General features: G+C 44.9%; 1 protein-coding gene across 6 annotated transcripts; it reads right to left on the minus strand.

Moving 5' to 3' along the window:
- Window positions 1-41,597: 41,597 nt before the first annotated feature.
- On the minus strand, window positions 41,598-224,648 carry SFR6 (sensitive to freezing 6). 6 transcript variants are annotated; one of them, XR_015186465.1, is made up of 18 exons: window positions 224,409-224,647; window positions 169,147-169,215; window positions 168,896-168,984; window positions 168,597-168,709; window positions 168,388-168,489; window positions 143,900-143,984; window positions 101,881-102,519; window positions 101,046-101,622; window positions 65,446-65,525; window positions 64,135-64,217; window positions 63,809-64,045; window positions 63,532-63,712; window positions 62,315-62,620; window positions 62,148-62,233; window positions 61,898-62,074; window positions 61,428-61,808; window positions 42,294-42,569; window positions 41,598-42,179 (listed from the first exon to the last, which is right to left on the minus strand). XR_015186465.1 is itself a non-coding variant. In XM_086500484.1 (17 exons), exons 1-17 carry the CDS (start codon window positions 224,600-224,602, stop codon window positions 42,429-42,431), a joined length of 3,540 nt encoding a protein of 1,179 aa, XP_086356610.1. In that variant the 5' UTR covers window positions 224,603-224,647; the 3' UTR covers window positions 41,598-42,428. The 6 variants fall into 6 exon arrangements, 4 of the variants coding, with proteins under 4 accessions (XP_086356610.1, XP_086356611.1, XP_086356612.1 ...); XR_015186466.1 differs by lacking the exon at window positions 41,598-42,179 and adding an exon at window positions 42,680-43,447 and having other exon boundaries at window positions 42,432-42,569; window positions 224,409-224,648; XM_086500484.1 differs by having other exon boundaries at window positions 41,598-42,569.
- Between the last annotated feature and the right edge of the window lie 63,710 nt (window positions 224,649-288,358).

A 288,358-nucleotide genomic window follows, 5' to 3' on the forward strand; every position in this document is an offset into this window, starting at 1 on the left:
CCGACCACCAATCCTTCAATCAAACAAAGAGCAGCTTTATTGGAAAGACTGTTGTATCATCGCTCTACAATTGCATTGGGAACTTATGACCAAAACAACTACAATGCTTCGCCCACAGACACTTCATAGTCGTCCAGGAGGACTCAGACTAGGAGGGGGGGAGGTATACAGGTATACAGGAGCTACAAAGCAGCTACAAGCGACAAAAACAAAGAAAAGCAAAAATTATATTACAAGGGCAGTGTCTTACATGATTTCGCAATTTTTATGTTTGATTGCGGATATTGATAATATTTATGCCCTTATATACCTTGTTTTGCAACAAGAAGAGATCAAATGATGAATTTGGGTCTCTAGACGTGTAAATATCACTAAATAAGAGTGTTTTTGGAGCTAAAAAGTGGAAAAAAGTGGTAATCCAAGTGTATATTCATATACACAGGGTTACCAGCTATTTATTGTGTATGTTTGGAATTTTTTGGCTTCAATTTGCTATTTTCCTTTATTTTTTATGATTTTCTTGATAAAAGTAAAAGAAAAATAAAAAAGCAGGTGAAACGAGATCAGAAAAAAGAAAAGAATAGATGGTGATGATCCTAATGACAAGGGCAACCCATGGTAAAAATTGAGTACAATTCGGGAAAAGTTGCGGAAAGCCCGAAATGACAGAATTTTAGCAAAGTGGACAGATTTCTCAGAAACAGGTCAAACGGAGTCCAAATTGAGAAATTTCAAATCCTAAAGTGCATTTCACGACGGATAGGAGCACATGTCAAATTTGGTAACAAGTGATCCAGGAAGTCCAAAGTTAAGTATTTTTGACTTCACTTACAGGCTCATTTGCACTATTACCCACTTGGAGAGAGCAAAGAGCACACAGGAGCACAGATCTTCTACGACCTTCTATGACTTCCACGAGAGCTCAGAGGACACCAGACATGAGAGGTAGACTTGTTGCCATAAGCTTTTGATGCTTATCATTAACTTTTGTCGCGAAAACTGACCAAAACCAAGAAACAAGAGCAGACGGGGAATGGGGTAGAATGCTAGGTAGTGGCACAACCGCCTAACCAAACCTTGCAAGAACTTATAGGTGGGTTACCCTAGTATAGAAGATGGGTTTCTAACACTCAAAGCTCGAGAAAGAACGACTGAAAAAACCCTAGGTGAACAAAGCCTGCAAGAGGCAAACAGGAAAAAGTTATCGAAACGACATAAAACTTCTCAGGAAGCTTAACAACATCGAGGGCAATGCAACCATGGAGTATCTCCAGGTTTGGACCACCAAAAGTGGGTCAAAACAAACGATTCGACGACAGACACACAAAGCGTCATTTTGGCATAACGGCTGAAATTGACGACCGAATGAAATGAAACTTCACAAGCAGCTTCAAGTAACTATCGATGACTTATGTTTGCAAGCAAAACCCAAAAGAAAGCTGATTCACTTACCGATGGTGAAAAAGACGCTTTCGGGCAACCAAATGGAGAAAGATGGAGAACGGGGAGCCAAAGTCAAGTTCAACCAAATAGATGGCTTCACAACATATCCAATGAGCTGGAAATGCAACTCTCGAGAAGAAAAGTTGAAGAGATTCAACTCCAAGGCAAAAAGACGACTTCGGAGACTGAAATGCCTATAAGGGGGCTTTTTAGCTAAACTGATGACTTCTTAAGTTGAAAACTAGTTAGCAGGGCTTAGGGCACTAGCACAAAGCATTCTTTGCACAAAAGGACCAACATTTCAAGAAAAGACATCATACGCGTATGATGTCTCACAGCATGAATTTCACATCCATTTCAACATTTGAGTGCATAGCTTCATTCCACATGTTAATCACATCCTATGAACCAAGTATCATGAGAATTGGAGTTAGAAGACCCAAGGAAAACCAAAAAGACGCAAAGTAGGCCATAAAATTGATTTTTGGTCCTAATTTTGTCAAAATAACTCCAAACTCATTGAAACTTTGTAGGATTGTTGTTAAACACATCTACAAGCTATCTGGAACCAAAAAGCACCATTTTGACACAAAAGACATCATACGCGTATGATGTCTATTTGCACTTACAGAGCCAAAACTGCTCATTTGTCATCATACATCCATTATATATATCTAATACATGCTACATATGAAATTTGGAACCATTTGGTCAAGAGGATCACCCCATTAGCCCAATTGAGGGAAAATCCTTCACCTAAAGCCTATTTTTGGCCCAAATCCAACGTACTCAAGTCCAAACCAAGATTTGAGTAGAGACAGTCCTTCACTAGTACATGGGGAGTCCACAGAACCAATCCCATGCAAATTGATGAAAAAGACATCATACGCGTATGATGTCTCCAGAGCCATTTTTAACCCAAAATCTATCCAAACTTCATAAATCCACTGAATAAGCCTATCTAAAGCCAAATCCAAGCTTATAGAGAAATTTGGTCCAAAAATACACTAAAAGACATCATACATGTATGATGTCTCACTATGTGATTTTGGCACCTCAGGGCTTCAACCACCAAACAGAAGTGATCTACATGCCATTTGAAAGTGAACCACCAAGTTTTATCCAATTTGGATCATAAAATCCAATTCCCTTTCAAAATTTTGCCAAGAGCCGGAACTGGACTAAATTGGCCAAAACTTGACCAAATGGGATCCAAACTCAAATCCAAGCATATGATAATCATGTATACACTATCAGCTACAAGCACAACCAATATGAAGTCATTTTGACACAAAAGACATCATACGCGTATAATGTCTCCAGCATGATTTTGAGCCCATTTTGCATATTTTTTCACCTACCTTGCATCCTTAGGCCCTGAATAGCTCATGTTTCAATTTTCAAGTCATTTGGATAGTTAAAAGCTTCACTTCGGCTTTCAGTACTAAAAAGACGCTAACTTCTGAAATTGGAGTTACAGGATCCATGGATTCCACCAAGTCATCGGCAACGAAGAGAAAAAGACCGACAATCAAAGATGCTATTGCAGAAGCGGAACCATTTGACATTCCAGCAGAAACCCTCAAGCCAACCAAAACTTGGGTGGAGGAAGCAGTATTGGAGAAAGAGGGAATAAAGATCTACCAGGGGACTTTCAGAGATCCTCAAGGGCAAGCAGTGGATGTACCGATGATCCCACAGGAATTGGTAGATTATAGCAGGTCAGAAGACATCAACAGATACCTGGAAAGGGCAGACTTGCACAGTTTCTTCACCTCGAGACCATCAGGTGTGGATACAAGAAGAGTGTACGAGTTGGCAACATCCATTCAGAAGGATGGAAAAGCCACATTGACAGCCATGGATGGAGAGAAGGTAGAAGTACAGATCACTCCACAGCTAATTGCAGACGCATTGAAGCTGCACAACAAAGGGAGCTCGGTCAGGGAAAGAAGGGAGGCCATAGAGGTCTATGGGCCCAAGAAACAGAATGCGACCTATGGAGATATGAAGGACCCAAGAGCGGCAACCCTTTGCCGACTGTACAACCAATTTCTTCATGTTTGCAGTAAAAGACCGCAAAAGTATACGACACCACCCCATGCCATTGCGACCACCATCACATGGGCATTAAAGAGCAATATGCCAAAAGAGGTGAATTACGCTCAACACATCCACGAGCAAGTAATTGCTATGCACAACGAGAAGCCAAAATACATAGGAGGAGTGGAAATTCTGACAAGAATAGCTTATGAAGCTATTGGAGCTAGAGGTCAGTGGCCAAAGGCTCCCTCCCAGAATGAGTGGCTTAGAGAAGCCGACGAGGAGGAAGAACAGCCCGAAGTACCCAAGAGGGCATCCACAAGAGCACGCCGGAAACTAGAAGTAGTTTCAGAACCTGAAGAGGATATGGACGAGCCACTTAAGAAGAAAGTAAAGAAGAAGGTTGCTCCCAAGAAAACCAAAAGTCAGAAAGCGGCAAGAATGGAAAGATTAGTGGAGCAGTTTAGAGCGGAAAGAGCTCTAAAGGGTGACTTTGAAGAAAAGTGGGTGCCAGACCCCACTAAAGTCTGAACTAGCTCGGCCATGCCACATATTGATCAATACGATCAATATATTAAAGCTTATGAGGAGTCAGAGGCTATTTTGGAGCAGCAACCTGTCGAGCCATACACTGAAGAGGAGGTACAACAATTAAAAGCTGAGCTGAAAAAAGACGACAAGGGGAAAAGGAAAGTAGATGAGTCTACTAAGCCTCAAGAGAAAGATGGGCAAGCCGACAAAGGGAAAGCCAAGGAAGCTGAGGACAAACATCCCTCTATGACTGATGTACCAAGCCCGAAGAAGACGAAAGAAATTGTGGAAGAGACCACAGTAGAGGTGGACACAGATGTTTTGGGAAAGCCAGAAGCAGAGACCAAAGAAAAGAAGATAGATCCAGTTCAGCAAAAGAGAAATGATTATGAGGATCTGGTAGAGATAGGATACACCAAAGAAGAGGCCCTTGAGGCAGTTTATGGGATCACCCTACAAAAACAAGATGAACGGAGAGGGACGGAGAAAAAGACAAAGAGTAAAAAAGAAAGTGAAGAGAAACTGGACGAACCGAAAGTACTAGAAGAGCCAAAGCCAGTGGAGGTGGTGGCGGAAAGAGCTTTAGAGTTGACAGATGATGATGAAAAAGACATGCACATGGTGCATGAACTGCTCAGCAAGATAAAAGAAAGGTCCAAGGCAAAGGAAGTAGAGATTGAGACAGCCAAACAAAGGGAAGCGGAGTTGCAGAGAAATTTAGAGAATGCTATGACTGAATCTGAAAGTCATAAAGCATCACTCTATGACGCGGAAAACGAGAGAGACGGCTTGATACTCCAACTAGCCGAGGCTTCAAGAGAAGTAACAAGTGCACAAGAAGCAAGGGAACGGATAGAGGATGAGTTGGAGGCGGCTAAGGATGAGCTCATTGAGCTAAGGGAAAGAGTCGAGCTCCAAGAAAGAACAATCACTAGACTCAGGTCTACCCCTAGAGCTAGCAGAGCAGGAACCGAACAAGAGGGAGCTATCGTACCAATTTTGGAAGACCAGGTCCGAAGCTTACAAAGAGAGCTAAGATTAGAGCAAGTGCAAAGGTTGCACATTGCGGAGGGATCATTGGCCGCAGAGGAGAGGCTCACATTAGAAAATCAAACACTACGGACAGAGAATGAGGCCCTCCGCAAACAGCTCCAAGATCTACAAGAGCAACAAAGAAGAGAGACAGAGACACCACAAGAAGAATCAGGTGGAGCAGCCATAGAGCTACCAGAAACTGGAGAGGCAACCACAATTGAAGATCCAGCCCCAGCTCAAGAGGTTGCCTCGACTTCAAGAATCTCTGAAGAAGAAGAACAAAGGCTCCATGACCAAATAGAAAAGTCAGCAAAGGAGAGTGCCAAGGTGGAAATGGAATGAGAGAGGAGACTCCTAATCTCCATTAGACTTCAGGGACTAGACACAAAAGTGCTCCATGAACAGTGGATGCAACCCAGCCTGCCTTTCCCTTTGATGAAATTTGAAGTGCTAAAGACGAAAAAGAGAATAGAGGAGGAGCAGTATGTCGCTCTTTACAAAGGCGACATCACAAAGGAGGAACAATCAAAGAAGATAGTAGATTCACAACCTAGATGGAGGAAAGGTTGGCTGAACAAATACCCAGCCTACCTCATCTACATGGTGGAGGCACCAAAGGAGATTCGGGAGGATGCAACCTTCTGCCCGGTGCCAAGAGTCAGAAACTGGAAAGAGCATGGCAGGATTGCAGAAAAGAAGCCAAATTGGCTTAATTATCCCAGGATGCCAGGACCAAAGGTAGGAGAGAGAATAGGTAAAGCCTACATGGTGAAAACCCTAACGGGCACCATCAAGCTCTTTACTGGCTCTCCTGACCTTTCATGTCAAATGCTCAAGAAAATCTGCAGGACTCTCTTAGCTTGCATTGAAGTGTTTGCGCCAGATAAAGCCACGACCTCGAGTCTACTATCGACGGCCGACACGGTGACTGATATGATGTACGATCTTTCATTGCAGCCTTCTCCAAAAGTGTTACACCTCCTATACCAAAGGATTATGTTTTTGCTTAGCTTCCACATGCAAACATTCGAAGAAGCTTTCTACACCGGCTTTTTCACCCACGAAAGCAAAATATTCGGCCCAACCTTGACCATCGGCAACCTACGATACGAATCACATTTGCAGATGCTCAAGACGACAGGACTTTATTGACCAAGCATAAAAGTCATGTCAGGGACGACATGAACGCGGGGGGGGGGGAGTGTTGAGCCAGCAGAGGATCACACCCACATTTTTGCTCACACTCATCATTTTGTAACCATTGATTGTAATAAATGTCTTTCCGACATTAATTTTGATTTGAGCCATTCATTAAGTAACGGGACTCAATTGAGTTTCCAGCTTGTAATCCCGAAGTAATTTTACTTGCTGATGTAATTAGTTAGAGATGTTCTCACCTCCAAGGCTGAGGTATATAAGCCAAAGTTTTTGTAACCTAAGGGATTCAGATTATTAATCAAAGTGAGTTTTTGAGCGCCGTGACTGTGTCTGAGAGAGAGAGAGAGAGAGAGAGAGAGAGAGAGAGAGAGAGAGAGAGAGAGAGAGAGAGAGAGAGAGAGAGAGAGAGAGAGTCTTATCTACTTGCTACGCGAGCTACGGAGCCGCCATTGGAGAAGTGACACCGCCATTGTGTTAGCAACGGCGAGAGCTACGCACAGATACCAAGAGTGCGCGCTATCGGCTTCTATGTGTGGTAAGTTCCTACGAGCTTCGGTGTGAGTTTTCTTCCAACCCGTGTGTCGGAATTGAGCGTGCATCATATCTATAGAACCACAACAAGTAGAGCTACACATTAGTACCATCGGGGTCAAGTTTTGGTCACCTGTATATTTCGGCCTGTCTTCATACGCGTTTATCGCACGGAGTGATTATAGGTTGAGTTTGCAGTTCAAGTCTTTAGGGTGTTGTTCTTACCTAGTGTATAGACTTCCCCTTGAGTTTGAGATCGATTCAATGATTCTAGATCTTGTTTCGTATAGCATTCGTTCGTAGTACGGATTTCAGTCACTTGCGTATTTTAGAACTTAGATTTGATTTCCTTAGTAGTGATTGTCATTAGAAGGTCGAGTAGGTGATTTGACACCCACCTAGTTGTTTCCATGCGCCTGCGGGTCAAGCTCCGTCCTCGTCTGACAAATTCTGTTGTTGGTTGAGTTCTCGCTATTTAGCTTCCGCTAGCAACGTAACCGCCATAACATACCCCTATTGAGATGCAACCATTTCTCTTTTTGGTCCCCTATTGAGATACGTCTAGAAGCACATATCTATATCCTAAGTCTTGTTCCCATTTTATCTTCCCATATTAAATGATCAGTTTAAGATGAGAAAATTATTTGGTAAAGTTAGATATTATATTTTATGACAGAAACGGTCAACACACAGTCCTTCTCCTCGTCACTCCAAAAGGAAAGAGAGGAAACAAAGAAAGAAAAGGTCAAGAAAGAGGTCACCCTCTTCTCCTTCTTCTTCACCTTCCTCCTCTCCCAACGAAAGCTATGGCTATTCTCCTAGAGAATACAAGACGGGAGGACGTCGCAAATTATACCCTGCATGGTGAAGATCACAAAAGCTCAATAAGTTTAAAGAGGGAGGAAAGAGTATCTCTTTTCTCACCTATGATGGCACCTTTGGTGCCACCGATAAAGTATTGGCCTTTATCCAGCAATTTGATGCGGCCTTTTGAGACGAGGGCTTCACGGAGTCCTCCAAGCTCCACCATGTGGCTATGCACTTCCAGAAATTGGCTCATCAATGGTGGGCTAGCCTTTGTGGCAATGGTGAAGCCCCAAAAACATGGAAAACTCTACGAGTTTTTATCATGAAGCAATCCCTTGCAAGCAATGCAAAGGACAAAGTACTTACCGAATGGTGCATTTTGAAGCTTCTCTCACATGAGTCTATTCACAAATATGTGGACAAGTTTTGGGATTTACATCTCAAAGCTATTGTCTTCTAAAAGATAGACTTTGTCGAGAAAAAGCAACAATTTTGTGTGGGATTTCCTGAAAAATTGGTCGAGTATTTCAACTCCCAATGGCCCGGTTGTTCTATCACCGAAGTAATCCAGCACACCATGGTTTCTTCCTGCATCAATTTCCAACAAGGGGCTAGACGGAATGTCAAACCATGGAAAACAAAGACAAAAATGATGCAAAGGGGAAAACCAATGTCCAAAATTCTTCCCAAGGCACTTCCTACAACAACAACTACAACAACAATAGGTCCAAGGAGAAGGGAGTTTACAAAGGTAAAAACAAACTCTCTCATGAAGAGCTTGAAGCTTTTCTCAAGGACCATAAGTGTTTTAAGTGTGGGGAGCAAGGACATGGCTATCATGTTTGCCTCAAGAAAAATGCTTGCAATGAGATTCCTAGGGCTTCCACCATCGAAACTCCAAAAGAGGATGCTCATTGCAAAGGATCATCTCTCTCCTATGCTTGGGGAAAGGTAAGGGAGCATGATGCCTTCATCTTGTTTGACCGTGGCTCTACTCACAACTTCATATCAACGGAGTTGGCCACCAAGTTGGGCATTCAAGCTTTTGAGATGGGAGATATTGTAACAATTGACACAAATTTCAAGGGACAACAAGCCTCCGTTACTCCCTTGATTGGGAAGTCGAGGCTTCATGTCCAAAGCTATGTCGACAAAGAAGACTTTTTCATCTCTTCTCTCCAACATGAGGATGCTATCCTAGGGGCGCCATGGTTTGATCGCATGGCTGCCAACATGAAGTTCCCTATAAGGAGAATCTACTTCACCTACAGGGGAAGAACATGGCTGCCAACATGAAGTTCCCCGAAAGGAGAATCTACCTCACCTACAGGGGAAAGAACATGTTTATAGATGCTAATCAGTCTGGTCGTACTATACCACTTGTAAATTCACCAGGTTTTGATAAGTCAATGAAAAGCTCAATTTTTGCGTACATGATTTTTGTCAAAGAATCCACTAATGACGCTAATGATTTATCAAATGAAAATGGTAGGAATCAAGAAGAGTTCAACTTGTTTACTTTTCTAAATGGATTCCAAGATGTTTTCATCGATGATATCCCTATGGGCTTACCTCTTCTTGATGGGAGAAGATTTTGAATTCTAGTGTTGTTTCTACTTTCTTAGTGGTCTATGGTCCTAGACTTACGTGCTTTAATAATACATTGAACTCATGCTGGTATAGGAATACTAATTACATTAGTGAAGGGTCCAAAGCGTGTACCACTTATTGAACTTTTTATGTAGTAGCTGTTAGAATCTGGACACACCCTACGGAAAATGACTGCTTAGCAAATTATTATTTTTTTGTAACAATTCATTTATTGAGAAAACCCGACATTTCACCTTTGTAAATATTGGGGCTTATAGAAGTTTCCAGATTGTATCCCAGTTTTGACATTTAGATTGAGTAGATGGTTAAGTTGGAACATTAGGGTTTGAGAATTGTAAGGTAATTATACCACTTTTTGACCTTAATGCAAAACCTTTTTGTCATTTTAAAAAAATTTTGAAGTCTGTGAGTGAGCGTACTGTGTACGAGAGAGAGTGAGAGCTTCATCTTGATGCTACGCGCGTACCGATGGTCGAAATCGAGTGCGGAGAAGTGCAGCGTGTTGCCCCCGACGAGAGCTACGTGCCAATACCTACATTGCGCGTGTACGATCCGGTTTTGCGAGCTCCATCTGGTTATTCGGTGAGCATACGTTGTCTGATTTGCATTGAGTAGAGCTACACATTAGGCACTTTAGTTTTCGAAAATGACGACTTGTAAATTTCGGCCAGACTTCCTACGTGATTTTGCACCAGGTGTTTTGGGTTGGGATTTTGGTTCATAGACCTTAGGGAGAGCGACCTATTGGTGTTAGTAGGGTCTCCTTCAAGTTCTGTGGCTTCTCGAGATTGTTTGATGGGTATTCGGCTCTAGAAAGCGTTGTAGGAAGTTTCTTCTTATGCACTCCTGAAGGCTGTAGCTTAGACATTGGGTAGAGACCTCTGTAGGAATTAGTTACAAGTCGGTCGAGTGTAGGTTGACACCCTATGCTTGCTTCCACGCGCCTGCGGTTCGAGCTTCGTCCTTAGCTAACAAATCTTGTTAGGTGAGATCTCAGTGTGCTGACGTCCGTCGCGGCGTATCCATCCAACATTGGCGCCGCTGTGCCGAGGACGAAAACCTTAGGTAGGTGACCGAGACTAGTCCTTGAGGATAGGGATTCTTTGGATTGCCAAGAGTCTCGTTTTACATTTAGATAGGATAAGAGGGTGGAGGACTCTCTAGGTCTTAGAGGGAGTCTAGGGAGCGTGTGTTTGGCCTAGATCCTTCGACTTAGGTAGACTGAGATAATTTTAGGTATTAGTTGAGTTGATGAGTAGGAGTTGGAGTGGTAGAAGCGGTGAGAGGAGAGCTTGAGAGTCCGGAGAGGCCAGGAAGCAAACAAAACATCATTATCACCATTTCACATGAGGAGTAGGAGTAGGATAAGTAGGACATCATGATTCAAGATCTAGAGCACTTCATGCATGTATACTTGCTTGTTAGATTCATCACAAGGTTGTAAAAGATGCAAAAGTGTGTTTGGAAACTGAAGTGAAGTCCAAAAATTGCGGTGAGTGTTTGTGATAGAGCTCCAGAGCATCAGGAGCATTTCTATCAGGAAAAAAATTTAATTTTAAGCCAACAGACATCCTACGCGTAGGATGTCTACAGGCTAATCCGGTGGGAATTTTGGAATTTTGAGTTTACCAGTGTGTCCAGAAGGTAGGTTTTACCCTATATTCACCGGGAAAGTGAAAATTTGACCATATCTTGACAGGATAAGGCCAGATATACTGAAATTGCCAGACATCCTACCCAAATTGTGCCAAGGCATTATTTTAAGACCAAAACCATAGGACGGTTGCATGAGCATGATCTGTATGATATATTGAGTGACTGAGAGAGGTTTCATCTCATTTGGGTGAGAAAATTGGGTTCTAAGCAGACTTTAGCACTTTTGATTGAAAAAGGCTAGAATAGCTAAAATTGGGAACTTTTGAAATCCAAACCAAAATCTAAGCATACCACTGGGTTGCTGACATCAAGGGGAAGCTGTGGGTCAAGTCTGGGGTCAAACAGACCAAAAAGGCATCCTACGCGTAGGATGTCATCTATGTGATTTTGCATTCCAAACCTAATTTTGAGCATACCAAAGTGATCAGCACCTTAAGGAGAGTATGTGTTGTGCATTTGAAGCCATTCTGAGCAAAAAGACATGCTACGCGTAGAATGTCTAAAGCAAGAAATGAAGCTAGATACTGAATGTAGGCCTAGCAGGGTGTTGTATAGCCTGAGGCAAGCCTCCTAGTCAATTTTAGTCCAAATTGGAGTTGATTAGATTGATTAGACCAACAGCAGGCTGTCGGAACAGATTTCTGATCCATTGACCGGCTTATAGGTGTCCAAATCAAAAAGTAAAAACAGCTGTGGACTCAACACATCAAAGGGAATCCATAGTGCAAAAATCCAGGCAAAACAGAGCAGGAGACATCCTACGCGTAGGATGTCTACTAGGACTTAATGAAGAGAAAATTTGACTGAGCTTCAATGGTGAGGTTCCATTTAGCTTAAGGGTTCTAGAACTTCTTTCAGAAGTGAATTTGGACCTTGCTTGACCTTTTGACGGAGCAAAGACTGAATTCATACTTTTCGGTAAATTGACCAACATCCGAGGGAAGTACAGTTCCAGATTAGCAGACCTAATCCATAACATAAGCAGTGTATAAAATACAGTAGTGGTTGAGGTTAACTCTCCAGTTACACCAATCATTACTAAGATCACCTCTAGCGGTTAAATGCTTTGATTCGATTGCCGAAATTAAACGCTTGTATACATGTATATTCAGCGGCAAAGCAAGAAGTTGTACGAAAACTAATCCTTTGCCAGGTAAGTGGTTGGATTTGTGATAAATTGCATTGATAAGTTTGATGAATTTAAGATCAGGAAGATACTTTCTTAGAGACCAAAAGGTGGCAGGTGAACAAGGTAGCTTAGTGTCCACCGAGGATAGTGTAACTTAGGCAAGGCTAAATCCACTAGCACCGATTATTGAGGAAGGTAGTGATACTAACACTTCATCAGACAAATCCTTCTTCATGATGGGTAGTCAACAGCCAGGAGGTTTCACCTATGACGGACTAATGCCAGGAGGAAGCACCTCCCTAAATCCTTTGAATGATTCCAAGTTCACTGTGATCTTCTTAGAAGGAACAAACTCGAGGGGAGCCCTAGTTTATTCTGACTATCGAGGACGCAAGTGTATTTGTATTGAAGAAAGACCGGCTCAGAGACTAGAGATAATTCGAGTCTATGATGATGAAGATAGATTTCGAGACGAAAAGGGGAACCACTATCTGATAGTTAGTAACCCTGAAGATTACAACAGATATTGAGATAACGTGGCAAAGGGGAAAATGGTTTTAGAAACTCAAGAACCACCTCCAAACATTGATCGACCTGGAGCTATTTTTATGTATGATAAGAAAACAACCAGGGTCGCAACTTATAATGAGAATGTGGGAATTTACAAGCATGAGAGCGAGGGAATAGTCTCTTACTTTCGTTGCAAAGAACCATACCCAAACAAGTTAAGCAAAGATAAGGTTCTTTACTTATTCTCTTATGATTTTGCTATGGGAAAGGATATCGTTTTTGTTGATAGGCATGGGCGAGAATATCAACGTATTCTCCCAGAGGAGGTAGAAAAGGCAACAGTTCTAGGAGCATCAACATATGCCCCCGATGAAGTGCCAAGAGCCACCTACACCCCTAGCAAGTCGACAAATCCCTTTTCAGAGGAGAATGACGTGATCTCACATTCTACCCGACCGCAGACATTCAACAACCAAAACCAACCAGCAACCCAGCCATCATTGCAGGCATGGCTTCATAGAGTGCAACATTAGCGCAAGACCAAAATCGAGATGGTTATCAAGCCGCACGAGGGCTAAGGGATTTACAAGAACCACCACTCTATTCACGGTATCAAGGAGAGAGTAAGCCAAAAACTCAAGGGTCAACAGAGCCTGGAAGACCGCACATAGAACGAGTTCGAAGAGATAAACCATCTCTTACAAGAACTGTTAGAAATTATGGCTTAGGAGCACCATTGGGAGAGGAACCAACCTACTACAGAAGACCATAGGAGGTATATCGATTAGGACGTGGAGATCCAATGATGAGATTTGTAGACCATCGTAGAATTAGACCTTCTCAAGTGCAAAAATGGGTAAACAAGAAATACACGGGAAACAGAGATCCGAGAGATCATGTAGTAGCCTTTGTGCGTGTAATTAGAGCTGAAGAGGTGTTAGACTTCCCTACCCAATTTACAGGGTTTGGACTAACCCTAGAGGATGACGCTGCTACTTGGTTTGACTCTGTGGAGCGTAGAGACTTTGAGTCTATGGAGGAGGTGTTTGACGAATTTATGGAGGCATTCTTACAAAGGGGGATAGCTCATAATACAGTCTCACAAATCCATAAATTCAAATAGAAAGACGGGGAATTTGTGCGGAAGACAGCCCTACGACTAAAAAGATATGTTAAGTTCTACCCTGTGGAAGGACTACCAACTAAGTCCAAACTGATGCTTATATTTATCCAAGGACTAAGGAATGCAGATCTCCAGAAGGACTTACATATGAAGAGGAGCACTACGTTAAATGAGTTAACTAAGGAGGCTCTTTACCTTGTGGACAATTGTGCGGTCTACAAAGAGGGTGAATTCAAGGATCTCGATGATGATTAATCCTCACAACAAAGCAGAAGCAAGTCTTCTAAGACAACACCGAAAGGAGAAGTAGCTATAAACCAGGAGCAGCTTGTAGAGGAAGTACTAAAAAAGATTAGCTTGTACGCCAAACCCCAGGCTAAACAGCCCAAGTGGTGTGCTATTGAACAAAAATGAACAAACCATGGGACGGAGAAATGTTATTATAATAAAGGATATGTGAGAGAGAGACCTTACGCTCCCCAAGCTCAGGTAGCATCTCCTCAAGTTCCACCGATGCCTAGGTATCAAGCAGGCAACCTACCAGGACTTGTAGTAGGTGTAGAAAGACCACAACCAGTGTTGGGGCAATAACCACCCCTACCAGGATTACGACCAGTCGGCATAAGATACACATCAACCATAACCGAATCAGAAGAAAAGGCTTTGGTGCCTATGCATGCATATTACGAAGATCTCAATGGATATGCGGCAAATCCTGTCTATTATCCATCGGAAGAACCCTCAACACCAGAACCATGGAGCATGATGGAAGGTGCATGACCACCAACAGCTGCGTAGGTAGCAGGAGAAGGAAGATATAGCTTGGATGAACGAACATTGTTGTTCCTAGCCAACGGAGGCATGGTCGGGCAGAGACATGCATACCAACAAAGAGGAGCTCAAGGAGCACCTCAACAGCCTAAAGGACCCTGCTACTACAAGTGTGGTGGAGACCACTGGCTAAGAGACTGTCCTCATGATGAAATCATAGAGTCAACGCATATTGCACCGAGTGTGGAGTTACTCATTTGATTCCTGATTGCCCTAAGAACCCAAGCAAAGGAGCAAAAACTACCTTGAACATGCTGAAAGCAGTGCCTTCCAGTGGAGGGTCAGAAAACGAGACAATCATACTTATTCAGGCAGTGACACGAGCCCAAGCTCAAAGGATGACAAACGAACCCATAATTGAAGAGCCAAAAACCGATCCCCCAAGTTCAGAAACAAAAAACCAGAGAAGCACTTGGAAAGCTAAAAAGGCGCGTATGAAAGCCAGGAAAGAACGAGAGCAAACGGCTCTATCCAAGGAGTTAAAACACACAAAGGATAGATTAGAGCGGTTAGAGGATCTAGCTAGCCTAAGCTCACACACAGCGGCAGCCATAGCACCCAACAAAATAGCAGAACCCAAAAGTGCAGGATGAGGAGGATCAGTACTGGCAGACAAGGTAAATGAGCAGTTTGATACACTTCTAAAAGCTTACGAAGCCAGACTAAAAAAGAACCAAACCCAAGAGCAAAGATGGATGACTTATCCATATGCTGAAATAGAAAAACAGAGGTTGGAAATGTGTAGAAAGATGATTGAAACAACTCAATCTTTGATAGAAAACCCGCTTGGTAAACCTGAAAATTGGCATGAAGTACCAACTCCAACCCCTATTAAACCAGCTTTAGAGGAACAAGTAGAAACGAAGGAAAGACTCACGAATGCCTATGAGTCTAGGGGAGAGCCTATCATAGTGCCAAATACAACATATGAGGGAAGTGATGGGTTCCAACTTAAAACATTGGTAGAAATGGGGTAAGGATTGTAACGGTCTAGATGATCTGTGGAAGCAAATCCGTGAGGCCCACGAAGCTAATAGGGTTAGTTACCACAGGAACAACACGAGAAAAGAGAAAAATGAGATCTTACCTCCCATTGAAGAATTTGAGGCAAGATCACAAATGAACTTTGATATACATTCACAAGGGGGAGACCAGAGATCAATTAGTTTGTGGCACAGCCAACCAGACTCGCTGAAAACTCTACCCTCTTACCTAGGAGAGTATGAAGCCAAGTCTGAGGTGAGAGCAATCCCATCTCAAAGTCTTTCTTCTAACAGAGTGATGGATTCACAAGGGTTGATTGAGTTATTGTCCACCCCGGTGGCATGCACAATCACATTAGCCGAACTCCTAAGGTTACGACCAAACATGTGGACCACAGTAGGCAAATTCCTAGAAAAAATTGGAGTGAAAGACCCCACCTCGAAGCTTCAGGAAGGGATCAGAGAATTGGACAGGCCTCAACTAAACACTAGGCCACTACCTTTAAACAAGGTTGGAGAGTATTGCGAGGGAGAAGATGGAAACACCACGCTACCAACCCAGAGTGGACCAAACTGGAGTGTAAAAAGAAATACCAAGAACTAAAACGGTCTTTACGAGAGGTATGGACTACTGAGGGAGATAGTGATGGTAAGGGGGAGTCAGAAAAAGGAAACATGAATGTACCTCACACTATCGGAAATTCACCATCCACGACAGAAAAATCATAATGACACCACCAGTAAGGGAAAGAACAAACCAGGAATCTTACGATAGGCCGGAAGATGCAAAAAGGATAGACCTCGCTGAACCACGAGAGAAGCCTCAGCCGGTCTATATAGCAACTGATTTAGAGTCTGAAGAAGAAAAACGATTAACACAACTTCTCAAGAAGTATAAAGAAGTGTTTGCATGGTCCTACAAAGACCTCAAAGGAGTTGATCCATCGATATGTCAACATACAATTCCTTTGAAATCAGACGCCAAACCTAGCAAACAACGTCCTTATACATATAATGACACATTTGCTAAACGAATCAAAGAGGAGATTGACAAGCTGATGGATGCTGAATTCATCTATGAAATAGAGCATACAAATTGGGTGTCACCCATTGTGGTTGTCCCCAAAAAGAACAAAAAACTACGAGTGTGTGTGAACCTCAAAAAGGTAAATGCAGCCACCATAAGGGACAATTATCCCTTGCCGATCACAGAACATGTACTTGAGAGGGTGGCCGGGAAGCGGGCTTATTCCTTTCTAGATGGGTTTTCAGGGTATAACCAACTGGCAATTGCAATAGAGGATCAACACAAAACAGTGTTTGCCACAGAATGGAGAACATATGCGTATAGAGTTATGCCTTTGGCTTAACTAATGCCCCAGCTACCTTTTAGAGGTTAATGACGCATACATTCAAAGAATACCTGAGAATATTCTTAGAAATATACATGGATGATCTTTGTGTACACTCGCTTCTACGAGAGGAACATATTGACCATTTGCAAAAGGTATTTGAAAAATGCAGAACATATCGAATCTGTCTTAACCCGAAAAAGTGCATTTTTATGGTTAGGCAAGGCCGCATCTCAGGACACATCGTCTCAAGAAATGGCATAACCACAGACCTAGACAAAATCAAAGTCATAGTAGACCTGCCCAGGCCTACTAATGCAAAACAAGTGCAATCCTTCATGGGACACTGCAGATATTATCGAAGATTCATATATATGTATGCAGTCATTGCACAACCTCTGTATCATTTGTTAGTCAGTTTTGACTAGACTGAGGAGTATGAAACTTCATTCCAAAAGTTGAAGGAAAACCTTGTATCAACACTTGTACTTAAAGCACCGGATTGGGAAAAGATATTCCATGTTCACATTGATGCATCTGCATATGCAATCGGGAGTATTCTGGCTCAACTTGGAGACGAAACAATGGATTTTCCAGTTTGTAATGCATGCCGAGAGTTAAATAGTGCGAAAAAGAACTACACAACCACCGAAAGAGAGGGGTTAGGAATGATTTATGTTGTAAAGAAATTTTGGCATTATTTGCTCGCAAACAAATTTGTGTTCTTCACAGATCATCAAGCTCTTTTGTATCTGGTTGATAAACCATGCAATACTGGGAGGATTGTATGATGGTTTATTATATTGATAGAGTTTGATTTCACAGTGGTAGTCAAAAAGGGTAAAACTCATCTACGGGCGGATCATCTTTCAAGGCTACACAACGGGGAAGCTCCTGAAGGAGTAGATGATGACATACTAGATGCTTATCTTTTCAATATTGAAATGATACCCAAATGGTCTCAGGAAATTGTTAGTATTCTTCTTTTGGAGGTAGGTTTGATAACACGGAAGACAGATCCAAACACAAACAATTCGACAAACGAAAAACTTCCAGTTGATTGCAGGACAGCTGTATCATCTATGATCGGACCAAATTCTACGACTATGTATAAATCCGGAGGAATTCGAGTGTTATCTTGAAGAAGCACACGTCCAGAGTGTGCATTTCATTGTTCAACAATGAAAACACACCAGAGACTGAAACAGTTAGGGGTTTATTGGTCAACTATGTACGCGGACACACATGCTTATGTTAACAATTGTACTATATGTAGTGCCAAACGACCAGTGGATCACGCGACATTGTTTCAGGTAAACATTGCACCTGCATAGAGTCAATATATCATTGATTTCTTAACCACAAGGACATTCCTTGAAAACATAACAAGAGCACGGAAAAGGACTATAGAGTTGGAGGCTCGTGACTTTTAGTTAATTGGGAACCAACTCTATAAGCGAGGAAAGGACAGTCAACTTAGAATCTGTGCAAGTGAAAGTGAATACCTTCTGATTCTAGAACATGCACATGGCAGAATAAGTGGAGGCCATTTTTCAGGCGATAAGACGGCAAAAATTGTCTTAACCGCAGGAATATGGTGGCCTACATTACATATGGATACTGACGAGCTTGTAAAGCATTGTGACGCTTGTCAACGCACCAAGGTGCCGATAAAGAGAGATGAGATGCCACTACGGCCAATGATGGGAGCAAGGACATTTGCAAAATGGGGCATGGATTTTGTGGGACCTATTTCACTCCCTGCATATCGCACCCATACCCAATATATCATTGTTGCTACGGACTATCTCACGAAATGGGCGGAAGCCAAGGCAACACAAAAAGCAGATGCACAAACCATTGCACGATTTTTGTATGAGAATGTTTTTGTACGATACGGTTTACCAATAGAAATTGTTAGTGATCGAGGAACATATTTTCTTAATGAAGTCATTGAATATCTACTAGAGGAATTCTTGGTCATACATAGAAAATCTGCTCCATATCATCCACAGGCAAATGGACAAGCTGAGGCCACAAATAAAACACTATGCACGGTTCTCACTAAAATTGTATCGAAAACCAGGACAGACTGGGATCAGCAGCTACACTCAACACTATGGGCATACATGGTAGCTTACAAAACATCGATAGGAACGACACCGTACAACATGGTGTTTGGCCTAAATGCTATATTACCCATAGAGTTTTTAATTCCAACTCTACGAGTAGTGAAATGCTTAGAATGAACAGGGCATGAGCTCTCTTCAAGACTAGATGATCTTGAAAAGCTAGATAAACTTTGCTTGAGAGCTGTAGCTTAGATCTATGCTAAAAAGAGAAGACAAAAAGAGTTTTTTGACAAGCATGTGCGCACGAAAGAGTTCAAAACAGGTGATTATGTACTTGTTTATACCTTGAAGCAACATGCCAAGAAACTTAAAAAGTGAGGGATGGGACCCTTTGTGATTAGTGACCTATCACAAAGCGGAGCTGTCAAGCTTGCTACATTAGCAGGTGAAGAAATGCCAAATTGGATTAGTGGGTGTCGATTAAAGAAATATCATTTACCACTAACACAGGATATGCTTCAACAAATCCATCAAGAGAAACAACGAATGAAGGAAAAACAGAGGGTACGAGAAGAAGCCCAAGCAGAAGAAAAAGAACGCATTGCAAAAAGAAGGCTTCTACGACAACAACAACAATGTGGATCACCATTGCGAATAAATGCTATTCGACTAATGAATTTTGATGAAGACAAAGTGGATCCAATAATTGCAGTCAAAGTGGGTAGCGATCAAGTTGCATCGACGTCATTGCTTGATTCTGGAGCTCAAGCAAATTTGATCTCTTACAGATTATACAAACAGCTCAAGCCCACAGATCAAATTCATCCTACTCCACAAGTGCTGGAAAGTAGTACATCACATTCGCTAAAAACATTGGGCTGGACTATATTGCATGTACAATTACATCAATATATTTACCCACACAAGTTTTATGTGGTCGAGGATGAAAGCACACAACACCCCATGTTGTTGGGACAACCTTGGCAAAAAGAGTATAATGTACAGATAGATTGGAATGCGAATGCAGTCAAGATTCATCATACACAAGAACACCAGGTGATATCCTTTGATCAGCAACCCCGGGAGAATCAGTTGCCAGCAATGCAATCACTGGATAAAGCGCCAAAAGGAAGGGTGCCACTAAAGAACAACACGATACCCATGGTAAACAAACAGGTGCTTGCCAACATTGTTTACTACACGTATAAACAGTCATCGACTGCAGTGAAGAGATCAGAGTTAGCAACATGAGAAAAACAAGTATGGGTGTGGAAGGATAGAAGTGACATGGCAGACAAACCACAATACAACAGAAGAATTCAACAGAAACAGATAGTTCAACCAAAAACCAAGGGAATAAAACAGATATGGATACCAAAGAAAATGCTCAGCAACAACTCAAATGCGACTCGCATTTGGATACAGAAACCGAAGCAAAAGAAACTCCCTTCAGTACAAGCAAAAGGAACTCCCTTCAGTACAAGCAACATCGAAAGTCAGACAACTGCATATGAAACTGGCAAACCGATTTATGTGGGTGCCAATCAGCAACAAAACAATGGCAACCGAGGCAGTAGCAATAAACCTACAAAAACCTGCAGGGCAAAGCTACACATGGAAAGCAAAAGAGACAAGGTCTACGGCCAATTCCGCCACGAAAATTCTCTCCAAGGAGACGACTACGGCCATATCGACAGTTGCGGCACAACAAGTGACTTTTGGAAGAAAGACAATCAAACAAAGAGCGGTAGAGTTACAACTTTTACTTGCAAAGAAACTTAGCCCACCAAATCAACAACAAACAGGAAACCTCGACGGCGAATGCCAATAAGCATCTTGCTTATACCCTTCTCTTACACAGCATCAATTTTTCCATGCATTGACCGAGTAGGCATAAAATAGGGCCACATTACACGGCCAAGCAGTAGCACAATTTTTTCAACCCGTGCACGGCACATACACCGAGGTGATACCTTGTCGTCCGGGAGGACTCCGGCTAGGAGGGGGAGAGGCATTCTCAAATGCGGACCCAATGGCAGAAAGAGCAAAAAAGGGCATGTTTTGCGACTATTTTTAAGGGTTGTTGTTTGATTGCAAATTTTCTGGACTAACCCAAGTACATATGCCCTTATACAACATGAATCTACAAGTATATGGGACCAAACGCCAAATCAAGTCCCTAGGTGTGTGTATATAAGTAAAAATAGCCATTTTTCGGGCAAAATTTTGGTAAAACGGAAAAATCCAACCATAAAAATTGCATGTGAGTGTATATAGTGTTTTGCGGTGTTTTATTATGATTTTTGGGGATTTTTTGGGTTTGATTTGCTATTTTCCTTTTAATTTTGCTAATTTTCGGCAGAAAAACTTCAAAAATATAAAAAGCAGGTGAAAAACGATCGTAATGAAAAACAAAAAGTATGGGGATGATTAGTGACTATAGGAAAACCTATGGTATAGTGGGGGTGCAATTATGAGACTAGAGCGAAAAGCGTATTTTGGCCAGATTTTGACCGAAACGTCAAATTTCTTGCAAACTGGGCAAATGGAGTCCAAATCAGGAAATTTTTGAGCCTAAACCGCATCTCGCAAGAAGTTGGGAGCACATGTCAAATTTCATGAAAAGTGGTTCGTGGACCCCCATTATAAGAAATTTTCACTTCATTTTAAGCTCATTTCCACTATTGACCTTTGAGAGAGAGCTCCTGCCACCTAGAGCGAACGGAACTTTCAGCAGCTTCTACGACGCGCACGACTACCCGACGTGATTCAGACATGAGAGGTAGGCTCACCACCTTGAGCTTTTCGTGCATGTTTGTCGTTTTGTCGCGAAAACTAGCGTAGGGTTCACACATAAAGCGGGCGGTAGAGACCTACAAGTAGAAGTGGCCACCTAACGGATAATCCAAAAGCAATGAGACTTCATCGGCAGCTTACCCTAGCATAGGAGACCAGTCTTGGATGCCCAAAGGCAGTAGAAAACCATCGGGAAAAACCCTAATTCCTAGAGCCCCGCAAGAGGCCACCAAATGGGAAATCGGCGGAGAGGCGCCCAAATGCTACCAAAATTCGTGGGTAGGAGCATCTCGACATGCTCGATAAGTCTACGTAGCCCACATGACCAAAAGGTGACCCGAAGCGGCACTAAACTTCAGAAATGGCATCAGACACACAAAGCGTCAAATAGCTCTAGCGGCCAAACCGCATATCCGTTTGCCACCAAACTTCACGAGCGGCTTTCCTAAACCATCAACAACCAAGTCCTATGGTGGTAGACCACCACAAGTCATCAAAGACATGTAAAAACGCAACCACGGGTGCTTCTAGAGTGACAAATTGCCAAACGGAGCTCCGGTGAAGCCAAAGTCGACAAAAACCATACGGCAAGGATCCCCAAGGGATCGGGAAGCTATGGAGACCAACATCAAGAAATTTCATCGCCAAAAAGCACTCCAAAAGTTAGAAAATGATTCGGAGGTTCGGAAATCCACACAAGGAGTTACTTTCTATCTATTTGACTTTTTTGTTGAAATAAGGCTTAAAAGGGACTCATGGGGACTAAGGGCAGGCACCAGTAGCACCTTCAATAAAAATTTCATCAGGAGATATCTTACGCGTAGGATGTCTCAAGGCCATTTCTGGGCACAAAACCCAACATCTCTCATCACACACATTTTCTGAATAGCCTTTACATGCTAGCCACCAAGTTTCATCACATTTGGACCAAAATTGACCTCATATGCACCAAAAAACGCAAAGTTAGGGCACAGAGGCAATAATGGACCATAGACCTACCAAAACTTGTCCAACATGAAACCTGCACAATACATTCAGGAGCACATTGCCAACCAATCTGTGTGGTCACCTGCAAAAAATGAGGAAGTAGACATCCTACGCGTAGGATGTCAAAATAACATTTTTGGCCCAGGGAGATGTTTTTCCCTTCCAGATCTATTCATATCACCTTCAAGAGCTCATATATCAAGTTTGAAGCCATTCTAATCATTTTTGACCCCCAACACCTCCAAGATACATTTTTTGAGCCCAAAAACACTACACATGGTCTTACCAACACCAAATCTTGTCCAAATCAAAATCCAAGAGCATGGCCATGTTCCACAGGCTAAGAGCTACCCACTGAACAATTCTCAAGCTATTTTGATGTAATAGACATCCTACACTGTTGAGAAATTTGCGGTCTTGCCAGGAAGGCACCGAGATTTTGGCTGTGAGAGTTTGTGAGAGAACTCCAAAACTATATGAAGGAGTTAAACCATAGATGCCATGAAGAATAGGGTTTGGAAAGAAGTGCAATCAAAGAAGACCCACTCTTTCTCTCTTGCACTCACACACACTCAAAGAAAGAACACAAAAGAGAATGTCAAAACAACACAAACATGAAAAAATCAAGGCTATGGTCATATCGTATCATGGGTAGTATAAAAGGGTTAATAGATGAGTTAATGGCATTCAATCTTGGCTAACCAAATATATATGTTTTGTTTAGTGATGGGAATTAATTGTGTATACAAATCCTCTTGGTTCATAGCAAGATAACTACGCTTACGTCAAAAGAAAAGTTATAGTCTATGAGGGGTAGTATAATGGGATCCGGTGATAGAAGTATTTCATTGAGCCTTTCTGGGCCAAAGAGAAACACTATACGTTGTTGAAAGTGTATTTTACGGCTAATCCATACGTTAATTCTAATAGATCGTACAAAGTGAAAGCGATAGAAATTATCATCATGTGGGTTATTCATTTAGGATAGTATGTGAGAAATGTAGATATGAGAGAAGTGAAGAGATGAGAAGTTTCCCTCCTAAGCCCTATTCTTTCCCGTAGGCAATAAGGATACTGCGGGGAGAGATGTACCTGTAGCAAAGAGAACCTAAAATTTGTAGAGAGGATGAATTACTAAGAGTGAGAGAGATAGGTTTGGTTAAGGAGATGAGATTATATATATATATATATATATATATATATATATATATATATATATATATATATATATATATATATATATATATATATATGTAGGATTAGAGATGAAAAAGAAAACAACAATAAATCAAGAAAACATCAATGTAGAACACATCTTACTTGACAAACCCTTCGGCACCATTATTGATGGAGAGAGAAGAAGAGTGGATAATTCCACTTTGATTGATACACCAAGTGTAAGACCTTATTTGATTAGAGTTGATCTTCCAAGGTTAGCTTGTTTCAAGAATGGCTAGTCTTCTTCTAGGAGAAAGTGTAGGCTTAGGCTTATGTTAATGACTAAGTATAATTTGGCATTACTACTCCCTCCCTCATGAATTCCTCTCATCAATGGCTTGAATGCATGAGTTCCTTTTAAGGAAGAAGAGGTCCCCTTTTATAGGTGAAGGGAACCCCCAAGGGTTTACACAAGAAGAGAAGAGCTAGTGTGAACAGAAACTGGAAAAGTTGGAAATGAGCTGTCCCTGCATGATGTGGGCAGACTGGGGTCCAATATTTTGATCATATCTCATCAACCGTGGTGCCAAATAAAAAAGTAAAAATATGGGCAGAAAATTCAGCTCATTAGCTACGATTGTCATTTTAAAATCATTTTCCAATTCGGATTGGAACCTTGTGTAAAGAAATCATCAACACAGGGTCCATTTCTGGCAGCAAAAGTCTTCCTGTGGTCCCCTTAGCTTAGACTTTCATTTGATTCCAAAGGACACCTCATGCCATATGAAAGCATGACATTGCTCCTTGACAACGCTTTGTAATCATGCTTGCAATAATGCATTAAAATAAGTGTATCTTTGAAATCATGCCACCTAGTGTCCCACTAGGATTTGATTCCCCCCTAGTAGCTATTTAAAAAGAAATATAAGAAAAATACATAGAATATATATATATTGGAGTTTACCATAGATATAGGATCTAGCTAAGGTGTGAGATGATAATGAGATAGTAGAAATAAAGAATCAATGCTTTTTGCCCCAAGTTAAAGAGGCGGAGCTATTGACGCTTTTTCCATTGTATTTTCTGATGGTAAAGTAAGAATAGGTTACCCTTGAGATAAATAATAGGATGAGATAGAAAGCATATTATTATACTTAAATATGCATATGTACATTATAAAAAATATAACTATGTATCTAAAAACTTACAAGATAACTCTTGTAGCATGCGTTCCCACTATGTGAAGGAGTACGAGCGGAAGTGCGACGCGAGAGAGAGTGCGAGAAGAAGAGCACGACGATATGGTGAACTCGCTCTACTGTAATGTGTAGAGCATAGTGAGTTCTTATTAGGTTTTTACAAAAGAATATGTGTACATACCTGGCGGCCCGCCCACTTACCTGGGCGACCACATTGGGCTTTATACCCCAACAACCTCTCACTTAAAGTCCAATGTGGTACTTTAAGTGTGAGAGAAGCTACTATACAAGCTAATATACAAGAGATGTATAGAAGTGATGTACTACCCTACACCTAACTGCTTGTGAAAATACGCAAAGCTCTCTGAGGGAAGTCCTTTTGTAAGTAGATCAGCAGGATTTTCTGTGGTGTGAACTTTGACAAGCTGAAGTTGCTTATCCTCAAGCATTTCCCTGATGAAATGATACTTCACATCCACATGCTTTGTCTTTGAGTGATAAACTGGATTGCGAGCCAATTGTATAGCACTTTGACTATCACAATATAACACAGGCATCTCTTCTTTGATTCCCAAATCTGTTACTAGTCGATTAAGCCAAATTGATTCTTTGCATGCCTCTGATGCTGCAACATATTCAGCCTCTGTAGTAGACTGAGTAACACAATCTTGTAATCTAGAACGCCATGATACTGCTCCACCAGCCAATGTAAAGACATACCCTGACGTAGACCTTCGGTTGTCTAAGTCACCTGCATAATCTAAGTCTGTAAAACCCTTTACACTTAGCTCCTGACTCCCATAGCATATACGCATACTCTTTGTAGCTTTCAGGTATCTCAATATTCCTTTCACTGCCTCCCATAGTTTCTTGCCTGGGTTTGACATGTATCGACTTACTACTCCCACTGCAAATGCAATGTCTGGGCGAGTAGCAATCATTGCATACATCAAACTACCCACTGCAGACGCATATGGAATCTTATCCATTTCAGCTTGTTCTTCCTCAGACACAGGACAATCTTGTTTGCTAAGTTTCACATATGGTGGCAATGGAACACTCAGTGCCTTTCCCTTCTCCATATTGAAACGTTGCAAAACCTTGTTAATATAATATGTTTGAGATAACCAAATCAACTTCTTTGATCTGTCTCTCTCAATGCGCATACCAAGTATATGACTTGCCTCACCCATGTCTTTCATGTCAAACGATTTTGCCATCTTTGACTTCAAAGCTGAAATTTCTTCCAAGTGCTTGCCAGCAATCAACATGTCATCCACATACAAAATAAGGATCAGCCAACTACCATCCTTAGCCTTCTTTGTATATAGACAGTGATCGAACTCACTACGTTTGTAGCCTTGAGAAAGCATAAACTTGCGGAATTTATGGTACCATGCCCTCGGTGATTGTTTTAAGCCATAAAGACTCTTTAACAACTGGCATACCCAATCTTCCTTGCCTTTCTCAACAAACCCTTCTGGCTGCTGCATGTAAATTTCCACATCTAAATCACCATGCAAGAACGCTGTCTTGACATCCATTTGGTGCAACACCAAATCTAATATGGTCACCAATGCAAGAAAGCATCTCAATGTAGTCATCTTGACCACCGGAGAGAAGACTTCATCAAAGTCAATGCCTTGTTCTTGCTTGAAGCCCTTGGCAACAAGCCTTGCTTTGTACTTTGGCTGACTATCATGAGCGGTGATCTTATACCTGTAAACCCATTTACAAGGTAGAGCCTTTTTGCCCCGTGGTAATTTAACTAGCTTCCATGTCTGGTTTTTATGCAGAGCTGTCATCTCTGATTGCATGGCCAATTGCCAATTCCCGGAGTCCTTCATTTGCACTCCTTCCTTGTAACATGAAGGCTCATTGCAATCAGTCAACAGGACATAGTTCATAGATGGAACAAACCTATCAGGAGGTCACGTGACACGTCCAGATCTACGCACAATAGGTGGCTCAGGCTCAGCCACAACCTATGGTTCCACTCTATCCTGTCCTTGCTCCTCTTGAGCCCTGACATTTTGTCTTGCACGTGCAGGTTCATCTTCTTGGAAGACAACTCTTCTAATCTCCTCAACCCTCTCTGGTTTAGAATGACATTTGCATTCATTAAAGTGAACATCATTGCTGCGGACAACCTTTCTGGATTCAGGATCCCAAAGTCTGTACCCCATCTCACCAGAATTACCATAGCCTAGAAAGATGCACTTTCTACTCTTTAGCTCAAGTTTGTTCCTAAATTCCTTTGCAACGTGAGTATATGCCTCACAACCAAAGACTCTGAGATGCTTTTATGAGGGCACCTTGCCTGACCATACCATCTCTGGCACTGAATCCTTCTGCAAAACCTTGCTAGGAGATCTATTTACAAGATGAACAACTGTTGATACAGCTTCAGCCCAAAACCCATTTGGCAGCTGTGCATTAGACAACATACTTCTGACCTTCTCTTGTATGGTCCTATTCATCCTCTCAGCAACACCATTTTGAGGAGGATTGTAAGGAGTAGTAAGTTCACGTTTTATACCTTTTGACTCACAAAAGTCCTGAAAGGCCTTTGAAACATACTCTCCACCATTGTCAGTGCGTAAGCATTTAAGCTTCTTGCCACTCTGATTCTCCACAAGTGTCACAAACGTTTTGAAAACACTAAACGCTTCATCCTTGTGCTTGAGAAAGTAAACCCATACTTTTCTCGAGTAATCATCTATAAATGTCATAAAGTAAGAAGCTCCCCCTAGAGATAGGTTAGGCATAGATCCACACAAATCACTATGAACAAGTGCCAACTGTGTATCTCTTCTACTGCTTCTATGCTTATGTGGCTACTGTGTTTGCTTACCATACAGACAATGTTCACAGAATTCAAAATCATTAAATGAAAAGCCAGGAAAATAACCAGAATGAGACAAGATTTCCATTCCCTTCTTGGACATATGTCCTAACCGGCTATGCCACAAAGAAACGTTCGGCTGCTCGGTTACATTGATTACATTTTTAGAGACATTTGATACATAAATCATGTAAAGTCCTCCAGACTTTACTCCATGTGCTACTGTCATAGAACCCTTGGATATCTTCCACATGTTTTGTCCAAAAGTGGTGACGTAGACAGCATCATCAAGTAAACCTGTGCTGATCAAGCTCTTTGTAATTGCGGGAACATGCCTCACATTCTTCAGTGTGAAAGAAGAGCCATTCTGAAACTTCAATTGAACATCTCCAACACCTAAGATCTCACATGTCTGCCCATTGCCTAGCCGAACATGATCTTTAGTGGTCACATAAGAAGTAAACCACTCCTTGTTTGGAGACACATGAAGTGATGCCCCTGAGTCTATAATCCAGTCACTCAGTGCATTTCCATCAGATGCTGTAAGAAGAACTGAGTCCATTGTATTGTTCAAGAAGTAGATGTCTCCTGACACTAGACTGTCATCCTCTGCAACAGTGTTTGTCAAATTTATTTCTTGAATCTTCACTGAGGACTTGTTCTTCTCACCATGGTCTTTAGCTTTCTCTTTGCCTTTTTCTGCTTTCCATTCTCTGCAGTCTCTTTTCATGTGACCCTTCTTGCCACAATGGTAGCATTCTATGTCACTCTTGCCCTTAGCACTGCGGGACTTGCTACGAGACCGATTCCTCTTTCCACCTTTGTACTTTTCTTTGGTCCTTCCCCTGACAACTAAGGCTGTTCCTTTGCCTTTGTCCATTGTCTTTCTATTGGTTTCTTCAGTAAGCAGACTTCCTTCTACACCTGCTATGTTCAAACCATATGGAGGTGCAGAATTACTCAAAGCTCTACGAAAAGTGTCCCAAATTTCCGGCAATGTGATCAACAGGAACATAGCTCTAACAGGTTCATCAAACTTGACACCTTGAGCTGACAACTGACTATAGATTGTGTTGAATTCATTCAGATGATTGGACATAGGTGTCCCTTCTTTCATCTTCAAGTCAACAATCTTCTTAAGCCAGTATACCTGTGAAGCTGCACTCTGCTTCTCATAAAGATCACTCAGCTTTAACCATGCTTGATAAGCCGACATCTCATCTACTACATTGAAGTAAACGCTTTCTGCCAAAGTCAGCATAATGGTAGAAAGTGCCAATTCATCCATTTCGTTCCATTCATCTTCGTCCATATCTTCTGGTTTTATCCCCTTGAGCTTTATAGGTTTTATCTACTTCTTTTGTACCAACACGTGCCAAATCTGCTTCTTCCACAATGGGAAATTGGTTCCATCCAGCTTCTTGATATTGTAAAGAGGAGTGTCCTGTGATCCAGCCATAGCTACTCTTCACAGTAGTTTACTTTCTTGGGAAAAGTTCGGCAGAGTTTCCCCTGTAAACTGACCTTTGAACCAATATCAACCTGTCAAATGAACCAAGAAAGCTTCAGATTTTGCATAAATTTTGGCAGAGTCTCCTTTGTAAAATGGCTCTGGTGTACTAAAAAAAAAACAGACCAAAAAACAGCTCAAAAACACTGTCTCTCTGACACTGTAAGCTGCGGGTAAACCTGTCCTGCACCTGTACTGTCTTTGACTGTCCTGCCACTGTCCTGTAAGCATAGACTGCGACAATTCCTCAACGGCAGTAAAGCAAAGATGCAATCCCAACTGTCTAACTCACAGTCAATACATCCTAGCTGCCTATCTAAGGGTGCTCGAGGGATCGCTCCAAGACCTGTATCACCGAAAGGATCTCAACATTCGAGAATCCCCCAGTTCAATAAAACCTCACTCGACCCTCAACAAAGGCTGCAGTAAATCTGACAGTACATAGACTTCCCACAAAGTCATATATCCACAAATTTCCCACTGTATGCTGTAACCGCTGCGGCGGTTGTTTGCTGCGTGACTCACAGCCAGCAAACCCTCAACAGACATACATCATCTCTGACAATACATCCCATGTGGAAGTACCTGCAATGTCAGGATTAAATCTGGAATATCAACCAGCAAACACAAGCTACTTGATGAACTAGTGGATGTCGCCTACAGTCTGTGTGTAGATACGCCCGTGTCGTATGTGACACGCCTCCAAGAATTGTGAGCCGTCCTTCGATGTGTAGACAGCCACAAATCAACACTCTGGGAGTGTCGATATCCTCAGCACCTTCAGTCGTAGGCCGAAAACCCCAAATTTGCAGAGTCAGATCTGCACCCGTCGAGACCACGTAGTCGAAAATGGCCTGCGCAGACCTTTGTCGAAGCCGAACGGTGGCCGAGATTTGGGGCCGTGTCTTTGCCTGTCGAATTTCACTCCAATCTGAGCTAGTGACTCTAGCCTCCTGCAGTGCTGCCCCGAGCCTCGATCTGAGCTCTGATACCAGTCGAAGGAGTACGAGCGGAAGTGCGACGCGAGAGAGAGTGCGAGAAGAAGAGCACGGCGATATGGTGAACTCGCTCTACTGTAATGTGTAGAGCATAGTGAGTTCTTATTAGGTTTTTACAAAAGAATATGTGTACATACCTGGCGGCCCGCCCACTTACCTGGGCGACCACATTGGGCTTTATACCCCAACACTATGTACATGTCACAGCACGATAACGCGTAGGATTTCTCAAGCATATTTTTGACCTTTAGTGCAAAAATTGACCTTATGGGAGCCATTATCATGGTGCAAGGAGCCCATATATCAATTTTGAACCCATTTGGATATCATTTGCTACCTGTTGTGGACATCCTACCCAAATTGTGAGTAAAGCCTGACTCTGCCCAAAAATGCACTTTTTGATGCCCAAACCCAATTCCAATCACATAGCCATGTTGCACAGGCCAAGGACCAACAGCCTGCCAAGTATCACCAAAAACTGATGAAAAAGACATCCTATGCGTAGGATATCTAATTGATAAATTTTTGCCAGAATCATGCTGTGAGCACATGCACAGTTTCCAAAGTTCCTTTTAAGTTTTATTTTGAAATTTCAAGTCTTTTGGATAGTTAAAACTTAGTTTCTCAACCGATATGGAAAAAACGCTAACTTTGGAGTACTGAGTGCAACAAGATCTATGGCAGCCGCCGCAAAATCACCGGCAAAGAAGAAGAGGATGACCATAAAAGACTATTTGGAAGAAGTGGAGCCGTTTGTCATCCCAGAAGGAACTATGAAGCCAACCAGCACGTGAATTCAAGAGGACTTGCTAGAGTCAAATGATTTGAAGATCTACCAAGGTGTGTTCAAAGACACTGAAGGAAATGTAATAGAGCTACCCATGTTACCGACGGAGCTCAATGAGTTTGTTAGAAGCAAAATGGCAGAGTACCTGGAGAAGATAGATCTCCATAATTATTTTTAAGCTGTGCCAGCTGGAATTGACATAAAAAGAGTATGGGAGTTTGTGACTACAATCAAAGAAGATGGAGTGGCCAGAGTTACGGATCTGCAGGGCAAGCCAGACTCTGTGATTGAAATCACAGAGAAAGTAGTGGCAGCTACACTAGACCTCTCCAACAAAGGGGATAGTGTAACCAAAAGAAGAGATGAAGTCAAGGTGTACACAAAAAAGAAGAACAACTACACCTTTGAAGACATTGCAAACCCCAAAGTGGCCATCATGAGTCAGCTGTATAACCAATACTTCCATATGTGTACAAAGCGGCCACAAAAGTACAGAATGCCGCTTGGAGCAATTGCCACAACCTTCACCTGGGCAATGCAGAAGAGAAAGCCGAAGGTGATCAATTATGATGCTTATATACATGACAATCTAATGAAGATGGGCAACAAGAACCCCACCTACATTGTGCCGGGTGAGCTGATCACGAAAGTGGTATATGGGGCATTGCACGCCAAGGGAAGATGGCCTGACCCTCCATCACAAAATGACTGGCTAAGGCTCAAGGAAGATAAGAAAGAGGAACAGCCCAAAGCACCAAGAGTTGCCACAAGGTTGAAACTTCGGTTAGAGACCGTGCAAGAGGAGCAGCCAGAGTTGAAGAAAGGAAAGAAGGAACCTGTACAAGTGCCGGTCAAAGAGACAAAATCACAGAAGGCGGCACGGCTAGAGCGGCTAATGGAAAGTTTCAGAGCCGAAAGAGCCCTCAAGGGAGATTTGAGTGAGCTATGGAAGCCGTCACTAGAAGCAATGTCGAGATCATCCCGAAGGGTGCACAGAGACATATTTGAAGATTATATTAAGAATTTTGAGATTCTGGATGCCACGGCAGAAAATATCCCAAATGTACCATTTACAAAAGCAGAAGTGGAGGAAGTCCGACAGCAACTGCTAGAAGAGCAGGAAGGCCAAGAGAAAGACAAAGGCGGACATGGACTTCAAGAAAAAGCCGGCAACTCCACCTTCCAGCCCAGAGTCCAGCCCACCGCCATCACCACCTCCTCGTAGCGCTCCACAACTCAAACAAAAGGAGGAGCTAGACAAATCTGAAGATCAAGAAGATTCAAGGCAAGAACAGAGCCAAGAGCAAGAGCAAAAGGAAGAAGCTAAACCCAAAAGTGAGCAGCCACAACCAAATGAAGCAAGGTATAACACGTTTCTAGATCTACTAGCTGTTGGATTTTCAAAAGAAGAGGCAGCCACAATCGCATTTGACTTGGCAAGCACAAGGCCCAAAGAACAGATGCAGAGCCTGCGGTTAGTGGAGCTAAAAGAGATGGCTACTGATATAGTGGATCTACAGCCACCCACCAATGATTGGGATGTGGTTATGACCAAGCTAACCGGGCTCAGGGCACAATCACTGGACACGGAAAGTGAGATGGCTAATCTCAAAGCCACTGAAGTGCAGATCAAGTATGAAGTCGACACTCTACAAAAACAAAGCCAAAGGCATATAGAGAGAGAAGCAGAGCTGCAAGCCAGTTTGGCAAAGGCATTGCAAAGATGCCAGGAGGTGGAAAGAGAAAATCAGGCAGCAGCTCAAAGACTGCAAGGAGCCGAAGACGAATACAGAAAACTCAGCAAGTCATTGACAGATGCAGAGAGGAAAAGGGACAACCTAACCCTACAACTTGCTGAAGAATCTAAGGAAGTGGAAGCCATGCAGAATGCCAAAGAGAAGACAGAGATAGAGTAGGAGGCTAGCTAGGATGAGGTCAGTGAGCTCAAGGACCAGATTAAAGTTAAAGATCAAACCATCCAACGGCTACGGGCATCTCCAGCCAGAGTTAGAGCTACTAGCTCGACTCACACCACTTCAGAGAGTCAGCTTTATGAGGAGCAAATGAAAGAGCTCCAGAAGGAGTTAACCTTAGAGAAAAAGCAGAGGTTGATGATGGCCACGGGGTCGGTTGTCATGCAAACCCGCATGGAAGAAGAGCACAAGGCAATGCAGAATGAGCTGGAAACCATCAAGAGAAAGCTCGAGGAGGCGGAGAAGATAAATGCCGATTTGAACGATCTCGTTGTGAATATGGGAGAGCAAGCTGAGGCAGAAAAGCAGACATTCCAAAAGCAAATAGAAGAGCTGAGAGGCCAGCACACAGCAGAGCAGTTCAACACCGGGCTAGCAGCCATGGAAGGAATAGATTTAGAGAATGTGGCAAATCCTGTGGACACACCCATGCAAGAGGAAATCCTTGTAGGACCCTCTCAAGAGCCATAAGATATAACACAAGAAGAAGAAGAGAAGCTGTGAAAGGCCATAGAAGCGGAAATCAGAGACACGGCCAAAGAAGCCTTGGAATGGGAGCAGAGGGTCTTTAAATCAATGACGATTCAGAAGATAGACGCCAGCAACCTTCGGCGTGAATGGCTACAGCCCTCTCTCCCATATCCTTTGCTAAAGTATGAAGCCCTCTCTCCCATATCCTTTGCTAAAGTATGAAGCCGCAACAATCAACAAAAGAATCAGAGAAGAGCCGACAATGCCACTATACACAACAGACATCTCCAAGCCTGAAGGGGTAAAGTTGATAGTCGACTCTCAACCCAGGTGGAGAAAGGCATGGCTGACAAAGTATCCACAGTACCTAATCCATCTGGTAGAGGTACCAAAAGTCATCAGAGATAACCTAAGTTTCTGCTCTCTACCAAGGATGCGGACGTGGAAGGCCCAGGAGCTATTGCAAAGAAGCCAACCTACTTGGCTAAACTATCCGAAGCTGCCAGCCTTGAAGGCATGCGAGAGAATAAGTGTTCAATACATGGTGAAAACCCTAACGGGCGCCATCAAATTGTTCACTGGCTCACTTGACCTATCTTGCATTATGATGAGAAAGATTTGCAAAACCCTTTTGGCAGTCTTCGAGACGTTCAAACCAGGCCAGGCGACAGACAATATCTTCTTCTTTCAAGATACATACCGATGTGCATACGATCTGTCTGGTCAGCCTTCCAAGGAGGTGATACATGCATTGTATCAAAGGATCATGTTTTTGCCCTCCTATCACCTCCAGGCCTTTGAAGAAGCTTTCTACATCGGCTTCTTCACAATCAGCACTGACATATTCGGCCCGACACTATTGGCTCAACATGCAAGATATGAGTCATTGCTCAAGATGAGAGAAAGCCTAAGATGAAGAAGCAGCTCAACAGCCATGTCGGGGATGACATGAGCAAGGAGGGGGGGAGTGTTAGAAGCTGGACACACCCTACGAAAAATGACTGCTCAACAAATTATTATTTTTTGTAACTATTCATTTATTGAGAAAACCCGACATTTCACCTTTGTAAATATTGGGGCTTATAGAAGTTTTCATATTGTATCCCAGTTTTGACATTTAGATTGAGTAGATGGTTAAGTTGGAACATTAGGGTTTGAGAATTGTAAGGTATTTATACCACTTTTTGACCTTAATGAAAAACCTTTTTGTCATTTTAAAAAAAGTTTGAAGTCTGTGAGTGAGCGTACTGTGTACGAGAGAGAGTGAGAGCTTCATCTTGATGCTACGCACGTATCGGTGGTCGGAATCGAGTGCGGAGAAGTGCAGCGTGTTGCCCCCGACGAGAGCTATGCGCCAATACCTATATTGCGCGCGTACGGTCTGGTTTTGCGAGCTCCATCTACGAGCTTCATCTGGTGATTCGATGAGCATATGTTGTCCGATTTTGCATTGCAGCATATCCACGTGTTCGCATTGAGTAGAGCTACACATTAGGCACTTTAGTTTTCGAAAACGACGACCTACAAATTTTGGCCAAACATCCTACGTGATTTTGCACCAGGTGTTTTGGGTTGGGATTTTGGTTCATAGATCTTAGGGAGAGCGACCTATTGGTGTTAGTAGGGTCTCCTTCAAGTTCTGTGGCTTCTCGAGATTGTTTGATGGGTATTTGACTCTAGAAAGCATTGTAGGAAGTTTCCTCTTATGCACTCCTGAAGGCTGTAGCTTAGACATTGGGTAGAGACCTCTGTAGGAATTAGTTAGGAGTCGGTCGAGTGTAGGTTCACACCCTATGCTTGCTTCCACGCGCCTGCGGGTCGAGCTTCGTTCTTAACTGACAAATCTTGTTAGGTGAGTTCTCGCTGTGTTGATGTCCATCGCGGCGTATCCGTCCAATAGTAGCTATAAAATAGGTGGAGTACATACAAAATATTTATAAATGTGCTAAATTTTTTGGGGACCTTACAATTTTAGATTGTCCTTCTAAATGATTTCCACTAATATGCATCATATGGTCGATAATCTCAAATTTGAAGGATAATTGTTGGAGTCATAATGTATTAAAGATACCACTTTTTGGTACCACCAATAAATGCTTCACCAATAATTAAAGATTATGGCATTATAATCTCTTTGCATGAAGGAGGATTGCATCCTAGAGTGATAGGGGAACTTGCATTTACCACATAAGAAATTGTCATAAATTCAAGGTTTGTAATTGTTGGTCCCATATTTGTATCCAAGAATGTAACAATCCAAACAAAAAAAAGAATTGAATGCACACGTCGAATAGTTCATGGGACATCAAGGTTGAGCTTTTTGAATGCTTTTAAAAGAATTCTTAAGGGTGCAACACTAACAATAGAAGCAACAACAATGATTCCATTACTAAAAAGAGGATAGATCTGTAATTCTTGACAAGCTTAGCTATGAGTACCTTACTACTCTAATATCATATTTAGAGTTGTGAAAGTAAGATGAAAACATATCAAAAGAGAATAGAGAGACAATGTAGATTAGGGAAACAAGAACATCAAAAAATTGAATACCAACATTCTACATTATCATGGAAATGCCCACCCATACACTCTCAAAGTTGAGCTTAGATGGAAATATAGTTGACACTAGCTAATATGGCATATAAGGATCAGAGGTCAGACGTCCACAAATTTTTATGCATTGAACTATGAAAATGGCTTGTAAGTAGTGTTTTAGATGGGTGGTAAGCATGTGAGTATACAATTTGGGTGAATCAAAATCCAATTGTATTGATTGTTGATAGGTTGTCCCCACCACATTGAGATTATATCCCTCTAGCCATTAGACACATTAGTAGAGGACATGCTAATGTTGTGAAGATTTGGATCCTCAATTAGCTCATGTTCATTCGAGGCTATAGAAAAAAATTCTTGGAATTTGAGCGTTTGAGTTACCACCAAAAACATGTTGGGCTTCTTTGCATATGGATCCTTACAAATGAGCACCATATAACAAAGGTAGAGTACACCAACAAATAATACTTGAGTGTATCCAAACAAAATTTTAATAAAAAGATTGACCCTTTAGAGACTTTTTAGAAGTAAGACATGTTGTGTAAAGGTCTATTGAGCCTCGGCCAACCATCCCATGCTCAACCACCCACTTATTAATGTCATATACTAACCATTTACCTTTCATTTATGGATGTCACTAGAAGGGATATTCAAGCTACATATGACATAAATATCGAGCTAGATCTAGATTGTGGCTAATGTACACAACAATATGCACATTGGCATAACATGTTATGGAATTGATATTTTACTATTTTTGCAGCTGACATGTGGAAAAGGCTTGACCGAGCTAGGCTATTGCAAAAGGATATCATATTTATGTACATTTTTTTATTCAAGTGCTCCTTTATTAGCTTTGGCCATTTATGTCCGGCCGGTCATTTTGTACTCAATTTGACCATTCAAGAAATCTATAAATCAAATACGTGCAAGAGGGAAATGGTCATTCTTGCACGGGGGGAGATTGCACCCAGTGTCTGTGTACTTCTTCTCTCCTCTCCTCCCTTCTTTCTTGCCATGCTGGCGTAGCACTCCGATCTAGGAGGTGCGTTTGCACATACTCTCTCTCTCTCTCTCTCTCTCTCTCTCTCTCTCTTTGTGTGTTCGCGTACAACTGGGATTATGCGTTGTGCGATTCATCAGGTATGCAGATTTGTCAATTTTATGATTGCAGTATGTTGTTTTTAGTGTTTTGTAGGGCACTCAGCGCCTCCGTTTGTAGCAGTGGTATCCGAGCCGAGGCTACACTCCAAAGATTGAAGATTCGGATAACCAAAGGCTAAGCACAATTACACAATATTATTTTACTTCATCTAAATTTATTATTTTATTTCTTCTCAATCAAGGTAATTAAGTATCATTCTTCATCAAAATATGATAAAGAAAAGTAACTTGAATAATATAATAAGAATCATGATATCTTATGCAGAAGGATCTATTGTAATGGCATGATGAATCAATTTGAGGTTATAATAGGGGTAAATATGTGAGAGTGCGAAGAAAAGACGAGTGCATCAACTCCCAAAGTCCCAAGATTGTCAAGACCTAGTTAAATGCCCATAAGAAAGACAAGTAGAAGAAGAGTTAAAGGCAGACTATTGTAGGAATAAACCAGGAGACCTTGGAGAGTGTTCGAACTACATTACATCTTTGATTGTTCCCACCTTGACCTTCATGAGAGATGGCGTAAGCATTGGTTATATTCAACAGAGCGGAGCTCACTCTTGCCCATATAAGGTCATCAAGCGAGTGAAGCACACACTCTGTCTCGAATTGTTATTTATTTTTTTACAATTGCAATTAAATAATATACTCGTGTTCCGCTACCTCAGTTGTTGTTGGTGCGGCCATTGATAAATCAGTTGTAAGCTCGCCTGCAAGCAGCAGCAGCAGTAGCTAACAAGGGTATGACCCTATGGCTACTAACAAAAGCAACGGCGTGCGGCAGAGGGGAAAAAAAAAGGGAACGACTACGAGTCTCTGCATGCCAGTAGCACCAACAAACTGTTTTGCATGCCAGTAGCACTCACCAAGCCGTCCCAACCAGATTTTGTTTTGGGCCAACACTAGCAGCCTCAAGCTGGCTCACGTGCACCATCAGATAGGTTTGCTACACCTACACACTGAAGTTGAGAGCGGCTGCCAATCATTTTTGTTTCCATATACATGTGGTAGTGATGTGTGTGAACACACTAGGACCGCCGGGGCATTTTTTCCCTCTTTAGGAGGTTTTTCCCCCCGAGCATTGTATATAGGTCCATCACTCTAGGGCTATCTATCTTTCCATTGTATACTAAGTAACACACTCTCTATTGTGTGCCTTGAGCTTCCTTCGTCTTCTCCAAGCTGTGTGCGTTTCTCTGCAACCCTAATTCCAACAATTGGTATAAGAGCAGGTTGTGTTCTCTTGGGCTTAGTCACCAGCTGCTCCAGTACACGCCTGCTCACTTTCTCCGATTTCAGTGAGCTTTGGCGAGCGTTAGTAATGTTCTCCATCTTTTCTATGAAGGTCGCCACTCTTGTGAAGCTGTAGGACCTTGCTAAACTATCTATCGTCTTGAAGTGGGCGGAACTATATTCAAACATAAAGAGAGGAGAACAAAAGTGGTTACATTTGTCGATATGATAGAGCCACCTAAATCTAGCACCTTTCCCTTCTTGCTCGTAGACGTTTCTTTTTGGTAGATGGCGAGTAGAAGAAGAAAATACATCAGACGACTTGAACCCATGCCCCCCACACATGGGACAAGCGTCCCTATATCTTCCTGTCCACCATTCATTCACAACAATACTCAATATGCTTGTGTTTGGCTTTGCCAGTGCACCTGCCTATTGTCCACAAAGAATACACTACAAAACATACAACAAACCTTGTGTTTGGCTTTGCCAGTGCACTTGTTTGTTGTCCACAACGAATACACAAGAAGATTTAGGAATTTTCTCATGTAGGAAAAGGGAGACTTTTTTAGTATTTTTTATACAATGCATAACATCATGAGCTTCTGCTTGGGAGGCACCGCATACCTAGCTAGGTACGATTGGGGGCACGGACCGCCGGCCAGGTGGGTCCACAATGAATACACAAGAAGATTTATAAATTTTCTCATGTGGGAAAAGGGAGACTTTTTTAGTGTTTTTCATACAATGCATAATATCATGAGCTTCTGCTCGGGAGGCACCGCATACCTAGCTAGGTACAATTGGGGGCAGGGGACCGCCGGCCCCCCCACCGCGCCGGCAGTCCCCTGCCCCCAATCGTACCTAGCTAGGTATGTCGTGCCTCCCTCATAGAAGCTCATGATGTTGCGTTAAGTCATAATGTGGGAATTATTGTGAGAATCTGTCCAAAACTTCTCGTGATACACTACAAAACATACAACAAAACTTATGTTAGCACTGTCTGGTTGTCTAAGACCCCATGAGAATATTACTCAATCTTGCAACAACTGCTGGGGGAAGAGAGTCAACATGATCATCATGTGTGCGTAATACCACATCAAATCTTCGCAAGATGAGATCTTGTTGTATGCTGTCATAAACATTATAATTATTTAAACAAAAGAGTATTTGTCAACCCAAGCTCTACCTAGCCAATAACTTAGTTTTAAGTACTCTCCTCGGGGGATCACTCTAGCCTTTTTGGCTTGCCCAAAGGGCAAAGGCTTTATTGTTGTGTTCTCTTTTTCTGGCTGAAGTTAGAAAGAGAACAAAAAAATTGGCTTGTTTTTTTATCTACAATATTTTCCATTGGTAGATACATAAAGTAGTGCTTGCTATGATTATAAATTCCTTGGGAGAACCATGATGTCATAATTGCACCGGGGAAATACTTAATCGGATACTTGCGTGATCTTGGGGTAGAGAGAGAGAGAGAGAGAGAGAGAGAGAGAGAGAGAGAGAGAGAGAGAGTTTGGAAAGATTATATGTTTCATCACCCTTTTTCTCATAATCTTTCAAGCCTTGAAATAGGCATGTATAATAAAATGTGATGGAATTTCTTGGACATACAAGGGTTTGAATACATGGCCTAGAGGGGGTGACATGGGTTAAAAGCCATGTAAACCCAATGTTCTCTTGAAGTTGATTATCAAGAGGTTGCTTCAAGCCTCTTGCGATAGCTAAACAATACAATAGACCTCTATTTTCTCTCATGAAGAGACTGGCATGAATAACATCTAAAAGTTGCAATTACTTTGTATTTCTATGGCTCTAAATGAACAAGATTGAATTCTTTAAAGAATCAAGAAAAATACCCCTCGATATTATACCAAAAACATGGAGCATGTTGACAAACTAGATTAGATACTAGTTTTATCTCAGAGCATCCATAATTCTATTAAAATTGTTAATATGCTCTATAGAGGTGTTTAAGGTTAACCAAGATCAAGGTAGGTCAACAGGTGTGTAATAACTCCTTGCTTCGCGTAATTCGAAATCATTATCAATAGAATATTAGAACAATTGAATGGAAACTACAAAATCTTATGTAACTTAGCTACATCATATAGCAACTCATTTGTTGAAAAACCTTGAAACAATAAACAAAACGTAACATTGATAAGAATTGGAGTCTCGAGTCCATCCCCATTGCAAACTAATAGATAAATGCTCACTCCTAAAAGAGCATTCATAACATGCCGATTTGGTTTGAAAGAGTAAGACAGCCATAGGGGTCCAAATTCATGCAAAAAGTGAAGCGTCTTTCCTTAAGATTGGAAGAACCATCTCTCTTTAGGGGCTGCTTTGCACTTTCTTATTCCATAGAGCAAGGCATGAGTTTGTAGGGCTCGCATATGGTCATTTTAATGAGAACAAGCACATAATTGGAGCAGTTTTACCGATAATAACCAATAATCACTAAGAGATACAAGATTGATGTCTTACAAAAGTTTTACTCGAGATTATGCTAAATTTGGTAATCGCACATGGACATCCTATTAGACGATGTCACTCTTGACTACTTTGAGTGAGGATTATAATGCTTCGATTTTGTTGACACAAGTCCTATGATGGTTTTGTTGGCCCTACCTTTCAGTAGAAAGGGAGGATGTATGCGAAGGGAGTTTTAACCCACGTACATCGGAGCACCTTTCAAATTTTCGAAGGTATGTTTTATTTTTCTCCTTTAATATCTAGTCTCTCTTCTTTTTCCCTTCCCTCTCTCTCCAATCGAATGAAAGGCAGTGCCAGCGTGCATCTCAAGATAACCAACAATAACCAACAATCAGTAAGGGATACACGATTGATGTCTTACACAAGTTTTAATCGAGATTATGCTGAATTTGGTAATTGTACATGGACTTCCTGTTAGATGACGTCACCCTTTACTTTGAATGAAGATTATAATGCTTGGATTTTGTCAAGACAAGTCCTATGATGGTTTTGTTTGCCAGCACAAGGGGATTGATAAATGGCATTAAATTATGAGGAATGTCAAGCTGTTACATCACAAGGTTGACTATTCCCATGTCTGAAGCAATTGATTAAAATATGAAACTTATCAAAGCAAAAAGAGTCATTTGATTCATGAATGTGATGCAATGGGGAGACATTTTTCAAATATTCATGTGTCGAGTTTCTTGATAGCGGGGGCCTTATGACAAGTCCAACCATTTGGTAGAAGTTATCTTTTAAGCCTCTTATAGAGTCTGACTTTTAACCCTTTTGTTGGGTGTCACTGTTCTTCAATGGCTTATGCTTCTGATGTATGAGAATACCAGTAACCGGATCTACATGGGTGTGCTAAAAGCCATCAATGTCAATACCACTTTAAATGACCTTGAAGTATGTGGCAAGCTTTTCCATGTTTTGACAGAGTTCTAATCACACTCCTAAATTCTAGTTTCTCTCTCTAGGTGTGGCTACATGACTAGTCAGGTGGGCGGATATAAACCTGCCCTAAGCAATCCCAACAAGAATGTAATGGTAATGTTCTGCATCTTTTGTATGAAGGTCACCTTTCTTGGCTAATCTATCTATGGTCTTGAAGTGGGCGGAACTATATTTGAACATAAAGAGAGGAGAACAAAGGTGGTTACATTTGTCGATATGATACAGCCACCAAAATCCAGCACCTTTCACCTCCAACTACAAACCACATGTCACACTCCAAGTTATAAATAGGGATCCCGATATGCTGTGAGAGAACAATTTCTATACCATCTGAAGCAACAACAGTGTCTGCTGAAGGAATCTCCTCACCTTTTCTGAGGAGCAAGTGTAAGCAAGCTTTTTTCCCAGAAACACGACATCTATGACCTGGATAATCGGTGAGCTTTCCCTTCTTGCTCGTAGACGTTTCTTTCTGATAGATGCCAGTAGAAGAAGAAAAATACATCAGACGACTTGAACCCATGGCCCCCCACACATAGGACAAGCGCCCCTATATCTTCCTGTCCACCATGCATCCACATCAGTACTCGTTATGCTTGAGTTTGGCTTTGCCAGTGCACCTGTCTGCCGTCCACAACGAATACACTACAAAATATACAACAAAACTTATGTCAGTACTGCCTGGTTGTTTAAGATCCATAAAAACATAGTCAATTTTGCAACAACTGCTGGGGGAAGAGAGTCAACATCATCACCATGTGTGCGTAATGCCACATTGAATCTTTGCAAGAGGAGATCTTGTTGTATGTTGTCATAAACATCAGAATTATTCAAACAAAAGAGTATTCATCAACCCAAGCTCTACCTAGCCAATAACCTAGTTTACAGTACTCTCCTAGGGGCTAGGTTATTGGGGACGAGAGAGGATCCTTTGTTGTAGTTGGGGATGTCAAAGTTACAAGTACAACAGCTTGATGATGGGCAGCGCACGGTGGGCCGGGCAGCCTGTTCGGGCTGTAGATAGCTGCAATGGAGGCAGGGCTGATGGAGCTACTTTGAAGGAGGCCCAAGGAGGCAATGGCTGCCCCGACTCCACCCGTAGCACTCATCTGTGAGCCAGGCAGCTTCCTTGGCCATTGGCTTGCACCCGGCTCATCGACTGCCTCTTCTTGGGACATTTCACATCTTGCTTTTCAATCTGATTGCTCTCACGAGTCCCCTTTCCTCCAAAGGTGAAGTTCTCTAAGGGGGGGGGGGACAAGCTGCCAAAGAAGGCACACAATCTCTCGGCTCTGTATTCTCTCTTCACCGGCATGCGTAGAGGAGTGAGATGGCCATGTCATTGTAGTAGAGGCTGATCTTCTTGTTGGGGTTGCATGCCTAAATGGAGAAGATAAGGTCAGTGTTGATGTTGAACCTGCTAGGTGTGGGTGACGCGGTGCTGAGCTTGAACTCATTGACGGTTGCCTTTGTAACTGATAATTTTGACGCCTTAGGCCTCAGCACTAGGTGCAGTACACGAGCTGCACATGTGCACATATGTGTTAGCTTTGTGAGCATAATGTTTGTGTATTATAGGCCAATCAATGCATCATTTGCATGTATGCATGCAGAAATCGGAGTGCAGTAGAAGTAGTACAAATCTGCCCTCATCCAAATAGACTGCATAGCACAAGCCTACATCTGAGTAATATTGAACAGAGAAATATTAAGGCTCTCCGAGTTTTGAGACTCAAAAATATACAGAAAGTTGCAGAGATGACAGGTTGGGAAGGAGTTCCAACTTCCAAATCTAGTGGCTGAATTTAGTAGGTGGGTTAGGGGCAAGCCTTGTGAAAGCTGGCGATCATTTGCCAAAGCTACAGGAACTCACGTTTCGGGAGCAATGATGACTTGACAGATGTGGGACCCATCTCTGATGCTTTTCCTACCCTGACTAATTTAGAATTGATTGGATGTTGGAAGCAGCAGTGTTAGAATGCGGGACCTCACCCCACTAGGCGCAGGCTGATTTTGTGTAAATGTGCAGTGTACTAGGACGTGGTGCTGATGGGTCAAGATCGAGCCTTGTCAAGGCTGGCCAGTGAATGACGAAGCTGTAGGAACTCACAATCCTTAATAATGATCATTGGTAGAGGTGGGGCCATTTTTGACACCTTCCTGAGGGTGGTGATATTGGAGCGACACTCTGCATGATGGTGTGAGACCTATGGGACCACACTAAAGATGGGAGCAAGGAATTGTAATGGGTCACTTCGTCTTGTGGACAGCTTTATGAGGAGAGACATCGTCTTTCGCTCAGAGACACACCAAGCACCAAGACAGCTTATGGAACATGTGACAGCTTGTCAAGCAGAGACGAGATCAAAGCAGAGAGGCAGAGGGTCAGGAGGAGTAGAAGCTCTATTCAGAGAGGAGTTACTGCCGCGGCCCGCTTGTGCATATTGTTCGGAGAGATGCTCGGGCCAAATACATGTGGGTGAGATTGAGGGCTGAGACAGGCAAATTCTTGTACATTGCTATATGTTACTTTCCTCCCATCACATCGGTGTATTTTGCACCTGGAGGACAATCCCCTTTCTCTATATCAGATGAGGACATATGGGAGTTTTCTAGAGATGGTGACATCATTCTCTTGGGGGACTTTAATGCCTGTACGAGAAATCATTAGACAACTCCTTATGATACCTCTAATGAGATTATGAGAGAGCTAGATACCAGTGATGTGGGGCTTGACAGACACTCATAAGAAACGACCCAAACTATTTGGAGCAAGTTACAGAACGGAGAGAACGAATATCCTTATTCCAGCTGGGATGGTTACCTCTACCACCACCAAGCAATTTGTGTGGCCGTACCATTGAGGAAGAAAATCATAGAAGAAGCACATGCTTCGCCTTATGCAGGCCACTGGGGTATTCTCCCTACGAATTTAGCATTGGCAAGATATTTCTTTTGGCCAAGCCTTAAAGCACACATCGATCAGTTTGTCAAGGAATGTTTGGTTTGCCAAAAAGTCAAATACAATCGGCATAAGACGCCAAGGTTACTCCAACCTTTGCCTCTGCATGATCAACCTTGGGAGAGTATCGCCATGGATTTTATTCCGAATCTTTTAAAGACTTAGATTGGAAATGATGCGATCTAGACCATTGCGGATAGACTTAGTAAGCAAGCTCACTTCATTCCAGTTAGGAAGGCGATCAAAGCGGACCACATGGTTAGGATTTTTCTAGCATAGATCTTTAAGCATCATGGGATGCCCAAGTCTATTGTGATTGATCGAGATCCTCGCATGACAGGAAATTTTTGGTGTGGTTTGTTTGATAACCTTGGCACGAAGTTGAATTTTTCTTCTGCATATCATCCCCAAATGGATGGGCAAAATAAGATCACCAATTCCACAATGTTGGATATGTTAAATCTTATGTGTCAGACAGACAGACTGATTGGGAGAAGTATTTGCCCCTTGTCGAGTACGTGTATAACAATACCCTATATTCCGCTACGGGGAAAGCACCCTTTGAGATTCTTTATGGTAAGTCTTTGCTTCCACCAATCATTTTAACTTAGGATAAGATATTTGCAGCATTTGAGTTTGCCCGGGATATGGACACGGCCTACGAGCAAGTTAAGAGAGAAATTTTACGCTCTCAAAAAAAACACAAGAAAGCTGCGGATAAGCACAAAAAGAATTTGGACTTAAAAGTCGGTCAATTGGCTTTACTCAAGTTTGAGAAGGCATCAAGACTAAAGAAACAAGCGCTTCATAAGGGGGAAGTGGTAAAACTTTCCAATCGTTATTATGGGCCGTTTAAGATAATTGACCAAGTGAACGATGTGACATTTCGATTAGAGCTACCGCTTAATTGAAGGATGCATAATGCTTTCCATGTTAGTTTACTATGATCATATGTGGGACCGCCTCCAAGTCAGCCTATTGCTGAGGAACCTCTTGACGTTGAGGAAACCGAAGAAATACTCCAACCGGAGTAGATCATTCATCATCGGGAGTGGCCACTCAAGTTCGGAACCATTACACAGAAGTATTTGGTAAAGTTCAAGAATTATTCTACTTTAGACGCTCAGTGGATGACCGAGCAGGAATTAGCATCTATCCTGAGACTCTGGAAGGATATGTACAAGCACTATAGTTGAGGAAAATTCTTTACAAGCCAGAGGGATATTGCTAAATGGAGTATTTTTCTATTTTTTTGAGTAATTTCTATTTATTGAAATTAGGATATTTACATGTGTGCACTTGAACCGTAAAGGTTAGGAACTGTAGATCTACTAGAATTGATAAAAAGCCATCAGGAACGGATAACTCTGATGTGTCATATGATGGGTGACATTAAGCATTGCGAAGGGTTGTATTGTTAGTTCGGTGGGAGAGACCGGGAAGTGGATATTCCTGATGCGTCACATGATGGTGACGGGAGCTTCTGAAAGGGGATTTTCCATTGGTCTGGTAGGAAATCTGAATTGGAAAAAGGAATACCCGTAAAGACGCAAGCACAAGAATAAAGATGGGTTTTGAGAAGCTTTTTCTAAAAAGCGGAATACTTTTAAGCTTTCCGGGAAAAGCATATGCTTTTCCGCGAGGAACTGTGTTTGCATTGCATCTGTGCTTGAGAACTGCATCCAAGGACGCCTTGTGTGAGTTTTTAGCTCACAAAGTTTTATTGAGTTTTTAAATAGGTTCACACATTTTGACCGGCCGCCCACTTATTACTTGAACTAAAGCAAGGTACTCTATAAATACCAGCGCTATACGAGTAGTTGTTTCGTGTTTGTGCTTTCTGCAGGTACTCTTTTACGGAGTAGGAGTAAAAAGGCCTTGGTCTACGCTCAAGGACTCTGCAAACAGAATCAAGAACGACTGTAGAGTTCTGTACTCCGTGTGCAGACGGAATTGAGAGCTCGTCTCTTGGAATTTCCCGAACGGGAAGAAATCGACCATTGAGTATGAGATTTAGAACGAAGATTCTCTTTGGGGGGGGGGAGGGGGGACCAGCCCATCTTCTGGCACCCAATATTGTGTCGATCTTCTCCCTTATCTCTTTTGGTTGAAAGTCTACATATTTTCAGCTTGTTCAGGGACATGGATTCCATTGTTGTTATATGTTGATGATATTGTGTTGATTTCTGACTTACCGGAGGGTATGCAACGACATTTGGATGCATTTACATAGCTTTGCGGAGGATAGTGGATTGTCTATAAACCTTGGTAAAAGCAAGGTTATGGTGTTTAACAACACACCGCAGTGGATCAGGACTACATCCACTTATGGTCAAGAGATCATGGAGTACACAGATGCATACACCTATCTTGGGGTAGTCTTTACTGGGCCAAGGTTTTCTTTGAAGAGGGCAACAAAGACCAAACTGACTAGAGCGTATGTGGCCTTGGTAGGATTGGAGAGGATGTGTTCGCAAGTTCAGTTCTAGGAACCCCAACCAAAATTCTGGCTCTTTGATACCTTGGTAGCGTCAGCTATGCTCTAAAGATTGGGGACCCTCTGTGGGTCATGATGGGTGGAGAGGTATGGAGAGGCCCTTGGTATCTATGATCACCCAACTGATTAGAGCCAAGGCCTCTGTGCCACATGAGATCATTAGAGCGGAGTTAGCAAACCCTCCTATGGAGATAGAGGTGCTTAGCAGATCAGTCTCCTTTATGCAGAACTTATGGGATACTCTAGAGACAGATATGCCACATTGGCCATTGAGTCCTCCAAACAATGAGCTTCACAAGGGGACACAACATGCTGGTATGCACAAATGTCAGCATGGTTCCAGATACATGGCTTCAACATGGACAGATTACCACCCTTTTAGTACTCCCTTGATGCACCATCCCTGTCTCTTACTCGCACGGAGATTACTAGACTCATTCGCCAGGACTTGACCCAGTTCGACACCAAGAGGACATAGATAGAGCCAGCACAGGAGTTGGGCACGAAGATGGCTTTCTATAGAGAGCATCTTCTCCAACTCACAGGGGATGGATTTGTGAATCAACCTAGCTATATGGATACACATCTATCTCATGGGTTACGGTGTGCCATTGGTCAAATACGGACATCTTCACACACAGACTAAGATTGGTAGATTAAGAGGGATACCGGTAGCCAGCAGGATATGCCATCTATGCCACACAAGGCCAGAGACAGAGATGCAGTATATATGTCAGTGCACAATGTATCACGCGATACGGGGTCGCTTCCACTATCTATTTAGAGAAGGCTTCGAACCTTACTCCAGAATCATGAGCTATCAGGACCAGAGTTGTCTTGGATTGTATTTGCTTCAGTTGCACAGACACAAAGACAATTTATTGAGGAGATCTAGAGAGAGACAATCCCAAAGACAAATTGGACAAATAGAGGAGCAGCCACCACTGCAAAGCTCAGCCTAGACTCACACACCGCTGTACTCTCATTGACCGAGCATTGGAGTTAGGAGATTGAGATGCCCATGACTGAGGAGAGGAGACTACCGCAGAACAGCGATACTGTCTCGACATACAAAGTGCAGATGAGGATGGATTAATGATCACACATACCCCACATAGTTCCAGCTAGTAGCACTTCTAGTTTCATTTTATTTTTTTGTACCCAAACATGGTATTAGATTCACCAGTTTGTAACGGTTTGGTCTCATAGGTCATTTTAGCCTCTTGAAGAAGTTAATATATCATTTCATCTCTCCCCCTTTTTGTGTGTGTGTGTGTGTGTGTGTGCGCACGCACGCGCGTGTGTGGAACCCTTGAAAAGGTGCAAATGGACATCGCATGGCCACTGTGAAACGGCTGCGGCCAACGGGTTTCTCACATCGAGAACCTAGGTCGGTTGGACCGGTCGGGCCACTTAGCACTCAATTCTGATGAGTATAGAAGCCTGTGTGCGCCAAATGGAATTTGGGCCACTCGGCAAGTCACAACTTTATCAGTTGGTGGGAGCTAGGAACTTAAACTTAAGGGGGAAACTGGACACATGGCACTAGGAGAGCAACCTGCAGGTCAACACACACTCCCAAGACTCTCATCCCAAGAGGGGGTGCCCAAAACTGAGAGAGAAGGCTGATTTTCTCATGAGTGCATTTACAGAGTGTGTGTGAGTAGTGGGTGCAGGTTCACAGCTTTAATGGAAAGCTTGGCTTCTCCTTTGTCTCATGTAGCGCGACGATTTGCTCTTGCGCATCTCTCTCTCCCCTTCTCACATATGGTAATGCCCCACTAATTGGGCTACTTAGATGATCATGTACAATTCTGAAGGTTTTATGCACGTTTGCCAAGGCAAGAGCCTTCTGAACAGGTACCGGATTCGCTAATTGCTAATTCCCCACGGGTATGCACAGTTCCATCACGAAAGATTGTGAATTTACAGAGTTTTCTTGCGTGAGAACTCGTCCAAATTACACGGGAACTGTCCCATTGCGTGCCGGAGCCCTTGGGACACACGTAGCCGTGTTCGCTCCGCTAAAAACAATCAAAAACAAAGAATTATAGCTGCTGTGATGGTAGAGAAGAGAGACCAAGTACCTCAAGAGGGATCTTCCTCACATGGCACAGAGAAAGTTCAAGTCTTCAAGATGAGGACATGTTGTTCAGAGCTCAACTGCGTAGCTACATGGAAATGTTTCAGCAGTTGTCCAACAACCCAAGAATGCACGAGTTCTTACAAGCTCCTACAAAAGAATTTCAAGCTCCGACACACAGCATGACTGAGCCGTTGCACGAAAAGGAGATTTCCATTGCACAGACGACTCGTGATGCTCGAGGGAAAGCCCATGTGATTGAGCAACCAACGGTGCCCATTGATCCCAAGCAATTTGCTTACTTGGACAAGAACCATTTGTGAATGGTCAAGGGAGTAATGAGCAAGCTATGAGTCAGACCCTTCTGTTACGTACTTCGTATCCTCGTTATTTTGAAGGTGGTTCAGTGTTTCAAGCTATGACTAGACCTTCCACACGTTATATGCCAGGGAATGTGTTTAGGACAATGCAATTAGGCATGGTTAACCCTATGTATGGAACATGGGTGTCCGACCAGGTTTTCACGGTGCCTATGGCCAATTTTGGCTGGAACACATTTTGGTATAACTGGTTTTTTGCAGCCATATCCAAAATGCAAATATGACAGGTAAAACAGGTGATGCAAGTGCTGGAATGGACAATCGTGGAGCACCACTTTTGCGGGCACCTGTTTCTGACAATGTGACTCCTTTGAGTCAGCCTAAGGAAGGAAGGTGGGCAAGGAGTGAAGTTTGAAACTTTCAGGGGAACTGAGGATCAATTGAAGGCTTTGACCTTCATACAACAGTTTGATGCAGCTTATGCTGGAGGAAACTTCACAGAGTCTTTGAAGATATGCAACGTTGGCACTTTCTTGGAAGGGAATGCGCTTCATTGGTGACCGCATTGTAGAATCAGGATAAAGCCCCTACAACGTGGGTCCAATTCAAACAACTTTTTGCACCTGCATGGCTTACAAACAGTTTTTAAGTGGATGTGATGAAAGAATGATACAAGTTAAATGCTAAACAGTGTGCAAATCTCGAAGAGTACAATAAACAGTCCTGAGCCGCACTATTGCCAGTAACCTCCTATAGGTTTGTGTCATTGTCAGAATAGATTGAGAAGTACTAATGCGGATTGCCCACGAAAATCAAGTCACACGGGACGCCCATTTTTGGGCTTCCCATCCCCACTTGCTGTCCCACCCTCTTTTTTACACTGAAAATCCATTTGAGCCCCATCCCCCGTTCCCCGTCTCCAAACGCGTCCCTTGTGACTATGCCAACGACTACACCGCGGACAGATCGAGGAGATCCGGACCCGAGCACATCGAGCTGCTGAGGAGAGACGAGCCCAGATCATAACTCACCCCGTGGCGTTCATTAGGGAAGCTCTTGCTCCCGACCCTCCCATGTACCTCATTTTATACCCCCCTCATTAGCACAGGATGGAGCCAGCTAGATTGATGCATTTGCATGGTTATACTACCCTGAGCATATAGACATGGTTATAATACCTTGAGCATATAGACATGCACATATCCCTAGTACTACAGCTCCACCCATCCCCATAGATTTCATCATCCACCAGAAGACCTTTTCTTTTATTCTATACCAATTTGAACTATTTTGTCTTTTCCAATAGACAGAAGACATACATGTATACTTGATTTGTCTCATAGGCCGCCTTCCGCCTCACATATACTTTGAAAAGATCTCTCTCTCTCTCTCTCTCTCTCTCTCTCTCTCTCGTGCAAATGGGATTTCGTGCAGGTTCAGCAGCGTGCACAGTTAGGGTTTTGTGCAGATGCAGTAGGCCCAACAGCGCACGTAGTTAGGGTTCTGTGCAGGCTCAGCAACGCGTGCAGGTCTCGCTCTCAGCAGCGCGCGCGCAATTAGGATTCGCACGCAGCTCTGTGGCGCGCAGGCACACAGAAGCAAGGTCTCCGATTGAACCCCACCTGCCCTCTCTCTAGCACGCAAAGGGCAGCCAGTGCTGGTGCAGACCAGGGAGATGAACACGAGAAAAAGGGACCTTGAACTGGCAGGGAGTAGGGCAGGCTGGGCAGCTCACAGGTGGGCTGAGGCAATTTTAGCTACAGATACAGGCCGAAATGGAAGCAAAACCGGAAAAGCTCGAAAAAGCCATGGACAAGGCGATGAAGGATTACAAGAAAACGGTTGATAGTAACATCAACACGATCAATCGGGACCTTCTAGCCCGCACTGCAAAGTTGGAGGTCGACACGGAAGAGTGGAAGAAGGAGAAGCTTGCCATGCAAGCGGAGATGGACGGATGGAGGATCGAGAAGGTGGGGATGCAAGAGGAGATCAACCTCCTCAATGCCAAAGTAGAAAGTATGGAGGAGAAAGAAGATGGAGAGATCATAGAATCGGAGAAGGAAGCTTTAAGAGAAGAAATCACAAAAGCGCTCACCGAAACAATGGAAGAGAAGATAGAGGCCAAGAGAGAAGAATGGGTGGAGGTAATCAAGAAGAAGATGAAGGCGGAGGTCAAAGAAGAGTGCAAGCTTAAAGGAACACTATTGGTGAATGCCACCATAGAAGAAGAGAAGATGCGGCAAGCTCGGAAACTCAATGTGAGAGTAACCGGGCTCAAGGAGACAACCGCCGAAAACGATGGGAAAGAGTTATGCACAAAGCTTGGATATGTAGACACCCCCGTCCCTTTCGTGAGTGCATGGTGGGTAGGGAGAGACCCTACCAAGAGAGCGCTCATGTTACAATTCACTAACCTAGAAGCAAAAATGGCGTTTATGAAAAAAAGAGTGGCGCTCAAGGCATTGGAGGGAGACCCTATCTATCTAGATGATGACCTCACCATACTTCAAGTGAAACATAGACAAACATGCATGCCTAAGATAAAAGAATTGAGGAAAGAGGGGAAGAAGGTATTCTGCCGAGATGGATGGATCTTTGTGGACAGAAAACCCCTCGCACAGTGGTTCATGGCCTATGAGATGATGATAAAGGATGTGCCTACAGAGCTACACATCGCAGTTTGGAACTGTAACGGGGCCATATGGACATACCCAGGACGGCTAGAGGAGGTGATGGAGAGACATGACATATTGCTACTTACAGAGACACATCAGAGACCGGAGAGAGGGGGTACCAGTGGGAGTCAGCTTACAGGAAGACCATGCGGCATAGTACGGCACGAGGATCAGGAGGCATAGCTATGCTACTTAAGAGTGGATGCAAGGACAAGTCTAGGTGGTGGCCAGTGACCCCGAGGCGAGGTACATGTGGATTAGGTTACAATTATCTGAGTCTCGGATGCGCTCTACATTGCGCTATGCTACTTCCCTCCCAGAGGATCGAGATATGCCACACGTGGAGAGGACACTTCTACTATTGCGGAAGAGGAGGAGGAGACCACCTTAGTAGCGGCAGCAGTGGGTGACTCCTCATACTCAGTTCTCTAGGAGGACATCTTACACTACACACAGGGTGAGGTGCTCCTGACGGGGGACTTTAATGCCCAGACACAAAGCAGGCAGTGTGAGATATATCACATGGAGGACCCAGAAATGATGCTTGCTATGGAGACAGAGGAGACAGGAGCCATTCGGCTCTCTGATGACACAGGACCAGATAGCACCATATATGGGCACCACTTACTAGAGCTCGGCACCTGACACCATCTCGTTATTTATAACGGGATGCCACAGTGGCCCGGCTCCGGTGCACTGACTTGCTTCCCTTTGGGAGGAGGCGGCAGTACAGTAGATTATGTCCTGGGGTCCAGAGAGACAACACAAGTAGTGACCTCTTTTACCGTCCCACCTTGCTCGATCGGAGCAGACCATACATACCTCTCTTTATCTCTAGTGGGGCCACCCATCACATCTCCCCCATCTAGAGGCACACCCCATATCACTGTCTACTTCACACAGGACCTGGCAGACATTTATGTGCATCATTTCTATGATGGCTTACTTAAGAGGGATCCCACAACACCCCTGAGTACACTCACTACACAACTCTCTTACACACGGAAGCCACTAGCAGCTTCCCACATCACACACATACAGGCCACATAGTGAGATCCGGGACTATGCCCCAGGACCGATGGTATGATGGTGAGTGCAAGGCGCTCTACAGGCGCCTCCGCACACAGCAGGCATTAGGAGCGATCACCCAGAGGAAGGTCAGACGACAGATGCGGCATCTTACACGCCACAAGCGGCAGGCATACGAGGAGGCTCAATATTGGGATCTATATCATTTATTCATGAGCAGAGATGCAGCCACAGCTTGGCGCAAGATTAGGGAGCCTCGCCCCCCTACTCCCATAGAGGACCCACAGATATGGCATACTTATACAGAGAGCCTCTACCACGTCTCCCATCAGCCACCGATACTGCAGCCACTAGAGCCTCGCCCCACCACATCGACTTTCTTCACTGCACACATGATAGAGAGAGCTATTCGACACCCAGCATGGGAGATCGTCAGATCATATAGGTATACAGAGTGAGCACATTATATATGCAGTCCATACACTTGCTCCTTTTATTGCTTGCTTGTTTAACAAGGCACTCGCAAAGGGCTTCCCAGCTGAGTGGATCATGCATACTATAGCACCTATCCACAAAGCTGGGGACATGACGGACCCAAACAACTACAGGATGATTATGATTGGCCACACGTTGGCCAAACTCTATGGTGCAGTGATGGAAGCGAAGTTGAGTACTTATGCAGAGAGAGAGGGGCCATGCGCTTTTGGCCAGGCCGGCTTTAGACGAGCCTTCTCCACCATCGATCACATTTTCACGCTGCCTTGTCTGATTGACCAGGCAAAAGCACGGAAGAGGAAACTCTATTGCTGCTTTGTGGATTTCCGCAAAGCCTGCGACACAGTGCCATGTGAGCGACTCTTCCAGAGACTTCAGTCGTTGGGGATACCAGCTGAGATGACTTGGGGGATCTATGCATTGTATGAGCAGGTACTGGGGCGAGTACGATGCCCAGGAGGCCTATCAGATCCTATCAGATACCATTGCTAGCACCGTTGGTGTGAAGCAAGGGTGCCCACTCTCACCTACTCTATTTGGGCTCTACATCGACAAGGTAGCTGACTTTATTGCTGCTTTGTGGATTTCCGCAAAGCCTGCGACACAGTGCCATGTGAGCGACTCTTCCAGAGACTTCAGTCGTTGGGGATACCAGCTGAGATGACTTGGGGGATCTATGCATTGTATGAGCAGGTACTGGGGCGAGTACGATGCCCAGGAGGCCTATCAGATCCTATCAGATACCATTGCTAGCACCGTTGGTGTGAAGCAAGGGTGCCCACTCTCACCTACTCTATTTGGGCTCTACATCGACAAGGTAGCTGACGAGGAGGAGGTGGTGGGTTGACATCTCAGGCACAGCGGTTCACATTATGCTATATGCTGATGATATCATTTAAGTGTCCGAGTCACAGGAGGGACTTCAGCTACGTCTACAGGCCTTAGATGACTTATGTGCACAGAGGGGGCTAACAGTGAACCTTGGGAAAACTAAGGCTATGATATTTCATACATCTGGGCAGGTTCGACAATGGGCGACTCTCACTCTCATAGGAGGTCAGGTCGAGGTGGTGGACTCCTATGTATACCTGGGGATCACATTTGCTAGCACATCAGGGCGCTTTTCTATGGTCCGCGTAGCCAGAGATAGATTGACACGAGGATATGCTGCTTTGGCCATGCTTGAGCGACAGTGCCATCAGGCACACTTTCAAGAGCCCCGCACAAAGGGGTGGCTATTTGATACTCTGGTTACACTAGCATTGATGTATGCAGCAGCAGTATGGGCACCTGGACTCTCAGATTACTCTTGGACACAGATTGAGAGACCTCAGATTTTGATGCTCTCACGGGTGATCCGTAGCAAGCCTTCTGTACCACATGACATTGTTAGAGCAGAGTTTGCTGCACCACCCATGCTCGTAGAGGCTCTCTCTCAGGTTTGCTGCTTTATCCATCGGATGCGAGATATGGACCAAGACAGATTATCACGCAGAGCTTTTGAGGCATCCAGAAAGTTAGCTGAGACCGGTGACACAGGATCATGGTATGCGGAGATGATACAGCTACTGACGTGCTGCGGCTGGGATATAGATCATTTACCACCTCTCCAATATGATCCCCATGCTCCACATTTGCAGCTCTCACATAGTGAGAGGAACACAGTTATGCGACAGGACCTATTGCAGCGCTATATGAGGCGGTGTGGCAGGCTACAGTGTCACTTTCACAGGACACACAGTTAGTACAATTGGTCTGGTTTGGTCCACATAGGCGGACTCTCTGGGCTGGGCAGTGACACGTGGCAGGATACGGACGGTGGTTTAGTGGACATCGTGGCCAGGTCACCACCACCACTCAGTTTGGAGATTGGCTTAGGTGGCTGACATTTATGAGCCGTTGGTGGATTATCTTCTAGATATATGGTTCAACGTCGTCGTCTAGAGTAGCGAGTCTATACACACAGCACGTCTTCACCATCCCTGCACATCTGAGCCTCGACACCCCATTGTACCTGTGAGTCCTGGGCTAGAGCTGAGTGTGCTACCACGCCAGAGTCTGTATCAGTTCTTTGAGATAGTCGAGTCATATGTTGTGGTCTGCTGCTCTTGTGTCTCTGTGAGCTCAGTTGTTGTCTATTGTTCCTTTGTTTCAGTCTGTTTTGAGTGAGATTGTCACGCACATTGCACTGAGGAGCACCCACTGTGGAGAGCACGACACACTATCCGCGCTACAGGTGCTCTCATTTTGGCGATCACGGTGGGACCTCAACTGAAGTCTCACTCTCTCTATTGAGAATACAAACAGTGAAGCTAGTGGTTTTTACCTAGCTTTGCCTACCTTGCCTTGCACTGTGTGGTCTGCTGGTCTGGTCTCCTCTCGCCCTGGTCCAACTGGTCTAGTCCTCTCTCGCCCTAGTCCAACCAGCCCTCGTCCCTGGACTAGTCCTTCCTCGACCCTCGTTTAGTCCTCCTCGTCCCTGGTCCAGCCTGGTCTAGTCACTCGACCTGGTCTAGTAGAGTCTAGACTGATGTTCAGCAGTTAGGGGTCTTCTTGCCCAAAGTTTGGTTGGGCTGGTGGTCACTGCATGACACATACAAGGCGGTCATTTGAGCGTCAAAGCGCACTCCTAAGTCCTCCGATGTACTACAACAGAAGCCATCAACCCTTGGTACCTGGTAGAAGTCCACCAACCTCATCACCCATACCTCCATATACAACCTCATCTATTCCTCCATCAGGTTCTACATCTTCCAGGTCACCTTCCCCAGTGAAGCTCTCCCCCATTTAGTTACAGCAGGCTATTGAGCAAGAGGCTCATGAGCAAGGGGCCATGGAGGCGTTGGCTAATGTTTTGGCCAAGGTAAACATCAAGTTCCCTACCTTCAAGGACTCTCTTTAGAAGATGCTGACGACCATGCAAGGACGTTTGTATCTCTCTGTAGGGGTCGTGGTCTTAATAGAGAAGATGCTTATTTGGTACTCTTTTCATCTACCTTAGATGGCTTAGCAGATACATGGTACAGTCAGTTTGCAGAGAACCATTTTGCAACTTGGACAGCTTTACAACAACAGTTCTGTCCGGCATTCAAGCCAGGTGACTACCAGGAAAAGGTTTTGGATGAGTTGGCCAACATGGTGCTCCAGCTAGAGGAGACTTTTGCCGAACTCATGACTAAAACCAAGTCTTTGGTTGCCAAACTTCCTCAACAACCAAGGGAATTTATGGTTAAGAAGTGGGTGGAGAAGGCTCTTCCAAAAACTTCCCAGCAAAAACTCCGAGAGAGTCTCCGACCTGACACCACTCTGGAGGAGTTTGTCGCGGTTGCTACTAGGATAGAGGGAGCTAGGAAGCTGTTCACCAACTCTCCTCGGGTAGAGACCCCCTCAGTGTCTTTAGAAAGTCCTTCTGATCCTTTAACTTCTTTACGCAGGGAACTGGAAGCCCTAAAGTTACAACAAGCTCTTCAAGAGGAGAGGTCCTTCTCTCTTAGATAGGAGAAGCCTCCACATCACGAGGCATTGGAACAGATCAAGCGCGAGCTAGAAGAGCTCAAGAGACTAAGGCTACGGTTTGGTGTAGCTCATGCCGCTCTCCAGGGCACCCTCCATAGGAATGCCCCCTTCGGGTTTACTACCACTTCTGTGAAAAATCTGGACATGAGGACAAGGACTGTTACTACCTCAAGGGATTGCGACAAATACAGCAAAGTCTTGGTCCTACTCTTCAACAAGGGCCAGCACTTGCATCCAACATGGTTTCTCCCTGTGGCCATCCACACCATATGCCACCTTTGTTGACAGCCCCTCCTATGCAAGGTATGCAAAGTACTTTCCCGTCTCAGAGCTTTTATCATACCCATGCTCCCTCATCACCTCAAAACTTCGATGCCTCCACCTCCAACTCCATGCACCAGGAGCAAGGACCACCTCGTCCTTCGCCTCACCCATTGAATCGGCCCATTTTGTGCTACAAATGCGGGGAATATGGTCATTACCAAAGCAAATGCCCTCTACCCGAAGGGTCCCCTCCCTGTCGTCAACGGTCATTGGCCTCAAATGAAGGATCACTGCAGTAAGCATTGCTCTAGACTTCATGCATCCACCGCTTTGAACCCAAGTCAAAGCCAGAATGAGTTTACCTTTCCCAAGCTCAATCTGGTAGCAGTTAACACCGTTCCTCAGCCGCCCCATTCCACCCACGTAGTTACCCCACAGAATAAGCTACAGTTGGTAGAGGAGCCATCGGGTGTCCTCACTCGGGCCCAAAGAGAAGCTCTCGGTCAAAGCATTCCAAGAAGTTCAACTCCCCCACACATTCTCACAACAGTGGATAGTCTGCCAACAGCTGGCGCCAAGCCCTCAATCAATGACAAGCAAGAATCCAAATCTTTGCTCTCCGATCTTGATGAAGCTTTCTTGGAAGCAGTTTCAGATCTACAGAAGATCAAGGTACCAGAGAAACCACTGGTAGAACAAGAAAAGCTTACAGCAGAGACAGTCTTGAAGAACACTTTCCAACAAGTGTCCCTCTATGACATGCTACAACTAGATGCGAGTTTTAGAAGTGACACCCTTGCTGTTATTCAGTCACTTTACCCTGGAGCAAGTCCTGGTGCGGGCACCTCCCAGTGCGACCATCAGAGTCCTATATGATATCCAATCCCGCTGCTCCACTCACTGCTCCACTCACTAATTATAGAAGCCCTCGCCTGACGGTGTCCGTTTTGGGTCGGCAATTCTCGGGAGTGATAGTGGATGGTGGATCTGGCATTAACCTGATGCCCGAGTTCACCATGTTAGCTCTAGGTCTACAGCCTACTCGCCCTGCTCCCTTCACAGTTACATTGGCCGACCAACGGACAGTCTACCCAGTGGGCATAGTGGACAATGTGCCTTTGCAGGTACAAGACTTTACTTTTAACTTGGATTTTGTTGTGGTTCGTCTTCCCCAAGTTGAGGGTGGATTTCCTTTGCTCATTGGAAGACCATGGCTGCGACACACTAAAGCACTTCATGATTGGGGAAATGATGCAATGTGGATACATACTTCTGGCTCCCCGATGCAACCCATTCTCTTAGAAGGAGGTATTGATCCCGTGGTGCAGTTAGTTTCTTTGTCAATGGAAACCAACCCCGAACAAGAACAGCCTACTACACCTGAAGGGTCAGACGAAGATCTGCTAGAGTGGTTGGAAGCTACCAAATCTATGCCTTGTTATGGAGTCTCTATTCACTCCTTGCCTAGAGGTACACTCTCTTCCAATGTTTCCACAGTAACTAAATCTAATGAGCCACCTGAGACAGCTCAAAGATTGAAGGTCATAGAAGCTACTCCTGATACGCCCTTGGTGGAAGCTTTTGGATTTGGTGAGCCTATGAAGAATCATAGAAGTGGAAAGAAATCCCCTCTACAGGAGTTCACCAACCTTCATCATCAACCCCATCTGCTTCTCCAACCAGAACAAAGCTCTCCTCTGTGTCTAGCGAACTCCCTTCACGAAGCTTCCTTAAGACGGGATACAACAAAAAGAATATTGTTTTCAAGCTTGATGATGTCCCTGATCATCATATTTATCTGCTGGAGTGCCATCTTCCCTCATTACCCGTTGCCCACTCACCCTCTTCCTCTACCTACCCCTTGCCCCCCTTCTCTCTCCCTCACCCCCTACCTAACCCTCGTTCCCCCCTCTCTCCCTCGCCCCCCCTTCCCACCCCTCCCAACTCGCCCCTACCCACCCCCTCACACACTCTCGCCCCTACCCACCTCTACTAACTCGCCCCTACCCACCCCCTCTATTGCCCTCGCCCCTACCTACCCCCTACGCATCCCGTCACACACTCTCGTCCCTACCCACCCCCTCTCTGCCCTCGCCCCTATCTAGCCCCCCTAACCACCCCTTTCCCCCCTCGCCCCTACCTAGTCTCCCCTCCCCCCCTACCTCACCCCTACCTAGTGAGCATATCTCTTTGCTGTGGAGCCTCATTTTGTTGTGCCAATTGGGATTCTTGGACTATGCAATCATACTGGGTTCCCGCCTATTCAAAGGCTTAAGGCATTTGCAAGCAGTGCAGTGTTTTTAACCCCACTTTTGGCTTCCCGCCTATTCAAAGGCTTAAGGCATTTGCAAGCAGTGCAGTATTTTTAACACCACTTTTGAGGCATGTAAGGTCATGGTTGGGCCTCACACCCGCTTCACGAAAGATGTACGGATGCGGTGCCTAGTGGTTTTCTACCACAGTTTAAATCCCTCTCACCGAGACGTGGTTTTCTTTCACAGTTATTAACTATCCCTCTCACCGAGACGGTGAGCGGTCTTGTGGCGGGCAACCTGTAGCAGGCTACAGTGTCACTTTCACAGGACACATAGTTAGTACAGTTGGTCTGGTCTGGTCCACAGTGGGTAGACTCTTTGGGCTGGGCAGTGACACGTGGCAGGATACGGTGGTTTAGTGGACATCGTGGCCAGGTCACCACCACCACTCAGTTTGGAGATTGGCTTAGGTGGCTGACATTTATGAGCCGTTGGTGGATTATCTTCTAGATATATGGTTCAACGTCGTCGTCTAGAGTATCGAGTCTATACACACAGCACGTCTTCACCATCCCTGCACATCTGAGCCTCGACACCCCATTGTACCTGTGAGTCCTGGGCTGGAGCTGAGTGTGCTGCCACGCCAGAGTCTGTATCAGTTCTTTGAGATAGTTGAGTCATATGTTGTGGTCTGCTGCTGTTGTGTCTCTGTGAGCTCAGTTGTTGTCTATTGTTCCTTTGTTTTCAGTCTGTTTTGAGTGAGATTGTCACGCACATTGCACTAAGGAGCACCCACTGTAGAGAGCACGACACACTATCCGCGCTACAGGCGGACATAGATCACCCCTCCTGAGCCCTTGCCCATGAAGATGCTATACTATAGAGATTGCTTTATAAGCATCTCCGAGGATGGGTTTATTCAGAGACCTAAATATATGGATGTATACATGCCACACAGTGCCGAGTGGCGATTGGTCAGCTCATAAAGTTTCCCTTCTACTAAGAGTATGTGTCTTCCACACCTATTTGGCAGGCCTTTGTGGTTTTATCACTTGTTCTCACCATAAATCTACCATAGCTCTGTCGAAACACAGATTGTGTTTAAAGATTGTCCTTTCAGAAGCAATTGAGCCTTAAAGAGTCTCTAGAAGAATTTGTGCTAAGACACAAATGAATAGATGGTCTATAACGCTTAAAACTAGGTAATAATCCTAACTTAAAGACCAGTTTCACCTCGAGAAGAATTTGTGCTAAGACGCAAATGAATAGATGGTCGATAATGCTTAAAACTAGGTGATAATCCTAACTTAAAGACCTATTTCACCTATTTGAGAAAACAGCTGGGGTTTGTAATTGCAAAGATTGGTGCAACGGCCTGAAAAAAAAATAATCAGAAAGAAATACCTTGTGCCAGACACCGTGCAGAGAATTTTTCCACACTGCTGTAATGGTGTCACGTCTAGATCCCATAAATCCGGTGAAGCTTCCCATTGAAACTGCTGTACTCAAGCCAAAAGCAGTGTCCCTCTCAGATAAACGTCGCTTCCGAGGCCACAGCTCCCTAAATTTGGTCGCCTCTTCGCCGAGAAAGGCTGCTACTGGTGACTGGAAGTCGGCAGTCGTTATAGAACTTTCCTTTTCATCTGATGGCAGATAAAGATCAAGTGCACCAGCCCAAGGCCCTCCAAATAAGTTGCGTTTGCTCCAGTCTTCTGCAGGTGGGTGCAATTCAAGTTCTCGCATGAGTAAGCCTGCAGAATCAGCACCTCGAGGCCTAGGCAAAAGCTGGAAGTCCCAACAAGAAATCAATGCGTGCCTTCGTTAATATAATCATGTCACATTATTGAGCTTTATGCCCTCTCAGTTCAACCGACCTGCATATGTTGGCCAAGAGACGCTTCAACAACTTCAGGGGCGACAGAATACTGACCATCAGGGTAGTGCAATCGAACCAATGGGTTAGCTGAGCCACACTGACTTTTGGGCATGGGGTGCGGAAGTGAGGATGTTTTCTTACACAGAGTGACAGACACAAGAAATAAATATTTCACCTGCACCGAAATGATCCACATGAGTCTAGCTCCATGCTTGCAGAACCCCTTCATCATTAGCATGCAAACTCACCTCATCCGAAGTGTATCCTTGGCCAGCATTACCATTTCCAAGACGTCCGGATCGCCCGCCACCAGGCTCTTCTGAGCCCTCCATGGCTGAAAGGGTGTATAGCGAAAACCCCTTGAGACAGACAGTTACTCACTACTTTTTTTTTCTAACAAGAGATAACACTTTACCATCAAGGCTTCGGGGCCCTGTTGGAACTCCTCTTGTTTGTTGCCGTCTACGGAAGATAAAACAGAAAAGTAGCAGCTGACACAGCCTGTGAAGAAAATTGCAGTCACCAACAAGCCTCACTGCTGGCATTCCTGGAAATGCTGACTGACTAACGCTCAGTTGCAATGGAGACACAGTTCCCGTTGCACCAGTGGATGTCAACGAAACTGAACCTTCCGTACTGTTGTTAACTTTTGCTATTGCTCCCTGGACCCATGCCTGAACAGACGACGTCCCGTTGGCATTTGTTGTGCTCGTCTGAGTACCTAAAAGTTCAGTCACAAAATTTACAGAACTCAGCTTTTATGAAACCCATATTTGCTGATTTTTCATTGAATACAGCTAATTTCAGCTTTGCCAGAGAGAAGGAAAGAGCCTCTGCAGCAAATTGATTGTAAAGGAAAAGAGGCAATCTGTATTTCAGTTTCCTGCAGAGGTGGTGGTGGTGGGGGGGGGGGGGGGGGTTGCGCCATCGTGGAAGAGAGAGAAACAGTGCTGAAGGAAGGGAGTGCTGGCCCTATATCTACAAATTTGGCTTATGAGGTAAGAAAAACTTGGCAATTTTTTGATCTATTAGTTCAACTTTAACCTTGTCCTCGCAAATGATTTTTCAGCCCAAACTGTGTCACAAACTAAGGCTGTTTTTGGCCATTTTACATAGTATTGGCACTATACCACTCTACAAATCAGTTTAGTGAGGTTTAGATTGTTACATGAGTAGACTTAATAGTTCTCAGCTTTCTTTCATGCTTCTAAGGAGAGGAAAATGTTCATATTGAAAGTTAAGGTCTATTTATAGAAAATTTCCCAATGCTGTTTTTTAAACTAAAATTGAACTTTCATGTGTTTTTGGTAGCTTTAATGAAAGCTAATAGTATATTCATTTTCTATAGGTGGATTCCATATCATATATCTATTCTTCCTTGAGTTCTGATACCACATATAACTAACAGTACAAAGATGGAAAAGTTTTTTTTGTTCAACTTGATTTAAAGTCATTTTAGTTAGCAAGTATGGTTCCCTCAATCGGACTGGACTGGACCACTATAGCTATTCGGTTGGACTGGACCAATACATAAAGGACATTGATGATTGTGTGCTACTGAATCAATCATTCACACATGATTTTTGAAGTCAAATGCTACTTTGTCACTCTTCATAAAGGACTAAAATTAACCTTGCGAGGATGCAGGATTTGAGCTGGCTGCATTGGCAGCAGTATTCGGAAGCCTGGTATTGGAAGCATTCAAAGACTGATTTCCAGCAGCATGAGTTGCCAGTGTCCGACAAAAACTTGCATACCGCCGCAGACGAGTTAGGAAGTGGGAGGCAAGATCCAGAATGGCATCGATGTAAGGCTGCATTTGACATTATAATTTCAAAACAGTCAAGAACAGAATATTACCATGGTGCTTTAATTGGCTAGAGAGTAATTTAATAGCTTTTGAAAGCACCTGAATATAAGACACCAAAGCTGGTTCAACTGTCATCACATCATGTACAAGCCCTATAAGTGCCTCACTGGTTGCCATCCAAGGCTCTGCGATAGATGTTGCTGGATTGACGAGTGCTGCTTCAATACCCTTGCCAAGCATTTCGAGCAATAATCTTGCTTGCATGTCGAGGACAACTGCCCTTACATCTGAGCCATCAACACCTTCCAGCATTCTGCATTTAACTCGATCCAACGCCTACACAAGTTATTTTGTCAACAAATAAATTATCACAGCAAGTCATAGCAAGACTTTCAACCTGTAGATAGGATTTCTGAATGACTTACAGGACCATAGTGCTGTCGGTGGGATAGCAATGGCAGCGAATGGAAGTCAGTGTCAAGTACCGCAATTACTTTGTGAAATGTAACTGTTGCAAGGAAAGCCAAGCCAAAGGAAATTAGAACTAATTGCCCTCTCTTCAACAGCATTAGTGAAGAAAAAGCAGATAACTAGGTTGAGCTTCAAGGAAATATAGTTTGGAAAGGGCATGTACAAGCTGCATGGGCAGAATAAAGGAAGGACTCACCTAATAAACTATTAACAAGTGACCTCCCCATAAGATGATTTTACACTGGGCTTTCAGAAAACTCCTGAAAAATTTCTCAGAAAGCCCAGTGTAAAATCATCAAATATTAAGATTTTTAGTTATGCTGATGCAATGTGCTATGTTATGGTTGGAAGTACATAGGCTCAGCTGGAGTGGATCTGAATCTTGTTTATTGAAATGAGTAGCAGAAGTTAAAAGTGGCATGACATGATATTCACGAGGTTTGAGTGGCATGGGGCAGAGTGGCTGATATTATGAAAAAGGTTTTTTGTATGGCTGCTGGCATATGCTTTGTGTAAAAGGGCAAAATGTACTTAAACTAGGTTGTTAATCTGCTTCCAGCCAAGTCAAAGAGTTATTTTGAAGGTATGTCCACTGAGTGTCTAAACGGGTTAAACGTCCTCTTTATCATGGAGCCTTGACGTTTTCATTGGCATTGCGTTAAACAAATGGAGAAAATTACCCAATTGCAAAGACTAGTAACATGCGACAGAGGATGGAAGGAACATGTTAATTGTAATCATGTCGCACAGACTAACTAGAACATCGCTTGCGCAAATCAATGCACACTGAACTCTTGATTACAGAGTGCTGCTGGTCTGACGTGCACAACATAACTGCATTATTAGCATAGCCTGTGCATACTTTGCAAGGCAAGTTTCAACCTGACACTCTCAAAGATATTACTGGTGGCCTATTCTTTTGGGTTTCTCAGCACTTGGGAACTTTTCGGTCTTTGGCATCACAGATGTCATTAATACACACACAACTGCACTCATGTTCTCCAACTATATGTCCAACAGCTACATCTTTACTTCTTAGATTCATGCTTGCTGGAATAATCAAGGAAAGGGTGCAACTGTTGCTTTGAGATGGAATGGAAGCCTTCATAGCCATCTATCTATGTCTTGCATAGAATGAGAATTTTAAACTTTTCACAAATCTGCAACATTAAATAAAACCAAGGGAAATATGTGGAATAGATGGTTAAACGTATCTGCAGAATAAAGATTTATGGAGCAGAAAAAAACAAGCGTATAACACGTACCAAGATTTTCTTCAACTGCACTTTGTGTGCATCCTACTGCATCCCACCAATCCACCTCTGCAACAAGGCTCCACCAAAACCTGAAATGAAAAGCAGCAGCTAGCTACACTGTGTGATAAAGAGTATGCTGTATTTAGACTAGATCAAAGATAGCAGATTATTGCAGCAAGTCATTTCGCAGCTAGTTTGGTTACAGCACAATAGCGGCCTAGCCATTTCCAATATTCTTTGAATAAACACCAGATGAAATCTAGGCTTGCTTGCCGTCCTATAGGATTCTTCAAATGATAAGATCGCTCCATGTTGAGGACAACAAAGTGCAGAGACAACATCAGCTGCCACGAAGAGCGCACCTTGCACTTGGCAAAAGGCTCATGTTGACTCCAGAATACTTTGGGTGGATCTAAAAATACTCCACCCTAGAGGTTGCATCTGACAGTTTTCTCAACCAAAGTACCCTTGTTTGAGCCCTCACTTTGAATGTTGCAAGGCAAAGCTCATGCCATGCTTCAGATCTCAGTGTTCACCAAGTTGGAAAGGACAGTGCCTTATTGATGCAGTTTCTAATTTGAACTCATCTATATAGCAGTCGTGCTGCTTTTCAAAGGGACACGAACTAGCACCTCTTTAGTGAATTGCGAAGCAATGGCAAAGGGTTACAAGAGTATAGCTAGTTTTGGACTCAAAATGGAGGAGCTTACTTTTCAGAGATAGCCTTCAAGACCTTTGAGCCCTACATTGATGATTTTATGAGTGTTTGTTGATGACTTTAGTGTGTATGGAGCCAAGAGCCAACACATAGATCATTTGAAGCTGTGTTTTGAAAGGTGTAGGCAATTTAGGATGTCTCTCAATCCCTTAAAATGTGCCACAGCAATGCCAAGAGGTATGCTGTTGGGCAATGTCATCTCAAAAGAAGGATTAGTCATTGATCCTAAAAGAATTGATGCCATACATTAAGTACCAAAAACTCGAAGGAGTTGCAAAGATTTGTTCGGCCAGTCATGTGGCACAGCAAGTATAAGGTGCCTTGTTGACCAAGTAGGGTATTGGTTATATATGGGGAATAGACACTACCATTTCATGCTCATGTTGATGCATCAGACATTATTGTTGGAGCATTCTGATGCAGGAAAAGCAGCAAGGCTAGTACATGCCACTCTATTATGCAAGCAGGTTAATGACCAGTGTAGAGAAGAATTGTAGTGTGACAAAGAGGGAGGCATTAGGCATGATTTTTGCAAAAGATAAAAATTTAGGCATTATTTGCTAGGAAACAAGGTCATCTTCCATGTAGATCACCAAGCACTACTTTACTTGATTAAAAAGCCACACTTGCAAGGCAAGTTAGCTAGATGGATGCTTCTCCTGCACGAGTTTGACATTGTCATAGTGCACACCCAGGTAAAGAACATGTCAATGAGGATTTCTTAAGCATGATTGAAATTGGTGAGCCAATAGAAGGCATCAATTATCAACTACCAGATGCTGACCTTTTTACAAGAGTAGGAATACCAGCGTATGACCACATGTTAGTGTTCCTTACTGATGGTACCATGCCACCTCAGTTCAACACAAACCAAAGGAAGAAGTTTGCACTCAAAAGTATACCTTCATAAGTTCAGAATAGTCTGAAGTCACGAATTATAAGAGGGAATAAAGCAAAACTATAAAAGCAAGGAACCAAGAAAAGAAAAGAAAAAGAAAAACAAACAAACAGAACAAAACAAGCAAACCATTCTTGGTGATTGCAGGAGCACTCTACAAGAAAGGCATAGATCAGGAGGAGCAAAAAGCAGTGCTGCAGGAAGCTCATTTTGGCATTGTTGAAGACCACTTTTCAGGGGAAATAACAGGTAGAAAGATCCTACATTCAGGGTTATGGTGGCCAACCATTCTCAAAGACTCTCATGAGTATGCTAAGCAATGTGGAGTATGCCAGAAAGTAGGAGGACCAAGAAACAAAGATAGCATGCCTCTTCCTCGAGCAATTTCAAAAACCGGGTTAAGATTTTGTTGGGCCATTTAAACCTAGTGTCAAGGAGACCGATAACAAGTACATACTAGTGGCTCAAGATTACTGTAAAAAATGGGTTGAGGTAGTAACACTTAAGATAATTCAAGAGGGTCAGTAGCTAAGTTCATCTACACGAACATCATGACCAGGTTTGGTTGTCTTGTTGAATTAGTAAGTGACTAGAGAGGCCATTTCTTGAACCATGTCATTGAAAAGTTGACATCAAAGCATATGATTCATAAGAAGTGCACCACCTACCATCCATAGACAAATGGACAAGCAAAGTATCAACAAGGTGCTAGTCATGATTTTAAAGACGGTGAGGGAAAGTAAGAAGGATTCGAACCAAAAGTCAGACTCAACACTTCGGTCATTCAGGACAGCATACAAGGTGACAACAAGAATGACTCCTTTTGAGTTGGTTTATGGGTTAGAAGCTGTTGTATCAATGCAATACTTTGTATCAAGTTTTCGGATAGATGTCTAACACAGGTTATCTCCTGAGCACTCAATGCAACATAGGTAGAGATACTTACTTTATCTCGAAGAGGACATGATATTAAGACTTCATAGTCCCAAGGGACGCATTCCGGGACAGGGAACGGGGGATGGGGCTCAAATGGATTTTTAGTGTAAAAAAGAGGGTGGGACGGCGGTTGGGGACGGAAAAGTGGGGACGGGAAGCCCGAAAAAGGGCATCCCCTGTGACTATGTTAAGTAGTTACATTGTTGAAGTAATCCACAAGACAAGGCAAGCTAGGGTGAGCAAGAACATTAGGTTTAAGGTTTTTGCTGTTGGAGATTGGGTTATTGTTAATTACTCAAGATTAGGTTCTCACCCAAGGAAGCTGAAATCAAGATATATTGAACCTTATAGATTTGTCGAAGATGTTGGCCTAGATTGCACAACATATATGGTAACAATGTACCTAAGCCAGTAAATTGATTCAGGGCAAAGAAATTCCTAGGTCAACCACCACAAGTTCAGAGTAGAGCATGCTAACAAAAAACTTCTTGTTGAAGCAAATTGTGTGCACGGTGAGCAAGGGTTTTGGTACACCAAGCAACACACAAATGCTAATTGTCCATTAGTACTTTAAGGTGTTGGAACACCAAGCCACAACCTAGCATGCCAATTTAGAATTCTCTAAGCAATGAATGTGGATTAGGGTCTTGCACACCAAGCAGTAGTTGAAGTGACACCATGACATGCCGGATACATGCGAACAGTAGTGGTTAGTTCAAACCTCATTCAAGTTAATTCTTTTTCAAATCTTATATTTCTATCAAAGAGGGAATATGTGCCACTTCAGTGGCAATTGGAATGCTAATTCTAGGAGGTAGGCAACGACTTTAAAAATCGGACAGGCGGTCATCATTGTTTTAACATCCTTGCTCTTACACCTACCCATTCACAAGCATCAGTTCTTGCTTATAGTTACATGGAGAGGCAAGAATTACAGCGTTGTCTCCATCGCTGTGACTCTCTCATGGACCTTACCCAAACAAAAGGCCTTCACACTTCACACCCACACGAGGTTACTACTATCACAAATCACGATGACATGGCCTATTCCACTGAAGTGGACCCGTTTTCAAAAGTGGCCAGAATGAAGCGGCCAGTTTGAAACCTCAGCATGACACTTGTACAAACATCCTGGAATTAGTGGCAGATTTGTAGGGATTTGCCCTGTGGATGCCAGCTTTTCATACCTCATGCATTTTGGCCTTGGGCCTTTAAATATGAGCCTCAAGACCCTCTTTGGCATTCTACAACACGCAAGTTGTACCTTGTCAAAGATAAAAAAAGCAAGAAATACCGAAAAGGACGCCAAGGTTTTTGGGCTAGTGCATTTGGAAGTGGAACTTCGCAGCTTCGTGTCGACACCTCTCTCTCTCTCTCTCTCTCTCTCTCTCTCTCTCTCTCAGAGGACCCAGAGGCACTACACACTCTAGATGAGGAGGCTACTATGAGAGATACAGTAGACAGAGCTCCAGTCACAGCCTACGGACGACATCTACTTCGACTTGGCTCCCAGCACCGTCTCGTTATTTATAACGGGATGGTCCAGTGGCCCACCTCAGGGGGCCTGACTTGTATGCCACATGGAGTTGAAGAGGGAGGGGGGAGTACAGTCGACTATATTCTGGGACCCAGGGAGGCTACACACCTTATCACATCCTTCACCATTCCACCCATACCCATCGGAGCCGACCACACATACCTCTCTTTCTCCATCACCGGAGATACCATCCCACACAGCTCCACAACACACTCCACACACCACCATCCATTTCACACATGAGCTAGCCTCTCTTTACTCGGCCGAGGTCGAGCATGGCCTATGCCTCCTCCACCCATCCACACCACTCTCAGTTCTCACATCACATATCTCTTCCGTTCTCCACACTTCAACTATTAGCTCTTTTCCACACACCACTCACACAGGACACACTCCCCCCCCCGGGACTATGCCTCAGAACCGCTGGTATGATGATGAGTGCAGAGAGCTATACCGACGCCTCCGTGCACGGCGAGCCTTAGGAGAGATCACAGAGAGAGAGGCCAGACGGCATATGAAGACGCTGACACGCCAAAAGCGGCGAGCATTCGAAGAGGCACAGGAGCTTGAGCTATACCGCCTATTCATGAGCATGGATAGCGCGACGGCATGGCGCACCCTGCGCGAGCCACGTCCGACTACAGCTATTGAGGATCCACAGATATGGCATGATTATGCAGAGCGACTTTACGAGGTGCCAGGGCATCCTCCTATCCCACAGCCACACGAGCCACGCCCCACATGCTCCTCCTTCTTTACAGCAGAGATGGTAGAGAGGGCCATACGCCGCATGCAGCACAGACGATCAGCTGACCATACTGGATTACAGAGTGAGCACATCATTTATGCGGCCTCCACTATAGCCCCGTTGATTGCACATGTCTTCAACCGGGCTATAGGGGAGGGCTTCCCAGAGGAGTGGACACAGCACACCATAGTGCCTATCCACAAATCTGGCGACACCCTGGACCCAGGGAACTACAGGACTATCATGATTGGCCACACGATGGCCAAGCTATATGGAGCAGTACTTGAGGCACAGCTCAGCTGCTACGCAGAGATCGAGGGTTTACGAGCTCCAGGCCAGGCAGGTTTCAGACGAGCTTTCTCCACCACTGATCACATCTTCGTTCTGCGCTGCCTCATTGATGGGGCAACGGCGCGGAAGAAGAGGCTTTACTGCTGCTTTGTGGATTTCCGCAAGGCCTTTGACACAGTCCCACGCGAGAGACTCTTCCAGCGCCTTCACAGCATTGGGGTACCAACAGAGATGATTTGGGCCATATATGCTCTCTACGAGAAGGTGACGGGTCGAGTTCGTTGCCCAGGCGGTTTTTCAGAGACCATTGCTAGCACCATTGGTGTTAAGCAAGGATGCCCACTCTCCCTAACACTCTTTGGGCTCTACATCGACGAGATCTCTGACTACATACTGCGAGCAGGAGGAGAGGGGAGCCACTTGGCAGGTACTCAGGTCCACATCATGTTATATGCTGATGATATTGTGTTGATTTCAGAGTCACCTGAGGGCTTGCAACGCCATCTTGAGGCCTTGGACGAATTCAACACACACAGGGGGTTGACTGTGAACCTTGGCAAAACCAAGGTTATGATCTTTCACACATCCAGTGCAGTGAGGAGCGCTACCACCTTCACAGCAGCAGGAGGACAGGTTGATGTAGTCACCTCCTATGTCTACCTTGGCATCACATTCACCAGCCTACCAGGACCCTTCACTATGAGGCAGGCTGCTGCTGACAGGCTCACCCGAGGATATGCAACTCTCGCCATGCTAGAGCGGAGATGCCACCAGGCACACTTTCAGGAACCCCGCACGAAGGGGTGGCTTTTCAACACCTTAGTCACCCCGGCCTTGATGTACTCGGCGGCAATATGGGCACCAGGATTGACAGCTGACCAGTGGACACAGCTTGAGAGGCCACAGGTATGTATGATCTCACGCTTGCTCCGCAGCAAGAAGACAGTGCCACATGACATTATTAGAGCTGAGCTCGCCACACCACCTATGGTGGTAGAGGCACTATTCCAGACAGTCTGCTTCATCCAGAGGATGAGAGAGCTACCTCCTGACAGACTTACTCGTAGAGCATTTGAGGCAGCTATACAGCTATCAGAGAGTGGGCATGAGAGAGCATGGTACTCACAGGTCAGAGCATGGTTTGAGGGACACGGTCTTGACATGGAGAGCCTACCACCATTCCAGTACGACCCCCACTCACCATATGTTCACCTCTCTCGCAGTGAGAGGAACTTGGTATTGAGACAGGATCTGTGGCAGCTATACACTAGGAGAGTCTGGGAGTCACCTGGCTTGGGGACGAGGATGTCAGATTACAGAGACCAGTTTCTCACCATATTGTCTGGGGGGTTCATACAGAGACCACGCTACATGGACACATATATGCCACATAGCTCACGGGTGGCGATTGGTCAGCTGAGAGTGGCTTCACACAGGTTAGAGATTGAGATCGGGAGACATACTGGTGTTCCCAGGGAGGAGCGAGTCTGCAGAGCCTGCACAGAGGAGGTGGAGAGTGAGGAGCACTTTGTATGTAGATGCAGAGCATACACTGAGATCAGAGGCAGGTATGAGGCCTTATTCAAAGGACAGCCCACTCTCCGAGAGATCATGGACTCTCGAGATCAGAGACAGCTCGGACGGTTCTTACTAGAGATACAGAGCCATCGAGACACACTACTACAGCCACACACAGCTACACAGACAGAGGGGAGACAGTCGCAGCTCACAGACTTCTTTCAGAGGATTGCCGCCCCTTCCTCACCAGACACTCAGAGGGGAGTGACACTCCCACAGGCGGAGGTGAGCCGAGCTAGACGACGACCACGTGTCACAGGCTACAGGGGCGCGAGCTCCCACCACCGACAGATCGAGGAGATCCGAGCCCGGGAGCGCCGTGCCACTGAGGAGCGAGTGGCCCAGATGAGGGCCGACCCGACAGCTTTCATCCGGGTAGCCTTGGCACCAGACCCGCCCATGTACCACATCTTACATCCCCCCATTAGTACAGGATGGAGCTAGATAGCTTGATGCATTCTCATGATTGTACTACCTTGAGCATATAGACATGCATATACCCCTAGAGATAGAGCTCCATCCCTCCTCAGATACCCCACTACCTACATTCAATTCAATTTTGTATCAGTTTTGTTTCATTTGTCTTTCCGATAGACGGATGACATACACACCATGTACATTTGATTTGTCTCATAGGTCGATTTCGGCCTGACATAGACGTTAAAAATCTTTCTTTTCTTTTCTTTCTTTCTTTCTCTCTCTCTCTCCAACTGCTCCCGCCTGTCCTCCCTCTACTCCCGCTGTCCCCCCCCCCCTTGCTCGCGTTCCCGTTGCCTCTCCCTCTCCCTCTCTCCCGCTGCTCCTGCTGTCCCCCCCCCCCCCCCGTTGCTCCCGCTGCCTCCCCTCTCCCTCTCTCCTGCTGCTCCCGCTGTCCTCCCCCCCTTGCTCGCGGCTGCTCTGCACCTGCCCTTGCGCACCCTCTGCTCCTGTCCCCGTGCCTCATTTTCTTGCAACCCTAACCTTCTCCCCCCCCCCCCCGTAGAGAGAGAATGGACTTTTTTACACAAGCGTAGAGAGAGGAGGAAGTTGTAGCGTAGAGAGAGAGTGGATGGTTCTTTTACTAGTGTAGAGAGAGAAGGAAGGTTAGGCGTAGAGAGACAAAGTTCGAGAGCGTAGAGAGAGATTAGGTCTGCCCGCGTAGAGAGAGAGAGAAAAAAAAAAAAACCCTTTCCCTTTCCCTTCCCTCTCGCGGCCTCTCAATCATGAGAAAGCCGAATAGCAAGGATGGCCCAGTGGAGGATGCCATCCAAAAATGCAAAGAAGAACTGAGAGAGTCCATCAGCAAGATCAACCGCCACCTCTTAGGTACTATTAACGGACTCGATGCATGCGTGGCAACACAGGAAAGCACGATACGTACACTCGAAGATCGCGTGAAGGCCCAAGATGAGGAAATCGCACTACTCAAGAAAGAGCTTGCAGAGGTTCGATCGCAGAATGTCCTCGTAGAGGAAGAACTTCAACCCTCTGTCATTGAAGTGCTTAACACGATTAAGGAACAAGTTCGGGCCATCAAAGAAGGTGGGGAGCAACAAAAAAGAAATGACGATCCCTTGGGTAGATGTCATCACAAAGACCCAGCAAAAAGCAGAAAAGGCCGAAAAATGGATCGAGATTGTCAAGAAAGGGAAAGGCAAGGAAATAACTCCCACCCCCACACCAACCATCATCAACTTGACACTAGAAGAGGAGCAAAGGAGACGTGTGCGGGCCTTACACATAAGGATATGTGGCCTCAGAGACCAAGATAATGTAGATAAAGAGGTGAAAGAACTCATGACTCTGGTAGGGGTCAACGAGCAGACCCATACGAGGGCTTGGAGAGTGGGCACTAAGAAAAGTGGGAGCAACGGAGAAACCTCGAAGGAAAGGGCACTCATTCTCCGCTTCCCCTCCATGGAAGCGAAGAAAGACTTCTTGAAGAAGAGAGCGACTCTAAAGAAGACGGGCATCTTTCTTGGAGATGACCTCACCCTCTCGCAAATTGCTCATATGCAAGAAGTAATGCCAGAAATAAGAGCAGCAAGGGAAAAGGGGAAGATTGCTTTTTACAGGGATGGAAAGGTGGTGATATTGGAGCGCCGCCCCGCATGACGGTGCGAGACCTATGGGACCACACTAAAGATGGCAACCTGGAATTGTAATGGGTCACTCGTTCTTGATGTACGGGCCTTTGAGGATAGCTTCACGGGGAGAGACATCATTTTCTACTCTGAGACGCATCAAGCACCGGGACAATCCATGCCACACGTGAGCAGATATAGATGGGAGACAGCCTGCAGACAGGAGACCAGATCGGAGCATCGAGGACGGGGCTCAGGGGGAGTGGCAGTTCTATTCAGGGAGGAACTCCAGCGAATGATATATATAGCACGCAAGGATGAACAAGCTAGGTACATGTGGGTGAGGCTCAGGCCAGAGACGGGCAGATATCTCTACATTGCTATTTGTTACTTTCCTCCTAGTACGTCAGTACATGCATCACCTAGAGGACAATCCCCCTTTGCTATTTTGGATAATGACATATGGGAGTTTTCCAAGGATGGTGACATTATCATACTAGGGGATTTCAATGCGAGGACTGCCCACCACCAGACAATATTTTATGATACTCCCGAAGAGATGCTTAGGTGAGCTGGAAGTCACGGAGATGGGTCTATGCAGACTATCACAAGATGAGGAATACACTGAATATGGCAGATACTTGATAGATATGGGAACCGCACACAGATTGCCCATTGTGAATGGCCTACAAAGATTTTCGACAGCTCGAGGTTTTACTTGCTTTCCACACCGACATGGTGCCAGCACAGTGGATTAGATTATGGCCCAGCCTGGTCTCATTCCTTTCTTTCAGGATTTCATGGTAAGCTGTCACGAGGACGTGGCAGTTATTAACCATGTCATCAAGATGTGGCAACTGCTAACCTTGGTTGTTGGTTTCTTTCCAATGGGGTTTATTTTATTTTGTTTGAGACCCTCTTTTTGAAGTAGCAAACGGTCGGACATTGTATGGCCAATGTGAACGGTAGTTTCACCCGCAGACGGGAAGTGGTCGGCACTGGAATTCGTATGGTAAGAGGATGTCTAGGCTCAGAGCAAGATCATATAGGTCCCCCCGTCGCACTTAACAAGTTGGTGGATACTAGGAAGTGAACTCAATAAAGGCATAAAGTCAAGGTGGGATCACCAACAGAAAGTATCCGACAGTTGGGCCACATTGCATTTTTGGATGCGGTCCCAATGAGGATAGATGGTCAGAAGACCAGTGGGAGCCCAACGGAAGCATCTCCTAAAATTTAGGGAACTGCTATTTTGGGCCGAGAAATGTGTTCGCGTCATTACCTCCGGTATGACTAGGGGAACATTTTACAACTTTGCCGCGAAGTCAACTGGGCAACCGGTCAGGATATTTTTAAGCGGCGAACCCTAAATGGGAAAATGCTTGTAAATGCGCCAAGTGGCACATTTCTGTGCACTTTCAAATGCAAGGAAGAAAGGGCACTAAATTTTAAGCTGGGAGAGGCTCTTTTTGCAAAACTGTCACAGGTTAAGAGCTATGGAGTGCTTCCTTTCCCTCTTATGTACAGTGCGGTGCCAGGAGTGATGCCCTGCACACTACGCACTACTCTCTCTCTCTCCCCTACGAGCAGTATGTTATGCCCCACTAGTGGGCTTTTCATTTGACCAATGTACAGTTATGTGGGTTCATGCGCGATTGCCGAGGCAAGAGCCTCTTGCACAGGTACTGGATTAGCTAGCGGCTAATCCCCCGCAGGTACAGGTGAATTCGGAGAGGTTTCACGCCAGAAATCTCGTCCGATTCAAAGGGCAAGTAGCCCTACAGGTGCGGGAGCTCGAGGTCTTGCTACTGATGCAACCGTCACGCGAAACGGAGCCCAAAACAGGGAATTACAGCCTGCTGTGTATTTTTGCAGGTTTAGGGTTTCGGCCCTAAACGGACCCTAATACCCCCAGGAGGTTCGGGGACGCAAGGGGACCGTTGTACAGGTGAACTGGTGCAATTTCGGGGCAGAAAACAGAGAATTCAGCGTGCTGCAGATTCTCGCCAGGTTTTGCAAAGTGTCCGTATGCGTCGGGAAAGTCACCTATTGCGTGGGGATACTGATTGTGAAGCGTCCTAGTACAGTTATGCTGCCGAAATCGGGCCAGAACAGGTGTTTCTTAGCCTAGATTGTGCGGGGCAGCTTGTGGGAGATCACAGGTTTTATTCCCTTTGATAAAGAATAAAGAAATACCAAAAGGGGCGCCAATTTTGGGGCCTACAGGTTGTCGGCGTCTGCTCCGAGCATTTTAGCTTCCGAGCCGTGTGTGTGATTAAGTGTTAATTCCCATTACAGGTCTCCTTTGCAAAGTGCTCTGTGTGTGTGTCTAAAGTAAAGAATATCGGGTGAAAGCCAACGCCTACCGCCCCACGGGCCGGTTTCATGGTTCCGTCGCCGGGATATCAATCACTTTTTCCTTAAAGAGTGAGCCTGGATTGTTTTGGGATAAAGACACACAGTGCAGGAACGCGGGGATTACACTATGGCCGACAAGGGGAAGGGAATTATGGAAGAGGGTTCCTCTTCAAAGGACAGGCAGGAGATTCCTATGGTTTTTGAGATTGGCGAGAGCTCACGGCCACGTCAGTCTGTACCTCCTGTCATCGTGAATGTCCCTCCAATAGTACAGGGCTTTATGACTGGGCAACTTGAGGATGATGCGTTCAAGACTCAGTTAGTTGCCGTGGTGAATGTCTTTTCGCAGTTGGTGCAAAATCCGAGGTTTATGGAATTCTTGCTAGCGCCACCAGTGCAACAACAAAATAGGCAACCTACGCCGCGTACGGAGCTTGTTGATGCTCAAGCCCAGGTACTTCATGTGGCGCAGGAGGAAAGGGAACACTCGCATGTTGCGGAGTCGGGGGCTCCAAAGCAGGTTCCTCCCGTGCTTGAACAGATGGCTAGAACGCCTATTCCACAGGTTATGCCAGTTCAGCCCGCCACCTTTCAGAGCCAGCATGCTGTCTTGAATGGATAGGGAGCTGGATACCAGGTTATGCACTCAGTTTTTCCACCACCCACGGTACATCCTGGGTATTTCGGGGGTGGATCAGTGTTCCAAAGTATGGCTGGTTATGCGCCTGGAAGTCAGTCGTACATGCCAGGAACAATGTTCAGGGGTATGCAAGGCATCATGCCAAACCCCATGTATGGTAGTATCGGCATGCAGCAAGGTTTCCACTGCAACCAGGGCCAGTTTGGGGTGCCACAGGGTCATTTTGGCATGGCTGGTTTTTCTGGACAGCAGCCAAATATCGCACCTCTGACGCAAAATGTGAATGGCCAACATGTGCCGATCATGCCTACTACAGTGCCCATGTTGCAGACCATCCCTTATGACAACTTGGGGGCACTAGAGAAGCCGAAGGCTTACAAAGAAGACGGTGCAGCAGTAAAGTTCAGTACCTTCAGTGGTTTCGAGGATAAGACGAAGGCTCTTACCTTCCTCCAGCAGTTTGATACAGCTTATGCGGGAGGGAATTTTACAGAGGCCTCGAAGGTCAGGAAAGCTGCCACTTTCTTAAAGGACAATGCGCTTACATGGTGGACGACATTGTGAATGCAAGGACAGGCACCCGCCACTTGGGTTTACTTCAAGCAAATGTTTGCATCTGCTTGGCTGTCAAATGAATTTGAAGCCGACGTCCTGAGAGATTGGCACCAACTTACTTCAGCTTCATGCAAGAGCTTGCTGGAGTACAATAGGAGGTTTTGTAAAGCGTTACTCTCAGTGACCTCCTATAGATTTGTGCCACTGATAGAGCAGATAGACAAGTACTGTTGTGGGCTGCCTAAAGGGCTTCGCGATTACTGTACAAAGAACAGAGTGGCTACCCTTACTCAGCTTATGGAAGTTGCGAACACTGGTCTTGCCTTGTTGAAAGGAGAGGACAGTGGATTTCCGAGCAGTGATAAAGGAGGGCAGCAAAAGAAAAATTCAGCGAAGAAGCCCTTTGTGAAAACGGCTCCTGATGCGTCACAGGGGTTAGGAAAAGCCACCAAAGACAAGGATTCAGCCGGGACTTCTGGAGCGCAGGCAAAGAAACAGAAAAGGAAGCCTTTTGTGCGCAAGTCGCTCGAGGAAAAGAAGGTCCTAATGGCTGAGAACAAATGCTTTATATGCGAGCAGCCTGGTCACTTTTCTATCAACTGTCCACAAAGGAAAAGGCCAGCTGACTCAGAAGATAAAGAAGACCAGAAAGGCAAGAAGCCAAAACCCACGGCAGGTTTAGTGCCAGACATGGTGGGTGACAGGCCCAACACAGATGCCAGTGAGTTATGCAGGGCATGGGGTAAAGTTAGGGATCAGACGGCACTCATCTTCTTTGATCCAGGTGCCAAAGCCAACTTTATCTCACCAAAGTTAGCTATGAAGCTAGGCATCAGAGCTGAAGAGATGGGGTACACAACAGAGGCAGGGTTGGCATGTCCTAGCCACTTAGAGTGTGTTACTCCCATCATTGGAAAACTGCGTCTGCATATTCAGTCGTATGTGGACACTGAGAGTTTTACATCATGCCGCTGGAAGGTTGTGACGCCTTGTTGGGGATCCCGTGAATGTTCCGAGTGCATGGAGTCTTTGATGTCTACAACAAAAAGATCACTGTACAGCATAGGGGCAAAACTCACATCTTGGATGTAAAGCTTAAAGGAGAGTCAGTCCCTATTGTATCTGCTTCTGCTATCACTTCTGTAATAAAGAATCATCTTTCTGTGTACTTGACTTTTGCACGTGATGTCTCAGATAGTGATCAATCAAATTTATTTGTGTTAGATAAAGAAAGGTCAGCATTTTTGCAAAAGTTTAGTGACTGTTTTTCTGATTCATTACCGTCGCAATTGCCGCCAGAGAGACCCGAGGACCATCAGATAGATTTGGTGCCAGGGTGTAGCCCACCAAATAGACCTCCCTACAGGGTTAGTGCGGCGCAATAGAAAGAGATTATGGGCCAGGTTGAGGAGTTATTAGAGAAGGGGCTGATTCAGCCTAGTTCTTCACCCTTTTGCTCCCCAGTGCTCCTAGTGCAGAAGAAGGATGGCTCATGGAGCATGTGTATTGATTACCGTGCGTTGAATAAGAATACCATCAAGAATAGGTTCCCTATTCCTAGAATTGATGATATTCTCGATCGTTTAGAGGGTGCTGCAATTTTCAGCAGGATAGACCTTAAGAGTGGGTACCATCAGATTCGAATAAGGCCAGAGGATGTGCACAAGACTGCGTTTAGAACGACATTTGGTCTTTATGAGTTTCTAGTGATGCTGTTTGGGCTAACAAATGCTCCTGCCACGTTCAACAGAATGATGGACCGGATTTTCCGCTCGCATCAACAATTTGTTGGAACGTTCTTCGATGACATGATAGCGTATTCGAAGAATGAAGAGGAGCATAGGCGTCACTTGACCATTGTGTTCGAAGAGCTACGCAGTCACAAGTTACTTGTCAATCCTAAGAAAAGTGAATTCTTCCTCAAAGAGATCCACTTTCTGGGCCACATAGTCTCAAAGGATGGTGTTAGAATGGATCCCGCAAAGGTCGAAGCTATCAAGACATGGCCAGACTTGAAGACTGTGCACGATGTAAGAAGCTTCTTGGGATTGTGTTCCTACTATAGAAGGTTTATCAGAAATTTTGCAGAGATAGCATCGCCTCTTCACACATTGCAAAAGAAAGAGGTCACTTTCAGATGGACCCAAAAAGAGATTTCAGCTTTTAGTCTCTTAAAGGAAAAGTTGACTTCAGATCCAGTTATTGTTTTGCCAGATCTCAGGAAGTCATTTGTGGTCCAGTGTGACGCGTGTGGCAGTAGCATCGGAGCAGTGCTAATGCAAGACGGACGGGTAGTAGCTTATGAAAGCCGAATTTTGCAAGGGCCAGAGAGGAATATGCAAGTCTATGAGAAAGAGCTCTTGGCCGTGATTCATGCGCTTTCTAGCTGGAAGCACTACCTTTTAGGTGCTGATTTTGTTGTCCAAACAGATCATCAGAACTTGCGATACTTCTTGACACAGTCAAAGTTATCCGAAAAGCATATGCGATGGGCAAACATTCTTTCCATGTTCCACTTCCAAATTATGCATGTGGAAGGCAAGAAGAATGTTGTGGCTGATGCGTTATCAAGAAAGCCACAAATTTCAGCTGTGTCAATTCCTTATCATCATGAGTTAGATGACATGAAGGAACAGTATACTGCTGATGAAGATTTTGCAAGGATCTTTGAACAGTTACAAGAGGGGCAACATCACGAGCACTACCTCCTCAGAGATGGTTTTATGATGATGCATGGCAGACTTTGTGTCACTAGGCCACTGCGACATAAGGTCATGGAAGAGAGTCATGTCCCACCGTATCCAGGGCATCGTGGCATTGATGCGACAGTTAAAGCGGTAGAGACATTCTTCTATTGGCCTACCTTGAGGAGAGATGTGGATGTTTGATCTTCCAAGGACGCCAACAGGGAGTGATGGTATATGGACCATTATCTGCAGGTTCAGCAAGCAGGCCCATTTTATCCCTGTCAGGAAGAAGATAAAATCTGATCAGATGGCACGCTTGTTCATGTACAATGTGTTTAAGTACCATGGTATGCCACAATCGATTATTAGTGATTGTGATCCTCGCATGACCAATTTGTTCTGGAGAGGATTGTTTGAGAACATGGGTACTACGCTCAAGTTCTCGTCTTCGTTTTATCCACAAACTGATGGACAGTCAGAAGAGGCTAATTCTACTTTCTTAGATCTGCTGAAATGCTATGTGTCAGATAATAAGGGCAAGTGGGAACAGTATTTGCCTATGCTTGAGTATGCGTACAATAATACGGTACATTCGTCTACTGGCAAAGCACCTTTTGAGATTGTTGAAGGCGGCAAAAAGGTTCCTCCCATTTTGCATACAAAGGACAAGATCTTTGAGGCAGATCGATATGTTGAGAACATGGATGAGATGTATAAGAAGATTAAAGTTGCCTTGGAGAAGACTCCGGCAAAGCAGAAAAAGGCTGCTGATCGTCACCGTAGTGAATTGCTACTATCACCTGGTGATTGGGTTCTGTTAAGGTTCGAAAAGGCAAGCTTAAAGAAGATGAAGGGCAAGGAACGGCTGTTTCCTAAGCTCAGCATGCGTTACTATGGGCCTTTTCAAGTGCTTGACAAGATCAGCGATGTGGCTTATAGGCTGAAATTGCCTGATGCATGGAAGATTCATAATGCGTTTCACGTGAGTCTTCTAAGACCCTTTGTGGGTGATGTGCCAGAAGATATGCTAGTTGAGGATCAGCCAGAAGTTGAGGAACTTGATGAGATCCTGGTACCTGAGCAAGTTTTGGCACATAAGGACAGAAAAGTTAAAGGACAAGTTGCAAGACGCTATTTGGTGAAGTTCAAGAACTATCAGCCAAAACTTGGAAGTGAACTCAATAAAGGCATAAAGTCAAGGTGGGATCACCAACAGAAAGTATCCGACAGTTGGGTCACATTGCATTTTTGGATGCGGTCCCAATGAGGATAGATGGTCAGAAGACCAGTGGGAGCCCAACGGAAGCATCTCCTAAAATTTAGGGAACTGCTATTTTGGGCCGAGAAATGTGTTCGCGTCATTACCTCCGGTATGACTAGGGGAACATTTTACAACTTTGCCGCGAAGTCAACTGGGCAACCGTTCAGGATATTTTTAAGCGGCGAACCCGAAACGGGAAAATGCTTGTAAATGCGCCAAGTGGCACATTTCTGTGCACTTTCCAATGCAAGGAAGAAAGGGCGCTGAATTTTAAGCTGGGAGAGGCTCTTTTTGCAAAACTGTCACAGGTTAAGAGCTATGGAGTGCTTCCTTTCCCTCTTATGTACAATGCGATGCCAGGAGTGATGCCCTGCACACTACGCACTGCTCTCTCTCCCCCCTATGAGCAGTATGTTATGCCCCACTAGTGGGCTTTGCATTTGACCAATGTACAGTTATGTGGATTCATGCGCAATTGCCGAGGCAAGAGCCTCTTGCACAGGTACTGGATTAGCTAGCGGCTAATCCCCCGCAGATACAAGTGAATTCGGAGAGGTTTCACGCCAGAAATCTCGTCCGATTCAAAGGGCAAGTAGCCCTACAGGTGCGGGAGCTCGAGGTCTTGCTACTCTATGGAGTTCAGGTATCAGTAGACCACCATGGGAGATCTGGCAACACAGATGGATGGAGATGTATGGAGAGGCCTCTGGTCTCTATGATCGCTCGGATGATTTGGGCTAAGGCGTCAGTACCACATGAGATTATCCGAGCCGAACTAGCCGCCCTCCCCCCCCCCCCCCCCCCCCCCCTTGTAGTAGAGGCACTCACGAGATCAACCTCCTTTATGCACGGTCTATGGGATCTCCCCAGAGACAGATACGCTCGGCTTGCCCTGGAGTCATCTCGACAACTAGCTCTACAACTAGAGCAGGCGATACAGCATGTTGATATGGACAGATGACATCATGGTTTCAGTCGCATGGTCTCAACATGGATCGATTACCTCCGCTTCAATACTCCTTGGATGCACCCTCCTTGTCTCTCACACGAACCGAGGTCACCAGGCTCATACGTAAGGATTTGATTCAGCTAAACACCAGGAGCACATGGATACAACCGACACAGGAGTTGGGCACGAAGATGGTCTTCTACAGAGAGCACCTTCTCCAACTCATGGAGGACGGCTTTGTGACTAGGCCAGCATACATGGATACACACTTATGCCATGGGATAAGATGCGCTATTGGACAGATACGCACATCCTCACATCAGCTCCAGATCGAGATTGGCCGATTTCGAGGAGTGCCGATAGGAGCCAGGATATGTCACCTATGTAACTTAGAGCCAGAGACACAGCTGCACTACACATGTCATTGCCCGGTATACTATGAGATACGCGGCCGCTTTCATTACCTGTTCAGAGAAGGGTTCGGACCTTTTTCTAGAGTCATGAGATACAAGGATCAGAAGTGTCTAGGATTGTTCCTGCTAGAGCTGCGCAGACTTAGGGAGAACTTGCTGAGGACATCAGGGGAAAGACAGTCTCAGAGAGGAATCACAGAGTTCTTTACACCAGACAGAGGAGAGCCAACGGAGCAATCATTGGAGCAGATCTCAGAGCCTACTCATACTAGAGGTACACTGCTTGACAGAGCCACTGAACTTGGCAGATCCAGACATCCACGACCTCGAGGGGTCTCCCACTACCGACGAAGGTTGCAACAGAAGATACAGATCACTCTAGCTCGACATGCAAGACGCCCAACCAGAGTTCTGACCATGGAGGAGGTCGATGAGATCTGACAGCGACCGATGAGAGATTTCATCTGAACCCACAACCCCCCCCCCTTCCCCCCCTTATTTCCTTTCTCCTTAGTGTTTTAGTGTTAGTGGTAGCGTTAGCTCTTTGTAACTTGGTAACTTTGTAACTTTGTAATTTCCGTACTCAGACATGGTATCAGATTCACCAATCGTAACCTTTTTGTCTCATAGGTCATTTTGGCCTTTTGAAGACGTTAATATAACATTTCATTTCTAGGATAGGATCTGTTCAGAAGCAACAGACAGATTTCTACCATAACAATAGCTCTCGTAAATACCCCAAGATACATCGCCTTCCAACTCGTGGGACTCTCTTAGCTAGAGCTACAAAGATATCCATAGAAACTCTCTCTCTCTCTCTCTCTCTCTCTCTCTCTCTCTCTCTCTCTCTCTCTCTCTCTCTCTCTCTCTGCCTATCGCGTGTTATTGAGTTAGCCTATCGCCTAAGGCTGCCGGTTGCTGCTCCTTCACGCGCGAGAAATTCCCCAAAAGGCACGTCAGTTGCCGGAGTTTGGTTCACGCGCACGTCAGTTGCAGCTCCACGCGCGTGTCAGCTTGAAGAGTCTTAATACGATCTCCATTCTCCATCAGCTTTTAGCAGGGGTCGCCACATTTGCGGGTCGGGTTCGATGGATCTGCCTACCGAAGGGGAAGGGCCAGGTGTAGATAGCTACACCACCCCAAAAAAAGCAACAGCTACATTTAAGCGGAGAAACAGAGATACTGTACTATCACCAGGATCATTACGAGTGGGGAAAACGTCCAAGATACATGATGAACTAATGATGGAGAAGGTCCAAGTGATGCTCAAATCAGAGCTGAACTACATGAGAGATGACATCAGGAAGGAAATGCACGCGAGCGCTAAGAGCTACAGGAACTCCATGTATGGAGACATGATGAGAGAACTAAGGAGAGAGATCCGGGGGATACAGAATGAGGAGATTCAGAGCTTGAGAACGGAATTACGAAACCTAATCAAGGCCGAAGTAAATGTAACAGAATGCGTTATGCAAAAGAAACTCGATGAGGCAGTAGCAAGTTTTGAAGCATGGAGAACAAATATGGAAAAACACATGGGGGAAAAGGATGCAATAATCGAGGAGCTAAAAGGAGAACTTGCGGCTTGCAAATTTGCAACTAAGGAGAAGGGAGACGACCAACCTTCGGTGCTGAAGGAGCTCGAGGACATGAAGGATCAGATGAAAACTCTACGGGAAGGAGATGAACAAAAATCGAAAACGGCATCTTCATGGGCGGAACGTCTTGTGAAGACACAAGAAAAGGTTGATGAAGCAGAGTGGATTGAGGATGCGAAATAAGGGAAGGCCCAGATGCTCGAGACCACACCTACTTCTACCATTATTAATATGACCATTGAGGAAGAGCAGAAAAGGAAGACTCGGGCTCTGCATGTGCGGGTCACAGGAGTCAAAGACAAAGAGAATGTAGATGAAGAAGTGAAGGAACTGCTACAACGCATGGGCATCACAGAGCCTACTCACACAAGTGCATGGAGAGTGGGCAAGAAAGGAATCGATGAGAAGGGAAACATAAAGGATAGGGCACCGATTCCCGAATATAGAAATAAGGAAAGAATTTCTAAAAAAGAGACCAACTCTTAAGAAAACTGGTATATTCCTGGGAGATGACCTTACATTGGCACAAGTGACACACATGCAAGAGTTGATGCCAAAGATTAGGGCAGCAAGACAAAAGGGGAAAATCGCCTTTTATAGAGGAGGGAAAGTAGTGGTTCTGGAAAAGCGCTCAGCATGACAGTGAGAGACCTATGGGGCGACGCTCCGGATAGCGGCGTGGAATTGTAATGGATCATATAGGCTAGATGTAGGTGCCTTTGAAGACAGCTTTAGGGACAGAGACATAGTTTTCTACTCAGAGATACACCAGATACCAGGACAGGTTTTTCAAACACCTCATTAGACAGGATTGTCTTCCGCAGCTTGGGCTTAAGAACCCTTTTTCCCATCTTTTGACAAGCCAAGCAAGATTTACACCAATGATTGACATCCCGCTGAATAGTAGTCTAAACATAGCCTTCTTGCAAGATCTTGTGAAGCATAATCTTCATAGCAAAATGACCCGCAAGACCCTTCATGGTTTTCTTCTAAAATTTTGTAAATCTCCTCCTTCCAAGGCACATGACGCAACACGAGATCACTTCCTTTCATGTAAAGCATATCACCAATCATTTTGTACTTTCTTGCTCTTCTCATAAAATCATATTTTTTAGATGAAGGCAAATCTTCGGGCAAGAGACCGGTCAATAAGAAATCCACCTCTTTTGACAGCACCTCTCTTCCATGATACAAAGGGGCATCCGCTTTCAATACAAACACACAAGTAATCATTGCTTGCGCGGCCTCATGTGCTTCTTCATTTTGAGTCCTTTCGACATGCTGCAAGCTCCATGCCTCAAACTTTTTGAGTAGCGATTTCACTTTAACGCATAGATTCTTCAATCTAGGATTCTTATTCTTCCATACTCCCAACACCTGCTTTACCACTAATAGCGCATCACCTCTGATTTGCAAACATTTGATTTCCAATTGTAGACAAATGTGTAAACCACCTTCAAGAGCCATATACTCCGCTTCATTATTACTCTTTGCATTGAGTTTTAACCCTTGCTTCCTCACAAGATTTCCCTACGCATCATAAATAACAACCCACCACAAGCAGCATCATGACTTCTTCAATAAGAGCCATCAAAATGTAGCAGTGAAGCATTTGATATAGCAGGGGTTTCCACTTTTTTCCTTTGGACCACCTCCTATTTAACCAAAACAGGAGTCTCTTTATAAGTGAGTAAGTCTGACAAAGTAGCCTGAGTACTCTCTTCCACTAGAAAAGTGAATTGGAACTCTTGCAGCTCAATAACCCATTTCATCACTGCCTTTGATATATTTGAGTTATTGAACAATTGAGGAAGCAATGAAAAACTGGTGAGAAAGGTGAACAGTTTCTGCAACAAGTAATGTCTAAATCGTCTACATGCATAGACCATGCTAATCATCACCAATTCAACCTCTGAGTACTCTCTTTCATGAGGAGTTTTCACCCTGCTAGCATAATAAATAGGCATCATATACTGAGACTCTTTCCCTCTTTGCAACAACATAGCCCCAATAGCATCTTCTCCAACTGACGGGTTAACATAAAACTCCTTAACCCAATCAGGGGCTTGCACATGTGAAGGGTTATTTATGGGAAACAGCTGGTTAACCAGACAAGAGATCTCTACAGGGTAGCCGGGGTTCAGGAGGAGTAGCAGTCTTATTTAAGGAGGAGCTGAAACCACTACTACAGATTATCAGGAAAGATGAACAAGCAAGGTATATGTGGGTGAGAATGAGAGCCGAGACAGGTAGATTTCTATATATCGATATATGCTACTTCCCTCCGAGTACCTCAGTCTACTCCTCACCTAAAGGACAATCCCCTTTCTCCATATTGAATAATCATATATGGGAGTTCTCTAGAGATGGAGACATCGTTCTCTTAGGAGACTTTAATGCCAGAACGGCCAACTCTCAAGCAGTATTCTATGATACTTCTGAGGAAATGCTCAGGGAAGTGGATTTATCATAGAGGGGGCTTACTAGAAACTCACAGGATGAACACACTGAATATGGGAGACATCTCATGGAGATGGCAACTATACATGGTTTGGCCATACTTAATGGTCTAGAGAATTTCCTGTTATCTGGGTGATTCACATGCTTCCCGCACAGGCATGGGGCCAGTACAGTGGATTATGTCATGACTTTACCAAGCTTTATTTCTAGTATCAAGGAATTTAAGGTGGGACCCAGACCGGTTGGGATTGCAATGGATCATGCTCTATTGACCTTATCAATCTCCTTCCAATACAATGCCTATCAAGTACAAAGGAAGAAGACACACACAAGATATACTTTCACGCCAGAAACTGATTCAGTCTATGTGGAAAAGATCTATAATAGGATGTGGACAGCCGAGCCAGTATATACTGTAGAGGAGATTACTTCTCAATTAACAGAGATACTACATGGAGCAGCACAAGAGGCATACCCACATACTCAACCTAATCAGAAGAGAGGATCTGGGAACATGCCTCAAAACAGTTGGTATGATGAGGAATGCAGAGAGACGAGAACCCCGGTCCAGAAAGAGCTTACACTTGGGATCATCACATATAAGCAGTCTCGGATTGCTCTTCGGCGTATAGTACGTCGCAAGAAAAGGGCATTTTTAGCCAAACTGGAGAAGGATTTATATCAGCTCTTCTTGAGTCAGGACTCACATGAGGCCTGGAGCTTATTTCACGAGCACTCACCGCCTCCGACGATTACTTCTCTTGAGATCTGGGGTCAATATGTAACATCATTATATATGGTATCTGGACAGCCTCCATTACCAGATCCGCTAGAGCCATGCACTGCTACTAGTACTTTCTTTACTACGGAAATGGTAGACGGGCAGAGAATGAGGGCATAAGGGCAACAGGACAAGCTGGATTCAGAAGGGGTTATTCCACTTTAGATCATATTCTTACGCTCAGAGCCATTATTGAGGAAGGAAGAGCAAACGAGAGAAGGATGTATTGTTGCTTTGTGGATTTTCGGAAAGCTTTTGATACAATACCAAGGGCCAGATTGATGCGCAGGATGCAAGAGTTAGGGGTCCCCAAAGAGATTATTTGGGGGATCATGGCCTTATACGGGTCAGTAACTGGTTATGTACGTACTCCACAAGGGGATTTCGACATTGTTCACTCCACCGTTGGGAGTAAACCAGGGATGCCCACTGTCAGATTACATTGATAGAGAAGGTGACAGAGGTGCTCAACTTGCAGGGTCATGGATCCCTTTGTTGTTGTATGCAGATGATATTGTATTGATAGCAGAATCACCAGATGGAATGCAGAGGCAGCTAGATGCATTACATAAATTCGCGGAGGACAGTGGACTGTCGGTAAACTTGGGTAAAACCAAAGTTATGGTGTTTAACACCACACCACAGTGGGTTAGGAGATCGGCACCTACATTTGCATATGGCCAGGATACAGTAGAGTACACAGATGCATACACATACCTTGGGGTGGTATTTGTAGGACCGAAGTTTAATCTTAAGAAAGTAGCGGATGCTAGATTATCCAGAGCCTCTGCAGCCCTGGGAGGGTTGGAGAGGATGTGTTCACAAGTGCAGTTTCAGGAACCACGAACAAAACTTTGGCTCTTTGATACTATGGTGGCTTCGGCTATGCTTTATGGGGTCCAGATTTGGGGACCATCTATGGATCAGGATAATTGGAAGTCAATGGAGAGACCTTTGGTATTTATGATTTCCCGAATGATTAGAGCCAAGGCCTCCGTACCACACGCGATTACCCGAGCGGAACTAGCGGCCCCTCTGATAGAAATTGAAGCTCTTACCAGATCAGTGTCCTTGATACATGGTTTGTGGGATACAAATAATGGCCGATATACTAGACTGGCCCTCGAATCCTCTCGACAATTGGCAATGAAAGGGGATACATCATGCTGGTATACGCAACTGTCCTCGTGGTTTCAGAGACATGGGTTCAGTATGGAAAGATTACCCCCCTTCCAATACTCTCTTGAGGCTCCATCACTGGCAATTACACGAACGGAGATTAATAAAATCATCCGACAGGATCTTATACAGTTGGATATTAAGAGGACATGGGTAGACCCTACACAAGAATTGGGCACGAAGATGGCCGACTACAAAGAAAACTTCCTACAACTATCTGAAGATGGATTTGTGATTCGCCCGAGTTACATGGATACCCACCTGTCTCATGGTTTGAGATGTGCTATTGGTCAGATTCGTACGTCCTCACACTAGTTGGAAATTGAATTTGGCAGATTTAGGGGAATCCCACCTGAGAGCAAAATTTGCAAGTTATGCGGAATGGAGCCGGAGACAGAATTACACTATATATGCCACTGCACAGTATACTATGAGATACGTGGGCGTTTTCATTGCCTCTTTAAAGAAGGCTTTGGACCTCTAGATAGAATCATGCAATACCAAGATCAAAGATGCTTAGGCTTGTACCTACTTGAACTACATCGGCACAGGGATAATCTAATGAGAAGACAAAGAGCACTACGGCCTCAGAGGCAGATCACAGACTTCTTCGGATCGAGAGAAGCAGGAGTGGAAGGGGAAGCAAGAGGCCAGCAGCCAACACAAAGGAGTACCCACATTCATACCAAAGGCACCCTAATTGACAGAGCGATTGAGCTTAGGAAATCGAGACGACCACGACCAAGATGCAGAAGCACACTTCACCGGAGGAGACTACAACAAAGGATTAGAAGCATTCTAGCCAGAGTCCAGACACCCAGAATGCTCCTAAGAAGTTTATTTAATACTTTGTATTTAGTTTTTTTTTTTTTTCATGTTTACTTTCACACTTTCCACACTTAGTACTTTAGTACTAAGGTACCCAGACATTGTAACAGATTCACCACTTTTGTATCAGTTTGGTCTCATAGGTCATTCTGGCCTTTTGAAGACGTTAATATAACATTTCATTTCATTTCATTTCATTTCTCTCTCTCCACGACGCTCGGTCAGACTACTGACCATGGAGGAGATTGATGAGATCCGCCAGCGACCGATGCTGGATCTCCTGTGATCTAGCTATCCCAGCTAGCTGTTTAGCTGCTTAGTTCACACCTAGCAGTTTAGGATTCCATAGTATTTTATTTTGTCATTTTGTCATCTTGTCACTCTAACTTTGTATCAGATCCACCACATTGTAACTTTCTGGTCTCATAGGTCACTTTGGCCTTTTGAAGACGTTAATATAACATTTCATTTCATTTTCATTTCTCTCTCTCTCTCTCTCTCTCTCTCTCTCTCTCTCTCTCTCAAGTTCAACCAGCTTGCGCACAGGTCTGGTACCTTCTGCAAGTTGTTTTCACGTTGCTATGCACGTTGTGTTTGCGTTATTCTAGCTAGTAATCGCCTGATGCTGGCTATTTAGCAGCCCTCCTAAACCAGTTTCCTTCGTGCAATCATTAGCCTCAACCGTAAAGGGCTATTCCAGCGATTTCCACATTTGCCTGCTATTCTATGCTGAGGCTACCTTTTCTATCAGAATCTTCCGCACTTATCCTATCCATGATCACACCAGTTGGCTGCGGCCCTGTTCTTCGGAGGTCACCTGGATTCTGTTGTTTTAACCAAGATTCTTACTGGTCCTCATAAACTAAGAAGATTGTGCACCAGTTCAATTCAAGGAGAGGGGTATAGGTACTTTATGCGAAGCGTCACACGAGGTGCTTGAGTATGGACCAATCAGCTGACCTTAGGGATGACGATATCTATGAAACCCCGCCTAAATCCAAAGCGACATTAGGCAGAGGATTTGAGAGAGCACACTATTGCAAGGTTTTGTGAGTGCAGAGAAACTTTCTAGAGTCAAAGATGACTTAATGTATGAGTATATAGAGGTGATGCTTAAGACGGAGCTAAGCCTTTTGAGGGGTGACATTGAAAAAGAGATGTATGCAAATGCGGAGACTTACAAAAAGGCTATGTATGCGGATATGAGGAAAGAGTTGTGCAAAGAGATGCTTGGTGAGCTTGACGAGATGTACACATCATTGAAGTTTGAAATACAGACTATAGTGAGAGCAGAAGTGAATGTAATGGAATGCATGATGTAAAAAAGATAAAGAGGATACACTTGCTACTTTGAATCCTGGAAATCAAAAAATGGAAGAACGCATGAACGAAAAGGATGCATTGATCGAAGCACTTAAGGGAGAACTCGCAGCTTGTAAAAATACCCCCGTAAAGGAGGGAGAAAATCAATCCTCAATGATAAAGGAACTCGAAAGCATTAAGGAGCTAGTGGAAACTATACGTGAAGAGGAAGAACAAAAGGCACTCTTCACGGACGGAGCACCTAATCAAAACACAAGAGAAGGTTGATAAAGCTGAAAAGTGGATCGAGGACGCAAAGAAAGAAAAAGATAAGATGCATGACATCCACTATCATCAATATGACAATTGAGGAGGAAAGATCGAGTCCTTCATGTGCGTGTTACAGATCTCAAAGACACTAAAAAAGTAGAAGAAGAAGCGAAAGAACTCTTGAAGCGCATGTGCATTTCTGAACCCACACACGAAGGTGCTTGGAGAGTGGGAAAGAAGGGATGTGATGAGAAAGGAAGTTCTAAGGAAAGAGCACTCATTATATGTTTCCCTACCTTGAAAGCTAGGAAGGAATTCCTCAAGAACAGACCAACACTCAAGCAAACTGAGTCTTTTTGGGTGATGACCTCACTCTAACACAAGTAGCATACATGCAAGAGTTGATGCCAGAGATCCATGTAGGAAGGGAGAAAGGGAAAATTGCTTTCTATAGGGGAAGGAGATAGTAGTTTTGGAAAGACGCACCACATGATGGTGCGAGACCTATGGGACCAACTTGGCAGCATGGAATTGTAATGGATCAATGAAGCTAGATGTAGGCGCACTTGAGGATAGCTTCAAGGGAAGAGACATTATTTTTTACTTGTTGGGAGACTACTTGTAGACAGGATGTGAGATCAAAGCATAGAGGACGTGGGTCAGGAAGTGTGGCGGTCCTATTTAGGAAAGGAGCTTCAGTCCCTCATTCGTATTGTTTGGAGAGATGAGCAAGCCATATATATGTGGGTCAAAGTGAGAGCGGAGACAAGGAGGCCACTCTACATTGCAATATGCATCACATCTCATTATGCATCGCCCAAGGGGCAGACACCCTACATGATATTGGATGAGGACATATGGGAGTTCTCTAGGGATAGAGATGTCATTCTTCTGGGAGACTTTAATGCCAAGACCGACCAATCTCAGAAAGATTTCTACGATACCTCAAAGGAAACGTTGAGAGAATTGGATGTCAATGATATGGGATTGGCTAGGTATACATAGGATGAGCACATTGGATATGGGGGATATCTGATAGACATGGGGACTGCACATGGACTGGCCATCTTGAATGGCCTCTAGAGATTTCCAGCATTGAGTGGGTTCACTTGTTTTCCTCATAGACATGGGCTAGCACAATGGATTATGTTTTGGCTTACCCTCTATTCAGGCTTTACAGTCGGGCCCAAGCCTATCGGGGTAGCAGTATATCATGCCCTCCTCACGTTTATTGTCTCATTCTAGTTCATCATAGCTCGATTGGCACAAACATCTACGCATACCCCATACACTTTTACTTCAGAGACTGATTCTGTCTACATAGATGGTATATACAAACGCTTGTGCACAGAGCATCCAGGGAGACCTCTAGAGGAGCTCACTTATATATTGACAGAGACACTGCAGGATGCATCATAGAGGCATCCCACACTGAGCCTAGGCAGCAACGACGTTATGGGTGCATACCCTAGAATAGCTGGTATGATGAGGAGTGCAGAGAGACGAGAGCCCGACTTCAGAGGGAGGTACTTCTAGGAGTCATCACTCACAGGCAGTCACGGATTGTGTCTCGGCGCTTGGTGCGACGGAAGAAGAGGGCATTCCTAGCTCGATTAGACCAAGATTTATACCAGCTGCTTTTGAGCTAGGACTTAGGCGAGGCATGGCGACTTTTCCATGGGCATTCTTCCCCACCAATCATCACTTGTATGGAGGCATGGGGTCAGTATGCATCATCTCTCTACACAGTCTCGGGGTGGCCATCTCTTTCGGATCTGCCAAAGCCATGCCCACACACATGTGCTTTCTTTACCGCCGAGATGGTAAAGAAGGCCATTGACATGATGAGGACCAAGAGAGCATATGAACACGATGGCCTAGTGGCAGCTTGCAGAGCTTCTAGCAGAAATGTTCAATCGTGCCATGTGCGAGGGCCTACTTGATACTTGGAATTTGTCTACTATCGTACCTATCTTCAAGTCAGGGGACCCTATGGAGACTGGGAACTACAGCACTATCATGATTGGATACACATTGGCACGGTTGTACGCATCCATCCTTGAGCAGCAGTTGAGTAGATGGGCAGAGAGAGAGGGTGTACAGGCAGCAAGACAGACGGGTTTCAAGAGAGGTTTCACTACTCTTGATCATATTCTGACACACAGGGCCACTATTGAGAAGGAGAGATCACATGGGAGACGGCTCTATTGTTACTTTGTGGATTTCCGCAAAGCCTTCGATACAGTGTCCATAGCTAGATTGATGCGTAGACTGCAAGAGATGGGAGTACCCATAGAGTTGATTTGGGGGATCATGGCCCTATACAGGTCAATAGTTGGGCATGCACATACTCCAGCGGGGATTTCTGATTTGGTTCACTCCACTACCGGGTGAAATAGGGCTGCCCGCTATCTCCTACACATTTGGCGTGTATGTGGATGAGAGAGGAGCAAAGTTGGCAGGGACATGGATCCCACTTTTGATGATATTGTGTTGATTCCTGACTCCCCGGAGGGGATGCAACGTCACTTGGATGCTTTGTACACATTTGCCCATGATGGTGGATTGTCTGTTAACATAAGGAAAACCAAGGTTATGGTGTTTAACACCACAGCACAGTGGGTCATGAGGTCAGCACCTACATTTACATATGGCCGGGAGATAGTGGAGTATACAGTTTCATATACTAAGGATCAGTAGTGAAGTACAAAGTGAGGTAGAAACACTAACAAAAAGGAGGTGAAGGTGAATGAACTGCTCAGAAAGTTTTGTTAGCCTTGCAAAATTTTGGAAGTTTGTGCATCAACGGGACCATCAAATGGAAGAGTTGAGGACATTGTTAGATAAGAGAAGTTGCACTCCTGCGCTTCAAGGAATGATTAGAGGCACGCTGGATGAAATAGCAATTTGTAAACAGCCATGTTGGAGCAGCAACAACGCCAAATGGAGAAGGAAGAGCTATAGTACAGATGTGAAATAGCAGAGAAACTACAAGTCAGAAGCACAAAGTTTCTTGATGTCTTCAAACTATGGATAGATGAGTTGGTACCCATAGTGAATTCCAATTTGACAACATTGGCTAGTTGGAAGCTAATAACAAAATAATCAAGAAGCGTATTGAAGCATTGGAGACTTTGAAGCAGAAAACATTGAAGATGCTGATGCAATACTATGACTGAAGCAGACTTAGGCTCATTGAAGACTGAATTAGTCAACACAAGAAAGATAGTGTGGAAGACCATCAACAACCATCAACTTCAAGAAATGGTTAGAGGCAAGCTAGATGAAATAGAAAGTCTGTAAAAAGCCATGCAGGAGCAACAACAACAAAGCCAAAAGGAGAAGGAAGAGCTACAGTACAGATGTGAAGTAGCAGAGAAACTACAAGTCAAAAGCAGGAAGTCCCTAGATGTCTTCAAACTGTGGACAGATGACTTGGTAGCCGTACAACATTGGCTGAGCAGAATGTGCAGTTGGAAGCTAATAATAAAATAATGAAGAAGCATATTGAAGCATTGGAGACTTTGAAGCAGCAAAACATTGAAGATGTTGATGCAGTATTGATGATTGAAGTGGACTTAAGCTTGTTGAACAATCAATTAGTCAACACAAGAAGATGGATTGGAAGACCATCAACAAGGCAGATTGAGCAAACGATCAAGACGCCCTAGTCAACACTAGGATTTTTAACAGAGGAGCAAGTTCAAATGAAATAATTGAAAGAGTTAAGAGAAGTTGGTGTAACAAATCACAAATAGAAATGAGGAGCTTGAAAGCATGCTGAAGAAGCAAAAACACCTGCAACAAAGCAGCAAAACATTGACGATGTTGATGCAGTATTGAAGACCTAAGCTTGTTGAAGAATGAATTAGTCAACACAAGAAAGATGGTGTGGAAGACCATCAACGAGCACATTGAGCAAATGATCAAGAAGTCCTAGTTAACGTTAAAAATAGGATTTTTACCAAAGGTGCAGTATGTTCAAATGAAACAATTAAAAGAGTGAAGAGGAGTTGGTGCAACAACTCACAAATAGAAATGCGAAGCTGGAAAATATGCTGAAGAAGTAGAGATCGTGGTTTGATGCGAAAGGGTTCTAAACACCTGCAGCAAAGTTGTCAGCATTACCAACTATAGAGGATGATATCATGGAGATAAATCATATGCAAAATTTGATATGGTAGGAAGATAGTGAAACAGCAGCTCTAGCGAGTGTGATAGAAGAACTTTTATTCAAAACGAGGAGGATCAACATTGTGGAACAAGTAACTAATGCTGAAGCACCAAAGTTGGATCAACTTGTAGAGGAAGCAATAGTTGAGGCTACAAAGACTTCGAACACCAACATTGTTTTTAAACACTAGAACAATCTCTATTTTGTTTTCTTTTTGAGAAAAACCTTTTTTAAATAAGAGCAACACTTTAATTTTGTAGGACAAGCACATTGTGGGAATGTCTAATGGTTTTATGTGATGTAGCTTGCGTACCTTGGATTGAGTTTCGGGCACTACAAGCAATACCAACGAACAAAAAGGTGAGGTACTATGTTGAATCAAACCTTTTCTAAAAGGTCTTATACTTGGCTCATGGTTTCTTCCTATTGAGCGCAAATCACTTTGTAAAGTCATCGGTTTGGAGGAGTGTTGCTAGGGACCAATTCTATGGTGCAATCCTCTAGTCTTTTTGGCAGTAACTCACCCAACAAACCTCTGAGAAACAATCCGCGTGAGCTTGTAGGAAACTTCGCCTCTCTGGCTTTAACTTTGACAAATTGGAATCCTTATCTTCATCCACATTATCGAGAAAGATTGAGTAAACAAAAAGACTTGATTTCCTTAACTTCGAAGTAACTGAAGCCGATACAAGGGGAACTGACTCGCCGTCGAGTTTCACATCAATAATCAATTCTCTATCATTACTTTTCTTTAGCTGAACCTTCTTTGCCTCATAGTCTACCAAACGGTGTTTTGATTGTGCCAAGGTGTCACAAATGGGTGACGTGGGCACTACCCCAGATACACACACACAGACATGGACGAGGCTGACACGTGGCAAACAGTACGGAAACCCCTGGATTTTACGATGACTACTATTGACGTGGCATCCATACGGAAATCCCGGAGGGCATTACTTAGAGCACTCCAAGATTCGGAGGGCTACCTCTTCTTCAAGGGAAATGCTTGAACATGGAAGTTTACCCTTCTACTGAGAAAGGAAGCTCCGATTAAATGGTTGAAATCCAAAAGGCTTTTTATTTACGAACGAGATATACGAAATACTTGGAATCATCTTCGGATGACCAAGAGAGATTCTCTGGACGCGTATTGCGAGAGATTTTGGAGCTCTTTTTTACCAGCCTCTTCATTTAAGAAGGTCTTGTTTAAAGAACAGATTGAGCGGTTTTGCGGCGGACTTCCTACATAGATCCACGATTACTGCTTAGAACAAAAGTCAAATTCTATTCAAGAATTGATGGGTCATGCGAAACGGGGTTTTGCCATACACTCGGGCAATTTGACTTACCCCAATGATGAGATCTTGACTCAGAGGACCGAACAGACTTCTAATAACGAAAGTAGAAAGAAAAAGCGCTCTCAAGACAAGAAAGACAAGGATTCACGCCCCGGCTCACTCTTCGAGAGAGGGCCAACTACATCAAAGAGGGGAAGTGTTTTGGATGCGGGGAACATGGCACGTCTACGCGAAGTGCCCTAAAAAGGCACAGCAAGAACAGAATGAAGACAGTCCAGAGAGTTTGAGAGCAGCTGAAGAACGTGGACGAAAAGGCAAGATGAAAGCAAGACTGGTTCCAGATTGCATGGGTACTGACCCAAGCATGATTGATGGAAGTATAGAACTTTGCCGAGCTTGGACGGGATGTGGCCATTACACCTGTCATTGCCAAACTTCAGTTGCATTGTCAGGGGTATTTGGGGCACGAGGACTTCTACATAATACCATTGGAAGGTTGTGATGTCCTCCTAGGAGTCCATTGGTACCATAAGAACAACGCCGTGGTCGATTATTGGGCGAAGAAAGCGACATTGACTAATCAAAAGGGCCGAAAAATTGTACTTGATGTGAAACTGAAGGGCAAGTCTGTCCCTATTGTATCGGCTTCGGTTGTTTCGAAATTAATGAAATCCAGCTTGTTTGTTTACTCGATCTTTTTGAAAGAGTTGAATGATGAACATACAACAAATATGTCTGAACTTCATAAAGAACGCCAAGATTTTCTCCAAACTCATGCCGATTGCTTTTCTGAGGGCCTGCCAGACGAGTTGTCACCAGCTCGTCCTGAGGATCATACTATTGATCTGATACCTGGAAGCACACCACCGAACCGGACACCTTACCGTGTGAGCCGAGGCCAGAATGAAGAGATTATGAACCAAGTGAAAGACCTCTTGAAAAAGGGTCTTATCCAGCCGAGTACTTCACCTTATTGCTCTCCGATGTTGTTGGTTTTGAAGAGAAACGGATCTTGGAGAATGTGCATTGATTATAGAGCTCTCAATAAAATCACCATCAAGAACAGATTCCCGGTTCCGAGGATTGATAATATTCTTGATAGATTACAAGGATCCTCTTGTTTTAGTATGATCGATTTGAAAAGCGGATATCATCAGATCCGAATCGCGCCGGGAGACGTCTACAATACAGCCTTTCAGACGAGCTTCGGTTTATATGAATTTTTGGTGATGCCTTTTGGCCTTACCAATGCTCCAACGACTTTTAACCAAATGATGGATAGGATTTTGAGAGAGTACAGATCTTTTGTTGGCACTTTCTTTGATGCCATTATAGTCTTCTCCAAGGATGAGACAAAACATAGACAACATCAGCAACGACAGGTCTTTCATGCATTGCGAGATCACAAGTTGGTGATCAATGCAAAGAAGCGTGAATTTTTCTTATCAGAGATACACTTTTTGGGACACATCGTCTCAGCAGCAAGAGTGCAAATGGACCTGGCCAAGATTGAGACTATACGTGATTGGCCCGATTTGAAGAATGTCCATGAAATTAGAAGCTTCTTGGTCTTATGTTTCTTACTCCCCTTTGCATATCTTGACACAGAAAGGAGTCCCTTTCTCGTGGGGACCCACAAAGGTGATTGCCTTTCAGACTTTGAAAGAGAAGTTGACTACAGGACCAGTTTTGAATCTGCTAGATTTGCAAAAGTCATTCGAAGTATATTGTGATGCTTGTGGTCGTAGTCTGGGTGCGGCCTTAATGCAAGAAGGCCATGTCATTGCCTATGAGAGCCGATTGTTTTCAAGGCCGGAATTGACAGCACAGATTTATGAGAAAGAGCTTTTGGCGGTTATCCATGCTCTTACTCAGTGGTGACATTACCTACTCGGAGCCGATTTTACGGTCTTCACTAATCATCAGAGTTTACGCTACTTCTTGTCACAGAAGCAGCTATTGGAAAAGCACATGCGGTGGGCTAACATCTTGTCACAATTTCACTTCCAGATTGTCCATGTGCAAGGACATAAGAACTTGGTGGCAGATGCTTTGTCCCGGAAGCCGTTGGTTTTAGCTATTTCCGCGATTCATCATAGAAGCTTCGAGGACATGGTCGATCCGTACGCCACAGATCCAGATTTTTCAGATGTATTCGGTCGAATACAGAATGGGGAGGTGATAGCGGGATATTCCATTCGGGATGGCTACTTGATAAAGAAAACGATGTCGTGCATTACACAATCGTTGAGGGAAAAGGTTCTAACCGAATGCCACTGTCCACCACTTACATGTCAACGCGGCATTGATACCACCTTGAAAGATGTGGAGCGATACTTCTTTTGGCCGAGACTCAAGAAGGACGTGGACGATTTTGTACGTAGTTGCTTGGTATGCCAGAAGGTCAAGTTTGACACGCATAAAGCACAGGGATTGTTACAGCCTTTACCCATTCCCACCCGCCCCTAGGAAAGTATCGCGATGGATTTCATTTTTGATCTCCCGAAGACACAAAGTGCGCACGATGGTATCTGGACTGTTATTGACAGATTTAGCAAGCAGGCTCATTTCATTCCAGTGAAGAAAAGTCAAGCCGGATCATTTAGCGAGACTGTTCATTGCCCAAATTTTCAGATTACATGGCATGCCTGAGACAATTGTCTCTGATAGAGATTCCCGATTCACGAGTTTGTTTTGGAAGGCTATTTGGGAGAACATTGGCACACGTTGCAGTTCTCGTTATCTTTCCACCCGCAGCCGGACGAGCAAAATCTTAGATTGCAAATTCAGTCGTACTGGATTTATTGAAGTCTTACATTTCGGATGGACCAGAAGATTCAATGGGAAAAGTTTTTGTCTTTGGTGGAATTTGCCTACAATGACACGATCCACTCTTCGACAGGGATGGCACCATTTGAAATTATTGAAGGTGCTTCGAAGGTTCCACCCTTCCTAAGCACGAAAGATGAGATTTTTGAAGCTGACCAGTACAGGAGGGACGTGGACACTGCTTTTGCCAAGGTCCAGGAGGCTTTAGAGAAATCTCAGGAAAGACACAAGAAGGCAGCAGATCGACACCGTCGTGATTTGAAATTAAAGGAAGACAATTGGGTGCTCTTACGTTTTGAGAAGGCACGCCTGAGAAAGAAAAAGGGGAAGGAGCGGCTTTTTCCAAAACTTAGCATCATGAGATACTATGGACCTTTTCAGAGAAAAGAAAAGATAAATGATCGTTCCTTTAGACTAAAGCTGCTCGATACTTGGAGAATCCACAATGCTTTTCATGTGAGTCTCTTGAAGCCTTTTAAAGGCGATGTGCCCGATACTGGGGAGCCAGATGAGCAACCCGAAGTGGAGGAAAGCAAGGAGATACTCGATCCAAAACAGATACTCGCACATAAAGATAGAAAGATTAAAGGTAAAGTGATTAGGCGGTTCTTGGTTAAATTCAAGAGCTATCCTGCATTGGATGCGAAGTGGATGGAGGAGGATGACCTAGCAGATACTCCTCAGATTGTGGAACTTTACCTTGAAGCATTCGATTTAGCATAGTCTACTCCAATAGAACCCCGATTTCACCATGGGCGAATCTAGTGCAGCGGGTTTGCACAAGAGGAGAGTCAATCAGAGTAAGCTTTTGGTTTGGGAGGGCCTGTCTTGCAAAGGCCGCTGTCATCCTCTCTACCCTTAGCCTGCTGGGGAAATTTTTACTCTCTTTAGGACAGGTCTTTTCCCCTGGACTTTAGTTTTGCCATACGGCTAGTTATATACAGTTACCGGATATCGCCTTCAGGCATGCTATGTAAACAGTCTTATACTTGCCCTCAGAATCGGCACCAATTGGGCGTTCGGAGGGGCTTTTCAAGTGATAGAAATCAGCTACTTTTCTTGCCAAAAAAATGAAAAGGAAATTCGTCAGCTACAGTGAGCTGCATGTGAGAACCAGAAAAAAAACTTGTTGAGGCTTCAATAAATTGCTGATGTCAAAACATGCAAGCTCAGCGATGACCCATTTTTCTGAAATTCAGAACCCCATTACATTCTTAGCAAAAGCACTTATTCCATCCAGGTAGAAACCAAAAAGTACCTGTCTGCCAGTCCTCGCTCCCATGTTGAGCTATTAGTGGCTCCTTGCATTGCAAGAAGTGCAGGGGGAAATATGCGTGATACTTTCAAGACACTACAATCTTTCTTGGTGTCATGCCAAACTGTGCTCAGACAACACCCAGTAGAAGAGAAACAGGGGGCAGCACATAAGATTCCCACCTTCAGGGAGTAATTGTCAATAGGAGTAAGATTTGAACCAGAATATACGTGCACATCCCCACCAGCAGTAACCACAGCCAACTCGCCACCATGAGAAGAAAATACTATCTTTGAGCATGTTTTGATGGTTGTTGGTTGATCAATGCTCAGGTTTTCCAAAGGTTCATTGCAACTTCTTATGGACTCAAGGAAAGAAGGCTCTCCTTTTTTGTTGATTGAGATGCTTTTATCAGTGGTAGACCTCCAAACTGTGGTGCTTGTTGAAGGTGATGTACTTGAATATGCCACTGGTTCAAAAAGAGGGTGTACACCTATTTGCTGCCGTGAACTTTCCCAGCGCTGGACTCTGTACCCATTCAAGGTAGGTTCTTCATCAGGAAAGGGCAAGGAATGACGCCCTAGAACCAACACTCAAATTAGACGTGGATTGCCCATACTCCACTCACAAAATTGCTTTCTCATATGCAGGCAACAAATGAATCACATGTGCATTCTGCACATCAATACACAACGCACTACACTAAAAACAAACTCCATTTTCGCATAAAAATATGAAAAATAATGCACATGTTGGTGCAAGTGATCAGCCATGCTTGAACAATGCACGACTAAAGAGTTACAAAACACCTGATTTGCAATGGCTGATTAAAGCGTACCTTCATTTAGCAGAAGTACCAAGATCGAACCTCCTTTGGATGGATCAAAAGCAACAGCACTGACACCTGAACCCCATCCAACTGTTGTTAATATGTCATTCTCTGACGTAGTACATGCCGACAGAGAGGATACAACAGAGCATTGCAGCAATGGAGCATTCGCATCATCAATACTTGCAGGAGGCTCTTGTGATCTCATATTTGTGGACGAAGTTTGGCCCTTCAGTTCTATACCAGGAAGGTGGGTTGCACCATCTGTCGCAGCTTTCATGTCGCTTTCTAACCCCTCATGCCAACTAAGGAGAACCGCAGGCAATGAAGCGATTCCCGGCCATGATGCCAGCCGACTTGTGACTTGCTGGGCAGTTCCTTGGATAGTTGTAGATAGTGGGGCAACTTCCCAAATCACAACAGTGGACGAATTACCTATTGGAACACCTGCTATCAGCAAAGTTCCTGCCTCGCTCACTATTGCATCTGCTGAGATCAAGTCAATTCGTCCAGCTCCTAGAATCCCTCTTTTTGTGGCAAACCAATTTGTTTTTGATGTGCTTGCTAGCGGCGGCCATTGACACCAATGCAGCCTGACATATCCTGAAAGCGAAACTGAACACACACACAGAAAGTTCGGCCATCTCACTGCAGGCAGGGTGACACGAAAGAAGAATGTAATGAGTTTCAACTAGATTCTTCAAATAGCAATCAAAAATCATTCAATAATCAATAGACTTTCATTCAGGCTAATCTTTCCTTAATTCACACTTCAAACGCAGGTTTACCTTGCAGACATGCCCCCCCCCCCCGCCCCCTCCTCTCTCTCTCTATGTCATGGCACAGCCGAATATCATCTCCAGTATCCAGGATCTCACAGTTGGGCCCAGACCGGTCGGGGTGGCAGTGGATCATGCTCTGGTGTCAATGACCATCTCCTTCCAGTTCAGTGTAGCACACAGGCCACGAGTAGTAGCCCCTACTCGCTACACATTCACACGGGAGACGGATTCTGTATACATGGACGGAATCTACAGACGCCTATGCACTGAGGACCCGGGGCGACCTCTGGAGGAGCTAACTACTATACTGACACAGACATTACATGACACCCAACCTGAGCAGAGCCGCCGATCGGGGAGCATACCTCAGAACAGCTGGTACGATGAGGAGTGCCGTCAGACTAGAGCCAGACTTTAGAGGGAGGTGCTGTTGGGGGACGTCACTCACAGACAGTCACAAATTGACTTCCGACGCTTGGTGCGGCGAAAGAAGAGGGCTTTTTTGGCTCGACTCGAGCAGGATCTATATCAGCTATTCTTGAGTCGGGACTCGCGTGAGGCGTGGCGGCTCTTTCATGAGCAGTCCCCCCCCCCCCCCCCCCCCCCCCCCCCTTGCTATTTCCTCCACAGAGACATGGGGTCAGTACGCATCATCTTTGTACACAGTACCTGGACAGCCGCCCCTCCCCAACCCCCCCCGATCCATGCCCACATGCATGTGGCTTTTTCACCGCTGAGATGGTGAAGAAAGCTATTGACAGGATGAAGACTGGGAGAGCATATGATCATGATGGCCTAGTCGCTGAGCATTTCATGCATGCCAAAGACCTACTAGCACAGCTCCTAGCAGTTATGTTTAACCGGGCCATGTGTGAGGGCCTACCGGACACTTGGAGCCTATCTACGATCGTACCTATCTTCAAATCAAGAGACCCCATGGAGCCTCGGAATTATTGCACTATTATGATTGGGCACACACTGGCACGGTTGTATGCATCCATTCTTGAGCAACAGCTGAGTAGATGGGCAGAGAGGGAAGGAATACGTGCAACTGGGCAGGCAGGATTCAAGAGAGGCTTCTCTACTCTTGACCATATCCTAACACTCAGGGCCATCATCGAGGAAGGCAGATCTCATAGGAGACGGATCTATTGTAGCTTTGTGGACTTCCGCAAAGCTTTCGACATGGTACCCAGAGCTAGACCGATGCGCAGATTACAGGAAATGGGAGTACCCACAAAACTCATTTGGGGGATCAGGGCATTGTATAGATCAGTAGTAGGGCATGTACGCACCCCGGAGGGACTCTCTACACCGGTTCACTCCACTATTGGGGTGAAGCAGGGCTGCCCGCTCTCTCCTACTCTTTTCGGTATGTATGTGGATGAGGCTTCTGACTACATTGACAGCGATGGGGATATAGGTGCTGAGTTGGCAGGGACATGCTGATGACATAGTGTTGATCTCCGAATCAGAGTTACCGGGGAACGTCCCCTAGCCCCCGTTCCGGCGTTCCGGGGGGCAGTTCCCTTCCCGAACGTTCCGAAACGTCCCGGAACGTCTGACGTTCCGGGTGGCCAGTAGAAACCGGAACGGCCGTTCCGGTACGCCCCAGAAACGTTCCGGAATGCCCCTGGAACGGCCAACGGCTACAAACAAATTTGGCAAAAATTGAAAAAATTGAAGTAAATGTTTGGGCTTCTTTTTGAAGTGTGCAAGGCCTCAAGGACTCATAAAATGCACCCCCCTCCCCCTTTCTCTCCACAAGCTAATCCTCAAGGCTCAAGCTCTCTCCCTCTCACACTCTCAAGATCTCTTCCTCTCAAGACTCACTCTCTCAAGGCTCAAGGCTTCAAGCCTTCAAGCTCTCTTCCTCTCCCTCCCACTCTCTCAAATCTCTACCTCTCCCTCTCACTCTCTCGAGTCTCTACCTCTCTCTCTCTCTCTCTCTCTCTCTCTCTCTCTCTCTCATCATCTAGTCATAGCAAGGTTGAATGGTCTTCAAAACGAGTTTTTTGTGAGTATTAGAGTCAAAGCACTCTAATACTCCTTGTATTTGAACACAAGGAGCTAAAAAATGCACTATTTGGGTGTTTTTTATACCTCCCGTTCCGCGCCGTTCCCATTCCGGACCCCTAGCCGTTCCCCCGTTCCACGGGGATCTCGTCGCCGTTCCCGTTCCGCGTTCCGGGTAACTATGCTGATGACATAGTGTTGATCTCCGAATCCCCAGAGGGAATGCAACATCAATTGGATGCTTTGCACACGTTTGCACACGAAAGTGGTTTGTCTGTCAACCTGGGTAAAACCAAGGTTATGGTGTTTAACACCACCCCACAGTGGATCAGGAGGTCAGCACCTACATTCACATACGGCCAGGAGACTGTTGAGTACACAGACGCTTACACTTACGTTGGAGTGGTTTTTAGCGGACCTACATTCTCACTCAAAAGAGCAGCAGAGACCAGACTTACTAGAGCCCACGCAGCATTGGGTAGATTGGAGAGGATGTGTTCGCAGGTTCAGTTTCAGGAGCCCCGGACGAAGCTCTGGCTCTTTGACACCTTGGTGGCTTCAGCACTGCTCTATGGAACCGAGATATGGGGAGCTTCACTAGATCACCACGGGAGGCCGGGTCGCTCTGACGGATGGGGGAACAATGAGAAACCTCTCGTCTCTATGATCTCGCGGCTCATTAGAGCCAAGGCATCAGTACCATGTGCCATTATCCGAGCAGAGCTAGCGCCCCCCCACTTGTGGTGGAGGCGCTCACCAAATCAGTCTCCTTCATAAACCGCACAGATATGCTCGCATAGCACTTGAATCCTCTCGACAGTTAGCCATACAAGGAGATACAACATGCTGGTATGGGGAGATGACATCATGGTTTCAGGCACATGGGTTTAGCATAGACAGGCTACCACCATTCCATTACTCATTGGATGCACCATCTCTCTCTCTTACACAGTCAGAGATCACCAAGCTCATCCGCCAGGACCTAACCCAGCTAGACACCAGGAGGACATGGATACAACCAGCACAGGAATTGGACACGAAGATGGCTTTCTACAAAGACCACCTTCTCCAGCTTACGGAAGATGGTTTTGTGGCGAGACCCAGATACATGGATACCCACTTGTCTCATGGGATACGATGTGCTATTGGCCAGTTACGCACATCTTCTCACCAGTTGCGGATTGAGACTGGGAGGTACAACGGAGTACCAGCAAAGGACAGGACGTGCCCCTTGTGTAACACGGAACCTGAGACAGAGCTACACTATACATGCCGCTGCCCTGTCTACTACGAGATACGAGGTCGCTTCCACTGCCTGTTCAGAGAGGGTTTTGGACCACTCTCAAGAGTCATGGGATACGAAGATCAGAGATGTCTGAGTTTGTTCTTACTCGAGCTGCGCAGACACAGAGATAGCCTGATGAATGGCGAGGCTAGCCAGTCTCAAAGAGGGATCACAGACTTCTTCAAAGTAGACACGGGACAGCCGCAAGAGCCACTCCCACAACAGAGCTCCCCCTTGTCTCACACCAGAGGCACACTGATTGACCGAGTGATTGAACTAGGGAAATCCAAACGCCCACGACTGCGAAGAACTACACAGCATCGACGGGTTCTACGACAGAAAATTCGGAGCACACTGGCCAGGCATGCACGACGCCCGGTCAAACTTCTAACCATGGAGGAAATTGATGAGATTCGCCAACGACCGATGCTAGATCTCTTGTGATTCAGCCATCCCAACAAGCCGCCCAAATTTTTCTGCTTAGTTTTATGCTTGGCTCACATCGACCAACTTAGGACCCCATAGTGGATATCTTTGTTTTGTACTGTTGTTAGGTTATTTTGTTACTCTGACTTTGTATCAGATCCACCACATTGTAACTTTCTGGTCTCATAGGTCACTATGGCCTTTTGAAGACGTTAATATAACATTTCATCTCTCTCTCTCTCTCTCTCTCTCTCTCTCTCTCTCTCTCTCTCTCTCTCTCTCTCTCTCTCTCTCTCTCTCTCTCTCTCTCTCTCTCTCTCTCTCTCTCTCTCGGGGTGGCTATTTGATACATTAGTCACCCCAGTCCTGATGTACGCAGTAGCAGTGTGGGCACCCGGGTTGATAGATGGCCAGTGGACACGGATTGAGGGTTTATCCTACACTCCTGCCATACCCCACCTTGAGGAGTTGCATTTGGTGGATTCTTCCATATCCAACTTTGGTATTTCTCAGCTCTATACAAAGTGCGAGATAGGCTATTTCTAGCATCTCCAGGTTCTTTGTACTTAGTTGTATAGAGATGATCTTTGAGAGAGAGAGAGAGAGAGAGAGAGAGAGAGAGAGAGAGGGATTTTTAACATCTATGTGAGGCCGAAGTCGGCCTATGAGACATATCAAGTATGCGTGTTGTATATCCTCCATCTATTGGAAAAGACAAAAACAATCTGAACCGGTACCTAATTTATTTAAAAAACCTGGTGTATGATGGGATCTATTGGGGGGGGGGATGGAGCTCTAGTACTAGGGATATGTGCATGTCTACATGCTTAGGGTAGTACAAGCATGCAGATGCATCTAGCTAGCTAGCTTGCTCCATCGTGTGCTAATAGGGGGGTGTAGAATGTGGTACAGGGGGGGACGATCGGGAGCAAGTGCTGCTCGAATGAATGTCGCTGGGTCAGCCATCATATTATGGGCTCATCTCTCCTCGGTAGCTCGATGCTCTCGGGTCTAGATCTCCTTGATCTGTCTGCGGTGGAGTCGTGAGGCCTAGCATATGGTACCGTGCAAGCTTAGTCTGGTCCGGGAGTAGAGGGGGGGTGGTCGTCTGGAAAAAACCTGTAAGTTGTGACCATCTCCCTCCCACATGTGTTTCTGTAGGTGGCTGCAGCAATATATCTTTGTGCCTATGTATCTCTAGCAAGTAGCTCCCTAACTGTCTCTGATTTCTACAGTGCATGATCTTGCGGAGGGTAGGCTGCCCCCCGAATAGTGACTCGTATCTGCCTCTAATATCATCATAAGCTCTGCATCTGCAAAAAACAAAATGCTTCTCACTCTCCACCTCCTCTTTGCAAACTCCATCGACACTTTGCTCTCTGGGAATGTCATGAGCTCACCCGCCATCGATCTCTAGTCTGTGTGATGCTACTCTGCGCTGATCGATCGCCACCCATGAGCTGTTTGGCATGTTGATGTCCATATAGCGTGGTCGCTATATGAATCCGCCCTAAGTATGGTAAGGAAATGATCTCTGTCGTGTGACATCTTTCGCTGAAGGGGAGATGTGATCCAAGTCTACCTGATATATAGCTGCCAGAGATCTTGTCAGAGCACTATGTTTCTCTCACTACATGAGAGATGAACTAGGGGTGAGTCGGGGTCATACTGAAAAGGTGGGCCATGTGCTCCGAACCATGCTCTAACCTGTCTGTACCATGCCTTGTCATACCGAGACACTGCTATCTGTATAGCTGACTCAAATGCTCGTCGGGTGAGTCTGTCAGAGCAGGGAGCTCTCTCACCCTTTGGATAAAGCAAACCGTTTGGAAGAGTGCCTCCACTACCACGGTTTGCCCTAATGATGTCCTGTGGCACCGTGTGCATGCCTCGAAACAAGCATAAGATCATATAGAGGTGTCTGTGGTGGGGAGTAATGCCACTGCATGTCGCCTCTGACAATGTCAATAGACAAAGATCTTGTATTATACAATATTGACAATCTTTTGTGATCATCTTAACTATTGATTGTAATTGTTTTTTCTTGGCGAATCTAGCCCCCGCTCCAAGCAAGGCATTAATCCTTTCTATGTGCAAGTATGCTTGTGATACGCAAGAGTTACAGCCACAAGCACCTCTATTGGGCTAGCTAGGTGCGAGTGTGCATTATCTTTGTTCTGACCCACTACATGGGTCCACCATAACCTCTAACTACTCATTAGTGGCCAGCTTAGAACACTATTCTAGCTATCCTTCAAAGAGGAAAACAATTTTCAAATGCAAAAATAAGCATTATTAGAAAAAGGCATGTGGTCTAATTGCATTTGTCACAAAGTGATGACGTGGCGGACAGCAGAAACCCTAATTTCCGGAAGTCGCGAATCTTGCTTTTTCTCCATGCCATGAGAAAGAGAGAGAACTTGCTTTTTTTTAAAAAAAAGAGACTCTCTAAGAGAGAGAGAACTGATGCTTTTTATTTTTAAAAGCTTTTGGGGCTCTGCTTTTGGGCATCCCTTGTAACCTTTAAATTAGTGGTGAGGGCCTCACTTCTCAGAGCATATGGACGCAGAGTCTGAGAGTGAAACCCTAACCGCTCTCTTGTACTTTGATGATTGATTAATACAAAAAGAAATACCGAAAGGGGCGCTAGTCTTTGGGGCCAATATCTCTAGGCACGGAACTCCACCGGGCCAGTGCAAATCTATTGTGATCTGTGAATTGTTTTGAAGTGGTTATTTGGTGCTGTCGCGGTTGATTCTTGAGTTGGAGTGTCCAAGTCTGTTACAGCATTGAATACGTTTATCTCTCCGTAAGCATCTTGAATTGATGTTCTAAAGCTAGAATCATGTTGTACTCGAAAAGCAGATAAGAATGAAGGTTCTAGAAGCTTCTAGAAGATTCTGGGGGGAGGATTCTAGAAGGACAAGTGGAAGGACACTTGCTGCAAAGCTTCCAGGACTTGGGACACTCGTCCACTCGTTTTGACCATTGAAAGAACACTAGTTGCAAAGTTTTTCAATAGCTTGGACATGTGTCCACCTTTTTTGACATGTGATTGGACACTTGTCACAAGGCTTCTCTTTTCTCTTTTTTTCTTAACGTTACTTCACCTATAAATACAATCCTTTTTCCCTCACTTGAGCATGATCCCCCTTGCTGAATTGTCTGCCAACATCATCCCAAGAATCCAATACACCACCCCCTACCATTTCCCACTACATCTCCTTTCCCTCTTTCTTGAAGGAACCCATTCCCTCTCTCTCTCTCTCTCTCTCTCTCTCTCTCTCTCTCTCTCTCTCTCTCTCTCTCTCTCACATAACAGGTCATGAGTTCAACTTTCCTCGTCGGATAGATCTTTAAGGTCTCTTGGGATAGTTTCCTACGACGTAAAAACAATCTTCTTCTCCGGTGTGTATGTGCCAGCATGCATTCCAAATCCTGGCTTAGTCATGTCCCATAAGTCTTTGAATGGAGTCAGACTTCTGGTTTAAAGCATAGTCTTGAATCTCTTTAGCAAACCACAGCAAAACCGCTCAATCTGGTCTTTCAAACTAGTCTTCCGAAACGAAGACACTGGCAAACAAGTATCCCAAAATCTCTGGCAGTAGTCATCCAATGTATCTTTCTCAATCATTTTCAAGCAATGCCAAGTCGTGATGACATATTCATCTGCACCGTTCCTTTCAAGTAAGATGCCGCCTGTCGCTCCTTGGAATATTCTGAGAACCGCTCTCCAAAGAAGGCGACGTCAAACTGCTGTACAAACTCAAGGGCTCAATGGGTGTCCTGGTAGCCTGAAAATAAAAAAATGTATGAAACCTAACGGCTTGATTCCCTTCCTTGAACTCCTTGGTTTTCGTGTTGATCTAGTCATTGTCAAAAAAAAGGACGAGCTCTCCTCCTCTGAACTGCTAGGTGGCCTTCCATGCCTTCTAGACTTTTCTCAAAAATCTGCTTCAAACAAAATCTTGTCTTAGGTGCTTAGAAATTGGAAAAAAAGCTTCTTAGCACCCTTGAACACTTCAAATAACGTCTTCCCCATGTGTTGTTGTAGGCAAACTCCACCAAGGGCAAATACTTTTCCCATTTAGTCTTTTGATCCGAAGAAGAAGACAAAACCTTTGAATTGGCTATTTCAAATTGCCCATCTGTCTGTGGGTGGAACGAGGACGAAAACTGCAACCACGTGCCAATGTTCTCCCAGATTGCCGCCCAAAACAACTAGTAGACCAAGGATCTTTGTCCGAAACAATGGACTCAGACATGCCATATATTCGAACAGTTCTGCCAGAGGATCGGGCTTAATTGTCTTCTTTACTGCAGAGCAGTGAGCCTTCTTATTGAATCTGTTGATGACCGTCCAAAGGCCATCATGCCCACTCTCTGTCTTTTGGAGATCAAAGATGAAATACATTGCAATACTTTCCCAAGGGGCGGGTGGGAATGGGTAAAGGTTGTAGTAATCCCCGTGCCTTATGCCTGTCAAACTTGACCTTCTGGCATACTAAACAACTGCAAACAAAGTCGTCCGCATCCTTCTTGAGTGTCGGCCAAAAGAATAACGCTCCACACCTTTCAAAGTGGTGTTGATGCCGTGGTCGTAAAAGGTGGACAATGGCACTCAATCAAAACCTTTTCCCTCAACGGTTGTGTGACGCACAACATCGTTTTCTTCATCAAGTAGCCATCCCGTATGGAATATCCTGCTACTACCTCCCCATTCTGTATTCGAGTGTATACATCAGAAAAATCCGGATTGGTGGTGTACTGATCAACCAATCCTCGAAGCTTCTATGATGAATCACGGAAAATAGACTAGGGGCTTCCGAGACAATGCATCTGCCACCAAGTTTTCCTGTCCCTGCACATGGACAATCTAGAAGTAAAATTGTGACAAGATGTTAGTCCACTGCATTTGCTTTTCCGAAAGCTGCTTCTGTGACAAGAATTAGCGTAAACTCTGATGATCAGTGAAGACCGTGAAATCCGCTCCGAGTAGGTAATGTCGACACTGAGTAAGAGCATGGATCATTTCCAATAGCTCTTTCTCATAAATCTGTGCTGTCAATTCCGGCCTTGAAAACAATAGGCTCTCCCGGACTACGACCACAAGCATCACAATATACTTCGAATGGCTTTTGCAAGTCTGGCAAAGCCAACAATGGTCCAATAGTCAGTTTTTCCTTAAGTGTCTGAAAGGCAGTCACTTGTGTTGGTCCCCAGGAGAAAGACACTCCTTTCTGAGTCAAAATGTGCAAAGGGGAAGCTACCTCTGCAAACTTCCGAACGAATATCCGGTGGTAAGAACGCAAGTCCGAAAAGCTTCTAACTTCACGAACATTCTTCAAGTCAAGCCAATCGCGGATAGTGTCTTTTTTGGCCGGATCCATCTGTACCCTTTCTGTTGAGATAACGTGTCCAAAGAAATGTATTGCAAGCAAGAAAAACTCGCATTTTTCACATTTATAAGCAATTCATGCTTCCTCAGTGTCTGGAAAACCCACAAATGATCAGTATTTTGTGAAAATCCAAAAAGTCGAACTGAGAGCTGTCTAATAGACGTCTCTAAGTGCAATACAGATCTGATAATCATCACTCTTCATATCAATTCGGCAAGTAAAATTCTAAAGTCTGTCGAGTATATCATGGATCCTCATAATGTGGAAATCTGTTCTGGTTCATTGTTTCTTTATCTTGGCCTCGGCTAACTTTGTAAGGTGGCCCGTTCAGAGGTGTACTACCACAAATCAATCATGTGATCTTCACGACGTAAAGGAGGTAACTCGTTTTGTACGCCTTCATAGAAACAGCCGGCCTTTATTTCATAAAATCTTGTCATTCGTTTTCGAGGTCAAATATATTCGACCTTCAATCATCATTCAGTTCTCTCAAGACAAAAAATTGAGTAAACAAACTTAATTTCGTCAAGTACAATCTCTTTGCCCTTCATTTATCAAAGTCGCTTTCTTAGCCCGATAGTCAACCACCACGTTGTCCTTGCAGTACCAAGGGATTCCTCGAAGGACATACACCCTTCCCAAGGCATGGTATAATAGTCCTCGTGCCCTAAACACCCCTGACATTGCAAACGAAGTTTGCCAATGATCGACGTAATGGCAACATCCCGTCCGGGTGCCGGTAGAACTGTCTCCGTGTGTGGCCTCAGCTTGTCAGGCGTAATTCCAAGTCGAGCCGCCAATTCAAGTGAAAAGAAGTTCGCACTTCCGGACGGAAACACGGAGATAACTACAATCTGCAAAACTATGAAACAGTTTATCACTTAAAAAACTCAAAGAAAGAGAAATAGAATGTACTATCGAGAAGGAGAATGCTCGTTGCTGTTGCCCGTACCTCCTCGCGCCATAGCTTCCTGCCCCCCCTTCCCTCGCATCACCCCCTCCTCGCGCAGCCCACCTTGCCCACCCCCCTGCACGCTTTGCCTCACGATGCCCAGCTGCCCCTCTGGCTTTCCCTCACGCTGCCAGCTCGCCGCTACCCTGCTCGCTGCCTAGCCCTGCCCGCTGCCATTCCTCACCCGCTGTTGTCCCCCCCCCCTCCCCCCCAAACCACTTTGCTCTCTACCTTTTTCTCCCTGAAGGTTTCTTTCGACTGGCTCTGGTAGTGCTGATTTTCTGGATAGTGCTCGTCGGGGTTTGTTGCAGAGAAATTACTTTATCCGCTTCTTCTCCGCCACAACAGCAGACACAAATGGAGGCTCAAGCTCCGCCACAGAGGGACTCTGATGAAGTCCCCTCACCCGACCCTGCTGAGCCGACCATTCGACTTGCTCTCTCCCCGACAGTGCAAGCGAGCCTAGCTGCAGAGGTGGATCGTTTACAGGCGACTTCCGTCATCTGCAGGATTCTCGGCACCAGACCCAGCAGAGGAGAGCTCTGTGACCTTTTCCAGGCCCACCTTCTTGCAAAGGTGGGCAAGATCTTGGACGTTCAGTTCCTCGGACAAGGCTACTATCAAATCGAGTTTGAGACCTCTGAGAAGGCGTCCAAGGCATCGCCATGAGCCCCTTGACCATCAGAGCAGTTCGAGCCCACTTTTGACAGTGGAGACATGGCTTTGACCGTGCTTCAGATGTTCTAGTAGAGGAGGCAGACCTTCCCATCTCTATCTGCTTTCCTGGTTTAAGGAGGGAGTACCTACCACTTTTGTGCCGGATAGGCTCAGCAATTGGGATTGTCCTGGAGACACCTCGCACGGCAGCCTCAATAGCTGCCAGGACGGCCGGCATTCCCTCGGTACGTGTTCTGGTTAAGGACACCCACACTCTCCCGAAGGTTATCTTATTGCCTTGGGTGAGTGGGGGTTGGTTGCGCAAGAACGTGCAGTATTCGGGCCTCCCGAATCAGTGTTTCATTTGTCGACAGATGGGCCATCTCACGAAGGCCTATCCACAGAGGAGATCCCAACCTGCACCACAGGCCCAGCCCCAGCCCTCAAAGGCTGGCCAGCAGCAGCAGCAGCACGCAGAGCCACAGAGTACACAGGCATAGCCACCCTCGGAGCCTGGGGCTCAAGCAGAGGAGGGCTGGTAGCAGGTTCGTGGCCGACGTCGACAGGGACCACTGCGCCAGCCTGGCACTCAGAGTGGTCCTCAGGCTCCTGCCCAGCAACAGTGGGTTCCCAGTGCCCACGGGGAACCGATTAGACCCTCTTCAGCTTCACCCTCGACAGCCCCCCCCCCCACCCCCCAGTTCCCTCATGTTCCCACTCCCCCTTCTCTCTCTGCCTTTTCACCTCGCCCTTCCTCCTCTGCCGATCCCCCTCGTCCCCCTTCGCCCTCTTCTCCCCCTGCTCCCTCACCTCCTCCCGCTTCAGTCCCTCAGCCGTCCCAGGGGCACGGCCTTCTCCAACTATAGGAGATCTCTTGGCAACGCCTTTGCCATGAGTCGTTTGACGAGAGAGGGACAGCCTTTCTTGCGACCTCTTTTGGTGCAGACGTCTCCCTTTGCAGCAGTTCCTCGTGGTCTGACGAGTTTCGACATTCGTCATCCTTGGGATTTCTTTGCCTACGACTTTACACGTTTTCTCGGCGACCCCTCACCAGACCTTGAGGCAGCCTGCTTCAGAGTCCATGTATTGTTCCTTGCAGCTAGGGGGATAGAGGCCTTGGACTCAACGGTTGGCTTCTCTTTTCCCCTCTGCGGCAGGGACCAAGCTGAGTGGACTTTAGACTCAGTGATGGAGTGGCTGCAGACACAGGCCCTAGAGTTCTCTCATCGCATGGGAGACCTAGGAGTTACAGACATGCTTTAGACTCTTTGGCCATTGGCCAAGTTTGCATAGTTACAGGGGACGGGGGGGACGGGCCCTAGGACCGGGGGATGGCCGTAACCGGGCCGGGAACGGAAGGGAACGCCGAGGGACGGACGGAAATCGGGCCAGACGGACAGGTCGCAGGGGGGACGGACCAGGGACGGTCGGGGACGGACCGGAACGGCAGGGGTCGGCCGGGAATGGCTGCAGTCCATTCAAAAATTTGATCGTTTATGACCGTTTTTAACGGATCTGTGCAGCCCCAACTGCCACATTTTGGGAGCCTTGGCCCTTGGGAGGCTATAAAAGGCTCCCTTGGGCCTCTTAATACTCATAGTCTCAATGCTCATTCCATTTCCCTCAAGCTCAAGGCCCAAGCTACTCAATGATCAATGCTTTCCTCTCTACTCAATGCTCATTGCTCAAGCTTGAAGCATGACCATTGACTACTCTACACTCTAGTCTCCACTCTCAAGTCTCTCCCTCTTCTACCCACTTTGAAGTTTGAACTTTGAAGCTCTCCTCTCCCTCTTCTACCCACTTTGAAGTTTGAACTTTGAAGCTCTCCTCTCCCTCTTCTACCCACTTTGAAGCTCTCCTCTACTCTCTCTCCACACAAGCTCTCCTCTAACTACTCTAACTTCTAAGCTCTACTCTCTCGAGTCTCTCCACCATCATGTCATCTCAAACCAACTCCACTTCTCAAGCCGCTTCTTCTCGAAGGAGGCCCGCCGTGCAAACGTGGCCGTGGTGGGATGAAGTTAACTTTAGCTCGCGTGGCAAAGGTGGCGGTGCAAGACCATGGACGTGGAAGCTATGTCCATACAAGAGAACGGGTGGTTCAAACAAAGTGCGAGCCCATCTTCTTCATGAACCCGGTCACGAGGTGAAGTTTTGCCCTCATGTAGCTCCCAAGAAGAGGTTGGATCCAGAGTTACCGAGGAACGGCATGTTAGGGCCTTGGAACGCCGGAACGGCGTTCCGGCTAGCTGGAGGTTTCTGGAACGCGTCGGAACGGAACGGCGTTCCGGCTGAAAGCTGTCACCGGAACGGGACCACCGGAACGGACTGGAACGGGCCGGAACGGCCCCAACGGCAGTTTTTGAAATTTAAAAAAATGACTGTTGGGCAGCCAACGGCCATTTTCAGCAGTGAAAAAAGTATATAATGCCCCTCTCCTCCCCCATTCTTCACACACTCATCAAGCCTCAAGGCCCATTCTCCCTTGCTTGAGCCTTGCTCTCAACTCTCAAGCCATAGTGTGGCGCCGCGGCATGCCTCAAGGCTCAAGCTCTCAACCTCTCTCTCTCTTGGGCTAACTTCTGAGTTCTAACCCTCAACTTTCAAGGCTCAAGGCTCAAGCTCTCACGGAATCAAGCGGCAAGCCTCTCTCTCTCAATCCCTCTCTCTCTCTCTCTCTCTCAAAGTTCAAGATCAAGCTCTCTCTTTCACGGATAATCCATCATCCATGGCCTCTTCTTCTCGTTCAACCCCCTCCGTTCATGCGGGCAACACTCAAAAGGCGAAGGAATGGTCGTGGTGGGATGAAGTGACCTCGGAGGGCACCTTGTCGGCGGCGGGAGGTTCTCGTGCATGGGGATGCAAGCTATGCTCTTACACGCGGAAAGGGGGGCATGACAAAGTGAGGGCACACTTTCTTGGAGTGCCGGGACATGAGGTGAAATTTTGTGCCAACGTAACCATCAAGAAGAGGAAGGAGCTCGAGGAAAAGGATCGGCAATTCAACCATAAAGCCAAGCCGACACGCAAAGGTATTGATCCAAAGACCCTCATTTTCCCTTCTTCCTCTCTACCCGGTGTAGGTGTTGGTGCATCTTCAAAAGGTCCAATTCGTCGCCAAAAGACCCTTGCCACCTCTTGGGACCCAAAGAAGAAGGAAGAGGTGGATGCGGCCGTGGCCCGATTCTTCTATCACGACCATATCCCATTTGTCGCAGCGAGGTATGTTCATTGTTTTATGATTCATCAATCTTCTCTGTCATTTCTTCCGTTATCGTCGTTTCCACTTTTTTGATACTAACCTCTTCTATGTTTGATCGAAATAGGTCGGAGTATTGGAAAGTCATGGTGCAACGGATAGGAGAGTATGGCACCGGCTATGTGCCGCCATCTTCAGAGGCTCTCCGAACCACCTTGCTCGATCGAGAGAAGGCTATTGTGGAGCAAGCAACCCTCAACATTCAGTGTCTTTGGGCAAAACATGGCGTTTCCCTCATTGCTGACGGGTGGAGCGATACAAGGAAGAGATCTATCCATGGTCTCGTCGCATACTCCAGTAGAGAGATGTACTTTGTGCACTCTCATGATGCCACTGAGAGTGGCAAGTCCGCCGATGTCCTCTCTGCAGAGTGGACAGTGGCCATAGAAACCATCGGTGAGCAACACGTGGTGGCCTTTGTCACAGATGGGGAGGCATCAAACAGGGCAACAACAGCTATCATAGAGGGCCACTATCCGCATGTGACAGTGTGCTTCTGCATGGCACACTGCTTGAACAACCTTCTAAAAGACATCGGCAAGCTAGACTGGATTGCTTCAGTCATTGCTGATGCAGTGAAGATGGTTACTTTCATCAACAATCACAACTTGGTTCGGAGTGAGTACCTCAAGAGGTCGAGCGGCAAAGTGCTTCTAAAGTATTCAGATACCCGCTTCGCATTCAACTTTCTTCTTGTACGCAGGCTGTCTGAATGTCAAAATGCGGTCCGACAGGTCTTCATCAGTGATGAGTTCACCACCTCCCCCTATGCAAAGACAGTTGCAGGGATTTTGTGCAAGGATAAGGCAGAGGATCTTGAGTTCTGGAAGGAGCTCAAGAGTCTAGATGCATGGGTAAAACCGGTGGTTCATTTGCTTCGAGTTCTGGATGGCATGGATCCTTGCATTGGCAAGATTTATGAGGCAATGGACCGCATGATTGAGCAACTTGCACAGCTTGAGCCGAACGCAGAGCAATATGAGGAGATCCATACGCTTTGCAGCTCAAGGTGGAATTCATATGCCTCTCCTTTACACGGGGCAACGTACATGGTGGATCCAGAGTTCCAAGGTGCAGGGCAAGAGACAGATAGGGAAGTCATGAACCAATTTACAGAGATCTTAAACAAGATGGTTCTAGACAGAGATGGGCGACGCATTGTCGGAGATCAGCTGAGACAGTACAGAGAGATGCGGGGGTCATTTGGCAGTCCAGATGCTCAGATTGATCGTAGGAAAATAGGTTCAGTGCTTTGGTGGGAGGACTATGGCTATGATGGCCCTGAGCTTCAGAGATTGGCGATCCGTATTCTCAGCCAGTCAGTTAGTACCTCATGCTTGGAGCAATTGTGGAGTACCTTTAGCCACATTGCTTCCAAGAAGAGAAATCGGCTTGGAGTGGAGAAGGCTAATGATCTTGTCTTCGTCAGCGCAAATTTGAAAATGCTTTGCAAGAGTACAGACAAACAGACAGATCCTTTTACACAGTGGGAGATGGAGCAAGAGGCTTCTCAGGCGGGTGGAGATGCACATCCACCAACACCAGGTACTTCATCTGTGGCTGAGATTGAACCGGACCTAGACCTCGATGATGAGGAATGGGAGGATGTGCATGATTTACAGCCGGCTACTACGGATTGGGAGGCCTCTCAGGCTAGTGGCTCTTGAGTCTTGAGTCTTTGCCATTTATCCACCTTTTTGTATGGCTGCTTGAGCCTTGCCCTCTTTGCCATTTGTAGCTACTAGCATCTTTATGGTATTTGTCACCTTCAGTCTTTTGGTATTGTGGTCACTGAAGTCTGGTTTGAACTTTGCCCCCCTTTGGTTTTTTTGTAGCACCTTGGCCGCTGGCAGCCCTTGAGGCTTGTTACTATGTTAGCCATAATTAATTCCAAAGTGTTATCTATGACTACTACTCTTGCAATTATTTGAGAGCATTGTGTATGTACTATGGGCATTGTGTTTGCTCATTGTTGTTCATCTGGCTATGTACTCTGGGCGCCTCACATCCCAATCAAGTCATAATAAGGTTAAATGGTCTTCGAATCGTGTTTTTTCAATTTTGTGGGTATTAGAGTCAAAGGACTCTAATACTACTTGTATTCAAACACATAACGGTAAAAAAAATAATATTTGGGTGTTTTTTTAGCCTGCCGGTCCGCGCCGTTCCCGTTCCGGGCACATTCCCGTTCCCCCGTTCCGCAGGGAGGCCCGTCGCCGTTCCCGTTCCGCGTTCCAGGTAACTCTGGTTGGATCTTCTTGAGAAGCTCACGGTGTATGAGGTTGCGGAAGCGGCCAAGAGGGGCCGTTTTGTTGCCGTTGATCCCTCAGCCATGGCGACACCGCGAGAGCAAAAGGAAGCCTAAAGGAGTACGAGCGGAAGTGCGACGCGAGAGAGAGTGCGAGAAGAAGAGCACGACGATATGGTGAACTCGCTCTACTGTAATGTGTAGAGCATAGTGAGTTCTTATTAGGTTTTAACAAAAGAATATGTGTACATACCTGGCGGCCCGCCCACTTACTTGGGCGACCACATTGGGCTTTATACCCCAACAACCTCCCACTTAGAGTCCAATGTGGTACTTTAAGTGTGAGAGAAGCTACTATACAAGCGAATATACAAGAGATGTAGAGCAGTGATGTACTGCCCTACACCTAACTGCTTGCGAAAATGCGCAAAGCTCTCTGAGGGAAGTCCTTTTGTAAGTAGATCAGCAAGATTTTCTGTGGTGTGAACTTTGACAAGCTGAAGTTGCTTATCCTCGAGCATTTCCCTGATGAAATGATACTTCACATCCACATGCTTTGTCTTTGAGTGATAAACTAGATTGCGAGCCAATTGTATAGCACTTTGACTATCACAATATAACACAGGCATCTCTTCTTTGATTCCCAAATCTGTTACTAGTCGATTAAGCCAAATTGATTCTTTGCATGCCTCTGATGCTGCAACATATTCAGCCTCTATAGTAGACTGGGTAACACAATCTTGTAATCTAGAACGCCATGATACTGCTCCACCAGCCAATGTAAAGACATACCCTGATGTAGACCTTCGGTTGTCTAAGTCACCTGCATAATCTGAGTCTGTAAAACCCTTTACACTTAGCTCCTGACTCCCATAGCATATACGCATACTCTTTGTAGCTTTCAGGTATCTCAATATTCCTTTCACTGCCTCCCAATGTTTCTTGCTTGGGTTTGACATGTATCGACTTACTACTCCCACTGCAAATGCAATGTCTGGGCGAGTAGCAATCATTGCATACATCAAACTACCCACTGCAGACGCATATGGAATCTTATCCATTTCAGCCTGTTCTTCCTCAGACACAGGAAAATCTTGTTTGCTAAGTTTCACATATGGTGGCAGTGGAACACTCAGTGCCTTTCCCTTCTCCATATTGAAACGTTGCAAAACCTTGTCAATATACTCTGTTTGAGATAACCAAATCAACTTCTTTGATCTGTCTCTCTCAATGCGCATACCAAGTATATGACTTGCCTCACCCATGTCTTTCATGTCAAATGATTTTGCCATCTTTGACTTCAAAGCTGAAATTTCTTCCAAGTGCTTGCCAGCAATCAACATGTCATCCACATGCAAAATAAGGATCAGCCAACTGCCATCCTTAGCCTTCTTTGTATATAGACAGTGATCGAACTCACTACGTTTGTAGCCTTGAGAAAGCATAAACTTGTGGAATTTATGGTACCATTCCCTCGATGATTGTTTTAAGCCATAAAGACTCTTTAACAACTGGCATACCCAATCTTCCTTGCCTTTCTCAACAAACCCTTCTGGCTGCTGCATGTAAATTTCCACATCTAAATCACCATGCAAGAACGCTGTCTTGACATCCATTTGGTGCAACACCAAATCTAATATGGCAACCAATGCAAGAAAGCATCTCAATGTAGTCATCTTGACCACCGGAGAGAAGACTTCATCAAAGTCAATGCCTTGTTCTTGCTTAAAGCCCTTGGCAACAAGCCTTGCTTTGTACTTTGGCTGACTATCATGAGCGGTGATCTTATACCTGTAAACCCATTTACAAGGTAGAGCCTTTTTGCCCTGTGGTAATTTAACTAGCTTCCATGTCTTGCTTTTATGCAGAGCTGTCATCTCTGACTGCATGGCTAATTGCCAATTCCCGGAGTCCTTCATTTGCACTGCTTCCTTGTAACATGAAGGCTCATTGCAATCAGTCAACATGACATAATTCATAGATGGAACAAACCTATCAGGAGGTCGCGACACGTCCAGATCTACGAACAATAGGTGGCTCAGGCTCAGGCTCAGCCACAACCTGTGGTTCCACTCTATCCTGTCCTTGCACCTCTTGAGCCCTGACATTTTGTCTTGCACGTGCAGGTCCATCTTCTTGGAAGACAACTCTTCCAATCTCCTCAACCCTCTCTGGTTTAGAATGATATTTGGATTCATTAAAGTGAACATCATTGCTGCGGACAACCTTTCTGGATTCGGGATCCCAAAGTCTGTACCCCATCTCACCAGAATTACCATAGCCTAGAAAGATGCACTTTCTACTCTTTGGCTCAAGTTTGTTCCTAAATTCCTTTGGGACGTGAGTATATGCCTCACAGCCAAATACTCTGAGATGCTTGTATGACGGCATTTTGCCTGACCATACCATCTCTGGCACTGAATCCTTCTGCAAAACCTTGCTAGGAGATCTATTTACAAGATGAACAGTTGTTGATACAGCTTCAGCCCAAAACCCATTTGGCAGCTGTGCATTAGACAACATACTTCTGACCTTCTCTTGTATGGTCCTATTCATCCTCTCAGCAACACCATTTTGAGGAGGATTGTAAGGAGCAGTAAGTTCACGTTTTATACCTTTTGACTCACAAAAGTCCTGAAAGGCCTTTGAAACATACTCTCCACCATTGTCAGTGCGTAAGCATTTAAGCTTCTTGCCACTCTGATTCTCCACACCAAGCCCTTCAGGCTCTCCCACAGCATTTGGGGCCGTGTCTTCGCCTGTCGAATTTCACTCCAATCTGAGCTGGTGACTCTAGCCTTCTGCAGTGCTACCCCGAGCCTCGATCTGAGCTCTGATATCAGTTGAAGGAGTACGAGCGGAAGTGCGACGCGAGAGAGTGCGAGAAGAAGAGCATGACGATATGGTGAACTCGCTCTACTGTGATGTGTAGAGCATAGTGAGTTCTTATTAGGTTTTAACAAAAGAATATGTGTACATACCTGGCGGCCCGCCCACTTACCTGGGCGACCACATTGGGCTTTATACCCCAACAAAGCCAACCTTGACGACATCTCTCGAACCTTCAAGAGCCATACATCTACACCGTCCTCTTCCGTTCCGCATCGCCAAACCACTCTCAACGAAAATTGGAATCCTAAATTGAAGGAAGAGGTGGATAGGTCGGTTGCCGGATTCTTCTTCCACGACCACATTGCCTTCCATGCTTCGCGGTGAGTTTCCCTTGGCATATGCACATTGCAATCTTCCATTTTGTATTCATAATGGGTTATAACTTCTCGACTCTCGACTCTCCATACTAACACAACATGCTCTATTTTGTGTGGATAGGTCTCCATACTTTCGAACCATGGTTACGAAAATAGGGGAATATGGCTCCTCTTATGTGCCACGTTCATCGGAGAGGCTTCGCACCACCCTCCTTGACAAAGAGAAGCTTGCCGTGGAGCAAGCAGCCCAAGCAACAAAGGATTTGTGGGAGACCAATGGCGTCTCTCTTCTTGTAGATGGATGGAGCGACACCCGCAAGCGGTCCACCCACGGGGTGGTGGCCTACTCTCGGGGGGAGATGTACTTTGTGGAGTCACATGATGCATCCGATAGTGGCAAGGCCGCCGAGATGCTTGCTGCGGAGTGGACAAGCACCATAGAGATCACCGGCCCGGAGAATGTCCTTTGTATGGTTGCAGATGGAGAGGCGTCAAATAGGGCAACCGAAGCTATCATTGAGGGCATGTATCCCAGCATCCATGTCACATTTTGCATGGCGCATTGCCTCAATAACCTCCTCAAGGACATAGGGAACTTGTCATGGATTTCACCCACCATTGGTGACGCCTCTCGAATTGTCTCCTTTGTGCTCAACCATCACAAAGTGCGCCATGAATTAACAAAGAGGAGCCACTTGTCCTTGCTCAAATATTCAGAGACAAGATTTGCATTTAATTGGCTTATGCTTGGCCGCTTGTCTACATGTGGCGGAGCCTTAAGGGGCCTCTTTCTCAGTGATGAGTTCCAGGCCATGCCGGAGTCTACATCAGCAGTAGGATTGAAATGCCGAGAATGGGCCGACGACGCCGCTTGGTGGGAGGAGGTGAAGACTCTTGACGCCATGGTCAAGCCTATTCTACACCTACTTCGAGTGGTGGATGGCTTGCAGCCATGCATTGGCAAAGTCTACGAAGCCATGGATCGGATGATAGAGGCACTTGAGAAGCTTGTGCCTGACCCTGTTCAGTCTGCGGAGATTCATGGCTTGTGTGAGTGGAGGTGGAATGGATACTACTCTCCACTTCATGCGGCAGCTTATGTGCTTGACCCTGAGTTTCAAGGAAGGCGTCAAGAGACCGACAAGGAGGTGAGCAAAGGATGGCGGCTTGCATTGGAGCGCCTTGAGCCTAGCAGTGACATTAGGCGCAAGATTAGAGACGAGCTACTCAACTACATGCAAAAGAAGGGCTCCTATGGATGTGTAGATGCACAGCTTGATCGCAACAAGATTGCCTCGGTTTTGTGGTGGGAGGACTATGGAGAAGATGGCCCACATTTGCAGCGCTTGGTTGTTTGTGTCCTTAGCCAAGCATGTACCACTAGTTGCTTGGAGCAACTATGGAGTGTGTACAGCCACATTGCCTCTAAGAAGAGGAATCGCCTTGGGGTTCAGAAGGCCAATGATTTGGTGTTTGTGAGCGCTAACTTGCGCATGCTTGCCAAGAGCGTCACACACAAGGCAGATCCTTTCACTGAGTGGGAGATGGCACAAGAGAATCCATCTATGGCCGATACTCTTTTGGAGGAGCTAGAGAAGGATTTTGAGCCTCAATGCGAGCCTCCCGATCCCTCATACGTCGCTGACGACCTCGACTACGACGACGATGTGGAGATTCAGGAGGCGAGCACTTCTTGAGTTTGATGATCATTGATCACTCGACTCTCGAGTCTAGACTCTTGAGTCTACGACTCTACCTACTACATAGCCCTTTGTACTTTTTGTTATCCTTGAGGCCTCAAGCTTGTCCTGAGTCCTTTAGGCTTTTTGACTCTTGAGCCCTTGTGGCATGCACTTCTCATTTTGTATCCATCGATCATCGATGTTTTATTAGCACATTTCAGCCTATATGACTCGTGTTCTTTGGTCTATTTAGTGTAAATTTATGGTCAAAGTGATGCTCTATGTGTGTGGCATGTGTGTAGGTCAAAAAATGCCAAAAAAACTCTTTCTTTTTTGCCGTTCCGACCCCCGTCCCCGTTTCCTGACTTTTGCCGTCCCGACCCCGACCCGCCGTCCCATGTAACTATGCAAGTTTGTTGTGACACCTCCAGACGCAGTAGGATGTAGACGCATTGTGGTTCACCTTTTTGCTGACAGACAGTGCCCACCATGCTATGTACACATACATGAGGACTCCTGGACAGAGGAGGTTGCTTCACGCACGGCTCCGTCTACTTGGGCTTGGGTTGGACACTTTGCGGTCACGCCTATCTCGAGGACGCTCGGATGCGGATTACTCCCCATCCAAGCCTGCCTCGAAGAAAGCACGATTAGCTGCTGCGCGGCAGCATCAATTCTCTCTCGCTCCCCATGAGGATTGTCTCATGGAATGTACAGGGACTAGGTGGGCCCCAGTTTCAGCGTCAGAGGAGCCGTCTGCATTAGGAGCTTCAGCGATGCCTCGTGGGAGGAGAGATTGACGTACTTATGTAACAGGAGCATCATTTGTGTGAGAGCGGCATTAGACATTGTGGTCAGCTTTTGTGTGGACAGTATGAGACTTTTTGGTCAGCTGCTTTTGGACCGGGAGGCATCCAGGGCGGGGTATGTATGACTATTGCGGATTCTTTGCAGCAGGCCATTGTGGGCAGAGGGATTATTGTACCACGCAGGGCTCAATGGATCACTATGCAGGTTCAGGGTTGTCTCGTGGGCTTCCTGAACATCTATGCGCCCAATGTGGCGAGTGCACGTGCAGAGTTTTAGTCTTAGATTATTGAGTCTCTGCCGCGGGCAGAGCAATGGTGCATAGGAGGTGACTTCAACATGTTGGAGGAACCCTCTGACAAGATTGGTGGTAGCCATACTACTGTGCATGGAGTTGAGCTGGCAGCTTGGGAGAGGTTTTGTATGACACTATGGGTTACAGATGTGTGGCAACATTCTAGTTTTGTGAGGCCCCAAAACAACCCGGCCTTCTCTCGTTCAGACCGCAGAGTGGGAGGCGTGAATCTATCTCAGATAGATCGTTTCTACACTAGTGACCACTTCTGTGACTTGGGTGGGACAGTAGGCATTCTGACAGGGACCTCCTTTTTGGACCATGCTCCAGTGATCCTTACAGTGACCGATAGACAGAGGAGGGGGAGCACAATGCTTCGCATCCCAGAGAGGGTCTTGCTGGACTCGGCGCTTAGAGAGCGAGTGGAGGCTCTTTGGACAGAGAGCTTAGACATGCAAGATTCTCCTGCTGACAGAGTGGCTTCAGGACTAGCTCAGCTTAGTCGACTCTTTCTCCAGGCGTCTTCGGCTCGCCTAGCTGCAACAAGAGAGGAGGAGCAGGGTCTTCGACGGGGCATTGCTTCCCTACAGAGGATGCAGAAGCATCATCCAAAAAGTCCTTGGTTGAAGGAGCAGTTACAGTAGGCTCGCCGGGAGCTCGTCAGCACAGAGGAGAGGCGCCATCAGTTTGCTTTCCATCGACAAGCATCTCAGTGGACCCAGGTGGGTGACAGAGTGATAGGAACCTTCTTTGAGGCAGTGGGACCTCGGCATTCTCATGCCAAGGTCAGCCAATTGAGGAGGCCCGACGGGTCAGTTGCTTTAGAGCCAGAGTACATACGTGCAGTAGCTACTGATTTCTACCGTGATCTACTGTCTGCAGAGCCTCAGTCAGAGCTTCAGGATGCATGCAGAGAGCAGGTGTGCCTTGTCTTGTGACTCAGGAGATGCGCCAGAGGCTTGAGCTGCCTCTTCAGCTAGAGGAGCTCCACACGGCTCTTAGTGCACTCCCACATGGTAGCTGTCCAAGTGAGGATGGCTTGACTCCCAGCTTTTTCTTGGAGTATTGGGCCTAGCTTGGCTCAGTTCTCTATAGTGCCTTTCAGTACATCCACACAGGAGAGATGCCTGATAGCATGAGTGAGGGCCTCATCTACCTCATTCCCAAGGAGGGTGGCTCCTTGGATGAGATTCGATAGTGGAACTCCATCACCATCCTCAACTCAGCCTACAAAATTCTTGCCAAGGCTCTGAGTTTGAGGATTCAGCCACTTCTAGAGAGCATCATACATGGAACTCAGACAGGTTTTGTCAAGGAGCGTAGTATCCTTGACAACATCTTTACTTTTTGGGAGGCTTCTGCCCTAGCGTGGCTCCGTGGTGAGGATCTGGTGATTCTTCTTCTCGACTTTGAGAAGGCCTACGACAGAGTTAACTGGGACTTTCTGGAGGGCACTTTACGCAGGATGGGCTTCTCCGATGCTTGGATCAGAGGGGTGTCAGCTTTGCATAGACGGGCACACAATCAGGTACTTTTGTCAGGAGGTAAAGGGGATCGTTTCATGCTCACACGTTCGGTCAGACAGGGCTGCCCTCTTGCCCCATTCCTCTTTCTGTTGTATGCTGAGGCGATGAGCAGGTTTTTGACTTCCGAGCAGGTTGGTTTGCGTGGCTTAGCACTTCCTATTCGGGGATTGCTCCCCAGCAGCAGATTGCTCCCTTCCTCCTGTCTATCAAGAGGAAGTTGTTACATTGGAGCTCCGCACGTCTTTCTCTGGCAGGCAGAGTCGTAGTGGCCAACCAAGTGTTGTTGGCTACTATGTGGTACATCACCTCTTGTTGGATCTTCTCGAGTTCTTGTATCAACCAAGTTGAGAGGCTGATCGGGAACTTCCTTTGGTCAAGGCGTGACACTTCGATAGCCCGGGCAAAGTGGCATGGCAGGTCATCACTCTTCCTTGTTCTCAGAGAGGGCTGGGATCATAGACCCAGCACAACAGAGCAGAGCCCTTCTTGGGAAGTTCATCATCAGAGGACTTCTTCTAGGTGAGGAGCCCTGGAAGGAGTTCTTGCTTCAGCGGCTTAGTGCTAGGGTGCCTCAAGCTAGAGGCCCTTGGCGACCCTCGACTAGATGGACTTTCACAGAGATGCGCAGAGTTGGCTTGAGCAGGAGACTCGAGGACCGTTTCGCTATGAGTTTGCTCCGATCTTGGGTGCAACTGCGGTGAGGCCTGGTGCAGCGTCAGCCTACTTGCACGGAGGAGCGCCTGAGACAGCGCCTTGTTTGGAACCCTATGCTTAGCACTCAGAGAGGCCACTTGGTTGGTAGTCGGCCTCATGTTTCCTAGGGTCCCATGGCAGAGGGTCCAGCACGATCTCTAGGTGACTGGTTACAGTTTTCAGGCTTGTCAGAGGGGCTTCAGAGTCTTCAGCTACAAGGCATGAGAGGGGTGCACAGTATGTGTCAGGACATCTCGGAGGCAGTACCAGTTGAGTGGCTCACACCCCTTGAGTCAGCAGCGCCAAGGTGTATGGGAGCCTTCACGCGACTAGAGGTTCTCATCTCAATTCGGGCTTGCTCAGAGACTGTACCCTCCCTATTTTTCGAGCTACAGGGTGAGGCGCACTTGCACCAAGTTGCAGTAGAGGCCCCGCAGGTGGCAAAGTGATGTTTTCAGAGGATCCGAGTGGTGGGCATTTGTGGGAGGACTTGTGTCATAGATCCCGACCCAGCAGCTCTTGAGACTGGCCACTAGAGACTGTGGGCTTGGGAGAGTTGTCCCCTGGCACGAGTACAGTGGGATCCTGTAGAGTGGCTTTGGAGGGACCCTTTCTCCTCTGCAGACCACCCAGGTGTGCCTTCCTTTCAGTACATTGTTCGACTGGGATGTCACATACTAGCAGCACAGAGAGAGGCTCGCCCTACTGCAGCACCTCATTGGCAGGAGGAGGGTCTCAGAGCTAAGTTCTTGGCAGTTTTTTGGGAGAGGTTGTGGGACTTCAGACAACCAAGACCAGTCACTTTGTTCCAGTGGCTGGTCGCACAGAGAGCTACAGCAGTTGGGAGCTGGCTTGTACATAGTGGTCTCTCGGCCGCATGTGCAGCTTGTGACCATCTTGTGGAGAGTCAGCGTCATTGTCTTTGGGACTGTCCTTTGGCACAACAAGTGTGGCTTCGTGTTCTTCGTGATGCCAGCCCTTTCCACAGCTCGGCAATACACTTGGGGGGCAGCTGCTTGGTCCACTCTTATGGGCCCGGCACTTCAATTTGAGCTATCTTCCAGCAGCAAAATGATAGTGATGCAGGGGGGTCGAACTACACTCCAGCCTGCCACAGAGCTTACTCCACAGGAGTGGTGGAGTGAGAGAGAGGAGTGTTGGGAGCTCATCAATGACCTGACACTCTGGTTCATCTAGCGGGCCTGCTGCTTTCGCATCTTCGAGGCTCGCCCTGTACCACCAGCAGAGACTGTTCGGGATCTCTGGCTAGAGCTGATCCATCATCCATACTCTCAGAGAACAGGTCGAGAGACTCCAGGGCAGCTCCGACCGCATGCGGGAGCGTAGAGAGGCTTTTCTTTGACTCTGGCATCCTAGGCCTTTCTTCACCATGGTCCAGGATGTACTCAGATGGCACTACCGTCCATCTGTGTGGCTTTTCCCTCCTCCCATCTCTTGATTTAGCCTCATTGTACATATGCTGTTTTTTCATTGGAAGAGTCTCCCCATCATGATTGTTGTAGCCCTCTCTTGTAGAGGTGGTTGTAGCCCTAAGGGCAGTTTCATTAACTAATAGAAGGATCTTTTTCTCGGAAAATAAAATAAAATGTACTATGAACGTCTGCAAAAGGCCGAAATGACCTATGAGACCAAAATATACAACCATCATCTGAGTGATACAACTGTCTGTGACAAAAACTAAGTACTGAAATGAAATGAAACTGGAATAAAACTAGATACAATATCTCTGACATGGGTGGGTGGGTAAGATTGAAAAGGCAGGTATTGACTAAGATGGGAGGTAAGACTAAGATGAGAGGAGATCATCTAATGGACTGTCTCATGGGCCTCTTTAGTATTGTGTCAATCTCCTCCATAGTGAAGAAGCGGGTGGGTCTCGCTCTCTCTCTGGCAATGATGGCCTGAATCCTCCCCTGTATCAGTTGTCTCTGTGATGGCCTCCATCTGAGCCTCAGTCGTCTAGATCAATGCAAGTGTGTAGCTCTATCAGTGAGAACACCTCGTATTGCTACTCTCTTTGTACTCTCTGTATATTGTTGGCTGATGCGAGCAATAGAAAGTCTTTGATCTGCCTCTATACTGGCCCTCTATGAATTGGTGGTTTGCTCCTCAAGAGCGTCTCCTTGAGGCTACATATCTCAAGTAGATACAAGCCTAAACATCTCTAATTTGAGAGAATCATAACTCCGGAGAGTGATCCAAAGACCTCCCAAAAAAACAATGAAACGGCCTCTGATCTCATAATATGCTGACATTGACATATATAATGCTGCTGTGTCTTTGATGCTAACTGGCATACAGACACATACGCTGCTCAAGTGGCACTCCACCATATCTGCCAACCTCTATCGCTACCTGATGTGAGGAGGTGCGGATCTGACCAGTTGCACATTGTAATGCATGTGAAAATTTTTGTCCATGTATCCTGATCTAATAATGAAGCCATCCTCTGTACTACAGAGAAGGTGCTCTCGGTAGAAAGCAATTGTTGTCCTTAACTCCTCTGTCGCTGCCAACCATGTCCTACCAATATCAATAAGTGTAATGTCGTGTCTGACGAGCTGGCTAATCTCTGTGCGACTCAGAGCGAGCCAAGGCGCATCTAGAGAGTCCTGAAATGGAGGTAATCTAATTGAGTCCATGTAGATCAAACCACGCTAACATACCAACAAGTAGTATCCCCAGTATTAGCTAGCTGTCTAGATGACTCCAAAGCTATTCGAGCATATCTGTGTCTAGAAAGCTCCCACAGGCTGTGCATAAATGAAACAGATCTAGTGAGCCCCTCGACTGTAATGGGAGTCGTACCAAGCTTTACTCTAACAATCTCATGAGAGATTGAGGCCTTGTTGCAAATCATCTTGGAAATAATGGTGACCAAAAGTCTCTCCATAGATTTCCAACCATTGTATGTGCGCCCTTGTCTACTACGTCAGTCCATGCTAGGACCCCAAATCTTAACTCCATATAGTATAGAAGTGACTAGAGTATCAAAGAGCCAGAGTTTCTTGGGGGGGCCCTTAAACTGTACATGCGAGTATATCCTCTCTAAAGAGCCCAAGGCAGCATAACCTCTAGTTAGCTTGACATTTGTTGTCTCTCTCAAGGAGAAAGATGGACCAGAAAAGAGCACTCCCACATAGGTATACGAATCCTGCATGTCACAAATAGTTGAAGTGCCGATCAAGCCACTGAAGACCCGGCGGGTTGGGGTTTCCTAGACCCAACCCTAGCTGACTTGCAAATCCCGGCCAAGGGGCCTAAACCCTAAGAGCCAGCCATACAAATGCCTACGATTTGTGCTGACAATGCCACGTGGCAGCCTCCGCGAATTGCTCTACGACATGTTGACCTGCCAGTTGTACAGATTTTCGCGTTGATGCTTTTAACTGGATGCTTTTCATGTACTATGTTTTAAGAGGCCAAGGCCTTAAAATACAAGGGCTGGGCTTTTTCTCTGGCATTCAACCGAGAGGTGAAGTAGAGCTGAGTCCCAGGGTTCCTGCCATTGTACTGAGTTGAAGCAATATAAAGAAATACCGAAAGGGGCACGAAGGTTCGGGGCCAGTGCTCTCTTGGGGTGGAGCCTGGAGCCCCGTCACTCTCCGTCTCATGTGTTGTGCACTCTCTCTCAGTTCACTTGTTTTGGAAGTGTTTATAGTTGTCTCGTCTATTCTTTTATGTTGGCTGGTGCCCTTCTCGTTACACAACCCATATGTGACCTGAGGTGCAGATCTTCCAACCCTCTGTGGTTTTTCCAAGGTTGACTGACATACCACTATCCTGCGAATATAAGTGCAGTGCATCCAATTGCCTCTGCATAGGAATCCATTTACCTCCTAGCTGTGCTCCTTTATCTCCTTCTTTGTCAATATACTCTGGAAGGTCATCAATATATAACCCAAAGAGTGTCGGAGACAACAGATACCCGTGTTTCACTCCAATGGTCGAGTTAACACGTCTAGATAACCCTCGGAAGTCCTGACTCTACTAGTCACTGTGTCATACAAAGCTGAAATCTCTCATACAATCTCATTGGGTACCCATATCCTCTCTAGGAGCCTAGATCTGGATACTGTATCAAAAACGCTTTACGGAAATCCACAAAGTAACAAATGATGCTCTCCTTGAAAATCTACCCTCTTCAATGAGTGCTCTAAGAGTGAGAATACCGTCAAGAGTAGAGTATCCTCTCTTGAATCCAGCATGTCCTTGTTATAGGAGCGGCATCCTCTCTGCCCTTCTCTCTAATTCATGCTCGAGTATAGATGCATATAGCTTGGCCAGTGTATGGCCCATCATGATAGTGCGATAATTAGTCAGAAAAGTGGGGTCTCCTGACTTGAGCATAGGCACAGTGGTCTTCGTACTCCAACTCTCCGAGAAGCCCTCACACATAGCTCTATTAAACATATGAGCCAAAAGAGATGCCAACATATCTCTAGCATGTACAAGATGCTCAACTACTAATCCATCATGATCCTGTGCCTTTCCTATACTAAGCCTGTCTATTGCGTCATGCACCATACTAAATGTGAAAAAGGAGAGGACTAAGAATAAATCTCTGGTGGATCTGGGATATGTGGCTGCCCCGGTATTGTATATAAATCAGCTGTATACTGTCCCCTGTATCAAGTGATGGGATCTATAATGGAGAACTATGTTCTTGAAAGGGTTTCCAAGCCTCTTTTGAATTTTGCCCAAAAAAATCTGATATAGATCCCTCTCAAACTGTGCTAAATAGGCTCAAAGTAGTGCTCCCCCTCTCAAAGTATGGCATGTGAAGCCTCCTAAGGCAATGGTCATGCGAGGCTTAGTTATCAGTTATTTGAACAGATAACTAAGCCTCATTCTTGGTCACACGCAAAAAGGAGCATTAAATGACTTACTAAGCCTACCCTTTGTAACTATGCCGAATTTGGCATAGTTGTGAAGTTGAAGGCATAGTTGGGAAGATGAATGAATAACTAAGCATCGCGTGACCATGCAAAAGGCTTAGTTTTTCATTAAATGCTTTGTCTGTGCATAGTTGGCATAGTTATCAATAACTGATAACTAAGCCTCACGTGACCATGCCCTAATCCCGCCCAACGATCCATGCCATTTAGTATGGCTAGGTTATGTACAACTCTTATCTCCAAAATGTATCTTCCATAAGCTGTGATCTCCCTAACATCCTGTGAAGTCCTCACTATCCCGAGGTTATGATGGTCTATTTCCTATAAAATCTCCTCTGATTTATCATAGAACGGCACTTGTAGACTCCCTGTTCGAGCATTGAATCCCCCAAAAGAAGCACATCTCCATCTCTAGAAACCTGCCATATATCCTCATCCATAACTATGTAAGGTGAATTTTTCTTTTGCGGGGCAAAAGTAGATGTAATAGGTGGAAAGTAGCATATAGCGATGTATAAAGCACTACGTCCACACACACACACACACACAGATGAAGTGTTATATTGACGTCTTCAAAACGCCAAATATGAGACAAAAAGGTTACATCCATGTGTGACTCTAGTACAATGTCAAGGGAGCAGATAAAAATAAATGAGGGTACCTAGAGAGGGTAGGTATGTAAGCCTAACCTACATCATCAACATCCTCATCACATAATAAATCAACTCAAAACATATGGGGAGGGGTACAATCACATGAGGGCTAATGATGTATATAACGGGGAAAGTAGAAAATGGTGATCATCCCATGAGCTCTCTCATGGGTCTCTACAGTATGACCTCGATGTCCTCCATGGTCAGCTTTCGGGGGGGAGGGAGTCCATGTCACGAGGATGTTGCAATTGCTAACTTGAGTTGTTGGTTTCTTTCCGATGATTTTTGTTTATTTTTTGGGACCCTCTTTTTGAAGTTGCAAATAGCCGGACATTGCATGGTCAGTGTGAAACGGCCGATGGCTAAGAGTTTCACCCGCAGTCGAGAAGGGCAGGTCACCACGGGTTGGTCGGGCCAATCGGCACTGGAATCCGAGCAGTAAAAGGGTGTCTATGCTCAATTCAAAGTCATTTAGACCCCTTGCGACACTTATAAGTTGGTGGGTACTAGGGAATTAACTCAAAAGAGACATAAGCGACACATGGCGGCTCCAGATCATTCTGCCAGATCTACAGGAAGAGGGGGCGCCCAAATTGAGAGAGGAGGCTGATTTTCTTCATTAAGTGCTATAGTGTGTGTGAGTAGTGGGTGCAGGTGCTCACAGCTTTAATGGAAAGATTGCCTTCTCCCTTGGTCTATGTAACGCGACGATTTGCTCTCGCGCATCTCTCTCTCCCCTTTGCACATATGGTAATGACCCTCTAGTTGGGCTTCTCAAATGACCATGTACAGTTATGGGGGGTTTATGTGTGTTTGCCAAGGCAAGAGCCTTCTGTACGGGAACCGGATAAGCTAATTGCTAATCCCCTTCAAGTACACACAGTTCCATCGCGAAGCAATGCGAAATCGGAGAGTTTTCTCGCGTGAAAACTCGTCCGATTTGAAAGGGGACTGTCCCATTGCGTGCGGGAGCACCTGAGACACGCATAGGCGTGCTCGCTCCGCTCGAAACGGTCCAAAACAGAGAATTACAGCCTGCTGTGTTTTCTGCAGGTTTAGGGCTTTGCACCTAAACTGCAGGGAATTGCCATGGGAGCCTCGGAAAGGCCTTGGGATGCGTGTACAAGGCAATAGGCACCTAACATTGGCAAAACAGAAAATTACAGCATGCTGAAATTGACCTACAGCTCGCTAGAAAGCTTCCATACCACAAGGGAAAGTGTCCTTGACGTGTACTTTTGACCTACAGGGATTTTTTCGCCGCTATGCTGGCGAAATTGGGTCAAAAACCTGAAATTACAGCCATGGACAGGTTTGGACAGCTTGGTGTCGGTTGTTATTTGAAGTGCTTAAAGTTGTTATGTCTGTTCTTTTCCGTTGCCACGTGGTGCTCGTCCTCGTTACATACTGTGGATCCCGAGTCTCAGAAGGAGCTATGCCCGGAGTGGCAGATACATGTGAAGATGCTGGTGAAGGCAATGGAGAGAAATCGTGCGGAGATGTATCCGCACTCGCGGAGGCATCATGCTGCCGAAAGGAGTAATGCCCCTGGCTCTATACAAGACACTGATGTGGCGGGTACGCACCATTGAGGGAATGTCTCACATGGTCCACTCCACTATTGGAGTAAAGCAGGGATGCCCCCTATCCCCGACTCTTTTTGGGATGTATATGGATGAGTTTTCGGACTATGTAGAGCGTCAGGGAGATAGGGGGGCTTCGCTAGCAAGGACATGGATTCCTCTGTTACTATATGCTGATGATATTGTGCTGATTTCTAACTCCCCAGAGGGGATGCAACGTCATTTGGATGCTCTGCATACATTTGCTCGTGACAGTGGATTGTCTGTCAATCTAGGGAAAACCAAGGTTATGGTGTTCAACACAACACCACAGTGGGTCAAGAGGTCGGCACCCACATTTATGTATGGCCAGGAGACTGTGGAGTACACAGATTTATATACCTATCTTGGGGTAGTCTTCGGTGGACTGTTGTTTTCACTAAGGAGAGCATCACAGACTAGACTGACGAGAGCATATGCAGCTTTGGGAGGACTGGAGAGGATGTGTTCGCAGGTTCAGTTTCAGGAACCACGAACAAAGCTTTGGCTTTTTTTTGACACTCTAGTGACTCCATCTATGCTCTATGGAGTTCAGGTATGGGGACCCTCAGTACACCACGATGGGAGATCTGGCAACACAAATGGATGGAGATGTATGGAGAGGCCTCTGGTCTCTATGATCGCGCGGATGATTCGGGCTAAGGTCTCAGTACCACATGAGATTATCCGAGCCGAGCTAGCCGCCTGCCCCCCCCCCCCCCCCCCCCCCCCCCCCCCTTTCGTGTGGAGGCATTGACAAGGTCAGTTTCCTTTATGCACGGTCTATGGGATCTCCCCAGGGACAAATACGCTCGGCTTGCCCTGGAGTCATCTTGACAACTAGCTCTACAAGGCGATACAGCATGTTGGTATGGACAGATGACATCATGGTTTCAGTTGCATGGTCTAACCATGGATAGATTACCTCCGCTTCAATACTCCATGGATGCACCCTCCCTGTCTCTCACACGGACAAAGATCACCAGACTCATACGTCGGGATCTGATTCAGCTAAATACCAGGAGCACATGGATACAACCGACACAGGAGTTGGGCACGAAGATGGCCTTCTATAGAGAGCATCTTCTCCAACTCACGGAGGACGGCTTTGTGACTAGGCTTGCATACATTGATACACACTTATCTCATGGGATAAGATGCACTATTGGACAGATACGCACATCCTCACGTCAGCTCCAGAACGAGACTAGCCGATTTTAAGGGGTGCCGGCAGGAGCAAGGATATGTCACCTATGTAACTTAGAGCCAGAGACAGAGCTGCACTACACTTGTCACTGCTTAGCATACTATGAGATACGCGGCCGCCTCCACTGCCTGTTCAGAGAAGGGTTCGAGCCTTTTTCTAGAGTCATGAGATACAAGGATCAGAAGTGTCTCGGATTGTTCCTGCTAGAGCTGCGCAGACTTAGGGAGAGCTTGCTGAGGACATCAGGGGAAAGACAGTCTCAGAGACGAATCACAGAGTTCTTTACACCAGACAGAGGAGAGTCAACGAAGCAGTCATTACAGCAGATCTCAGAGCCTACTCATACTAGAGGTACACTGCTTGACCGAGCCAGCGAACTTGGCAGATCCAGATGTCCACGACCTCGGGGGGTCCCCCACTACCGACAAAGGCTGCAACAGAAGATACAGATCACTCTAGCTCGACATACAAGACGCCCAACGAGAGTTCTGACCATGGAGGAGGTCGATGAGATCCGACAACGACCGATGAGAGATTTTATATGAACCCACAACCCCCCCCCCACACACACACCGCGCCCCCTATTTCCTTTCTCCTTAGTGTTTTAGTGTTTGTTCTTTGTAACTTGGTAACTTTGTAATTTCCGTACTCAAACATGGTATCAGATTCACCAATTGTAACTTTTTGGTCTCATAAGTCATTTTGGCCTTTTGAAGACGTTAATACAACATTTCATCTCTCTCTCTCTCTCTCTCTCTCTCTCTCTCTCTCTCTCTCTCTCTCTCTCTCTCTCTCTCTCTCTCTCTCTCTCTCATACTTATGCCACCTCTTTATATAACCTACTCTATTGATCACCTCTTCCCACACCACCCGAGCCAAGGTCCCTACATTTCGATTTCTTCACATCACCCATGGTAGAACAAGCTATATGGAAAGTCAAAAGGGGGAAGGCAACCGATCACACAGGTATACGAGGCGAGTATTTCATACATGCAAATCCACAAGTTCCTCCTTTCCTTGTGCACCTATTCAATAGGGCATTGGTTGAGGGGTTTCAACCTATACTCTCTCTCTCTCTCTCTCTCTCTCTCTCTCTCTCTCTCTCTCTCTCTCTCTCTCTCTCTCTCTCTCTCTCTCTCTCTCTCTCTCTCACACACACATCTAGTTGCCTACAATGTGTGTACAAACACCATATATGCTCCTATTTCTTAAGTCAGGATCTCTTTCAACTGAAGTTATAGGCATGGAAAGGGTTGTGCAGTACATGATAAAGATGCATCAAAACCCCTCACATCGACCTCCTCCAATTGCATGGGAAGCAAGCAAAAGAGTTCAAAAGACGCATAAAAGCAAGATCTTGAGCACGAGATGGATGCAAGACATAAAGAAGTGGTTTGGGAGATGGGATGCATTACACTTGCTACATGATGCCTCAACAGACTCCCAAGTGAAGGAAGCTTTTCTACAACATCAATGTATTACAGTTTGGGAGGAATCTGGTGGGTCATGCTTCACACATTACACCACCATATTGCCCCCAACTACAAAAGCATGTTCTTCGCTGAAAGAGGAAACCGTACTATCCCCTTGTCATTCATACGCACTATCGCAGCTATTTAGCTTAGCTCCCACTCCCTTCGATACGAGACAGGGCGTTGGAGCAATGGAAAAGAGTGAAATCAATTGTGCACATTATGCTCACTGCAAGTTCCAAAGTCTGAGAACCACACACTACTGAGTGCTCAGCTTTTGGTCACATCCGAACTTGCTTCCCCTAAATTTTTAGCCATGACTTAGACCTACACACTTTCCTCTCCCAACCAGAGTGTGGGCACTCCATTGCAAATCTCATTGCCACATTTTTGGAGCATCGAGAATCACTCATCAGCCGCACACATACTACATCACATGTAACTTTGGTCCCATAGTTCATATCTGATCTCCGAGGACGAAAATAAAATCTCTCTCTCTCTCTCTCTCTCTCTCTCTCTCTCTCTCTCTCTCTCTCTCTCTCTCTCTCTCTCTCTCTCTCTCTCTCAGGATAGAGCTACCTTGAGTGCATATCATGCTTCTAAACACTTTGCATGTAATTTGCAACCTGAGCCCCTAGCAATAGAGCTCCACCCTCCATCACGATCAACAATCATTGTACACATCATAATCACCAGTATATTTTAGCTACAGTCTTTACTTTCCTTTTTGGGGTGACATAGGATATGTACATTGATTTGCCATTCCCTACAGTACGACTGTATTGTACAGGCATCCGTACAAGTGTGTGTGTGTGTGTGTGTGTGTGTGTGTGTGTGTGTGTGTGTGTGTTTTCTTAACTGGGGTATATTGGAGTTTTGGGGTTGGTGGGGATGTTTTTTTTTGCGGCCATTTGTGTGAACGCACTTATAGGGCTTTAAGGCGCTTGTAAACCCCTATTAAATTGAATACAAAGAGAATATCATCTTGTTATTTCGATAAAACTATCATCTATGATTGACTACCATCCACTGCGTAATCAAAATTGCAGGTGTTCTAGATCAAAGTCGAGGTGCCCATAGGATCACGAGCCAGTTCTTGTCATCTTCATTACATCTCCACTGCCACCTTTGACATGGTATCAGAGCCCTCTGGTGATACGACCACCTTGAATGCTAGGATTTGGCTAATCCAATGCTGTTTTGGACATAATTGAGACACAAGAAGCTTGCTGTTTTTTCCTAGTTTCTCCAAGTTTGGGGCAGATTTGGGTACGTGGAGGCCTTGGATCCTCGTCTACGACTTACTTGTCTTTACTCCTAATTACCACGACCTCTCTTCAACGAGGGGAAACCGATGGAGGCTTCAAGATGTGTAGCAGTGCTGGATTGCTTTGGTTTTCCCAGATGGAGTCATGTTACCTTGCCTTTCCGGAAGGGGAGTGTAAGGTACAGCAGAAGTGAATGTTGAACTTTACTCAAGAGAAAGCCTTTCGTTCCTTTAGTGAGAGTGCAAATGATCACAAACAAAGTGAATGACACTGTGAATGAAGGTGATGAGACTGAAAGAGAGAGAGAGAGAGAGAGAGAGAGAGAGAGAGAGAGAGAGAGAGAGAGAGAGAGAGGAGAATACGACACCAGAATGTTGTAAAAACCTCCTCCAAGGGTCCCACTCTCTATGACGAGAGGTCTATGCTATTGATTGCACAAATCTGGTACAATGATCTGGAAGTAGCTTGTCCACGTACACATAGGGTTAGATGTGTACATGACATCCCCTCCTTTTCAAAGTGAGGTACTAGTACCGAACTGTATGGCGTCGAGGAAGATCGCCAACAAGGTCTGCAATCCTGGAAAGGACTCTTCACCGGCCCACTCTGATACGTGGGTCATGCGATACTTGAACTTCGTAAAGGTCTGCAAAGCTTGCTTCTTTGGGCCGCGCCGAACGCGATACAAAGTCATCTGTGGCTCCTTCGATGCTTCAACTTCGTCCATAGTCATGCGTCTAGCTTCTTCAAGAATCTCCGAGCTTGAAACCACTTCCAACACAAAAACATGAACATACCCATTCCTTGTAAAGTGACTGGAAAATACTATTCCTTCGAAAAAACTGTGCATGCAATGCAAATGAACATATAGACGGAGTGCCAAACCGTTCATCAAACACACGCAAACAATGGGGTCAAATCTTGACTTTCTGATCTAAATCAATCAACTGTGGCAAATCACAATGGAAATGTCGATGCTTGATGCTCGATCTTTCTTGTGCTCTTTCTGAAACTGTGTCATGCCAAGGAAGAAACAGGGAATGTGAATTCCTTGAATGCAAACTTTTCAGCTTTTCATGAGTAATCCACAGACATCCGTGCTCATTCATGAGTGAATCGTGCTCAGCGTACAATATGTCATGCCTGTGAAAAGGGATCACATAAGGACGGTGCCTAAAATACAAGAAAGCATCATGAATGAAACACTCGAACAATGCGTGCTGACTAATCATTCGTACACATAATACTTCCTGTGGAGGTTCTTTGGACCTCAACTCGAGAGCCACGATCGGTTCTTCGTGATCGATCGTATCTGCAACGAGGTTAGCTTCAGTAGACAAAGTATCAACTAAACCATCATCCTTGTGAACAATCACATCATTATCCTACAAATCATCATGCTCGTGAGTAATCACATCATCATCATGTGTGTCATGCTTTGGACAAGAAGAGACTGTGAGATTCTCCTTTTCCGAATTCTTTTCAATCTTCGCCTGCACACTAGAAATGAGAGATGAAGAATAAACAACTTGCTCTCCACGAATAACAAGGAGAGAGTCACTTTTTGCATTGAAAGTAAACGTATTTTCCGCCCAATCAATGAGAGGGTTATGCTCACGAAATCATCGAATGCGCAAAAGCATATCACATCCTGAAAGAGGACAGACTACAAATTTCCTGCGGAACGACACTTGTTGAATAGTGAACAGGCACTCTTGCGTTATGAGAGAGTCCATACCAGACACCTCGAAAGGAGATGTCTTGCGAACCTCCAAGCGGGCTCTTTCGACAAGAGAGTCACTAATCAAATCATGCATACTGCCTAGGTCAAACAATATGACAAAACGCTGACACTTTACATGACCATAACACTTAATAAGAGACTCATCAATGGGAGGATCATGAGAGACTTGGGTCACACTCGTGTTCTCATTTATTGCATTGACAGAGGAAGTGGGTTCTATGGGTTCTTTAAAGTCATTAGATTCAAGTTTAGGACATGTTCTTCTTATGTGACCCTTGATGTGACAATGAAAACAACGACCTTCCTTAGAATCAATGCTTTGTTCTTCCGACGTGATGTATCCTCCTAAAATGCCTTGTTCTGCCTTTTCATCTAGAGTGAGCTTAGGTTTAGCAATTGTGTTAGCTTTACCCTTAGGTTCATTTGGAGAGTTCTTTTCTGAGAGACTATTGGAAGATTGGTTAGAAGAGTTACCGCTCTTACCGTTCTTACCATTCTTAGGATTCTGAGAAGTCTGGGAGGTACTTTGAGACGACTTGTTTTCCTTAGGCTTACGCTTGTTGTGCTTCATCTCTTGGGAGAGAGCAATAGCTACCGCCTTGTTGAGATCCGCGGGATCGAAGACTTCTACATGAAACTTGATATATTCGACCAACCCAAAAAGAAAAGCCTCTTTGCGTTCATCATCCGATTTGCATAATTGGGTGCCGAGCTGCAAAACACAGTTAGAAAAAGACATGACTGGCATACCATTCTGCTTGAGATTACGCCAATCCTCTTTCAACCGGGGTAGGTATTGTGATGGCATAAACCGCGCCTTGAGCTTGTCTTGGAAGTCGGCCCAATTGAATGAAAGGGACGCGTCTTCATCGGCCTCCTCTAGGTGCGCGGCCAACTGTGCCTCTTGCCACGCGTGGTACCAATTCATTACATCACCGGCAAGGTACATGGCTATCATCAAAACCTTGCTATTGCTTGTCTTCTTAGTTATCGCAAAATAAGCATTAAATTGCTGCAACCAAGAATGAACAACAGTAGCATCCATCTTACCATCATACTTATTGAAAGTCTACTTCTCTGTGACTGGGTTGTTAGAGTACAAATCTCGGCTTGCACCACTTGATGAACCACCAACATCTTTGGCCGGCTCGGACATCGAGGTGAGAATCTGTCGGACCAACTCTTACATGCGTAGGTCTCTCTATATCTCACGCTCGGCCTCCAAGGCCGCTCGTCTTTCTTCGGCTGCTTCGCACGCTTCCTCACGCTCACGCTCAATAGCTGCCTATCTTGCTTCGACCGCCAAGCGCGCTTGCTCACGCTCAACAGCTGTCTGTCTTGCTTCGGCTGCCAAGCGTGCTTGATCGTGCTTACGCTCCAAAGCTTACTTTCTTTTTGCTTTTCATTCTTAACGTTCCTCGGCCGCCAATCGTGCTTCGCGATCCAAGGCTTCTTGTCTGTGTTGGCGTTCACGCTCCACGGCTTCCTGTCGTTCTGCTTTTCTTTCTTGGTGTGCCATCGCAACGCGATACGCTTCTTGTTGTTGTGTCATCATGTCCATCATCGACTTGACCAAAGCCTCCATAGGATTTGGTGCAAATCGTGGCGTAAATGGGGAAGGGGGAGGGTCAGAAAAACCTCCTCGTGGGGAAAATTCTTCTTCAACTTCTTCATGCTCACCACCTTCATGCAAAGTATCCATTCCACTACGGGTGATGACCATCCACTGAAGTCGTGGGTTCTTAAGTTCACGAGGAACTTGGGTTCTTGTGGTTCTTGGTTCTTGGGTTCTTGAGGGTCTTGAGGTGCTTGAGTTCTTGAGGTTCTTCTTTCGCTTACAATCTGTGTTAGAGAGGGATCTTCTCTTCACCCGAGCTCTTCTCTTTTCTGCGGGCGCACCCCATGGCGGCCTTGTGCTCACACCAAGGTTGATTTTTCCCACCTCATGTCGATTGGCCGGCCACTTAGTGCACGGTCCGCTCTCAATGAGTGAAAAGAGAAACAAGGGCAGGCCGGACAAGCCCTTCTTTCTTGGGTTTCCTGTCACTCTTCAAAAACACAATTAGAAATCGACACGCCCAAGAGGTCTTGGGTTACGTGCGACCGCAATAAGCAAAAAAACTAATGTAGTTCTTGTGGTTCTTTCCTTGAGTGATACAAAACACTGCCAAAGCTCTGATACCAATGTAAGGTGCAGTGGAAGTGAATGTTGAACTTTGCTCAAGATGAGTGTTCCAAACTGTGCTCCAGGTTCCTTTTACTTACGGAAGGGAGAGCCTTCCGTTCCATTAATGAGAGAGTGCAATGGACACAAACAAAGTGGTGAACACTGTGAATGAAGGTGCAAACACTGAGAGATAGAGAGAGAAGAATACGACGCCAAACAAGTTGTCAAACCCTCCTCCGAAGGCCCTTCTCCCGGTAGCGAGAGAAGTCTATGCTATTGATTGCACAAATTGGTACAAGATGCTGATGCAAACTCGTGAAGCTTATGATGCAATGTTTGTCTAGGTTGGGGATGACGGTGACGACGAGAGCGGCGACGACGACGACGGCTGAAAATTCTATCTTCTGGCTGATCCTCTATCTGTTGGAAACGCTGAATTTGCTGCTGTAAAAACCGCTATGGATCCTGGCTGAAAACGCTGTTATCATTGGCTGAAAAACGTTGTGGACAGCGGATGAAAACGCCAGTGGATAAATGCTGAAAACGCTGGGCTTTATTGCTGAAAAACGCTGGGTTTTGACTTGTTGGAGGTATACTCCAAGACTCCATCCACATACAAGCTTTTCATATAGTTGACTGCAAAGTAACTTGCTTGTGCACTTCCTCCTCTTCTGCCAGACTTCACTAGCACTAGGTTTCCTTTTATATGTGATTGGCTCAATTGCCCTATCCAGTTCCCAACAAAAGTCACTTAAAAATAATAAGTGAAAAATGGCTAAAATAAGGAAAATAGGTTCTGTGCACTGGAAAATGCTCTTGATGGATTCTGATGGTAATGTTGATGATCATGTTGTGTGCAACTAGAGGATATGCATCTACTCTAAGTGCCTGGGCATGCACGGTCTGCGAACAGACTCACAAAAGTGCCAGCTAAGCTAGGCTAACTGAACTGAATTGAACCCATGTCATGAAGTAGCTTGTTCACGTACACATAGGGTTAGATGTGCACATGACACTTATACACTCAATGCGTAACGTATTGCATTGAGCCCTCAAGAATGGGGATAGGGTTCCATACACACTGATAGGGTCCGAGGAGAATTGCACATTTCCACTGAGAGCCCGGGAGGTTTTTAAGGAGCCTTACAGATCCCTTTCCCGCCCCCCCTTCTCTTCACTACTGTACACCATCCTACACCTGCTAAATGGAGTTAGATAGATAGAGGTGCATTGCATCCTTATACACTCAATGCATAACGTATTGCATTGAGCCCTCAAGAATGAGGATAGCGTTCCATACACAATCAAGTTGTACCTTGTCTGTCCTTTTCCATTTCCTAGATATCCACAGGATACAACAGCTATAGTGTTGATTTAACTCATAGGTCAACTTCAGACTCTAGTAGACATTGATATGGATTTCTTTCTTTCTTCCTCACTAGTGCCTTACAATTTTAGAGATCCGTATAGTGCCCTTTTGTACCCCCACTACACTTATTTTCGTGGATACCCATGTACCCATCATACCCATACACATACACATGTTCCGTACCTTATGGAATCTAGAGGATGCCCTTTTGTACATGGCTTTGTCTCACAGGCCAAATTTCTCTAACCTCTACGAGGCATTGATACAATCCTTTCATTCTTTGTTTTTTTATACCTCAATTTGCAAGGAAAGAGGGGTTGGAACTCCCTCATTTTACTAGAAGGAAATATGCACAAAAAGCAATCAACCAAAATTTGGAACTAAAATACCTGGGGCCCGAAATTGGTGAGAAATAAATCTATCCTCAAAAGAAGGCTTGGACAAACCGCCTGCTGTTGTGGGAGTCCATCGATACTTGAATTCAAATAAAACAAAAGTTTAACAAAAATTTGATTGAAGCATACAAAGCTCATTAACATTAGACCAGAGAATCTCGTATGAAAATATCTAGTTTTAAGGGGATGAGTCCATCAATACTTGAATTCAGACAGAAACAGAGATTTGAGAGAATTTTGACTGAACCATGCAAAGCTCACAAACAATAGACCAAGAATCTTTTGTCATACAACTTCCTTTCAAAACGTTTGTCTCATAAAAGATGAGGACATCCTTATGAGCTTGTAACATTCAGCACCTACTATCCTTCACAAATCTATAAAGCAAGTTGCATATATCTCCAAATTTCCTACTCAAAACAGCATATATAGTTATAATTGTGTGCCCTTGTTTACTAGTTATAGGGATGAGATATCCAGAAATCACAATGATACTTGTAAGTGATTGAATAATTCACTTCATGAAAAAGCACTCCAGCTTTCAAATTGCCCGTGTTGAAATTTAAGATTCTTCTATTTTAGCCTCGGACAAATAGAAATCACATTTTCAAGCAAACTAGTCACATGTTACAAACATGGGTTTATCAAGATTAGTGTTAGTCAATAATGCATCCAAGTAAAAAATGACGAGCTCGCTGCTGCTGTGTTAGCCCCGCTGCGCCATCGCACCCACCCCCCCCCCCAAGCGCTGCCTTATCCTCAGCTGGCTGCCTCCCGCCTGCCCTCAGCCCCCCGCTGCCCCCCCCTCGCGCTGCGTTTGTTCCTGCCCGTCCGCCCGCCCTCAGCCCCAGCTGCCGCCGTCCGCCGCCTTATCCCTTGCGCCCGTTCGCTGCCTGCCCGCTTGCCCCAGCCCGCTCCCCCGCTCCACCCACCCCCCCCCCCCCCCCCCCCCCCGCCCCCGCCCCCGCCCCCGCCCCCGCCCCCGCCTCGGCCCGCTAGCCCGCCCATTGGGTTCCTCTTGATCGGCAACTCCCTGCAGTTTGGCACTTTCGGCACCTGTTTCAATTCTTTGGAGGAGTGTTTGGCGCGCCCAATTGCAGCACCCTCCCGTCGCCCCCTTCTTACGCCACAGCAGTAGACACAGATGGAGACTCCAGCTTCGCCACAGAGGGACTCGCCAGAAGCCCCCTTGCCCAACCCCGCTGAGTCCACCATTCGACTTGCTCTCTCGCCTACAGAGCAAGCGAGCCTTGCCGCAGAGGTAGAGCAATTGCAGGCGACCTCGGTCATCTGCAAGATTCTCGGCACCCAACCGAGCAGAGGAGAGCTGCGAGACCTTCTCCAGGCCCGCCTTCTCGTAGAGGTGGGCAAGATCTTGGATGTCCAGATTCTCGAACAGGGTTACTATCATATCGAGTTTGAGTCCTCCGAGATGGCATCCAAGGTCATTGCTATGAGTCCACTGGCCATCTGAGCATCACGTGCCCACTTTCGACAGTGGCGACATGGTTTTGACCCAGCTTTGGATGTTCTAGTAGAGGAGGCAGACATCCCCATCTCAGTCTGCTATCCAGGTTTACGGAGGGAGTACTTACCACTTCTTTCCAGGATCGGTTCCGCCATTGGGACTGTCCTCGAGACACCTCGCACGGCAGCATAAGTAGCTGCCAAGGCGGCTGGCATTCCCTCAGTTCGAGTTTTGGTCAGAGATACCCACACACTCCCGAAGGTTATCCTTTTACCTCGGGTGAGTGGGGGTTGGTTTCGACAGAGTGTGGAGTACTCGGGCCTCCCGAACCAGTGCTTCATTTGCCGACAGATGGGCCATCTAGCGAAGGCCTGTCCACGGAGGAGGCCAAGACCTGCATCACAGCCTCAACCCCAGCCTGCCAGGGCTGGCCCGCAGCCCACAGCCAGCGGCACAGCGCACAGATGCATAGCCACCCTCCGAGCCTGGGGCTCCAACGGAGGAGGGGTGGCAACAGGCCCGTGGCCGACGACACCAGGGGCCACAGCGTCAGCTTGGCACTCAGAGTGGCCCTCAGGTGCCTACTCAACAGCAGTGGGTTCCCACGGGGAACCATTTTGGTCCTCTCGAGCAGGAGGAGATCCCAACGCCAGCCCCCACCTCTGCTTCTCCCCCAACACCCGCTCCTCCCCCAGAGTTCCCCCCCTCTTCCTCATCCTCCCCGCCTTCTGCTCCCGTCGCCTCTCCACCTCGCCCCTCTACCTCTGTCGCCCCATCTCGTCCCTCTTCTCCTCCACTCTCCCCAGCTCCTCCCCCCCCCCCCCCCCCCTCTTGCTCCAGTTTCACAGTCGGCTCAGGAGACTGGTCCTTCTTCGGCGGCTAGCAAGTCTCTTGGCAGCGCCTTTGCCACGAGTCGCCTAGTGAGAGAGGGTCAGCCTTTCTTGCGGCCCCATTTGCAAATTCAGACATCCTCCCTTGCAGCTATCTCTCGTGGGCTGACGAGCATTGACATTCGACGCCGCTAGGACTTCTTCGACTACGGGTTCACTCGTTTTCTCGGCGACTCCGCAGCAGACCATGAGGCAGCCTGCTTCAGGGTCCATGTTTTGTTCCTCGCCGCTAGGGGGACAGAGGCCTTGGACTCAGCAGTTGGTTTCTCCTTCCCCCTCTGTGGTAGGGCCGACACAAGGTGGTCCCTCGACTCAGTGGTGGGATGGTTGCATACACAGGTCTTAGAGTTCTCTCACCATATGGGAGAACTTGGAGTTACAGATATACTGCAGACTTTGTGGCCATTGGCCAAGTTTGCGGTGACACCCCCAGACTCAGCAGGATGTAAGCACATTGTGGTGTACTTCTTTGCTGATACGCAGTGTTTGCCTTGCTATGTATACATTCATGAGGACTCCTGGGCAGGGGAGGTTGCTTTACGCACGGCTCGCTCTGCTTGGGCTTGGCCTAGGCACTCACTACAATCATGCCTATCTAGAGGACGCTCGGATGCGGATTACTCCCCATCCAAGCCCGCCTCGAAGATAGCCCGTCTTGCTGCTGCGGCAGCATCTGTTCTCTCTTGCTCCCCATGAGGATCGTCTCATGGAACGTGCAGGGACTAGGTGGGCCCCAGTTTCAACGACAGCGGGGCCGATTGCGTCAGGAGCTTCAGCGTTGCCTTGTGGGAGGAGAGATTAATCTCCTTATGCTTCAGGAGCACCATCAGAGTGAGAGCCGCATTCGGCGATGTGGTCAGATTTTGTGTGGACGATATGATACCTTTTGGTCAGCAGCTTTTGGACCTGGAGGCATCCAGGGGGGGGTATGTATGACTATTGCGGACTCACTGCAGCAGGCCATTGTGGGCAAAGGGATTATTGTGCCAGGCAGGGCTCAGTGGATTACTATGCAGGTTCAAGGTGGACTTGTGGGCTTCCTGAACATCTATGCGCCCAATGTGGCGAGTGCTCGTGCAGAGTTTTGGTCACAGATTGTTGAGTCTTTGCCGCAGGCCGATCATTGGTGTATAGGAGGGGACTTCAACATGTTGGAGGACTCTTCTGACAGGATTGGTGGCAGCCATGCTACTGTGCATGGAGTCGAGTTGGCAGCTTGGGAGAGGTTATGTATGACTTTGAGGGTCTCGGATACATGGCAGCACTCTGGTTTTGTGAGGCCCCCAGACAGTCTTGCCTTCTCTAGATCGAACCGCAGAGTGGGAGGAGTGAATCTATCGCGGATAGATCGCTTCTACACTAGTGACCACTTCAGTGACTTGGGGGGTTCAGTGGGCATCCTGGCAGGGACTTCCTTCTCGGACCATGCACCAGTGATCCTCACGGTGGCAGATAGGCAGAGGATTGGGAGCACGATGCTTCGCATCCCAGAGAGGGTCTTGTTGGACTCGGCACTCAGAGAGAGGGTAGAGGCTCTCTGGTCAGAGGGCATGGATAGCCAAGTTTCACCTGCAGACAGAGTGGCCTCAGGCCTAGCTCAGCTTAGCCACTTTTTGCTTCAGGAGTCTCTGGCTCGCCGGGCTACAGCGAGAGAGGCGGAGCAGCGTCTCAGACGAGGCATTGCTTCACTACAGAGGATGCAGGAGCAGCATCCAGACAGTCCATGGTTGGAGGAGCAGTTACAGTAGGCTCGACAGGAGCTTGCTAGCACAGAGGAGAGGCGTCATGAGTTTGCCTTTCATCGACAGGCATCTCAGTGGACTCAGGTGGGGGACAGAGTGACTGGTGCTTTTTTTGAGACAGTGGGACCTCGGCACTCACATGCCAAGGTCATTTAGTTGAGGAGGCCCGATGGGTCAGTTGCTTGTGAGCCCGAGGATATGCGTGCAGTTGCTAGTGACTTTTATCGTGAGTTACTGTCGGCTGAGCCTCCGTCAGAGCGGCAGGATGCATGCAGGGAGCAAGTTTGGGCACAGATGCCATGTCTTGTGACAAAGGAGATGCGCCAGAGGCTAGAGATGCCACTTCAGCTTGAGGAGCTGCACACGGCTCTTAGGGCCCTCCCTCGTGGTAGCTCTCCAGGTGAGGATGGGTTGACTCCCAGCTCTTTCTTGGAGTACTGGGACCTGCTGGGCCCAGATATTTGTAGTGCTTTTCAGTACATTTTGCACACAGGAGTGATGCCTGACAGCATGAGTGAGGGCTTGATCTACCTCATTCCCAAGGAGGGTGGCTCCTTGGATGAGATTCGACAATGGCGCCCTATCACCATCCTCAACTCAGCCTACAAAATTCTTGCCAAGGCTCTGAGTTTCAGGATTCAGCCACTTATAGAGAGCCTTATACATGGGACTCAGACAGGTTTTGTCAAGGAACATAGTATCCTTGACAACATCTTTACTTTCTAGGAGGCTTCTGCCCTGGCACGGCTCCGTGGTGAGGACCTTGTGATTCTTCTTCTCGATTTTGAGAAGGCATACGACCAAGTTGACTGGGAATTTCTAGAGGGCACTCTCCGCAGGATGGGCTTCTCAGATGCTTGGATCAGAGGGGTGTCAGCTTTGTAAAGACAGGCTCACAGTTAGGTGCTTTTGACAGGAGGGAGAGGTGAGCGCGTCATGCTGACACGCTCGGTCAGACAGGGTTGTCCTCTTGCCCCCTTTCTTTTTTTGTTCTATGGGGAGGCGATGAGCAGATTTTTGATGTCACAGTAGGTTGGTCTTCGAGGCTTAGCACTCCCTATTCGGGGAGATGAGCTACTGGACGCTGAGTTTGCCGATGACTCAGCCTTGTACTTATATGGCCAGGAGGCCAATCTTCTCAGCTGTGAGCAGGCTTTGGAGACCTTCTGTTGTGCATCGGGCGCACTGATCAACTGGAGAAAGACAGTGGCTTTCTCGGTTGGTAGTGCTCCTATGCCAGATTGGATGCCAGGAGAGGGTTTCAGGTGGATTCCCCCAGGGACTGCAGTTCGATACTTGGGTTGTCAGGTTGGTTTGGACTTGTCTCCCGAGCAGCAGATTGCTCCTCTTCTCCTGTCCACCATCAGGAGAAAGCTCTTACATTGGAGCTCAGCACGACTTTCACTGGCTGGTAGAGTAGTAGTTGCCAACCAGGTGTTGTTGGCGACTATGTGGTACATCACTTCCTGCTGGATCTTCTCGAGTTCTTGTATCAGCCAGGTAGAGAGGCTGATCAAGAACTTCCTTTGGTCATGACGTGACACTCAGATGGCCCGAGCCAAGGTGGCTTGGTCGGTCATCACGCTTCCTTGTTCTCAGGGAGGGCTTGGGATCATTGATCCAGCACAGCACAACAGAGCCCTTCTTGGGAAGTTCATAGTCAGAGGACTTCTTCCAGGTGAGGAGCCCCGGAAGGAGTTCTTGTTGCAGAGGCTTCGTGCCAGGGTGCCTCAGTCAGGAAGCCCTTGGCAACCTTCGACCAGATGGATCTTTACAGAGATGCGCCGAGTTGGTTTGAGTAGGAGACTAGAGGACCGCTTCGCTGTGAGTTTACTTCGTTCTTGGGAGCTCTTATGGCGTGGCCTGGAGCAGCGACAACCAATGTGCACGGAGGAGCGCCTACGACAGCCCCTCGTCTGGAACCCCATGGTTAGCACTCAGAGAGGCCACTTGGTTGGTAGTCGGCCTCATGTTTCCTGGGGTCCCATGGCAGCAGGTCCAGCGCGCTCTCTAGGTGATTGGCTAGAGTTCACAAGTTTGTCAGAGGAGGTGTCGGGTTTCCAGCTGCATGGCATGAGAGGGGTGCAGAGCATGTGTCAGAACATCTCAGAGTCACTTCCAGCTGAGTGGCTCACACCTCTCGAGCCAGTAGCACCCCGGTGGATGGGAGCCTTCACACGACTGGAGGTTCTCATTTCAATCAGGGCCTGCTCAGAGACTGTCCCAGCCCTGTTTTTCGAGCTTCAGGGTGGGGGACGATTACAGCGAGTTGCAGTAGAGGCCCTGCAAGTAGCAAAGTGCTGTTTTCAAAGGATCCGAGTTGTGGGCATCTGTGGGAGGACTTGCGTCATAGACCTTGACCCAGCCGCTCTGCAGACTGGACACTGGAGGCTATGGGCTTGGGAGTGTTGTCCACTGGCACGAGTACAGTGGGATCCTGGTGAGTGGCTATGGAGGGACCCCCTCTCTTCTGCAGACCACCCAGGAGTCCCCTTCTTTCAGTACACTGTTCGACTTGGACGTCATATACTTGCACACAGAGAGAGGCCCGCCCCGCTGCAGCACGTCATTGGCAGGAGGAGGGCCTCACAGTCGAGTTCTTGGCAGCCTTTTGGCAGAGGTTGTGGGACTCCAGACAGCCGAGGCGCGTCACTTTGTTTCAGTGGCTGGTTGCACACAGAGCTACAGCAGTAGGGAGCTGGCTTGTGCATAGTGGTCTCTCGGCCGCATGTTCAGCCTGTGACCAGTTGGTGGAGAGTCAGCGTCATTGTCTTTGGGACTGTCCCTCGGCCCATTGGGTGTGGCTACGAGTTCTTCGGCTGATGCCTACTCTCTCCACGGCTAGACAGTAGACTTAGGGGGCAACAGCTTGGTCCACTCTCACGGACACGGCACTTCCGTTTGAGCTATCTTCCACCAGCAGGATGATAGTGATACAGGGGGGGCGTCCTACACTCCAGCCTGCTACAGAGCTTACTCCACAGGAGTGGTGCAGTGAGAGAGAGGAGTGTTGGGAGCTCATCAGTGGCCTCACTTTGGTTCATCTGGCGGGCCCGCTGTTTCCGCATTTTTGAGGCCCGCTGTGTGCCGCCAGTAGAGACTGTTCGTGACTTTTGGCTAGAGTTGATCCATACTCTCAGAGGACAGCTTGAGGGACTACAGGGCAGCTCCGACCGCATGCGGGAGGGCCGCGAGGCTTTCCTTCGACTATGGCGCCGTGGGCCTTTCTACACCATTGTCCAAGGTGTGCTCAATGGCACTACCGACCACCTGTGTGGCTCTTCCCTCCTCCCATCCCTTGATTTAGCCTCATTGTATATATGTTGTTCTTTCATTGGGAGAATCTCCCCATCATGTTTGTTGTAGCCCTCTCTTGCAGAGGTGGTTGTAGCCCTACGGGCAGGTTTCATTAACTAATAGAAGGATCTTTTTCTCGGAAAAAAAAAAGATTAGTGTTAGTCCCTCGCAGGATCCATCATGCACACAACATGACACAAGCCATACTTACCCCTAACGAGCGTAGAGAAAGGACATCAAGCTCACCTCCTAGCCATAGAGCCCGTACGGGCTCAACCCCAAGCCTGGGAGCCCAAGTGTGGTAGATTGGTTATGCCATTTCCCTCTCGAATAGCACGTCTTGAGTTCAACTCTCTTTGTTGGATAGATCTTTAAGGTCTCTTGGGATAGTTTCCTACGACGTTTAAATTCTCTTCTTCTCGGGTGTGGGGGTGGGTGTGGGTGTGGGTGTGCGCGCTAATAAGAAGAGGAAAATGGTATAACCTTTCTATAACCCAAGTGTGGTAGATTGGTTATGCCATTTCCGTCTTGAAAACAGGTCTTGAGTTCAACTCTCCTCGTCGGATAGATATTTAAGGTCTCTTGGGATAGTTTCCTACAACGTGAAAATTCTCTTCTTCTTCTTCTTCTTCTTCTCTCTCTCCCTCCCTCTCTCTCTCTCTCTCTCTCTCTCTCTCTCTCTCTCTCTCTCTCTCTCTCTCTCTCTCTCTCTCTCTCTCTCTCTCTCTCTCTCTGCCCCCCTTCCATCACCTTTTTTTTTAACAACAAAGGAGGGTGATTTCCTCAAAATGCCCAAATGGTGCCGATTCTAAGGGCAAGTACATCACTGACTACACCGCAAGCCCGAAGGCAATAATTTGGACATTGTTAAATCTAGAAATAACTAGCCACATGGAAACTGTAAAAACTGAAAGCTAGGGTAAAAACCTCTCCTGAAGGAAGTAAGAAGTACCCTAGCAAGCTAAGTGGAGGAAGCCAAGGATAAGAGGATAGGTAGACATCTCTGTCACTTTCACATTTGGACAAGCCCCATAGAGATCTCATGATGCGTTATTGGTAGCTCTAATCATCCAACCATGGTCTATGTCTATTGACCACTTGCCCTTCATGTAAAGACTCTTGGACATAAGACTGATTTCGGAGCCATGATCTATTAGCGCAACGTATAGCTACTCAAGATCACCCACCTTGACTAAAGTTTCCGTCGTAGCTCTTGCCCAATGACTTTTAGAGTAGTGGTTTTTATGTGAGTCTTCATCTTCATCATCATCATCCACAAATCTAACATGCATATCTCGTCTGGAAGATTGGTAGCATCCTACTACACTATCATCACATTCCTTCTCTTGTGCATGTGTCCCTTGTGCCTTGGACTCTCCTTCACCTTGTGATTGTGGAGGAATAGACTCAACAAGACTTTGCCACTTTCTTATTATGATATCTAAAATTTCCGAATGGAACTCGCACTCGCACTTCACTATCCAAAATCCTTTCCTCCGATACCTGTTTTAAGCTTGTAGCAACTTCAATGTCAAATCAGAACCTGTAAGAAGAACCTTTTGCGAACATGAAGTGTAGTTTGGGAACTGTGAGGCCCGCTGCTGTTGCACGCTCCCCCCCCCCCCCCTTGCACCATCGCTCCCTCTCCCCCCCCCTTTTCTCCTCCTAACCCTCGCGCTGCCCTCAGCCACCCCCGCCCTGCCCCCCCCCCCCCCCCCCCCCCCCCCCCCTTCGCCCTCGCGCCACCCTGCCCAGCCCGTCACCTGCCCATCCCGCCACCTCCTGCCCCCTTCGCCCTCGCGCCGCCCTGCCCAGCCCGCCACCTCCTGCCCTCTGCTGCCCACCGCCCTCCCCCCCTAGCCCTCCCGCTGCCCCCCCCAAACCTTGCCCGCCGCCCTCCCCCCCTAGCCCTCCCGCTGTACCCGTGGTCGCCCGGCTCTGCAACACCTTTTCTTCAGAACAAGTGTTCGGCGTTCTCGGCTGCAGATTGTTCTTCTCCATCCGCTTCTTCGACTCAGCAGTAGACACAGACGGAGGCTCCAACTCCGCCACAGAGGAACTCACCTAAAGCCCCCTCGCTCGACCCCGCTAATCCCACCATTCGACTTCCTTCTACCCCTCCTCCTGCTTCAGTACCACAGTCGACTCAGGAGACTGGCCCCTCGCCGGCGGCTAGGAGATCTCTTGGCAGCGCTTTTGCCACGAGTCGCCTAGCGAGAGAGGGTCAGCCCTTCTTGCGGCCCCCTTTGCAGATTCAGACATCTTCCCTTGCAGCTATCCCTCGTGGTCTGACGAGCATTGACCTCCGACCCCGCTGGGACTTCTTCGATTACGGATTCACTCGCTTTCTCGGCGATTCCGCAGCAGACCACGAGGCAGCCTGCTTGAGGGTCCACGCTCTGTTCCTCGCCGCTAGGGGGACAGAGGCCTTGGACTCAGCAGTCGGTTTCTCCTTTCCTCTCTGCGGTAGGACCGAGACAGAGTGGTCCCTCGACTCAGTGGTGGGATGGTTGCATACACAAGTTCTCGAGTTCTCTCACCACATGGGAGAACTTGGAGTTACAGATTTGCTGCAGACTTTCTGGCCACTGGCCAAGTTTGCGGTGACACCCCCAGACTCAGCAGGATGTAGGCACATTGTGGTGTACTTTTTTGTTGATACACAATGTTTGCCTTGCTATGTATACATACATGAGGACTCCTAGACAGAGGAAGTTGCTTTACGCTCGGCTCGCTCTGCTTGGGCTTGGGCCAGGCACTCACTACAGGCTCGCCTATCTAGAGGACACTCGGATGCGGATTACTCCCCATCCAAGCCTACCTCGAAGATAGCCCGTCTTGCTGCTGCGGCAGCATCTATTCTCTCTCGCTCCCCATGAGGATCGTCTCATGGAACGTGCAGGGATTAGGTGGGCCCCAGTTTCAGCGACAGCGGGGCCGATTGCGGCAGGAGCTTCAGTGTTGCCTTGTGGAAGGAGAGATTGATCTCCTTATGCTTCAGGAGCACCATTTGTCTGAGAGCCGCATCCAGCGCTGTGGTCAGATTTTGCGTGGACGTTATGATTCCTTTTGGTCAGCTGCTTTTGGACCTGGAGGCATCCAAGGTGGGGTATGTATGACTATTGCGGACTCATTGCAGCAGACCATTGTGGGCAGAGGGATTATTGTGCCAGGCAAGGCTCAGTGGATTACTTTGCAGGTTCAGGGTGGCCTTGTGGGCTTCCTGAACATCTATGCGCCCAATGTGGCGAGTGCTCGTGCAGAGTTTTGGTCACAGATTGTTGAGTCTTTGCCACAGGTTGACCAATGGTGTGTAGGAGGGGACTTCAACATGTTGGAGGACCCTTCTGAGAGGATCGAAGGCAACCATGCTACTGTGCATGGAGTCGAGTTAGCAGCTTGGGAGAGGTTGTGTATGGCCTTGAGGGTCTCGGATACATGGCAGCATTCTGGCTTTGTGAGGCCTCCAGATAGTCTTGCCTTCCCTAGATCAGACCGCAGAGTGGGAGGAGTGAATCTATCGCGGATAGATCGCTTCTACACTAGTGACCACTTCAGTGACTTGGGGGATCAGTGGGCATCCTGGCAGGGACATCCTTCTCGGACCATGCACAGTGATCCTCACAGTGGCAGACAGGCAGAGGAGTGGGAGCACGATGCTTCGCATCCCAGAGCGGGTCTTGTTGGACACACCACTCAGAGAGAGGGTAGAGGCTCTTTGGACAGAGGGCATGGACAGCCAGGCTCTACCGGCAGACAGAGTGGCCTTAGGCCTAGCTCAGCTTAGCCACTTTTTTCTCCAGGAGTCTTTGGCTCGACGGGCCGCAGCGAGAGAGGAGGAGCAACGTCTCAGACGAGGCATTGCTTCACTACAGAGGATGCAGGAGCAGCATCCAGACAGTCCATGGCTGGAGCAGCAGTTACAACAGGCTCGACAGGAGCTTGCTTGCATAGAGGAGAGGCGCCATGAGTTTGCCTTTCACCGACAGGCATCTCAGTGGACTCAGGTAGGTGACAGAGTGACAGGTGCCTTCTTTGAGACAGTAGGACCTCGGCACTCGCATGCCAAGGTCACTCAGCTGAGGAGACCCGATGGGTCAGTTGCTTGTGAGCCTGAGGATATGCGTGCAGTTGCTACTGACTTTTACCGTCAGCTACTGACGGCTGAGCCCCAGTCAGAGAGATAGGATGCATACAGAGAGCAGGTTTGGGCGCAGATGCCTTGTCTTGTGACTGAGGAGATGCGCCAAAGGCTGGAGATACCTCTTCAGCTTGAGGAGCTGCACACGGCTCTTAGGGCCCTTCCTCATGGTAGTTGTCCAAGTGAGGATGGGCTGACTCTCAGCTTCTTCTTGGAGTACTGGGACTTGCTTGGCCCAGATCTTTGTAGTGCCTTTCAGTACATTCAGCACACAGGAGTGATGCCGGATAGCATGAGTGAGGGCCTGATTTACCTCATTCCAAAGGAGGGTGGCTCCTTGGATGAGATTCGACAATGGCGCCCCATCACCATCCTCAACTCAGCCTACAAAATTCTTGCCAAGGCTCTGAGTTTGAGGATTCAGCCACTGTTGGAGAGGCTTATACATGGGACTCAGATAGGTTTTGTCAAGGAACGCAGTACCCTTGACAACATCTTCACTTTCTGGGAGGCTTCTGCCCTGGCACATCTCCGTGGGGAGGACCTTGTGATTCTTCTTCTCAATTTTGAGAAGGCATACGACAGGGTTGACTGGGACTTTCTAAAGGGCACGCTTTTAAGATGCTTGGATGAGAGGGGTGTCCGCTTTGTACAGACAGGTTCACAGTCAGGTGCTTTTGGCAGGAGGTAGAGGTAAGCGCTTCATGCTCACACGATCGGTCAGACAGGGTTGTCCTCTTGCGCCCTTTCTCTTTCTGTTCTATGCGGAGGCGATGAGCAGATTTTTGGTGTCACAGCAGGTTGGTTTGAGGGGCTTAGCACTCCCGATACGGGGAGATGAGCTTCTGGATGCTGAGTTTGCCGACGACTCAGCCTTGTACTTAGAGGGCTAGGAGGCCAATTTACACAGGTGTGGGCAGGCTCTTGAGACCTTCTGCTGTGCATCGGGCGCATTGATCAACTGGAGAAAGACAGTGGCTTTCTCGGTTGGCAGTGCTCCTGTGCCAGAGTGGATGCCAGGAGAGGGTTTCAGGTGGATTCCCCCAGGGACTGCAGTTCGATACTTGGGTTGTCAAGTTGGTTTAGATTTGTCCCCCGAGCAGCAGATTGCTCCTCTTCTCCTGTCCATCAGGAGAAAGCTTATACACTGGAGTTCAGCACGACTTTCGTTGGCTAGTAGAGTAGTAGTTGCCAACCAAGTGTTGTTGGCAACTATGTGGTACATCACTTCTTGCTGGATCTTCTCGAGTTCTTGTATCAGCCAGGTAGAGAGGCTGATCAGGAACTTCCTTTGGTCACGTCGCGACACTCAGGTTGCCCGAGCCAAGGTGGCTTGGTCGGTCATCACACTTCCTTGTTCTCAAGGAGGGCTTGGGATCATTGATCCAGCACAGCAGGGCAGAGCCCTTCTTGGGAAGTTCGTCGTCAGAGGACTTCTTCCAGGCGAGGAGCCCTAGAAAGAGTTCTTGCTGCAGAGGCTTCGTGCCAGGGTGCCTCAGTCAGGAGGCCCTTGGCAACCTTCGACCAGATGGATCTTTACAGAGTTACGCCGAGTTGGTTTGAGCAGGAGAATGGAGGACCGATTCGCTGTGAGTTTGCTTCGCTCTTGGGAGCTCTTACGGCGTGGCCTAGAGCAGAGACAGCCGACATGCACGGAGGAGCGCCTACGACAGCCCCTCGTCTGGAACCCCATGGTTAGCACTCAGAGAGGCCACTTGGTTGGGAGTAGGCCTCATGTTTCATGGGGTCCCATGGCAGCAGGTCCAGCGCGCTCTCTAGGTGACTGGCTAGAGTTGACAAGTTTGTCAGAGGAGGTGTAGGGTGTCCAGCTACAGGGAATGAGAGGGGTTCAGAGCATGTGTCGGGACATCTCAGAGTCAGTTCCAGTTGAGTGGCTCACGCCTCTCGAGCCAGTAGCACCCCGATGGATGGGAGCCTTCACACGACTTGAGGTTCTCATCTCAGTCAGGGCTTGTTCAGAGACTGTCCCAGCCCTGTTCTTTGAGCTTCAGGGTGGGGGACGTTTACAGCGAGTTACAGTAGAGGCCCCGCAGGTAGCAGAGTGTTTTTTCCAGAGGATCCGAGTTGTGGGCATCTGTGGGAGGACTTGCGTCATAGACCCTGACCCAGCAGCTCTCGAGACAGGACACTGGAGGCTATGGGCTTGGGAGTGTTGTCCACTGGCACGAGTACAGTGGGATCCTGGTGAGTGGCTATGGAGGGACCCCTTCTCTTCTGCAGACCGCCCAAAATTCCCTTTCTTCCAGTACACTGTTCGGCTTGGACGTCATATACTTGCAACGCAGAGAGAGGCCCGCCCCGCTGCAGCACGTCATTGGCAGGAGAAGGGTCTCACAGTTGAGTTCTTGGCAGCTTTTTGGCAGAGGCTGTGGGACTCCAGACAGCCGAGGCGCGTCACTTTGTTCCAGTGGTTGGTTGCACACAGAGCCACAACAGTAGGGAGCTGGCTTGTGCATAGTGGTCTCTCGGCCGCATGTACAGCCTGTGACCAGTTGGTGGAGAGTCAGCGACACTGTCTTTGGGACTGTCCTTCGGCCCAGCAGGTGTGGCTACGAGTTCTTCGGCTGATGCTTGCCCTCTCCGCGGCTCGACAGTACACTTGGGGGGCAGCGGCTTGGTCCAGACTCCACCCTCACGGGCCCGGCACTACAGTTTGAGCTATCTTCCACCAGCAGGATGATAGTGATACAGGGGGGGCGACCTGCACTCCAGCCTGCTACAGACCTTACTCCACAGGAGTGGTGCAGTGAGAGAAAGGAGTGCTGGGAGCTCATCAGCGGCCTAGCTCTTTGGTTCATCTGGCGGGCCCGTTGTTTCCGCATCTTTGAGGCTCGCCCTGTGCCACCAGCAGAGACTGTTCGTGACTTTTGGCTAGAGCTGATCCATACTCTCAGAGGACAGCTTGAGGGACTGCAGGGCAGGTCCAACCGCAGGCGGGAGCGCCGCGAGGCTTTCCTTCGACTCTGGCGCCCTGGGCCTTTCTACACCATGGTCCAGGGGGTGCTCAGATGGCACTACTGTCCACCTGTGTGGCTCTTCCCTCCTCCCATTTCTTGATTTAGCCCCATTGTATATATGCTGTTTTTTCATTGGGAGAGTCTCCCCATCATGCGCGTTGTAGCCCTCTCTTGCAGAGGTGGATGTAGCCCTATGGGCAGTTTTCATTAACTAATAGAAGGATCTTTTTCTTGGAAAAAAAAAAAAAGAAGAACCTTTTGCTTTTGTTTTTCCCTCCTCTTTCTTCTATCCTGTAGATATTTCCTCCATAGGAACTTCAAGCGGAGGAGGAACCTACAATGAAGCCTCATGAGAAGGTCCTCGATCCTGCCTTCCTCCAACTCTCGTAACTCTCTTTAAAGAGAAGGGTCCTTCATCCCCATTCTCATGCCTTCACTTCTGCTCCACAATTGCTTCATTGTTATCACACTTGGCAAGGTAGGCATACTGTTATGGGATTGATATTTACCCATTTATTGCAGCTAACAGGTGGCAAAAGCATCAACAGATAATGGATTATGCAGAAGGATATTACATTTTATGTATATTTGATTATTCAAGTGCTCTTTATGAGCTTTGGCCATTTATGTCCGGCCCGCCAGTTTTTACTCACTTTGACCATTCAAGAAATCAAATACGTGCAATACGAAAATGGGCACTCTGCACGGGGGGAGATTGCACCCAAGGTCCGTCTCATTCTTCTCTCCTCTCTTCTCTTCTCTCTCGTCGTGCAAGGCGTAGCACTCCGCTCTAAGAGGTGCGCCTACACGTGCGCTGTTGCGCTGTTGCGCTCTCTCTGTTCGCTTACGGCTTCAATTCTGTGCTACGAGATCTGCTAGGTATGTCGATTAGTCTGTTTTATGGTTTGCAGTGTGCTATTTCGGGTATTATGGAGGGCAGCCAGGCTTTCGGCTTGCAATAGTGGTATCAAGGTTGTGGCTAAGCTCGTGGCTATGCAATGATTACGGATATGGCGAACTTTATCAAAGCTAAATGTTGTCACTTTTGTTTTTTTCATTCTAAATTTAAATGATTATGTCCTCTTTCTTTGTCATAGAATGTTTATGCTTTGGTTGATGTATACCTATTCGATTTGTGATCAATTCATATCTAATATAGCACTTTGCACTGCATAATAGAGGAATTTGCTGCTTTTAGTAGATGCATACTAAGAAAAACTCAAATCGGTCGAATACTACGATTAAGTAATTAGTGCATGTGCGGTTGCAGCTAGAGTATCTTGCCCATGAATAATCATGGTCGATCGATTACTAATAGGCGAGCTTATGACAATAAGGAGCAAAGGAGTTGTAAAAGGAGTAGAGGAAGAAGAGGAATTATAGAAATTTTGTCCATTGTAATAAGAACTACCTCGCACAATTGTGCAAAATGCGAACCGATTAGAGGTGACCCACCTCGTAGCAGGCTAAAATTTTAATTTAAATAACACTAACTTATTGTCGTCTACGTTCATCATCGTCATCATCGCTGCTACGATGATCGTCATCACCATCCCCACCGTTCCGAGACCCCATTTGACACCCTGGTCACCAACTATCGACATCTCACGACCTCATGACACATTCGGCTTTTGTGGCAGGGACGGAAACTCTTTCAAAGGAAAAAAGGAGCTTACAAGTGGGCGGCCATTGGCCCTGCAGCCTTTGGGGGCTAGGTTAAATCTTATGCGAGCTACAAGTCATGGCAAAAAGTGGTGGGAGAGCACAGGAAGCTACTGAGATATCTGTATGCGAACAATGGCACCAAAGAGGACCGGAAATGATAGAAGGGAATTCCTCATGCAACGATGATGATCGACCATGAGGAGTCGCAACAACGATTGCAATACACGACGCTCGGTAGTTTTTTTCTCCTCTGCTGTCATCAGATGATGTGCTCCTAACGTCGTTAGTGGGCGACACCTACCAACCATCCCATGCACCGACAACCTCAGCAGGCCTGGGCATTGTGCTCTCCCTCTAGAGCTCATGCCACTGCATCCCTTCACGAGGGCTTCACCAATATCAGTAGCGCACTTTGCAACATATCACGCATGGCAGCAATCACTGCTAGTTGCATGCACCCACCCTTAGCACCATGCCCGACATCACACATTTGCATGGCGACTGGGCAGTTTCACACCCCCCGCCTCTTACCTTGTGGCTCGAGTTTTCCCACCAACAACGTGAAATCTCTCTCTCTCTTTCTCGCATGCCGACCACAGTTTCACTGTCCCTCTCTCTCTTGTCCTTTCGTATTCAACCACCCCGCCCCACTTCTCATCACTAGGACTCCCCAGAAACCCAACGACTTCATGACGGCCTCACGCGAGTGCAAGTCGCCCCAGCTTTATAGACAACCCAACCATTGGCTATCTGCATGTTTCTCTCTCTCTCTATCTTCATCTCATGCAGCCATCACCACCCACCAATTCCCTCGTCCATGCAGATGATGCGACCCCTTTTTTTGGACTGCCATGCAAAGGTTCTGAAGTAAAAGAAACCTACAGTCACTCAATCCATTCACAGTCACCGCAATTGTTTCTTTCTACCTACACAGCCCTGGCTGCCTAGAAAGTGCAACTAGCACTGCTTTACACCTCAAGTTTTTTGCATGCTTTTCGACTAAAAGTTCTATCTCTGCCGCTCTCTCACACCTGTTGCCGGCATGCCGTTTCTGATTGCGTCAAACCACCCGAACTTCAGCATCAAATGTTTGACAACGCTGCTGTTGAAGAGCTGCCACCTACACTCGTACAGAGCTAGTTGACTATGGTGCTGGCCACTGATTCAGACCTGGGTGATCCTCCTCTTCCCAAAGCTGTTCGACGACCTAGTACAGAAACAAACATTATCGAAGCTATTCAACAATTGATAAGAACTCCTCCCCGCCTCCTTTCCCCTCTCTCTCCCCAAATACTACTACCTACAGAGGCGGAGACTGTAGAAGCTCTTCAATGGCTGATAACGACCCCCCTTCCCTCGGACGACTACTTGCAGTGGCGGGCATTGAAGAAGCTGTAACAGCCTTGGACACTCCAAGTCAAGAATCAATCACGACAACACCAAATAACCACTTCAAAACAATTCACAAATCACAATAGATATGCACTGGCCCGGCGGAGTTCCGTGCCTAGAGATATTGGCCCCAAGACTGGCGCCCCTTTCGGTATTTCTTTATGTATTAATCAATGTTCAAAGTACAAGAGAGCGGTTAGGGTTTCACTCTCAGACTCTGCGTCCAGATGCTTTGCAGAGTGTGAGCCCTCACCGCTTATTTAAAATTTACAAGGGATGCCAAAAGCAGAGCCCCAAAAGCTGCAGATCAAAAGCAAAGTGTTCTTTCTCTATCTCACACAAGCTCTCTTGAATAAAGCCAATTCTCTCTATCTCTCATGCTCAATTGCGTAGCCAAAATAAAGCAAAACTGCCGCCAAAAGCTTCAGAAGAAGCTGCCGCAATTTCAGCCTAAAATTCCGCTTTTTCTGTACGGTGCCACGTCAGCATGCAAGCGCATTATCCGGAAATCTCATCTGCTGCTTTTAGGGTCAAGGTTAAGGTTTTTAGCAGATTTTAGGGTTTTCAGCAACAGTCAAGGCTAGGGTTTTCCGCATGCTCTCGAACAGACACGTCATCACTTTGTGACAGAAGCTCCTTTGTGACTAATGCCATACTCAGCTGCAGAGCATCCTCAGGCATTGACAACGACGCTGATGATGACTTTTTTCCTCCATTTTATTTTGTACCCAGACATTGTGTTTGATTCATAAGATTGTATTAGTTTGTTCCCATAGGCCTGCCGAGGACGCATGAGAACATTTCATTTCATTTCTTGTTCTCTCTCTCTTCTCCCCCCCCCCCCCCCCCCCCCCCACCCGACTACTTACAGAGACGGACATTAACGAAGCTCTTTCAGACTGATGCAATACTTTCTGCGATAATACCTGCTCTGCAGAGCATCCCTGGGAATTGTCGACGATGTTGATGATGATTTTGGTCTAGTGACCTTAGACTTTTAGTTTTTCACTTTATTTGATTTACAATTTTGTACCCAGACATTGTATTAGATCCATAAAGATTGTATCAGCGTGGTCTCATAGGCCTTTTGAAGATGAGTAATATAACCTATCATTTCATTTCACAGTCCCTCTTTCCCCTACCAATACTGCTACCTACAGCGGCACACGTTGATGACGTTTTTCAGCGAGCAATGCACTACTTTCTCGCACAACGCCCGATGCCATGTATCCTCAGTCATCGACAATGATGATGATGATTTTAGTGTGATGTTTTTAGGGGTTTTTTTCCCATTTAGTCTTTAACTTTACTTCATTTTATTTTAGTACCCAAACATTGGTTTAGATCCACAAGGATTGTATCAGATTTGGTTTCATACGAAATTTTGTCATTTTGAAGACTGTTCATATAACATTTCATTAATCTCTCTCTCTCTCTCTCTCTCTCTCTCTCTCTCTCTCTCTCTCTCTCTCTCTCTCTCTCTCTCTCTCTCTCTCTTCGTCTGCAATTCGTGCACACACGTGCACACCTACAACCAATGCAATCTATCAACTCGCAACAGGTTAGTACTAGGACGACATCTCTTCTGATTAGCTTAGAGTCTCATTACCTCTCTTCTAAAATTGCGTTATATATATTGGAAATGAGTACACTCTAACTAAGAATGCTTCGCAGATTTTATTTTTTTATTTTTTTAAATTTTATTTTTGTGGTTTTCTACAGCTAGAAAACGATGGTAAGCTTTATCTACATACAGTGAAAGAGGGGAAAGTCTTGCATGATATTACTCCTGTACAATTGCTCCTGTTTATAATCGATTCGCAGTTGAAGAATGGATGGTAGTTGTATTTGGTATTGGGTCTCAGCGTAACCGCGAAACGTTTCAAGGCCGAAACGTTTCACCCTGAAACGCGGCGTTTCACCACGAAACATTTCAGTCCAAAATGAGAGCACAGTGAAACGTGAGACCGAAACGTGCGTTTAGCGACTTTGAAACTAAAACTATGGTAACTTGTTGTTAGTGAAACGGCTTGTGTTTCACTTGGTGAGCGAAACGTTTCAAGGCCCGAAACGTTTCACCTGTCTTGACGTGTCGAAACGCGTTTCATGGTGACGTTGTTGGGACTTCATACGATTCAAGTAATACGGGTTTCATGCAGAGTGTAAGGGCAAAACAATATAATGTTCCACTGGCTTGTAGACCTAAAGACTGTCGACGGCATTAGTTTATGACCGTATTATCTAGAGAACACTAAACACACCCACACACACACTTGTCAATTCCGATGATATACGCACACGCACACACAGATTGTTTGAATGTCTTGATAATATGCAAGCCGGCATTCCCTGCTTCATACATCCTTATTCTTCTATTCAAGCTAATTAGACCTTTACTTCTCCCTAATTTAGAATGACAAGGGTATACCTCGTGTCGTCCACATTATCTGAATTTCAAGGCATTATTTAGCCTGCTTTAAGTAATTTGTACAAGTTGTAAACTCCCATCATTCCCACTACAAGTTTAACCAACGAGATTAATTACGTGGTTTTGCAAGGCATTTTCTTGATGCAGAGGAACCTCCATTCTCTTACATCATTTTATGTCTAAGTGGAAATGCATGTCGTAAATGGAGGCTTCTAGGACAAAGCAACTAAGACCGAACTAATTTTGCGTTGTTTCTAATTCCGTCTCACTTTCTAATCGATCCAAAGCTAATCATAATAGATGTCTGTAAGTAATCAGTGTAATTTTGTCTCTCACATTGAGCTATACAATCAAATCGGATCTCGTTCCTACATTTTATGTTTGTTTGCGACTCTAGTTGACCTATGCTATTAATTTAAAACTACACAGTTTTTCTTCCCGCTAAGTTGTCTAATGTTTCAATTTCAACAAGGTTATGGATCACTTTTAGTTTGTGTTTCAGCTTAATTTATTGCGATTGTTCACTCAAGGAGTCAATTATTAACACAAAATTAACACATTTTGGATTTGTTAACTATATTTTGCTATAAGTTTGATAGTTGCAGCTTTCTCCTACTTGTGCCTCTCTCCACTCGCACACACTGGTATATCTATTTCCCAATGCAGTATAACACCCAGGTACGTACATCCAATACCTCCTTGCTTTCTTATCTTTCAAGCTATGCACCTAGCTATTTTTCATATGGTGGCTTGAACACCGCACTAAATGGAGTTTTTACTGAGAACATTTTCCATGAAGCTACTCCCACAAGCTACGATACTTTGCATTAATGAATAAACAGTTTGTAAGTGATTTGATATACTCCAACGTGGTATCCAACAAAATATTTTCCTCTTTTATGTCTTGTCTGGTCCATTGGTCACGTGCACACAAATTCGCTGATTTAGGCAGTGTGTAAGTGCTCATCCTAGTGCAGATTCGCCGATTTAGACAGCACAATCAACAAACTGTAGATTCACAATTTTTAACGATACCAAATGCAGATTTGCCAATTTAGGCAGCATTAGTGCAGATTCGCCGATTTACGCAGCACGTCTTATTGGTATAGATTCGCCGATTTAGGCAACACCGATCACAAAATCATGCTGCAGTGGTTGGCCACCACTGTAACTGGTATGATTTTGTTACCCGGATATACAAAATGTTATGGAATTGATATTTACCCATTTATTACAGCTAACAGGTGGCAAAAGCATCAGCAGATAATGGATTATGCAGAAGGATATTTGGATTTGGATTTGCAATGGGTACATGTTGACAGATGTTTGGATTTGGATTTGGAATTGGTATATGATGATTTTCTGTCGCGACAGTGTTTATGAAAGTGAACTTGAGACTGATGAGAATTGATGAGTGTAACCAATGATATCCTGATTCATCAGGGTATGACATATACTGCTTATTCTAGTGGTATGGGACACTAGAATAGGTAGTATGTGGATGACGGCAGGCATATGCAATGTTATTTAGTTTCGCTATATTTTACTATATGCTATTTTTTTGACACAGATTTCTAATCACTGTTTTTGACAAGTATCGTTTGCAGATTTCTTATCTTTACAACTGAGGACAATTGCTTTCCAACGAAGAGGTATGTTATGGAATTGATATTTACCCATTTATTGCAGCTAACAGGTGGCAAAAGCATCAGCAGATAATGGATTATGCAGAAGGATAATACATTCTATGTATATTTGATTATTCAAGTGCTCTTTATGAGCTTTGGCCATTTATGTCCGGCCGGCCAATTTGTACTCACTTTGACCATTCAAGAAATCTATAAATCAAATACGTGCAAGAGGGAAATGGGCACTCTTGCACGGGGGGAGATTGTACCTAGGGTCCGTCTCATTCTTCTCTCCTCTCTTCTCCTCTCTCGCCCTACCAAGCGTAGCACTCCGCTCTAGGAGGTGCGCATGCACGTGCGTTGTTGCACTCTCTCACTTTGTTCGCTTACGGCGTCGATTCTGTGCTACAAGATCTGCCAAGTATGTCGATTGGTCTGTTTTATGGTTTGCAGTGTGCTATTTCGGGTATTATGCAGGGCAGCCAGGCTTCCGGCTTGCAACACATACATTGATAAAGAGTCCACAGGATCATCTCAACCTGTTGTGTGGCGTATGCTATCACAAGCTTGATGCAACACCCTGTTTAGTTACCTTCTCTTTCTCGGTTGATGCCACTACATACGGCTACAAGCAATCGATTTCATCAAAGGCATCTTCAATAGGGTTCGCTTCTCTCTTTGGAATGGGCTCTATCTATGCCTCATAGGTAACAACCTCCACTCGAGAGATGGCATGACTGGTTGCCATATCCTTTAGTAACTTTCACATACCTCCTTTTCCAAAGTTAGTTCCTAACGGCATACCTATCTCCCGCAAATGGAGCTTCCCATTCTTAAGAAACACAAGATCTCTTTTCAGAGCATCACTGAAGCTATCACAATCCCTTCTGCCATGATTTGTGTTGTCACCATATACATATGTGCACAAACCTTCTTTACTTTGTGATTTTTGTGTGAAAGGTTGCCCTCTCTTCAAGACTAGCCAACTTCAATTTCATTTCTCGCATATGCCCTTAACAAGCTCATCAAGCATAGAATTATCACCTTTTGGAATCACAATAGCAAGCTTTGTAGAAATCTCACGTGTGCTAGAGGTAGGAGTAGCACCATTCACCACCATCTTGTCTTTGCGTCGTTGAAACTGCATCCTCAACCTCTTTCCACTCGGCCTTGAGACCATGTTCTCTATTCTCGTCTTCTAATAGTAGCTCCAAGAGTTCAAGACCTGCAACTTGAAGAAACCAAGCAGTCTTTTTGCTATCCATAGTACCTCGCTCTATTCCTGATAGTTGAGCATAGCGTCCCTCAAACTCCGTCAGCAGTTCAATGATAGAAAGCCCTTCTTTTGGCTTTGCACCCCAATCTTCCATGCTGCTCCTTGATTCCCCTCATATGCTCTCTAATCTCAGGAAGCTCGAAACTTCCCATCATCTCTTCCTCTAGTACTCGTTTTGTAATTCCATCTCCCTTCTTTCTCCCGCTTGTTGTTGCTGCGTAAACATAGCAAATGCTTGAAACATTTGCATTGTTCCTTGATCAAAATGCATCCCCTTTGTTCTTGTGGATCCATAGCTTATAAGCTTTATATTGGAAAAGCTTTTGAACCCTCACCCTAGCCTCCTTCATGCCGCCAAGTTCACCATAAGTGTGTCGAAAAGTACGCGGAGTGACTAGGAAAGCGTCGGGCCTTTGATTGTGAGGGTTCATACGAAGACAAAGCAAATCGCAGATGATTCTGAGTAAAAGACGCACTTAAAATGAGCAAAAGTCCAGATCATCTCATAAGGGGAGGACTAATTAAACGGTGAATTCTATTTAGAAAGTCTAATATAAAGACTGGCTCTAACCTCTTGAGTCATTGCAGCAGACAAGAATGGTATGGTAAGTTCTCACAGAGAAAGAGACTTGTAATTATGCTCCGTCTATTCAACTAAATACTTACACAATGAGAAGATCATAAACATGTTCCCTCTCTTCCGATATGATGATCATTACCCTACAATGAGAGCTTTCATGCAAAGAGGCACCGCCTTACACAAAAAGGCACGATAGAGCTGTCTACACTCTCCACCAGCTTTTTTGTGAAGAAATGGATCAACATCTGCAGCTCATAAAGAATGGGTTTGTGCAGAGATAGACCATTGGTACCAGTCAACTTCCAACTTTCTTTGCAACTGTTCAGAGTGGCAGGAGGATAGCAGGGACACTGACATTGTCACCCATCTATAGACTCTGCCACTTCAGCAGATAGTTGCAGTTTTCCGATGTGGTAGTGCAGCTTTATCAAAAACTTCATAGGCACCCTGAGCAAACAATACATACTTTTACGGACTCCTGAGTAGTTTAAGGTCCTAACTAAAGAGGCAAAGATATCTTCCTTGGATCTCATAGTATAATCATTTTTGGGATACAAAGTAGTGATTCTGATGCTGTACCACTTTAAGGTGATAACGGGGAAGGCAAGTGAAAATGTAGCCCCCCTTCCCCCCATTTTTGCCCCTTTTGTCAGTGCTGCCTATGATTTTTTTCGCTCTAACAAAAAATAAAATCAGTTTTTCCAGTCTTCAATTAAAGTTATTACAGTCATAGCACCCTTCCTCAAGCCTTTTGTAGCTTTAGTTTTTGCGCTTATATTTTGACGTGATTACAGATATCCTTTGACTCACCCCCGATAGTGTAAGGGGCCACAGGCAAACAGCATAATCAAACACCATGAACTGAGCATTCAATCTAGCACTCTTTAAAACGCGCTACATTTTTATTGTAACAATGAATCTGAGTAAACATGTTTTTCAGCTTCTTTTGTGAAAGTTCATCAACACACATTTTAAGTGCAACAACCTTAACACTTACCGGTGCCACTCCAGAAAGCCACTTTGTGATAACTGCTTGATCTTGCTGCCATCCATGTTCACATTTCCAGCTATTTAAAGCTTGTGCAGCATTTGCAGCACCCTGACCTAGCACAAATCAACTGTGCAATTGAGAGACGAAAACAATATCACCAAAATTTGATCTTGATAAATTAGGATAAGAAATATCTTAATTTGATAAAGACCCACTTGTAGAGGCTGCATCCAGATGGTCACCCTTCCAGAAGAAGTACCCACAAGTAGAGCCCTTGTGCAAGATGCCGGAGCCCATTCCAAAAATTGAACATAATCACATAACGAGTCTGGAAAGTATGCAACCACAAACAAAATCAACAAACAGACTTTTGTATTTCAGATTGTCAAGATCCACAGATGTATTTCACCTATGCACGTGTGTGCTCACGCTCATGTGTGTGTTTGGCATAGATACTAAAAACTATACACAACTGCACAGAGAGAGAGAGAGAGAGAGAGAGAAAGAGAGAGACCTGCGGTTACATTAAACACAGCATGCTCAGTAGGTCGTTCTGGATGGATAATGTGGATTGGAATCCAAAATAAAGGAGAAGCAGTTGACCTTCAGAAATTTTCCAGAGAAAAAAAATGTCAAAACACTATCAAATGTGCTTTAAAGAGGACCTTCTCGTTAGATAGGCATTGAGTCTGATTTCTGCACTTGATTATTCTCTACATTCCACTCTCACACTTGACCTTAAGAAAATAACGTGGCAAAAAATACCTTGCATCCTTTGCACATACTTCTGTGGCACAAGCAAGAAGACCAGATTTTGCACACCAGTGAACGGCACTTCAAAACAGCAAAGCAAGCAAGTAAATAAAATGTCAGTAAAACATAAACATATATAATTATTGTTACATATAAGTAAAACCAGATTAAAAACTATTGGTCAGCTTCAATTTTGTTTTTGGGAGGTAAACACTAATGCGTCAGCACTTCCGCGATCAACATGCTGTAAGTTCTGATACCATGTCAAACTACATGCTGCAGAAGCATAGAGAGAGAGAGAGAGAGAGAGAGAGTACTGGCACAAAGTGTTTTGGCTTTCTAGTAGAAGTAGATGAAGGTTGTCACTGGGGTGCACATGATAATTTCATGTCACGTGCACATCTAACCCTATGTGCATGTGGACAAGCTACTTCAGGTCTAGGGTTCAGGTCAGCTTAGGAAGTGTTATAGCACCTTTGTGAGCAGGTGCGCAGGCCGGGCTTGTCCAAGCACTTAAGAGTAGTTGCATATCCTCTGGTTTCACACAGCATGATCATCACCATTACAGTCAGTAGCCATCATGAGCATTTTACAGTGCACAGAACCCATTTTCCCTATTTTAGCTATTTTTCACTTATTATTAATAAGTGACTTTGTTGGGAAACTGGGTAGGTCATTTTTTATAAGTTAATATATAAGAAAAGCTAGCGCTAGCACTTTCTGGCAAAAGAGGCAGCAGAGATCCAGTATCTAGCAGTGCACCTTCTCAACAAGACCGGCGGAACTCCCCAACGTTTTCATCCATCAAGACTTCCAGAGTTTTCTGCAACAGCTCTGCCTTGGCGATTTTGCTACAACGCACCTGGCGTTTTCAGTCAGCAGTACCACATCAGGCCTAGCATTTTTGGTACAATACTCCTGGCGTTTTTGCAACTGCAGATTGCCCTAGCATTTTGCAGTTTCTGGGGTCAGATCAACCATTGCATCATCATTTCCAGATTTCAGCACTTACCGCAAGGACAGTCCCAAACCTCACAGATCTCACCTTCCCGCAGCAGATCCTCGCCGCACAGTCAGATCAGCCAGCATTTTCAGTTTAAACCCGCTGTTTGCAGATTTCAGCATCTGCGCTTTCAGCGCATCGTCATCACGTCGTCGCCATCGCCGTCCTCGCCGACACAATGTCAGAATTCAACAGTTAGTAGATTTTCAGGTTTCGGCCCCTAGCGTTTTCAGATTTCAGCCCATCTCGTCGTCGTCGTCATCATTGTCGTCGACATCATCGGCAAGTCCATTGCATCTAGACCATTGTACCACATTTGTGCAATCAATAGCATAGACCTCTCTCAAGATAGAGAGGGGGGCCCTTGGGGGAGGGTTAGACAACAGTCTAATGTCGTATTCTCTCTCTCTCTCTCTCTCTCTCTCTCTCTCTCTCTCTCTCTCTCTCTCTCTCTCTCTCTCTCTCTCAGTCGAGCGGAAGGCTCTCCGTTCCAGTAAAAGGAACCCTTGAGCACAATTCGGAGCACTAACCTTGAGCAAAGTTCAACATTCACTTCCGTTGCACCTTACATAGGTCTCACAGTTTTGGCAGTGTTCTATATCACTCAAGGAAAAAACCACAGTGTCACGTGCACATCGAACCCTATGTGCATGTGCACAAGCTACTTCAAGTCCGGGTTTAGGTCAGCTTAGGAAGTGTTCTGGCACCTTTGTGAGCCTGTGCGAAGGCCGTGCATGTCCACGCACTTAGAGTAGTTGCATATCCTCTCGTTGCACACAGCATGATCATCAGCATTACAATCAATAACCATCATGAGCATTTTACAGGGCACAGAACCCATTTTCCCTATTTTAGTCATTTTTCACTTATTATTAATAAGTGACTTTGTTGGGAAACAGGGTAGGGCAAATTTGCTAAATAATATATAAGGAAACTGGCAGTCACTTAGTGAAAGCAGAAGAAGAAAGGAGAGCACAGGCAAACACTTGCAGCAGGCTGTCACCGGGAGCTGTATTTTTCCTATTGCCTTCCGTAAATAAGTATTAGATATATTTATTTTATTTTTACTTGTTTTCCCCGGAACCCCTGAAAAGGTGCAAGTGGACATTGCATGGCCAGTGTGAAACGGCTGCAGCCAAATGGGTTTCTCACATCGGGGATCTAGGTCAGTCAAACAGGGACTGCCCGGGCCAGTTAGCACTGAATTCTGATGAGTATGGAAGCTCGTGTGCGCCAAACTGGAATTTGGGCCACTCGTCAAGTCACTGCAACTTTATAAGTTGAAAGGGGCCAGTAAATTAACCCACATTGTAGATGTTGGTCAAATGGTAGTCTTCAATGATGGTCAGGAGACCAATAGGGACGCCATGGAAGCATCTCCTAAAATTTAGGGAACTGCTATTTTTGACCGGAAAATTTGTTCGAGTCATTAGCTTTGGAATGACAAGGGGAACATTTTATTGCTCTGCTGCCTAGTCAACTGACGCACCAGTTGAGATATTTTTAGCAAAGAAAGCCCAAACTCGGAAACTGGGCGACGTGTCAGCCTGTGAGCGATTCTGCCACTCTGGGAGGCAAAAACGAGCTGCATATCAACAAAGGGGGCGCCATTTTCAGCCTCAGGTGGATTGTAGCAGGTACAGAAGCTATGGAATGCTTACCTTGCCCTCTATGCACAGTATGATGACGGGAGTGATGCCCCGCACGCTACATACTGCTCTCTTTCTCCCCTACGTACAGTACGTTATGCCCCACTAGTGGGCTTCTCATTTGACCTATGTACAGCTGTGGGGAAATATGCTTTCATGCCGAGGCAAGAGCCTCTTTGCAAAGGAACCGGTGTAGCTAGCTGCTGTACCAAAGCAGGTCCACGAGAGTGTGATAACCTCTCGATTGCGCAGTAAATTCAGCACTGTTTGCTTGCTGTTTTTTACTCTGTTTTGAGACTGTTTTGTGCCCGGGATGCTTCCAGAATCAAGGGGCACTAAGCCCAAGGTGCAGGGAACAGTGTAGGGACAATCGTGTGTCCAAATCAGGTCAAAAACAGGGCTGAACCAGAAATTACAGCGACCTGCAATTTACTGTTTTGCGCTCCCGATTGAGGGAATATGTCCGTGACAGAGGGCCTACCTTAGAAACTGATTCGGATTGATTTCGGTATCGTTATGCTGCCGAAATTTTGCTGAATCTGGAGTGTACTAGCTGGATGCAGGTGTTGTCTTCCAGGGGCTCTTTTTTGTAATTCTCTCTCTCTAAATTAAAGAAATACCGAAAGGGGCGCCAGTCTCTGGGGCCTACAGGGTGTCGGTCTCATGTGCGCAGTGACATTCTAGTCGTTGGACGCAATTGTGTTCTCTTCCCTTCTCATTGCTCTGTGTAAAGTTTACAGGTAATTGAAATAGTACCGCCCTCTACGTTGTACGGGCCGGTTATATGGTTCCATCGACGGGATAGTCACTTTTTCTTCAAAAAGTGCAGCGTGGATTGTTGTGGGTGAAAGCAACACAGAGCTTGTCGATATGGCAGAGAAGAGAGACCAAGTACCTGAAGAGGGATCTTCCTCACATGGCACAGAGAAAATTCCTTCAACTCTTCAAGAAGAGGACAGGTTGTTTAGAACTCAACTGCGTTGTTGCATGGACATGTTTCAACAGTTGGCTAACAACCCAAGGATGCAGGAATTCTTACAGGCTCCGACACAGGGTTTTCAGCCTCCTACACAGGGCATAACTAAGCCGTTGCAGGAAAAGGAGATTTCCAATGCGCAGAGGACTCATGATGCTCGAGGGAAAGCCCATGTGGTTGAGCAACTAGCGGTGTCCAATGATCCAAAGCAACTTGCTTTAGCTGGACAGGAACCGTTTGTGAATGGTCAAGGGAGCAATGAACAGGCTATGCGTCAAACCCTTCCATTACCTAATACTTATCCTGGTTATTTTGGAGGTGGTTCAGTGTTTCAAGCTATGGCTAGACCTTCCACATATGCCAGGGAATGTGTTCGGGACAATGCAAACAGGCATGGGTAACCCTATCTACGCGAACATGGGTGTCTAACCAGGTTTTCAGGGTGCCTATGGCCAGTTTCGAGTGCCTGGAACACAATTTGGTATGGCTGGTTTTTCGCAGCCATACGTACAAAATGCAGATATGACAAGGAAAACAGTTGATGCGAGTGCTAGAATGAACACTCATGGAGCACCACTGTTACAGGCACCTGTTTATGATAATGTGGCTCCTTTGAGTCAGCCTAAGGATTACAAGGAAGGTGGGCAGGAAGTGAAGTTTGAAACTTTCAGAGGAACTGAGGACCAATTAAAGGCTTTGACCTTCATACAGTAGTTCGATGCAGCTTATGCTGGAGGCAACTTCACGGAATCTTCAAAGATACGCAAGGCTGCCACTTTCTTGAAAGGGAATGCGCTTCAATGGTGGACCGCATTGTTGAACCAAGGTCAAGCCCCAACAACGTGGATCCAATTCAAACAACTTTTTGCGCCTGCATGGTTGACAAACACTTTTGAAGTGGATGTGATGACGGAATGGCACGAGTTGAATGCTAAACAATGTGCGAATCTGGAAGAGTACAATAAACGGTTTTGGGCCGCACTGTTGCCAGTCCCCTCTTACAGGTTTGTGCCTTTGTCAGAACAAATTGAGAAGTATTGTTGCGGATTGCCCAAGAAAATCAAGGACTACTGCACAAAGACTACTGTCATGAATATGTGTCAATTGATAGAGAATGCAAGAGTGGCCAACAATCTGTCGAAGGGAGATTCCGATGGATTTAATAGCTACAAGAAAGGGGCCCAGGGCAAACAGTTTTCAGCCAAGGACAATGTTGCAGCAAAGCCTTCTGAGTCTCCTACAAAGAAGCCCTCCACTGAAGAAGCTGATACGTCCAAGAAGCAGTCTAAATCTTCTTCAGAACGAGGACAAGGACAAAAAAGGCATTTTTCTGGCAAAACTTTTCAAGAAAGGAAAGCTCTTAGGGAGGCCAAGAAATGCTACATTTGTGAACAGGAAGGACACTTTGCAAATGAGTGCCCACAGAAGAAGTCACAGGATAAGGATGACAAGTCAAACCATAAAGGGAAGAAGCCAAAGCCGAGTGCAGGACTTGTTCCAGATTTGGTTGGAGATCAGCCAAACACAGATGCCACGGAGCTGTGCAGAGCTTGGGGCAAAGTTAGAGACCAAACAGTGCTGGTTTTCTTTGATCCAGGAGCCCGTGCAAATTTCATATCACCAGAATTGGCATCAAAGTTGGGCATTCGTGCAGAGGAGATGGGTATGACAGGCGAAGCAGGTTTGGCATGCCCAGGACATTCAGAGCCTGTTACTCCCATTCTAGGAAAGCTTCGTCTGCACATTCAGAGCTATGTGGATGCGGAAGAATTTCATATTATGCCGCTTGAGGGCTGTGATGTGTTGTTGGGCATCCCATGGTGTTACAGGTTGCATGCTATGATGGATACTTACAACAAAAAGATAACCCTTATACATAGAGGAAAGACTCATGTCCTTGATGTAAAGCTTAAAGGCGAGTCTGTTCCAGTTGTTTCTGCTTCTGCTATTTCATCTGTAATAAAGAATCATCTTTCTGCGTACTTGATCTTTGCAAAAGAAGTACCTCAAGTTGTATCTAATTTGTCTACCTTAGGTAAAGACAGGTCAACTTTTTTGAGTGGTTTCAATGATTGTTTTTCGGACTCTTTGCCAGGGGAGTTACCTCCTGAGAGACCTGAGGATCATACTATAGATCTTGTGCCAGGTTCTAGTCCACCGAATAGACCACCATACAGGGTTAGTGCAGCCCAGCAGAAAGAGATTATGGGTCAGGTCAACGAGCTTTTAGAGAAGGGGCTGATTCAGCCCAGTTCATCCCCTTTTTGTTCGCCTGTACTCTTAGTGCAGAAGAAGGATGGTTCATGGCGCATGTGCATTGACTATCGCGCCTTGAATAAGAATACCATCAAGAACAGGTTCCCCATACCGAGGATAGATGACATTCTTGATCGGCTTGAGGGAGCGTCATTGTTTACAAGGATAGACCTAAAGAGCGGGTATCATCAGATACGCATTAGACCAGAAGATGTCCATAAGACTGCGTTCAGGACAACATTTGGTCTCTATGAGTTTCTTGTCATGTCATTTGGTCTCTATGAGTTTCTTGTCATGTCATTTGGTCTCACAAATGCTCCTGCCACATTTAATAGAATGATGGACAAAATTTTTAGACCACATAGAAACTTCGTGGGTACCTTCTTTGATGACATGATTGTCTACTCAAAGTCTGAAGAGGAGCATAGGGATCACTTGACCGCAGTCTTCAATGAGCTACGCAAGAATAGGCTACTCATTAATGCGAACAAAAGTGAGTTCTTTTTGCAAGAGATTCACTTCCTTGGGCACATTGTTTCAAAGGATGGGGTACGCATGGATCCCGCTAAAGTGGAAGCAATTAGGTCATGGCCAGACTTGAAGTCCGTACATGACATTCGAAGCTTTCTAGGCTTATGTTCCTACTACAGGAGGTTCATCCGAAATTTTGCTGAGATTGCTTCTCCACTCCATGCACTGCAAGGAAAAGGAGTTACTTTCAAGTGGACAGCCAAGGAAATTTTAGCGTTCAAACACTTGAAAGAGAAGCTGACTTCAGATCCGGTAATTATTTTGCCAGATCTTTCTAAACCTTTTGTGGTTCAATGTGATGCGTGTGGCCATAGTCTTGGTGCAGTTCTAATGCAGAATGGCCGAGTAGTCGCATATGAGAGCAGAATTCTTTTGAAGACTGAAAGGAACTTGCAAGTCTATGAGAAAGAATTGTTGGCAGTAATTCATGCTCTCACTAGTTGGAAACACTATTTGCTAGGGGCTGATTTTGTTGTCCAAACAGATCATCAAACCTTGCGATATTTTCTCACACAGACGAAGTTGTCTGAGAAGCACATGCGATGGGCAAACATCTTGTCAATGTTCCATTTTTAGATTGTGCATGTGCAAGGGAAAAAGAACGTGGTGGCTGATGCGTTGTCACGAAAGCCCCAAATTTCAGCAGTGTCAATTCCGTATCATTGTATACTAGACGAAATGAAGACTCAGATTTTGCAAGGATCTATGACCAGCTTGTTGATGGGCAACATTATGAGCACTATATGCTTAAGAATGACTTTCTCATGATGCATGGAAAGTTATGCGTTACTAAACAGTTACGGCCAAAGATTTTGATGGAAAGTCATGCTCCACCTTATGCTCGGCATCGTGGAATTGAGGCGACAGTGAAAGGGGTTGAGGCATTCTTCTATTGGCCAGCTTTGCGTCAAGATGTTGACACATTTGTAAGATCATGCTTAGTATGCCAAAAAGTCAAATTTGACAGACAAAAGCAACCGGGATTGTTGCAGCCATTGCCGATCCCTGATAGACCATGGGAAAGTATAGCAATGGACTTTATCTTTGATCTTCCAAGGACGCAAATAGGAAATGATGGGATTTGGACTATCATTTGTAGGTTCAGTAAGCAGGCCCATTTCATTCCTGTTAGGAAGAAGATAAAGCCAGAACACATGGTCAAGATATTCATGAGCAATATCTTTAAATATCATGGGATGCCTCAGTCAATTGTCAGTGACAGGGATCCACGTATGACAAGTCTTTTCTGGAAGGCATTGTTTGAGAACATGGGCACTACACTCAAGTTCTCTTATTCGTTTCATCCGCAAACTGATGGACAGTCAGAAGAGGCAAATTCTATTGTCTTGGACTTGCTCAAATGTTATGTGTCAGAGCACAAGGCAACTTGGGAACACCATCTTCCATTGGTTGAATATGCTTACAATAACACTATGCATACATCAATAGGTAAGGCACCATTTGAGATAGTGGAAGGAGGGAAGAAAGTCCCACCCATTTTGCAGACTAAGGACAAGATATTTGAGGCAGACAAGTATGTGCAAGATATGGATGAAACATACAGGAAGATAAAGATTGCTCTTGAGAAGACTCAGGCTAAGCAAAAGAAAGCTGCTGATCGTCACCGTCGTGAATTTGTATTTTCACTTGGTGATTGGGTACTTTTGCATTTTGAAAAGGCCAAGTTAAGGAAAAGGAAAGGCAAGGAACGCTTGTTTCCTAAGCTCAGTATGCGATATTATTGTCCTTTTCAGATTTCAGAAAAGATCAGCGATGTAGCTTACAGGTTAAAGCTACCAGAAGGCTGGAAAATACATAATGCTTTTCATGTCAGCCTTCTAAGGCCCTTTGTTGGTGATGTGCCAGAGAATATGCTTGATGAGGAACAACCCGAAGTGGAAGAATTGGATGAAATCCTTGTTCCTGAACAGATATTGGCACATAAAGAAAGAAAGGTTAGAGGAAAAGTTGCAAGACGCTATTTGGTGAAGTTCAAGAACTATCCATCGTTAGATGCGAAATGGATGGAAGAGTCTGAATTGGTTGATTCCCCTCAGCTATTGCAATTGCATCTTGAAGCCTTTCAAATGGAACCCATAGTGACTTGATGCAGCCTTTTTGAAGCAAGGCAAGAGCATGGTTCATGATGCTCAAGAGAGTAGTTAAGCAATTGTCTCTACTCTTTCCATACAGAATTTAGCTAGAGAAGTTTGTGCTCAAGAGTACACTAGAAGACTTCTATGCTTGCTATATGTGTCGTAGCCAGGTTGGTGGGATTGTTTAATCGTCCAACGCTACATTTCCGGAAGCATGTATATCTTGGATTCCCATCATAGAATATATGTGATATCAGGAGATACTGCATGTATTATTGGCATGCAAGCGAGTTCGCTTGCAGTATTTCAAGGGTGGGGTGTGTCACCAGGAGGTGTATTTTCCTGTTGCCTTCCGTAAATAAGTATTATATATATTTATTTTATTTTTACTTGTTTTTCTCGGAACCCTTGAAAAGGTGCAAGTGGACATTGCATGGCCAGTGTGAAACGGCTGCAGCCAAATGGGTTTCTCACATCGGGGATCTAGGTCGGTCAAACACGGACTGCCCGGGCCAGTTAGCACTAAATTCTGATGAGTATGGAAGCTCGTGTGTGCCAAACTGGAATTTGGGCCACTCGTCAAGTCACTGCAACTTTATAAGTTGAAAGGGGCCAGTAAATTAACCCACATTGTAGATGTTGGTCAAATGGTAGTCTTCAATGATGGTCAGGAGACCAATAAGGACGCCATGGAAGCATCTCCTAAAATTTAGGGAACTGCTATTTTTGACCGGAAAATGTGTTCGCGTCATTAGCTCTGGAATGACAAGGGGAACATTTTATTGCTCTACTGCCAAGTCAACTGACGCACCAGTTGAGATATTTTTAGCAGAGAAAGCCCAAACTCGGAAACTGGGCGACGTGTCAGCCTGTGAGCGATTCTGCCACTCTGGGAGGCAAAAACAAGCTGCATATCAACAAAGGGGACGACATTTTCAGCCTCAGGTGGATTGTAGCAGGTACAGAAGCTATGGAATGCTTACCTTGCCCTCTATGCACAGTATGGTGACGGGAGTGATGCCCCGCACGCTACATACTGCTCTCTTTCTCCCCTACGTACAGTATGTTATGCCCCACTAGTGGGCTTCTCATTTGACCAGCTGTGGGGAAATATGCTTTCATGCCGAGGCAAGAGCCTCTTTGCACAGGAACCGGTGTAGCTAGCTGCTGCACCAAAGCAGGTCCACGAGAGGGTGATAACCTCTCGATTTCGCAGTAAATTCAGCACTGTTTGCTTACTGTTTTTTACTCTGTTTTGAGACTGTTTGTGCCCGGGATGCTTCCAGAATCAAGGGGCACTAAGCCCAAGGTGCAGGGAACAGTGTAGGGATAGTCGTGTGCCCAAATCAGGTCAAAAACAGGGCTGAACCAGAAATTACAGCGACCTGCAATTTACTGTTTTGTGCTCCCGATTGAGGGAATATGTCCGTGGAACAGAGGGCCTACCTTCGAAACTGATTCGGATTGATTTCAGTATCGTTATGCTGCCGAAATTTTGCCGAATCTGGAGCGTACTAGCTGGATGCAGGTGTTGTCTTCCAGGGGCTCTTTTTTGTAATTCTCTCTCTCTAAATTAAAGAAATACCGAAAGGGCGCCAATCTTTGGGGCCTACAGGGTGTCGGTCTCGTGTGCGCAGTGACATTCTAGTCGTTGGACGCAACTGTGTTCTCTTCCCTTCTCAGTGCTCTGTGTAAAGTTTACAAGTAATTGAAATAGTACCGCCCTCTACGTTGTACGGGCCGGTTATACAGGCTCTCTAACCTCCCTTCTCAAGCAAGAACCTCCACGAACACTGGCGTCTTTTAACAGCTTTACACCAACGTTTTCAGCAGATCCAACACAGCGTTTTCAGCCTGCAGTAGACAACGTTTTCAGCAAGCAAGCATCAGCATTTTCTGTCCAGCCACATCAGCGTTTTGTAGCAAACAATCCAGCGCGTTTTCAGCAGGTCAAAAACAGCGTTTTCAGTAGACAAAGCAGCGCTTCCAACCCAGAGGAAGTTAGCATTCTCAGCCAGTCGTCTCCGACCTAAATCCTCATTGCATAATTGCATCAAGAACTTGCATCGTCACCTTGTATCAGATTTGTGCAAGCAATAGCATAGACTTCTCTCGCCATCGAGAGAAGGGCCCTTGGAGGAGGGTTTGACAACTTTTCTGGGGTCGTATTCCTCTGTCTCTCTATCTCTCAATCTCAGTACCTTCATTCACAGTGTTGTCCACTTTGTTTGTGATCATTTGCACTCTCTCACTAAGCAAGGGAAGGCTCTCCCTTCCGTAATTAAAAGGAACCCTTGAGCACAATTCGGAGCACTCATCTTGAGCAAAGTTCAACATTCACATCCGCTGCACCTTACATTGGTATCAGAGCTTTGGCAGTGTTCCGTATCACTCAAGGAAAGAACGACAAGATTTTTTTTGCTTGTTGCGGTCGCAACGTAACCCAAGTCCTCTTGGGCGGGTCGATTCCTAATCATGTTTTTGAAGAGTGACAGGAATCCCAAGAAAGAAGGGCTTGGCCTGCCTCCCCTTGTTCCTCTTTTCACTCATTGAGAGCGGACCGTGCACTAAGCGGCCGGCCAATCGACATGAGGTGGGAAAAAGCAACCTTGGTGTGAGCGCAAGGCCGCCAAGGGGTGCGCCCCGAGGAAAGAGAAGAGCTCAGGTAAGAGAAGATCCTTCTCTAACACAGATTGCAAGCGATAGAAGAACCTCAAGAATCCCAAGAACCACAAGACCCCAAGTTCCTCGTGAACTTAAGAACCCAAGATCTCAGTGTATGGTCATCACCCAAAGCGGAATGGACACTTTGCATGAAGGTGATGGGCATGAAGGAGGTGAAGAAGAATTTTCCCCACCAGGAGGTTTTCCGACCCTCCCCCTTCCCAATCTACGCCACTGTTTGCACCAAATCTGATGGAGGCTTTGGTCAAGTCGATGATGGACATGATGCTACAACAAGAGGCGCAACGTGCTACCTTGGAGCGCAAGCGCAAAGAACGACGGTTAGCCTTGGAGCATGACCGTGAGCAAGCGCGCTTGGCGGCCGAAGAAAGACGGTTAGCCTTGGAGCGTGAGTGCGAGCAAGCGAAACCCGAGCCGGTCAAAGATGTTGGTGGTTCATCCAGTGGTGCAAGCCGAGATTCGGACTCCAACAACCTCGTCATCGAGAAGTTGACATTCAGTAAGTATGGCGGTAAGATCGATGCTAATGTTATTCATTCTTGGTTGCATCAATTTAATGCTTATTTTGCGACAACTAAGAAGACAGGAAATAGCAAATCAATGTCACGTCAAGGGTCACATTAAGAAGGCTTGTCCTAACAAAGCCCCACCTAAAGAACCCACAGCTACCACAAGCACTTTAATGAATCAATCTGCTTTTTCACATGTTTCTGACACACGCATTGATGAGTAGTGTTATTGTCACGTGACACATCCAACCCTATGTGTCCGTGGACAAGCTACAGCATGATCAAGGTTCAGTTCAGTCAAGTCAGTCTAGAATAAGAAGTGTTCTGGCACTTTTGTGAGTAGGTTCGCAGACCGTGCATGCCCAGTCACTTAGTGTAGATGCATATCCTTTGGTTGCACACAGCACGATCATAAGCATTCCCATCAGAATCCTTTAGGGGAATTTTCCAGTGCATTTAGTCTATTTTACCTATTTTTGACATTTTTCACTTATTATTTTTAAATGACTTTTGTTGGAAAGTAGGTAGGGCAAATTGAGTAAGTTTGTATATATGCAAACCTAGACTAGCACTAATTGGCAGAAGAGGCAAGAGGAGCCAAGCTCAGCAGGCAACTTCTCAAGCAAGACCTTGGCGGTTCTCCCCTCCAAGCAAGACTCACCACCTAGCGTTTGCATCATCGCCTAGATCAATCATCGCCACACACTCAACACCTAGCGTTTTGGATTTGCAGCCCTAGCGATTCCTGCATACTCTCAAGCCTAGCGTTTTCTGCAGATTTCAAGCCTAGCGTCTTCAACAAATAAGATTGCCATTTTCAGCAGTAGAAAGACCATCAGATTCAGCCCAAGAACCTCAGTTTTCAGCCTACAGTAAATGCAGATTTTCAGCCCTAAAGACCAACAAAATCAGCGTTTTCCATAGCATTTTCGGCAACATCAGATTTCAGCCCATAGCGTTTTTGGACAGCAGATAAAAGATTGCAGATTTCAGCCCTTAGGTCGGTGTCGCCATCCCCGTCGTCCTCGTCGACATAGCCTAGACTTGCATCAATCACATGCATTCAGTTTGTACCAGTTTGTGCAATCATAAGTAGACCACTCTCGCCGACGAGAGTGGGGCCTTCGGAGGAGGGTTTTACAACGTCTCTGGTGTCGTATTATTCTCTTCTCTCTCTATCTCTCAGTCTCATACACTTGCACGCACAGTGTCCACTCACTTTGTTTGTGATCATAGCATTCTCTCATTAAGAACGGAAGGCTCTACCTTCCATAAGAACAAAAGGAACCTTGAGCACAGTTCAGAGCACTCATCTTGAGCAAAGCGCAAACATTCATTCCGCTGCACCTTACAGTTATGGTCATGTGAAGGGTCAGCGTTTTGTCATATTGTTTGATCCAGGTAGTATGCATGATGTGATTAGTGCCTCTCTTGTAGAGAGAGCCCGCCTAGAGGTTAGTCCGACATCTCCTCTCGAGGTGTCTAGCTCCACTCTCGGTATCTCTCATCACGCAAGAGTGCCGTGATGTGTTGTTTTCGGTTCAACAAGCTGCCTTCCGTAGGAAATTTGTCGTCTCCTCTTTCAGGATGTGATATGCTTTTAAGCATTTGACGATTTCGTGAGCATAACCCTCTCATTGATTGGGAGGCCAATACTATTAAATCCCAATAGTGACTCTCCCATGATCATTCGTGCTGAGGAGGGTCTGCATTCTTTGCCTCTCATTTCACATGTGCAGGCAAAGCATGAGTTACGAAGAGGAGCACAAGCGGCATTCATCTATGCCGCTCCAGTTACCCAGAGCATTCAAGCTCCGGACAGATATTCAGCTTTGTTTAGCAAGTTTAAGCATCTCTTTTTGCAGGATGATGTTCCATCCCATCTCCCATCCGAGCAGCAGCAGGACCATCGCATCAAGCTCACGAAGGGGGCACAACCTGTCAGTAAGGCTCCCTACCGTTTGAACAAGACTCGGTAAGAAGAGTAGAGTTTGCAACTCACGGAGTGGTGGACAGAGGTGTCACATGACACATCCAACCTTATGTGTCCGTGGACAAGCTACAGCATGACCAAGGTTCAGTTCAGTCAAGTCAGTCTAGAATAGGAAGTGATCTGGCACTTTTGTGAGTCTGTTCGCAGATCGTGCATGTCCAGACACTTAGATTAGATGCATATCCTCCGGTTGTACACAGCATGATCATCAGCATTCCCATTAGAATCCATCAGGGGAATACTTACAGTGCATAGACTTATTTTTCCTATTTTTGACATTTTTCACTTATTATTTTTAAGTGACTTTTGTTGGAAAGTAGGTGGGGCAATTTTGCTAAGTTTGTATATAAGCAAACCTAGCGCTTTTTGGCAGAAGAGGTAGCAGGAGCACTCGCTCAACAGGCAACTTCTCAGTAGAACCCCCAAGAGGCCTAGCGTTTTTGCATCACACCAGAAGGCTGGCGTTTTTGGACCAGATCAGCCAACGTTTTTGCATTGGCAACAGCTTGGCGATAGCAAGAAGCAGAAGACTCCCAGCGTTAGCAGATTACCCACAGCCAGACCATTTTCAGTCCTAGCGTTTTTGCATCTGCCAAGCATTTCGGCGCTTTGCAGATCTACCGCGACAGAACCAACACAAGCACCAACGTTTTCAGTTTTCAGCACTTAGATCGCAGAACAAGCGCACATCTCACCTTCCCGCAGTAGATCCTCGCCGCACGGTCAAATCCAGCGTAGTTTGCAGTTTCAGCCCGGAAAACGCAGATTTCAGCATCTGCGTTTTCAGTGCGTCGTCGTTGCATCGTCGTCATCGACATCGTCACTGACATAGAGTAAGAATTCAGCAGATAAAGATTTGCAGATTTCAGCCTCTTAGCATTTTCAAATTTCAGCCCGTCTCGTCGTCGTCCTCATCGTCGTCGACATCATCGGCAAGTCCAAGCATTGTAGAGATTTTGCAATCATAACTAGACCGCTCTCGCCATAGAGAGTGGGGCCTTCGGAGGAGGGTTTGACCATTGCACTCTCTCACTAAAGGAACGGAAGGCTCTCCCTTCCATAAGAAAAAGGAACCCTTGAGCACAGTTCGAAGCACTCATCTTGAGCAACAACATTCATTCCGCTGCACCTTACATTGGTATCAGAGCTTTGTCAGTTTTCTATATCACTCAAGGAAAGAACCACAGATTTTTTTTTCGCTTGTTGCGGTCACACGTAACCCAAGACCACTTGGGCGTGTCGATTCCTAATCGTGTTTTTGAAGAGTGACAGGAAACCCAAAAAAGAAGGGCTTGTCCAGCCTCCCCTTGTGCCTCTTTTCACTCATTGAGAGCAGACCTTGCACTTAGTGGCCGGCCAATCGACGTGAGGTGGGAAAAAGCAACCTTCGTGTGAGCGCAAGGCCGCCAAGGGGTGCGCCCGCGGAAAAGAGCAGAACTCGGGTGAAGAGAAGATCCTTCTCTAAAACAAATTGCAAGCGAAAGAAGAACCTCAAGAACTCAAGAACCCTAAGAACCAAGACCCCCAAGAACCCAAGTTCCTCGTGAACTTAAGAACCCAAGACCACAAGAACTCACAAGAACCCAAGAGTTCAGTGGATGGTCATCACTCGAAGCGGAATGGATACTTCCTTGGAAATGATGAGCATGAGAGAGGCGAAGAAGAATTTTCCCCACTAAGAGGTTTTTTCGACCCTCTCCCTTCCCCATCTACACAAAGGATTGCACTAGCTCCTATGGAGACGTTCGACATGATGATGATGGACAGGAAGTTAGAACGCGAAGCAAGAAGAGCAGAAAGAATGGCAGAATTTGATCGTGAATGCGCAGAAAGAAAAGAAGAAATGGATCGCGAGAACAAAGCAAGAAAAGCCATGAACGACCGACACATGAAAGAGATGTTGCGACTCTTTTCTCAAGTGCAGGCACAGATGCAAGAGATTCGGGAAAAGGAGACTCTCTAGTCTCTTCGTCTCCAAAGCATGACACACAGGATTTGCATGATGATAAGAATGATAATGATGAGCATGATGATTTGGATGCCAATGACAAGCATGATGATTTGCATGATGACCACGATGTGATTTCTCACAAGCATGATGATTTGTATGATCAAGACGTGATTGTTCACCAGGATGATGGTTTACTTGATGATTTTTCTAACGAAGCTAACCTCGTTGCAGATTCAATCAATTACGAAGAATCGATCTTGGCTCTCGAGTCGAGGTCCAAAGAACCCCCTCAAGAAGAACTCCCTCAAAAATAACCCCCTCAAGAAGAACCGATCTTGGCTCTCGAGCCTAGGTCCAAAGAACCCTTATAGGAAGTACTATGTGTTCGAATGATTCGTCAGCACACATTGTTCAAGTGTTTCATTCGTAATCGTTTCCTGTATTTTAGTCAGCGTCTTATGTGATCCCTTTTCCTAGGCATGACATATTGTACGTTGAGCATGATTCACTCATGGATAAGCACGGATGTATGCGGATTTCTCATGACAAGATGAAATGTTTGCATTCTAGGAAGTCACATTCAATGTCTCTTCCTTGGCATGACATATTTGTAGAGAGAGCACAAGAAAGTATGAGCACCAAGCATAGGCATTTCTATTATGATTTGCCACAGTTGATTGATTTAGATCAGAAAGAAAAGATTCGATCTCATTGTTTGCGTGTGTATGGTGAACGGTTTGGCACTCCGTCTATTTGTTCATCTACATTGCATGCACAATCTTTTAGGAAGACAAGACTTTTTCCAGTCTCTTTACATGGAATCCGTATGTTCATGTTTTTGTGTTGGAAGTGGTTTCAGGAATTTTCAGCCTCAGAAATTCTTGAAGAAGGAAGAAACATGACTCTAGACGAAGTTGAAGCATTGCAGGAGCCATAGAAGACATTGTGTCGCTTTCGGCACGGCCCAAAGAAGCAAGCGTTGCAGACCTTTATGAAGTTCAAGTACCGCACGACCCACACATCATAGTGGACCGAAGAAGAGTCCCTTCCAGGATTCCATTGGCGATCTCCCTCGACGCCATACACTTCGGTACCAGTACCTCACTTTGAAAAGGAGGGGATGTCACGTGACACATCCAACCCTATGTGTCCGTGGACAAGCTACAGCATAACCAAGGTTCAGTTCAGTCAAGTCAGTCTAGAATAGGAAGTGATCTGGCACTTTTGTGAGTCTGTTCGCAGACCGTGCATGTCCAGACACTTAGATTAGATGCATATCCTCCGGTTGCACACAGCATGATCATCAGCATTCCCATCAAAATCCATCAGGGGAATTTTTACAGTGCATAGACCTATTTTTCCTATTTTTGACATTTTTCACTTATTATTTTTAAGTGACTTTTGTTGGAAAGTAGGTAGGGCAATTTTGCTAAGTTTGTATATAAGCAAACCTAGCGCTAGCACTTTCTGGCAGAAGAGGCAACAGGAGCACTCGCTCAACAGGCAACTTCTTAGTAGAACCCCCAAGAGGCCTAGCGTTTTTGCATCACAATAGAAGGCTGGCGTTTTTGGACCAGATCAGCCAATGTTTTTGTATTGGCAACAGCTTGGCGACATCAAGAAGCAGAAGACTCCCAGCATTAGCAGATTACCCACAGCCAGACAATTTTCAGCCCTAGCGTTTTTACATCTGCCAAGAATTTCAACGTTTTGCAGATCTACCGCGATAGAACCAACACAAGCACCATCGTTTTCGGTTTTCAGCACTTAGACATCGCAGAACAAGTCCCGAACCTCGTAAATCTCACCTCCCGCAGTAGATCCTCGCCGTACGGTCAGATTCAGCGTAGTTTGCAGTTTTAGCCCGGAAAACGAAGATTTCAGCATCTGCGTTTTCAGCGCGTCGTCGTTGCATCGTCGTCATCGACATCGTCACCGACATAGTGTCAGAATTCAGCAGATAAATATTTGCAGATTTCAGCCCCTTAGCATTTTCAAATTTCAGCCCGTCTCGTCGTCGTCGACATCGTCGGCAAGTCCAAGCATTGTAGAGATTTGTGCAATCATAAGTAGACCGCTCTCGCCATAGAGCGTGGGGCCTTCGGAGGAGGGTTTGACAACATTCTGGTGTTGTATTCTTCTCTCTCTCAGTCTCAGCACCTTTATTCACAGTGTTTATCCACTTTGTTTGTGCCCATTGCACTCTCTCACTAAAGGAACGGAAGGCTCTCCCTTCCCTAAGAAAAAGGAACCCTTGAGCACAGTTCGGAGCACCCATCTTGAACAAAGTTCAACATTCATTCCGCTGCATCTTACAAGAGGATTCATATGTCCTAATGTAAGTCCTGTTGTTGCTCGTATTTTGTTTGTCCACAAAAAGGATGGTTCGTCTCGTTTGTGTGTTGATTACAGGGCATTGAACAAGATGACTATCAAGAACAAGTTTTCGATGCCTCGCATTGAGTATATCCTCGATAGGCTCATTGGGGCAAAGGTTTTTAGTAAGGTCGATCTCAAGAGTGGATACCATCTGGTAAGGGTATTCAAAGACGACATCTTCAACACCGCTTTTCGCACAGAGCGAGGGCAATGGGAGTATGTAGTCTTTCTTTTGGATTGACAAGTGACGTGGGTACATTTAACCGTCTCATGGTAGGCCGTTTTGGCGATATGGTTGGTGTCATCTTTCTTGATGATATTCGCATTTTTCCTGCATCGTGGAAACAACATGAAAAGGATGTAGAAAGGGTATTAACCCATTTGGATGAGTGTCAACTGTACATTGCAACTAAGAAATCTCAGTTTTTTCTAAATGAAGTTACTTATCTGGGTTATATCATTTTAGCAAAAGGCTTCAAGCTAGACCCCGCGAAGTTGGAACAGGTACGCAATTGGGATTTGCCCAAAACTGCATACGATGTGCGTTCTTTTCTTGGTTTATGTCAAGCATATAGTTCGTACATAGAGAATTTTGCACTCATTGCCGTACCCATGACTAATGTTTTGAAAGGGGTAAAGACTCGCCGACAACGCGTGGATTTGCCCAAGGCAGCCATTGAGGCTTTCGCAGATCTCAAGGTTGCGGTGACAGAAACGCAGTGTCTCATCCTTGCCTCTTGGGATGATCCCTTTGAGGTATGGACGGATGCGAGCAATGTCACCATAGGCACTGTGCAGCAGCATGGTCGTCCAGTTGCTTTCCTTAGTCGAGCTCAATAGTGCAGAAAAGAACTATTCAGTATATGACAAAGAACTTTTGTCTGTCATTCACTCTCTTAAGCATTGGAAGCATTTTCTATATGGTGGAGATTTCACAGTTCGCACAGATCACCAAGCCCTCAAGTGGCTCCAGTCTGTGCCTACTGCACATTGGAGTGATCGCCAAGCACAGTAGTCACAATTTTTTGAGCAATTTGGAGGTTTGATTGAGTATGTGCCTGGAAAAGCTAACCCTGTTGCAGATGCATTAAGTCGCAAAGGACAGATCTTGGCTCTTGAGTCACGATCCACAGTTTCTCTTCAGGGTGTGTCTTTCGACAACATGAAGAACCAATACGCAGATTCCGAGTTTGGTAAGCAATGGTTGCAGGCTCTTGCTTCCCAAGGGCCAAGCAACTATCTCATTCGTGATGGTTTGTTATATTTTCGTCACCATCTATGTGTGTTGCCCTTTGTCAAGACAACCGTATTGCACAATGCACATCACTCTCTCATGGGTGGGCACAAGGAAATGAACGCCACTTTGAAAAAAATAGAAAGATTCTTTTATTGGCCTAAAATGCGAAAGGATGTGTTTCGTTATGTCACACAGTGCACTATTTGTCAAAAGGTAAAAGCTCCTCGAGGTAAGTAGCAAAGCCTCTTGCTTTCGCTGCCTATTCCCGATGGACCTTTTCAAAATATTTCCATGGATTTTGTGACCAACCTTCCACCTAGTTTGCATTCACGGAACACCCAATGTTTGACAATTGTCGATCGTTTCAGCAAGTTTTGCATGTCCATTCCGTGTAAGGCCACAATCACCGCACAAGATGTGGCACGATTGTTCATTAAGCATTGGTACCCCCTCTGTGATTTGCCAAAATCAATTGTTTCAGATAGGGATGTTAAGTTCACGTCCAATTTTTGGCACGCACTCTTTGAAAATTTTAGCACTAAGTTGAATTTTTCATTGGCTTTTCATCCACAATCAGATGGTCAGACAGAGATTTACAATCACTTGGCTTTTGATGTTTTAAAGTCATATGTGCATGATCAGCAGTCTCATTGGGAGCTCTATCTCCCATTGGTTCAGGCTATTTTGAATGACTCTTTTTCCTTTGCCATTGGTAGAACTCCGTATGAGGAAACCTTTGGATGTCCATTCCAGTCACTTTTCACTCGCTCAGTCAATCCAATGTCTGATGCCAATGCTGAAAGTCGATCGTTGGATGAAATTTCTGAGAGTGTGAAGCTTCGACTGAGCAAAGCTCAAGAGTCTTACTCACGGCAGGCCAACAAGCATCGTCAGGATGTTTCTATCAAGAAAGGGTATTGGGTGTATTTAAGAATCATGAAGCAACGTCTTAAGCAAGTTGGAAAGAAGTGTCCAAAGTTGTCTTTCAGAATGTATGGTCCATTTCCTGTCATTAAAAAGATAAATGAGGTTTCAATGAAACTGCAATTGCCTAACTCATGGTCAATGCACAACGTTTTCTATGTTTCTTGGTTGAAAGTGTTTCAGGGAACACCTCCGAAGGACATTTCCAAAGAAGAAGAGCCACAAATCATCAATGAAGTAGAAGTCATAGAGCCGGAGCAAGTGTTGTTGCATCGGTTTCTCCATGGTTCAAAGAAACAAGTGATACAGTACTTTTTAAATTTCAAGGATCAAAGAACTCACGAAGCAATTGGGTCAACGAAGAGTTTTTCAAAGATTAACCAGAGTTGTTGGCCGACTACAAGGAAGCCATGCAGCTCGGTACAAGTACCTCACTTTCAAAAGGAGGGAATGGCACGTGCACATCTAACCCTATGTGCATGTGAACAAGCTACTTCAAGTCCAGGGATCAGGTCAGCTTAGGAAGTGTTCTGGCACCTTTGTGAGCCTGTGCACAAGCCGTGCATGTCCAAGCACTTAGAGTAGTTGCATATCCTCTGGTTGCACACAGCATGATTATCAGCATTGCAGTCAATAGCCATCATGAGCATTTTACAGGGCACAGAACCCATTTTACTTATTTTAGCCATTTTTTACTTATTATTAATAAGTGACTTTGTTGGGAAACTAGAAGGGTAAATTTGCTAAGTTATATATAAGGAAACTGACAGTCACTTAGTGGAAGCAGAAGAAGAAAGGAGAGCACACGCAAACACTTGCAGTAGGCTCTTTAACCTCCCTTCTCAAGCAAGAACCTCCACCAACCCTTGCGTTTTTCAACAGCTTTACACCAGCGTTTTCAGTAGACAAAGCAGCGCTTCCAACCCAGAGGAAGTTAGCATTTTCAGCCAGCCGTCATCCTCATCGTCGTCGCCGCCCTCGTCGTCTCCGACCTAGATCCTGATTGCATCATTGCGTCAAGAACTTGCATCGGCACCTTGTATCAGATTTGTGCAATCAATAGCATAGACTTTTCTCGCCATCGAGAGAGGGGCCCTTGGAGGAGGGTTTGACAACTTTTCCGATGTTGTATTCTTCTCTCTCTCTATCTCTCAATCTCAGTACCTTCATTCAAAGTGTTGCCCACTTTGTTTGTGATCATTTGCACTCTCTCACTAAGCAACGGAAGGCTCTCCCTTCCGTAAGTAAAAAGAACCCTTGAGCACACTTCGGAGCACTCATCTTGAGCAAAGTTCAGCATTCACATCCGCTGCACCTTACACACAGCAATTTTTTTGCTTGTTGCGGTCGCACGTAACCGAAGTCCACTTGGGCGTGTCGATTCCTAATCGTTTTTTTGAAGAGTGACAGATAACCCAAGAAAGAAGGGCTTGTCCGACCTCCCCTTGTTCCTCTTTTCACTCATTGAGAGCGGTCTGTGCACTTAGAGGCCGGCCAATCGACGTGAGGTGGGAAAAAGCAACCTTCGTGTGAGCGCAAGGCCGCCAAGGGGTGCGCCCGCAGGGAAGAGTAGAGCTCGGGTAAGAGAAGATCCTTTTCTAACGCAGATTGCAAGCTAAAGAAAGATCTCAAGAACTCAAGGACTCAAGAACCCAAGAACCCAAGAGCCTAAGTTCCTTGTGGACTTGAGTACCAAGAACTCAATGTATGGTCATCACCCGAAGCGGAATGGATACTTTGCGTAAAGGTGATGAGCATGGAAGTGGCGGAGAAGAATTTTCCCCACCTAGAGGTTTTTCCGACCCTCCCCCTTCCCTATCTACGCCAAGGGCTGCACCAAATCCTATGGAGGCTTTGGTAAAGAAGATGATGGACATGATGTTACAACAAGAAGCGCAACACGCCACCTTGGAGCGCAAGCACGAAGAAAGAAAGGCAACCTTGGATCGCAAGCATGAGCAAGGCGCTTGGCGGCCGAGGAAAGAAAGGCAGCCTTGGATCGCGAGCGTGATCAACAGCGCTTGGAGGCCGAGGAAAGAAAGGTAGAATTCGATCGCGAGCGCAAAGAAAGACGGTTAGCCTTGGAGTGTGAGCGCGAGCAAGTCGCTTGGCGGACGAAGACAAAAGGGTAGCCTTGGAGCGTGAGCGTGAGCAAGCGCGCTTGGCGGCCGAAGACGTAAAGAGGCCGGGGAGTTGGAGCGTGAGGCGCAAAGAGACCGACGCATGCAAGAGTTGGTCCTACATGTACTTACCTCGAAGCCAGGGCCGGTCAAAGATGTTGGTAGTTCATCAAGTAGCACAAGCAAAGATTCAGACTGCAACAACCCCGTCACAGAGAAGATTACGTTCAATAAGTATGACGATAAGATGGATACTACTATTATTTATTTTTGGTTGCATCAATTTAATGCTTACTTTGCGACAACTAAGAAGACAAGAAATAGCAACGTTTTGACAGCAGCCATGTACCTTGCCAGTGGTGCCATTAATTAATACCACGCATGGAGAGAGGCACAGTTGACCTCGCACCTAGAGGAGGCCGAAGAAGGCACACCCCTTTCCTTCAATTGGGCTGACTTCCAAGACAAGCTCAAGGCGCGGTTTATGCCACCCCAGTGCCTAGCACAGTTGAAAGACGATTGGCGCAGTCTAAAGCAAAATGGTATGCCAATTATGTCTTTCTCTAGTCATGTTTTGCAGCTCGGCACCAAATTACGCAAATCGGATGATGAGCGCAAGGAGGCATTCCTTTATGGATTGGACGAGTATATCAAGTATGATGTCGAAGTACTCGATCCAATAGATCTCAACAAGGCGGTAGCGAATGCTCTCGCACAAGAGATGAAGCACAATAAGGGAAAGCCTAAGGAGAACTGTAAAGTGCAACGGAAGCGAATGTTGAATTTTGCTCAAGATGAGTGCTCCGAACTATGCTCAAGGGTTCCTTTTACTTACGGAAGGGAGAGCCTTCCGTTCCTTTAAAGAGAGAGTGCAAATGATCACAAACAAAGTGAATAACACTGTGAATGAAGGTATTGAGACTGAGAGAGAGATACAGAGAAGAATAAGACACCAGACTATTGTCAAACCCTCCTCCAAGGGCCCCTCTCTCGATGGCGAGAGCAGTCTATGCTATTGACTGCACAAATCTGGTACAAAGGTGTTGATGCAAGTTCTTGATGCTATGATGCAATGATGATCTAAGTCGGAGACGACGGCGACGGCGAAGGTGACGACGACGTTGACGATGGCTGGCTGAAAAACGCGGCTGAATCAGGCTGAAAACACTAATGCATCTGGGCTGAAAAAACGTTTTGGACTGCTTGCTGAAAAACGTTGAGGTTGGCTGGTCTTGTCTGCTGAAAAATGCTGGTACAAGCTGCTAAAAAACGCTAGTACAAGTTGCTACAAAACGCCGATGCAGGCTGGTACAAACGCTGATGCAGATTGTTGGAAACATTGGTCTAAGTACTGATCTGCAAACTCGGCGTAGGCTGATTTGCAAACGTTGAATATTGAAACAGTTCCTTGTTCCCTCTTCTCTATATAGATAAAATTCAACATGTAAACCATGTTTAATCTTTGTTGATTGGGGATTCTCATCAACCATCATTGGTATTTTCATCGTGGTGTTCTTCCTTCGCTGCAACAGCGTAAGAAGAGAAGAAGAAGAAGAGGAGCGGTAATCATTTTTGAGAACCTACACAAGTGAGTCAAAACTTCTTCAAGCTTCACCATCACAAGGAATCCCTCACTTCATTCACCCATCTTCCTTCAACCATTCAAGTCATTCTACCCATTGTAATTGTATCATTAATTATTTAGTGATTGCTAACACTAACTACTAGCCTACTAACACAAACGCCCATTTGATCTAACTTTAAAAGGCATCTCCCATCAGGAAAATTTTGAACTCTCAAATGAGCCCTATAAGAACTTTGACTTTCTCCCTCTTGTCCAAAACAGGCGTACACTAAATTTTTTACAAATGAAATCAAAATTTGTCAAACCTTTTAAATTTAAAATATACTCATCGAGATCTATCCATCGATACATAGAATGCCATCAAATTCCTTATATTCTAGAAGATTCTATTTTTTTTATGTGACAACTCCGTCTTATAAATGGTATCTCTCCCCACATTTCAGCTTTAGTAGGAAGGCCATAACTTCTACAAATCAACTCCAAACTTGTCGGAGTTTGGGGATTTAGAACCTACTTTCTAAGACCTTTCCAATGATATGTTAGTTGACAGGGTTTTAACAAAGCATTTATGTACTTCATCGGGTTGCCCACTTTGGACAAGAGATCTGGCGGTGACGGCGACGGTACTTGATGAAAAAACGTTGGTCTTAACCGACTGATGCTCGCTGCTGCTCCTGCGCGTTCCCCTCCCCCCCCTGCCTGCTCCTGCTCCCCCGCGCCATAGCCCCCCCTTCGCCCTCGCCCTCGCGCTGCCCCTGTTGCGCGCTGTCTATCCACGCGCGCTGCTAAGCTTACACCCAGCCTGCGCGCAGCCCAGCCAGAGTGCAGCCCCGCCCGCTGCCCCCCCCCTGTTGTTCACTGCCCGCTGCCTCGCCGCTCCAGCCCCTTATCCCCCCTTATCCCCACGCCCACCGCCCCCCCCTCCCCTCCTCCGAAGGCCTCGTTTGAATTGCTTGGCAGTGGATTCTCAGTTTTCTCCTTGCCGAGCTCTCAAGCGTTGGCCTTCTCATCCGCCCTTATCCTTCAGACCAGCAGACACTAATGGAGGCTCATGCTCCACCTCAGAGGGACTCCTCCGAAGCCCCCTCGCCCGACACCGCTGAGCCCACCATTCGACTTGCTCTCTCACCGACAGAGCAAGCGAGACTAGCCGATGAGGTAGAGCGTCTGCAAGCGACCTCGGTCATTTGCAAGATTCTCGGCACCCGACCCAGCAGAGGAGAGCTGCGTGACCTTCTCCAGGCCCGCCTTCTCGCAGAGGTGGGCAAGATTTTGGATGTCCAGATCCTCGGACGGGGGTACTACCAGATCGAGTTCGAGACTTCCGAGATGGCCTCCAAGGTCATAGCTGTGAGTCCACTGGGTATCCGATCATCATGCGCCCACTTTCGACAGTGGCGACACGGTTTTGACCCGACATCGGATGTGCTCGTAGAGGAGGCAAACATCCCCATCTCAGTCTGCTTTCCGGGTTTACGGAGGGAGTACCTTCCACTGCTCTCCAGGATTGGCTCCGCCATCGGGACTGTTTTGGAGACACCTCATACGACAGCATCAGTAGCTGCCAAGGCGGCCGGCATCCCTTCAGTTCGAGTTTTGGTCAGAGATACCCACACGCTCCCGAAGGTCATCCTTTTGCCTCGGGTGAGTGGGGGTTGGTCTAGGCAGAGTGTGGAGTACTCGGGTCTCCCGAACCAGTGCTTCATTTGCAGACAGATGGGCCACCTAGCGAAGGCCTGTCCACGAAGGAGACCACGACCTGCACCTCAGCCTCAGCCCCAGCCTGCCAAGGCTGGGCCGCAGCCTCAGCCAGCGACACAGCACAGATTCTGAGCCACCCTCCGAGCCTGGGGCTCCAACGGAGAAGGGGTGGCAGCAAGCCCGTGGCCGTCGACGCCATGGGCCACAGCGACAGCCTGGCACTCAGAGTGGCCCTCAGGTGCCTACTCAGCAGCAGTGGGTTCCCACGGGGAACCGCTTTGGTCCTCTTGAGCAAGAGGAGCCTCCTACGCCAGCCTTCTCTTCCGTTTCACCCTCGCCAGCCCCTCCACCTTCAGATTTCCCCTCTTCCTCCTCATCCCCTCCCCCGCCCTTTGCTCCCGCCCACTCCCCACCTCGCCCCCCTGTCTCTGTCATCCCGCCCCGCTTCTCTTCTCCTCCGCCCCCCCCCCCCCCCCCCCCCCCCAGCTCCTTCTCCCCCTCCTCCTGCTTCAGTACCACAGTCGACTCAGGAGACTAGTCCCTCGCCGGCGGCTAGGAGATCTCTTGGCAGCGCTTTTGCCACGAGTCGCCTAGCGAGAGAGGGTCAGCCCTTCTTGCGGCCCCCTTTGCAGATTCAGACATCTTCCCTTGCAGCTATCCCTCGTGGTCTGACGAGCATTGACCTCCGACGCCGCTGGGACTTCTTCAATTACGGATTCACTCGCTTTCTCGACGATTCCGCAGCAGACCACGAGGCAGCCTGCATCAAGGTCCACGCTCTGTTCCTCGCCGCTAGGGGGACAGAGGCCTTGGACTCAGCAGTTGGTTTCTCCTTTCCTCTCTGCGGTAGGACCGAGACAGAGTGGTCCCTCGACTCAGTGGTGGGATGGTTGCATACACAAGTTCTCGAGTTCTCTCACCACATGGGAGAACTTGGAGTTACAGATTTGCTGCAGACTTTGTGGCCACTGGCCAAGTTTGCGGTGACACCCACAGACTCAGCAGGATGTAGGCACATTGTGGTGTACTTTTTTGCTGATACACAGTGTTTGCCTTGCTATGTATACATACATGAGGACTCCTGGACAGAGGAGGTTGCTTTACGCTCGGCTCGCTCTGCTTGGGCTTGGGCCAGGCGCTCACTACAGGCTCACCTATCTAGAGGACGCTCGGATGCGGATTACTCCCCATCCAAGCCTGCCTCAAAGATAGCCCGTCTTGCTGCTGCTGCAGCATCTATTCTCTCTCGCTCCCCATGAGGATCGTCTCATGGAACGTGCAGGGATTAGGTAGGCCCCAGTTTCAACGAAAGCGGGGCCGATTGCGGCAGGAGCTTCAGCGTTGCCTTGTGGGAGGAGAGATTAATCTCCTTATGCTCCAGGAGCACCATTTGTCTGAGAGCCGCATCCGACGCTGTGGTCAGATTTTGCGTGGACGTTATGATTCCTTTTGGTCAGCTGCTTTTGGACCTGGAGGCATCCAGGGTGGGGTATGTATGACTATTGCGGGACTCATTGCAACAGGCCATTGTGGGCAGAGGGATTATTGTGCCAGGCAGGGCTCAGTGGATTACTTTGCAGGTTCAGGGTGGCCTTGTGGGCTTCCAAAACATCTATGCACCTAATGTGGCGAGTGCTCGTGCAGAGTTTTGGTCACAGATTGTTGAGTCTTTCCCACAGGTTGACCATTGGTGTGTAGGAGGGGACTTCAACATGTTGGAGGACCCTTCTGACAGGATCGGAGGCAGCCATGCTACTGTGCATGGAGTCGAGTTAGCAGCTTGGGAGAGGTTGTGTATGACCTTGAGGGTCTCGGATACATGGCAGCATTCTGGCTTTGTGAGGCCTCCAGAGAGTCTTGCCTTCTCTAGATCAGACCGCAGAGTGGGAGGAGTGAATCTATCGCGGATAGATCGCTTCTACACTAGTGACCACTTCAGTGACTTGGGGGGATCAGTGGAAATCCTGGCAGGGACATCCTTCTCGGACCATGCACCAGTGATCCTCACAGTGGCAGACAGGCAGAGGAGTGGGAGCACGATGCTTCGCATCCCAGAGCGGGTCTTGTTGGACACACCACTCAGAGAGAGGGTAGAGGCTCTTTGGACAGAGGGCATGGACAGCCAGGCTCTATCGGCAGACAGAGTGGCCTTAGGCCTAGCTCAGCTTATCCACTTTTTTCTCCAGGAGTCTTTGGCTCGACGGGCCGCAGCGAGAGAGGAGGAGCAACGTCTCAGACGAGACATTGTTTCACTACAGAGGATGCAGGAGCAACATCCAGACAGTCCATGGTTGGATGAGCAGTTACAGCAGGCTCGACAGGAGCTTGTTCGCACAGAGGAGAGGCGCCATGAGTTTGCCTTTCACCGACAGGCATCTCAGTGGACTCGGGTAGGTGACAGAGTGACAGGTGCCTTCTTTGAGACAGTAGGACCTCGGCACTCGCATGCCAAGGTCACTCAGCTGAGGAGACCCGATGGGTCAGTTGCTTGTGAGCCTGAGGATATGCGTGCAGTTGCTACTGACTTTTACCGTGAGCTACTGACGGCTGAGCCCCAGTCAGAGAGACAATATGCATACAGGGAGCAGGTTTGGGCGCAGATGCCTTGTCTTGTGACTGAGGAGATGCGCCAAAGGCTGGAGATACCTCTTCAGCTTGAGGAGCTGCACACGGCTCTGAGGGCACTTCCTCGTGGTAGTTGTCCAGGTGAGGATGGGCTGACTCCCAGTTTCTTCTTGGAGTACTGGGACTTGCTTGGCCCAGATCTTTGTAGTGCCTTTCAGTACATTCTGCACACAGGAGTGATGCCGAATAGCATGAGTGAGGGCCTGATTTACCTCATTCCAAAGGAGGGTGGCTCCTTAAATGAGATTCGACAGTGGCGCCCCATCACCATCCTCAACTCAGCCTACAAAATTCTTGCCAAGGCTCTGAGTTTGAGGATTCAGCCACTTTTGGAGAGCCTTATACATGGGACTCATATAGGTTTTGTCAAGGAACGCAGTATCCTTGACAACATCTTCACTTTCTGGGAGGCTTCTGCCCTGGCACGTCTCCATGGGGAGGACCTTGTGATTCTTCTTCTTGATTTTGAGAAGGCATACGACAGAGTTGACTGGGACTTTCTAGAGGGCACACTTCGCAGGATGGGCTTTACAGATGCTTGGATCAGAGGGGTGTCGGCTTTGTACAGACAGGCTTACACTCAGGTGCTTTTGGCAAGAGGTAGAGGAGAGCGCTTCATGCTCACACGATCGGTCAGACATGGTTGTCCTCTTGCCCCCTTTCTCTTTCTGTTCTATGTGGAGGCGATGAGCAAATTTTTGGTGTCACAGCAGGTTGGTTTGAGGGGCTTAGCACTCCCGATACAGGGAGATGAGCTTCTGGACGCTGAGTTTGCCGACGACTCAGCCTTGTACTTAGAGGGCCAGGAGGCCAATTTACACAGGTGTGGGCAGGCTCTTGAGACCTTCTGCTGTGCATCGGGCGCATTGATCAACTGGAGAAAGACAATGGCTTTCTCGGTTGGCAGTGCTCCTGTGCCAGAGTGGATGCCAGGAGAGGGTTTCAGGTGGATTCCCCCAGGGACTGCAGTTCGATACTTGGGTTGTAGGGTTGGTTTGGATTTGTCCCCCGAGCAGCAGATTGCTCCTCTTCTCCTGTCCATCAGGAGAAAGCTGTTCCACTGGAGCTCAGCACGACTTTCGCTGGCTGGTAGAGTAGTAGTTGCCAACCAGGTGTTGTTGGCTACTATGTGGTACATCACTTCTTGCTGGATCTTCTCGAGTTCTTGTATCAGCCAGGTAGAGAGGCTGATCAGGAACTTCCTTTGGTCACGTCGCGACACTCAGGTTGCCCGAGCCAAGGTGGCTTGGTTGGTCATCACACTTCCTTGTTCTCAGGGAGGGCTTGGGATCATTGATCCAGCACAGCAGAGCAGAGCCCTTCTTGGGAAGTTCGTCGTCAGAGGACTTCTTCCAGGCGAGGAGCCCTGGAAAGAGTTCTTGCTGCAGAGGCTTCGTGCCAGGGTGCCTCAGTCAGGAGGCCCTTGGCAACCTTCGACCAGATGGATCTTTACAGAGTTGCGCCGAGTTGGTTTGAGCAGGAGACTAGAGGACCGATTTGCTGTGAATTTGCTTCGCTCTTGGGAGCTCTTACGGCGTGGCCTAGAGCAGAGACAACCGACATGCACGGAGGAGCGCCTACGACAGCCCCACGTCTGGAACCCCATGGTTAGCACTCAGAGAGGCCACGTGGTTGGGAGTAGGCCTCATGTGTCATGGGATCCCATGGCAGCAGGTCCAGCGCGCTCTCTAGGTGACTGGCTAGAGTTCACAGGTTTGTTAGAGGAGGTGCAGGGTGTCCAGCTACAGGGCATGAGAGGGGTTCAGAGCATGTATCAGGACATCTCAGAGTCAGTTCCAGCTGAGTGGCTCACGCCTCTCGAGCCAGTAGCACCCCGATGGATGGGAGCCTTCACAGGACTCGAGGTTCTCATCTCAGTCAGGGCTTGTTCAGAGACTGTCCCAGCCCTGTTCTTTGAGCTTCAGGGTGGGGGACGATTACGAGTTACAGTAGAGGCCCCGCAGGTAGCAGAGTGCTGTTTCCAGAGGATCCGAGTTGTGGGCATCTGTGGGAGGACTTGCGTCATAGACCCTGACCCAGCAGCTCTCGAGACAGGACACTGGAGGCTATGGGCTTGGGAGTGTTGTCCACTGGCACGAGTACAGTGGGACCCTGGTGAGTGGCTATGGAGGGACCCCTTCTCTTCTGCAGACTGCCCAGGAGTCCCTTTCTTTCACTACACTGTTCGGCTTGGACGTCATATACTTGCAACGCAGAGAGAGGCCCGCCCCGCTGCAGCACGTCATTGACAGGAGGAGGGTCTCACAGTTGAGTTCTTGGCAGCTTTTTGGCAGAGGCTGTGGGACTCCAGACAGTCGAGGCGCGTCACTTTGTTCCAGTGGTTGGTTGCACACAGAGCCACAGCAGTAGGGAGCTGGCTTGTGCATAGTGGTCTCTCGGCCGCATGTACAGCCTGTGACCAGTTGGTGGAGAGTCAGCGACACTGTCTTTGGGACTGTCCTTCGGCCCAGCAGGTGTGGCTACGAGTTCTTCGGCTGATGCCTGCCCTCTCCGCGGCTCGACAGTACACTTGGGGGGCAGCGGCTTGATCCACCCTCACGGGCCCGGCACTACAGTTTGAGCTATCTTCCACCAGCAGGATGATAGTGATACAGGGGGGGCGACCTGCACTCCAGTCTGCTACAGACCTTACTCCACAAGAGTGGTGCAGTGAGAGAGAGGAGTGCTGGGAGCTCATCAGTGGCCTAGCTCTTTGGTTCATCTGGCGGGCCCGTTGTTTCCGCATCTTTGAGGCTCGCCCTGTGCCACCAGCAGAGACTGTTCGTGACTTTTGGCTAGAGCTGATCCATACTCTCAGAGGACAGCTTGAGGGACTACAGGGCAGCTCCGACCGCATGCGGGAGCGCCGCGAGGCTTTCCTTCGACTCTGGCGCCCTGGGCCTTTCTACACCATGGTCCAGGGGGTGCTCAGATGGCACTACTGTCCACCTGTGTGGCTCTTCCCTCCTCCCATTTCTTGATTTAGCCCCATTGTATATATGTTGTTTTTTCATTGGGAGAGTCTCCCCATCATGCTTGTTGTAGCCCTCTCTTGCAGAGGTGGATGTAGCCCTATGGGCAGTTTTCATTGACTAATAGAAGGATCTTTTTCTTGGGAAAAAAAAAAAAAAAACGTTGGTCTTGCTGAGGTTCTTGCTGAGAAGAAACGCTAGAGGGCCTGCTGCAAATTCTATCTATACTCTCTTTGTTTCTTCTGCTTCTACTGAGTGACAGTCAAGTTTTTTATATATTAACTTAGCAAATTTTCCCTACCCAGTTTCCCAACAAAGTCGCTTATTAATAATAAGTGAAAATGGCTAAAATAGGAGAAATGGGTTCTATGCACTGTAAAATGCTCATGATGGCTATTGACTGTAATGTTGATGATCATGTTGTGTGCAACCAGAGGATATGCAACTACTCTAAGTGCCTGGACATGCACGGCCTGCGCACAGGCTCACAAAGGTGCCAAAACACTTCCTAAGCTGACCTGAACCCTGGACTTGAAGTACCTTGTCCACATACACATGGGATTAGATGTGCAAGTGACATCCCCTCCTTTTTAAAGTGAGATACTGGTACCGATCTACATGGCTTCCTTGTAGACTGTCAACAATTCGGGATAATCTTTGAAAAACTCTTCATCGACCCACACTACCTCGTGGGTTTCTCGATCCTTGACCTTCAAAAAGTATTGTCTGACTTGCTTCTTTGAACCATGGCGAAACCGATGCAACAACACTTGCTCTAGCTCCATGACTTCAACTTCATCGATGATCTCGGGCTCTTCTTCTCCGGAAATGTCCTTCGGAGGTGTTTCCTAAAACACTTTCAACCAAGAAACATGAAAAGTGTTGTGCATTGACCGTGAGTTAGGAAATTGCAATTTCATTGAAACCTCATTTATCTTTTTAATGACAGGAAATGGACCATACATTTTGAAAGACAACTTAGGACATTTATTTCCAACTTGCTTCAGGCGTTGCTTCATGATTCTTAAATAAACATCGAAACATCCTGACGACCCTTATTAGCCTATCGTGAGTAAGACTCTTGAGCCTTGCTTAAGCGAAGCTTCATACTCTCAAAAATCTCATCCAATGACTGACTTTCAGCATTGGCATCAGACATTTGATTGCCCGAGCGAATCAAAAGTGACTAGAATGGATGGCCAAAAGCTGCCTCATATGGAGTTCGACCATTGGCAGAGGAAAAAGAGTCATTCAAAATAGCCTGAACCAATGGGAGATAGAGGTCCAATGGGACTCCTGATCATGCACATAAGACTTCAAAACATCAAAATCCAACTGATTGTAAATCTCTGTCTGACCATCTAACTATGAATGAAAAGCCGATGAAATATTCAACTTAGTGCGAAAATTTTCAGAAGTGCACGCCAAAAATTGGACGTGAACTTAACATCCCTATCTAAAACAATCGACTTTGGTAGAGGGGGTACCAATGCTTTATGAACAACCGTGCTACATCTTGTGCGGTGACTGTGGCCTTACAAGGAATCAACATGCAAATCTTGCTGAAATGATCAACAATTGTCAAACATTGAGTGTTTCTTGAATGCAAACTAGGTGGAAGGTTAGTCACAAATTCCATGAAAATATCGTAAAAAGGTCCATCGGGAATAGGCAGCACAAGCAAGAGGTCTTGCTGCTTACCCCGAGGAGCTTTTACCTTTTGACAAATATTGCACTGTGTGACATAACGAAACACAACCTTTCATATTTTACGCCAATAAAAGAATCTTTCTATTTTTCCAAGCGGTTCATTTCCCTGTGCCCACTGTGAGAGAGTCATGTGCATCGTACAATACGGTTGTCCTGAGAGAGGGCAACATACATAGACGGTGACGAAAATATAACAAACCATCACGAATGAGATAGTTGTTAGGCCCTTGGATTCTTCATGTTGTCGAAAGACACTCTGAAGAGAAACTGCGGATCTTGACTCATCAGCCAGGATCTATCCTTTACGACAACGCATCTGCAACAGCGTTAGCTTTTCCAGGCACATACTCAATCAAACCTCCAAATTGCTCAAAAAATTGTGACCACCGTGCTTGGAGATCACTCCAATGTGCACCAGGCATAGACTAGACCCCTTGGGAAGCAAGAGCCTGCAACTATTGATTACCAAACTAGGAATCTGCGTACTGGTTCTTCATGCTGTCGAAAGACACACTCTAAAGAGAAATTGTGGATCTTGACTCAAGAGCCAAGATTTGTCCTCCGCAACTTAACTCATCTGCAACAGGGTTAACTTTTCCAAGCACATACTCAATCAAACCTCCAAATTGCTCATAAAATTGTGACCACCGTACTTGGCGATCACTCCAATGTGCACTAGGCATAGACTGGAGCCACTTGAGGGCTTGGTGATCTATGCGAACTGTGAACTCTCTACCATACAGAAAATGCTTCCAATGCTTGAGAGTGAATGACAGACAAAAGTTCTTTATCATAAACCTGTATAGTTCTTTTCTGCACTATTGAGCTTCCGCCTACTGCTGAAGCACAGCGCCTACGATGACATTGCTCGTATCCGTCCATACCTCAAAGGGCAGATACGAGCAATGTCATCGCAAGAGGCAAGGATAAAACACGGCGCTTCTGTCAGCGCAACCTTGAGAGCTGCGAAAGCCTCAATGATTGCTTCGGGCAAATGCACGCGCTATCGGCGAGTCTTTACCCCTTTCAAAACATCTGTCATGGGTGCGGCAATGCGTGTAAAATTCTCTATGTGCAAACTATATACTTGACACAAACCAAGAAAAGAACACACAGCATATGCAGTTTTGGGCAACCCAACCATCAGAATCATCTTCACAGATGCAAACATCCCATGCAAAAGGCCGTCAACTAAGTGAGAGGACTCAGATTCATTGGGCCAGATGGGATGACGGACCGGCAAGCTCTTTACGTTGTGCATCAGATGCTTCCTTGGTTGGGCCAGATGGGATGACGGACCGGCAAGCTCTTTACATTGTGCATCAGATGCTTCCTTGGTTGGGCCAGAAGTTATCAAAGCAACCTACGGGATTCGTTTTTCATCATGTATCATCATTCAAATTTCTAACGAGCTGTTGGTCAGATGCTTCCTTGGTTGGGGCACAGGTTATTAAAGCAACCTACGGGATTCGTTTTTCATCATGCATCATCATTCAAATTTCAATACAAAATTCATCATTTTTATCTTGAATCGACGGAGTCATTCATGAGCTGCCGTTGCTACCGATCGCTTTCAGATGCAAATTCCTTGCTATGTCATCTTCGATTTCACCTACAGAACAGGTAAAATTTCAAGCAAATGGTTCACCTCGTTGCAAAAGAGACGATGTCAGCTCCATGCTTCCAAATGCTCTCATATGCATATTCCTCGCTCCTAGTAGTTATCTGCACACAGATAACAAGAGCTTCCAAAAACATTAATTCCACACATACTAAAATTTTCTTCAAAAACCCTAATTTTCCAAAGTTGTTGGATATAAGATTTGTTCATGTCAATGCGTAGAGCTTGTTGAGAGGATCAACTTTGCCTTCTTTCGCATGTCCAAATTCTCAACCATCGAAGAGATTTTTAGAAGTCTCTACAACACAGAAAAAGCGTCAAAAAGCATTTTCAGGGCAAAAATGAACTCCTTTTTCTCTTGCAAGTGATCTTGAATTTCTTATGGCTTATGCCCTTTAAGACAGAGCGATGAAGAAGGGAGCGCGCCTGATGCGCGATGAAGTAAGGGTGGGAGTGGCTAATAAGTCCGAGGTCGGGACACGGAGATTGTTTGATCAAAATTCTCTATGAAACTTGGAAGCGCCATCTTGTTCTGTCTGCTCTTTGGTAGGACCGATATGCTTTGAGAAAAGCACACGCCTGAAGCTCTGATACCACTGTTACAGACTTAGGCACCCCAAGTCGAAAATCGGACACGACACAGGAGAGAATCGCTGAAAATACTTCGCAACTTTAAAATTTGAGTTGCCACGGCCCGACGTAGTTCCGTGCCCAGAGATATTGGCCCCAAAATCTGACGCCCCTTTCGGTATTTATTTTTATATTAATGCTTGAGCAAAGTACAACACCCACGGGATCTCTGCACTCAGACTCTGCATCCAGATGCTCTACAAAGTGAGGCCCCAAGGGTCTATTTATTCTTACAAGGGATGCCCCAAAAGCAGAGCTCCAAAAGCAGTTAAACTCAAAAGCAATTTGTCCCAAAAGCTAGTACACCACCGAACCAGCCACCTCGAGTTAGAGGAGCCCAAAATGAAGAAATAATGAACCAGGTAAAAGAACTTCTTGAGAAGGGTCTCATCCAGCCTAGTACTTCACCATTCTGTTCGCTTGTGTTGCTGGTTTTAAAGAAAGATGAATCTTGGAGAATGTGCATTGACTATAGAGCTCTCAATAAAATCACCATCAAAAACAGATTCCTTATTCCGAGGATCGATGATATACTAGACAGACTTCAAGGTTCTACTTGGTTTAGTAGAATTGATCTGAAGAGTGGTTATCATCAGACCCGAATTGCTCCCAAGGATGTCTACAGGACAGCTTTCAGACGACTTTTGGTTTGTACGAGTATTTGGTTATGCCTTTTGGTCTCACGAATGCTCCGCCTACATTCAATCGCATGATGGATAGAATTTTCAGAGAATACCAATCATTTGTGGGCACCTTTTTCGATGACATCATCGTCTTTCCCAAGAGTAAGGCAAAGCACAAACACCACCTGTTTACAGGTTTTCCAAGCATTGCGGCAACATAGATTGGTAGTAAACGCGAAAAAGAGCGAGTTTTTCTTGCCAGAGATACGCGTTTTGGGACACATCGTCTCAACGGAAGGTGTCAAGATGGACCCGGCCAAAGTTGAGATCATTCTTGATTGGCCCGATTTGAAGAATGTTCATAGAGTTCAAAGCTTCTTGGGTTTGTGTTCATATTATCGACGGTTCATTCGAAAATTTGCAGAGAGAGCTTCTCCATTGCATGTGGTGACTTAGAAAGAGGTTCCTTTTACATGGGAACGTCAGAGATTGCAGCCTTTCAAACTCTCAAGGAAAAGTTGACAAAGGGACCAGTGTTGGCTTTGCAACACTTGCAAAAGCCCTTTGAGTTTTACTGTCATGCGTGGTCACAGTTTGGGGCAGTCTTGATACGCGAAGACCACGTCATAGCTTACAAGAGCAGGATGTTTTCACGTCCTGAACGGGTTGCAGAGATATATGAGAAAGAGCTTTTAGCAATTATCCATGCTCTTACACAGTGGCGACATTTTCTACTAGGAGCTGATTTTATTGTGTTCACCGATCATCAGAGTTTACGCTACTTATTATCTCAGTGGCAGCTTTTGGAAAAGCAGATGAGTTGGGCTAACATTCTGTCACAATTTCCACGGACAGAAGAATTTAGTGGCGAATGTGTTGTCTCGCAAGCCCTTGGTTTTGGCTATTTTCGCAATTCATCATAGAACCTTCGAGGATATGGTAGATCAGTACGCCACCGATCCTGATTTTTTAGACATCTTTCATCGGCTGCAAAGTGGGGAGACAATTGCGGGCTATTCCATAGGGGACGGTTATCTAATGCGGAAAATGATGTGTTACACAGCCTTTGAGGGAAAATGTTTTGACAGAGTGCCATTGTCCACCCTTTTCGGGCCACCACGTCACAGATACCACCATGAAAGGTGTTGAGCATTACTTCTATTGGCCGAGGATCAAAAAAGGATGTGGACGAGTTTGTTCGCAGTTGCTTAGTATGCCAAAAGGTCAAGTTTGACAGCCATAAGCCACCAAGTCTCCTACAGCCTCTACCTATACCCTCATGTCACTGAAAAAGCATCGCTATGGATTTTATTTTGGATCTTCCGAAGACCCAGAGTGGGCATAATGGCCTTTAGACAGTCATCAACACATTTACTAAGCAGGCTCACTTCATTCCAATAAAGAAGACAATTAAGCCCGATCATTTGGCGAAACTGTTTGTCTCACAGATTTTTCGATTACATGATATGCATGAGTCCATTGTTTTAGACAGAGATCCCCAATTCACTAGTTTGTTTTGGAGGGTAATCTGGAGGAACATTGGCATGCGGTTGCAATTCTCATCCTCGTTCCACCCACAGACAACGAATTCAAAGGTTTTAGATTTGTTGAAGTCTTATATTTCAAATCAGAAGACTCAAACGGGAAAAGTATTTGCCCTTGGTGGAGTTTGCCTACAACAACACAGTTCATTCGTCCACGGGGAAAACACCATTTAAGGTAATCGAGGGTGCTAAGAAGACTCCACCATTTCTAAGCACCAAAGATAAGATTTTTGAGGCTGATCAGTACACTCCAGATCTGAACACTGCTTTTGCCAAGGTGCGTGAGGCTCTTGAGAAGTCCCAAGTGTAGACGGCTGGATAGTTCATTATGTGGGAACGTCTTCTTAGAAGATGGGCAGCGAATTACTTAGTAATTACTATGGTAATTACTACAGTAAACCCGAAGTGTATAAATAGGGCCCATTACATTGTAATCGGGTTGGCAGTTATTATCATTTGGGTTAGCGCCTTAGCTATACTTGTACTTGAGAATCATTGGCAGTATTGGCGGCTATACTTTCTCTCTGTAAATCATATTCGCTGTAATCTTGATCTGTAATCCCAATCATGGCATATATTTCAGTTATACTTACTTCTCGTCCAATCTTCTGAATCTGAATCTGAATCTGAACCTTATTTCCAATACATAAGTCTGATTCTTATTTCAGTATCCACATTCCAGTCTAGTCTCTGATTCCTGTTCAGTCTGCTGTCTGAAATCTTCCCATACTAGTAGCTAAAATCTTCCAACACTGGAATTAACTGTCTCAAGAGATCGGCTCCAATTCCATTTTGGCGATCAGGGTGGCTCGAGCTGAAGCTCGTTGACTGAAAGACTCTTCTCCCAGTTTGAAGTTTTCAGCAATGGCACCAAAATCCAATCGTGACCGGAAATCTACCATTCGTGTGGACCCCATTCCTGAGGAGTCAGGAAGAGAGTCTGACCCCAAGCAAGAGAAGATGACTGACATTGAGGCTCAGGAAGAGCATAGTCACGTTGATGAGGCGCAGGACTCACAGCACTCCAATCATTCTCGACACCGACGAGCAGAACGGGAAGCACGGAAGGCAAAGAGTTTCAAGAGTTCTCAGTCTCGGCAGAGAGATGAGGATACCAAGGGCAGTAAGGGAAGTCACCGTACTTCTAGTAGACAAACCAGAGAAGACACTGACACTGAGACAGAGACAGAGATTGATTGGGATGCTGACACTGACAATTGCGAGAAGGCTCCCAAGCGTCATTCTGAATCCAAGAAGAGAAGTGGCAGAATCAGTAGTAATCGAAATGATTACACAGCTTCCCTCAAGATTTCCTTTCCAATATTCAAAGGCAGGAAAAAGGACGATCCAGATGTTCACATACAAGCTTTCGAGCAGTATGCTGAACTAAAAAACATCGATGAAGATGATTGGGGGGAATATTTTCCACAAACCTTGAAGGAAGCAGCGAGGAAATGGTATTACCATTACCCTGCATGCCAGCTGAGATCATATGACAAATTGCTTAAGGCCTTCAGGTTGGAATATTCTGACAATAGAGGGGACGAAGATATTCTCTGTGAATTAGATAAGATCAAACAGAGGAATTTGTCAGTCCGCAGCTATGTGGAAAAGATAAAAGAGCTAACCAAGCAGTTGCAAGAACCGCCATCTGAGAAGAGATTAAGGGCATGGTTCTTGAATGGGTTCAGAAGCAAGAAGCTTAGGGAGTAGGAGGTACCATCTCCTACAAAAAAATTCAATGATCTGGTCCAAAGGGCATTAAAACTGGAACAGCATGCTAAGAAGGAAAAGAGCCACAAGAAGCTAAGGACCAATAGCAGTAGCTCTACTACTGAAACTTCTGATTCCAATGAAATGTCCAGTAGTTCCGAGAGCAGCTCCAATGAACGAGCAAAGGAGAAATCAAAGAAGAGATCATGGACCAAGAAAATTGAAGAGATGGCTAGGCAAATTGCAGAAATTAGCCACACAAGACAGCCAGTCCGAAAGATGGAGACTTGGTGTTCAAGATGCAAATCCAAGGACCATATCTCCACTGAATGTCCACAATGTACCTACTGCAAGGCCTTTGGTCACCTATGGAATAATTGTGGCATCAGAATTTACCACTTTAAGAAAGAAAAGAATCTGTCAATGGTTGCCTGCACTGAACCAGTGAAGGTAGACCCAGTCAAGGTAGCTCAAGAGGAAAGACCAGGTACCAGTGGTACTGATCAGGGACGTGGCAGATATCAACTAAGAATGGGCAAAGGCAGAGGAAGAGACAACTTCCAAAACAGGAGCATGAATTGCTATACTTGTGAGAAGTACGGTCATTAGCCCAATGTCCAAATGCACCTGTAACGACTACTATTGAGGCTAAGACACCAGAGCCAGTCCCAATCAGGGTAGTTACCAGGAGCAAGGGAGTAGTCATTGAAGAAATCCAAGACATTTCAGAAGTACCAATCAATCCTAACAGCAGCAAGTGGACTCAACAAAGAGAAGTTTGGAAGGCCAAAGGTAAAGAGAAGGTGGTAGATGAGTGGCAAGAGCAGAGGGAACTAGCAGCTAAAATCACGGAGGATTTAGCTAAGAAGCTGCCAGAGCAGCCAGAAAGTTCCGAAGCTAGAGTCATTCAGAGGATACCAGCCCAATCGACTGATAAAGATCAGTCAGTACCGGCCATGATCGAGACCATGCTGGCTGTGGTACATGGACTAGCTGATGAAATGGGAGTGGATGGAAAGAGTGGAAAGCACTGCAAAAGAAGAATGGCAGTGTGAAGATACTAGTTCTTCAAGCTCTGACAATCAGTCTGACCAAGAGAGAGAAGAAATTCAGGTGAAAATTTGTGATAGAATCCAGAAGCTGACTGTAGAGCTGGAGGATATAAGAAAAACCTTGCCTGAAGTGGCCAACTTTATCAGACAGCGCAGGAAAGTTGAGGCAGAGGCCAGAACAGTGGACCTGACGACTGTCCGCGATGATGAAGTTCCACTTATTCAGGTAGACTACAAGGTCAGGAAGCACTAGGAACCTCTCTCAAGCGTTATCCTGGATGGAGAGGCAGGAGTCAACATAATGGGAGCCCATCTTCAGCAAAGAATGGGTATCACTAATATGAAACCAGCATCATTCAAAGTAAGAATGACAGATCATAGAGTCATACAAGCGACGGGTATGATTGAAAACATGCAGATAAGAGTTGGGAGGGAGAAATTCAAAACCAGTTTCCTAGTCCTGGATGTGCAGGGAGCATATGGAATGCTACTAGGGCACCCATGGTTGAGAACAGCACATGTTATTCATGACTATGCAAACCAAACTTTGACCATAGAAGGGATCAGTGACAGAATCCAAATCCAAACCAACAATACCAGGAGCTGAAAAAAGGAACTGAGGCCGAAGGAGTTGTGTCAGAAGTACAGAGCCAAGAAGATCGAGCGAATGCTAGCGGCTATGAACATATTCCCTTTGGCAAAAATCGACTTGAATGCAGTCTTGCTGAACAAAGAGCATGCTAACAAGCAGAAGAGACAATTCCCTGATCAGTTTACCGAAGTCAATACAGAGGAAAGAACAGTTCAGCTAACTGAAAGGATGGTGGAACCAGCTGATACTAGTATAGTAGAGGAACCAGTATGTTCTGAAGAGTACCCACTAGATCAGAATAATGATTAAGAAATGAATGGACCATCCTGGGATTACAAATCTCACAAAGGAGTGTGTGCCTCAGGTCGGCGTCATTGATTGGGGAGTTGTGCTATGAGTGGGCATTGAGAAGTGAGCAACCACTCATTACAAACTTGACGGAGCACAAGCTATGCCCATCGAGGGCCCTTGAGTTTTTCAATCCAAAATTTGCTTGTCCATATACAAAAGCAAGTGATACATATGCAGTGGCTTTTTGCATTGAGAAATTATGTGATTGGTGCAAATATTTTTCAGATCATTACAATGTTCCTTGGCAAAAGTGGAGGCAAGTAGACATAGGCATGATTGTCGATCTAGTGCACAAAAACTATTTAAAGGCACCACCCAAGAAAATGAAGACTATGTAGAATATGAGTGAGCATTTTGATATGTTGGAGCTCAACTTAGATGTGTGTCTACGGCTGCTAAGTGAGATAATGTCTAGAGGGGGCGGTTACGGAGAGAGGCTTTTTTTTTCATCCCACCACCACTACTGTCCATTGCCGCCCCTTAGCACCCATCACCACCACCACTACCAGCCTATCCAACAATTGGTTGTTGGTGGTTCTAGCTTGCTACCACCATGTGCTGCCCCTACTCCTTCCCCCACAGTCCATTCTCGCCTCTCCCTCTAGTAGAGTAGCCCCCCCCCCCCCCCCCCCCCCCCTCCCTCCCTTAATCTCTCTCTCTCTCTCTCAAGCCCCTCCCCTCCCCAAACTCTCTCTCTGTCCCCCTTTGTTTCTCTCCCCATCTCCCTTCTCTCTCTCTCTCTCTCTCTCTCTCTCTCTCTCTCTCTCTCTCTCTCTCTCTCTAAACACTTGCTAAGATTGGATGCAATCAAAGACAAGGAAGTTTACTTGGAATGTTCACACACATACAAAGCACTTGTTCAAAAGAGGAGAAGGTGGGAAGTCAAAAAACAACTTCTTTTAGCTCAAGAGAAAGCACATGCATGTGGCAAGTTTTGGCAAAATCTAAAAGGCAAGCGCGTTGAGAGCTTTGGTGACTTGACTCTTGAGGATATGTATATGCATTGCAAGAATCTCTATGAGCAACCCAATGTTGATAAGATGGAGTGTTGTAGCTCCCTTACGTTTATGTCTCCCTTCTTTACCGTTGAAGATGTATGCCACGCGCTTGAGAAACTTGCTACTCGCATGGCAGGTGACCTTCAAGGTGTCAAGGCTGAAATGATTAAATGGACAAGCAAGAAAACATGATATTGGATATGTGATATGTTTAACCTTGCACTTCAGTATGGCATGCCTCATGATTGGAGTGCAAATTGGATCAAACCTTTGCACAAAGGAGGAGATGTAAACAATGTGAACAACTATCGCACTATAATGGTTGGTTCTTTGATGGCAAAGTTATTTGGATGTATCATGGAGATGAAGATAAGTGAATGGGCTGAAAAGAATGGCAAACGTGCGCTTGGCCAAGCAGGTTTTCGAAAGCATCATAGCACTATTGATCACCTTGTCACTCTTCGAGTTCTTATGGAAGCGTCTCGATTGAAAGGAAAAAGTTGTATTGCTGCTTTGTGGATTTCAAGAAAGCTTTTGACATGGTACCGTGAGGAAATCTTGGGAGACGTATGCAAAGCCTTCAAGTGCCGAGAGAATTTATGCATGCAGTCTTTCGCATCTACCAAAAAGTGACATGTCGATTACGTATGGGAGATGGAATTTTAGAACTTTTTGCAAGCACCATTGGTGTCAAACAAGGATGCCCACTTTCCCCAACCCTCTTTGGGCTACTCATTGATGAATTGGAATACATGGTTCTTGATTTTATGCAACAAGAAGGCATAGAAGAGGTTAAGATCGGAAATGTGGTGATCATGCTTTTGCTTTATGCCGATGATGTAGTGCTCTTGGCACATACCTTAGAAGATGCACAAAAGCTTATGAGTATCTTGGAACGCTTTTGCCTACATAGTGGGCTGATCGTGAATGGATCCAAAACCAAAGTTATGCTTGTAAAGACCCTCAATGACAAAAATCCATGCATTGTATACAACAATGAGCAACTTGAAGTGGTAGATCACTTCAAGTACCTTGGCCTTGAGGTTCCATCCAATCATAAATGGAAGGATTGTGCAATGCGTCGCTTGGAAGCCGGAAAGAGGGCTTATTATACATTTGAGAACATGTGCAATACTGGAGAGATCAAGTGTTGGGTTCTCAAAAAGTACCTCTTTGACACATTGGTGACACCGGTGCTTCTTTATGGAGTGGAGGTGTGGGATGGAAGCATCAGGAAGTCTACTTGGAAAGAGTTTGAGACTGTCCAAAAGCGTTTTCTCACCAACTTTCTCCAAGTCAAGACACAAGTACCCTACATGCTCTTACTTCTTGAGTCCGGATCGCTTCCCATTGAGGTCTTGGGCATGCAAAGGGTTGTGGAGTACATGCGTAAGACACAATGTAGCCCTTTGCATCGACTTCCTAGAATCGCATATGAAGCAAGTCAAAAGGTTCAAAAGACATGCAACAGAAAAATACGAAGTTCGGGGTGGATGCTTGACATCAAGAAATGGTTTGGAAGATGGGATGCATGTCACTTGGTCAAGGATGCATCGATTGACTCCCAATTTAATGAGGCCTTCTTACAACGCCAATGTATCACGGCTTGGGAGAAATCCAAAGGTTCTCGCTTCAGCCATTACACCACACACGTTGCCCCAAACTACAAATCTCTCTTCTTCTCCGAACGAGGTAACCAAACCCATCCCTACATCCTTGAGCCCATCCCATTGAGTGCGATCCGCACCATTGCCTCCATTCGTCTTAGCTCCCATTCTCTACGCTGTGAGACAGGACGTTGGGGCACTGGCGAGGAGTGTCATCGACTTTGCACCTTATGACCTCGTCAAGTGCGAGAGAGTGAGTACCACACACTACTTGAGTGCTTAGCTTTTGACCACATTAGGTCCTCTTTTCCCCATATATTCAGCCATGAGCTCTCCCTACATACCTTCCTCTCCCAACCACGATGTAGACTCTCTATTGCGACACTCATTTCAACCATTTTTGAGCATCGAGAGTCACTTATGACATCCACTCACACCACGTGACATATTCATTTGGTCCCATAGGTCATATTTGACCTCGAAGGACGATAATAGAAAACTCTCTCTCTCTCTCTCTCTCTCTCTCTCTCTCTCTCTCTCTCTCTCTCTCTCTCTCTCTCTCTCTCTCTCTCTCTCTCTTTATCTCCATCTTGCTAACAGAAACTTGAAACATGCGCCGCTCCTACTCCTACCACCACAGTCCATTGCTGCCTCTCCCTCCAGTAGAGTAGTCCCCCCCCCCCCCAATCTCTCTCTCTCTCTCTCTCTCTCTCTCTCTCCCCCCCCCCCAAGCCCCTCCCCTCCCCAAACTCTCTCTCTGCCCCCCTTTGTTTCTCTCCCCATCTCCCTTCTCTCTCTCTCTCTCTCTCTCTCTCTCTCTCTCTCTCTCTCTCTCTCTCTCTCTCTCAAGCCCCTCCCCTCCCCAAACTCTCTCTCCATCCCCCTTTGTTTATCTCTCCATCTCCCTTTTCTCTCTCTCTCTCTCTCTCTCTCTCTCTCTCTCTCTCTCTCTCTCTCTCTCTCTCTTGAATAACAAGTCTCGAGTTCAACTCCTTGTCGGCTAGATCTTTAAGGTCTCTTGGGATAGTTTCCTACGACGTTACAACCCTCTTATTCTTCTTCTCTCTCTCTCTCTCTCTCTCTCTCTCTCTCTCTCTCTCTCTCTCTCTCTCTCTCTCTCTCTTTTTTCCTAAGAGAAACTTGAATTACAGTTCACAAGACTTGAATTTTTAACATGTTTGGTGAATATTGATGTATATACATAGTACAATGTCTCTACACACCAAATATGAAGCTATTCGGACAACATAATCTCCTGTTTTGGGACCGAATAAAAAATCTGTCGTTTTCGTCGAAAAACATCAATCTTGTTGTAAGAGGGTCCAGTCAAAAGTTCCTTTTTGTTTGATGTGTGATGATGTATATACATATCATAAAATCTCAACACACCAAATGTGGAGCCATTTGGACTTAAGAATCTTCAAATTTATGTCTGAAATCAAAATGTGTAGTTTTTGCTGAAAAACGCTAATTCCCGAGTAAATTGATCGATTCATAAATTTTTTACATGTTTGGTGAATACTGATGTATATACATAGAACATTGTCTCTGTACACCAAATATGAAGCCATTCGGACAACAGAATCTCTTGTTTTGGGACCGAATAAAAAATTCGTCATTTTTGTTGAAAAACGCGAATCTTGTTGCAAGAGGATCCAATCAGAAGCTCTTTCTTGTTTGATGTGTGATGATGTATATATATATCATAAAATCTCAACACACCAAATATGAAGCCATTCGGACTTAAGAATCTTCAAATTTATATCCGAAACCAAAAAACGTAGTTTTCGTGAAAAAACACTAATTCCTGAGTAAATTGATTGATTCATAAGTTTTTAACATGCTTGGTGAATGTTGATGCATATACATAGTACAATGTCTTTGTACACCAAATATGAAACCATTCGGACAACAAAATCTCCTGTTTTGGGACCAAATCAGAAATCTGTTATTTTCGTCAAAAAATGTCAATCTTCTTGTAAGAGGGTCTAATCAAAAGCTCTTTCTTGTTTTATGTGTGCTGATGTAAATACATATTATAAAATTTGAACACACCAAATAAGAAGCCATTTGGACTTAAGAATCTTCAAATTTATGCTCGAAACTAAAAAACGTAGTTTTCTTTGAAAAACGCTAACTCCTGAGTTTATTGATCGAGTCATAAGTTTCTAACATGTTTGGTGGATACAGATGTATATACATAGTACAATGAAATCTTAACACACCAAATATGAAGCCATTCGGACAACATAATCTCCTGTTTTGGGGCCGAATCAAAAATCCATTATTTTCATCGAAAAAAGTTAATTTTGTTGTAAGAGGGTCGAGTCAAAAGCTCTTTCTTGTTTTATGTGTGCTGATGTAGATACATATTATAAAATCTCAACACACAAAATATGAAGCCATTCGGACTTAAGAATCTTCAAATTTATGTTCGAAATCAAAAAACATAGTTTTCGCTGAAAATCGCTAATTCCGGAGTAAATTGATTGATTCACAAATTTTTAACATGTTTAGTGAATACTGATGTATATACATAGTACAATGTCTTTGCACACCAAATATGAAGCCATTCGGACAACAGAATATCCTATTTTGGAACCGCATAGAAAATCCCTTGTTTTCATCCAAAAATGTCAATCTTGTTGTAAGAGGGTTCAGTCAAAAGCTCTTTCTTGTTTTATGTGTGTTGATGTATATACATATTATAAAATCTCAACACACCAAATATGAAGCCATTCGGACTTAAGAATCTTCAAATTTACGTCCGAAACCAAAAATCGTAGTTTTCGTTGAAAAACGCTAATCCCTGAGTAAATTGATCGATTCATAAGTTTTTAAACATGTTTGGTGAATATTGATGTATATACATAGTACAATGTCTCTACATACTATATATGAAGCCATTTGGACAACAGAATCTCTTGTTTTGGGACCGAATCAAAAATCCGTCGTTTTCACCGAAAAACATCAATCTTGTTGTAAGAGGGTTCAGTCAGAAGCTCTTTCTTGTTTGATGTGTGATGATGTATATACATATCATAAAATCTCAACACACCAAATATGGAGCCATTCGTACTTAAGAATCTTCAAATTTATGTCCGAAACCAAAAAGTGTAGTACTACGGATCCGACCATGTCAATCCTAATGCTGCAACGGACCCTGATCTGCTCTACGACGCCTCTCCCGAGGATTACTTCCTCTTTATCTGCGGTCTGCGTTACAATCGATCGTCGATAGTGAACCTGACGGGAAACACGACGAGTGAGCTTTTGCTGAAAAATGCTAATTCCTGAGTAAATTGATCGATTTATAAATTTTTAATATGTTTGGTGAATACTGATGTATATACATAGTACATTGTCTCTGTACACCAAATATAAAGCCATTCGGACAACAGAATCTCTTGTTTTGGGACCGAATAAAAAATCCATCATTTTTGTCGAAAAACGCCAATCTTGTTGCAAGAAGGTCCAATCAGAAGCTCCTTGTTGTTTGATGTGTGATGATGTTATATACATATCATAAAATCTCAACACACCAAATATGAAGCCATTCGGACTTAAGAATCTTCAAATTTAAGTCCGTAACCAAAAAACGTAGTTTTCGTGAAAAAACACTGATTCTTGAGTAAATTGATTGGTTCATAAGTTTTTAAACATGTTTGGTGAATACTGATGTATATACATAGTAGAATGTCTCTGTACACCAAATATGAAGCTATTCAAACAACAAAATCTCCTGTTTTGGGGCCGAATAAAAAATCTGTTATTTTCGTCAAAAAATGTCAATCTTCTTGTAAGAGGGTCTAATCAAAAGCTCTTTCTTGTTTCTAAGCCAGTAAGATTGCAAAGATACCGGATGAACCCCAACTATGCAAAGAAGGTCAAGGAGGAGATTGATAATCTTCTCAAGGCTGGATTCATTACGGAAGTGGCAAGCAGTGATTGGCTATTTCCCATAGTCGTCGTTCCCAAGAAGAATGGAAAATTGAGAGTTTGTGTCGACTATAGGAAACTAAATGCCCAGACTATTAAGGATCCATTTCCCTTACCTTTTACTAATATGTTGCTTGATGAGATCGCAGGATATGAGATGTATAGCTTAAAGGATGGTTATAGCGGCTATAACTAGTTACAGATCGCTCCTGAAGATAGAGCCAAGACCACTTTCATCACTGAGTGGGGAGCTTTCATGTATCTGGTGATGCCTTTTGGCCTGTGCAATGCACCAGCTACTTTTCAGCGGTGTATGATGGAGATGTTTAATGAATTTCTTCATCGGTTCCTCGCCATTTTCATGGATGACTTCACTGTCTATTCAGATGAGGAACAGCACCTTCTATTCCTAGAAATGGTTTTCAAACGCTGTCAGGAGAAGCGGATTTGTTTGAATCCATTCAAATCTGTGTTTCTAGTCTGGAAGGGACAACTACTGGGACATGTGGTTTCCCGCAATGGAATAGAGATGGCCAATGACAAAATACAGTGTGTTTAGCAAGCTAAAGCACCCAGAACTGCTTCAGAGTTGAGTTCTTTCTTGGGTTATGTGAATTTCTATAGAAGATTTGTACAAAAGTTTGCTTCTCAAGCAGTACCACTATATGAGCTTACAAAGAAGACCAATAAGTTCAACCGGACTACTGAGTGTGAGGAGAGTTTCCAGAATTTGAAAAAAGCCATTATCAGTAAATCAGTCCTTAGGCAGCCGAATTGGGATATTATTTTCCATGTACATGTAGATGCTTCGGGATTGGCAATGGAGGCAATATTATCTCAGCCGCATGGCAGAACAGACTATCCGGTTTATTTTGCTAGTCGCACATTCAATCAGGTTGAACAAGGCTATACGACTACTGAAAGAGAAGCCCTCAGAATGGTTTTTAGTGCCACGAAGTTCAGGCATTACCTGTTGGGAAAGTTATTCCATTTTTATGTGGACCATCAAGCTCTTCTGTTTCTGATTAACAAAGTCATTATTCAAAGCAAGCTGATAAGATGGATGATGTTCCTTATGGAATTTGAATTCAGAATTTTCCATAAGCTTGGCCGAAACCATTGTGGAGCTGATTTTCTTTCAATAAGTACGGAAGGATATTCAGAATCACCCTTGAGAGATGAAGCAGTGGATACTGATTTATTTCAGTTAGAGGCAGAAGAGTCGGTGGATCTTGAATGGTATGATATTTATCAATTCCTTTCCCAAGGAGCCTTTCCAGAGGATTGGAAGCAGAATCAGAAGAAAGCTCTGATCATAAAAAGCCTGAACTTTACTATCATAGGAGGATTACTTTATCGATTGGGTGTAGATGGTATACTTCGACGATGTGTCCCTATGGAAGGAAGAATGCAAGTGATTTCAGAAGCGTATAATGGTGAGTCGGGTGGACACTTTTCCAACGAAGTAACCTACAAGAAGATTCTCTAAGCTGGTCAGTGGTGGCAAACACTGTCAGAAGTTTTTGTAAAACTTGTGACATATGCCAAAGAATGGGCCGACCGACAGCTGCAGATATGACTCCCTTAATGCCAATACAACCACTGGGAGTATTCATGAAATGGGGACTGGATTTTATGGGACCTTTTAAGAAGGTGACTCCCAGGAAGAACAAGTACATAGTAATGGCTACTTGTTATGTTACCAAGTGGGTTGACGCTAAGGCTCTTCCTAACAACACAGCCAAGTCAACTGCAAGGTTTCTATTTGAGAATATTGTCTGCCGATATGGATGTCCAGTAGAGATTGTGACTGATCAAGGAACACATTTTATCAATGACACTATGGAAATCCTTTTGGCTATGCTTTCAATCAAGCATCGGAAATCTACTCCTTACTATCCTAGATGCAATCGATAGGCTGAAAGTAGCAATAAGACAATAAAGACTATTCTCACTAAGGTGGTGCAAAAGAAACCAGACCAGTGGGATTTGAAACTTCAGACTGCTCTATGGGCTAATAGGACAGCTTATAAGCTAACTACTGGAATGACACCATTCAGAATGGTGTATGGTACTGAAGCTATGGTTCCTATGGAGTTTGTGATCCCCAGTCTGAGAATGGCTGTGAAGTATGGGTTAGACTTCAACCATAATCTTAAAAAGAGGTTGGATGAACTGATGCAATTAGATGAACTCAGGCAAAGGGCTATATTGGAACAAGAAATTGTTCAACAACGAAGAAAGCACTGGCATGATCGCCGAATTAAAGTTCGAGAATTCCAGAAAGGAGACTTAGTGCTTCTGTATCAGTTTAGATTGGGTCCAAAGAAGCCGAACTTGAAGATTGCTTGGGCAAGACCTTTTGAGGTAGACTGGGTCTTCTCCAATGGCACAGTCAGACTGAAAGATTTATATGGACTGATGTTGCCAGGAGTATATAATGGAGCAAAGATCAAGCTTTATTATTCAGAGACCAGAGAAACTGGGCCAGAACAAGGTACTAAGGAACTGGAGGTTGCTGATCAAGAGATACCGAAATCACACATTTTTGGACTTTTACATGTGCAACCAGTTCCAACTTCAGAACCAGTACCAGAAGGACCAGATCAGGCTAACCTTAGAATCAATACCAGTATGGTCAAGCCAGACTGGAAGTCAGTCCGGTACCAACGGTACCAATGTGGACACACTTTCCAATTTTTAGTCGCCCAAAGGTCAAATGGCACGCCAGTGGTAATTATTTCAAGAATGGGTCGCAGTCTTGTCCAATGCATATCTGCCACGACAGCAACGACGTACACAAGTCTAGGAGCGGCGAGTGGTGGAGCTTTTATGGCACGAACACGTATAACAGTCAGGGGAGTTAGCATTTTTCCTCATAAATCCCCTACGCGACGCTTCCCTCCTGTTAACCATTCACCATCGCCAAGCTCCGAGGTTTCTTCGCTGCAACCGCAAACATCGACCTCTGGCGAGACAGTTGACTGTCAACTAGTCTTGCCAATGACACCAGGAAACGGCTTCGACGCGACAAGTACGTCATCTTCTCCTTCGCCTGTTTCATCGTCATCGACCTCACAATGTATGGGTAGAAGGAAACGCTCAGAAAAGATGCAGGAGTCTCTTGAGGAAACCCAGGCCATAGTTGCCGAGGCAAAGGCAAGTCTTCCCATTATCCCGTACAGTAAAATCCAGCGTTATGTATTTACTGATCAAGCAATGACTCTGCTACAACTCTGGGATCTTCGAGTTGTGTTGCAAGCTACAAGAATTGCTTTTGATGCAGATATCATCAAGCAAGTTCTTGATTCCTTCGACGTTGAAAATGGGAGTGCCATGGTAAATAGTAGGAAGGTGTCAGTGACACCAGAAGCCATAGCATTTGCATTCCGAATGCCCAATGAGCCCAAACCTTCTGTGGCAACTGCGTAGCAGATAAGTATAGCTCTGAAGGAGGATGAAACGGCTAGACGAAAGCGCAAGGCAAGTGCTCAAGGAGTTCCAGTAGAAGGACTGGAAGCCTCCACTGCTTACGCGTTTGTAGCCGAAGCAGTAAACCTTAAGAACAACCCAACGTATGTATCTAAAAAATTGTTTGCTATGCTGTTGGCCAAGATATTGGATCCACAGGTTCCTATCAGCCTTTGTCAAATTCTCTCGCATAATGTACTCCAGCAGACTGCCAAGCTAAAATCTCAAAATGTTTTCAAGGCCTGGTATGTTTGGTAATTCCTGTATTGGGCTACTGCTGCAGATGTTAATGAGCAGGTAAAGAAGGCTTGGAGTGAGAAGCCAATTTCTGAACCAAAGAACATTGAACTGTCCTCAGACGACGAAGAAACAGACAGTCAAACCATTTCAACCAACCTGAAAAGGAAAGCAACTGCAGAACAGGCTGGCAGTTCAAAGAAGCCAAAAATTACACTGACAAAAAGCAGTAAGTTTTTGAAGCAGAAAGAAAGCCAGGTCAAGACAGTAACCACTGAGAAAGCTGTAGTGAGTCAGACTGAGCAGCAATCTGCTCAGAAGACTATGCCTGACCAGTCAGTTGTAAAAAATACAATTGCTACTGGATCTGGGAAAGATCATGCCAAGCCATACACTGTTGAGAAGATCGCAGACCAGTCAGGGACAAAGGTAAGAGCCAACTGGACAAAGGGACAGCTCCAGTTTCCTCGACTTTGCCTGGTGGAGTTCCTACTCCAAATACTGGAAACCTTCTGCAACTGGTAAAACAGGACAAGTTGCAGCAAATGCAGAGTAAGCAATTGAAAGGGAATCTTATGCTAACCAAAGCTGATTATGCAACTTTACCCTATAGAGCTGATTATTTACCCTATAATCAGGATTACTAGCTGATTCAAGTCAGAGGACTGACCAGGATTACTAATCAGTTGCTACAACTTACGGTCGAATCTTCCAAATTGCCTGAAAAAGACATTGCAGCAAAGCCGGGTCTGGCACCACAGTACAGGGAGATAGCTGAGATTCTTTTCGAAGCTCGAGTCAAAACTAATCAACCTCTTCCAGAAGGATGGATCCATACTGCTTCGCATTGTCATAAGTTGACCAGAACCAGACTTAGCAAAGGCAGGCGTACACTCTATGATCCTGACACCAAAACCTATCATTCTCTCACGCCTTATGAGGTAGAGATGACCACCGACCAGCGGGATCAGCTTGAGCAGGAGGCCATTTACCGACTGATTCAAAAGGAGAATGCTGGTACTGGGACTTCTCAGGCGCCATCCAGGTCAAAGGACAAACGGAAGACGGTCCAATGGAAGGATACTGGGTAGTTCCATCTCAAAATTCAGTGGCGACTTTTCTCCTCAGCAGGCAGGTGGAGATAACAGCTCTACCTTGGCTTGATGACAGCTCCACCTTGGCCTGGTGAGAGCTCCACCTTGGCCTTTTCAGCTGCCTCTCGCAATCCTTGGCCTTTTGAGCTGCCTACTCGCAATCTTTGTATGGCCATTCTATCAATGGTCAAGCCGGAATCCCAACATCAGAACCAGACAATGGATTTTTCAGTCTCACATCAGAATCAGACATGGGAATTTTTCAAAAATTTTGGAATCTTGTCAAAATTCAAGAAAGAAGGGAAGGATGTAGACAGCTGGATAGTTCATTATGTGGGAACGTCTTCTTAGAAGATGGATAGCGAATTACTTAGTAATTACTATGGTAATTACTACAGTAAGCCCGAAGTGTATAAATAGGGCCCATTACATTGTAATCGGGTTAGCAGTGATTATCATTTGGGTTAGCGCCTTGGCTATACTTGTACTTGAGAATCATTGGCAGTATTGGCGGCTATACTTTCTCTCTGTAAATCATATTCGCTGTAATCTTGATCTATAATCCTAATCATGGCCTATATTTCAGTTATACTTACTTCTCGTCCAGTCTTCTGAATCTGAATCTGAATCTGAACCTTATTTCCAATACATAAGTCTGATTCTTATTTCAATATCCACATTCCAGTCTAGTCTCTGATTCCTGTTCAGTTTGCTGTCTGAAATCTTCCCACACTAGTAGTTGAAATCTTCCAACACTGGAATTAGCTGTCTCAAGAAATTAGCTCCAATTCCACCAAGCACAACATAAGAAGACAGCAAGCAGACAAGCATTGATGCGACTTGCAACTGAAGGAGAATGATTGGGTGCTTTTACGGTTTGAGAAGGCACGACTACGACACTAACCTTGCAAAAGGTAGCTGAGAAAGAGAAATCCCGCAAGAGAAACTTTACTTTGTTCCTTTACTTCCATTTGATAGAATAACACAAGCCAATTGCGCACAAATGTACTTCCATTAAGGAATGTTGTAGCATTGCACGGCCGGACAATCGAAATGACTCACATCATGAATGGAATAAGAAGCCTTGCCAGCTCTCTTTAATTATGCAATATTTGCAAAGAATGTTGTGCGCATGAAAAAGATTATTTGTTTAGAAGCAAACAAGATAGCTATAAGAGTAAGAAAACAGATTGGTATGTACGTTTGAATTGTAACATACGAGTATAATGACTCGAGGGCATTGTGCCAAACTCTGTGTGTTTTGTGTGTGTGTGTGGGGGGGGGGGGGGGACAAACATGTGCAGTTTTTGTGGATAAAGGTTGTGCTTCGAAACAACATTTTAAGCATACGCCCAAGACATCAAACACTTGAACATCATCCAAAGAGGAACTTGCTTATGCCATGGTCTCACGTTATCGACAAGTCTTCGTTGCTCCTCCTCAACCCTCTGCAAGAATTCAACAAGCACGTCAATTGTTGCTCTCATGTACATCCAATCCTTTCTTCACAAGATGCACAATGCCTTGAGGAATCATTCATTGATTTTGAATTGCGTTGTGCGCTGCTTGCGTTGAGCCGTTGGTGATCGTTGGTTGAGATGGGCTTACTGTGAAATTCTTCCTCTTTTTGAGACTCTTAAAAAGCCCTTGCTTTTCATGTTGAATGTGACATGGCAGAAACAAGATTTCTCAGTAGCTTGGAAGGAGGGTTTGCTTAAACTGTTGCCTAAGCAAGCAATTTTCTTATTTGCGGCCAATTACTTAGATTTCTATAGTTTACAAGCTATTGGCTAAGTCGTTCGTGAACCGGATTAAAGATCACCTTCTTACAGGACTTCATCAGGCTCAGTATGGTTTCATTCCACGTCACCAAATCACTGACAACTTGATTAATGTTTAGTTTGGCATGGAATATGCAAAATACACTCAACAAGATATACTTGTTATGCAAGTTGATATTGAAAAGGCTTTTGATATTGTCTAGTGGGATTAAATTACTACTACGATACTACTACGATACAGTGTCTTGGGTTCGGTCCTAATATCGTTTATTTCTTGTATGCTCACAATACGTCTTCGAAGATCCTTGCTTGGGAATCCTAGCCTCTTGGTTGTTTAGTTAGAAAGGGTTGTCCCGTTAGTGCATTGTTGTATGCTATTGCCACTCACCCGTTGTTGATGCATCTTGATCGTTTCACTTCTGTTGGTCGTCTTCATGGTTTTATTGGGCAGGCTTATGCAGATGACTCATTGCTTATGACTCGATCACCAGGCTAATGTCTAAGTGATTATGGACGCTTTAGGGAGCATTTGTTTTTGTGGCGATGCTTGCTTAGAGTTCGCCCAATGGGCACTTTTCTCAAAGCACGTCATATCTGCTCTTTGTGGTGTGTCCCCTGATCGACTTAAGAGGAGGCTGTTAGTCACCTATTTTGGGATTGCTGCATTATTAGAGCTTCGCCACCTATCAGCTTATATGCGGCTCCGTTTCCCCTCGATGGTCTTTCACAAACGATTTTGGGCTTTTGACATTCTCCCACCTTCCTTACAACAATTTGCAGTCTTCTTCATGTCGGTCATATATTAGACTTATTGAACCATGTGGCATCAATGTAATGGCTGTATGTTCCACCCCTCTGATGCAGATCCTTTTCAGTTTTTCAAGCTTTCCCTTAGGCAATCTTTACGTTTTGCCTTGGAAGTTGGTGTCATCACCTCAGAGATACATCAGCTCTCTATGAATGCTTTTAGCACTTGTAAAAAAAAAAAAAATGTACGTGTGTGTGTGTGTGTGTGTGTGAGAGAGAGAGAGAGAGAGAGAGAGAGAGAGAGAGAGAGAGTGTGTGTGTGTGTGTGTGTGTGTGTGTGAGAGAGAGAGAGAGAGAGAGAGAAACAAATACCTGAATGTTCTTTTAAGCTCTGCGAATTCACCTTTTGGAGGCGAGGTAGAAGGGGGAGCGTGCAGGGAGACATGAAGGACTGTGGCTGCCATACTCTCCTCCTCGTCCTCATCGCCTTCGCAAACATCGATTCTTCTGGAAGGTGGAACAAGGGAGGAGCTCTCGCTCTCTGCCTCTTCCTTTACTGCATTCATGTCTTCCTTCTCTGCTGCGTTACTAGAATGTTACGCACTGGACTGTTAGAAAAAAGGGCAAATTATCAAAATACCCTCTAATTTGATGAAATTCCCAAAATGCCCCTCGTATTTTCAAAATTCCCAATCTGCCCACAAAATACACCTAAGATTTCCCAAAACACCCTTAAAATTTTCAAAAATTCCCAAGGCTGGCATCGTTTTTGTAACCTATCGCCCTCAACAGAACCTATCACCTATCCCATAGATCCGCTGGCTAGTGGCCTGTGTTGCGGCAACCAAAACGCAGGAGCCAAAGCTGGAACCTGTCGTCAGCAATAATTAACATAGATTTAGAACGCTTGCACTCAGAGCTGGGTTCTTGCGTTTTAGTTGCCTCAGAGCTAGCGAGTAAGCATTAGGGGCCACTTCAGCCTACGATTTGCATGCAGCAGCTCGACTTCGTGCGGCATTGTGGCTCTGCTCCTCGCTTTTTTTTTATTTTGCTAAACGGTTTTGCAGAGTTCTGGACTATATCATATCCGGAGAGAATACGGGGGGCATTTTGGGAATTTCGAATTGGAAGGGTATTTTGGTAATTTTCCCTAGAAAAAAACCCGGGTCCAGTGTATTTTAACTGGCTGAAATCAGGTTAGATTTTGAGCTTGCCTTTAAGAAAACTAGGAAGTTTTACCGGTAAAAGCTTTAACTTTTGACCTGAAAACCGAAAGAATTTCAAGCTTGCCCTTATTTTCTTTGGTTAGGAAAAATGTCTTTTTCTAGCCCTGCGTGACTGCCACTGCCACTACCACTACCACTGGTAGTCTCGTCAATTTAAACATAGCAATCCTCGTTCAGACAGTGGACCCTGACCTTACGCTGAGTTCAGATCGCGCGGCCAAAGAAAAGCTCTTGTGCCGCGCATGAATCAGCTCACGCATATGTTGTTCAAGGTATTTTCACTGGCACATAGTGATACCCTCTTCCACCCTCCATGTGAGCATGAAAAGATCACGCTAACATTTTATATAATTCTTTTCAAAATATATAAAGATTATCGTTCTACACTTGACTTGCACTTCCACCTATCCCCTAAGTTCACATCAGGCATGGTGGAAGAATACTCCCATTCCATCTTCCAACCTATCCTCTATGAACAAGTAGGCGGTGGAAGAGTGCAAAACGCCTCTCCTCCACCCCAAAGATGGCATTTTAGGGGCCATCTTCCTCCCCATTGTGAATCCAGTCTTACAAAGAAACCCAAAAAAAAATATTGTTTACAAAATAACTTTAAAGATTGAACGTCCATTACCTTGCATCCAATGAAAAGTGCTTCTTCACCTACTTTCTCGGGTGGATTGGCAGAGCCAACATACAGGCAATCAAAGGGTCTCTCTCTCTCTCTCTCTCTCTCTCTCTCTCTCTCTCTCTCTCTCTCTCTCTCTCTCTCTCTCTCTCTCTCTCTCTCTCTCTCTCTGTGTGTGTGTGTGTGTGTGTGTGTGTGTGTGTGTGTGTGCACGCGCGCGCGCGCGGATTTAGTTGGCCTCTAAAGGCCTTAGTATCGATATGGATGAAGGTCGTTCAATTCTTATCGCTTGACATGTGTCCCTTAAAAGAGCCTTAAAAAGTTTTGAAGAGAATTGAAAAGAAAGAAACCATGTCCTTTCACATCATCTTTCCCAAAAGCTGCATTTAGTTTTTCAATTTTTGTTTGGAGATGCAACAAATGATTTGAAATTTGAATATGATAAAAAAGTTTAAAACTTTTGATTCTTTTTTTTCTTCATTAATTATTTTAAAATTAACTAAATTCCACAAAAGCATGGCACATTGCATATAGGCAACGCCACCTTTTTATATAGAATAAAAGTCTTTTCATTTCTCAATTGCAAGAAGCTTTTTATTTTCTACACCCTTCACTTTTGCATTTTAGATGGAGTTTTAATTTTTTCCAAATTGTGGATACCTAATCACTTGGAAATTAGGACATTTGATGAAGGGTTTTGATTTTTAATTGTGTCCTATAAGAACAAAAAAAAAAACAAATCCTGTTTAGTCAAGTCAAAAAGAGTGGGCCAAGTTAAGGCAATGCCCCTTGTACATGCCAAAAATAGGTTAATACGAAATTTTCATCTCATATTGTTTTTTTTAAAAAATACCAAACTCACAATTGTGTGGTTAGCGATTGGAAAAGTTTGCGCATTTTACAATTAGCGAACAAGTAAATCCTTTGCAAAGGCTCTACTGGTTAGACAAAGAAAGTCCGCGGGTAGTGGCAACTCTTAAGCATAGTTGAAAGATTCTTCTTTTAAAAATTATATGATTGTCTTTATTAGACCGTGTTTGAGAAAGAATTGTTTTGGTGATGTTTGAAGGGCTGTATGAAAGAACCTGTGGCCGAAATTAATAAAGGAACACTCTTTGTATATGTGAACAATGTGGTAGTAATTAGAAAACAAGAAGAACGGGTGAGTGCAGTGTGGAAAATGGGAGACTAGTATTCTAACGGATCTATGTCTACGAACGGATGGGCCCAATTAGTCGAGTACTTTTCACAAGATTGCTAGTTAGTTTAGACTAAGTCTCGTATCATATTTAGGATTTATAAATGGCGGTCATACCCCTTAAACGTGGAGAAAAAGGTGTTGTTTATAGATTCTAAATATGTCAATGGGATTTTATTTTTATGTTATAGAAAATAGCTTCTATTAGAATCCTTGATTTATCGACCTAGCTTGTGGTGTATGACTTTTATGTCCACGATCACAACGGATAGAGGACTTCCTCTTTTCTGTTGTTCATATATCTACTTCGTGGAAACGAAGTAGGGTGTCGTCAACGAAACTTGAGAATAAAAGGAAGGCCATCTATCAAGTCACCCCAACCTTTCGAGGTTAGAGACCTCACAGATTCTCTATGAATGCATAGGCAAATAATCAAGTTTCTCTATAAATGCATAGGCAAATAATTAATAGCTCAAAGTCTTTCAAAATGTGAATTTCTAAGCTTCGTAAATGACTTTTCAATAAAAAATAAAATGATTCATTTCTTTTTTTTGTATCTTAAATTCTATGGATGAAGTCTATGCACTTTTAATCATAAATAGCAATTAATAGCTTAAATTTTATAAATCCACCCTCTACATAAAAGGCTAAGTAAAATGTTTATTTTAAACACTACCCCTCTCTCTCTCTCTCTCTCTCTCTCTCTCTCTCTCTCTCTCTCTCTCACAGATCATTATGAGTATTAATCTTTAAAATAAATTTTTAACTCTCATGAAGACTTCACCTTGTTGCATTTGGTGTTGGCAAAGATGGGGTAGCAAAGACGAGTAGATGTAGACACGAAGATTTATTTGGGTGGTCTTTATTTTTGTGATTGATAAGAATATTGCAAAGCATCAAGAACTTAGTGCTTGCACAAGAGTAGTGCACGGAATGACAACATCAATGGCAACTGATTACTCATTGAGATCTTTAATCTTCACAAGTAATACATCCATATCATCCTTCGTGTACATAACCTTGGATTATAGCTCCTTCCACACGTAAGCCATTTAGGACCTACATACAAAGTATTTGATCTTTCCTAGGCCTACTTTGTTATTCATGTCGAGCAAATGTGTGGAACGATTAATAAAAAGCACAATTAACATGTGAGAAATTTTCATAGCATAAGGGAAAAAATTTACTTTAGTTTTGGCATCATCGTTTGAATCATCCTCATAAATCCATTTTACTTGCAAACTATAAGTAGATTCGTCATTAAATTACTACTAAGCATAACCTTTTTCATTCCTCCCTTTTCAAGGTTTGTTTTGAGAGGTAAGCTTGGTTTCATGAAATAAATAATTCTATCTTTCAAAACAAGGTGAGGAGGCACGAAGCTCTGTTAAGTTAAGGGGATATAAGAGAGAGTAAGTTTAAATATGTGCCTATAATCACATGGAATTTATATTGTGTTTTAATATTAAATTGTATTCTCTTATACAAATATAATCACAAATGGTTTGTATATCACGAATTAAGGGCCCCATTTAGATAATGTGAAAGGTGAACATTGCACATCAACATTTTGAAACAAAATAAATTGAGAAGGAAGTACAATAAAAACAATAAAATTAAAATTAAAAAATTAAAAAAATTAATGTTTTTCATTAAAAAAGATAAGTTTTAATAAACATAAGAAATAATACACCAAATTAGTGAAATAAATCTTTATAAAGTCCTTAACTCAAAGGACCCTTTATCAATACTTTACATCAGGGGATCAAACTTCTATGAATACGTGTTTTAATCCAAAAAGGTGAATGAAACTTTAGGGAAAAAAACCTTTAAAAAACCATGATTTCTTTTTATCCACATGACTTTTAAGCCTCCTTGGGGACACTTGTCAAGCAATGAAAATTGAACGACTTTCATCCATAGTGCACTAAGGCCTTTAGCAGGCCAAAAACAAGTTTCCTTAGAGCTTCACTAAAGTTGTGGCATTCTTTCCACAACAATACGACAATAGACATTTCATCTTATCATGGAGGTTGTGGAATTGGTTTAGGCATTGAACCCTTATCTTCAAACCTAGTAGCTTTCAAATTCAACTTCAACTCTTGAATGCCCAATAAGTTTATTTCTTTGCATGTGCCCCTGTTGCCATCTTTGACCACTTCTCAAGAAAACGCAAAAAGCGGATTTAGTTTAAGAGGCCTTGAGTCACTTTGCTCACACATACTATCTCCAAATTGGGTCAACTTGTATGAGCAAGCACTCCTTGTCAACACTTGTGACACTAATAGTTCCCTTGCACTCTCAGGGGGGCAATGTGTATAAATTGTGTATATCGTGTGCATTCAAGGACTATTTCTACAACTCCTTATCTGTGAATTGCACAAATAAAATACATCATTTTCTATTGAAATTGTACAAAACAAATCCAATCCCTTTTAGGATATCCTTTTGTATTTTGGATACATCAAAAGTTTAGAATTGGGAATCCAATTTAAAAATGCCTTTAAAATTAAGCTTTATTGATCACAAGCTTTCATCCTAGTAAAACTTGACTCAATTTGGTGTTGTGTATCAAAAGTTAGAGCAGTTTTGGTGAACTGGACTTGAAACAACACTCAAAATAGTTTCAGGACTAAGAAATAGAAATTTTTGTGGCATGTAGCTTTGCTTCTAAAAGCCTAACTCTTGACAGGAATTGATTTTCTTCGCATAGATTTTTGGTGAGTGGAGCAACATCTTTTTCCCTCTGCAAGATAAGAATTTGAAGTCGAGATCTTAGTTAGTTTAAAATCTTTCGGCCATGGCATTGAAGTCTTACATAAATCTTCGAGGTTTCAATGATATGCATAGCAATAGCATAGTCTTGGATCCCCCATCTTTGATAGTTAAAGATTCTTCCACGACATCTCTTGGTGTATGGAAAAGAGGCTCTACTACCCATAGAAGCAGAGGTAGCATGTAATGAAATTGGCCTATTAACTTGAGAGTAGCGGAAATTAAAGAGAGTACTTTTGTGAAATTATTTTGTGAGCATAGCGGGTGAACATAATTGATGGTATCAACATAAACATAGCATTTAGTTAACTTGGCATGAACAATACTTTTGCAAGAGAGAGAATTTAGAGGATATAACAACAATTGAGGACCGGATTTATGTGGAGCCAGTCCCCCCTCCAATAGTTTTGTATTATGATTTCTCCCATCAAGAGAGACTTGTTACGATACCATCTTTGTGTTCCTTGTGACCTAGGTGATGCAATGAAGATGGAAAGCTTCATGCGTCACGAGCATAACATAAACTTTGAAGAAAGCATTAATTTATCCCAAGCCTCAGTCCGAAGACCTCAAACACCTTCGAAGGTGGAGAGAGCTAGCAGGGAATGAGGGTAGGGAAGAGGAAGAAGAAACATTTCATAGGAGAAAGAACTAGTTCCTCACTTATCATCATTCTTCTTGCTAGCATACATAATAGCATAGTAATGAAGATGGAGAAGATGGCAAGCTTAAGCATTGAAGCATGGCTCTTGGTTGGATTTGCACTCCATACCCAAGAGTGTTGGTGTAGGCTCTCAACCTCTCTACTTGCTTGGAGAAGGAGAGGGAGCTCTTGCACTTTGCACTTCACACAATGAGAGTGTGTGTGAGTGTGTGTGGGAGAGTGTACCCCCTAAGCAATCCCCTAGCTTCCTCGGTCGACCCCCCCCTTGTAGCTCGTGATTGAAGCTCATTGGACCCCTCCAGGCCTAGCCAATCACAAGTAGGAGGTAAATCAAGTAACAAGGGTAGCCTTGGGACAAGTGTCCTCCTTTCCCCTTTGAGAGAGAGGACTTGATAAATGCTAAAACAATTAATTAAAATTTTTAATTTATCATTGGACCCCTTGGGTGGCCAACCAATAGGCTTCAGGCACACCATGAGGAGGAACTTGAAAAGTGTCCCTTTTGCTTTCTTTGTACCAAGCTTGCCTTGAGTGAGTGTGTGGGTGTTCTCTCTCATCCCCCCTCTTGTAGGGCTCGCCACCTCCTTGTAGGGAATGATGTTGACTTTTGTACACCTCAAGCCACTCAACCTTGGGCCCTGTTCCCACCACAAGCTTGGCCCTTAAGCCCCTCAAGCTTGGGACGGGTTCCCACCTCAAGTACAACCCTAGCATCTCAAGTATGACAAGCACCTCAAGCATCCCAATCATCAAGCACCTTAAGCACCTTAAGCATCTCAATCATCAAGCACCTCAAGCACCTTAGTCATCCAGCATGACAAGCACCTCAAGCATCTCAAGCTTGGGCCGGGTTCCCACCTCAAGCTCAACCCTAGCTTATTACCTAAGGTCAAAGGACTTTTACACTAACTATTGGAAGTCTTCAATGAAGCTAACCCTAGGGTCTTATGCTCCATTGGTTAGCCTTGCTCTTTGATAGACCACCTTTCATTTGGACCCCTTTACCATTGGCCCCGTGTTGAGATAGACCTATAAGCACATGTCTATATCTTAACCCTTATTCCCGTTTATTCTCCCACATTAAATGATCAATTTAACATGAGAAAATCATTTGGGTTAGTTAGATATTACATTTTATGACATTACCTCTCTCTTGAAATCATAGTTGTCCTCGACTATGAGGTAGGAGAGATAAAGCCTTAGTCATTAGTCAATCTTACTTAGCGAGTAGAGGATCCCTTTTTACCCTACGACATCTTTCCAAGATGGATGACCAATCCATTTGGTGCTTGGGAGACATGGCTGCCGCAAGCATGTCTGCTCTTTAGTCCATTTCATTCTCCCAAAATAGAGTGAAAAATTCTACTTGGTGTGTGGGAGACGTCGTCACACAAACATGATTTTAAGCATGCATACTATTTAAATTTGTGCACAATTAAAAAAGAGAACTAGTTTTATAAGACAAAAAAATGGGTCATTTAAAAGAAATTCATACATGTGCTTACTCTAATGTAGCATTGTAAGCATTGGCAAGGTTCATATTATCCTAAAGCTGTATTCCTTGCATCGATCTAGCATTTTCAAAAGGATAATTTTTAAACTTAATAAGATACCATCAGATAATCTTACCATGTTGTAGTACCTTGTCTTCATGCCGAAGAATAGCTTCGGGTTGTAGCACCTCATCTTGGTCTTCAACTTCGAGAGGGTCTTCAATAATTGGTTCACTTGGTGGCTCTCCTTTGTAGGGCTTGAGTGGGATCACATGAAAAGCATTGTGTATGAGCCAATGGTTGGGCAACTTAAGTTGGTAAGCCGTCTCATTGATAGGCTTCAAGATCTAGAAAGGACCATAGTATCTTTTTGCTAGCTTAGCATAATACTTTTGATGGCTCGTAGGATTTTTGCATGTCGTTTGCCTTAATCGAGCCTTAGGAAACTAAGGTAAGACCTAATCAATTTCCTTGAACGTTAAGGCCATTCTGTGCTTGTTAGTAGCAGCTTTTTGTCTTTGTCGAGAGATGGATATAGCCTCCTTAATCTTTTGAAAAGATTTTTGTAGGTCACGGCTATACTCATCGGCAACGAAGATCTTTCCATGTACTTTGAGTACCAACGGAATTTTAGGTCTTCCCTCAATGATCTCAAAAGGTGCTTTTCCCGTAGAAGTATATACAATATTATTGTAGGCATACTCTACAAGAGGTAAGTACTTTTCCCACTGTGAGCGTTGATCTACTTGGAGATAAGTAATTTTTCCACTATGAGCGTTTATTTACTTCGGTAACATAAGTCTTAAGTAGATCGAGTATCGTACGATTGGCTATCTCACTTTGGCCATCTGTTTGTGGGTGATAGGATGAAGAGAAATTTAATCTTGTTCCTAGATTTTTAAAGAGACCTTTCCAAAAATTACTAGTCATTCTAGGATCTCTATTTGACACAATGGATGTTGGTAATCCATGGTGTTTGAAAATATGAGATATGAAGAGAGTTGCCATTTGGTGTGCCTTAATAGTCTTTTTGACAGGAATAAAGTGTGCTTGCTTGCTAAACATGTCTACTATTGTTCATATTCCTGTATTCCCATGGATAGACATGGGTAATCCAAAGATGAAATCTATGGATATACTCTCTCATGGTGAATTTGGGTTAGGCAATGGCTGGAGTAATCCTGGTCGCTTTTCCCTCTATCATACTTGGTCTTTTGGCATACTACGCATTTTGAAACATACTCTTGTATGTCCACTTTCATGGTAGGCCAATAGAAATATGTCTCTACTCCCCGAAGAGTAGGTTGAATACCTCTATGCCCCGCATAGGGAGGAGCATGGGATTCATACATAACTTTCCCACGAAGGGAATGGGTAACAAATAGCCTATTGCCATGAAGAAGATAACCATCCTGCAAGGTGAATGGTTCCTCTTTCTTCCCCAAATCAAGGGCTCACATTATGTCTCTAAAGTCATGGTCAGTAGCATACTCATCTATCATAGAGGATAGATCATTGTGAGTAGCTATAGGCACCGCATTAGCTTTTGGTCGTCGTGAAAGTGCATCGGCCACTTGATTGTGCTTACCAACAATGTGAGCAATATGGAAATTAAATTGCAAAAGAAAATGTGCCCACCTCTGTTTGAGGACAAACCGAACGAGCACCCACTTGGCCAGACACGTAGCCGGACACCACATATGTACTCTATTAGTTTTTCGAGCTAGTGTAGTAATACTCTGTGTAATCGTGATTCCAAAGTAGTGGGTCAATTCCCTGAGTTGTAATGCTGTCATGACATTTGTAAAAGATCCATGTGAGTCAGCCACCACTGGCCATTTAGAATGCCCTAGGTATAAATTTCAATAACCTTAATGTGAAAGAAGGCTTATTTTTAGAGAAAAAGGAGCTATGCTGTACGTACGCTCAAGTTACGAGCTGCTCCAACTTGTAATCAGCTTTTCTAACGATTGGGTAATCAGTTTTTGTTGGAATTAGGGTTGCAAAAAAACGCACACGGCTTGGAGAAGACGAAGGAAGCTCAAGGCACACAATAGAGAATGTGTTACTTAGTGTGCAATGGAAAGATAGATAGCCCTAGAGTGATGGGCGCACATACAATGCACGGGAGAAAAAACCTCCTAAAGAGGGAAAAAATGCCACGGTGGTCCTAGTGTGTTCACACACATCACTACCACATGTATATGGTAACAAATCCCCCCTGGAGTGATGCGGTGAACGAGAGCTGGCACATGAGTAAAGGGAAGTGCCATGCCTTGAGGACATGATCAGTCCACAAAGGGGAGTAAGCCCAAAGCTTTGTAGAAAGCTTCAAGCTTCTCACGAGACAATGCCTTTGTGAAAAGATCTGCAAGGTTGTCCTATGTTGGCACATAAGCCAAGCTGAGCTCTCCTGCTGCTGAGAGCCTCTCCCTGACATAGTGGTAATGCACCTCAATGTCCTTTGTGCGAGCATGAAAAATTGGGTTCCTTGCAATTGCCAATGTGCTTTGACTGTCAGTGTAGATAGTGTTGGCCGTGTCTTGTCCAACACCCAGATTAGCCATAAGGCGTCTGAGCCATACACACTCAACCGTAGCTGTGAAGACTGCCCTGTACTCAACCTCACAACTTGAAGTGGCCACAGTAGGTTGCTTCTTGCTCAACCATGATATACATGAACTTCCAAGCATGAAACAAAAACCACTTGTGGACACTCGCGTGTCAAAACAACCAGCCAATCTGAGTCCAAAAAAGCATGTAAATCTGGCGGCAATGATCCCCCCTTGGGATAAAACAAGCCAAGATGTAAAGTGCCACTAAGGTAGCGAAAAATCCTCTTGACAGCCTGCCAATTCTTAGACCCTGGGATATGCATAAATCTGCTGACTTGTGAGACTACAAACTGAATATCTGGCCTCGTGTTGCATACATAAATGAGGCAGCCAACAACAGTTTGGTAAAGAGTGGCATCAGCAGGATCACCAGCATCATGTAGACTCAATCCTCAAGTCCAAACTTACATAGCAATGTCTCTATGTAACTTTTCTAACACAAGGCAATACCACCATCACACTACTCTAACTGTATGCCGAAATAATGATGCAACAACCCCAAATCTTTCATCTTGAAAGTAGCATTCAAATCAGCCTTAAATTTAGCAATATGTCTCTCATTTGGTCCAGTGATCAACAAATCATCTACATAAAGAACCACAATGAGAAGTACATCACCCTCACGCTTTACATACTATGTGCTTTCTCTTGGACTGTTACGAAAGCCTTGTTTGACCAAATGAGTGTCAACTTTCTCATACCAAGCACGAGGAGATTGCTTCAACCCATACAAAGCCTTGTTACATTTGCACACTTTGTGTTAACCCTCACGACTCACGGACACCCTATCACCTACAACAGACATTGTATTATGTATTTGATAGAGTCAGATACCAGGCTTGTACCAGGCTTGTCGGTCCAACAGGAAAAGGGTAAGAGTGATCGCCGATGAGAGGCTCACTCTAACTGGAACATTCAAGGGATTAGTTGGCTGAGCAAAGGCGCCCAAGTGTGAATGGAGCGAGCTCATATAAAAGTCAACTAAACCTAAAATTCACTCATTCTCTCATTTGTGCAATTGAAGAGTGCTCTTGCTCCATCTCCATCTTCTTCTTCTTCATCTCCTTGTGTGTGTGTGTGTATGCAAGAGAGAGAGAGAGAGAGAGAGAGAGAGAGAGAGAGAGTGCAATCGAGCATTGCTGCGGCACGATGGCGGCGAGGCGGTTGAGCGCGGCGTAGCGGCGTCTTCCTCTTCTTCGCGGTGAGGAATCCTCCACGACAAGAAGCGTAGAGCGGTGAGTGACACACCATCGCCATCTTTGAGCTTACTAGTTTAGGCTTGTTGTGTGCTTGGATCCATTTGTGGATCGCACACGGTGTATCGGCAAGTTCCTTGCATTGACACGTGCGACATACGCGCACATTTTTGGTGCCGTTGCCGGGGAATGCCATACACTAAGCTTGAATGGCACTCTGTGCTTCTTTTGTGTTGCAATTTCAATTGTAGGAAAGGTAAGGAAGGAGGGTGTGTGTGTTGAGAAGAAGGATTTTGTGTTACTACTACTGTGTATTTTTTTTTGTTAATGGAGTTTTCAAAGGTACTGTGTTTTTTCTCTGTGTAAGGTGTTAGTATTAATGTTGTTAGTTTTGTGTAATGTAATGTACAATAAGTAGAAAGTAGATCTGTGAGAGCTAATAGAGTGTGTTAGTATGTAACAATAGGTGTATTAGTTGGAAGTAGGTAGGTAAAGTGTGTGTGTGCTCTCACGCAGGCCGCGACGGCCTTATCCTTATAAAAATAAAATTTAAAAAATGTAAAGGTAGGACCGGGATCGGGAATATCTCCCAGACCCAAGCCCAAGCTCACGCTCAGGCTTAGGCATCTATCGCCCTTTGTTAAATTACAAATTTTAGCTTCACACGTAGCTAAAAACCGATTTTTTGAGGACCAGCGTAGCTTCAGGTGACCGAACGTTGTGCTGTAAAGCACACCATGACCCTTTGAGTGATACGCTCGTTTTGAGCTATCACACACTTTAATCAAAAAACCGATCATTCAAAAGTATTAAAGAACATAAAAAACGAGTGAAAACGGACGCCTAAAAAAGTAAGCGGTTAACCTTCGAGGTTATTCGCCGACGCTGGTAGGGTGCCAAAGGTACGTGCATCTGCACTCTGGTCGTGTGCTAGAGACGGAGTAACTAGAGAGAATTTCGACTTACACGAGTTCTCAATATCCACCTGCTTTAGGTTCCGGGCCCTCGGCAGGGACCCAAGGTAGTACAAACCAAGACCCGAACATAGCGGCTAGTGACTCTTCCTTTGACTACGACATCATGGAGGGTTTCCCAATGCCTAATCTTGATAGCTCAAGCCAAGACATGCATGCCATGGGTCCATGGTCCGGGCCGAACGTGCTTAGCCGCTTGAAGAAAACCTTTAGTAGAGCCACTCGCTCCGAACATGGAGCTAATGATGTAAATGAGGGGGTGGGGAAGTAAATTCTCCATTCATGACCAACGTAGATCCTATGCCCTTAGAGAATGTGCACGTGAATACTTCATTCACTGCACCTCCTGACTTTTCAGAGCTATTCCCCTCCGAGGTCATATTATTCGATGGTAGAAGCCTTGCCGAAGTGCAAGAGGTTGAGCGATATATCCTTGTAGCAAGGGAAAAGGAAATCGAGAGCTTACGCAAGGCGGAGCAACGAAGAGAGTTAAAAGCGAAAGCCCCTATGTCAATATCCTTGCTAAGAGAGCAATCAAGTGCTCTTGACTTAGCAACCGCTAAGGGCCAACCCCTAGAAAGCAACATTGCATCTAGCTCAAAGGACACCCCTAGCATCTCAATCCTAGATGGAGCGTTCTTAAATGAGAACTGGGAGTACGAACTACAAACAGAAAATCTAACCGATCTATACATAGGTCACACCTATCACGTGGGTAAGTTAGATGTCCTGCAATCCACAATGGGTGCTACTAGTGTGGAGGTTCAACAAAAAAGAGTTTGTGAGGTCATCTATAGGGTCATTGAGTTAGAGAGACAGAACAAGGGGACCAACACGCCTTCAATGGGTCTCATGAGATTCTTGGATACAAGAAAGGCTAAACAACCGACCTTATAGCAAATGGAGACTCCCTCGGTAAGTTCGATGGATCCCCATACGTTGTTTCGCCAGGGGTCTCAGTGCAATTTGAGCCCACAAAGTGATAGCTTTACCTTTCCAAGTCTAGCTCATCTTTTCCTTGATGACACCACGACGACCATGCCTACCCCAACGATGGGCATGCCGAGAAACATGCCATGGACCTCATTTGTTAGTAAAGCACCGCTACATGGTAGCTCAATGCCTGCAATAGTACCTACAAGTGTGTAACAATCGTATACACCCATGGGTCATTGCACTCATGTAGTCCCTACCCCTCCCATTGTTTCAACAACCTATGCTCCACAACCACAACACCCAAGTTCTTATTTCCATGGGACTATACCGGCTAGCATTAGCGTGTCACATCCGACGTCTGTTATGCCTAGGGCCACACATATGAACTTTGGGCCACCACATGGCACAACATTGTACCCAACGTGGAACCCAAGGGCTTCCTATGCGCCAACAAGCCCAATGCCAATACCTACTCCACATGTAGTTTCTGGAGCGCCTTCACCCACGGTGCCTGCTCACTTAGGTGACTTGGCAACATTTGCTCAAGCTATTGGTCGATCTATTGCTGAGAATATGCGTAACACGCCTGATAGAGAGCCTAGAAGTAAGGCAATACAAATAGGCAAGCTCACACAAAAATTTAGTGGAGATGGGGATGTGAGAAAGCATATCGAAGTGTTTGAACAAATATGCGATTCTCTAGGAGAACACAATGACCTGCATAAGAGTAAATGCTTTAAGCCTAACCTTAAGTGGAAAGGATGGGGATTGGTATAGAACCCTAAGGGTGGAAGAAAAAACAATTTACCCTACTCTTAGGAGACTGTTCTTGAAAGAATACATACGAGATGGAGTACTTTGGGGTGTAGCCTCTCAGCTCCAGAAAGCCCAACGAGAGGAAGGAGAGTTGGTGAGAGACTTTATTAGTCGCTTGAAGCATTTGAATTCTCGTTGTAATCCAAATGAGCGCTTCAATAATAATCAATTGCTGGATAGATTTATTAGGGGATTACGATATGAGGATATCTACAATGGCTTAGTCATTAGAGGTATCACCACTTGGGAAGCAGTCACCACCAATGCGATCCAATTGGAGGATAATTTAATGATTCAAGGAGAAAGAGTGTCTGTTGAGCCTAAATCTATTAGCTCGCAAGCATCACGGCATCAGCCAATGACCCTAAAGCCTATTGCTAAGGAGCCAAAGATATCTGAGACGACTTTAGCAGATCTCACCAAGGCTATTCAAGAGAGTCTTAGAAACAATCGTACTCCGCAAAACAATCATATGTATCCAAGAAGGGAGCAACAATGGTGCTCAGTATGCTATGGACCGCATAGTATCACTGAATGCCCTACTTTTAAAGTAAAATTCAATGGGAACTGCAATGCCTGTGGAAGGTATGGTCATCAAGCTAAGGATTGCATAGTATTTAAGCGCGCGATGGCCAAAAGACCAACCTTACCATGGACAGACACACCTCGAGTGCCTGCATTGATGGCGGCCCCACCTCTTGAACAAACAGCACAACACATGGTCCCTAGGGCCCAAAATGTTGTTCAAACAACACCCTTACCACCTCCAGTACTAGGACCGCAACCACCACATCCGAGAATCACTTCTATGAATCAAGTGGGTTGTGAGTCATCTATTTCTTGTTTGGAAGGCTGTGAGGAAGATATAGACCCTAATATTGCCTATGGGATAGATGTGCTTGAAGAAAGTCCACAATACTACATGGAGGACTATTTGGGACAAGTCAAACCTGTATATCAAGTAGCTACTCTTACAGCAAGAGGCCAAAATATCAATTACATTGCTAAGAGACCACTCTTCAATGCTATGAGTATGGAGGTCCACATCATGTAGCCGAGTGTCCTATTAGGCTACAAAAGAACGCCACACTAATGCAACCTAGTCAAGCGAGTATGTCTACAATGCCGATACTCATGTGTAATCGATGTGGCATAGATCATTTGATTGCCCAATGTCCAAATAATCCAAATGCACCGAAGATCACGCCATTAAACTTGATTGAAGTTACCGAGGGGCCATCACAAAGTACACCTGTGGTACCAGTAAACATACTCACATGATCGATGCTCCAAAAACAAAATTATATTCTTGAGGAAAGAGACACGGCATCAATTGCCCAATCTCAAAAAAAGAAGAAAACACGAAGGAAGAGATCGCAAAAAGTAGCGAAGTCAGACCCCAGTTCAAAGACCAACATAGGGACTGGTGATGACCCCGTATATATGAATGACGCTGAAGAGGATTCTGATTCAGGAGAAACCATGGAGACCAAAACGACCACTAAGATAGAAACCAACAAGGAAGATCTTCATGAGCCACAATGGCAGGGATCCAAGAAGAAGATAGGAACTTATCCAAACCCTACAGACGAGATCGAGCAATTAAGGAGTTTGGTAGAAGATACCCAAAGGGATATAGAACCAGCACCTAGGCAGATCTAGATTACAGACACCATGTTCCCTACGCAACAACAACCTCACCAAGACTATAGACCCTTAGCCATACCTAGTGTCATCCAAGAAGAAAGTGACTTAAAGTCATGGAAAGTGGACGTACTCACTTCTTGATGGAAAGAATGTCTACAGAGGGACTACTTGATCCTATCAAAGAAATGAAGATCCCATCTTCCCCACGTCAAGGGACTGAAGTGCAAAAGTTGCCGCTAAACATTGCCAAATTGATGGATTTCATGTCTTCAGAAGTTAGAACCACCATCATGTCCAAACTATATAAAGACCCTGAGCTAGTCTCAGCTCTTCGAGCCTTCCTCAATGGAGAACTCAGGTTTGGGCTACCACAATTTGCACAGATGGATGGAGCTGGGGAGATGCCAATAGAGGAGGAACACTTAGATCCACAATCCAACCTAGATGAGAACCTTGTTATAGAAATACCTGTTAACAAGTTGGGACAATACTTTGAGGTGATGAATCCAATGTGACCATACCAATCACTACTAAGGGATTAACTGTGAAGGGAATCCTTGATGGTGGCGCTGGGGTTAGCATTGTGACTAAAAATTGATGGGAAACTATGGGAAGACCTCACCTTGCGACCACAACCATAGTAGTGAAGATGGCCAATGGGTCTATTGTTAAACCTATTGGGATGCTAGAAGATCTCAAGATCAAGGTCTTTGGACATAAAATAAGAGTTACCTTCATTGTTATGGATTTCTCCAAGCACACTATGGCATCGGAGATGATCTTAGGACATCCTTTCATGAGGGAAGAAAAAATGGTACATGACTGGTCTAAAAACCATGTCTACTTGCAGTTCCAAGATTCTGTCATTTGAGTGGATCTTTTTACTGGTCAAGCATATCCTCTAGGAAACAGATTTATATTTGATCATAGATCTGACACCACAGTTCACTCGGCCCCATTGTAGTATTGTTACATGTGTAAAGCTGACACTGATGTTGGGGAAGATTCTCCTTATATGGACGTACTACCTGGAATGACTGAGTCCGACAATGTGGATTGGGTCCACCTAGCAGCAACCATAGACACTTGGGGAAACAAGGGGATGACCTGGGTAACACCGGAGGGGGATGAAATGCCCTTACCCTTAAATATGCTACAAGAAATGCATATAGCTTCTGACAAGACTCATCCTAATGTAACAAAGAAAACATACAAGTGGGTCCCTAAAGCTTCTTTAGCGACCATGGCTAGTACTAAAAAACAGAGTCCTTGTAAGAAACGTACCACTTGCTCCAAGAAAAGTAAGAAAATGTGGCGTTGGATTCCTAAACGACCATTGGAAGCCCAAGGCTACTATCAAGGAAATGATCAAATCTGGGTGCCAAAATGTAGATTGTGTTCTTACTTGTCACTGGGCCCATGTGAGCTCAATCCTGTGGCTCCAAAAAAAATTGAAGATCGCGAAAAGAAAAAAATCACGGAATGCTACACACCTGCTCCCGAGCTAGTTTAAAGAACGATTTGTTCCACCTAGCTCAGGGACATCGAAATCAAATGAAGTTTCTTGCTCTTCAATTAGTTCCTATACGGAAATAGAAGCTTTGACACAACCTCCACCTACCATTGTACATATCCATACAAGCAAGAAAGAGTTTGCACCTCCCGTTATAAGTTCACCACCTACAACAATGTTGCAAATAAAATCATGGGAGAGTACCTTACCACCCTTGCAACTAGATGAAACGCATAGGGCGGTTGAAAACTATTGGTTAAAGCCTTCACCCATAACAACTTGGAACAATTGGTTTCAAAAGGTGACGACATCATTCCAAAAGGTACGATCTACCCAAGGAAGGGGGGAGTGTTTGCTGACATCCATCATTCACTTGCTTCCCTCTCAACCTTCCTCTCTGACCTCTTAATCTCCAATCTTAGGGAATGTATTTATAAAGCCTTATACTCACAAAAACAAGATAAAATAGTAAAAGTGCAAGATCCATAATACAAAATCATAAAAACACATTATGCACAAGAACACGACCGTTGTAATATTTGCACTCTAACCATCATCTATTTGCGTGTACAGATATGGCTAGTACGCTAGAGTCATCCACTCTTGCCTTGGGTGAGAGGTACCCTCGTTACTTTTCACAAATGTCTCACATGGTCTTTCCGATGCTTGCATGTGAATGGGATTTGGTAGGTACGCTAGCATGTGAGAGGAATTTCGAAGAGTTAGAATGGCTGATACGTCTCTTGACCACGACTGATCCATACTTAGTAGAGAGCGTTTCTCCCATTGCACAAGCCTACCCTTTTGACCAAGATGACTATAGGCGTCTAGTGATCTTCTTAGTAAACATGGGTACCTATGATGAAGAAGAAGATTTACATGAATACACGGATGGCACATATGGTCTCATGGATGATGAATTTTTTTGTTTATCTCGACAACGAGGATAGGGTTTTAGCCTTAGGGTTTCCCCCCAATCTCTACAATATCCTATTCCCTTGACTCTCTAGGGGGAGTGCAAATAATTAGGTTAGGGTTCCTTATGTTCTTTTGTTGTGTTCAATAAGTGTTGGTACCTTTTCCCACTGATATGCCTCCTAGAGGTATTCTTTGTGTTTCTTAGTGTGTACAGGAACGTGTTGCTGTTGTTAGAATTTGGACCTTCATGGGATCTTTCTCTCATCCACTTTTCAAATCAAGCGTGATTATCAACCCAAACAAGTGTTTCTTGTCCATTAGCATTGCCCCTTATCTTTTTTGCATCTATGTTTGTTTAGATTGATAGCATAATATTCAACGCATTTGCTTAGTACCAAACATTAAATTCAATGTAATTTTTTTTCATAATCACTTGTCTAGGTTTAAAAATCAAGCAGTTCAACTAAGCTAGTTTGGCCAAGCTAGGCGTTAGAGATCTTTTCTTAATACCATGGGGAATGCCTTCCTAATAATTAATGGTTACTTAGGTTCTTAATCCGATTTAGGCAGCATTGTGTGAAATGTACTAGGGCTTTCTATTGGGCTTAGTCCCCTATTGACCTTTAGCTTTAGTATTATAAAGGGAGTTTACTAGTGTGGTGAGCATGGGGAGGGTAACAATGTTATATGACCCCCCCCCCCCCAAGTTACAAAATTAAAATGTTGAAAACGAACAAACAAAAAATCAAAGGGCCACAATGTAAAATCTTAAGCTGGAAGAGAAATCTCAGCTTGATTTGGTACTTCACTCATATGTATCGCCTATGGTACTAGAGCCCTAGAGGTTCCCAGTGTGGGTGCTTTTCCTTGAAAAGCAAAAAACGCAAGGCATACAAAATAAGCACACACATCAAAATTGAATCACTCTGAAAAGACCCTGGGGGGTCAAAGAAAAGGTAATCAGTTAGGCGATGATTTCATGAGAAATTCCTTTTATCGTAGCTTAACTACAAGGTCTTCTAGGTATAGCCTCTAGTCAGCCCTCGAACATGAAATACTTGGCTCTCGCTATTAAACAACTTAATTGATCAGAGAAAATTGAGAAGCTTACCCATGGTATTAATAGTCGATCTTTAGTGCCTTTCGACCGTTAAATTACCGACCCCAGACTTGTTTAATTTTTTACCTTTACAGCTGTTTATGCATTTGATTATATTACAATTTAATGTTTATTGTTGACAAATGGTTTAAAATTCTGTTACCAATCAAATTGTCTGCCTACAACTGAATATGGTTTTTAATTGTATATAAGAATGCAATTACTGTGCCAATGCTGTTTGATTTTTTAGTGACTGAAGAAGGCTAAGGACACTCATATCAAAGGCTCTTCCACCTCGACGAACTCAATAGCTTTTGAGGATGGAATCTACATCAGGAAGGGGGGCATGTTAACCCTCACGGCTCATGGACACCCTATCACCTACGACAAACATTGTATTATTTATTTGCTAGAGTCAGGTACCAGGATTGTCGGTCCAACAGGAAATGGGTAAGAGTGATCGCCGATGAGAGGCGCACTCTAACTCGAACATTCAAGGGATTAGTTGGCTAAGCATGGGCGCCCAAGTGTGAATGGGGCGAGCTCATATAAAAGTCAACTAAACCTAAAATTCACTCATTCTCTCATTTGTGCAATTGAAGAGTGCTCTTGCTCCATCTCCATCTTCTTCTTCTTCATCTCGTTGTGTGTGTGTGTGTGTGTATGCGAGAGAGAGAGAGAGAGAGAGAGAGAGAGAGAGAGAGAGAGAGAGAGAGAGAGAGAGAGAGAGAGAGAGAGAGAGAGAGAGAGAGAGAGAGAGAGAGAGAGAGTGCGGTAGCACGACGGCGGCGAGGCGGTTGAGCGCGGCATAGCGGCGTCTTCCTCTTCTTCGCGGCAAGGAATCCTCCACGACAGGAAGCGTAGAGCGGTGAGTGACACACCATCGCCATCTTTGAGCTTACTAGTTTAGGCTTGTTGTGTGCTTGGAGCCATTTGTGGCCCGCACACGGTGTACCGGCAAGTTCCTTGCATTGACACGTACGACATACGTGCACACTTTGTCCTCTTGTCCTTTCTTGACAAAACCGCGAGGCTGCGTTACATAAACTTCCTTAAATATGTCACCATTCAAGAAAGCAGTAACAATGTCTGATTGATATACATCCCAACCAAAATGAGCTGCCAATGCACATAGAAAACCACAGTAGTCATACGACAAGTGGGAGCAAAGGTCTCTTCATAATCTATGCCTTTTTGATGTGCATAACCCTTTGCAACAAGTCGAGCCTTATGGGCGATAGAGCTCACCATCCGGCTTGCGTTTCAACTTGTAAACCCACTTTGTACCAATGGCCTTTTTGCCAGGAGGCAAATCACATAAAGTCCATGTGTCATTTTCTATAAGTGCATCATATTCTGATTGCATGGCAGCCATCCAATGTTATGAATTCTGTGCTTCATCAAAAGATAGAGGCTCCTCAACATCATGTAAGCTAGACACAACCAAAGCATAACAATCTGATGCATAAGATGCATGGACAGAGAGGTGCATCCAATTTAGTGTCATGCAATGTATGCACCAACCATTTACGCATGCCTCTAGCCTGCTCATTTTCAGTCCTTTCCTCATCAAGTACATCATGTACATCTACATCAGCAATAGGCTGATCTGTAGAATTTTCAAAAACCCCCATAGCCTGTACATTTGCCTCATTGGAACTTACATTCGTATTTCCACCATTGAAAAGAGGCAACAAAGTGTCATAAATGTCATGTGAGCTTACCTTACTGTCTCTAGTACATGACATCAAGGGCTAAACATAATCTTCCACAAACACTACATCCCGTGAAACCAGAATTTGTTTTGTTTGCAGATGATACAACCTGTAACCTTTGCTTTCAGCACTATAACCAACAAAAATACATTTGACAGCCTTATCATCCAATTTTCTGCGCTGTGTTTGTGGCACCAAAGCATATGCCAAACAACCAAAAACTCGCATGTACTCAATAGAAGGCTTTCTATCATGCCATGCTTCATATGGAGTAATAGACTGCAAAGCTTTCGTAGGACACCTGTTTAGTACATAAGTGGCACACATAATGGCCTCAAGCCAAAAAGAATGCGGCAAAGCTTGACTTTTGACCATACATCGTGCCATTTCCGTAAGTGACCTGTTTTTCCTCTCAGCAACACCATTTTGTTGAGGTGTATAAGGCACTGTACATTGGTGTTTTATCCCACAACTAGCCAGAAATGCATTGAATTCATGAGACATATACTCCCCCCCTCGATCGGAACGGAGGGTGCCCATAGTACATTTCAAGACATTTTCAGCCATAGCCAGAAATTGTTTGAAGCACATAAAAACTTCGGACTTCACTTTAAGCGGAAATACCATGCAGGCCTGGAGTAATCATCAATAAAAGTCACGAAGTACAGGTAATTGCCCAAGGACGGAGTTTACATGGGCCCACAAACATCACTATGCACAAGTTGCAACCTGTATGTGGTCCTAACTGAACCATCCTTTGGAAACTTCAAACGCTGCATCTTACCCAAAATACAGCCTTCACAAACATGTTTGGCAGGTGCTTCAAGAGGCGGCAAAGAAGCAACCATATCAGATTTCTGCAAATGCAGCAAACTAGAAAAATTCAGATGACCAAAACGTGCATGCCAAAGTTTTGCATCTGAAATAGCCCTTAAATCTGCAACTGCATTTGCAAAGTTTTTGTCCACACTTGTCATACAAAGTGAGCTTATACAGCCCACGACACAAAGCCCAGAAGCAACAATTTCATCACCAAAACTGAGATCATGAACTGTACATCTGTCATCCACAAATTTGACTACAAGTCCAAGTCTAGCAAGTGCAGATATAGACAAAAGATTCTTCTTGATCCCAGGTACATAAGGTGCATCAACAAGTGTGAAAGAACTACCATTAGCAGCAGTAAGCACAATCTTTCCAACTCCTTGAACCAGATAAAAGGCATTGTTGGCACAAGTGACTAAATTCCCACGAGGGACAGACTCGAGAGATGTGAACAATTCACGATGTGAGGTAATGTGCTTTGTCGCACAATCATCAAAATACCACACATGTGAATCTACAGCAAATGACAAGCATGCATCATGGACAACAGGATTGTAAGTGCACTCTGCGCTAAAAGCCCATTCTGCATCAACATCAACATTACACTCTCCTTTTACAGAAGACTCAACAATGGCGGCATTTGTAGTGGAACCAACATTTGCAGTGGAACCACCCTCTTTCTTCTTAGCCTCTTTGGCCTTCAACTTAGGACACTGCTTGATCAAGTGATCATTAGCTTTACAATAATGGCAACGCATCTTCTTTTTGCCCTTATCACCAGAATTGCCAGACGAAGTGCTGTCAGAAGAAGCATTGGAAATAGAAGTTTTGCCACTCGCAGCGGAACCATAAGAAGTGGCTGCATTGCTCTTACCACCCTTTCTTTGAGAAGCAATAAAAGCTTGTTCAACTGCAGGTTGTCTAGTCCTGTTTTTTGTGGAAACTGACTCTTGCAACAGCAATGTGCATAATGCATCAAACTTGACAACTTCTGGATTTCCTTGGGTCATAAGTCTCCAAGGACTAGAAAAAGTCTGGTAAAAATCTGGTAAGGCGTCAAGAACAGTCTACACAAGGGAACTGTCTGAAATGACTTCACTTGCAGAAATAAGTTGCTCATTGATATCCTTGGCACTAGCAAGGAAAGTGTCCATATCATCTTCCTCATGCATAATCTTGGACTCCAGCTCTTTACGCAACAAAGCAATTTTAGCCTCATTACGACTTGCATAAAGACCAGCCAAAATATCCCAAGCCTGTTTTACAGATTTGCTGAACGGATGTGAGGAACAATGGTGCGCTTTACAGACAACGCAATCAATGCATGAGCCTGCACATCCTTTATATCCCAACAAGCTTGTTCTGCCGTAGGCAAAACAACTCTAATAGCAGCAATCCTTGTAGCAAGACCTGCAACATCCTCAACAACGCGTGCATCCTGAGAACCAGGACGACATCAATGCCATGCACAATATTCCAGACGCCCTTTGACACAAGAACATGTTGCATCATGTAAGCCCACATAGGGTAATTGTCCCCATCCAACTTGTTCTCAGCAGTAAACATCTTGAAGAGATCTGTGTTGTTGTTAGCCATGGTAAATGCTGCACCTGATGTGAAAACTGCTCGAAGAGAGGAGAAACGAAGCGGGAACAACACGTGCTATATAGCACAAACTGTAGAATATTGTAAGGCACTTGTTATGCAAAAAATGGCACTGACATAAATTTTGCACAAAATGGCGAAATAGCCTGTGCAGATTGCCTGTAGTGGAAATGAAGGCCAAAATGAGCCTGAATCAAAAATTCTGAGGAGACTAAGCTCTACGAGCCTTCCCAAAATTCTTGTCGACCTGCGAACGCTTTCCAAACCTCACTGTAATCGGAAAAAGTGAGTAGGCTTGTGCTGGAGCAGTTGGCGACTAAGCTCGGGAGGACGTAACCTGCTCTGATACCAATTATTGGAACTAGGGTTGCAGAGAAATGCACACAGCTTGGAGAAGACGAAGGAAGCTCAAGGCACACAATAGAGAGTGTGTTACTTAGTGTGCAATGGAAAGATAGATAGCCCTAGAGTGATGGGCGTATATACAATGCACAGGGGAAAAAACCTCCTAATGAGGGAGAAAATGCCCCGACGGTCCTAGTGTGTTCACACACATCACTACCACATGTATATGGTAACAGTTTTCAATTCCGAAACTTGCATTGCGTTCTTCTCTCTTTGATCTTCAATTCAAGTGTAAGCATTGTCAGTTTTGTTGTGGTTCGCGACTACGTGTCTGTGAGCTGTAATTGCATATTTGAGTGCTTAAATCACTGTTTATAGTCGTTTTGACCATAAGAGAGTGTTCCTAGACCATAGGGCGACCTTTATGGATAGTTCTATTACAGTTTTCAGGAACTTTTTTATGATGTATCGTGATTTTGGTACTTTGTCGGATTGCGACCAGACTTAGTAGGATAGTGCCCCTATGTGTCCTAGATCTCCTCTTAAAGTTTCGTTGCATTTTGAGTCCGTTCGAGTGCAGAAATGGCGTGATGACCTAGAGCTGTGAGAAAGGACATAGGCAGATTTCCGTGATCTTTGAGTGTTGGTTTGCTTGTAGAGTTGTTGTGTTTGCTTGTTAAGGTTCACTTCTTGAGATTGACGATCTCAAAGAGTCTCCGTGCCCCATCCGAGTCACTTCCCTGAGTATCGACATTATGTTAGTACCGAAAAGCTATGCTGCAGACGTCCGTTCGCGGCGACCTGCTAACATTGGCGCCGCTGCCGGGATATGATCCTTCAATGGTGAGTGACCTAGTGCGTATTTAGAGCTTTCTTTTTCGAAGATTTTTCCTTCCATTCCATTTACACCTTAGCAGTGAAGCAACTAGACACGGGGTTTAGTGCTTGATAGAGTCTAGAAGTCGAGGACTTGCTAGATCTATTCTTGAGAAGTAAAGAGGGTTGTGAGTGAGATAGTCAAAAGCATTTCATTCTTCGATTTTCTCTATGCTTTCAGAGTGCTATACCGTTTTTTGTTTTGACTTTTTTTTTTGTATCGTTTTGTTTGTTTTTGTTTCATGTTTCATTTCAGTACTTGGGAGTAGGGTAAGTAGAAACTACAACCATCAAATTTGGGCTAAAAGATTGTAGAAAAAAAGGGTAAAAACCATATTTTGACCGAAATGACCATAACTCTGAAATTTTGAAAATTTGATGGTAGAGACCTCAAAAGTGATCCAAATTCAAAAATTTGTGGATCAAGGGCATTAGTAGACTCTTTAGAAGCAATCTAGAAAGTTTGGCCAGAATTTGTGGAGGAACATGGATCACGATCCATGTACCTCAGAGACCAGTTTTGCAAAAAAGTGACCAGTTACAGTAAGCATCAGTGGGACATTGCTCTCATCAAGTTTTCTTGAAAGAAAAAATCAAAAATCACATCAGAATTTACTGTTAGGGCAAAAATAGCAAAAACAAGCTTTCAGACACAAAAATTGGGTTTTTTCAACTTTTTGGGATCCAAATTCAAAAAGGAGTGAGATTTGGCTTCTATAGGGGATAGAGAACCACCATAACAAAATTCATGAAAAAATGCTGCCAAACATGGATGGTGATCTATGTACCTTTTTGACATTTGGGGCTGATATTTGACAAGTACATCCCTGATATCATTTGGAACAACTTTGCCAAAAGGGGCCATATCAAAAAATTGAAAAAAGTTGATCAAAACACCAAAATTTTGCTTGATAGCCAAAAACCATAGGACAAACAAAAGAACTTGCTTTTGAATGACAAAAACTTGTCCAAATCCAAAACTTTTGATACCATAGAATCTAGTAAACATGTTGATTCTGATGATACCAAGAAATGTCAGTTTGGCTTCCAAACATGGATCCGATCCATATACCTCATGAAAAAATTTTGAAATTTTTTTGGCTGAGATTTGAGGAGTAGGTAGCTGAGACAAAGACAAACACTTTTCCCAAGGAACCAAACGCAAAAAAGTTTTGAAAAGTGGTCAAAAGAGCAAAAAACAGAACATTGTCAAAACTGTCACAACAGACTCTAGAAGTCAGTTTTGGTTGGGCAAAACTGATCCAAATTCAAAAAGATTTGTGGAGCAAGCTACAAACATCATAGGCTATCAGCACACCAAAGATCAAGTCCAAAAGTGGTGGAACATGGATCGCGATCCATGTACCCCAGATAAATTTTTGGACATAAACTTTTCCAGCCTGTAGCATATACTATTGTGAACAAAAGTCCCCAAAGAAATTTTGTCAAAAAAGTTCAAAAAATGGGTGAAAAGGGCCAAAAATTGTTCAAAGAGGAAAACCCTAAAACAGACTTGTGAATTGACTTTTGGTTGACCTAAAATGATCCAAATCACACAAAAACCATATAGCAAGGATCAAGAGACCAAGGGCAAGCTGTGCCCCAAGTTTTAGTGCAATCTGACACATAGGTACATGGATCGCGATCCATGTTCCTCTGTCACAGACTGATATCAAACTTGCACCATAGCTAGAGGACATCAAAAGGAATCAAAAACCAAACCAAAAGCTCAGAACTGCCAAGTACTCTAAGCAAGTGCCAAAATTGACATAACTTTCAATCCAGAGGTCCATTTTCAGAAATTTTGATACCATAGGGCCTCCTAGTTATGTTGAATTTGATGATACCAAGAGAAGTCAATTTGGGCTTTAAACATGGATCGCGATCCATGTACCCATAGTGACAACTTTACCTGAAACATTCCAGATTAGTAGTGCATACACAAGGACACATATCCCCAAGCCCAGTTTTGAAAAAAATTGAGCAAATTTAGGTCAAAAGGGAGAAAAACAGGTAATAGACAGAAAACTGTTGTGCAGACCTAGTGTTGGCTATTTGACCTATCAAACCAAGTCCAAATCCAAAAAGATTTGAAATTTAGCTTGTGGACATAAAGTGCAACAAGCTGCTAAGAGATCAAGTCCCAATGTGGTTGAACATGGATCGCGATCCATGTACCTCAATCTCAGAATTTGATGAAAATTGGTATATAGCATGCACATGACCTTGTCTACACACTATCAGAATTTGGAGGAAAAATTTTGTTAGAGGAACATGGATTGCGATCCATGTACCTCAGCATAGTGGGGGTATCTGAGTTGATGATCTTGTAGACATACTTGAGTACATCCCAAATCTCAAGTTTGAGCTAAAAATACCTTTTGGAAAACAAGATACAGGCCAAAGTTCATGTGTTCTGGTCCTGAAACTGTTTTGAGTGTTGTTTCAAGTGCAGTTCACTAAAAGTGCTCTAACTTTTGATAGAAAAGTCCAAATTAATCTAAGCGAAACGCTTTGGTGTAAAAAATTGGTGTCTACTACCACCCCACCCCCCACTCTCCAAACACATTTTTCCTTTCCCCCCCCCCCCCCCCCCCCCCCCCCCCCAAACCCTTTTTGTGTGCAAGTCTCGCTCACTATGTTCTTAGATAAATGTTATCAAACCTCCCCACCATTCTACCTACCATAAGCCCCCTCCCCCATTTATAAGGGGCGCTAAACCAAGCTTTAAAAATCCCCCTACCTTCAAAAATTCCCCTCTCTTTAAAATATCCCCTCTCTTGTCTAAGAAATCCCAGGAAAAATTCTCTCGACAACCCTTTAAAAAACCCAAAACCTCTCCCCCCCGCTCAACCTCCCCCTCTTGTATTTCTTCCCTTTCAGTCACTCCAAAAAATCCCTCCCCCTCTCCCGCCTCTACCAACCCTTCCTGGCTACCCTCTCTTCTCCAAACTCCCAACTATCCTCTAATCTCTCCCTCCCGTAGCACCTCCCATTTTCCCCTATCTAAATCCCTTCATCCCAAATTTAGCCTACCCAAATCTTCAAAAAACTTGCAATGCAGGAGGTTGAACTAGGGAAGGAGCACCCTACAACTTGGGTCCACTTTCTCTTTTCTCAACCTCCTCTTTTCCCTCAAATTTGGACACCTCCTCCTTGTACTTTCCCTCTCCTCTCCCATCCCTACCCTTCGGGTAAAAAAATATGCAAATATTGGCTTCCCCTCCCGAATCCCTTCCTCTTAAAAATTTTGGTCTTAAAAAATCTCTCTACCTTCTCTCTTGAACACAAGGTCACTAATCTCTCTTCTCATAATCTCCCAGAGCGTTCCCTCTCCTTCACAGAGCAAAAACTTCTTGGTCTAGGCCTCAACTACATTCCTTCGTCTCCTCCAGCCCCCCTAACTCAATCCTAGAATCTTATTCTAACCTCAAAAGATCTCTTCAACTTAAACTCTTCTTTAAAAATGCTTCTCCAACATCTTCTCTCTCTTTATTTATCCCCAATCCCTCTTGGAATCCTCCATCACCTTCCTCTTCTCTTAACCTCACCTTCGAACATATTTTTACCGTCCTTAAAACCCTTCTCTCCCTTACCCCCTCCTTTCACTCTAAGCCATTCTTAGTAGAAACCATCTCTTCCTTGAAAAATGATCATAGTATCATCATCAAACCAGCAGATAAAAACCTTGGACCGGTAGTCCTCTTAAGGACATGGTAAAACAACGAAGCACTTCGCCACCTGTCAAATCCTCTTACCTACTCCTCTATATCTTCGCCTCCTCTATCTTTTGTATCTTCCCTCCTCGCCTCCATTGTATCTAATTATCCCCTTCTCCCCTACAATGAACGGGTCTTTATTCTCTCCTCCACTCTTGGTAAAACCAAACCCAAACCCTGCCCTTTCCTTCTCCTACCTAAGATCCCCAAACCCTCCCTTGTAGGTCGCCCCATTTGCTCCTACAAAGGATACATATTGGAGAATGCTTCTAAATGGCTCCATGTGCAACTCTATCCCATTATCCTTTCTAAAACCCAACGCCTCAAAGACTCCCACTTCCTTATCTTGGACCTAACCACCTCCTCTTTCCCTCCCCATATCCTTTTGTTTACTTTCGATGTAGAATCCCTTTATCCAAGCATTCCCATTATAGAAGGTCTTTTGGCTCTCAAAAACACCATCCATAACATCTTCCCTCTCCCAAAGTCCACTTTATCCTTTCCCTATCCTCCCTTATCCTTAACCATCACTACCTTTCCTTTAAAGAAGGCTGCTACTAGCACCAAATCAAAGGAACGGAAATGGGTTCCAACTTTGCCGTTGTTTATACCTGCCTTTTTCTTTGCTCGCTAGAAGAAGGCATGAATCTCCTCTCTTCTCCTTCTCTTCTCTACTTCAAGATTTGTGGATGATGCATGTGGCATTTGGGATGGCCCTTCTTCAAGTCTAAGCAAGCTTCCTCACAACTATGGGCACCCTCTCCAAAAGCATATCAAAATCTCTTCTATCATCTCCATGCAAGAGGCCACTATTCTGAACATCCACTTTTTCAAAGGAGCCTCTTTTCTCACCCATGGGATACTTGATTCTAAGTGTCATAAAAAAAGTCTCAACTCTTACAATTATATCCCTTGGTAGTCATGGCACCCTACCCACTAGAACATTTCCTTTATTATTTTAGATCTTAAAAGATACATCATTCGAGAAAGCTCTCTCTCAGGTTTTATCGCTATCCGAAACCTCTTCTTTGCTAAACTAAGAGCAAAAGGCTACCCAACCCCTCTGTTAGAAGCCTGCTTCTGCTTTGTCTCTTACAACTCTAGATCTTTTCTCCTGCAAAAAATCCACCAAACCAAACCACCACCTACTATTGTAAAAGTTCCCTTCTCACCCTTCACTCGCACTCTAAACCCCTCCTTCTCCATTAACAAACCTCTCTCCAAACTTTTCCAAGCTAACCCAGAGCTAGCACACCTCCCAAAACCAATCGTGTGTGGGCTTAATGCACCTAACCTTGGCTCCTTTCTCTATAAACCCAATCATACCTAATCCCTTTCTTTTTTTTCTTTTTTCTTCCCTCCCCTTCCCTTCCCCCCCCCCCCCCCTTCTTTTCGTACCACCTCATACCTTTAGCTAGCCTCCAATTTTTGTACCTTTAAAATTAGCAATTTTTTTTTGTACATCCATTAAACCAGCCTCTAAGTTTTTGATACACCCTTTTCCCTCTTCTTAGTACCTCCTAATTTTTTTTGGTTTGACCATGCCCTCCTATTTATATCCCCTCCCTCCACCAATGTTTTGCACCACTGATGAGCTAATCTAAGCGAAACGCGTTTGGTGTAAAAAATTGGTGTCTACTACCACCCCACCCCCCACTCTCCAAACAACCTTCTCCCCCCCCCCCCACACACACACACACACACACACCCTTTTTGTGTGCAAGTCTCGCTCGCTATATTCTTAGATAAATGCTATCAAGTTTTGGTTTTAGAGTTGAGTTTTTTCAGGTTTCCTAAATCCAAACTTTTAGGGTACCCCAAGACTAGTTTTCAAAATACCAAAAAGTCACAAATTCCTAACTTTTGAGAGACCTTACCAGGGGCAGCAAGGGACAAGTTGCACTAAGCCAAAGTGGACTTGTAAGAGACTATCTTGAGAGTTTTGACTGAGCCTTAACCATGAAAAATCAACCACACTAGGGTTCTCTACTCCACTCAGAGACATGCAAAACGGAACAAACGCTGCAATGCCAACAACAGGGGGATTGAGAGAATACATAGAGGAGAGGAATCCTCCAATCGACAAACCGAATGTGAGATTCATCAAAGCCAATGAATCCATGAGAGTGCTTATACATTATGCTCATGAGGGCATATATAGGTTCACAAATGGAGATCCATATATCTTCTACAAGTGTATAGAACCCAATGCTGGAGAGTTGACATTCCATAAGAACCTCTATGCATTCCCATATACAGATGCCCACGAAGTGCAAGTTTTGATGGCAGATAAGTATGGTCGTGAGTACAAACCTATTGATCCAATTGACCTAGGGAGATATATGTACAAGGGTACTCTGATCTCTACTTACTTTCAACCAAAAACGATGCCAGAGTACACATCAGAGAGGATTCCACCGGGATTCTTTCCAACACGAAAGGAGAGAGTGAGAGACATCTTTCCAAGAGACCATGAATTGGTTAGATTAGGGATTGGACCACAATGATTAAGACCATATCAAGTGGCTCAATGAGTCAAGACAAAGTAAAGTGGGTTAGCGGATCCATATGCTCATGTCTCACTCTTCTAACAAGTTTTGAGAGCTGAACAAATTGCGGATTTCCATACTCAGTATGAGGGATTTGGGTTGACATTAGAAGGTACGGCTTTGACGTGGTTCCAATCACTAAATAGAGACGATTTTCCCAACATAGCACAACTCTTGCAAGAATTCACGAAGGAGTTCTCGGAAAGGGGGATCAAACATACACAGTGTCCCAGATCTACGCTTTCAAACAAAAAAGGGATGAAAAAGTGAAGGAAGCTTTGCTTCGCTTCAAACAGTACATAGACAGATGTCCTATGAGAGAGCTACTGCAAAATGAGAGATTATCAGTTCTCTTCATAGAGGGCTTGAGAAATGAAACCCTCAAAAAGGACCTACATCTAAAAGGATGCACAACGTTTGATCAAGCCACTAGAGAAGCTCTATATCTAGTTGACAATTGCAAGGCCTACGGAGGGGTGATTGAAGATACAGACAACGCGACTAGTAGTGCCTCATCTCCAAAGAGCGAATGGACCATAAAGAGAGATGTTCAAACTCCTTGGGAACCAATCATTGATCAAGTGGTCGAGGGGGTGATTAGAAGAATAAACGAAATCTACATACAGAACCCGATTGTACGACAGCCTCAATTGAGGATATGTAATACTTGCGGAGGAGATCACCTCACTCCATGGTGTAGCACTTAGCCAAAGACGCAATAAATGCTAGGGCAACAACCACCTATTTTGAATGATGGTAGAGTTTGTGTTACAACTCGTGAAAAACCGTACTCCATGGATGCGAATACACTCATGTTCATAGCCAATCAAGAGTATGGTTCAAAGAACATCCTCACAAGCCAAGAACAACCATTGGCTAGATCACGAGCTATGAAACAAGAAGGTCCATGCTATGAGTGTGGAGATGATCATTGGGCATGAAGCTGTCCAAACAAGGGTCCACAAATAAAATTATTTGTATTCTGTGAATGTTGTGGGATAGACCATCTACGCCAACACTGTGCTAAGAATCCATACTACAAAGGAAAGCAAAAAGAATGTTGTAGGCGTGATTCCTTCTTCAAGCGGATTTGAGGTAGACCCTGCAATTCCATTACAGGTGATGACTCGAGTTCAAGCTCAAGAAGCTGCCAAAAACAAACCAGCTGAAGAAGCCACATGGCCTGTTGAAATAGAAATTGAGAACATATTGGTGAGAACATGAAGAAAATCATGGAAAGCCAAACGGATAAAATGAAAGCAAAGAGGATGCAGGACAAAGCTGCTTTGGAAACTGAACTAAATCAAACAAGAGAACAACTTAGATAAGGGCAACAAAGCAAGAAAAACGCAAAGGGACCTAAAGAGTCAAAAACTAACACGGGAAGTTCAGTCTTGGTCAACAAAGTCTTTGAACCTTTGGATGCGATCTTGAAAGCTTATGATGCTACGTTAAAGACCAACCATACCCAAGAGGATGGATGGCTGACATATTGTCATCCAGGGTATGAAAAAGAGAGGTTGCAAATGTGCAAGGAGCTCATCCAAAAGGCCCAAGCTCTTATAGAACTAGTTCCAGATGCTCCAAAAATGGAGGTGCTAATCAGTGGAAAAACCAGGAAATGGAGAACTGTGGTATTGTAAACAGAGACCAGGAAGAGCCAAGAGTTGAGGCACCTTTAGATACAAGGGAAGTAGCCAATACCACAGATGGGGTGGGCTCACAAGCAGTGATGCCAATTCCTGAAGTGGAAGTAAAATGGCCACAGGATCTATGGGAGGATATCCGAAATAGAAAAGATGGAAGTGCAACACTACAATCAACAACTATCCCTGAGATAAACATGGATCCTGAATTTTTCCTAGAGGATATACGATCTTTATATGGGATGTCGGGTATGTTGCATCTGAAGAGAGTAAATCACGTTCTCTAAAGACTTTGACATCTTTCATAGGAGAACTTGAAACAAAATCGGAGGTTAAAATGGTACCTTCTTAGTGGAAAGTCACAACAAAAATGATGGATACCAAGAGCTTGCATGAATTGATGTCTTCTCCTATACAATGCACACTTTATCTCTTAGAGCTACTAAAAATTAGACCGCATCTATGGGGCCAAATGGGCAAAAACCTGGAAAAGATGGGCTTGAAAATCCCTTCACATGACCAACTTGCAAACAAAAACATGGATAACACCTTGCCTAAGAAGCCACAGACAAAGCCAATACCAGTAAATAAGGTGGGTGACTACTATGAAGGAGAAGAAGGAAACACCACCTTACCACTTGAGTACAAAGGAGTAAAGACGGTTGCTATATCAGATAGTGGGGTAGGAATTGCCATTGCAACTAAAGAAATATGGAAAAAATGGGGAAAGCCTGCTCTTACAAAAACTTGAATGAAACTGCAATTAGCATATGGATACGTTGAGAGGTTGATAGGAATATTAGAACAAATCATTGTATCCTCGTGTGTCATAGAGTATGAGCAAACCATAATGAATTTTGACAAGAGCAGCAACTTTGATATCATATTGAGCAGACCATTCATGCGTCAACTCAAAATGGTACAAGATTGGGGATATGACTATATCTACTTGAGACACAAAGAGATCACTACAAAAATCAGTGTCAAAGATCATAGTTGTAGAGATGTAGAACGAGCCCCGGGGGAAGATTTAAACTCCACAACTGATTTGGAAAACAAAGCGCATATTTGGATGTACGGAGCTCTTGAGAGTGTAAATCTAAGGAAGGAGGATTGTATTCTCGATCGACTTGTGGAGGACACACACTATATTCTAGAACGATTTCCAGAGGATTTATTTGAACCCTTTGGATGGGATCAAATACTGGCCACTCTTGATGTCTGTGTGAATGACGTGACCTTGACTAAATTTTGCGATGAAGATGGGTATGATATAACTTCCTTGTTTACGATAAAGGTGTTGAAGGAAGCTAATGAAGTTTGTGAGTGTGAAAGCAGAAAAGGTGAGACAAATAGCTACGTCCTAGAGCATGATGTCAAAGTGCAAATGAAGGAAGCAGAGCAACCACGAGAATATGTCATCATTGACATACCTGAATAATCGACAAAAGCTTTTTCAAAGAAGTCGACTACAGAAAAAGCACAAACGGAACCAAATGAAGGAGCAAAGTTTCCAAGTTCAACGTCAAATGTTCAGCAAACGCAAGATCAAGACAAGAACATGAATAAGGAAGAAGATCGATTGTCTCCTACAACGATCAAATTCAGCATATGCGGAGAAACATGACTCAAAATCACATGTTTAGTTGTGATAGATCCAGAAGTGACAAAGAATCTAATGACTTATGGAACATGGATCATGATGGAAAAGCCACCAATCAAAGATCTAGAGAAGATAGTGTATACAAGTTCTAAAATGCCAATTCCTAGCTTCGGAGTGGGAGAAGCCATACTCAAATTGAGTACCGGAGAGTATAAAGATACTTTCCACATAATCGACTCCCATCACATCAAAGAGAGTCTGGTCCTGACAGAAAGATAGAGGAGCATCTTCTTTTGACAACAATCAAAAGCTTCAACAACGACAACGATAAAACTCCACGAAGCTTCTCAAATCCATGCAGAGAAGAAATCGCCAACCATCGTGGTTAAAGGTAAAGCAAAGGTAAACACTGAAGTATATCAACCTCGCAAGACGACTTTACCTTCAACGAGCCTCCATCACACTTCCTGTGAAGCCTCTACAACAAGAGCCAACCCATCAACAATGCAATGGAAATTGAAACAAAAAGTTTATCAACCAAAGTTCCATCACAAAAAAGCATCCAAAATAAGCCAAAGAATGTCAACCAAGTGTTGGTATCCAAAAACCACATCAAAGTCAAAGACCCAGTTTGGATACATGAAGCACAAGTTCAACCACAACAAAACAAAAGGTGATAGGGTGGGTAGCATCCAATGAGTCAATCATTGCTTAAGGCTATTTCTAAGGAAACATTAATGTTTGGACCAAAAAGCCTAAAGTAGCAGCCTGTATGTACTCACCTCAAGAAAGAAGATCTACAAGGAGCGAGCTAAGCTATCAATGGAATAAAAACAACTCAGGCAAGTGAAAGAACAACAACAAAGGCAGACAAAAAGACCTTCCAAGCGGGCAACACAAGAAGTATGGGTGTCGAAGTCAGACCTTAGTCAAGTTACCCAAGAAAAACAGGTAAAGCAGCGGATGATTCCGATCAAGCTTCTTGAAGCACAAGGATTTTATGCAGGTAACACTCAAATATGGTTACCAAACATTTGTATCTCAGTCTGGAACAACCAAGAAAAAATCATGCAACACAAGGTTCTACCCCAAAGCAAGTAAAGACAACCAACATCCAATAGAAGACAATTGCAACCAAGGATGCTGCAATCTCTAGATGGATACCTCGTCATCAACTCCAAAATCAAGGCTTCTACAAAGGAAATCATCAAATCTGGATATCGAAGCCTAGTGTCCATCAAGTCATCGAGCAAAACGAGCGAATACAAAAGACGGTTACACAAGGACCAAAAACAAGATGGGTTCCGAAATCGGTCGTGGAAACTCAATCACAAAGAACCCACACACAGATTCAATCGCTTCTCATGGGAGATAAAGCAAAGGCTTCATGAGTCTCTACATCAGCTGAAGAACTTGTTTCACAAAGCAGTGTGAACATACGGCAAACAAGTCAAGAGGAGCCAAAATATGCCAACCTACTCCAACAAAATGGTGGCATCCAGTGACCAAAACAATGGAAGAGGCCTAAATTTTCAGAAATTATGGAATTGGGTTTCTTGCCTTGAACATGTAAGTCCAAGTCACCATTAAAAATACATGGCATACAAGTCAAAGTGGAGTAGCTAAGCCACTAAATGAGCAATACGTTAGTCCCAAACCTTCATGTAATATTCTCTGTGGTCTAAGCGTCTTAGTTATTCTAGGTACTGCTGAAGCTGGAAGAGTTGAGCATATTTATGTTGTGTCGCTCATGTTGGTATAGTGAGCATAAGAGTCAAAGTCATTGTAGTAAAGTGGTAAGGAAGGAGGAAGTTCAAAGACATTCATGCACTCAACACACTGAAGAATGAGTGGAGAAGCTTTTACATCGAAAACCCTTCTTGGAAACGTGGAAGCTATTGAGACGTCCTTTGATGTCACATGTGCTACATTTGTTCCTTGAAGCACCCATCAACTCCATCTCTTACACTACATGCTTTTGTTCGACAAATTTCTCATAAGCATATAGAGTGTCCCATATTTGGCACTTGCATTAGGCACTCTTCCTTTGTTTCTCCCAAGCACTCACCTTGCATGTATGTACTTCAAGTCCAAATTTTTAACTCCAATAAGAGAGTATACCAAAGGCACTTTTTTTCCATTGGGTTTTTTCCCTTGGGTCATGTAGGTTTTAGACCTAATCTAGAGACCCTCATCATCAACTTCTTGTATATATTCCTTCTACATCAGCAATAAAGAAATGGCTACCCAAATCAACCGACAACGACTTGGAGCAGAAAGTACAGGTCTCCATATGCTTATCAAGAGCATCTTTTATCTCCAAGGTTGATAACAAAGCTCCACAAAAATGGCAAATTAAAGAATGGCCTACAACGACAAGCAAGGAAAAATTCAGCAAGCGAGCTATACACAACAACCATATGTAGCTCACACCGTGCTTCAACATTGGTGACCTATTGTAGACAACTCAAATTGCAGTGGACATGGTGACCTATTGTAGACAACTCAAATTGCAGTGGACATGGTGACCTATTGTAGACAGCTCAAATTGCAGTGGACATTGGTGACCTATTGTAGACAACTCAAATTGCAGTGGACATGGAAAGCAAACCCAATATAAAGTCCATGCCACAAAGAGGATCAGTTCTACAAACTCAAAATCTCTCTTCACGACGGCGAAGACTGGCAACAAAGAGGAGAATGTGCAACAAGAAGAAAAGTTGCCTGAACAATCAAGCTCAAATCACGTATCAACAACACGACAGCTATGAATCACTCTAGGAAGGGGGAATCGTCATCAACGACAAAGCACTTCCCAAGCTGAAGACCGACCTTGAAGACAAAGATGAAGACAACCCTATGATAAGACTGCACAAGGTCGTGTCAAGGGACGACACAGATTAGGAAGGGGGGAATGTTTGAGGACAAACCAAATAAGCCCCCACTTGGCCAGACACGTAGCCGAACAACATATTTGTACTCTATTAGTTTTTCGAGCTAGTGTAGTAATACTCTGTCTGATCTTGATTCCAGAGTAGTGGGTCAATTCCTTGAGTTGTAATGCTGTCATGACATTTGTAAAAGATCCATGTGAGTCGGCCATTGGCCATTTAGAATGCCCTAGGTATAAATGTGAAAGGAGGCTTATTTTTAGAGAAGAAGGAGCTCTGCTGTACGTACGCTCAAGCTATGAGTTGCTCCAACTTGTAATCAAATTTTCTAACGATTGGGTAATCATGTTTAAATTCCGAAACTTGCATTGTGTTCCCCTCCCTTTTCTCTTCAATTCAAGTGTAAGCATTGTCAGTTTTTTTTTGGTTTACGACTACGTGTCTGTGAGCTGTAGTTGCACATTTGAGTGCTTAAATCACACTTTTATAGTCGTTTTGACCATAGGAGAGTGTTCCTAGGTGTCCTAGATAGTTATGTTGCAATTTTCATGACCTTTTTCATGATAGATCGTGATTTTGGTACCTTGTCGGAGTATGACCAGACTTGGTAGGATAGTGTCCCTAGGTGCCATAGACCTCCTCCTAAAGCTTCGTTGCATTTCAAGTCCGTTTGAGTGCTGAAATGGCATGATGACCTAGAGATGTGAGAAAGGACATAGGCAGATTTCCCTGATCTTTGAGTGTTGGTTTGCTTGTAGAGTTGTTGTGTTTGCTTGTTAAGGTTCAGTTCTTGAGATTGACGATCTCAAAGAGTCTTCGTGTCCCATCCGAGTCACTTCCCTGAGTATTGACATTATGTTAGTACCAAAAAGCTATGCTGCAAACGTCCGTTCGCGTTGACCCGCTAACATTGGCACCGCTGTTGGGGACGCTGCAAACGGATGTCTGCAGCATAGCTTTTCGGTACTAACATAAGTCAATACTTAGGGAAGTGACTCGGATGGGGCATGAAGACTCTTTGAGATCGTCAATCTCAAGAACTGAACCTTAACAAGAAAATACAACAACTCTACAAGCAAACCAACACTCAAAGATCAGGAAATCTGCCCACGTCCTTTCTCACAGCTCTAGTTCATCACGCCATTTTGGTACTCAAATGTACTCGAAATGCAATGAACTTTAAGAGGAGGTCTAAGACACCTAGGGACACTATCCTACCAAGTCTGGTCGCAATTTGACAAGGTACCAAAATCACAATCCATCATGAAAAAGGTCCTAAAAACTGCAACAGAACTATCCAAAAAGTCGCTCTATGGTCTAGGAACACTCTCCTATGGTCAAAACGACTATAAATAGTGATTTAAGAACTTAAAATTGCAATTACAGCTCACAGACATGTAGTCATGAACCACAACAAAACTGACAATGCTTACACTTGAATTGAAGAGCAAACACAGAGGAACACAATGCAAGTTTTGAAATTGAAAACTGATTATCCAATCATTAGAAAAGCTGATTACAAGTTGGAGTAGCTCGTAGCTTGAGCGTACGTACAACATAGCTCCTTCTTCTCTAAAAATAAGCCTCCTTTTACATTAAGGTTATTGACATTTATACCTAGGGCATTCTAAATGGCTAGTGGCTAACTCACATGGATCTTTTACAAGTGTCATGACATCATTACAACCTTGGGATTGACCCACTACTATGGAATCAGGATTACACAGAGTATTACTACACTAGCTCGAAAAACTAATAGAGTACAAATGTGGTGTCCGGCTACGTGTCCAGCCAAGTGGACACTCGTTTGGTTTGTCCTCAAATAACCTCATTTGTTTGTTGAAAAGCTTGGTTTGCGTCATGAAATACTTGAGACTTTGGTGGTCGGTTCATAGAATAAATGGAGTCCCCAATAAGTAGTGCGTCCATGTATCTAGGGCATGTAGAACAGCTAAAAGCTCTTTCTCATAAATGCCCGAGACTCGTTCATCGATATAGATCGTTCGGCTCTCATATGCTATGGCATGCCCTTCTTGAAGCAAAACTGCTCCAAGGCAATCACCACAAGCATCACATTGGACCTCAAATGGCTTTGAGAGATCCAGAAGCATGAGGATTGGTTGGGAGGTAAGCTTTTCTTTGAGCTTATCAAAAGCATTTTTCTCCTTGTCAGTCCATACATACTTAACGTTCTTCTTAGTTAAGTCATGTAGTGGTCTTGCTATTTGAGAGAATTTTGTTATGAAGCATCTATAGTATGCGCACATACCATTAAAGCTTCTTAGCTCATGTAGATTCCTTGGATTAGGCCATGCTTTTATTACCTCTAGCTTCAATGGATCCATACGGATACCATCTTGAGAGATAATAAGACCTAGGTATTGAATCTTTTGAAGGAAAAATTCACTTTTCTTTTGGTTGAGAAAAAACTTGTGCTCCTTCAATGCTTGAAAAATCACTTGGAGATGTTGCTAATGTTCCTCCAAAGACTGGGAGTAGATGATGGTATCATCAAAGAACACTCCACTGAATTACCGGTAGGGTCTAAAAGTTCTCTCCATTAGACAATTGAACGTAGCTGGTGCATTAGTCAAGCCAAAAGGCATGACTAGATATTCATAAAGACCAAACATTGTGCGAAACGTGGTCTTTAGGATATCTTCATCCACTGTCCTTATTTGATGATAGCCACTTTTAAGGTCAATCCTACTAAAGTAGGTAGAGCCTTGTAGCTTATCAAACAAATCTTCTACTCGAGGCATGGGAAATATGTTTTTGAAAGTGATATGGTTTAGTGCTCGATAGTCCACACACATACGGTATGTACCATCTTTCTTTTGCACTAAAGAACTGGAGAACAAAAGGGAGAGGAACTAGGCCTCACCATCCCTTTATATACCAATTCATGTACTTGCCTCATGATCTCCTCTTGTTGAGCTTGTGAGACTCTTCTTGATTCCTACCATTTACATTTGATGAAACATTAGGATCTTTTAGAGACTCTTTGAAAATAATCATATACGCAGAAACTGAGCTCTTCATTGATTTATCAAAAGCAGGAGGATTTACAAGTGGAATAGTGCGACCATGCTCACTAGCATCTATATCATGTTCTTTTCCCTGTAGATGAAGTAGATTCTCCTTTCAGGGAACTTCATATTGGCAGCCATGCGATCAAACCATGGCACCCCTAGGATAGCATCTTCATGTTGGAGAGGAGAGATGAAAAAGTCTTCTTTGTCGACATAGCTTTGGACATGAAGCCTCAACTATTTTTGCCAAATTCATCACTATTTTTCTGCTGTTTTGGCTGTGTAAGTTTCTCCTATGAGCGAAGCTTCTGCTCCAGTTTGTGATTGTATCTGGCATGTTTTACCCATATTGTGTGAGCTATTTGCCCCATTGGTGTTGGCCCAAGCTCATTGTATCTAAACATTAGAAATTCTCCTCTTTTGAGCTAAGTTTTTTGAGTGTGTGTGTGTGTGTGTGTGTGTATCTCTGTGTGGAGTGGGCAAACAGACAGTCTCTCTCCTCTCACTCCATGGGTGTGTTCCCTGTCTTGGCCAGGTGGGTTGTGTAAGCCGAGTGGTGCCCCATAGTGTGTGTGTGTATCATTCCAAGAGTGTGTGTCAAGTCATTATAGAGGCGTTCTATGTGTTTTCATCCCGCTCACATTCTTTTGGTGCCCCCACTGAGGATCTTCTTCGAGTACCTTCTGCTTCCAGCTTCAAGCTTTCAGATTTGGGGTTACAGGTTGCAGACTACAGGTTACAGGGACAGGTACAGGTACAAGTGATTCACACAGGTACAGGTAGCTGGAGTACAGTGATATACTAGCAGTGGTGTCACTTGCAGTTGTTGTGGGTATGCATCATTTGGCGCCTGTTTTAGCCCATTGTCTGCTGTATTGTATGTTACTTGTGGATACTGCCATTGTACGTCTTTGTGGAGCCATATTTGGTTTTATTTGGTAGTCCCAGCCATTTCTGAGACTTGGCCTGGAAGATAGTCATTTCTGAGACTTGATTATACGCGATTTGCATTAGCCTTCGTGAGAGGGTCGATAGCGTGAGGTTTTATTGAGCTGGGGGATTCTCAAGTGTGGAGATCCTTTCGGTGATACAGCTAGCTGGAGCACCCTTTTCGTGACCTCGCCATAGGCTATGTACTAGTGATTTCTACTTGATGCTCGGGTTCTATTGTTGATAGTTTATGCATACATATACAATCTATATTTTGGGTTCCTACTGCTCTACTTCTGGGGAAACTCTGTAAAAAATTTTCAAAGTTATGATGGCTGGTTTTTTGGTCTTTTAAGCCGTTTATGCTGTTATGCTGCTGAAATTTTGGCAAAATCAGAGGATAAGACATGTGTGCTTTCTTGGGAGCTTCATGGTTGGCTTTAATGGATGATCAAAATGGTTGGCTTTAATGGATTATCAAAATGGACCTCAATTCACTCCTTTTCATTTAACTCACACAATCCAGATAAATGTTCATGTGTCTAGGAAGATTTTTTCCCAGTAGCGCATAGTCTTTATGTTTGGGCCAACAAGATTACGAGAGATCCTAGAATGTCCTTTGCCTCTTGTAATTCCGATGATCAACTATGAAAACTCATTTGATGTGCATGTGTTTGTCCTTATCTAAAGTTGAGCTCCATTGAAGTTTCTGAGAATTGAGTCAGTCAAAATTTTTGGGTTCTTGCACGTGTGTTCGAAGGGGTTCTCAAAGCATTGTAACTTGGGTAGCCATGGCTTTCTCTTATCTGGAGTTTCATGGAAGAAGTGATGAAGATGTGAAAGAATTTTTGGAAAAGATGGAGGTTGCCTGCATTAGCAACTAGATTCATGACCCAGCACAGATGTTACGTCTTCTCCAAATCTGTTTGAAGAGTGATGCACGAGTTTGGTCCAAAGCATTTGAAGAGGAGTTGCGTGTGGATGATCCACCTGTAAGATTGAGTTGGGACAATCTGAGGCATGGATTGGAAGTGGAGTTTGTGAAGATAGAAGATCCCGACAAAGTGTGGCAAGAAGTACAGGCTTTGGTGCAAAAGGAAGGTGAGCCAGTAGATGCATACATACATAAGTTCTCATTGGCATGGGAGCGGATGTGCAAGGCTTTAGCACCACAGGTACCCCCACCTGACAGGATGAAGAAGGACAGGTTCTTGGCTGGTCTTTGGGAGAATATACGTTGGAGAGTGGAGTTAAAGAAGCCTAGAACATATGAAGATGCATTGGAGGTGGCAAGGAACAAAGAGTGGAAGCTGAGGAAAATGAGCCAGCTAGGAGTAGAGTCTTTGCCCATGAGGTCTGAATTTCAGCCTATGGACTCTTTACAAGGTCGCATGCCAGGTGTTCATCATGAACCAGTGGTTTCTGTTACTCCTCAGGTTATGCCAGCAATGGTCACTACAACAGTGCAAGATGATGGGCTAAGGCAAGACATGAGGCAAGTGGTAGATTTAATGAAGAATCTCAGCCTAAACATGCTAGGTCAAGTGGGAAATAATCGAGGTCGAGGGAGGTTTGAAAATCAACCAGGAGGTGAAGAAAGACCTAGGAATGGTGTTGGACAAAACAATGGTAGGTTCTAGAGGCAGGCGCCCACATGTTATAATTGCGGAGAGTTGGGCCACATCAGCCGCAATGTGATAAGCCACCAAGGATGGAGGGAGACATGTATTCATTGCCAACAGGTGCTAACTAGGTCAAATGATTATGGCATAGAAATTAAGGGAGAAGAAGGAACCAATGGATTAACCCAAGAGGAAAAGGGAAAGACAAAAGTGTTAAGTGTAGTCACTTTGGAGAAGGCATCCAAGATAGAGGATACATTAGTGATGCCTATTGGGAAGAGGACCACAGAGGTGCTGGCCTCCACTTCTCACACATTTCTTTGTGTGTGTGTTGAGAAGCTTGCACCACATACTTCATTGTGTGTTGATTCAAGATTTGCTTCCAATGGAAAAGACAAGAAAGCTCTCGACCGCTCATTGTATTGGTCTGTCACCACCATTGAAAACAATTCGAACTGCATTCCAATTTGCTTGAGCTTCATCCGCCATGAAGCCAAAGAAATTAGCTTTGTCACACCCACACGATATCATTACATCATTGAGGCACTCCCAAAACAAACATTGTGTTTCCATGTCTTCCTGTTTCATTTCACAAGTTGCAATAGTCAAAAGGTCCTGCATGCTGCAAACAAATTGTTTTAGAGAGAGTCAAAGGAAACCCACAAAGCTGTTAAGGTGCGCCATGTACCTTGGATCATAGACATGACAGGCCATAGTCACCCATTCGTTAAAACGTCTGGTGTGATCAAACTGGATCCACGCACGTCGAAGATCGCCATTCCGATCTTGTCTCATTCGGTTCACTAGGTCCACACCGGATGCTGGACCAATTGTGGACATTTGGAAGACATAACATTTCTCCCCCTCCGTACCTTGACTAGGAAACTGGCTTCCATGGAAAAAGTCATATGTGTAGTCTCGCTTCAACTTTAGGAGTGCATCAATGCTGAAAGATTCTTTGTCAACCCCTCTACGTAAAATAGATATTGACCTTAAAAACCTAACAATGTTCAAAGTGTTTAGATAAAAAATAATTTAGCATAGAGTTTTGCATCGAAATAAGAATCTAGGAAATGCTCATACCAATTATCTTGCACCGATGGCCCCAACTCCTCAGCGATTGTAAACAGCTGTTGCTCGCCTAAAATTCCTTCATTGGTGTTGTTGCAAAGAAGTGTTGTACTTATAATTTCTTTTGCCAAACACATTTGAACCTTCCTGGCTCCTGCGTGTGGGTCAATAGTCAAAATACTTTGCACCATCACCTTGGTGTTGTCTGTTAGTGTTTTGGATGTTCCACTGTGCACATCGTGTCAATGTGTGCCACGATGAATCATGACTCTAGTGGCAGTCTCATCGAATGGCATGACATAGTATACTACACAATCACATGTTGCAATATAGAAAGCAATTGCCTTACAAAAGTAGCATGTAAGGCTCTTATCTCCAATCTTACAATATTGTCCGGGTGCAGTTGCGTTTTGTATGTACCCATTGAAATGAATTTTATTGGGAATATGATAATTAACCAAGAGGACACATTGTTCATTCATGCACTTGAGAGATCCTATGCAACGACTAAGACACACTACACCTGGAAAAACAATATTGGATGTTTGTGGCTTCGACCACAAATGAGGATCATACTTATGCTCCATTGATCCATATGGTGCAACTTTTCCATGGTAGGTGGAAATTTTAGAACAAGATCACCATTGTAAGACCTTGGAATCTCTATAACTTGTTCCACTTGTTGTATTTGCATTAAAAGCTTTGTCAATGTGCCCTTCTTTTCGGCCTGTAAGAGTTTTTGTCTTGTACTCCTTTTGAAGCTATTTGAGAGCAAAACTCGAGGGGGGGGTGCATAGATCTATTAACTCCTTTTGACCGAATTGCACCTGTGTGACGAACTATCCACAATGGCAATGGGAGTCGTGCTAGGTGAGCCTGCATATTGTGTTTGATGGGATACATTGACTTTGTATTTACGTGAAAGCTGTTCATCCAGTACATAGATGAATTCACCCAAATTGTTGAGCGTCCTCTCAAGAGGCAAATTCATTTCAACTTGGATGACTTCATCTAAAGTTGTAAATTGCATTGGAGAAATTAATTCTAAAAGAAATGATTTAGAAATTATAAATTTACCATTGTAAAACGGATAAGAAAACTCTTTACCCTGGAAAAATAAAGAGCAAGCCATAATAATATGTTAGACAAATAATTAAGCACAAGATCACATTGTATAAACTAACAAATTGTTTATATACTCACGTCTAATAATATAGCCGTTATAAATTTAACATTAATATTATTTTAATAAATTAATGTAAAAAATACAAAATATTTAATAAAAAAAATATTTGTTACAAAATATTTGTTTGTGACTATATGATCATGTGAATTTAATTATTTAATTTTTTTTTCAATGTTTATGTGTAAGGGAGATGTGTGAGCAGTTGAGTGTGCTAACGAGAGGCGGGCAAGAAGTTGTAAGTCGAAGGGTTGGGGAGGCGGGTAACGGGGAGTGCAGGCGAAAGTTCACCCCACCCCCTCCCCCGCCATGCGGGCGCAAGGAAGGGGGGAGGATGTGTGCATTAGCGCTATCGGGGGCAGAGGCAGGGGCAGGGGTGCTATCGATTTGCGGGCAGGGGTACTACCGGGGGCAGGGGCAGAGGCGTGGGGCGGGGTTTGTCGGTGTCATGGGCGGCCAAGCGCCCATGGCCAGCGCATTGGCCAAGGGCGCGTGGCGCCAGTGCATTGGCCATGGGCGGCCACACGCCACCACGTGGGGGCGTGTGTTTGCCCCTCGCCAACGCGTGCCAACGGGGCGACAGTCCACACACACACACTCGCACGCCAACGTGCGTATGTGTGTGTGGACACGTACATGTGGCAGTCCATGTGGAAACGCAGGGCCACGCAGGCCGCCGCGTGGCTACGTGGACTTGCCACATGTACCGTCGTTAGTCGACGGTACACGTGGCATGCCATGTGGCCTAGAGCACTACAACGTAGACACGTGGCCCGTGTATTGCTTATGTGGCAGTGCGCGTTGCCACATGGTACGCCACGTGTATCGTCGGCTGCCAACGGTACACGTGGCAAGTCCACATGGCCACACGGCGGTCTGCGTGGCCGTTGCGTGGCCACGTGGACTGCCACGTGTGTGTGTCCACACACAGACGTTGCAAGTCAACGTGTGTGTGTGTGTGAACACACACACAAACACACACACGCAGGCGCGTGTGTGTACACACACAAACACAAACACACACTCACACACACATACGCATGCGTGTGCAACACGTGTGTGTGCACACACACACGCCAACGCGTGTGTGTGCGCACACACGTGCATGTCCACGGATACGTACACACACACACACACATGCAGACACACGTGCGGATATGCACACACAGGCCAACACACACACACATGCACGCACATACACACACACCTTCACCCACCTCTCTCTCTCACACACACACACGTGGACAAATTAAATTAAATTAAAAAATTAAAATTGATAAATAAAATTGAAAGCTTTATAAAGAGCATTGACACACTCTTTTCACTTTCCTCATCTCTATTTTCTTCTATTGCACATATCTCTCTCTCTCAAGTCTTCTTTTGCTCACTTATCTTTCTCAAACTCTTACGTACAATTTCTCATAAATCATACTTATATCTATCTTCTTTAATTCTTTAGCGCAAGTATGAGAACAAGAAATCAATCCAAAAATACTGGTGCTGTGGATGAGGTTGATGTTACTACGTCACAAGAAGTCCCTCCGCGATGCACTCAAGATACCAAACAATCTCAAGCCTTGAGTTCTTTAGATCGCATTGTGTCCATCATAACTGGAGTGGATGGAACAACACAATCAAGTGGCGGACCCAGTCATTGTGTGGAAACAACTACCGCAATTGAAGATGTAAGAGATGAACCGTTTGGAAATGTGGTCGACAAGCACATTTCATTGGGCTGGGTGGATTCTCATAGAGCTCCATACGATGGCAACCTTCCACGCTTGCCTCTATGTCGACTTCTTTCAAACCCCGCCATCCGCACGCATGATGACCATGTGGTGGATTTGCAACTCTCCATTGCAAAATAAAGCTACCAACAAACCATGACAAGATTTATTGTTAGTGAACGGATTCCTGAGGAGGATCACAAGCAATTTTCTTGTCGTGATCACCCTTCGAGGGATCTTGCAATGTCATATGATTTGGATGAGGAGCTTTGTCAAATCCCTGAGCTTAGTCACATGGCCAAGAGGTACTTTGTGGTTTGGGATGGTAATCATAGATTGGAGGCATGGATGCGGTGGATGAACGAGAATGACATCCCAATTGAGAAGGCACCAAAGGTGGAGTGCGTTCTAGTTGATTTTCAATCCCATGAGACAGCGGAGTTTTTATTGGTTTTGGGAATGATCAATAGGTAAGCCCAACTTTTTTTTTGTGAATGTAAATGCATCTTATTTTTTTGACAATGTAAATCACAATCGAGTGTTAAACAGGGCCATGAGGGTTTCAGTGCCTCACACAACTGCTCATGATATTTTCATGATGAGAAAGCTAGGGTTGACGGACCCTACTTCACTTTTGCAAAAAATTCCCGAAAGAGCGCGTTTGGCAGCAAAAAGGGCTTTGAAATTTAGGAGTCCAAACAAGTCAAAGTGGCTAAAATTACCAATGGTTGTCCTTGTGCAACTTATTTGGAAGGTATGCTTTAAACCAATGCTAAATGAGAATTTGTTTTGATTGCGAAATCTTATTATGTGTATTTTGATTAAGTCCTTGGCAAATGATAGGAAGAGTTTGATGCTATGTATAGTAGTAAAACGGAAGGGTTGTCATCAAAAGGGAGTTTTGACTACGAGTTGGCACTTGATGCATATGAGGAAAGCATCAATCTAGCGCTATCTCAAACGGAGCAATATTTTACGTGCAAAAGACTTGAGATAACCACCATTGCAAATCCAGAGAAGGGCAACGATTTTTTCCAAAAATATATATCATTTACAGGTTGGGGCGAGAAGACCACAAAAATAACACCCTCCAGAGTGGCAGAGGTTACACGTGCACGCATTAGCTCGAAAGAGTAAGTAAATGTCATTTAAATCATTCGATATATTTCTCTTTTTATTATGTAGCAATGAAAAATAAGTCTCGCTTTTTCTTTGCTAGGAAGTGCCACTTGCTTGATTTGCTCCAAGGTGGTGATGCATCCTTGAAGGAGAATGGCATAGGGTTGACGGAGAAGGCCTGGATCGAGTGGCTTTGATATCAGGTGTATTGGTGGCAATTGGAAATGTTAGGTTTAGTGATTATGTGCACCAGCTAGCAATTTGTTGATAATCTAACTTGTGACTTATTATTTGCTGTAGGAGAGTGCTTGAGATGGCCGAGAAAATGGAGGCCAAGAATCATAATGTTGCTATCCAACACGAGAAGGCTAAAGGTAGGCATGGTTGCACACTTGCCCACACATTACTGACATACAGACGCAAGCACTTTGACAAGGCCTTCAAGAAGTGGAGTGCTTGGATCAAGTCCACATAGGATCCCGAAGAGCAACCTCACTTTGCTTTTGCACGGCATGACGCTTGTTGTACAAGTTTGACATCTTTAATTGAAAAATTAAGAATGTAGTAGGATACACTAATCTTGTTCTCAGTGGCTCAAAACATTGTGGTCTCTTTTGTAGATGGTGGAGAGATGCTCTTGTCTTTCCCATTCCCGAGCACCCCAGTGATGCATGGTAAATGTCGGAGAGAGAGGAGACGGGCTTATATCCTGACGAGTCGATAGACGACTTGTAGTCAAAGGGAGCGTGGCTCAAGTGTCCTTGGTGGCTGGACTACCCAGACAAGGAGTACCCACCCGAAGAGGAAGAGTTATACATAGGTATCATTCTATATAGTTTTTACCTTTACATGCAACAATACAACATGGGCTCAATAACTGTTCTTTTTTAATTAATAGGGGAGCATGCTGCTTCACAGAAGAAAGCGGTTGTGATAGAGGATGCTCTATCTCCAAGCACATCAAAGAAACCGGACAAAAAGAAATAGGCCTCAAAGAAAGACTCACAAGCACCGTTGGCTGACCAGCAACGTAGGAAGAGAAAGAAGAGGGTTGTTGTTTCGAGTGATAGTGAGAGCAAGCATGTGGTTGAGGAGTATTCTATAGAAGTCAGTGTTAAGTATGGAGCCTGATTTACCCTTATAATTTTCTGTGGTAAAAGCGCACATTTGTAAGGCCCCCATTATGAGGAGAAGCCATCGTGGGTGAAGGAAAATCACTCACCGAAAACCAAAATTTTCACGGACAAGAATCAGGGGCAACTTTAAAGGCCTTGGGGGTGGAGGCCCCCGAGACTTTTTTTCGCCGGAATATTCTTTTTCGCCGGAATATTATGGCCGGACGGCGGCCAGAAAGTGGTCGGAAAACAACCGATCGGTTGGCCAGTGGCCGGTAGTCAATGGCCGATGGCCGGTGGTCGGAAGTCAATGGCCGGTGGCCGGTGGTCGGAAGTCAATGGCCGGTGGCCGGTGGCCGAATTCAAAAGCGGACTTGTCTTCTCAAGGGCGGCCACACATGGGCGGATTGGAGGGTCCGATTTGGACTTATTCGCACAAGGGCGGCTACACATGGCTGTCTCTCATAAGAGAGGGCAACCCTTTTGGCCTATAAAAGGAGGCCATTTCTACACACATTTCATAGTGTGAAGTTGATGCAACAAGGTGAGTGTGAGGTGGTGAGAGTGAAGCAACGCGGGAGCTCCATTAAGGGTATAATCCCTTTGTAAACTACTTCTTGTTTTGAAGTCTAAAGCCATTGAGTGGCTGCTTTCCCGTGCAGGTAGCCCACATTGGGTGAACCACGTATATCGTGTGTACTCTCTCTCTCTCTCTCTCTCTACTCTATAATCTCGTGTATATAAATCTGTCTCTCTCCATTAAGTAATCTACTCAATTATCTATTTAGCTACGTCTTATTTCCTAACAACTGGTATCATAGCAAGGTTTGCTCGTAGCTAAATTATCTCAAGGAAAGGATTCCTTGAATTGGGTGGGAGTTATGGCGGAGGAAGGGAAGCTCAAGATTGAGAAGTTCAACGGCAAAAACTACCAACATTGGAAGATGCAGTTTGAAGACTATCTCTACCAGAAGGACCTCTATTTGCCACTAGGTGGTCTTGCGAAGAAGCCCGCAACAATGGCAGATGAAGCATGGATTGTCCTTGATCGAAAGACACTGGGAACAATCCGGTTAAGCTTGGCGTCAACGGTGGCCTTCAATGTTTCGGAGATGAAGACCACGGAGAACTTGATGAAGTCACTTGACGACTTCTACGAGAAACCATCGGCATCCAATAAGGTATTTCTTATGAAGCGCTTGTTCAATCTAAAGATGGCAGAGAATGGTTCAGTTGCAGAACACCTAAATGACTTTAACACAAACATAAGTCAACTTCGATCAGTGAAAATCAATTTCGATGACGAAGTGCGAGCTCTCCTTATACTATCATCTCTACCGGATAGTTGGGACAGCCTTGTGATGGCTGTAAGTAATTCTATCTCTGGCACAAATACTCTTAAGTTTGATGATGTTGTGGGTGTTCTCCTAAGCGAGGAAATGCGAAGGAGAAGCACAGGAGAATCATCAAGTGATGCACTATCAGTGGAAAAAAGAGGAAGGCCTAAGGAGAGGTTCAAAAACCAAAAGGGTCGTGATCACTCAAGACGGAGCAAGTCACGCACAAAGTCAGTTCTTGAATGTTGGAACTGCGGCAACAAAGGCCACGTCAAGAAGGATTGCTGGTCCAAGAAGAAGAAGGAGACAGAGTCTCAAGACAACAAGCCAACTTCGGAGGCCAATGTGGTAGGTAAAGTAGAGCAAGATGCTCTAATTCTCTCTTTAGACAATGTGTCTAATTCCTGGATAGTAGATTCCGGGGCTTCATTCCATGCGACACCACATAAGCAACATTTCCAAGACTACACCAAAGGTAATTTTGGGTATGTATACTTGGGAGATGATGAAGCTTGTGAGATTGTCGGCAAAGGTACAGTTTCTGTGAAAACTGCTAACGGAAATGAATGGAAGCTTAAAGATGTTAGGCATGTTCCTTCTCTTCGCAAAAATTTGATCTCTACAGGGCAATTGGACGATGAAGGTCACAACATTGCATTCGGAAACAAACGGTGGAAGATCTCAAAGGGATCTTTGGTGGTTGGCAAGGGTGAAAAAGTCGGTACACTTTACTTGTGTATTGTTAGCACGCAACCTTCAGCTTGTGCAGCAACTACAGAAGTTGACAGTGCAGTGTGGCACTACTGACTTGAGCATATGAGTGCCAAAGGAATGCAAATCCTTCAAACAAAGAAGCTTCTACCAGGTTTGAAAGAAGTGGACTTAGAGTTCTGTGAAGATTGTGTTTATGGTAAACAAAAGAGGGTAAAATTTCAAAAATCAGGAAATGAAAGAAAAAATAAAAAACTTGAGTTGGTTCATTCTGATGTTTGGGGTCCTGCAAGTACACCATCACTTGGTGGCTCATTGTACTATGTAACATTCATAGACGATGCGACTAGAAAAACATGGGTTTATGTCATGAAGAATAAATCCGATGTATTTTCCATATTTCAAAGGTGGAAAGCCTTTGTGGAGAAAGAAACAGGTACCAAGGTTAAATGCCTCAGATCCGACAATGGAGGCGAATATTGCAGCTAAGCTTTTGAAAGCTTTTGTGCTAGCAATGGCATTCGGAGGCAAAGGACAACCCCAAGGACACCTCAACAAAATGGGATTTCGGAAAGGATGAACAGGACAATCATGGAACGAGCAGCATGCGGCTACATGCAGGCCTACCGCTTGAGCTTTGGGCGGAAGCTGTAAGTACGTTTGTGTACTTAATCAATTGGTCACCCTCAACGGCATTGGATGGGGGAGTTCCAGAAGAGGCATGGACAGGTAAACCGGTGAATTATGCATTTCTCAAAGTGTTTGGGTGTGAGGCTTTCATGCACATAGATAGAAGCCTAAGATCAAAGTTAGATGCAAAGTCCAAAAAGTGTTTCTTCATTGGCTATGGAGAAGGAGACTTTGGGTATCGCCTATGGAATCCTGAAGATGGTAAAATCTTAAGGAGTAGGGATGTAATTTTTAACGAACAAAATATGTACAAAGATTACTTGGAAAGAAAACAAACAAAAGAAACAGGTGATGAGTACATGGAGCTTGAGGACGGTGAAGACTCAAGGACTGCAAACGATGACAATGTGCAACAACGTCAACCAAATGAGGAGCCTCAACCTATTCCCCGAAGATCTACAAGAGCAAGTAGACCTCCAGAAAGGTTTGTTCCTTCCTTCAACCATCTCTTGATCTCAGATTCTGGAGAGCCGGAATCATATGAAGAAGCTATGCAACATGAATCCAAAGAAGAATGGACGAAGAGCATGCAAGTGGAGATGGAATCACTACATCGCAACCAAACATGGGAGTTGGTTGAGTTGCCTAAAGGTAAGCGGGCACTTCAAAACAAATGGGTGTACAAGCTAAAGGAAGAAGAAGGTGGGAAGAAAAGGTACAAGTCTAGGCTTGTGGTAAAGGGTTTTTCTCAAAAGAAAGGTGTTGACTTCAATGAAATATTCTCTCCTGTTGTAAAAATGAACTCAATTAGGCTTGTCTTAAGCCTTGTGGCTGCTCATGATCTAAATCTCGAGCAAATGGATGTAAATACGGCATTCCCTCACGGTGACTTAGAGGAGGAAATCTACATGCTTCAACCAAAGGGGTATGAAGTAAAAGGTAAGGAGAAAATGGTTTGCAGATTAAAGAAGAGCTTGTATGGTTTAAAGCAAGCATCAAGACAATGGTACTTGAAGTTTGATCGATGGATGTTGGATCATGGATTCACAAGATGGAACTCGGATCACTGCGTCTACACGGAGAATTTGGGAGATGGGAAATTCATCATCCTAATGTTGTATGTTGATGATATGTTGATTGCAAGTGCTAGCATGCAGGACATCAAAAACCTAAAAGAGGAGCTGTCCAAATCTTTTCCAATGAAAGATTTAGGTGCTGCAAAGAGGATACTTGGTATGAAAATATCAAGGGACAGGACGAAGAAGACAATAAAGCTATCTCAAGAAGATTACATCAAGAAGGTACTAGAAAGGTTTGCAATGCAAAATGCAAAACCGGTTTCTACACCTTTGGCTGGTCATTTTAAACTAACGAAGGATATGTGTCCAAAGACACAAGAGGAGATAGCCTATATGTCTAAAGTTCCATATGCTGCAGCGGTAGGTTCTCTAATGTATGCTATGGTCTGGACAAGGCCAGACATTGCACATGCAGTGGGAGTTGTGAGTAGGTTCATGGACAACCCAGGTAAAGAGCATTGGCAAGCTGTGAAGTGGATACTTAGGTATCTAAAAGGGACAACAACAAATGCTTTGTATTTTGGAGGAACTGATATTTTTCTAGAAGGGTATGCTGATGCAGATATGGCAGGTGACAAAGATACTCGAAGGAGCACAACTGGCTATGTGTTCACGGTTGGAGGCACAACAGTAAGCTGGGCTTCAAAGCTGCAGAAAGTGGTTTCACTTTCTACCACGGAAGCAAAGTATGTAGCAATGACGGAGGCAAGCAAAGAAATTCTGTGGCTTCACAGATTCTTAGAAGAGCTTGGATTCAAACAAGACATTGTGTCTTGTACAGTGATAGCCAAAGCGCTATCCATCTTGCGAAGAACTCAGCCTTTCATTCAAGGACAAAGCACATTGAGGTGAGATATCACTTCATACGCACTCTTTTGGAAGAGGGACAACTAAAGCTAGGAAAGGTGCATACAAGTGAAAATCCTGCAGACATGTTTACAAAGGTGGTCAACAAGGAGAAGTTGAGCTTTTGTTCATCTTCAATCGGTTCAAGGATAAGAAGCCAGAATGGAAAGTAGTCATAGGTTTGGTTTGGAGATCAGTCTCCAAGTGGCAGATTGTTAAGTATGGAGCCTGATTTACCCTTGTAATTTTCTGTGGTAAAAGCGCACATTTGTAAGGCCCCCATTATGAGGAGAAGCCATCGTGCGTGAAGGAAAATCACTCATCGGAAACCAAAATTTTCACGGACAAGAATCAGGGGCAACTTTAAAGACCTCGGGGGCGGAGGCCCCCGAGACTTTTTTTTCGCCGGAATATTATGGCCAGTCGGCGGCCGGAAAGTGGTCGGAAAACAACCGGTCGGTTGGCCAGTGGTCGGTAGTCAATGGCCGATGGCCGGTGGTTGGAAGTCAATGGCCGGTGGCCGGTGGTCGGAAGTCAATGGCCGGTAACCGGTGGCCGAATTCAAAAGCGGACTTGTCTTCTCAAGGGCGGCCACACATGGGCGGATTGGAGGGTCCGATTTGGACTTATTCGCACAAGGGCGGCTACACATGGCTGTCTCTCATAAGAGAGGGCAGCCCTTTTGGCCTATAAAAGGAGGCCATTTCTACACACATTTCATAGTGTGAAGTTGATGCAACAAGGTGAGTGTGAGGTGGTGAGAGTGAAGCAAGGCGGGAGCTCCATTAAGGGTATAATCCCTTTGTAAACTACTTCTTGTTTTGAAGTCTAAAGCCATTGAGTGGCTGCTTTCCCGTGGACGTAGCCCACATTGGGTGAACCACGTATATCGTGTGTAATCTCTCTCTCTCTCTCTACTCTATAATCTCGTGTATATAAATCTGTCTCTCTCCATTAAGTAATCTACTCAATTATCTATTTAGCTACGTCTTATTTCCTAACAGTCAGCGATAGTGCTCATAGCCTTGGTGCTATGAGCCATAGTGTACCGACACTATCCTTCACTCCAAGACCAGTAGGGGGCATCTAGGAATCCCCTGCATGTTCACCATCACATGGTAGGGCTGCAAAGGACCTATTAGACATGGCCAGAGTTGTGGGAGATAACCATCCAGGTATGTGAAAATGGTTAATGTTGTGTTGTTCTCTTTAGCATTGCTTGAAAGATATATTTGATCTTATGTTGCTACAGATAGATACGCATGTAGAGCCACGCCACCTTGCAGTGCATGCTAGTGTCAAGGAGTTGGAAAAAGCTATTCCAGATGTGTTGTGCAATGACAAGTAAGCCACGCTAATTTACAATCAAAGTTATGTCCACAATTTTAGTTCTAACAAAGATTGCATGTAGTTCTATGCAGTCACTACGTAGATTCTTGGGCTCTCTATCAGAAACATGGCAGATGAACCCCAGCTTGAGATTGGGTGGCGTAGTGAGCTTGTGGATGCTGCATTCCTTCTGGAAACCGAGTTTCTTTTGGTTGATGGCATGGTTGTAGCGACATGTCGTGCAGAACATCTGTCCATTGTCACTTCGAAGGCAGAGGGAGCTCGTTTCCAGTTGTTGAGGATATTGTACATACGACTGCCGGAGTTTAGTTGCACGATTGTTCAGGACTAGTTAGAGGGGGTATGTTATTTTTTGTTTTGATACTGAATAGTAACTTTGATGTTTGCATTTCAAAATATTAATGTTTTAGTGTTATTCGTAGGTTGGTACTTTGTTGCTGGTCATTTTTTCACCCCCTAGAACCGGTGGGTGTCGGCTTCCGAGGTATGATCAAGCGGATGGAGAGATTGCAAAAAATGTACGTGGCTTCTTTGCAGATGACGACATGTTGTGGGAGAAGCTACCAAGTTCAAATTCCACACAATGGACGCTTGATCGTATGGGCAGGCCTTATCATAGAGGTGTTGAGAGGAGTTCAGCGTTTGCCAGGTGATTAAAACTTTTTGGAAGTTCTTCTTCATGTTCCTATAAAATTTTAGGTATAACAAATCTAAAGATTACTTCTTTTTTGTAGATGGCTACTATGTACCTTCACAGACATGGGAGATGCTGTGTTGGATTGTTTTGTAGGAGTGGGACAATGGCAGCACAATGTTTACTACTACGCAGGCATTGCAACAGTTGTGAGAAGGATTGGGCAGTCTTCAGTGCTTGTCTAGAGCCTGCTCAGCGCCTACCTTCCGATTTAGGCTCGGCATTGATGTTTCATAGGAGTGTCAGAGCTCAGGTAACTGAGCAACCGAAGCAGGTGACAAAGCAGCTTCATCCGCTAGAGCCACCTTTCTCGACACCACTTGGCAGTCAGGGCAGGGTAGTAGTAGCACCGTATCCCACTTTCACGGCCCCAATTTTGGCATGGCGTGCAGCTGGACCGTCTCCTAGTGCATTCATTGCCTCCACATCTGAGGCCCTGCTCGGAGTTGATCCATTGCCTCTTTCACTACCTACAGCCCTCCCCACATATGTTGGAATTAGGGTTGCAGAGAAACACACACAGCTTGGAGAAGACGAAGGAAGCTCAAGGCACACAATAGAGAGTGTGTTACTTAGTGTGCAATGGAAAAGATAGATAGCCCTAGAGTGATGGGCGTATATACAATGCACGGGGGAAAAAACCTCCTAAAGAGGGAAAAAATGCCCCGGCGGTCCTAGTGTGTTCACACACATCACTACCACATGTATATGGTAACAAATCCCCCCTGGAGTGATGCGGTGAACGAGAGCTGGCACATGAGTAAAGGGAAGTGCCATGCCCTGAGGACAGGATCAGTCCACAAAGGGGAGTAAGCCCAAAGCTTTGCGGAAAGCTTCAAGCTTCTCACGAGACAATGCCTTTGTGAAAAGATCTGCAAGGTTGTCCTGTGTTGGCACATAAGCCAAGTTGATCTCTCCTGCTGAGAGCCTCTCCCTGACATAGTGGTAATGCACCTCAATGTGCTTTGTGCGAGCATGAAAAACTGGGTTCCTCGCAACTGCCAATGCGCTCTGACTGTCAGTGTAGATAGTGTTGGCAGTGTCCTGTCCAACACCCAAGTCAGTCATAAGGCGTCTGAGCCATACACACTCAACCGTAGCTGTGAAGACTGCCCTGTACTCAGCCTCACAACTCGAAGTGGCCACAGTAGGTTGCTTCTTGCTCAACCATGATATACATGAACTGCCAAGCATGAAACAAAAACCACTTGTGGACACTCGCGTGTCAAAACAACCAGCCCAATCTGAGTCCGAAAAAGCATGTAAGTCTGGCGGCAATGATCCCCCCTTGGGATAAAACAAGCCAAGATGTAAAGTGCCACTAAGGTAGCGGAAAATCCTCTTGACAGCCTGCCAATGCTTAGACCCTGGGCTATGCATAAATTTGCTGACCTGCGAGACTGCAAACTGAATATCTGGCCTCGTGTTGCATACATAAATGAGGCAGCCAACAGCAGTTTGGTAAAGAGTGACATCAGCAGGATCGCCAGCATCATGTAGACTCAACTTCAAACCTGTTTCCATGGGAGTGGCAATAGGTTTGCAATCCTCAAGTCCAAACTTACATAGCAATGTCTCTATGTAACTTTTCTGACACAAGGCAATACCACCATCACACTGCTTAAACTGTATACCCAAGTAATGATGCAACATCCCCAAATCTTTCATCTTGAAAGTAGCATTCAAATCAGCCTTAAATTCAGCAATATGTCTCTCATTTGGTCCAGTGATCAGCAAATCATCAACATAAAGAACCACAATGAGAAATAGATCATCCTCACGCTTTACATACAATGTGCTTTCTGTTGGACTGTTACGAAAGCCTCGTTTAACCAAATGAGTGTCAGCTTTCTCATACCAAGCACGAGGAGATTGCTTCAACCCATACAAAGCCTTCTTACATTTGCACACTTTGTCCTCTTGTCCTTTTATGACAAAACCGCGAGGCTGCGTTACATAAACTTCCTCAAATATGTCACCATTCAAGAAAGCAGTAACAATGTCTGATTGATGTACATCCCAACCAAAATGAGCTGCCAATGCACATAGAAAACATACAGTAGTCATACGATAAGTGGGAGCAAAAGTCTCTTCATAATCTATGCCTTTTTGTTGTGCATAACCCTTTGCAACAAGTCGAGCCTTATGGCGATCGATCTCACCATCCGGCTTGCGTTTCAACTTGTAAACCCACTTCGTACCAATGGCCTTTTTGCCAGGAGGCAAATCACATAAAGTCCATGTGTCATTCTCTATAAGTGCATCATATTCTGATTTCATGGCAGCAATCCAATTTTCTGAATTCTGTGCTTCATCAAAAGACAGAGGCTCCTCAACATCATGTAAACTAGACACAGCCAAAGCATAACAATCTGATGCATAAGATGCATGGCGAGAGCCTGAACGAGTACATTTTGAGACATTTTCAGCCATAGCCAAAAATTGTTTGAAGCACGTAAAAACTTCGGACTTCGCTTTAAGCAGAAATACCCATGCATGCCTGGAGTAATCATCAATGAAAGTCACGAAGTACAGGTAATTGCCCAAGGATGGAGTTTGCATGGGCCCACAAACATCACTATGCACAAGCTGCAACCTGCATGTGGCCCTAACTGAACCATCCTTTGGAAACATAGAACGCTGCATTTTACCCAGAATACAGCCTTCACAAACAGGTTTGACAGGTGCTTCAAGAGGCGGCAAAGAAGCAACCATATCAGATTTTTGCAAACGCAGCAAACTGGCAAAATTCAGATGACCAAAACGTGCATGCCAAAGTTTTGCATTTGAAATAGCCCTTGAATCTGCAACAGCATTTGCAAAATTTTGTCCACACTTGTCATACAAAGTGAGCTTATACAGCCCACGGCACAAAAGCCCAGATGCAACAATTTCATCACCAAAACTGAGATCATGAACTGTACATCTGTCATCCACAAATTTGACTACAAGTCCAAGTCTAGCAAGTGCGGATACAGACAAGAGATTCTTCTTGATCCCAGGTACATAAAGTGCATCAACAAGTGTGAAGGAACTGCCATTAGCAGCAGTGAGCACAATCTTTCCAACTCTTTGAACTGGATAAGAGGCGTTGTTGGCACAAGTGACTGAATTCCCATGAGGGACAGACTCGAGAGAGGTAAACAATTCACGATGTGAGGTAATGTGCTTTGTAGCACCACTATCGAAATACCACACATGTGAATCTGCAGCAACTGACAAGCATGCATCATGGACAACAGGATTGTAAGTGCACTCTGCGCTAAAAGCCCATTCTGCATCAACATCAGCATCACAATCTCCTTTCACAGAAGACTCAACAATGGCTGCATTTGTAGTGGAACCAACATTTGCAGTGGAACCACCCTCTTTCTTCTTAGCCTCTTTGGTCTTCAACTTACAACACGACTTGATCAAGTGATCATTGGCTTTACAATAATGGCAACGCATCTTCTTTTTGCCCTTATCACCAGAATTGCCAGACGAAGTGCTGCCAGCAGAAGCATTAGGAACAGAATTTTTGCCACTCGCAGCAGAACCATAAGAAGTGGCTGCATTACTGTTACCACCCTTTCTTTGAGAAGTAATAAAAGCCTGTTCAACTGCACGCTGCCTAGTCCTGTTTTTTCTAGAAAGTGACTCTTGCAACAGCAATGTGCATAATGCATCAAACTTGACAACTTCAGGATTTCCTTGGGTCATGAGTCTCCAAGTACTAGCAAAAGTCTGGTAGGAATCTGGTAAGGCATCAAGAACAGTCTGCACAAGGGAACTGTCCGAAATGACTTCACCTGCAGAAATGAGTTGCTCATTGATATCCTTGACACTAGCAAGGAAAGTGTCCATATCATCTTCCTCATGCATAATCTTCGACTCTAGCTCTTTACGCAGCAAAGCAATTTTAGCCTCATTGCGGCTTGCATAAAGACCTGCTAGAATATCCCAAGCCTGTTTTGCAGATTTTGCTGAACGGATGTGAGGAATAATGGTGCGCTTCACAGACAACGCAATCAATGCATGAGCCTGTGCATCCTTAACATCCCAACGAGCTTGCTCTGCCGTAGGCAAAACAACTCTAACAGCTGCAATCCTTGCAGCAAGACCTGCAACATCCTCAACATCGCCTACATCTTCAGAACCAGGACGTACATCAATGACCTGCACAATGTTCCAGACACCTTTTGACACAAGAACATGTTGCATCATATAAGCCCACATAGGGTAGTTGTCCCCATCCAAGCTGTCCTCAGCAGCAAACATCTTGAACACATCTGTGTTGTTGTTGTCAGCCATGGTAAATGCTGCACCTGATGTGAAAACTGCCCGAAAATAGGAGAAATGGAGCGGGAACAACTTGTGCTATATAGCACAAACCGTAGAAGACTATAAGGCACCTGTTATGCAGAAAACGGCACTGACAAAAAATCTACACAAAATGACGAAATAGCCTGTGCAGTACTGCCCGTAGTGGAAACGGAGGCCGAAATGAGCCCAAATCAAAATTCTGAGCAGACCAAGCTCTTCGAGCCTTCCCAAAATATTTGTCGACCTGCGAACGCTTGCCAAAGCTCACTGAAATCGGAGAAAGTGAGCAGGCGTGTGCTGGAGCAGCTGGCGACTAAGCTCGAGAGGACGTGACCTGCTCTGATACCAATTGTTGGAATTAGGGTTGCAGAGAAACACACACAGCTTGGAGAAGACGAAGGAAGCTCAAGGCACACAATAGAGAGTGTGTTACTTAGTGTGCAATGGAAAAGATAGATAGCCCTAGAGTGATGGGTGTATATACAATGCACGGGGGACAAAACCTCCTAAAGAGGGAAAAAATGCCCCGGCGGTCCTAGTGTGTTCACACACATCACTACCACATGTATATGGTAACAACATATAGTTCGTACCCTCTGCGATTTGGAGGAGTTTCCCCACCATTTGGTGCACATCCCCGTTGGCACGACCTTTGTTTCCTCCCAAAGCATATGGCCCCCCACCACCCTTCTTTCATCCACCTCACCCATGATGTATCCCCCCCATATGTATTTACTTTTGATGCAATGGAACACATAGATTTGGGGTTTGCTATATGAAATGGACCATAACTGTGTGTAAGGAACTTCTGTTTGTCTTATTAATAGTGTATTGAATGCATCCATGGTGTTTTTTGTTTGAATGTAAGTTGGCCGTGAAACGACAATCAAATTTAGTTGGAGAGAGAGAGAGAGAGAGAGAGAGAGAGAGAGAGAGAGAGAGATGGGTAGATTATCCCTTCTTTTGGGAATCCGCTCGCCCGATTCTTAAAAAGCGCTCGCCAAAAATTGTTCGCCCAAAAATTGCACCCGAACCGTCGAGCCATTTTTTCCCTCTTTAGGAGGTTTTTCTCCCCGTGCATTGTATATACGCCCATCACTCTGGGGCTATCTATCTTTCCAATGCACACTAAGTAACACACTCTCTATTGTGTGCCTTGAGCTTTCTTCGTCTTCTCCAAGCTGTGTGCACTTCTCTGCAATCCCAATTCCAACAGTACGTCTGGAGTTTGTGGAGTAGGCTCTGTTGAGAATGTTGCAAGTTTTGGTCGCAGGATTGCTGCTACTAGAGCTGTTTTGCCTATGACTGAGCTATCTCATTGGGATGTTAGAGATGTGCAAGCTCATGCATTAATTGCATTATTTGTGAAGCACACTATTACTCCTCACATTCCCTCAACTAAATAAGCAAAAGGGGCTTGGGATATTCTGGCTGGTCTTTATGCAAATCACAATAAGGCTAAAAGCGCATTGCTGTGTAATGAGTTGGAGTCGAAGATTATGCATGAGGAAGATGACATGGGCAGTTTTCTTGCTGGTATCAAGGATATTAATGAGCAACTCATTTTTGCATTAGAATTAATTTATGACAGTTCTCTTGTGCAGATGCATTACCAGATTCTTATGAGACTTTTGCCAGTACTTGGAGACTTATGACCCAAAGAAATTATGATATTGTCAAGTTTGATACATTATGCACATTGCTATTACAAGAGTCACTTTCAAGAAAGAACATGGATTAAAACGTGAAATTAAACATGACTTTCTTATTTCTCAAAGAAAAGGTGGTAACAACAATGTAGCCACTTCTTACGGTTCTTTAGCAAGTGGCAAATCACTTGTTCCTAATGCTTCCGCTAGCAGCACTTTGTCTGGGAATTCTAGTGAAAAAGGCAATAAGAAGATGCATTGCCAATGATCACTTGATTAAGTAGTGTCCTAAATTGAAGGCAAAAGAGGCTAAGAAGAAAGAGGTTGGTTCCACTACAAGTGTAGCGATTGTAGAATCTTCTATAAAAGGAGATTATGATGCTAATGTAGATGCGAAGTGGGAATTTAGTGCAAGTGCACTTATTCTCCTTCTATCCATGATGCATGTATGTCAATTGCTACAGAGTCACATGTGTGGTACTTTGATAGTGGTTCTACAAAGCACATTACCTCACATCATAACTTGTTTACCTCTCTCGAGTCTGTCCTTCATGGGAAAACAATCACCTGTGCCACAATGCCTCTTATCCGGTCTAGGGATTTGGAAAGATTGTGTTGATTGTTGCGAATGCAAGTTCTTTCACACTTGTTGATGCACTGTATGTACCTGGGATCAAAAAGATCTTTTAACATGTATCTGCACTTTTTAGACTTAGTCTTGTTGTCAAATTTGTAGATGACAGATGTACAATTCATGATCTCACTTTGGTGATGAAATTGTTGCATAGGGAATTTTGTGCCATGGACTGTATAAGCTCACTTTGTATGACAAGTGTTGGTAGAATTTTTAAAATGCAATTGTAGATTCAAAGGCTATCTCATATGCAAAATTTTGGCATGCACATTTTGGGCATATGAGTTTTTCCAGTTTGTTGCATTTGCAAAAATCTGATACGATTGCTTCTTTGCCGCCTCTTGAAGCACTTGATGACAAATCTCACAAAGGAGTGTGTGCCTCAGGTCGGCGTCATTGATTGGGGAGTTGTGCTATGAGTGGGCATTGAGAAGTGAGCAACCACTCATTACAAACTTGACGGAGCACAAGCTATGCCCATCGAGGGCCCTTGAGTTTTTCAATCCAAAATTTGCTTGTCCATATACAAAAGCAAGTGATACATATGCAGTGGCTTTTTGCATTGAGAAATTATGTGATTGGTGCAAATATTTTTCAGATCATTACAATGTTCCTTGGCAAAAGTGGAGGCAAGTAGACATAGGCATGATTGTCGATCTAGTGCACAAAAACTATTTGAAGGCACCACCCAAGAAAATGAAGACTATGTAGAATATGAGTGAGCATTTTGATATGTTGGAGCTCAACTTAGATGTGTGTCTACGGCTGCTAAGTGAGATAATGTCTAGAGGGGGCGGTTACGGAGAGAGGCTTTTTTTTTCATCCCACCACCACTACTGTCCATTGCCGCCCCATGCCGCCCCTTAGCACCCATCACCACCACCACTACCAGCCTATCCAACAATTGGTTGTTGGTGGTTCTAGCTTGCTGCCACCATGTGATGCCCCTACTCCTACCCCCACAGTCCATTCCCCCCCCCCCCCCCCCCCCCCCCCCCCCCCTTAATCTCTCTCTCTCTCTCTCTCTCTCAAGCCCCTCCCCTCCCCAAAATCTCTCTCTGTCCCCCTTTGTTTCTCTCCCCATCTCCCTTCTCTCTCTCTCTCTCTCTCTCTCTCTCTCTCTCTCTCTCTCTCTCTAAACACTTGCTAAGATTGGATGCAATCAAAGACAAGGAAGTTTACTTGGAATGTTCACACACATACAAAGCACTTGTTCAAAAGAAGAGGAGAAGGTGGGAAGTCAAAAAACAACTTCTTTTAGCTCAAGAGAAAGCACATGCATGTAGCAAGTTTTGGCAAAATCTAAAAGGCAAGCGCGTTGAGAGCTTTGGTGACTTGACTCTTGAGGATATGTATATGCATTACAAGAATCTCTATGAGCAACCCAATGTTGATAAGATGGAGTGTTGTAGCTCCCTTACGTTTATGTCTCCCTTCTTTACCGTTGAAGATGTATGCCACGCGCTTGAGAAACTTGCTACTCGCATGGCAGGTGACCTTCAAGGTGTCAAGGTTGAAATGATTAAATGGACAAGCAAGAAAACATGATATTGGATATGTGATATGTTTAACCTTGCACTTCAGTATGGCATGCCTCATGATTGGAGTGCAAATTGGATCAAACCTTTGCACAAAAGAGGAGATGTAAACAATGTGAACAACTATCGCACTATAATGGTTGGTTCTTTGATGGCAAAGTTATTTGGATGTATCATGGAGATGAAGATAAGTGAATGGGCTGAAAAGAATGGCAAACGTGCGCTTGGCCAAGCAGGTTTTCGAAAGCATCATAGCACTATTGATCACCTTGTCACTCTTC

Source organism: Adiantum capillus-veneris, chromosome 25 (assembly GCF_014529385.1).
Source record: "Adiantum capillus-veneris isolate H3 chromosome 25, ASM1452938v2, whole genome shotgun sequence".
Classification (NCBI taxonomy): Eukaryota; Viridiplantae; Streptophyta; class Polypodiopsida; order Polypodiales; family Pteridaceae; genus Adiantum; species Adiantum capillus-veneris.

Coding starts and splice junctions, on each gene's coding strand:
- SFR6 (XM_086500484.1), bottom strand. CDS start 224,602: ATGAATGCAGTAAAGGAAGAGGCAGAGAGCGAGAGCTCCTCCCTTGTT. Junction 62,621..63,531: donor AAATCCTGCATCCTCGCAAG/GTTAATTTTAGT, acceptor CTGAACTTTTAG/GTACTCAGACGAGCACAACA. Junction 62,234..62,314: donor AGGGCCCCGAAGCCTTGATG/GTAAAGTGTTAT, acceptor ACACCCTTTCAG/CCATGGAGGGCTCAGAAGAG.